The sequence below is a fragment of the Cynocephalus volans genome, chromosome 9 (genome assembly GCF_027409185.1).
Source record: "Cynocephalus volans isolate mCynVol1 chromosome 9, mCynVol1.pri, whole genome shotgun sequence".
Lineage (NCBI taxonomy): Eukaryota > Metazoa > Chordata > Mammalia > Dermoptera > Cynocephalidae > Cynocephalus > Cynocephalus volans.
This window is the reverse complement of record NC_084468.1, coordinates 33,235,226-33,523,583: the sequence shown is the minus strand read 5'-3', so window position 1 is coordinate 33,523,583 and position 288,358 is coordinate 33,235,226. Positions and strand designations below refer to the sequence as shown.

General features: G+C 39.0%; 2 protein-coding genes and 1 pseudogene across 2 annotated transcripts; 1 reads left to right on the top strand and 2 right to left on the bottom strand.

Moving 5' to 3' along the window:
• Window positions 1-49,448: 49,448 nt before the first annotated feature.
• NWD2 (NACHT and WD repeat domain containing 2) lies at window positions 49,449-236,653 on the bottom strand. Its single transcript, XM_063107329.1, has 7 exons — window positions 236,503-236,653; window positions 162,882-162,970; window positions 130,105-130,221; window positions 63,025-63,228; window positions 60,860-61,004; window positions 57,095-57,684; window positions 49,449-53,381 (listed from the first exon to the last, which is right to left on the bottom strand). Exons 1-7 carry the CDS (start codon window positions 236,651-236,653, stop codon window positions 49,449-49,451), a joined length of 5,229 nt encoding a protein of 1,742 aa, XP_062963399.1.
• LOC134386131 (small ribosomal subunit protein eS4, X isoform-like) lies at window positions 91,954-92,816 on the bottom strand. The gene has a single exon (XM_063108163.1). It carries the CDS (start codon window positions 92,807-92,809, stop codon window positions 92,018-92,020), a length of 792 nt encoding a protein of 263 aa, XP_062964233.1. The 5' UTR covers window positions 92,810-92,816; the 3' UTR covers window positions 91,954-92,017.
• Window positions 153,667-154,908, top strand: LOC134385583 (E3 ubiquitin-protein ligase makorin-2-like; annotated as a pseudogene).
• Window positions 236,654-288,358: the final 51,705 nt, after the last annotated feature.

The following is a 288,358-nucleotide window of genomic DNA, read 5'->3' as shown; positions in this document are numbered from 1 at the left end:
TCAAGGATCTAGAAAAACAAGAACAATCCAATCCCAAAATTAGTAGATGAAAACAAATAATAAAGATCAGAGTAGAACTAAATTAAATAGAGACCAAAAAAAAAAAACAAAAAAACCCCAAAAAACTGATGAAACAAAAATTTGCTTTTTCAGAGGATAAACAAGATTGGCAAATCATTAGCTAGACTAATAAAACAAGAGAGAAGACTCAAATAATGAAAATCAGGTATGAATAAGGAGACATTACAACTGATACCACAGAAATACAAAGAATCATTAGAGACTATTCTGAACAACTAAATGCTAATGAATTGGGAAATCTGGAGGAAATGGACAAATTCCTGGATATATACAACTGACCAAGACTGAACCAAGAAAAAATAGAAAACCTAAACAGACCAATAATAAGAAACAAGATTGAATCAGTAATCAGCAGTCTCCTAATAAAGAAAAGTCCAGGACTGGATGACTTCATTGCTGAATTCTACCAAACTATTAAAGAAGAATTAATACCAATTCTTCTCAAACTATTCCAGAAAACTTAAGCAGAGGGTATCGTCCCAAACTCACTCTATGAGGCCAGCATCACCCTGATACCAAACTCACACAAGAACATAACAAAAAAAGAAAACTACAGGCTAATGTTCCTGATGAACATAGATGCAAGAATTCCAAACAAAATACTAGCAAACTGAATTCAACAGCACATCAAATAGATTATATACTACATTCAAATGTGATTCATCCCAGAGATGCAAGGAGGGTTCAACATATTCAAATCAATGTGATACACCATATCACCAAAATGAGGGACAAAAACCATATGATCATCTCAATAGATGCAGAAAAAGTATTTGAAAATATCTGACATCCCTTCATGATAAAAACTCTCAACTAATTAGGTATAGAAGGAAAGTTTCTGAATACAATAAAGGCAATACATGAAAAATCCACAGCTTCTGAATTGGAAAAGCTTCTAACTTTTCCTCTAAGAACATGAACTAGACAAGGATGCTCACTCTCAGCACTCCTATTTAATACAGTACTGGGAGTTCTAGCCAAAGCATTTTAGGCAAGAGAAAGAAACAAAGGGCATCCAAATTGGAAAAGAGGAAGTCAAATTGTCCCTGTGTGCAGATGACATGATCTTATATATAAAAAACTAAAGACTCCACCAAAACACTCTCAAAATAAAAAAATTTGGTAAAGTTGCAGGATACAAAATAAATATACAAAAGTCAGTAGCATATCTATACACCAACAATGCACTAGCAGAAAAAGAAATCCAGAAAGCAATCCCATTAATAATAGCTACCAAATAAAATAAAATAAAGTAAATAAAATACCTAGGAATAAATTTAACCAAGGAGGTGAAAGATCTCTACAATGAAAACTACAAAAAACTGATGAAAGAAACTAAAGAGGACACAAAAAAATGGAAAGACATTCCATGTTCATGGATTGGAAGAATTAATATTGTCAAAAATGACCATACTACCCACAGAAATCTACAGATTCAACACAATCCCTATCAAAATACCAATGACATTCCTTGTAGAAATAATAATCCTAAAATACATATGGAACCACAAAAAAACCCCAAGAACCAAAGCAATCGTGAGCAAAAAGAATAAAGCTGGAGGCATTACACTACCTGACTTCAGAATATACTACACAAAGCTATAGTAACCAAAACGACATGTACCAACGGAACAGAATAGAGAACCCAGAAATAAATACACCTATCTACAGAAAACCAATCTTTGACAAAGGCACTGAGAACATATTTGGAGAAAGGACAGCCTCTTCAATAAATGGTGCTGGAAAAACTGGCTATTCATATACAGAAGAATGAAACTAGACCCCTATCTCTCACTATTTACCAAAATCAACTCAAAATGGATTAAAGACTTAAATGTAAGACCTGAAACTACAAAACTAGGAGAAAACATAGGGATACACTGCAAGACATTGTTCTGGGTGAAAATTTTATGGAGAACACTTTAAAGCACAGGCAACAAAAGCAAAAATAGACAAATGGGATCATACCAAGCTCAAATGCTTCTGTACAGCAAAAGAAACAATCAACAGAGCAAAGAGACAACCAGCAGAATAGTAGAAAATATTTGCAAATTATGCATCTGAGAAGGAATTCATATCCAGAATATACATGGAACTCAAACAACTCAATAACAAGACAATAAATAATCCAAGCAAAAACTAGGCAAATGAGCTTCTTTGGAGAATAGACATTTCTCCAAATAAGATATACAAATGGTAAACAGGTATACAAAAAAATGTTCAACATCACTAGTCATCAGGGAAATGCAAATCAAAATCACAATGAGATATCATCTCACTCCAGTTGGAATGGCTGTTACCTAAAGGACAAAAAATAAAAAATGTTGGGTAGGATGCAGAGAGAAGGGAACTCTTACACACTGTTGGTGGAATGTAAATTAGTACAGCCATTATGGAAAACTGTATGGAGGTTCCTCAAAAAACTAAAAATAGGACTACTATATGATCCATCAATCCCACTGCTGGATATTTATCCAAAGGAAAGAAAATTAGCATACAAAAGAGATATTTGCACCCCCATGTTTACTGCAGCACTATTTATAATAGCCAAGACATGGAATCAACCTAGGTATCCCTCAACAGAGGAATGGATAATGAAAATGTGGTATATATACACAGCAGAATACTACACGGCCATGAAAAAGAATGAAATCCAGTTATTTGTGGCAACATGGATGAGCCTGGAAGACATTATTTAAGTGAAATAAGTCAGGCACAGAAAGACAAATGCTACATGTTCTCACTCATATGTGGGAGCTAAAAAAAACACATTGAACGTTAGCAGTACAGTGTAGAATTGTGGTTACTAGAGGCTGGGAAGAGGAGGGTGGGGGGGATAGTGAGAGGTTGGTTAATGGACACAAAATCACAGCTAGATAGGAAAAATAAGTTCTAATGGTGTACAGAAGAGTTAGACATCTATAATTAATGATAATTTATTGTACGTTCTCAAATGGCTAGAAGAGAGGAGCTTAAATGTTCTTACCACAAAGAAACAATAAATTTTTGTGATGATGAATTTGCTAACTACCCTGATTTGATCATTAAACACAGCATATATGTATTGAAATACAACTCTGTCCCCCATAATGTACAATCAATAGGTTTCAATTAAAAAATAAAATAAAAATTTTGCTAGTTGAACGCCACTGAGGAAACAGTAAAATAATTATAAACAGTCTGGCAGATATTAGATGCCAATATATTCACTTTCCTGATACCATCCGTAGTTTAAGGAATAGTTTCTTTCATCTGTAAAAATTCCTAAGGCCTTTTATAAATGAAATATAGTTTATATTTTAATCATTCATATCATGATCTTTCCTTTTCAGTAGAGTGGTGGGGAAAAGAGAGAGATGGTAAGCTCTACAGCACCTGCTAAAGCACATGGATAAAGCCGATGCTAATAAATGTTTGTGGACTAAACCTAAAATGATTGTTAAACTACAAGCTAAGAAGAGTCAGAAAAACTTTATGATTACAGGTGAACTAGTTTTTTCTGATCATTTAAAAATATTATATTGGAATCCTGACATTCACCACCAATTAGAATGAATAATTATATGTTCTTGGACCTCTGTGTGGATATATGCTGGTAAATAATACCATTTTTAGTAAAATGTACATTAATAGAACATCAGGTAAAGACAGTGAATTGAACATACTCATCAACTTTGACCTCCTCCTGAGTCCCATTAAAACCAGAATAACATACACACACATATTTTTTAAACAACAGACCTGGGGAGGAGACAGTAACAGCATTTTGGAAGCTAGAAAGCAGGTAGATGAGTGGCCACTCAGTGGACCTGAGAAAGCTGAACAAGAGCTGGCAGTGGTACCAATTTATACCACAGGATCCTCAAAAGGCAAAAGGATCTGGGATTGGCAGCAGCAGGTGCCTCACGCAAGCACGGAAGCTGGGGCCAAAATAGCAGGAGAGGCTGAACTGTCTTTAGGAAGTAGCTGACATGCTTCCCTTACTGCAAGCACCTGGCTGACTCTACCTCCTCCACCTCAGCAGAAGCTTGGAAGTTTTTCCTGTGGGGAGGACAAAACCATAAGGCCTCTGAATTGGGCAATATCCCAGCAATATTCAGGGTGGAGTAATAAAGACAGGAGGATTAAGTGAAGATGCATGCAGCATATGGAGATTCCTCTAGGGTACTTCCCATCCTCATTTCCCAAACGCCAGCAGCCAGGCTGTTACCCTGCAGGCAAGAGTTTGGAAGAGTTTTCTTAGGGGATTTTATCAATAGATGAGGAAAGCTCCAAAGATACTGCCACTGGAAGTTCCCTAACAACTGGCTCAGCCTGATCATTACAGAAAAAGTCACCACTGATGAGGAAGAACACTTCAGCTTCCCCCAAAGTCCAAGCCCCTGCTCACGGGGGCTGAAGATTTTCAGAACTTCAGTTTTTAGTCCCCTACTCTTACATATGAGCAGAACACCAGTGATTATCAAATAGCTGAGGAAAACCAAGAACAACTTGAAGGTACCAGAAACTATGGAGAAAAAGAAAACTTCAAAAATTATTGTTCAAAAAACTCATAGGAATAAGAAAAATATATTACACCATGAAGCAAGAAAATGTTGTTAAAAAGAGCAACCAGAGAAAAAAGACCTCTTAGAATTAAAAACATGACAGAATAAATAAAAAAGGAATGTAAGTTTAAATTGGAGAAAGAACAATAAGACAAAGAATTGGGTAAGAGGAAAAACAGAAAAGCGGATGAACAATCCCAAAGTTCCAGGATATCTAGCAAGTGAAACACAACAAAACAGAAAACCCACAGAAGAAAGTATCAACAAAATAATTCAAGAACAAATAAAAAAATGTGTGATATATACAGAATGGGATACTATTCAGCTATGAAAAAGAGTGACATCCTGTCATTTGCAGCAACATGGATGGAAATAGAGACCATCATGTTAAGTGAAGTAAGCCAGTCACAGAAAGAGAAATATCACATGATCATAAGTGGAATCTTAAAAAAAAAAATGTGGTTTTCATAGAAACTAGAGTAGTGGTTATCAGAAGCTGGGAAGGGAAGGCAGGGGAAGAAGTTATGGGCAGATAGGAAAAATACTTTCTGGTGTTCTAGGCTGACTATAGCTAATAAGATTGTATTGTATATTTCTAAATAGCTAGAAATGAGAACCTTGAATGTAATCACCACAAATAAATGGTAAATGTTTAGGTGACAGATATGCTATCTACCCTCAGTAAATCATTATCCAATAAAGGCATGTATTGAAACAACACACTGTACTCCATAAATATGTACAATTAAAAATAAATAAATGAAAAAGAGAAAATAATTCAAGAAAATTCCCCCAAACCAAAGGGTTGCTTTTCTAGATTTAAAGGACCCACTGAGTGCCCAGTACAGTAGATGAAAATGAACTCACACCAAGGTATATCATTGTGCAATCTCACACCATGAGGATAAAGACTATTCAACAACCCTCCAGAGAAGAAATTAAAGTTATATACAAAGGAATGGAAATTGGAATGGTGTTATACTTTTTAATAGCTCTACTGTGAGAAAGGAAACAATGAAATGACGTCTTCAAAATTCTGAAGAAAAGAAAGAAAAAAAAATTTTGAGTGAAAAAGATTTCAAATATGGAACTGTCTGTGCATTCACTCTGTCAGTCAAGGAGGAAGGTAGACTAGAGACATTTTTAGACATCCAAGTTCTTAGATAATATTTACCTCCATATACTTTTTCTGAAGGAGCTACTGAAGGATGTGGTACACAAAAACAGGAGAATAAAAAAGAAAAAGGAAATACATGAGGTCTAGGAAATAGGATCTCCAACACGAGAGAGAAGTGAACAATGACGGTAGATCCCAGGACAACCAGGCAGAGAGGACAACCAGTCCAGATCAGCAGGTCAGAATTCTCTGGGAGAGACTCAGAAGCATGACACGGAAAGAACTGATAAAACACCTGATATGATACTGATCGAACCACTGAATATCTTGAGAGAATATTTAGACAACTGGCACATATTTCAGTATTAAATGAAAGGTAAATCCATTTTAAAAAAAACATGCACCAGAAAAACAGACAAAAATAAATAAACAAGTAAAAAAGAAAATTATCAACTCTAGGTATATTAAGTTGTGCTGCAAAGACAAAAAAATAGTTTGGTATATACCTCATTTCTGATTATCGTATATTGTCACAACACTGTGAATAATGTAAATTGACCAGTTTTCTAATCAAAATTGAGATATAACTGTATTGTGAGGATGGAAATTGACTGCATATGGTATGAACTGTGAGAATAATGAGCTTCTGTAGGGGAAAGTCAATGTACAATGCTCAAAACTGAAAAAATCAGGAGGTGGCAACACATACTTGACAGTAAGGTATCCAAGGTGAATACAAGGCCAAAGGTTGAAAGTGGTTTCTTGGGGGAAGGAGAGTGGGAATCAGGGGAGCTGGAAATGACTCTTTTACTTAAGAAATCTTGTAAAATTTTATTCTTTCAACTATATTCTGGTATATAACTTTGACCAAAAAAAAAAAAAAAAAAAAAAAAAAGTGTAATAGTATAGATAGAGTTAAAAAGTAAAGGCTTAATCAAAATAGAATCTATGTGATTTTGGTAAATAATTTTTGGAGTGCTCAGTTTCTTTTAATATAAATTGAGAGACTGAGGCTAATTTCTAATGTCCATTGACCTCTACATGTCCATGTTTCTCGCATTTCTTTGTATATGTGTTTGTACTTTTGAATACACACAGAAATCTGATAACCGACAGTAGAATTCCTTGACTATTCTGATCATTATAATATGTATTATACACACACTTACAAAGACACAATCTGATCCTACTGAATAAAGGAGAGTAAGGCGGCACGACCATCTACAGATTCACAGAGAAACACTTGAAGCTGCATTTCTACCTTCCTCTGTCCATGTGAGAGGAGACAAAGGAAGAGACCAAAGTTCCCTGCTGTTTAGACCCTGGCCAGTGACGTGTGGTGGTGCTGACCTAAAAGTTAATATTTATCCATCTCAGTGAGTTAAGCTGTGCTTGAGAACTTGGTGGCAGAACAAAGACAGGAAAGTACTCCAAACGCTAGTAGAGGTTTGCACTAAAGTCAATGTTAATCTTGGTAGCATGAGCCAAGTCACTCATTCAAGTCTCTAGCACATGCCAAGGAAGAACATGACAGATCCTTTAACAATACCAATACTAAAATGTGGGGTTGGGGGTATGAACTCTGCATTAAAGGGAAAAATGAAGATTGTTCCGTTCAAACCTTCCATTACTCACTACCTTTATGACTTTGGGTAAGTCACTGAATCTCTCTATGCCTAGGGTTCTACATCCTTAAATGGAGGACAGTAATACTTCTTCCATATGGTTGTTATGAGAATTATATGTGCTAACATCTGCAGAGCACTGAAGACTCACCTTTGATACGTCTTCTCTAAAAATAAATGCAAAGAACATAATTTGTTTCACAGGGGCCGTGGATGAATTCATGTCTTTCTTTCTTCTTTTCTTTTCCTTTCCTCTCCTTTCCTTTCCCCTCCTCTCCTTTCCTTTCCCTATCTTTCCTTTCTTTTCCCTCGCTCCCTCCCTTCCTTCTTTTTCCTTCCTCCCCGCCCTCCCACACCCCCCAAACTCTTTCTGTCTGTCTGTCTGTTATATAACCTGATGTTAAGAATGACAAGATCTAAGAGGAGAGAATTTCCCATGACAAATTTGGTCCAATCAATCTCAAAAGGTCAAGGAACATATTATGCATTGACTAAATAGTAAGTAATCTTGTTTGGTACAATCTCAAGTTACATTCACTTGCACTAACATTTTGGATCTGACACTAAACCTTTCCTTTGCTTGCCAGATTTATTTGGCACTCTGGATGTGCTGGAAAACTCTGTCCAAGTGCCAAATCAAAAGAGTCCAATGGTTGGTTGGTAGGAACACTCTTTCATTCCTTTTTATTATCCCAGGTTCTCAACAGTATCTGGCACAGACAGAAGGTACTCAATAATGTTTGTTGAATTAAAAATATGAATTGGTGCCACTTACATAAGTTATATAACCATATTTCACAGTTACCCATAATTCTCTCATCCAAGAATGTAGCCTGATTTTTCTTATTCATTCTTCTGTTTATACTAAAACTTTTAAGTTAACCAGTATATTAAATGGAATGTAACCACATCATATTATTGTATGTGTAATTTACATTTGGAAAATTAATATAGAAAACTATCATCCTAGGAATATGATATTCTTTTTCTTTTTTGGTGGCTGGCTGGTACAAGGATCTTAACCCTTGACCTTGGTGTTACTGGCACCACGCTCTCCCAAGTGAGCTGACTAGCCAGTCCTGGGATGTGGTATTCTTAAGTGGTGAGCTATCTTTACCTAAAACCCCCCAAAGAGCTAAGGCAAAAAACCCACAAAGACATAATAACGACATAAAACAAATGTTTCTCCCCTCCCCACAAAATGAGATCATAGTACATAAAGAATTTAGTGTGTGAAAAACATACAATTTCTAATAGATGGCTTTTGTTTTATTTTATTGTGGTAAGAACACTCAGCACAAGATCTTCTCTCAATAGATTTTAAGTGCACAATACTGTATCGTTAACTAGTAGGTGCCATGTGGTATAGCAGATCACCAGAACTTGCTCATCTTGCATAACTGAAACTTTATACCTATTAAAGAGCAATTTCCTATTTCCCCCTCCCCCAGCCCCTGGAAACCACCATTCTACTTTCTGTATCTATGAATTTGACTATTTTAGATACCTTGTATGAGTGGAATCATGCAATATTTGTCCTTCTGTTCCTAGCTTATGTTATTCAGCACAATGTCCTCCAGGTTCATCCATGTTAATGCAAATGGCAGAATTTCCTTTTCTTAAGGCTAAACAATATTTCATTACATGTATACGCCACGTTTCTTTATCCCTTATTCCACTGATGAATTTAGGTTGATTCCATATATTGGCTGTTGTGAATAATGCTGCAGTAAACATGGTAGTGCAGACTGCTCTCTGACATACTGACTTCATTACATTTGGATATATACCCGTAAGTGAGATTGCTGGATCATATGGTAATTCCATTTCTAATTTTTAGGGAATCTCCATATGGTTTTCCATACTGGCTGTACCAGTTTATATTCCTAAAAGCAGTGTACAAGGGTTTCCTTTTCCCCACATCCTCACCAACCCTTGTTATCGCTTGTGGTGTATATATATGCAATAGAATATGACTGAGCCTTAAAATAGAAAGAAATCCTATCATTTGTGACAGCACAGATGAACCTGGAGGACATTATGCTATGTGAAATAAGCCAGATGCAGAAAGATAAATATTGCATGATATCACATATGTAGAAGCCAAAAAACAGTCCAACTTAAAGAAACAGAGAGTAGAAAGGTGGCTGTCAGGAGCTAGCAGGGTGGGAGAAATAGGGAGATGTTGGTTAAAGGGTACAAACTTGTAGTTATAAGATGAATAAGTTCTTAAGATCTAATGTATAGCATGGTGGTGACTATAGTTGATAATATTGGACTATATACTTGAAATTAGCTAAGAGAGTAGAACTTAAGTGTTTTCACCACACAAAAACATGGTAACTAAATAGAGGTGAGGAATATGTTCATTAGCTTGGTTGTAGGAATCATTTCACAATGTATAATTATACCATTTTATAATGTTTGATAAGTATATCAAAACACCACACTGTATACCTTGAATATATAGAATGACATGAGCCATAATTAGTAATATATTAGAGTCAAAGAAACACAATATTGTATATTGTCTTCAACAACAACAAAAAAGAAAATAGAGGCAATAAGTATACAGTATTAAAGAAAAGACTGGATCCTGAGGAATGCTGCTTAAATGTTAAAACAAACAAACAACACACACACACACTCTACAAAGAAGGTTCACAAAAAGCAGCCACAGGAGTGAAAAATAAATAAACAAACAAATAAATAAATAAATAAAGAGAAATGTGCATGGTAATGGCAGCCGGGAAAGTGTTTCAGGGGTAAGAAAAGGACTGTAAACACCTCTTAGATTTAGCACAAGGAAGTTATCGGTGACCGTGAAAAAGGTAGTTTTGGAGGAGTGGAAGCCAGAGGGCTATGGGTTAACCAGCAGCAGGAGGTGAGGAAGTGGAGATACTAAGCACAGACAGTCGTTACAAGACACCTGGCTGTGAATGGAAGGCGCAAGAGAGACAGTGAGAAAGAAAGAAGTAGGGTTGAAAGGAAGGTTATTTAAGTTGAGAGAGTCTGCGAGTTGTTTGGTTTTGTTGATGAGATAGTTGGAAGAAAGGGGAGAGGCTGAAGACAAAGGAAGGAGAAGGTAATCACTTGAGCAAGGTCTATGAGCAGGCAGGAGGAGATGACAAAGGATTTCTGAGCCTGAGACAGGAGACGGGTGAGGAATAAAGTGTGCTGAAGCTCAGTGTCCTTGTTCAGATTTCCCAGACTCTCTCACTGCAGGATTCCCATACTGCTTTAGATTCAGACACTTATATGCAAGATGAGAAAGGTGGAAGGAAGTGAGGCAGAAGTTTTACTGTGGCTACTTCTGCTGTTTCCACTGGCAAGCCCCATGCGGACCCACTAGGTTGTTTTTTGTTGTTGGTGTTTTTTTTTTTGGCATTGTTCCAATGTCCAGATGATTTGTGGCTGTCAAGAGGCAGAATGTTGTTTGTTTTTTCCCTATGTGAATCCATCAGGCATGGCATGACTCCAGGGCACCATCTGCAGCAGCTCACCAGTTCATCCCAGATCAGGCTGTGTTCCCAGAACCAAGAGTTCCAAGGATCATTTCCAATGCCCCTCCTTTCTGACTGTGTAAGAGGAAGCAGCTCCCATGGAGGGTTAGTTCTGTGGTGTAATTCTAGGAGTTATTAAGCCTTCTATTTCAGCCCTTCCAGGTATACTGTATAAACATTTAATTCCTTGTTATTAAATTTTACTCATTTTATTAATTATTTTAATTAAATTTTGTTTTGCCTGAAATGGCTAACATTTAACTTCTGTTTTCTGCATCTATTCTTATATCAGGAGGGGAGGAAGAAAGGATGGGTACAGATACATACAAATTTGTGTGTGTGTGTGATGTAATTTCCTTGAAAGTGGGTGCTTTTAATTAATTAATTAATATTTACATTTTGAGATGTTGCAGAGGGGTGGGAGGAGGAGGGTGGACAGGAATGGCCCATAGCTGACTCCTTCTCTGGTCTGGTTGGCTACAGCTGGGGTGGGGGGGAATGGCTGAGGCCCAAGGGGGAGTCCCCCGCCCGCAGCTCAGGAGCCTGGTGGCCTTTGGCGGCCATTCAGTCATCACTGGCCTAGGTCCTAATGTGGGAGTTTTTAAGTGTGAGTGTACACACAGCCCCGTTGGATAGAATTGGGGGCACTGTGAACTTACATGAGAAAAAGTCACATCTCCATCTTCAGTAACCTCTAACTTAAAATTTAGCATTTTCTTCCATTCTAAATGTAGGTATCAAACCACAGAATCATCAACAGTTCCTGTGACTTTGTCTCTAGTAGATATCACAGATATTTTCATATTACACTAGAGTTGTTGCAGATCTCCAAATATTGTTTATACTTATAACTTCTAAATTGTGGCAGTTAGACTTGCTGCTAGATCTTGTTCTTTAATGCATTAATAAAAAAGCACATCTATTACTCTATCACGATTTAAAAAATTAATAACTATTTCCTTTGTACTCCTATGTATTTTATTTTGTGTTTAAAAATATGATTCTGAGAGGGTGCACAGGCTTCACAAGACTGCTAAAGCAGTCCTCCTCTTAAAACACATTCAGAAACCTGTTCTAACATCTTCTACTTTCCCTGTAAAGCAGGATTTCTAAACTTTGGCATTGCAGACATTTTAGAACAGGTAATTCTATCTTGGTGGAAGATGGCTGTCTTGTGCACTGTAGCATGTTCAGATGATGCTGAGTAGAAGATGACTGGGTCTGAGATCTAATTAGAGGAGAGACCATGCAAAATGGATGCACTAGAGGATGGCAAATAGAAATGATGGGAGAAAACAAAAATGAGCAATGTTGAGGGACCAGTTAAAGTCAGCAACTACACACAAGCCCATGATCCCATGATAAGAGAAGAGGTCCTCAATTTGTTTTTTCTGCTGGACATACATGAATACTCAAATGACAGATAGTCTGTCATCAACAGCTTGTGTTCAGTAGGATCTGCCTTAACAAATGAGATGAGCTTGAGTTACCTAGAATGCCCAAAGTGCTGTTTCTCCTACCAGTCCACATGCCAACATGTCTTAATATACCAGGTGAGATGGCCTTTTAGGAAATACACTGCCTTCAAGCATATGGAAAATGGGAAAATTTAGGACCTAAAAATAACTGTTATTGCCCCTTGTTCTGCTATTGTATGTGAAACAAAATATTCTGGACTTAAATGGATTTTGGGGTTGCTGCCCCAAGAAAATCTGAGCTCTCATGTGAAGGCTTTGGAGCAACCCTAGGATCCAGCGATTCGATTCCCAGGCATTTACCTAAGAAGAAATACAAATATATATGCACATAAAGACTTGCACAGGAGTGCTGATGGCAGCTTATTCATAGTAGCCCAAAACTGGAAATCATCCAAATGTCCATCAGTAGTATAAGACACTGTGGAGAGTCCCATAATAAAATATTACTGAGCAATAAAAAAGAATGAACTACTGATACATGCAACAACACTGATGAAATTCAGAAACATGGTGAGAAAAAGAAGCTTTACACAAAAGAGAACATACTTACTGTGTGATTCATTTATATACTGACTCCACGGAGCTGGAGACAAGGACTGACTGGGAAGGGGCATGAGGGCTTTTCCTGGAGTGATGATAATGTTTTCTACATATCTTGATGGACCTTTGGGTTACACAGTTATGCAGTTGTCAAAACTAACCAAATGGTACACTTAGATTTGTGCATTTCACTGTATGTAAATTATACTAGAGGAGGGATGGGAAGGGAGAGGGGTTAGAGGAGGAGGAAGGAGAAAGAAGAGAAGAAAAAGAAGATAATCATAAAAATTGAACTCATAGGCAATGCAATGCATATTGGAGTGTTTAGGGGTGAAATGAAAAGATGTCTGCAACATACTTTGAAATGCAGTTAAAAAAAGATGGAATGACAGATAGAGGGATCGTTAGGTGGGTAAATATGTGATAAAGAAAATATGCAAAATGTTCATCGTAGATTCTAGGTAGTGGGTGTGGATCATGCATAATTCTTTCACCTTTTCTGTAGCTTGAAAATGTTCCTGCTGCAAAAAGGTGAGTGTGTGTGGGTGAATCTCCTTTTGCCTTTTTAAAGTATTTCATTAACCTTTGGGCAAAGAAAGCTACTTCAAAATAAGCAAAGTATTTCATATGGTTGGTTCTTGCCCTATTTTAATAAATGGATCTTAAAATGTCACATATATCATCTCCATCTCCGTAATATCCATCAATCACTTCCACTGCAGACACCACCACTTCTGAATCACTTGGGTTGTGCCAGGCACTGCCTGATTACATTAGATGTTACCTTCATGTGGAGAAATGAACAGCTTTCATTAGTTTTTAACATAAAGCTCTATCTAGGTTGAGTCACATCTTCAGAACTTCCAAACAGCCAGGAACTCCAACAAACATGTTCAAGAGGAAGATGATGTCTTTGGTGGTATTTTTAGCAGAAAGTATTATTTGAATATGTTATGAAGATATGGGACAATATGTGTGTGCACAAATAACGTTTTGAGGGTGGTAAGTTGAAGCAAAAGAAAAATACGTTTTAGAAAGAGGATACACAATATAGGTCACAAAAAGGAACAGTAACTTTAATTCAATTTCTATTTAGAGAGAAACCTTATTCCTTTTCCCTTTTTTCTCTTTTTAAATCTCATGTCTGATGCCATATGATACTGTCACTTGGGAAAGGGGTGTGACAAAGGCTGTCTGAGTTTGGCACCTCCAGTTCTTTTGTGGCTTTTCTTTCTCAATAAACCTTTGACAAACGCTAGGCGTTTGCAAGGTTGGGCTGTTCCTTGTCTGGCCTAAGTGTGTTTCTTGCTCAGCAGAATGATTAAACGTCTCTGAATGTCAATAAATAAGTGGTTTCAGTGAAGCTTTTTGGAATCTATTTCCCCAAAGGCTCCAGGTGGTGTGCCTGGGATTGATTTGGTTTTGTGTGAAACTAGTAAATAAACAATGTAATTACCAGGCTGCCCAGTACCTGTGGCTCATGACACCTGCAGAGCTACATATCTGAGTAAAGAGCAGAGAAAAAAATATCTGAAACTAAAAGCAGGAGTCAGAAGCTTTGAACTTGAATTTAGACTGATAAAAATGACAAAGTGCTAAAGTGGCAGAAGCTGGATTGAACTACAGAGATCGCAGATGCAATGTTGCAGACGTGGCAGCACTGGAAAGAATATATGAGTTCTGTAAATATCTACTAAGGAAAAAAAGCAAAAGGCAATAAGCCTGCCTTAAACAAAGACATATCAGTCTCTGATTAACGTTATTCTGTGTTATGGATAGAGGCCATAATTCAAACCTGATTCAAGAAACAGTGCCTAACTACTGGCTATGTACAGGGGAAACTACCAGAACTAGACTAACTATCATAATCCCATGCTGAAAAAGTTGAGGGAAATCTGTTCAGTTTCTTTTATTTTCATGGATCCCTGTGCTGTTACCAGGACAGGACTATGGTTTTTCATAAAGCCAGGTCAAACAATCTCTTCATGGCAAGCAGCTGACTACATGTAAACTAATCATCTTTTGCCTGTCACGTTGGAGTAAGTCCGTAGATGCATTTCATAAAAGGTATTGGTAGTACTGAAGTTCCAAAAAGCAGTAGACAGACTCTGAGACTTGATAGAATTTAGGAGGAAAAAAAAATCCTGGCTCTGTCTTAAGTCTGTTTTATGGTGCTATAACAGAATATCTGACACTGGGTAATTTATAAAGAATAGAGGTTTATTTCTTAGTTTCGGAGGCTGGGAAGTCCATGATTGAAGAGCCCACATCTGGTGAGTGCCTCCTTGCTGCATCAATTCATGGCAGAAGGCAGAAGGGCAAGAGAGCACCAGTGACACAGAGAAAAGGGAAGGGAGCCAAACTTATTCTTTATCAGGAACCCGCTCTCATGATAACTAACCCACTTCTGAGAAAACAGTATTAATCCATTCATGAGAGCAGAGCCCTCATTACCTAATCACCTTTTGAAGGTCCACCTCTCAACACTGTTGCATTGGGGAATAACTTCCCAACACATGAACTCTGGGGACACATTCAAACCACAACACCTTCCTTAACATAAATAGTATCTAATCAGCAAATCAGCAGGCAGTATTAATTTGTTTGTGGTTTACTTGGGACCTAATTCCAATAAAGATGATGTGATGACATTTAAAAGCTTGGCTGAAACTAGAAACACAGGAAACCTAAAGGTGACTTTGGGGTTGGTGGAGAATATAGAATATAAAATAGTGTGTGATGTAATAAAATATTCACTTCTTGGGTGGATTTTATGAGTTGCTGATACAACATATCCACACTGTTTTTACTACCTGACTACTTGTCTTAGTCTGTTTGGGCAGCTATAACAAAGTATCGTAAGCTGGGTGGTTTATAATCAACAGAAATTTATTTCTTACCATTCTGAAGTCCAAGATCAAAGCACCAGCAGATTTGTTGTCTAGTGAGGCCCTGCTTTCTTTCTGACAGTGTCTTCTCACTGTGTCCTCACATGGCAGAAGGGGGTAGCTAGCTCTCTGGGGTCTCACTCATCGGGGCACTAACCCTGTTCATGAGGGCTCTACCCTCATGCCTTAATCACCTCCCAAAGTCCCCACCTCCTAATACCATCACTTTGAGGGTTAGGATTTCAACATATTTTGGGGAGAAACAAACATTCAGATGATAGCACTCCTTTACCACTCAGATGGTACTGGGGGGAGTGATGATCTTATTTTTACATGAGCAGAGTGGGTTTTTTTTTGTTTGTTTTTAAAGATAAAATGATCTATCAACATAATCCTCTTAGCCATTCTCCCAGGATAAGAAACAGAGAAGAGTTGAATGACTTGCTTTTTGAGCATAGAGTGAAGTAAGAATTTAAACTTTAGATCCCATGAATCTTATAACCCCCCCCCCACCACCACCAATATAAGAGACCTGGCTACACAGATGCTGGACTCCTGGACTGCTGGCACAGTGCAGCAGAGCACACTGCATTCACCTGGGCTTAGGCATTCTTCTGCTTCAAGGTGAATGCTGGTCTCACCTGATTAGGAGAAAAATCCAAGAGCATTCTCTCTCCTCCACTAACCCCTCCGTCTTTGATATCTGGGATATCTGGGTATGGGGTTGATCAGGAATGCTGCTGATTCCTTTTTTCTTATCCTTGTTCGTATGTTATAAGTTTACTAATAAGAAATCTGAGTAACAGAAAATCTTGCCATATTACGTATTAGGACTCACCATGAAGTGCTGAAGAGACATTCTAGAATGACTCGCATGACACAGGACCACCAGACCATGCATGTGGGGTAGAATGTTGATGGCCATTGGTGGCAATAGCTCTAGAAAAGAAGTTTATGCCTCTTGGGTTGTTATGGGCTGAATTTTGTTCTTTCTCCCCCTCTCCCCCCCTGTTCATATGTTGAAAGCCCTAACCCCCAGTTCCTATGTGATTGTATTTAGAGACAGGACCTTTAAAGAGGTAATGAAGGAAAAATAAGGTCATTAGGGTAGGTCCCAATCCAATCTGGTATCCTTATAAGAAGAGATTAGGACACACAGACAATGCACAGACTGAGGGACACCCATGTGAAGAGGCAACAAAAGGGTGGCCATCTGCAAGCCAAGGAGAAAGGCCTCAGGAGAAACCAAACCTGCTGGCACCTTGATCTTGGACTTCCAGCCTCCAGAAGAATGTTCAGAATTGTTCAAAATAAAAGAGCCCACTTAGGCTAACTCAGAGTTGTATGATGTATGATCCCAGGAAGTTAGCAATTGTTATCAGAAAAAGAAAAGAGGAATTTTGGGTTCAAATAAATTTGAGAAAAATGCTAGGTTTGGTAGCTAGGTTTCTTTGCTGTTTGACTTCTCAGAGCTTTTACTATGCAGGGTACATACTAGTTTAGCCTGATTCATACGATCTGGTGTCATCCTTGACACCTCCCTTTCCTTCCCTTTTTGTTTCTAATCCATTGCCAATTCCTGATGACTTTATCTTCTAAATATTTCTTTAATTAGTTCATGTCTATCTGAACCCCCCATTAAAACTTAGTGTTATTAGTCTGTTTCTGTTGCTTATAACAAAATACATGGAACTAAGTCATTTGTAAGAAAATTAAATTTATTGCTTACAGTTTATGAGGCTGGGAAGTCCAAAGTTCAAGGAACACATCTGGTGGTGGTGACAGTGAGCCAGGGGTCTTACATTGCAAGATGGTGTAAGCAGAGTGAGAGCAATACTTCCTCATTCACTTTCCTTTCAAAGCCTTCAGAACCACACCCACGATGAGCATTTTTAATCATTCACTATGGCATGTCCTACAATCCAATCACCTTTTCAAGGCCCCACCTTTCAATTACTATAATAGGATTTCTTACCTTCAACAGTTAACAGTGGGGATTAAGCCTCAATGAGGGGGGTGGGGCTGGGAGCATCCAATGTACAGCACCTGGACTATACCAACATTGCCTGATATTTTTATTTTCTAAATATTTCTTGAATTAGTTCACTTCTCTCTGTTGAACTTCCACAAAAGTTTGGACCAAATTACCTATGTCTCTTGCTTAGCCCACTGCAAAACCTTTCTGAATGGTCTGTCCACCCTACTGGGTGCTCTCCAATCAGTTCTCCAAAACATAGATGGAGAAATTTTTTCCAAGCACAGTTCCAATTTTGCCAGCTCCCTGCTTTTTAAGATATTTCAGTAGCTTCCCATTGCCACTAAGATGAGAAGACAAAATTCCTACCCATTTCTTCAGGCTTATCTTGAAACATCTTTCCCTCTGGGCTCCAGCTTCATAGGTTGTCTTTCAGTCCCACATTGTTTTGCTCCTGTCTACCACAGGGCCTTTGCTCATGCTGTACCTGCTTCCTTAGTAACTCCCACTATCGTCCTCAGAGAATTCTTCCTTTACTACCCTTACTGGGTCAATCCTTCTGTTATCAATTCACACGGCACTTGTTACTGAAAATTTACATTTGTGTGATTGTTTGGTTAATCCCCACATCCAACTCTTCTAGACTGAAAAATCCAAGTTTGTAAAACATCTTTTGTGAAACACTCAGTTAAATTATTGATTAAAGTTTGGGGAAGACTTATCTGAAACACAATGTTAAGAATTTTTACCAAAAAAAAGTGAGCAGAATCAAAGGTTTGGGTTCTTAGGTTCACGTAGTTATTTGCTGTAACTTGGCATCCTTTAAAAAAAAGAACCCATCTGAGAAGTTAAATATGAAAAGGATATGATATTGGGTGTAAGTTCTGAAGATATACTTAAGTGTTTCACTTTTTAAAAAACTTTTGATTTCGAAAAATTTCAAACCTACAGAAGACTTGAAAGACTAGTGCAATGAACAGCCACATACTTTTAATCAACCTGTTTAATGTTTTGACTGTGCTCTGAAAAAGCTGTTCTGCAGGCCTGACCTTTTCTGCTTGACTGTGAACAGTGTAATCCTGTTGTACCTTTGAGAGAGACATGAGACTAAGTAATTAGATCACAAACATCCATACTTCAGGAAGAAAGGCTAGCCATGTCTATGGGCAAATAATTAATCAAGAAGTATTTAAGGCTCAGCCTTAAATAAGGTGTGGGGGATAAAAAGACATTTATGGGACATACTTTTAAAACTATTTAGCCATTTGAGAAAATAAGATACCTTCACATGAAAGAATAACCCGAGGAAAAAAAGCTATACATGTTGAGTGAGGGAGAGGCAGAAAGTGCCAAGAGTTAGGGGGATGAGATTGCTTATAGTTATGTTTCTTTACAGAAATGGATTCCCGAGGAAAAACAGCACTTTCTTTGATCAATTAATTTCCTTGACAAAAAGGTCAACTCAGGAAAATAATTTTATATGGCAAATTATAAATAAGCACCTCCACTGTGAACACACAGAAGTGTAGAGTCTGAATCCTTATCTAAGTTATATTTACAATTATTTTAGTTCCTTATTGGAAGGACAATCCAAAGCTGGCGGAGGTATTTGTTCCTTTAAGGCCAACCTTAGTCTCGTGGACTTAAGCCAAATAATTAATCCACTGTTTTCCTTAACAAAGAATAGGCTACTATGTTCACCTGAAGTAAGTCAGACCTACAGTAAGAGCCTGCCTTGGGTGAGGATGATTGTGAGTGAACTGGCAGCATTTCCCTCATAACCCATTATTTTCAGAGGGCTACGTCCAGGCTGGGGAAATCAGAACTAGGTAAATGAGCAAGATCACAACCTGGTACAGATGCTAATAATACAGAAAGAATAAAATTGTGTAAATGGAGGGGTAGGATGCAGAAGTCTGCTAACAGCAGTGCAAAGTGTTGGGGGATTTTTTAAAATAATAAAAGCTGATATTACATTTGGGAACCATCCAACCCATATAAGACTGGGAATTGCCTTTAGAAAGATGAGATCTTTCTAAAGAAGTGATCATTTGAAAGATGACTCTGTAAAGATGCAATTTATATATGTATTTCGCATGAGAACTTAGTTTTTCAGACCTAAGTTCTAAATCAGATTTTCCAACCTGGAAAGGAGCCAGGGAGGGATACTGCTTTCAGATCACAAGATTCTTTGTGCCTTTTAATTTATGTTTTGAACTCATACTTTTCTGAGTTTTTTCCAATGTGTGTATATTAATTTTACAATCAGGAAAAAAACTCCAATAAAACTATTAAACAAAGATCAGAGTCGAAGTTTCTCATTTTTGCAGATGGAAAACTACTGTTGTAGGCAAGGGAGATTCTCAAACAAACGCTACTGGGAAGTCAAAGCCTAGGGACTTGGGGGCACATCTGTAATGGGATAATTAACAGATGTCTATTGACCTCTTGTCTAAAAACACTTAAGCTTAGAAAGTTACTAAAGTTACTTAGAAGTCTGTCACATTATTTTTTAATAGTTGTATTGAGATATAATTCATTTACCTTACAATTCACCCATTTAAAGTAAACAATTCAATGTTTTCTACATATTCAGAGTTGTGCAACCATCACCACAATCAACTTTAGAACATGCTCATCACTGCACAAAAAAATTACATTGCCATCAATTTTGGTCATCAGTTCCCAAGCCCTCTATTGTCCCCAGCCCTAGGCAATCACCAATCTACTTTCTGTCTCTATATTAGTCTATTCTGGACCTTTCATATAAATGGAATTGTACAATATGTGGCCTTTTGTGTCTGGTTTCTTTGATTTATCATAATGTTTCCAAGTTTCATCCATGTTTAAGCATATATCAGTACTTTGTTCCTTTTTATGGCTGAATAATAGTCTCCTATATGGATATATCACATTTTATCTATCAGTTCATCAGTCAGTGGACATTTGGGTTGTTTCCGCTTTTTGTCTTTTATGAATAATGCTGCTACAAACACTGTGTACAAGTTTTTGTGAACACATGTCTATTTTTCTTGGGTACATACCTAGGAGAAGAATTTCTAGATAATATAGTAATTCTATGCTTCACCTTTTAAGGAACTGCCATATTGTTTGTCAAAGTGGCTGCACCAGTTTACATTCCTACCAGCAGTGTATGAGGCCTCTAACGTCTCCACTTCCTTGCCAACACTTGTTACTGCCCATCTTTTGGATTATAACCATCCTAATGGGTGGTTATCATGAAGTGGTACACTTCATTATTTTTAACATGCATATTTAAAAATTGTTTTCTGATTGCAGAAGTTGTAGAAGTTAATATATAAAATTTCCTCACGTGTATGTACAGATTAGATTTCTAGTATCTAGGCCAAGAACAACCCCATCTATGTGCCATCACAGTTATTATCCCCACTTTACAAAGAAATGGAGGCTCGCAGAGGTTAAGAAGCCCTAGAGCTGGCATTTGAAGCCAGGGGTGTCTAAAAGTGTGTGCTTTTAACCAGAGTGTTACCTGTTTAAATGGCTACTATGTGCATACATAAACCTGTGAGATCAGATGGGATAATGAAGGCAACTGAACTTTACTAATTTAAAGCATCTAGTAATGATAATTAAAATGCTGAAGGGATATGGCTTTTGGATTATAGCAATAGGCAATACGTTATCTGTAGAGAGATTAAGGCACAGAGAAGTGATTTTTGTGACCACAGAGCATCAGGAAGACTGATATTAAGCAGTCCCACTTGTGCTTTACCACTTTGGGTCAATTATTATCTTTACCATGCCATCTGGAAAATGAGAACATAAACTGCCCTAGGGTTAAGATGATAAATAAAATCAAAACATGAGCTAAATGTACAGCAGTCCCCCCTTACTGCAGTAAGGTTTTCTCCCATGGTTTCAGTTACCCACGGTCAACAACAGTTCCAAAATATTAAATGGAAGATTCTAGAAGTAAACAATCCATAAGTTTTTAATTGCATCTCACCCGGGATGCAAATCATCCCTCTGTTCAGCGTGTCCACGCTGTACATGCTCCCTGCCCATTAATCACTTAGTAGCCGCCTCAGTTAACAGATTGACTGTCACGATATCTCAAGTGACCCTCATTTTACTTCATAATGGCTCTAAAGTGCAAGAGTAGTGATGCTGGCAATTTGGATATGCAAAGAAGCCCTGAATGCTTCCTTCAAATGAAAAGGTGAAAGTTCTTGACTTACTAAGAGAAAAAACAAAAGTCATATGCTGAGGATGCTAAGATCTACAGTAAGGACAAATCTTCTATCCTTGAAATTGTGAAGAAGGAAAAAGTAATTTGTGCTAGTTTTGCTGCTGCACCTCAAACTGCAAAAGTTATGGCCACAATGCATGGTAAGTGCTCAGTTAAGATGGAAAAGGTGGAAGAAAGGAACAGAAACATTTGTAGGTGGAAGAAAGGAACAGAAACGTGTTGGGTCAGCAAGCCCTGAGCCTATACCAAGACTTCAGCAAGGGATCCCCTACAAAGGTTGACACTAAGCCACTGAACACAAGTAAGAGCTGGTTACCCAGATTCAGGAATAGGTTTGGACTGGAAAACACAGAAATTACTAGAGAGGCTGTATCTGCTGAAGAAGAAGCTACTGCCACATTTCAGGCAGAGTTGAACAAGTTGTTAATCTCTTACTGTGCTTAACTTATAAATTAAACTTTATTATATGTATATATAGGAAAATCCATAGTATATTACGGTACTATCTGTGCTTTCAGGCATCCACTGTGGGGCTTGGAATGTATCCCCCGAGGATGATGGGGGACTACTGTAGTTACCTTTGGTCCTTGCACTTGCAAGGACAAGGCCAATTCCTCTTGAATGACTGCATTCTCTCAATATAGCAAATACATTATTTCAGTTTTGTGATGACTTTCCACCTTATATAATATAGTTCCTTTCTTTTTCTCCTTGTAGTTGAGTAAAAATTATTTCACAAAAATAAAAATTATTTTGAATTTTGGCCACAATCACAAGCAATTCTGGAAATTAAAATTCTTCATGCTCTAAGCACCACAGGGCCCAGCCCAGGGAATGGACCCTTCTGCCCACACCCAGGCACAGTGCCAGTGCCGCAGGGCCCGTCCAGGGGCTTGGGGCATTGAGCTGGGGACTGGACACCCTGCCCACAATCAGGCACACCACCAGTGCCAAGGAGCATGCCAAAAACATCACATCCATATGGATGGTCCACCACAGCCACCAGAGTAACCACGGATGCCGTGAAAGTGCTTAGACATAACAACCACCATGCAGATGGTCCGCCAGCCACTGGAGTGCACTAACACAAGGAGAGTCACCAGCAGAGACAAAGAAAAGAAGAGGATGTCTCTCTCCACAAAGCCCATTCCAGAGTGACAGAAGAAGCATCTGCTCTATGATGATATTGGGGAACATGAACACACCTCTCAGCATTGGACAGATCATCTAGGTAACAAATCAACAGAGTAACCATTACCCTTTCAGAAGGAGAGAAGAAATCTAGGGTTATCAGTGGAGGGAGGGGGGAGGGAGAGAGGGATGGAGAGAGATAGGACAAGCAAGGGGCATAAAGAATAAATACAATTTGTAACAATATACATACTAGTAATATTGATTTGATCAACATATGTCAACACTGAATCCCCAAAATATGTATAATCAATTATGATTCAGTAATAAAAAAAATTCTTCATGCTCTAGTTAAACATTATTAGCTAAAAATTCCCACTCATGGAAGCCCTTTCTAGAATCTATTCTGTGACAATGCATACATCATTCTTCACAGGACTTTATAAACTTCTATATGTGACCCAATTAAATAAAAGAATCTAAGGGAACTGATTTTCTAAATAACTAATTTATAAACATTGTGAAAAGTGGTGTATTATTCAGGTATAATTTCCTGACGAGAAACTAGAAAAAAGTTCCTGTAACTTTAAGAATCTTAAAGGAAACAGGCTAGTTTTAAGTGGAACAGTGTTAATTCAGAAATGAGAAATACAGACTAGAATGCTTATTATTATAAAAATGTTTATTTTGAGCAAAGGATCCTCGTTATCTCAATCTTTAGTTTATACTTGGCAGCCTGCATTTAAAGGGTTTATTCTCCACTGTGGTGGGATGGGGTGGAGGTGTGGGTGGGGTGAATGTGGATAAGATAGCAGTTCCAGTTTTACCACTCATTAATTTTGTGCTGGGGTTGAAGTGCTCAGCAGAAAAAGGGAGCATTGTTTCTATGAACTGTATAAAGGAGAGGGAAGAAGGAAACATGAGAAGGATGATTTCTCAACTTTATTTCTTAAAAGGCGCTCCTGTGGTTGCATTTCCTCCAAACCCAACCCTTTGTGTCCTGTTTGACTGAAACACATCCTCATTGGTCTAGCAGTGTATGGAAAGATAAGATTTTTCCTAATCCATTGGTAGGTCAAGCAGGAAAGTTAGGAGCTGACTCTGCTGATGTGTCTTCAGTAAGGGACAATATTGATTTGTGAAATGATTAAGCCCTGGTATTTTGATCTGCCTGAAAAATGTGACATGAGGTCTTTCATAAAGAAATGAAAAAAAAAAAAAAAACCAAAAAACTCCTACATTTTTATAAATACACTTGTTTCTGAGTTTCTAAGTATCACTTGGTCTTCATAGTCATAGCATAATACCACTGCATAAAAATCAGTCAGAGGAAATCTAATGTGAAGGCAGCTACTCCAAGGTGAGGTGGGAACACTGAAGGGGCCAAGAGGTTGATTCTCGAGTCACACAGACCTCGACTGAGTTCCACCTCTGTCACTTACCAGCTTTGTCATCTTGAACAACTTAATTAGCCTCTCTGAGTCCACCCCTGTAAGTTAATGTATATAAACCACCTAGAATACCTGGCACATAGCAGGTACTAAATGAATGTTTGCTAGTCCTGCTCTCCTGGAAAGAGAACTTCAGCTAATACCAAAATGATGTGGGGTCTTCCCCTTCCACTTACTCTAAAATATGTATTCATGTTACCCCAATTTTATTTGGTCTTCATACTCATGCACTGAGTTTTTGAGTGCCTACTTACCTGTTGTCAGGTAATGGGCACTGAGGAGTCAAAGATGCCCAAGCCATAGTTCTTGCTCTTGAAGGGGAGGAAAACTTGATGATGTCATCATTGCAACAGGAGCAAGAGCAAGTCAGTGGGGTTAGAGGTGGGGCAGTGATGGATTCAGTTTCAGGTGAGTTTGTGGGTATGCAAGTGGATTTGTCCTACAAGCAGGCTTTTTCAATGGATCTCCAGCTGTGTGGGATGGCAGGACTGGACATGGGCATTTGGGCATCATGTGCATACAAGCTGTAAGTGGTGTAGACACTGCCACTGCCAGATGTGGGTCAGGGAGCTAGAAGAGTGGGAAGATCTGTGGGGTGAGGAAGGAGCTCAGGGACACACCAATGCTTGGGAGTAGAAGGTGACAGAGGGTTTTTGGGTGTCCCGTAGGGCCCCACATGACATTAGTTGCAGCTACTTGGGTTTTTAAAATTAATATGTAATTTATTAAAATAGATCCAAAAAAGTAGTTTTTTTCTTGAGTTGCAATCAACTACAAATCTTATATTGTATTTAAAATTCTCTAAACTCTGTTGATCCTTTTAAGAGTGATCTTTCAAGTTGGTTAATTAAAGTAACAGACATTTTAAGATCTACATTTACAAATGTGATATATGTGATTTTCTTCTTAAATATTTGTTTTATGACCCATAAACAAACTCTTCCCCAGTACTTATGTTATAAAATAAACTCATAAATAAGGTAAATCTTCACTTCTCTTAAACATTTCAATATAGTATTAAACACAGCAAAACTATCTTAAAATTTTTGATTTAAAAATCCAAAGTCTAAATCAATCATGCAATGACATATTTTAAATTAGAAACCACGAGGCTAATCATGTTAATTAAACTGTCTTAAACATTAATAATATTTAAAACATTAAATACTTTCCCCCAGACTTATTTAAAAGTATAAGTACTTTGGGGGTTTTATTTAGTCCATCATATTTATACTTAATTTTAAATCTTCCCAGGGTTAAAATACTATCTTGTAAGGAAATAATTTTGCATTCCCAAGAAATTTGGGGTTATTTTCTAAGTGTATTTTCATCAGAGAGTTAGCCTGGAATTCAGAATTTAATTTTCCCTATGTATACCTGCTTTAACAGGGCCTCTACACCTTACAAAAGGTTCAGTCATCTCACATGTGTCCCTGAGATGCAAATGACTCATTACTTAATTCTCACGTGATCTTTGATTCTGTGACCTCCCAAAGGTTGCCTTGGCAACTGACCCTCATCAATGTATCTAGTCACTGTTTAATCCTACCTGAATTCTCTGTACACCTTACCTAGTTATAGTGGATTGAATTATGTCCCCTCAAAACTCACTGAAGCTTGAATTGGGTCCCCCAATATTTATGTATTAGAAACTTAGCCCCCACTGTGACTGTTAAGAGGGTAGGAAATCCTCTTATAGTAATTGAAAGGTGGAGGCTTGAAGAGGTGATTGGATTGTAGGACTGTGCAGTAGTGAATAAATTAAAAATGATGGTCAGGGGTGTGGTTCTGAGGGCTTTAAAAGAAGAGAGAAGAGTGTCTGTCTCTCTCTCTCTGCTTCTACCATCTTGCAATTTGAGACCCCTGTGTCTCTGTCACTACCACCAGATAGACTCTGGACTTCCCAGCCTCAGATACTGTAAGCAATAAATTTTGTTTTCCTTATAAATAACCTAGTTTCAAGTATTTTGTTATAAGCAACAGAAACGGACTAATACACTAGCTGACAGAGTCATAACTCATAGATACGTATAGGACCTGGGACTGGATTCTGCACTATAAAAACCTTAGGGTTAGGCTTGATAACAGGTGGTGTAGGACTGGTCAAAGAAGTAGGGGAAGACCCAAGGGTGAGAAATGTAATTATCAGAAGTCAAAAGAAAGAGAGAATTCCGGAAAGGAAGGCATCAACATCATCAGTAGTTTTGAAATGTAGCAAGGAGGTTTTAAGGTAGGGGGTGAATTATGACCCTTAGATTTGATCAGTGAAATTTTCATGTTATGATATGGACATAAACCAAACAGCCCCATATTAAGAGTGAACTGGAAGTGAGGAATTGGGAATTGCAGCTAAAGGTAGCAATGAATCAAGGAACTCTTTAAAACTTGTAAAGTAAATTTAATTTTTTAATAAGGGAAACAGAGAGAGAAAAGGTGGTAGCCAAAGGGCTCAAAAAAAAAAAAAAAAAAGATTTATTTTGTACTTTATTTTTACTTAAGGGGAAAAAAAAAGATTTGAGTGTGTTTACTGAGAGTTGACTTCCTTTCATTTTTATTTATTTATTGTTTGGTTAGAGTTTATAGATTCAGGACAGAGACAGAATTAATGAGTGAAGCAATATCCCAGAGGATGGGGGATAAAAGTAGAAGAATGCATATGAAAAGGTTGACCTTGAGCAGGAAAAGGAACACCTTATCCCCTGAGAATGGAGAGAATGAGGAAAGGACTGATACACATGTAGATAAATTTGTGATGTGGGCAGGGCAGGAGGTCATTCAAGCCTAACTGCCTAAACCCAGTGTGCCCTGGCCAGCGCCTGGCAGGGACACAGCACGCAGTTTCCAGAAACAGAAGAATCTGGGCAAAGATGACAGCTCCAGAAATGGCCCAAAGGAAGCCATCTGGGAGCTTCACCATGAGGTAGCAAGCAGTTCATATTAATCACAGATCAGAGAAAAATCCTTGGTGCTCCTACTCAACTCTGATTTCCCAGTTAAAGAAAACGAGGCAGAGTTTGACAGGATCAAGAGCAATTGCTAGCATCTCTTAAGCTAGAAACCAGGTTTCTTGGCACCCAGAATTATCCCCCCCCTTTTAAAAAATTAAATACTGTACATCTAGCCAATTTTCTCCACTTCCTTCCCTGACCAACTTTTCCTCATTCTTCTGTTTCTGGCACATCACTTTTTCTGAAAAGTCTTCCCTGTCTTCTCTCTTACCTCCCCATCTAAATGGGATCCCCAAAAGGTTATTATACACCCCTTTTGATTTTTCCTTTGTTGTACCACAATTTAAATTCTATTTTAATTTAGGGATTATTATTTAATGCTCCTCTTTCCCAGTAGATACTATAAACCTTATGACACAGGGACTCTGTTCACTTCTGTAACTCAGCACAGAGCATACTGCCTAGCATTAGTTAGTGCTCAGTAAAGACAATGAATGCATTACATACTGTTAGAGCAAAAATTGGCCAATCACAGGCAGCTGACTGGTAAGACTATGCCCAAATAAGGCAAATGCCTAGCTGTAACCAACCAAATTATTTCTGTACTTTACTTCCAAGTTCAGCCTATAAAAGCTCACTGCTAATGCTGCAGAGTAGAGCTCTCTGAACCTCTTCTGGTTCTGAGGGCTGCCCAATTCATGAATTGTTTTTTTGCTCAGATAAAACTCTGTTAAATGTATTTTGTCTAAAGTTTTTCTTTAAAAAATACCAAGTGAATGTGGGAGTATAGTATTCAAGAATTTTATTTGTAAAATAAAATTCTGCATTTGTGAAAGAAACACTGTGGGGTTTCAGGAAGGCTGGCATACTTTCCTCCCTCAAGTACACAAGAAATACGGGAAACGTTCAATACATGTGAGTGTACTTCAAAAGTTAATGAAAAGATTTGTATTATCTTTTAATTCTATTTTTCCATGAACTTTTTGAAGAACCCTTGTATTTATTGAGTGAATAAGAGTTTCTGAACCATTAGAATTTTAATTCCTTTAAGAAAAATAAAATACACACACACTTTACCTCCAAACCACTCAAAATAATTTAAAGATATTATCTAAACATAAAAAAAACCTATTTAGATAAGCAAATTAAGATCTTACAAACCATTTTATTTAGAATAAATATTAGGGTTCATCAAAACTTTCATAATAACTGATTTATAATAAAAATACTGATCACATAACTAAGGTAGCTTCCAGGATAATATATAACTGGAAAATCCAATATTTAATTACTGAAGTTTCACACTTTTGAAGTATCTCAGGGACATCTTCTCTTAGACCTGACCCTTAGGAATAAAATAAACTTGCCAATTTTTGGTGCAGAAATTCATGCATTTGCATACACTTGAAAAGAAAAGGCATTACCAATGAATTGACTACAACCTTTTCAAAGAGAAGGAAATTTGCAAATACATGCATAAAGACTAGTACCATACAGTAGGCAAATATTTTTCCATTTCCCACCCAAAGCAAACAAATGAAAATAGAAATGTCAAGGACGATGATAAAGTATCTTCAGATTTAAAGACACAGCACCCTTTTATCCTTGGGCTCTCTCTATACATTCATCAGAAATACAAATTTCTTAATCAGTCTCAACTGAGAATTTCTAGCAGGAAGGCATTTCTGTCATTTTGATTGTGAGATGATCATTTTTTTCGTATATTTCATTACTCTCAACACTTTATGAAGCAAAAAAAAAAAAACCAAAACAAACAAAAAAAACCTGGATAGAAAGTACTCACATATTTGTTGATTAAGAATATTAAGAAATGTAAGAGAGTTCTGATCTAGCCATTATACCTACAGACACTTACATTCTAACTCTTTCACAGAAATTTTAATTTCCCATAGAAGTTATTATCCTTGTTAACAATCAAAGTGCTCCAATGTCTAGGCATACAAATTGTATCTCCTGAAATGTCTGCAGTGTTGGCATAAAGATGTTTGCCATACTCATTAGGGAGAGAATATAATCGCTGCTCTTGCACAAAGCAGATAATGGGTCTATGCCCAGATATGGAAGTGTCAAGTTATGGAGAACATCAATCCTTGAGTTTCAGGGCACACTGATTCGAATAGTCTAGCCTGTGGTCCGTCCAGCATGTTTTGCATTTATTAGAAAATTCATTAACTATATCTTATACCAAGATAACTATCAGTCTGATAGATTACTGCTCAGTCTGGGCATGGCTGGAAAGAGCAATGAGAAACATAACCTTTCCAGGTATTTCTGAAGTAGTGCACACACACATAGTCCAGGTCCGGGTTAAAAAGAGATGATACCAACTCTCTTAATAACTACTTCACGGCATGACAATCTCGTCATCTTGGAATTTTCTGTCTCTAAGATCTGTTGAGTTGTGGTTCAATCACATTCTTTCCTGTTCTACTTTCTATGAGGTCTATGGCTATACTACTATGCGTTCTCCCCTCAACTACACTCAGTCTCTATGTGAGGTTAGTATTCAGGAAGCTTATTGAGAACTAAATTTCTGCAACTTGCAATGTAAGCTTAATAAAGGCAGACTTAAACCTGACTGAGGAGAAAATAATTATTAGTACTTCAAATTTATTCTTATTTCACTATATCAACATACTAGTTTGCTTAGTAAAATTTAAAGGCATATCAGTTATGATAATTAACTTTTTGTTTTTTCCAAATTTTAAGATAAAATTTATAAATGCATTATATAGATAGTTTAAATACTTAAAGCACTGTGAATCCACACAAGATTAGCAACGGGAGAAAGAAAAATTGGTTTGAAAGAATTTAAACTTTATATAAACATATAGGGGTGTGTGTGTGGGGGGTATAAAGAGTGTAAAAAATCAAGCAGTTGGCAAGTTAAAAAATGGAAATGTCTAGATTACAGAAAACATTCAACTTAAATTTTAAAAACATCGGAAACAAGCTCACCGAATTTGCAAAATGGGAGGCAGAGAGCAGCATATTTTCCAAAAGACAGCGGCTCATTTGGGTGATGAACACCAGATGTCGAGTGGAGCTCAGCAGTGACAACAGTGTCCTGATTAGCTTCAGGGGAGGAGGAGAAAAGAATCAGGCACCAGAGGTGAGCGAGCCACACACAGCCCTTAACAGGCTGGTGCCACTCCCTAACTGCCCATGGGTAACTGCTGTTCTACTGACAAAATAGCTGTCAATTTGCATTTCTGTAGGAGGAGGAGGTTTATGTCACTGAATAGTGATTCAGAAGCCTCCGGTTAGCCGAGACCCCAGAACTGAGGGTTGGCACTCTGAAACACTGCTCTGGGCCCACAATCAGGCTAGGGTTGGCCGTGTTTCTTTGAGATAAGAAACAGCCCCAGAGACATACTCTGAAATGGATGGACCTGTGAGAGTTGCAGGGCAAGAGAGTTCTTAATACAGCTCTGGGCAATCGCTGAAATTATCAATGAACTGAAAGCATGCCTTGAACAGCGATGCCATCTCCTTAAGGAATCTCAGGATATTGGTATACTGTTGCCGTGAGAAGGTACCTGCCATTGACAATCCCTTAAATCCAAAGTCCGCATAAACAATTAGGCAAGTGCCCCTAACTTATTCTTTCTTTCTGTGTGTGTGTGTGTGTGTGTGTGTGTGTGTGTGAGAGAGAGAGAGAGAGAGAGAGAGAGAGAGAGAGAGAGAGAGAACAAGCCACATGTGAGAGTCTTTCTCCTCCTTGAGTATTGGTCTTGCCTCTTGATTTGAAGTCTAATTAAAGTCTGTCCATTGTTTTAATGAGTGCTTTACTAAGCATGATACTGGACACTGACTCTCTTGAGTTTGAGCACATAATTTGCTGGAGGAGAAAGACAAACTTATTTACTTAATAGTCCAATAAAAGCCAAGTTATTCATAGATACAGTGAGCACTAGAGGAGACTTAGCTTGTTGTAGTAGGAAGAATTCTAGACTATGAGTCAGCACATTCCTGGGTTATAGTCTTGGCCCTGCTATTAAGTTAGGGTTATGTGACTTTGGACAAGCCATTAACTTCTCTGGACCTCAGTCTCCTCATCTGTGAAATAGAGATGTTGAACTAAATAACACTAATGCTCCTTCTAGAGCTAATATTCTAGAATAAATTGTGTTCTGTATGTTCATAAGAGGGAGCAATCATTTTGGGATAAAATGATCAGTAATTTTCATAATAGAAGCAGAGTAGGGTAGTTTGCTCATTTTCTGCAAAGTCTGCATTCTCTGATTACAAAAGTAAATAACAGAGAGACAAAAAATCCAGAGTACAGAAATGTCAAATGTAGACTTCAAAGGTCCCTGTAATCTCCACTGTTATCTATTTGGAATTTATTCTTCCAGACCTTTTCTGTTAAGTGCTAATTATAATCATTACTAGTTTATTAAAATGAAATGCTACATGAATTTTTCTTTAATGAATTTTTAAAAACATAAGACTATATTCTGGACATCTTTCTGTCATGTCATTACTATCTCAAGAACCCATCCACTTCTCACCATTAAATTGCTTCAACTTTATTCAAGTGGAGAATAAACATCTTCTTGTGCATTAGCCCTTTAAATGATCTCCCCTCTCCCTGTCTTGCCTTCTCATTTCCTTACACTACAGCCAGAGATGCAAACCTTATTATCTGCAGTTTAAAACCTTCAACAGGTTCTCACTGCTCGTAAAATAAAGACCACTGACTGTAATGGTTGTATTGCCCATAATTTGCTTTAAGATATTTAGCATAGACAGTCTGGGATTTCTGAGTGTGTTTTTAATCTGTAATCCAGGATGTAGATTAAATCAGCTGCCTCAACAGGAATATACACTTCAGGTATGGTTAGCAAGAATGTTATCAGAAGGCTATAATCCAGGGGTGGCTTGTACAGGTATGCCCACTTCCTCACCTCCAACCAACAGAAAGGACTTTATGAATTAGCAAAATAGATGTTAAAAGTTATTCTTCCTGGGCCGGCCCCGTGGCACACTCGGGAGAGTGCAGCACTTGGGAGTGCAGCGGCGCTCCCGCCGCGGGTTCGGATCCTATATAGGAATGGCTGGTGCACTCACTGGCTGAGCGCGGTGCGGGCGACACCAAGCCAAGGGTTGCGATCGCCTTACCGGTCACAAAAAGACAAAAAAAAAAAAAAAAAAAAAAAAGTTATTCTTCCTTGGTGAAATCAGTTTTGTATAAGAGTGTGCACTAGCTAGACAAAGAGACATTCTCACTCTTGCATCAACATGGTAGACTGTAGCAATCAGAGAGCCTGTACCCTTCCCAACAATTCCCAGTGCTTGTTTCTGAAAAATGCCTTGTTCAGTGGCTAGTTCAAAGGATTCTCGCTGCTTAAATTAAACTCTTAGGTGCGTTCAACCCTTCTTTTAGAGGACTGTTTCATTTGCCTCTAGTGAGCTTTCCATGAAAGATACAGTTGGAGAAACTAAAGAATAGGAGGAGGAACTTCACTAAGCTTACAGATGTACTGTTTGGCTTACTAGAACCTGAGACCAAGTGCTGAGCTGTGAGGAAGACCTTTATCCTCACCCACCTCTAAATACTGCAGTTTTCAACATCCACCAAGAGGAGCCTAATAAATATGAAAGACCAGATTAGCTGAGGTCAATTTACAGCAGGTGGCCTACAAGGCCCTGTGTGACTAGCTTCCGCCTCCCTCTCCTGGTACTCCCTATGTCGTGACATTTCCTGCAGCACCATCCCACCTTGGGCTTCTTGAGCATCCAATCACTCGCCCAACCCTGTGACTGTTTTTCGGATGTCAGCACGACATCCCTCTCTCAGGGAAGCTGTTTCTGCCTCTCTGTCCAGGAGTCTGAGTCATAGCACCCATTCCTCCCTCTGCAGTGGCCAGTCCTCTCCCCACTGCAGTCCACATCAGAAGGTGAGTGCCATGTCTGCATGGTTATTGGATCAACACCTGTATCCCTACAAGACTGTGCCCAGGTAAGTTCTGTTCACCTTCGCAGCCCCACTATCTGGCGCAGTGCTTGGCTTCCACAGACACTTGCTCAGTAATAGAGCATCTAGATTGTATTCTATTCAGCATTAATAATACTAATAATAATAATAATAAAGCTTTCTACAGCTCTAGGTTCTCTAACTGGAATGGGCTCTTCACAGTGAGAACACTTTACAATGATATTTTTTAAAAAATCCAACTTAACTCACAAAATGAAGGATTGAAGAGGATAAAATAACAAAAGCAAGGTTACAACCTCTCTTTTAAATACTATAAATGCCAACTCAGTTATTTTGAGAATCCTTTATGAAAATAAGGGCAAGAAAAGGTTGCCTTCCTTAGCTCTCATTTCTCTGTATTTTTTAGTTTTCTTTAGTTTCAACACTTGCACAGTGATCATTTCAGCATGTAAATAAGTCCACTTCCTCAAAGAACTCCACTCTTTGTTTCCTCAAACTAAGTCCTTGGCACCCTCCCTAACTGACACTAATGCAAACATGGAATTGTGACCACATTTCACCCCAAAGTTCTTTTCCTGCTTGAGGTGTAGTTACATTTAGGAAGCATTTAAAACTATCCCTGGACAGATATTTAAAGTAGACAATTCCACGATAAGGAAAGTTATATATATCTAGGTAGAAATTCAGGGGAAATTCCATGTGTACAAGCTTGAAATGTCCTGTTATTCTGTGTGGCTTTTATCTAAGGTAAAGATGAAGTAAGCTGAGGGTAGACATGTATAGCTAGAACCCTACTTCCCAGTTCTTTTCTTCTACTCTGTAAATCATGATGAGGCTCTCGTCCAAACTTCTCATTTTACCTTTGAGAAAACTGGAAGCCACAGAGGCTGAGAATCACACTTACTAAACATTTACTAAGTGCAGAATCTGCTCAGTAGACACATGTGGGTATCCCAGTTTTACAGATAAGGAAGCTGAAACCCAGGGAGATTAAGTGAAATTCCTGAGGTCCCACAGCAAACGGCAGAGCCAGGATTCAAATTTAATGAGTCCAGCCCTCATTCCAGTCTTCTCTGGGACAGCCAGGCCTGATTCCAAGTGGGTCATGTATTTTCCTCCTCTGAGACTCACTCAAGAAGTGCAGTTGACCAAATGGCTTAGTGATGGAAGAAAATACAACCCCACCCTGGTTTCTTTTTAAAGGGCTCACATACATGAACTGGATGTAAGCACCTGTGAACAGAAGTGAGAAGAGATTTAATAGGAACAAACGTGCATATGATGCTGTCATCTGTGCTTGAGAGGATGATTTTGATGATTTCTGACTTATAGGCATGGTTGTACCTGTGCCTCACCCAGTCACACCTGCCACTGGGGGCCCTGCTAAGTGTTCCTGCAGCTCCAGGTTTGGTTTGTTTGCTTGTTTTGCATTTTGCCTAGTTAACTCTTAAAGGGCAATTGCCTATCAAGATGCAATTTCAGTAATTTTACTCTTTAAGGCTACTTTTGCTTTTTTAAATTTTTTGATTACATAAAAGTAACACTCCTTTTGTCCCATTAAATTCTTGAATCTAAGTAGACTATTGAAAAAACAACACCCCAGCTCTTTCAACACCAGTGAGCTGTGACTTCTCTACCCTACTTTGTTTTCAGGCTCACTTCCCCAGAGCCACAAATTAGCTCTGTGCTTCAGCACCAGGAAAAACTCGCCTTTTACCTTTGAAGAGAGAAAGTGCACATCAATAGCAGAGCCTGAGTTCATTTTTTGACAGGGGGTCAGGCCTCCATCGGTGGTCTGAGGCTGGGCCTCTGCCTGGGTTGCAGTGTATCTCTGAAGCTTTTATTATGTCCACTTCTAGAACACTTGGCTTCTTTCACCAAAACCAAATTCTACTGAGGATCATAAAACTTGTCCTGTCAAGTTTAAAAGAGAATGTAGATAAATTGTACTCTGTAAACCAAATTTTGACTGTCTAGCCCACTAACTCTGCTTTACGATTCTCTTTAGAAATAACTATAGTAATAAATGTGTTTTGTTACATGCAGCGTAGCTAGCAAGCCAGGATTCAAATCTAGGTCATCATGACTTTAAAATGTGAGCTCTGTCAACTTCCCCACACTGCTGGTTAGCGGCTGTGAAGTGCCACCATAGGGAAAGAAATTGCTTTGAAGTAATTTAGTAAAAGAATGCAGGATTTGGGGGTTAGAGACCTGGGTCTCAGCCCTAGGGTTACCCCCAACTTGTGGGGTATCCTTGCGCAGGTCTCTTCCTAAAATGAGGGCTTTGGACCAGAGAAGATCCCTTCTAGGTCATGATTCTGTCACCTACAGACATTTTTAAAGCCTCAGTTTAGTTGTTTAAGAGACTGGCTTTTAAAATTGATTTGAAAAGGTCAAAATCTTTTCATCACTCAAAGAATCAAAGCAAAGGGCTGCAAAATAGCTCACATCTTTTGAAATATAAAGTGTGTGTTGCCACTGGTATCAACATATGGATTCAATGAAATAAGAAAATCAGGTAGCAAAGGAAATCAGTTTTTAATGAGGTATTTTCAAGTTTTCATGAGATAATTACTTTAAAATCACCAATGTACACTTTTAAGCATCTTTCTGAGTTTGGCACAGTTTGTATGAAACAAACATATGAACAAAACAAAATCAGAGATATCAGTTTGATAATCTCCTCCAAAGACCAAACAGAAAACCTGCAGAATGCTTTAGTGGACAAAGAGAGGGTTGGGCTTAAAGTCAGTAAACCTGGGCTCAGATCGCAGCTGAGTCATATCTCCAAGTCTCCACATCCTTAACTGTGAAAGAAACATAATAATCCCACTTATACAGATGGCACAGAGGAAACTCGGAAGGCCTAGTAAACTGAAGAACTGCATGAAGAACTGTTTCATCATAAATACTTGCCAGCCAAAATAAGTTTCCCACTATTTACATGGGCATATAGACTTGGGATTTTAATGTTTGAATTGCCTTTTAGCAAAACTGCTATACTTCATAGGAATGGGGGCAGCTGCCTTAAAACCAACCAACCAACACCACTGCCACCACCAAAAGGTATCCTTTTTTTTCAATATGAAAGAATGCAAAGACAATATCCCAACCTGAAGGTTGGAAAGCACAATTCAGAACCATCAATCCAGAATCATCTTCACATCCTCTCTTTCCTCCCTTAGAATTCAATCTGGCTTCAAGTCCCATGGGATGTGCTTTGAAATGCCTCCCTGATCAGAACTTTCTAATGGCACCCCTAGATGACAGCAAAATCTCACAGCTCTCCAGGCCATCTACAGTGTGGCTCGATTAACATTCCTAAAAAGCAGACTTCATCAGCATCCACGGTGATTCCATCAGTCTCAGACTACTTCCCTCCCTTCCAACAAACAAACGCACCTCTCCTCCAGTCTGGGAATCCCTCCTCTCGCTCTCCGATCTGTGGAGTGGATTCCAGCCTTAGGGATTATGCTCTCCGTGGAAAAAAAAAAAGGAAAGCTCTTCCACCCTTCTTTGCCTATCTTAATTCAAGGCATTTGCCCTGACCTCCCTTTAGTTCAGGGCTTCTCACACTTTACTGTGCTTAGGAATCATCTGGGGGATCTTATTAAAATGCAGATTCTGATTCACAGATGGGAGGTGAGTCAAGCCTCTGCATTTCCAACAAGCTCCCAGGTGATCACTATGCTGCTGGTCCATGGACCTCCACTCTAAGTAGCAAAGCCTATTGGCTTAGTGCAAAAAAGAGGGGACACACAGACATGGGTATCAGTGCCATGTTTATCAGGTTTTAGCTGTGTGACCTAGGGCAGATAACTTCCCCTATATAGTGGAAATATTACCTATTTGATGTAAATAATGTGAGGATCTTTTGCGATATTAATAGATAATATTCTTTTCAAGTTGGTATTTCCCCCTTGCTTCCCTTTAACTCATCTTTGTCCTCTGCTAAGCTTCTCTGATAATCCAGTTTATCTCTCTTTACTTCGAATCTTATTGCTTAAATAATGTGTGTGCACATGCACTCACATATAAATTAGACCATCTGTTCTTTGCAGGCACAATCATGTCTGATTTTATTTCATTTAGCACATAAATCAAGAAAAAGTATTCTTAAAGTTAAATTTCTTTTCACACAAAACTCTGAGCTGTGTGATACTCAGTAATAATAGCTCCTTCACTAAAGCATAATGCAGAGAAAGAGCTGCATCGTGGCACTGAGCATGGGCTTTGGAGTCAGACAGCCCCAAGTTGAAATGCTGGTCCCACTATCACTTGCCAGCTGCATCCCCTGCCTAACCCAGACTAACATGTCTGGCTCTCAGTCTCCTCTCTTGTAAAACAGGAATATTACCTTAACCTCCAGTGTTGTCATGAGAATTAAGTTAGAGAAGTTATGTAACGTGTGGGGCCGACATGGTAGATTGTGAAAATGGCCATACTTTCCCTTCCCTCCCTGAATTCTCACCATTCTCTAATATTTAACTCTGTAGCCCCTCTCATCAAAAGGTGGAGTCTACTTCTCTACCCCTTGAACCTCAGCTGGCCTCTTGACTTGCTTTTAGAACAGACAGGAGTAGAAGTGAGTCATGTCAGTGTGAGCCTAGGCCCAGAAGCAAAGCCACCTTGGTGACCACAGACGCATGAGGGAGCCTGGACAAGACCAGCAGATTCACCCAGCTAAGCCCAGCCCAAATTGTGTACTCATGGAATCATGAGATAAATAAATGATGGTTGTTTTAAGCCATTATGTTTGGGGTGGTTTTTACACAACAACAAATAACTGATCCTGTACATATATACATAATTTCTCAATAAAAAGTGGCCATAGATAATGAATTTCCTGTACTACTGAAAACTGTACTTTTTAGTTAGTAGTAAGATGACTGAACTAGGAGTTGGGACACTTAGATTCTGGTCCCAGTAGCTTTTCCAATGGGTAGCTGTATGACCTCGGTCAAATTACTTAATCTCTTAGAGACTCAGTTTCCTCATCTTTAAATAAGGTGGCTAGACCAAGTGACTTTTAAGGTTCTTTTTTTAGCTCCAGAAAGGACTGAGGATGCATTTTCCCAAACTACAGTATTTATTTCTTTGTTGACAGATAGTTCTGAAGCCAATTTAACGTTTTTCTTGTAGATTTAGGGTTTAATCACAAACGACATTCGCTGTATTGTCTTCACTGTCTAGCAGTTGGTTGTAACTACATTTCATGCTTATCACAGTAGCCATACATTGAATGTCTAAAGTGGACCTCCTTGTTGTGGACTAGGAACACAGGTACCAACTCGTTAGGACACAGAAGCGAAATAATGCCTTGTACGTTCTAGTGGGACTGTAAATGTATGGATATTAAATGATATGAAGGTGCAGATGGACTTTATTCATTTCTAGGTTGAAATTAATATTCTGGAAAACTGAGCTTGTTGGTAATCTGACCATCAGATAAGGGAGTACTTCAAAAAGTTCACAGAAAGATTCATATTATCTTTTAATTCTATTTTTCCATGAACTTTTGGAAGTACCCTCGTAAAAGGGATACTGTTTTATGGCTATACAGAATCAAATCTTTGCATTTACTACATATAAATGATGAAGACATGTACTCAATTATCAAATGGGGGGAATTAACACTAAAATTAAAAGAAACTTCAAACTTCTTGTGTGTAGAGATCCACTCTGGGACCAACAATCAAGGGAATTAAAAAATTAAAAATGCATCCAAATACAGGTTGTATGAAAAAGCTATGCACGTGGCAATAAGTCAACAATCACGGTGGCTTTTCTTCTCTCGCAAGCATTATATATCTCTCACATACTGTTAATACTCCTACAAATATAATAGAGTCTTCTCTGTGACATATAGCAGGCCATACTGTGGCCGATTAAAAAAAAGAAAGAAAGGCTGTCTACTTTCCACTTCCACTAGTGTTAAACAATCAACAGTCAGAGTATTTTTACTCCCAGAAGGAGATAAGCTACATCAGAGCATGTGTATATAATACAAGGGCAACAGTTTATCTTAACATTGTCTTCAGACATATGTATTTTTAAGTCTACATAAAGAAGCACTAGGTTGTGGAAAATGTGAAATATAATTGGCTCATTCTTTATTAAGAACTTTTTTCTATGATGGAAACAACTATGTGGGGCCCTAGAGTAACAACAGTCAGCATGAAGAGCATTGCAAAGAAACATGACTTATGTTTACCCGGAAAAAATGTATTCTGAAATGGCATGTAAATTAATGTCAGAGATTTGAGTCATCTAATAGTTTCTTGTAGCTAAAATCTTAAATACTATTGCTTTCCTAATTATCTTTTGAATCACTTCTCTCCTCTCTTCACACATGGATTTTTGTAGCTGCTGCCTTTGGTCGTGTTACTATCTTCTCCATTTTATTCTCATTGCAGTCAGAGTGAACTTTCTAAAATAGAGATCTGCTCTCCCTAAAACTGTTTAATGGCTTTTCCCAAGACAGGAGGATCCTTGAAGACAAGAGCTGTGTCCCCAGAAGCTTGCAAACTTGAGTTTCTGGGTCTACACACACGCTGTCTCCTCGGCCAGATTAGAGTTTCATTTAATTGTGGCAAGCCAATTGTACAATGAATAAAACACACTTGACTGCTTGTGGTAAAATGTGAAGCATGATATTCTTTTTGTATTATTTTAATAATATTTACTGTAGCTCAGGAGCATCTTTCCTAAGACGCCTGACAACACACTGACTCTATTTTGGGTTCTCTTAATTAACTACTTCAGGACACATATTCATCAGCTTCGTGTTTTAAGTGTGTTTTGGGATCAGATCATTTGATGATCTACAGTCCTTCTGAAGATTCCAACCTCTATGGGACTATGAAATTCTCAGGTGCAAGCAGATGAAATAATTTCCAGTTTATTCTCCTAAATAGCATGGAGGGGATAACCAGAGTAAGAAAGGCCAACTAGGGAGGCAGGATTGCTCAGTGGTTAAAAGCAGGCACTCCAGAAAGACTACAACTGGGTGACCTGTCTGACCTGCAGATGTGTGAAGGCTCCAAGTGTGTCCTAACCTAGGATGCGATGCGCCTATCAACACTTCCCAATTCTTCTTTTCTAGAGACCTAGAAAGTCTCTCTGTAACCAGATAATCAATCTAATGACAAAAAGGAAAAAAAAAAAAAAAAAGAAAAAAGACAAGTAGGAGGTAGGTACTATTTAACCAAGACCCCCCAAAAGCCCAAGATTCAGAGTTATTAAAAAAAATTGTATAACTACGGAAATATGAAACTCAGTCTAGAAAGAGGAAGCCCAGCTACCAGGGAGGTTGGCATTCTCTTATTTGGAAACTGGAGTTCATTCCAAGAAGCACAGGCAATGGCTCTTGGACCCTGGGACACCAAGGACAGGGCAGTTCCAGGAGGAAAGAGGGTAGTTAGTACCTGTGCTCTGCCCTTGGGGTGCGACTGGATTCTGGCCAAAACTTAGCCAGATTGTGTTTCCAGGCTCAGAGAGGATAATGGAACAAGTTTAGGATAATGCAACATGCTTAGTTGATATGCAAGTTTTTGTTTGTTTTAAATTCTGGATATGCAAAAGCTTTTGGAACATAGCTAAGCTTGGTCATAATTATCTCTAGATATCATTAGATATATAAGTCTTTACAACCATTGAGGACCAGGCCCTGGGGCCAGGTTCAATGAGAAAGGCACTTGCTGGATGAATGAAAGAGCAGGATCAAAGGATGGATCTAGAGGGTAAATGAGGAATAATCCACCCCTCCCGTTCCTGTATCAATGTTTGCTCCATTTCTCCTCAGTGACCAAGGCAGCTTGCCTTTAACTGACTGCACACTTTAGAAACACTGCAAATAACCCAAGAACTCAAGTTTACCTTTGGAGCTTCAAATTATCGCTTCAATTCTCTGCCTCATGATAGTGTTTTTACAGCAGGGACCGGTAAGGTGTTCTATAGACACTGATGTTTAGATTTAGGAGGCTTTAACATCTGTCTCAAGACTTTAAAAAAATAGTATTAGGTGGTGTTTTCAATGTGGGGGGGTAGGGGGTACCCCCATCGAATCCTCCAGTTAATACTATTTTGGGGGGAGGGTGGCAGAGGAGGAAGCAGCAAATATAGAACCTACTATCTCTAAAAACAGTAAGCACTTTCCATTTCTTGCTCATTCAACTCTCAAATTTGACTCATCTTTTCTCCAGCTATTACTCCTCAAAACAGTTTGGTTGCGACCACCAGGACATCCAAAGCCATAGTGAGAAGCACCCTCAGTAATTCTCTCCATAAGTAGTGACAGGAAGAAAATAAATGCCCTATTGTTTAATGATTTGAACCATTTCACGGAACATCTACTTCCTGTAAATTCACTGGGCAAACACTGTACCATGATGGAAAATAAAATGTACTAAGTCATTAAAGGAAATTTTAATTTTGTTTTGTTTTTAAGGTTAATGATAGTGCTGGGGGAAAAACACTTTGATTTCTGCCTTCTATCAACTGGAAAAATTCTCCAGTTGTGGTTTGTGAAAATCTCAACTCATCAGAGCTGCCAAGGTCAACGAAACGCATGTAATCGCCCTGGGAGATGCTGGCCTAATTATTAAATATTCAGCAGATCGTGACCATTTAACTGTTTGCACCTGGCACCCTCTTTCCCCTGCGTACGGCCTTTTAGCACCGAGTCGTCTTCCCTCCACCCCTGCGCACCCGCTCGCCCGCGCCCGCCACCCAGGGCGCTGGCACCCAAGGGGCGCCAATCCTGGGACCCGAGGACATTTCAAAGAAACAGCAGCGGTCACACTACATTTCCGTTTTATTCAAAACCACTCAGATGTTTAAACATGGGGGAAGGGGGGCAAATAAGGGAAAACCTCTCGCAGTTTTTCTACTTCAAGTTCTCAGGCCCTGTTGGAAGGTCACTCATGAGGGATTGAAAAGCCCAAATGTTTCGTACAACCAGTCAGATGCCAAGCGTGACGACGTCTGGGTCTTCCGTCTGGGGAATTTGTGACTGTGCCCCCCACCCCCCGCCCCGTCAGGTTTTGCCTCTTACCGCGCCTTTGTTGAATTACGCGACTTTCCCCGAAGTCATCAAAGGAAGAGGGAAATCGAGAAGGAAAAGCGACCCGCACGAGACGCTGAGGGGGTCAGGCCCCGAAGCCAAGTCCGCAGGAGTCAAGCCCTCCTCCCCCAGCGGCGGGGCGGGGACGGTGCCTACCTGGGGCCGGGCGGTGGCGTTGGCGGCGGCGGCAGGGTCGCGGCGCCCATGGCTTGGCCGGCCTCGGGCGGCCGCGCAGGAAAAGGCGAGCGGCTCAGCGCCGCCCGGAGCCCGCCGCGCTCGCAGCGGCCGCCCCGGCGCCGTCATTGGGCCAACGCGTCACGTGCCCGGCCCGCAGCGAGCCCCCGGCCCGCGTGACCCTTCACCTGTGCGCCCCGCGCCGCGCGCTCCCCGGACGCGCCGAGGCTCCAAGCCCTGCCGCCCGACGTCCGACCTGTCCGGAGCCGGCACCCGGCCTGAGCACCGACAACAGGTTGCATGCCAACCGCCTGCCGTCCTGGGAGGCTTTTTGGTGCTTACTTCTCCGTTGCGCTGTAGGGGGAGAGGAGTTTCGGGACTTCAGCTGGGGGGCACGTCAATGCACACCCCGGCAAATAGATTCGTCCCCCTTATTCTCGTGCACTTGCGCTTTTCTGTTTTCCCCCCGTTCCCCGGCATTAGCTGCTTGGACCGAGTGTGCGCACTCTCGCCTGTCCGTATGGTCTGAGAAACCGCGGATAAGTTGTGTTCCCGGGGAAGTTGCACAACCTCGCCTGCACCCAAAGGCCACAGTGGGAGATTAGTGAGCCGAGGGGTTCCCGCACCACCCCCCTTCCCTTTTCCTAGGGTCTTAGGACCTTGGCTCCAACATTCACTTGTTGCAATCACTATACCTGGGGTGGGTGGAGAACTGCTTGCTTTACCCTGAAATGCTTAAGGATCGGCCTTTCCACCTGCTCTCCAAAGCAAGTGCCGGGCTTGGCGGGAAAATGTTAAGCAACTGCGCCACCTAGCTTACTGTCGTCTCTTTCCCCCGCAACTCACCCAGGGAGAGTTAGGATAAAACAGGATGTTGGAGAGTCAAATGGGAAGAGTACTATTTAAAGAGGGACATAGTGAGATTTTCAGTGTCTAGTTTAGTGATTCCGGGTGCATTTACACATTGGTTTTGTCACGCTTTATGGGAGGAGATTCAATTTTTTTGGATCCTCACAGTTTTGCTGTAACTGCACACTTTAAAATGGTGGATTTGTGAAGGAAGTTGTATGTCATTTTCTTTCTTTCTTTTTTCTTTTTCTTTTGTCTTTTTGTGACCGGTAAGGGGATCGCAACCCTTGGCTTGGTGTCGCCTGTACCGCGCTCAGCCAGTGAGCGCACCGGCCATTCCTATACAGGATCCGAACCCGCCGGCGGGAGCGCCGCTGCGCTCCCAGGCGCCGCACTCACCCGAGTGCGCCACGGGGGCCGGCCCTGTATGTCACTTTCTGATAAAGAAAACCCTTTGTCACAATAATCCTCACGTCCATTTTCTAGCCAACTCATTAAGAGTATCCACAAGATACTACATTATCAGATTTTGGTATTTGTCTTGGGTTTTAAAGTTTGGTTCCCAGACTTAACAGAATCAGCATCATCAAGGAAAATTTAGTAAAACTGCAAATTCTTGCACCCCACCCCAGATGTACTGATTCAGAAATAGTGGGGGACAGGAGGGTGAAGATATCTGTGTTTTAACAAGTGATACACACTCCAGTTTGAGAACCATGCTCGGAGTATGCTCAAGCAGCTGGCTAAGTTACCCTCATCTATTAAAGGCTGGGATTCAGTAAAGCCAGGGGTGCTGATGTTATTGGTAACCCCAAATTACCAGGGTTCTATAATTTGTGATGCTGACACACTGAAACCGACCCCCCAGTGTATCTGAACAAAGGATAATCTGTGCTATGTGCAGATCACTTGAAATGCCAGATGGAGATCTGAGGGGGCCCTTGTAAAAATTATGGAAAAACCTATGGTTTCTTTTTGCGTGTTGGAATGAAAACACCATGATTCAGTTAGCTTCTTTTAGGTGTGTACATGTTTTCACTGGCATGTAAATTCTTTCCAACTAATTAGTCATGGAATATTGGAAAGGGATGAGTACTTCGAAATGTTCATGGAAAGATTTGTATTCTTTTTTGATTCTATTTTTCCACGAACTTTTTGAAATCCCCTCGTACCTTATTTGAGTGGATTTGTCAGTAAATTTCCAAATTTGTCAAATAGTTCTAAAATAAGAAACAAAATTTTTAAAAGTTTATGGTATCGGCTTATATTTTTATATTATCACCAACCCCCCCAAAACAACAACAAACCCTACACCATATGAGGCAGTGCAGTGAGGGCTACTAAGAAAGAGATAACTGATTGGATTCTTCGTCCCAAATATCTCCATGGGATGGGTAGCATATTTCCAATTGCCGGCATGGATGTCTTAACTTTAAACTCTCTAGGTCCAAGTTTATGATTTCCCCCCTTTCATCTCCCATTCACTTTACATTTGAGTTGGAATTCAGTTTTTCCTCTTCTTTATAACCCACCTCTACCAGTTAAGCATTCTTGAATTGTCCCTCCTGCTAGCACTCTCACTACCACCATCCTAAGATCAAGTTCTTATACTTTCTATCTTAGATCACTGCAATAGTCTTTACTGCTCTCCCAGCTTCTGGCTTCTTCCATCTCTAATCCATCTGACAAAGTACTGCCTGAGTAATTCTAAAATACTATTCCAACCAGGCCATCCCTTCTCAGAAACTTTTTCACAGCTCCCTTTTGACCACTGAATAAAGTCTAAAATTCCAACGTACCATTTGAAGTCATCCAAAATATGCTTCACCTCTCTGTTTTTGCTCATGTAGCTTCCTTCACATGAACTGTCTTCTGACATTGACAACAAAGTCCTACTTAATCTTCAAGCCTCAGCTATCTGTCTCCTCCTTTTGGCCATCCTTTTGTATTCCCAGGTACAGTTAATTGTTCCTCTGCAGTTAACTTTTATTAAAAACTTTTTTTTTAAGTTTATTTTTTGCAGCCGAACCAGTATGGTGATCTGAACCCTTGACCTTGGTGTTATACCACCACATTCTAACCAACTGAGCTAACTGGCAAGCCCCATTAACAACTCTTTGTCACAGTCTGTATTAGTCCATTTCTGTTGCTTATAACAAAATACCTGGAACTGGGTAATTCATAAGAAAACGAAACTTATTGCTTACTTTTAGAGCCTGGGAGGTCCAAAGTTCAGAGAGCACATCTGGTGAGGGTCTTCGTGGTGGCAACATTGACCCAGGGGTCTCACATGGCAAAAATGGTGGAGCAGAGACAGACTAACCTCCTCATTCCTTCTCTTTTTTAAAGTCCTCAGAACCACATCCCTGACCACCGTTATTAATCCATTCACTATGGCATGGTCCTACAATCTAATTACCTCTTAAAGGCCCCACCTTTTGATTACCATAATGGGATTTCTCACCATCAACATTTGCAGTGGGAATTAAGCTTCTAATATATGGACTTTAGAGGGCACAATTCTATCAGTTCACAGCACAGTCTTATATCTGATTTAGCTCTGTCTCCTTTAGATTGTAGGATTCCAGATGGCAGGAGTTTTCAGATCATCCTAGGGCATAACATAATACCTCGGACATAGCAAGCATGCAATATTTGTTGTGTTTTTGACCCTGGGAAAGAAGAGTTTAAATAACAAACTCCATGCATATGAAATGCTTTTATGCAAATATTGATGATCAACCTCTCTATATTTTCTCTGAGAAAAGAAAGAGAAGAGGGTTTAATCTTCAACCTAAAGGAAACAGATTAGAATCCAAAAAGGAATTCCTTGGTATGGGTAATGGAATAGTTTTTAATGGGAGTAAATTTTTAACCATCAGTGTGTATGAGGATTCTCACATTCAAGAGGTAAGAAATGGAGAAAAAGGACATATGGGAAAGCTCCCCTTGGTCCTTCTCTCTCACGTGGAGGGTATTTAATCTACTCCTTGGTTATCATCCTCCCCACTCCACCCCCAGCCCTGGAGGGACGCACACAGCGCTTGCACTTACACACAGAGAACTTGTTTCCTATCTGTATTCCTGTTAATGCCGAAATTCTAGAAGCCATGAGCTATTTTATTTACCTTTGTATTCCTGGCAAAATGTATGACCAAGTAATTATTTTTGGAATGAATTCATCCACTGTTTATGTATACCTGAAAAACCTGGGAGTTTGCAGCAACCTCCATTGATCTTTAAGAGACCATCCTGGTCTCTCATCTGCAAGTTAGAAAATATATTATAGGTCATTATTGGTAAGTGCCTACTGGATATTGAATGCTATATTTTGATGAGCTTTGAGAACGTGAACAGAAAAGACATTGATGGTGTACTGAAGGCGTGTTCAGCTATTCTTCCTGGGCCTTTGTTTAGAGGTTTCCTCATCTGTAAATGTGGAATACTAACAGTAGCTACGTCATAAGGCTGTTGTGAAGATTACATGGTTTAGTACATGCAAAGCCTCAAGAACAGTGTCAGGCTCACCAGTGCACTTAATAAGTGTGAACACTTACTATTATTACCGAAGATCTCTACTTCTGCCAAAGATGGGGGAGAAAATAAACAGTACGCAAATCTAAGTGGTTTATCTTTTATTCATACAAACAATACATACACAAGACCGTATAGTGTTTGAAGACTGAAATAATTTTCTAGTGTAACAACTCTGTAACAAAATTTTAACTAAATGTAACATTTATGAAAATATAAATCTCTGATTGGGTAATTCTTCCCAACAATACAAAGTTTACATAAAAACATTCAATATGAGCTATCAGTTGCAAACAAGTTAGGAAAAAATCATTCAAGTCACTTGTTATACTTTATTGGCTTTAACACAGAACATTCACACACTACATTTAATCCACGTAGGCATTTAATTCTTAGGAATGTGTGGTATGGAGGTCCAGCTGATAATAGGAGTAAGAATGTGTTGCCTGAAAAGCTAAAAAGCATTATTCATACCATCAACTCCAGGTGATCCGTAGGTGGGGCTGAGCCTTCTCTGGGCTACCACCTCCCTGGTGAGTAACTAAACCAGGAGGAACGAACTGAAAAAAGTCTTTCACCATGGAGTGGGGTGTTTATATCTGAATCACATCCTCGAATGCTTTGTGTCAAACTGCTTTCCAATATGAAATACAATTGACTTGGATTCTATATTGGTTAGATCACTTTGTTTTTCTTGTTAGCATCAACCATCAAGATGTCACTGTATTTTCTCTCATTTTGTTCCTCAACAGCACTACGAGGGCTGTAGCAGAAGCTATCACTACCTTTATTTTATAGTTTACAACACAATATACTGTTGAGGATAAAGATCTGTCCAGGGATATATGATGAGTCATGGCAGAGCTGGACTGAAAGTCAGTTCCTTGTTCATTATTCTGCATACTGGAGTCACCTGTGACTTTCAAAGAAAACCAAACCAAACCATCACTACTGACACCCTTTGAAAAGTTATCAAGGACGTGCCATGTAGAAGGTATGGAAGGAAGGAAATCCCTTTTACCTTTTGAGATGTAATATTTTCTCTTAAATAAATGAAGTAGTTTTTAAAAATATTTAATACCATTTCATCGCTTCTGCTTTGAAACGGCTAAGACTACAAAAGGCTCAGAAGAGTCAATCAGGAAGTGTAACAGATAAAGAAGCTCACAACAGTGTGTAGAAGTAAGAAAGTGATTACAAACAGCGACAATAAAGAACCTTTGGACACCCTTAAGATTTATGGAATATTTTAGCACAAAGACAGGCATATTCAGTTTGTCCCAGAGTATTTGGTCATCTTCGTTTTACACAGGAAAGAGGAGAAATGAGAGTAAGGCAAATATCATCAGTATTTCAGAGATAGTATGTTTAGAACGCTTGCTTTCTGTTAAAATTTACTGCAGGGATTTAAGAAATAATTTATGCTTCCATACAACTGACTTGAATAGTACAGACATTTTTTTTTTTTTTTACTACAATGATAGAAATGAACAGACATTTTTACCAAATTTGTAATGCCCTTTCTGATCCTTCTTTGTACCTGGCACAAATATACATTTCAAAAAGATGTGAAAAGCTTGTGGTTTCTTATTAAATGTGTTCTTTTGCAACCCAGAAAATAAATAGTTAAAAATTCATATATTCCATTTTACAGAAACCCTTGCATGCAATTTTTGCAACTGTATTTTAATGAAAACGACTCTCCATGTTCAGTAGCCCTATGATGGTGGTTGTTAGTTCTTGTGCCAGTCCAGTTCATGGTTTCACATTTCCCGACAGGTCTCTTGGGAAACTGGAAATACATCTGGGCATTTTTGTTACATTATTTTGTACCTTTAGACCTTTCATCTGTAGACTAAGTTCACACAGTTGTCAGGATTGTAAATGTAAAGAGAGATTAAGGCTGTGTTTACTTATCACACAATCATTTTAAGTCAAACAGCTCTTTGTCCTCATGATTTCAACCATTTTTTGTAGAACTAATTCCAGTCCAAAGGTTCTGTCTATAACTCTAGCCTCTCTCATCTGAACCAATGGGATGAATTATGCTGCTTCCTACCACACAGCTAATTTTAAAACTTCTATCCTCTATCTTCCGGGTGAAGTAACCATTTAAATTCTACTTCTAGAAATTCTCTATCATTCCTTCATTCCTTTGAGCAAAAGACTATACTGAAACCAACCTCACATTTTTGTACATTTCATGAGCATGTTAATAAAACCCTGGAATTCCAGCATCTTTCCTGTCTTTTAAGAAGTGAGTAGTTTATCATTTGGGATAGAGAAGAAACACTTTTTTTCCCTTCTGTATGTGGATCGTGTGTTTCTGTTGAGCAGGATAAACATTTTGTTAGTTATCAGTGGCATAGCTGTGGCCCCTGAATTCTAGGGCGGAGCATACCCGGTCATAACAAGAGTTGTGTTTCTTGGAGGGCGTTGCTTCACTGGACTCAGTGGGGTCACTCACTGTGATGGGGCTATCTCTTGCAAAGACCTCAGTGGATTCTCTCCATAAGCAATCCACGGACACTTTAAAACAATAACTGTTACACTTTGGTCTGGATGTCTGTGTTGAATTGCTGAAAATTTGTCTGCTATTTGAAGTGGCAATTTTAATTTTCAGTGCAGCATCTACACGGTCCACTACTGTGTATATCCCTATACTCCCATCATCAAAGCCCACAATAATATTCAGGTGCCTCTGAGAGAGGGCAAGAAAAGTTGGCGTTTTGTAAAGGGAACAAGCACCGATATTTTTACCATCGGCAAGTCTCATTACAATTAAACTGGATATTGCACCATTTTCCTCCTCCTCCTCCCCATTTCGGAAACAAATGTATACCAGGTAGCGACCATCTCGAGACAACCTCTGCCGCCAGATGATCCCAGAGGCATGAACCACCCGTAATTTACCACTGTGTAAATCCAGGACATTGATATTTTCATCCCCCCGAGATATAATGCCTAACTTTCCATTGGGAGAAATTTCAAAATCCTCCAGATTTTTCAAGAAGTTGTTTGGAAGTTGCACACGTCGACAGATCACTTCATCTGTCAGACTCCAGATGTTCACAGTCTCGGCTGATGTGATGAATACAATAATGTCAGGACAGTCGGGGATCAATTTAAAATTCACAATGGTGGTCCCGTCTTCACAGCAAAATTTCTTGGTGATACTTCCTGTCCAAAGACTGACTGCCAGCACTTTGCTTTTAGTCATTCCCACCACAAAGGTATTTGCAGAGGTAATAAAGGCATTCTGCAAAGTGGTCAGTATGTTGCAGACCCTGTGGCCTGTGGCCAGTCTCCAAACCCTGGAGGCATTTTCTTCACAGAGAGAAACCACAAACTGGTCATTGTGTGTAATCAGCAGCTGAGATATTCTCTGCCCATTAATTCGGAAGAGGTTTTCACCACTGATGGTATGCCAGACATACTGGCTGCTTTTGTCATCTGATGTCACCATTATGTCTCCTGCAGATGTTAACACACAGTGTTCAACTATTCCTTCATGCTTAAACACTGCTTCAATAAACCCACTGCTGAAGTTCCACTTATGAACACAATCAGAGCCATCAAGGGAGTAAATGATTTCCCCTCTAGCAGGCAACACTAGACTTTGAATGGGTTTTCCAGTCTTATCTATGTTGGACATAGCTGTGATTATATCTATATCCCAAATAGAAAGAACACCACTGGTTGATAAAGACAGTAGCATATTGTGGTGACTGGATTTCACCAGCTTCACTATGGTACCCGAGATTTCCTGTAAGCTTGCCATACATTGTCCCGTGTCCCGCCTCCAAAAAAACACGGCTGAGGTATTCTCCATGGTTGCAATGATGCAGTCTCCATTCTTGGACAGGACAGCAGATATAAAGCGTTCGTTGTGCTTGGCTCTGAACTTTTCAGCCACTTTCCACATGCCTGTATCTAAGAGCTCGATGCTGAGGGCTTTGCAGATCAGAACTGCACTTTGGTCCTCTGAAAGTTCAATGCCTACTACCTCGCTGTCCTCTCTTCGGCAGTCAAAGTCATCAGTCAGCTGGGGGTTGGAAATGTCCTCAGTATTCCAGACAGAAAGACTTCCCTCACTATCTACCATTACCATCTCTTGAGCCGTGTCCAAGATAAGAAGAAACTTCACAAACCCTCCTGAAAATTCAGATGTCACTGTACATAACTTTTCTCCACTTCCTAAATGAAATATGGTGGTAGTGTTCAGGTACTGTCCACAGAAAGCATACACACCATCCAGAGAGCACTGGACACATGTCACTTCGTACCAGCAGTGGAACTGGTAAAGGGGCCATCCGTATAGCAGATCGATGACAGTGACATCTTTGCTGGCTTCGAGCCATGCAAGGGCATGGTTCACAGACAGTGTAAACCCATTGATGTAGGTGGAGCTGCTTCCGTGCTTGGTCCCTTTGATTTCCACTTCAGACAGGAGACAAGAATTGACATTGTCATAAATCAACAGGGTGTTATTTGTTGTAGCCACCACAAGATACTTTTCGTCACTGCTTAATTTCATGCCCAGGATGACAGACTGGGCTGTAGTGATTTGCCTGAGTAGCTGGCGAGTTTCTACATCCCACGTACTGATGGAACCATTTTCTAAAGCTGTGAGGACAGTACTGGGGTTACAGGTAGGCAGAATCTCTGTGACATGCAGGTAGCTGGATGACAGGGGAAGACGCTCTGGGCTGTATGTCACATCCATGGATGAATGCAGTGGCACAATGGAGCAATATTTGGGCCCATCTTTGTCACATTCTAAAAGAAGGTGTCTAAGTTTGGGCAGGGAACTCACAACAGGCAGCAGTCTTTGCTGAAGCTCTGCAGAAAGGGAGCCAGGAAACGCAATGACCTTGTTTTTGATGCCGCGGAGGGTGCTGGCCAGGAACTTCAGTTCCTTCTCCTGCGAGTAGTTGTAAGCCAGCTCGATGTCTGAAAGCACTTTGTCAAACTGGCCAATTTTGATCATGGTATAAAGCCAGCTGAAGTTCATGATGATGCCATAAAGCAGGTCATCTGTTTTTCCACACCTTGTCAGGTGGTGCAAAAGCTCACACATTTTCCTATGATTGACGAAAAAGATGTCGGGCTCCAGCGGGTTGCACTGGAAAACCCAGGGCTGGTCCGGAGCCTGCCTGTCAAAGGAGGCCTGTTCCATGAAGTGCTTTTCTTCCTCTAGCAGGCTTCTGCTCTCTAAGTCAAGGCAGCTGTTCAAGTAGGGGTCTTCCAGGCAGAAAGCTTTCCTCCTGCCCCCTGACCAGACCCCCAGAAAATAATCTGCCAGGACGGTGTGCATTTCACGCAGGTGACCGTCATCCTGAAGATACAGCTTCTGGGCTATAAGCTGCAGGTGTCTGTTGGCCCAGACCAGGAGTGTGACATTCTTCACGTGTCTTTCTATTAAGTACCCACTAAGACCTTCCTTGAGCCTTGCTATATACAAATATGGCACTCGCAGAGGATTGCTGGGCCTGGTGTTCTCATGGAGCTCGTTCATAACGCTGTTGTCTAGGGCTAACACATCCTCCAGTTCCATTTCACTCAAACCTATTTTGGCCATGGTGATATAACCAAGAGCCCTGGAGACCAGTTTCTGGCCACACCTCTTTTGCAAGGACCAGAATAACTGCTCTATACTTTCATGAACAGTGACACAGAGAGAGGATTCATCGACGTCTTTGTGAGATCTCCAATGTCTCACCTCCCTGAAGGTCAGGTTCACAAACATTGGCAGTGTGCACTTGGAGAATGCATTGTTCACGTAAATCTGCTGGCCTGATGTGACCTTCCTTTTGACCCGCAGCAGCTGGTGTTTGAGGACCTGGCTGCACATCTTCCTGTCCCGGGGAATCAGCTCGATGTAGTTGTCTTCTTCATGGATAAGGCACCTTAGTTTCTGCAGGATCCCATGTTTGTTGGGCAGTGTGGAGAGGACTATCCGTACAAAGCGGGGAAGGTGAGCTGGGAGCCACCAAAGCTTCCTGGCATCATCATTCTCTGAGAGCTGCTCCAGGGCATCCAATAATATTACTAGAGGTCTCTGCAATGAAGACTCATTCAAAAGGTTTATGAATAAGTCACGGAGGTCATGGATCTTCTTAGGGTAGCTTTGAACCAGACACCGGTAATTAACTGCCAGCTGTTCACAAACACTTAGGAGGAGGCTCCTAAGGTCAGTACTCATGTCTGTTGTTCCTAGAAATCTCACGACTACTACTGGGTCAGATTCTGGTCCTGTGTCTTCATGTAGCCAGCCATAAGCCTAAAACATAAAAGCAGGGTTTAGAATGGTATTAAGTATTCACATGATCATATACAACACTGTTTACTCCCTCTAGAGCTCAGACTTCTGGTAACCCCTATCATGCAGAAAGTAGCCTAGAACCAAGAAATGGAAAAACCATCTAAGAAGGCTGAAGAATTATCGCTAAGCTAATGTACTAAAAGCTACAGCTGAGACCCTAAGGATTACCCTTACTAAAGGCAGTAAAACAGTGATAATAGTATTATTCAATCATAAGGCAACATGTAGCTTGTATTCAACAAATTACAGAGTGTTTCATAAACTGTAAATCCAAATATCTAGGATGGTCAGTTTTTTATCACTGAAGCCCAATTACATGGCAGTTGTTGGCACATAGTAGGTACTTAGTAAATGTTTGTTTAATGAATAGGTTAAGTAACGATTTACACATTGTATTAAATATTTTCTTTGAGAGAACCTAATGTCTCATGTACACATAAGGCTGACCAAGTCTCCAATTAATTAGAATACTGTAAAAAATACTCTGTAGCAAAATTATGTTGAATATAATCTTTTATGATTCGGAGACATTTTTGTGTTGCTATAGGGTCATCATTATGATTATTATTTATTTTATCATAAAAATCTACATAATGTTGATTAAAAAAGTTTTGTTAAATATTGTGCTTTATAAAAGACAGTTTGCTACATAAACATGAAGTCATCAATCCTCACATTATGGGATTACAGTATCACTTAACAGAAGAGGTAACTATGTCACAGATTGGAAAAATAACTTGCTTGGAGTTAAATGGTCAATAAGAGATGAAGTTGAAGTAGAAGTCATATCTGACTTTCATTCTAAGTGCTCTCTCATTTTGTTTTTTTAAATTGTGGAGTTAGAGTAAATAAAACATATGAGAGAGCTGCTAATGAGATATGATCAAAGTATAAAATATTCCAAAGAGTATTTTTAGGGAAATAAAGTCCTTCGGTAGTTCTTGGAATTTACCAAGGATACTCCTTAGAAAAGGAAGTGTTATTTCACACATTAGGATGTAAGTTTATGAAATTCGGTTCCTCAAGAGACAGTTCAGGTTAAGGTATAAATAAGTTTAGAGAAGATGTATGGATGTCAGTTTTGTAATGAGCTATTAAGGAAAACATGCATTTTACTGTTGTTTAGCTCCAACCTTTGAAACTGATTTAAAGGAAGATAATTCTGCCATCCTACAACTATCCTTCGGTGCAAATCATAAACAAAGTACAGTTTGCTCTTCCTACATTGATTGCTTATGATGATCACATGCATCTTCCTCTCTCTTCCCAATCACACGTTGCTGACTGTGTGATGTCTATGGAGTGGCTCTGCAGTCATGAGCTCATGTCTATGAAAATGTGGGGTAACTCAGGAGGCAAACATGAGATGTCTGTCTGCATCCTCACAAGGGACATGAAGTCACAGGAGAGTACAGGTTGTTGTTGATGGTGGGTCAGTCATTCTCCAGGGGAGAGGCAAGTGGAGTGTAGGCCAGGGACCTAGCAAGGAGAGGCTTCTTGGGGGACCAGAATCCTGAACTGCGAATAGGGAGACTCAGGCAGTTAGACAAAATATCCAGAAGAGCAAGAGCTTGGAAAGCCATTTCTCAAGATGATCAACTCTGGACTGTCACCACATTCTGCCCTGCTTATCTCTGCAGGCATATAAGCTCATCCCACGTATTATTTGACCTTTCGTGCTAGAGCACGTGGATGCAGCATATGCACGTTTACCTTCATCAAATTCAATAATATTTGTTCCCTCTGGGCACCCTTACCTTTCCCTCCTCCACAAGGAGAAAAGCCTGCGAGTGAGTGTGAAATGGCATAGACAAATGTTAACTGATCTGATTTCAGTTCTCATGTGCCCCTCACGCTGTCATTATCTTACGTTTGAAGATGCACATACAGATTAGTGTTCAAAGGTGCACACACTCACACATGCACACACATATACAAGATTTATTCTGGTGCAATGTGGATCCCAAATGCAAGCCTGCTGCTTCATCTGGTGCTCAGATAAAGAAAGGGCCACATCTTCTAATTCAAGAATAAAAACCAGCTGGGCTTGACATTAAAATATGATAAACTGACCTTCCTAAGGACTTTTCAAAGGTAAGTGTGATATACATAATTTTCACCCATGAGCTTACTTTGTTCCTTAATCCCCACATAAGGTGCAATGTAACAATCTCTGCTCCTGTCCACAAGAAGAACACTGCTGAGATTCTCAATTAACATTAGAATAATATAAACCATCATACTTTGGTCCTAAGTGCAACAGGAGGTTTAAAACGGAACTAGTTTAGTCCAGTTTAGGCTGAAGAACCAAGCCAGTAGATACCACATTCTAAATGGGGTTCCAGACCATCATGCAGGACTTGAAAGGGAGGTTCTGAAAAACAGTTTTGCTATGCTACCTTTAGTGGACTCCGTACTCGCAGCCTAAAAGAGATTGGAAAGGCTGAGAAAAAAGTTGGAGATTAGGGTGCTGTGGCTTGTATCTATCACCACCCATCCCCAAAGGGAGGTCAGAGAGGTGCCCACCCTTCATTTCAATGGATCACTACATAGTGCCCCCTAAACCTTTGGGGACACGGTCATCTGGTATCTGATGACATCTGAGAAGTATGAAGGTCGAGTGACAGGCTGGCTGGCTGCTCCGATGGGGGACTGATGTAAAGCTGCTATACTGGGACTGGCCTGTAGGTCAAGAGTTTCCCAGGGTAAAGCAACATCCGAGTGTTTCCCATGTGCCAGATGTGAACTACAGGCAAGAAGGAGCTGACAAGGGTTCTGTTTGCTTGCTTTCATTTTTTTTTCTAAGGAGTGCGCTGGGCTGTGGAGAGGATCTTAGCTGAAAGATACTGGGGTGGTGGGGGTTGTGTGGCTAGAGGTCTAAGAGCTGAGAAGTAAACAGCTGGAAGAAAGATGCATTCCCCTGTGTCTAGGGAACTGTAGGTAAGATTTGCTCAGGAAGGACAGGACAGAGGTTGCAAAGGGGAAGGACTTCAAGAAACCATGAAAAGGCCTCAAAAGAAATGGGGGGCACCTTTAAACACCTGCTAGGAACAGAAAATTCAGAGACCAGTTCAGAACAGTACTGGTCATGGAAGAACTTTCTGACCACCTTACCTTTCCTATATCCCTTAAATAGCAGCCCTATAGGGGTCATAAATGTGGTTGGGGTCAGGAAAGAAGGGAAAGAAGTGCAATTTGGAAAAAGAAAGAAGATGGCCATGCCCCATTTCCCACTGTAAGTGCCTTGCTTATGCCAGGCCTCAGCTGCGCAGACCACGCAGACCCAAGAGTTAATTATTAACTTAGGCTGGACATAGAAATTACTGAACTGAGACTGATTTGGTGACTAGAAGTGACTAGAGGGCTTGTCTTTGTCTGAGTAGGATGCATAGAGTCATTGGGATCTGCTCTAGTTTTTATCCAAATGGGGTGGGGAAAACTAGCCCACAACGTGAGTTTAAACAAACAAAAATAGAGTTGCTTTATAGTTGTACCTGTGAGTCTTGCTCTTTCAATATAACTGTTACATGACAAAATAGAAACACTGAAGTACCCATTCCAAATGGATAATTCAGATAGTAAACACAGAAAATGGAAATAAGTTTGATCAATTTATCCTTTCCCCAAAGTAAAAGTTTTTACAAATATCATGGGAAAGAATAGACTTTTACCTTCTTTGCTACTTCAGCTAGCAGAAGGGTCTTCCCAGTGCATGGTCCACCATATACAATAAGAGGGTTGATGTGCCCAGTTTTGCTTGGAAGAATGTATTTATGCACTATGTTTAGAGATTCGGATTTGTACTCGTAGAAGGAGGCATATGTTTTACATAATGATGAATGCTGAAGGATTTCGTCGTAGAGTGTATCAGTTTCAGTGTCAAAATTCTGTTGTACCGTTGCCTGAATGATATCAATCATATCCTCATAAAATTGTTTACCAAGTCCTTCTATGTAATGGTTTTCTATTTCTTGGGAATAGCCTAGTTTCATGTCACAATGAGTAACAGATGTGTACACTCTCAGATTAGATGACGCAACAATAGTAGGAATAAATTCATCCCTGAGTTTTATCAGCTTCTCTTGGGCTTCTGGATCTCGAATAATCCTTGGTTCTGTTCCAGTTATATCCATGTATTTTCCCATCTCTGGGATCTTCACAAAGCGCTCAATGTTAGCAATTTTCCTAATGTAGCAAACACATTTCTTTAGGAATGCTGGAGTTTGCTTTCCTAGAGCGAAGTCAAACTCATCCTCTATAGCTGAAAGAAAATAACACAAGGAGTTTATTGCCTAGAACGAAGCAGCCAGGTGCCCACATTCTCAACACTCAACTCTTAGTTGTTAGTGGAAGATTATTTTGTTTATAGTTTGTAGTGGAGTAGTCTATAGAATAATTAATTTCTCAATTCCTTAATTTCCTATTTATCTATTCCTAAGCAGCCTGGAGCCCAGAAGAATGGGTTTTAAATTAAATTATTTAGTTTCCTCCTCAATTTGAGGGATAGGTTGAACATAAGCCTAATAAAGAAAGCCCACCAAGTTTATAATCAATACTTTTAAGTTGCTGCTTAGTTTCCCTCATATACTTCAGTGATTCTAAGAGAGAACAGGGACCAATTTGGGCCAGGAAAGAAAAAGGAGGAGGCTGGGTGATGTATCTAGTTTATTTGTTCCTTGCTTTTCTGTTTTTTATAATGAGGTTTCACCATTTTGTCTGAGGTGAATTGTACCCCAGACAGATACATTCAAATGTAGATACAAAAGCACATTTTAAAACAAAATATGATCATGTTCTGATTACTGATCGATTTGAATTATCCATGTTACTGTTAAATTCCATTATATCCATCGGAACAGGCACAGAAAAATAACTTACCATACAACTTCATTTCTTCTAAAATAAACCATATTATGGCTTACAATACATACGCTTACATACAAGTAAATGTACCTTATAAATCATTTGAGTCCCTATAAGAACATTTAAAACTGGATCAGCAGTAATAAAAACATCGTTCAGGGAAAAAATTTAAAATAAATAAGATAATTAAACCAATGGAAATGAATTTTAACGCAAGAAGTCTTCTAAAATTGGCATTTTTCTTTCTTTCCCTCCCTCCCTCCTTCCCTTCTTCCAATTGTGGTCTCCATTGAGTACCTACTATGTGCCAGGCATGCTGCTAGCTGCTTAGGATACAATGCTGAGAGAAAATGCCATTGTGGATGGAGTGCTATGGACTGAATGTTTGTGTCCCCCCTCAGAATTCATATGTGGATATCTAAACTCCAATGTGATGGTATTTGGAGGTGGGGCCTTTGGGAGATGATTAGGTCACGATGGTGGACCCCTCATGAATGGGTTAAGCGTCCTCATAAAAGGGACCCCAGAGAGCTCCCTTGCCCCTCCTGCCATAGGAGGACACAGCAAGAAGACAGACATCTATGAACCAGGAAGTGGGCCTTCACCAGACACGGAATCTGCAGGTTCCTTGATCTTGGACTTCTCAGCCTCCAGATGATGAGAAATACATTTCTGTTGTTTATAAGCCCCCCAGTCTATAGTATTCTGATATAGTAGCCCAAATGGACTAAGACATGAAATTTATAGTCCAGTGCTGGATGGCAAACATTAATCCTACAATCCCACAAATAAATGTAATATGATTGTTTTTAGTCCGGGGACAGGGGAGAACATGGTGCGATGTTCAGTCAGGGATCTAACCCACTAGGTGGGGAAAGGGAAGACTTTCCTAAGGAGGTGACTACTCAGCTGGGATCTGATGGAAGCATGGTGGGAGGAGGGCTCTTAATGCACAAGACTGGTCTGGCCATAAATTAGAACAATTTTTATGTGCAGGCCACAACTCCAATGTCAAGCAAAACCTAGAACACACATACATATATTCTATAAAGTAACTATTAAGGAAGGTGGGAATTTTATTTAAAAATGGTGCCTCTTAGTGGAACTCTTGCAATAATATTTTTTTCAGTAATGATAGCAATCAATCACAGTTTTCGATTCAAGTGAAAAAGATATGTTTATAGCCACCAGTGTTCAGTAAGCTGTGCCATGAGCATCAGTACATTTTACAAATGGTTTTGATCAAGCAAGTTGGTTAAGGAAGCCAGTTAAAGGAGCTTATACAACATATGCCTACTCTTCTTTTTACAGGAGAGTAAAAACTTGTTATAATGTAGACAAGGGGAGATGTAAGAAGTCTGGACATCATGAGCTGCTGCAGAAAGCAGCCTTTGGCCCATCTCTTTTCAGGCCATCTGGATTAGCAGGTGCTGCATTCTGAGAGTATCACAAAGAGAAAGGAAGTGGTCAACCTTCAATGTCTATACACAATATGCAATAATCAGAGACTTGTGCTGCCACTTTGACTCCCAGAAAACAACTCAGCTGCAATCAACCAAGTTGGTAGCGCCCATCTAAACTCAGCTCATGGGAAAAAAAGAGGCTGTACACGGAGTACCTGGTATTGTTTAGACTTAATAAGTATACCTGAATAAACGAGTGATGCAAAGTCAACTATCTAAAGTTATTTTCAGAAGCAACCTCATGATTTTAGGGGACTTTTATTCATAATTTCTGACATCTCTTTGCCAATAAATATAAACATTCCCCCCTCCTTGGTAGAAAACTAAATCTGTTTTCTGTCTTTGTATTTTCCTTGACACCATAAAATTTAACCAGTTATTACACTCGATGAAAGTAACATTGGAAACAGAGTCCCAGCCCTGGTAACTATCATCCATGAGACATTAATCTCTTTATCATCTCCAAGTCCACTCAGTTTTGATGTTCACAGAAAGGTACCATTTTGGAGTCTAATATATTTCTCTTCCTCTCCTATTGTTTATAATTTTTTTTCTTTTTTGCAGCTGGCCAGTATAGGCATCAAAACCTGGACCTTGGTGTTATCAGCACTATCCTCTAACCAACTGAGCTAACCCCACCAGCCTTCCTCTCCTGTTGTTTAAAAAGGCGAAACCAGAAGTGTGAAAAATTACAACAGATATAAGTAATAACACCACGCTCTAACCAACTGAGCTAACGGAGGAATTGGTAAAGGGACATGAAAATCAACTACATTGTATATGACAAATTAAAAAATAATAAAAAATATAAGTAATACACCTTTATGAGTTCTAGCTAGTATTTTTATTTTCAAGATTTCTGAAAATTTTCAAGTAATGTGCTATATCCATTTGAGAGAGCTTGCACTTCTCTAGCAATTTTGATTGTGCAGGCATGATCTTAAAATGAGTTTGAAATGTAAAAGAAATAAAATTGTCACAAGCAAGAAACAGTCCAAGCAGAAAACAGTCCACTTGAGTAGTTCCGAATTTGCAGAACCATAAAAGGGAAGCAGTGATGCATCTATTATTTGGTTATTCTTTAGTTTACTGAGCATGTATAAAAATTACCTGAGAACAGGTACCTCTTAGCTTGGCTGTGTTTCATTTTCCCCTTTTCGTGCAACAGTTTTACAGCAACCTTAAATATCTTCTTGATCTCATCTGATATCTCTTGCCATGTCTTCTCAGTTTCAGCATTGGCAGAATGCTGCATCTATGGAAATATATAAGTAGGAAATCGATCTTAAAAATAATTTTAAAAATCCCTATATTTAAGTGGAAGAGAATTTCTATTATTCAAAGGTCTACTATGTGCCAATACTATGATAGGTGCTGTATAGACAGTGTCTCATTTAATCCCCCGCACCAATAATCCTGGAAATTAGAAATCATCTCCATGCTACAAGTGAATTTGAGCAAGTTACATAAGGGCGTGACCTAAACAGTGTTTGTTGGGTTTTCTTATTATCCCATGTTTCCCTCTCTTGAGTTTTGATACAAGTGTCATAACAAAACAATCTCTTCAATGCCCTTCGAAGGGGAGAGAAAGTTAAAGGGAGGTACTCATATGTTATTTAATTTTCTGTAATTGTTTATGCTTCACTTGTTTTGATGATTTGCTTGGAAATAAAATAGGAGGATTGCCTACCAAGAAAGTAACATTTATATAATCTCTTATTCATACATTCATTTATTCAACAACAATGCATGCAGAAATATAACATGGAGGTTTGGGAATAATTTAAATTTCCCTAGAGGATCATAGAAATAAATAAAGATGAAACAACTAAAGCCAATTAAATAGTAACATATGAACAAGTGTCCCCAAACCACTGTGTAAACCTTGTTTCTTAAGGTAGCATGTTCTTTGCTATCTACATTTACTCATAGCATATTTAACTGGGAAATTAAACTAAAAAATTTAAAAAGAGACTATAAAAAATAGCTACGCAAATTTTAAAAAGAACCTCCACTCCCCCAAAACACACACACACACACACACACACACACACACACACACACACACACACACACACACACATCTTCCACAAAATAAAAAATATAACTGTTGAACTTGAAAACTCAATGTATGCACAGAGTGGACACAGCTGAAGAAAAAATTGGTGAACTGGAAAAAAGATCTGAAGTAATCTTCTGGAAAACAGCACAGAGAGATAAGAAAATTGATAATGTGAAAGAGAATTAAGGACATGGAGGACAGGCTAGGATGGTCTAATGTACATCTAATTAAAGAGCAAAAAGGAAAGAACAGAGGGAATAGAGGAGAGACATTATTTGATAACATGATGGCTGAGGATTTTCCAGAACTGATGGAATATATGACTTCACAGATATAAAAAGCATAACATACACCAATCAGAATAAACAAATTATAGAAAAATGGGCAAGTAATATTTTCAGATAAACAAGCACAGAATTTATCACTAGAAGACCTTCATTAACAAAACTTCCAAAAGATATACTTCCAGAAGAAGGAAAATGACCCCAGAAGGAAAGTCAAAAATACTAAAAGGAAAGGTGAATAAAAAATTGGAAACCTTTGGATTAACTTTCTTTTCTCATTTTTTTTTAGAGTGTACAATGTGATGTTTTGATACATGCATACATTGTGAAACAATTACCACAATAAAGCTAATTAACATGTCCATCACCTCACATAGTTACCTTTTTTTCTTTTGTGGTAAGAGCATTTGAGATCGACTCTGTCAGCAAATTTCAAGTATATGATACATTATTATTAACTGTAGTCCCATACTGCACAATGTCTCCAGAACTTATTCATCCTATAACTGCAAGTTTGTACCCTTTGACCAACATCTCCCCATTTCCCCCATACTCCAGCCCCTGGTAACTCCTTTCTACTCTCTGCTACCATGAGTTCAACATATGAGATTCCACATATAAGTGAGTGCATCCCACCAACAGTGTGCCAGGGTTTCCTTTTCTCCTCATCCTCATCAGCATGTGTTATCTTTTGGCTTTTTGATATTAGCAACCCTAACACATGTGAGGTGACATATCTCACTGTGGTTTTTTTGATTTGCATTTCCCTGATGATTAGTATGGATTTAGTTGTTAAAAGGAAATATAGGGCCTAGGGCAGAGTAACTTTTTGTATACTGTGACTTTTCTGCAGAGAAAACCACCCCTGGGTGACATAAGCAGTTTAAAGTAATGGAGAGATCAATATTGTGGAGAGGAAGGCAACTTACTGCATTTTTATTGCTTCTCAGCATTTCTGATTTGGGTCTGAGGTAATAAGCTGCTGGCACCGAGTTCTCATCTCGACAGTACCACTCTTCCAGTAACTTAGTCTCCAGCTTTGCCTCTATGGCAGCATCCAAAATCATTTCAAACTCGGAGGCTTCAACTTCTCCCGGGATTCGAATGTTCCCATATTTTTCACCTAACAGTCCCTGTGTATCAACAAGAAAGTTCAGTTTAATGTATCACCAAGAGAGTTCGTTTTAATGTTCACATCACGTGGTCACTCAATAAATATTAATAAATAGATAACAAGATACACTGCTCCACCAGTTTTCTTTTAATCACAGCAGATACTTGATTTCACAAGTAAAATTAGATCAATGATATTATAATTATAATAAATGACTTACATGCTGAGAAGTGAGATTGTATATCACACCAGACAAATTCAAAACACACAATTTTTGTGGCAAAGTTACTTTCTCAAAGTTTACCTAGTGCGACCAAAGCTGTTTTACTCTGAGAATTGTTTTGTTTGTGACAAAGAAAAATGACATGCTGAGCTCTATGAAATGTCGAACATGTAATGTCTCAAACAAAAGAATTGTGTTGTTGAGATAATTCTCAGCCCCAGATTCACACAGCTGCAAAGGAAAGAAGTATAACATCACTGAGTATATACCACCACTGACCCCATCAGTAACTGAAATAAAAATTTCAAATACAAACAAGATGGCATTTTCTTCTTATTAAATTTGCAAAAAACAAAACAAGCCAAAAAACAAAAACAAACAAACAAAAAAACCCCACAGAAAACAAACACACACAAAAATGTGCTCAGCGTTATGTGAAGCTGGGAGAAAATAATCATATAGTGCTGATGTGCGTGTAAAATGATCCACGATTTCTGTGAAGAGTATTCTGGCAATATGTTTAAAAGCCTCACAAATCTATATTCATTCAAACGATGTACCGAATCATGTTGTAGAACTATACTGACTTAGAAAGATGCTTATAAAATATTAAGTGAAAAGGGTAAGTTACAAAACAGTATGTATAACATGATTCCAGTGTTTTATATAAAGAGAATATTATATACGTATATGTTACAGAGAGAGTGAGAAGAGAGAATGTCATGTATATATGTACACACAAACATACATGTACACATAAGAGATTTTATGAGAATACACCACAAGGTTGTTAATGCCTATTTTTGTGTGGGTGGTTTTAAATTTACTCAGGTTGTTTTATAAGTCTATTGCTTTTTTATTAAAAACATTTTTTTTTTCTTTTTGCAGTACATATATATTATAGTGAGAAGAACAGCAGGTATTTAAAAATTTTAAACTTAGTGATGCTGCCTGTACTCCCTTGTGGAGTAACTCTTTCAAGGGTACTCTAAATGTTTGCTTAAGCCAGTGGTTTAGACCTTGTAAGACATGCAAATTCTCAGGCCCCATCCCAGCTCTACAAAATCAGGAACTGTGGTTACAGAGCTGAGCAATCTGTGTTTTAGCAAGCTGTCTAGGAGACTGAACTTCTGGCTTAAGCTAATAAAATTATCAGCTTATGTAGCACCTGGTATTTCAATTCATCTTCAACATCTTATCTAGTAGAAAGGAGGAAACACAAAGGAACTCTTACACAAATCTACAGCATCTAAGGCAATTTTGTTTGCTTTACAGTAAACATGGGAAGCTTTCTGTTTCATCTGTGGACATCATCACTCTTTCCGCTGGGTTGACTAGCACCTTTAGCATAAATATCGAGCCTTGTCTATCCACTGAAATATGATTGTTGGTTTGGCTTCCCCAGGGGCACTTCTTACTACCTCAACTGCCTATCACTGCAACATTCACAGCGTTCTTTCATGTGATATAAGCGAGAGAATAAGAAAATTCTTCGGTAGATCTCTGTCCAGAATAAATTCATGACCTAAACTCCACCACAAGATGGTAAGATTCATGAGGGTAGAAGCCAGAGCTCTTTATTCCTAGCACATAAGTATTAAAAAACATATTTGTTGAATAAATTAACGAACCATGACAAAGAAAGATATCATTAAAGTTTGTCCTACTCTTATCTGAAGCTTCTTGTATTCACACAGAATAGTCCAGCTCTCAACAGATAGAGTCACAATCTGGGAAGGTACGATTTTGTCCCCTGTACTAACTTCAGCCTGCATTCCTCAAGCAGGTGCTGTATAAACACATCTCTGGCTAGACCATGCCCTTCCTATGTTCTTAGCATGTGTTCCACCTCATATACCTGGCTTTCTGCAGGTGACTGTGCTTAAATGAACTCACTCTTTCAAGCTCAGGTCTCCTCAGTAACAGCCTCAACGACCAGGCAGGAGGCAGATACACCTGTTTGTTCTCTTTGGCTACAAAAGTCACTTTGTGTAGGCTTGAACGGAGGGACTCCACGTTACTGGTATCCATTATTTCAGCATGGTAGATGAGGGTTTTACAAAGGGTTCTTTTCAGATAAGGACGTTCTAATCCCATGTCACTGTATTAGCCTGAAGGGCAATTAAGAACACTTTTATTTTAATCTGCATTGGTTTGGGACCATTCTTGATAACAGGCTATATGTAACAAAAATGAGGTATACTAGTCCCCTCATATCCGTGGGGGTTACATTCCAAGACCCCCAGTGGATGACTGAAACCGAGGATAGTATCAAACACTGTATATATTGTAGTGGATTGAATTATGTCCCCTCAAAACTCATTGAAGCTTGAACTGTGTTTCCCAAGTTTTATTTATTAAAAACTTGGTCCCCGCTGTGACTGTTAAGAGGGTGGGAAATCCTATCATGGTAATTGAAAAGTTGAGCCCTGAAGAGGTGATTACATTGTGGGACCGTGAAGTAGTGAATGGATTAAAAATGGGGTCAAGGGCATGGTTCTGAGGGCTTTTAAAGAAGAGGAGAGTCTGTCTTTTTCTGTCTCTCTGCTCTCTCTGCTTCCACCATCCTGCAGTATGAGACCCCTGGGTCCCTGTCACCACCACCAGATGGACTTTGGACTTCCCCGCCTCAGAAACTGTAAGTAGTAAATTTCGTTTTCTTTAGAAATCACCAGTTTCAAGTATTTTGTTATGAGCAACAGAAACAGACTCATACATATACTATGCATTTTCCCAGTACCTTCATACCTATGATAAAGTTTAATTTAAATAAGATTAAGTTAATCTGACACAACACGCATCAATAGGAACATGTTTTCTGTTCTTGTATTCCACCCACAAATTTAATACCTTTTCCATTTTAACTCAGCACTTTTCACACATGGTGGCCGTAACTTTTGCAGTTTGAGGTGCAGCAGCAAAATCAGCATGAATTTCTTTTTCCTTCTTCACAATTTCATGGAAAGAAGATTCGTTCTTATTGTACAGCTTAGCAACCTCAGCATGATTTTTTTCCCCCTTTCCTTAAGTCAAGAACTTCCACCTTGTCCCTGAAAAGAAGCATTTACGGCTTCTCTTTGGCATATCCAAATTGCCAGCATCACTACTCTTGCTCTTTGGGGCCGTTAAGAAGTACTATAAGGGTGACTTGAAAACAAGAACCGCGATACTGTGACAGTCGCTCTGATGACCGAGCTGGCTGCTGAGTGAGGAACAGGTGGGAAGCGTGTGCAGTGTGGACGAGCTGGACAGAGGGAGGATTCATGTCCTGGGTGGGTCGCAGCGGGGTGGCGTGAGGTTCCATCATGCTACTCAGAACAGCATGCAACTGAAAACACATAAATGGTTTATTTCTGGAATTTTCCATTTAATATTTTCAGACCATGGTTGATTGTGGGTAACTGAGATCACACAAAGTGAAAACATGGATAAAGCAGCACTACCGTACAAATATCCCAACTTTTCCCTCTAACAGTCCCTCTTCTAGATCTCTTACGCAGGCATAACTTCACATTTTACCTCAGATACAGAGAATGGCCTTTTTTCTTTAGGGTGACCAACCTGGTGATTATCCTACTCCTCTTGGCCAACTCTGGATCAGGACAGTCAGCACCCTTAGTCAGGGGTGTGTGACATAAGGAGTGAGGTTTTAGTGCTGGGACGAGCCATCCAGCAACCCACAGGGGAAGGACAAGGAATAAGAGGATGTCTAAGCAGTGGGCACTTGAGGAATCCAAAACGGCACACAGGTGGGGTTTGGTCCTAGGTAGAAGACCAGGTAGGCAGGCAGAACACTAAATATGGGATTTAGTAACTGACAATTCTCCACCTAGCAGATCATACATTCCGGGAATATCACAGACCCAGCTACCACGATCGAAGGCAAGACCATCTGGAGTTTGGACATGAAATAGACAAAGTAGTGACTAATGAAGCAAGATCTTATCCCAGGACAGGGCCATGATCATTGCACTAGCGATGAACTAACTGTTGGTTCTTCATCTTTTTTCTGCTCTGAATAAGGTTGGGTCCAGAGACTGAAGCCAGGCCAAATCTTTGGATCAGTTTCTAAAATCTGCATATGGATCACCAGGGTGCTTGTTAAAATGTAGGATCCTAGGTCCTGTCTCAGACCTAAAGAACATCGTGGGTAGGGAAGCCCTAGGACTGCATTTTAAAATGAATTTCCAAATGAATCCAGAATTTGAAAGCCACTGTATGGGCAATGCATATGTGGTCTCCTGAGTAGTGGTTAGCAAGCATCGAAGGGCAGAGCTGGCACCACAGCAGATCATTACAAAAATCCAAGCCTATTTAAAAATAATTATTTCTTTGAGTTGAACACCTGGCCTCAAATACTATAATTATTTGATCAATACAGTAAGGCAAAATATTCCTTAGAGTAAAGATTACTAAAGAAGAAAAAAAAATCCTCATTCAATTCCAATAAATATATTTTGAGTGAGTGCCTACTATAATATAAAGTGGTAATATAGAACTTCAGAAAAGTAATAATGTGCTATAAAGCTTAAAGTTACTTATTGGATTGTTCTCCCCTAGTCTCTTCCTTCTTTCTATTGATTCTTTCTTTAGGTAGAATATTCATAAATCATGAGTCAGTTATTTTTCAGGAGCCCAAGACAGGATTCTACCTTAGTCTTATCTTGCTATTTGAGAAACAGTGAAAAAGAAATTTGCCTCCACATTTGTCAAAAAGACTTTTTGGGGTTCTTTGTGATTACAGATCTAAGGTAACACAAATTGTTTGTAATACACAAATATTTAAAACTAAGGTAACACACAAATATTTCCCAGGGCTGGAGAGAGTCAGTTTAGAGAAACAGTCAATCCAACTGAGTTGCAAAGTCCAGCTCATATGGTCATTGGATCAGAACAGGGGTGGAGGATGCAGGACCAAGTCCAAGAGGCTCACAGGAAGCCTCTGGGGGCAAGATGGAGTCCACTGTTTTGTTTCTTAATCAGACTATTCCTTAGCTCTGCAGCCATGGGGAGTATCCATGATGACTTTAGGGCAGCTATAGAAACTATGAGCAAGACATCCTTCTCTGTTCACCGGCAATATAATACTCACTTCCATGACCCAAAGAGAAACAGAATTTTTCATGTCCTTCTGACCCCAGTGCTCAAGAAGCTGGTTTTTTGCTTAGCAGAACCAACTTTGCCACTTTGTCAGAGAAAATTTGGTGGACAGTTGAGGGACTACATTCAATTTTGCACTGAGGTCCATTTCTATTAGTTACACCATTGATCAATCTGCCTGTGACCCTGGGCAGAAGAAATGCATATGACTAAAATAGTTTTCAACTTTTTACTGAATTGTTTAAAGACTTTGTCAAGGAGTTCAGTCAAGATGGCAGAATAGACAGTCCCCAGTGTCACTCTCTCCCACAAATCAACCAATTTACAACTATAAAAATGAAACAACAGCCAAGCTGGGGCTGCTAGAGCTCAGGGGAAGAGGAGGAGAGACCTATGGAGTTCATGAAAGTGGGAGAAGCCATGATGAGAAAAAGAAAAAACTACTTGGAGCATTTCAGGCCGCGGCTGCTTTAAGGCTGGAGCTGCTGAGCACATGGAGCAGGAGCCAGCAAAAGCTGCAGCTGTGCCCTTCAGATGGAGTTGCTTGGAGGCAGCGGGGGAGAAGAGGGCCTCAGTGGCCCCCAGGACAGCAAGACCACTAATAGGGTTCCTGTGGATGCACACAGGAGCAAGGAGCCACAACAACTGCAAAAAAGGAGCCATTCTGAGGCTGGTGAGTCATCGCAAGGGACTGGCGCACGGCCCATCCCATGGGAAGTGTTTCCAGCAGGGGAGGTGGAGGAGATGAGCCCACTGGGAGAACACTGGGGCACAGCATGGACAGCCGATCTGTCTCCCAATCAGCACAAGACCACTCACAGGAGACTGGTCAGGAATATAGAATTGCATGGGGTGCAGTTTGATGAAAAGACTCAGGCCCAACCCAGAGTTTCCACACAACCCAGGTGCAGCAGGTCTCTGGAGAGCCAGAAGTATCTATAAGGTCAACTATTAAACCCTGAGCTGCACAAAAAGCCTTCCCTAGGGAATTAGCAGCAAAGCAGCAATTGAGCTAAACCACAGAGCTCAAGTACTGGTTCCCAAAGGAAGTTCCCCCATGTTAGAAGTAAGCAAAGGACAAAAAATTAGTTCTGGCCCAGGCACACCACCAGCACCTTGGGGCCTGCCAGGGGACCAGAGGCATGGAGCCAGACACCAGACCCCCTGCCCACAACCAGGCATACCACCAGAGTCAAGGACCATGCCAAAAACATCACCTCCGTGCGAATGGCCCACCATAGCCACTACAATAACCACGACTGCCGCAAAAGCGGCTAGACGTCACAACCACCACACAGATGGTCCGCCAGCCACTGGAGTGCATTGACACAAGGAGAGTCACCAGCAGAAACCAAAGAAAAGAAGAGGATGTCTTTCTCCACAAAGCCCATTCCAGAGTGACAGAAGAAGCATCTGCTCTATGATAATATTGGGGGACCTGAACATACCTCTCAGCACTGGACAGATCATCTAGGAAACAAATCAACAGAGTAACCATTACTCTTTCGGAGGGAGAGAAGAAATCTAGGGTTATCATTGGTGGGAGGGGGAAAGGAGAGGGGGATGGGGAGAGATTGGACAAAGGGCATAAAGAAAATAAAGAATAAGTACAATTTGTAACAATATATATACTAGTAATACTGATTTGATCAACATATGTCTACATCGAACCCCCAAAATATGTATAATCAATTACGATTCAATAAAAATTTAAAAATAAATAAAGACTTTGTCAATACATAGATCAACATAAACACAGGGGATTTTGCCTGTCTGTAGAAATCCATACTCACCTCTCCCACCCACTTATCAAATTGGAAACTTATTTAAGTTGGCCCATTCTTTTCTTTTTATAGGGTACATGGGATATTCTGATACATGTATATGTACAATGTGTAATGATCAAATGAGATTAATCAGCATATCCATCACCTCAAATATTTATCATTTCTTTGTGTTGGGAACATTCAAAATGATCTCTTCTAGCTAACTGAAAGTAAACAATAAATTGTTAATTATAGTCACCCTACAGTGCTGTAGAACACTAGATCTTATTCCTCCTACATAGCTGTAATTTTTTATGTGTTAACCAGCCTCTTACTATACACTCCCCCACCCTTCCCAACCTCTGGTAAACATTTTACTCTTCTACTTCTATGAAATCAACTATTTTAGCTTTTATACATGTGAGAACATGCAGTATTTCTCTTTCTGTTCCTGGCTTACTTTACATAATGTCCTCCAACCCACCCCTGTTGTAAATTGGCTCATTCTTAAACAATGAAGATATGTAATATCAGTTAAGTTGGAAGCAACAATCCAAGAATGCTCAAATACAACCTGGAGAGTTAAGTCCAAAGGATTGAAAAGTCTCAGAAAATTTTTTAATACTTTTAACTGTAGTTTCCACATGTATAATTCTTGCATACTTTCTGATGTTTTGGAGCTAGGTAGAGGTGGTGTTTGCACAACACTGTAAATGTACTAAATTGTTCACTTTAAAATGGTTAGTTTTATGTATGTGCATTTCACCACAATTTTTAAAAAAATAAATACTGTCTGAACTATTGAGCTCTTTATAACTAGGAAACTAAACATAAAAAGACTCTCTACTTTTTCTATCTCCCTTTCCTTCTTTATAGATACATCTAAACCACTGCTTTCAAAGGCTTAGAAATAACATTTTCTTTCCCTTCAATTGATTTGTCTTTTCCATTGGGCAAATATTGATCACCCCCACCTCCCCCCCACTCTTCATGTGCAGTTAGCTCTGCCTGGGCTTGCAGCTGAGAATCTTTGGGGCCTGAGTCTGATGGTATGCAGTTTTTTTACTGGAGCACACAGAAGAGAGGAACTGAAGTATTATTCAAGGTGTTGGTGAGCTCAGTACACCCTTGCCTTTACTCTGTGGTGAGATGTCAGGAAAGACAGGTGGGGAAAGAGGCTTTTGGGGGTTATTGATGTCATGCTTTGTAGGGAGGTGAGCATGTGCACCCTGGGCTGCTGTTTATGAGCCACTGCTCATGGGGGCAACTAGAAGGAAGAAGAGAGATCTTCACTCCCACTTCTCACCCCACAGTGGTGCTGTAGCAAGCTGAAACATACACTCTATAAATGCCCTCTTCTCCCAACCCAATCACCAAAGTGAGGCAAGTGGGACTACTTCTCCCTTTCTAAAAGCTCCCCTTTTATTTATTAAAATAAAACCTAAATTTTATATATAATTTCCCCTCATACTTGATCTCATTTAACACTCAAGAGTCTGTGAAGTAGGGAGAGTTGCTGAAGAAGACACCAAGGCTCACAGATTTCAACTGGCTTGCTCAAAACTACTTTTCTAATAAGACATGGTAGCATCAACACTTGAATGTGGGACTTTTAATTCAATGACCTCAGTCTCTCTACTTCATCAAGTTATTGTGCTACTCTCTCTTCTAAGAGTGGCTTCATGTGGCTTGTTTGCTTATGATGGCTCTTCTAGCCAGTGTCCTTGGCAGGGCCACCATGTATGGCTGTGTAGGCTGTGCACTGCACAACTCCAGTGGGCACTATTCACAAGGACCATGGCATGTTCAATGTTATGGCTTGGGGTGTTGGTGTCCTTTTTATATGATTTATTGTTGGTGGAGGGACAAAGGTGGTTGTGATGCATTCCCTGGAGCTCACAGCAGTGTTCATATATACAGTTCTACAGTGGACTGAGACCAACTGAATCCTGCTGAAGAATCGGCTGCACCTTATTTACATACTTAATGTCATTTTCTCAATGTTCTGGAAGTTAAGAAGCATCTCCACAACTATTTAAATTTTTAATATAAACATAAGCTGGATTATTTAGAAGTAAATTACAACTCAGTTACTCAGAGTTTAAGTTTCATTTGTCACAAGAAGAAAGAGTAAATGGAAAAAGGGGGATGTAATAGCTAATTTTATGTGTTAACTTGACTGGACTACAGGGTGCCCAGATGTTTAGCTAAACATTATTTCTGGTTGCATATGTGAGGGTGTTTCCAGCTGAGGTTAGCATTTGTGATCATGGTATCTCCCCTGCCAGGTAAGTATGAGGTTAGCATTTGAATTGGTAGACTGAGTAAAGAAGATTGCCCTACCCAGAGTAGGTATATATCATTCAATCCTTTGAGGGCCTGAATAGAAATAAAAGGCAAAGGAAGGGAGAATCTGTTCTCTCTGCCTGACTGCTGAGCTGAGACATCAATCTTCTCTTGCTCTCAGACTAGGACTTACACCATTCGCACTCCTGGTCCTCAGACCTTTGGACTGGGACTAGAATTTACACCACCAGCTTTCCTGGCTCTCCAGCTTGCAGATAGCAGGTCATGGGACTTCTCAGCCTTCATAATCACATGGGACAATTCTTTATAATAAATCATATTATAAACTGTGCCTTTATATACTTATCTGGCCACACCTCTGCTCTGGTTTATTGTGAGAATCAAAAGTTACTATGGGTGAGAGCACTCTGTGAAATGTAAAGCACTTGACAGTATATAAGGCAGCAATACTTAAACATAGTTTATAAAGAAACATACACACTTGGCATATTCATACATACATACATATAATAGAAACATATACTAAGAAGTACAGCTGGATAAATAGAAAAAGGAATGAAGTATTTATTGATTGAAAAGACAAACAGGATAGAAAGGAGGAAAAGAGTGCAGAGATAATTGCTTAGAAGTGATAAGAAGGTGAGAAAATGTGTGGTAGATAATGACAAACTTGCCTACTCTCCAGGGGTGGAGAAAAAGAGGCTTAAAAGAACTATCCTGGGTTAACTGCACCTAGCTAGCTGGAATCACAGCAAAAGATATATGGAATCACCTTTATGGAGAACAGAGGCAGTACTTTAGAAACAGATGGCAATCCACATGTAAAATAGAAGTTAAAAAATGATGTAATTTGTATTATAATTGGTGTGTTAATAACTATGTTTGCAGGAACTGAGTTACTTAAATTTAACTCCTCTGAAAAGGAAAACCAGAATTGGTAATGGACTGAATTATGTACCCCTAAAATTCATGTGTTGAAGCTCTAACCCATGTGACTGTATTGGAGATGAGGCCTTTAAGGAGGCAATTAAGGTAAAATGAGGTCATAAGAGCAGAGCCCTGATCTGATAGAACTGGTGCCTCTATAAGAGGAGAAAGTGCTGAGAGACACCAGCACTTTCTCCTCCATTTGAGGAAGGAGTGGGAATGCGGCTGTCTTTCAGCCAGGAAGAGGATCCTCACTAGAAACCAACCATGCTGGCATCCTGATCTCAGAATTCCAGCTTTCAGAACCGTGAGAAAATAAATCTCTGTTGTTTAAACTACCCAGTCTATGGTATTATGTTATAGCAGGCTGAACAGGCTAACACAAGCATACAGATGAACAAAATGACTCAGATTTTGTCTACATAAAATCTGGTGTGTTTGGCAATCATCATAAAATGAGGGAGTAAAGTCAAAGATTAAATGATTTACCAATTCCATTTAACATATAGAATAACTAAATTGATGTGTCAATCAAGTTTCTTTGAGAGCTAACAATTCTCAGCTTTTGCATAATCACATTACAGTTTTACTTTTTTCTTGAAACTGACATTCATGGTTTAATTATAGTTATTAAATTTACACACTTAAACTCACTGCTAAACAACTTATAACAATAATAATTCTGCTCATTTTTACTTACTGCAAGGTGCTTTTGACTGTAAGGAAGTTTCATTGCCTGGAAAATACTGAACACAACCATTATCCTTTAGAAACATCAGAACAAAGAGAGCCACCACAGGGTGAAAGGACTGGGTAACAGAATCGCATAGAATGGAGCCATTTCAGTTTGCAGTTAATTTATATCAGGTCTGAAGTACAGATTACAACCCTAACAAACCTGAGAACTGCAAAATGTGTAAGGATTACTGGCATTCTAGAATGCTAGAGAGAGAATTCATTGAGAAAGTGAATACAAAAGAGGGGCAGAGTTTTTTGAGGAGTAATGGGGAGAGAGTTCTGGACATACTAGAAGTGAGACGTCTGTGTGTACTCAAGTGGTGCTGTCCATAAAGCAATTAGAAATTTGGAGCTGAAGCTCAAATGAGTAATCTGGCTGAAAAAGCAGTCTTGGAGGTCATCGTGCATTCATTCAACAAATATTTATTGAGCACCTAACTTACCTTGTAGGGTGACGAACCATTTTGCTTTGCTCAGCACTGTTTCAGTTTGAGTAATGAAAGTCCCAGGAACCTCCTCAGTCCCAAGGAAGCCAGGATGGATGGTCACAGTCCCTGCTCCTTTGTGCTTTCCTTCTAGGAGAGCAGTGAGATATCTGCATGGGTTAGGTAGTTGAAGGGGGAATTACAGAGTGGAAAGAGAGAAGGGCTGGGGACCATCAGCCTTTAATGTGGCCACAGAAGCAGGGGAGAGAAAGAGTGGAATGGTGTCACAGAAGTCAAGTGAGAAGAGAATGATAATATTCAAAACATTTATACAGAAATGTTATAAAGTAATGGAAAAATGGACAAACAACATGAAAAGGTAATTGGTGTAAGCAAAAAAAAAAAAAAAAAGAAAATGCCACTAAGCATGAAAAATAGTGCTAAACTCTATTGCAATCATAGAAATGCAAATGAAAGCACAAAAGTGATAAGATCTTTTTCTTATCAAACTGAATACATAGTGGTTTCTAGGCAATAAGGAAATGGGCACTCTCAGACGCAGAGTGCCAATATAAATGGGTGTAATCTTGCTGAGAATGTAATTTGGCAGTAGGTATAAGAGTCCACTTTTAGCAATTCATCCTACTATTTGCATAAATATTTTTGTGTACAAAGAACTTCAACAATTTTTAGCTTATAGTCTGGCCTTATCCCATGAGATTTTTGTTTACTACTGTTCATATAGACGGAGAAAACTGATAGTAAAACTGTCCACCATAATTACTAATTCACTTAATGTCTGGGACAGAGTTCTGCTCCAAGTTTCCATTTTTCTAATTCTGAGAAATTGAAAAATAGAGAAACTTACAAAGAATAGAGTAAACAATTATGTCCCCACAGCCCAGTTTGACAGTTCAACATTTTGTCATATTTTGAAGTGATCTTTTTAAAAAAATTAGTAAACTATTTTTTTAGAACAGTTTTAGACTTACAGAAAAATTGGACAGACAGTTCCCAGTACATCCCCTCCTCTATTTCCCCATTTTAAACATCTTACACTAATGTGGTACATTTGTTATAATTAATGAACTAATATTGGTACATTTTTATGAACTAAAGTGCATACTTTATTCTGATTCCTTTAATTTTTACTTAATGACCTCTTTCTGTTCCAGGATCCCATCCAGGGTACCATATTACATTTACTTGTCATTTCTCCTGAGGCTCCTCTTGGCTGTGACATTTTCTCAGGCTTTCTTTGTTTTTGATAACTGTATTAGTTAGGGTTCTCCAGAGAGACAGAATCAATAGGATATGTTATAAATATATGAGAGGGGATTTATTAGGGGAATTGGCTCATGAGATTGTGAAGAAAAGTCCCATGATAGGCTGTCTGCAAATTGGATACCAGTAGCATGGTTCAGTCCAAGTCTGAAGGCCTCAAAGCCAGGGAAGCCGATGGTTTCCTTGGTGTAAGTCATGGAACCCCAAAGCTGAAGAGTCTCGAGCTCTGATGTCCACAGACAGGAGAGAAGGGTATATTCCAGCTCCAGTGGATAGAGAAAGAGCTTCACCTTTTTTCTCTGTCTTTTGTTCTCTCAGGGCCCCCATCAGACTGGATAGTTCTTGCCCACATTGAGGGTGGGTCTTTCCCACCCTGTCCACTCAGGCTCTCATGCTAATCTCTGCTGGAAACACCCTCACAGGTACACCTAAAAAGATAGCTTGGCATTCCTTAATCTAATCAAGTTGACATGTAGAATTATCCTTCACAATGACCTTGGCCATTTTAAAGAATAGTGAGCACATATTCTATAGGATGCTCCTCTATTGGAATTTGCCTGATATTTCTCTCATTATTAGTCTGGAGTTATGGGAGTTCAGGAGGAAGATCACATAGGTAAAGTGCCTTTTTCATCGTATCAAGGGTACTTACTATCAACACAGTTTATGAGTATTGACATCGACCTGATCACCCGGTTGATATAGTGTTTGTTGGGTTTCTCCACTGTAAAGTTATTCCCCTCCTCCCATATTCATTAGAAAGAAGTCGTTATGTGTAGCCCACATTTAAGGGGTGGGAGTTATATCTCTTTCCTTTAGGGTGGAGTATCTGTATAATTACATGATCTACATCATTGGGAATTATTCTGCACAGAAGATTCATCTCTTCTTCCTGTATTTATTAACTTATTCAATTGTTTATATTCATATGAACTCATGAATAGTTATTTTATATTTTGGTTTATAATCTAATACTAGTTTATTTTGTTGCCCAAATTGTTTCAGCTTTGGCTACTGGGAGCTCTTTCATTTGGCTCCTGGGTCCCTTTGACATACCCCTACCCCCCGCTTTTTTTTTTAAAGAACTCCTTACTTTGTGGCAGTACAAGATGCTCCAATTTCAGAATCACCCATTTCTCCAAGACACCCTTGTTCCTTCTGTTGGAGAATGGTATTAGAAACCAAGATCTGGGTGCCAGATGCGGTGTTGCTACTGTGGTATCATTTTTTTTAGGCCCTCTCAGCTGACACAGCAAAGAATTATATGTGCTGTATTAGTTTCTCTTGTGTATAACAGAATACCTGAAAGTGAATAATTTATAAAGAAATAAAATTTATTTCATACAGTTGTGGAGGCTGGGAGGCCCACAGTCCAGGGAACACATCTGGTGAGGGCCTTCTTGTTGGTGACTCTACAGCGAAGCAGGTATCACACGATGAATGGCTTGAGCAAGAGAGTTAACCTGCTTGCTTGTTCTCCTTGTAAAGCCATCAGAATCACTCCCATTACCACCCATTAAACCATCAACTTATTACTCCCGGAATGGATCAATACATTCACTAGGGCACGGTCCTCACAACCTAATCACCTCCTAAAGGCCCCACCTTTCAATTACCATAAAAGGTTTTCCCAACCTCAACACTGTTACAGTGGGGATTAATACATGGACTTTGGGAGACCCAACTCAATCCATAGCACGTCTGTATAATAAATTGTGCATACACATATATCTATAAATATTTCCACCTGTGCTCTATATTAAAATATCAATTTTAAACTTAATCTATAGTAAGTTAAACACGATTTCTCCATAAACTCCATACACTAATGTCTCTAAATCTGAGCCATCACTACGTGGATCATACGAGCCTCCTCCTCTTGCTGATCTGTACATTTTAACTTTAACAGTGAGAAACCTGGATCCTATCATCTGCCATTTACTTAATTGTTCAATTCCAGTATACATGCATATCAGTAACAGAATTGTTAGCCTACACCCCTGTGGGAAATTACTTTATCAATAAGAGTGCAGTATTTATGCACAGTTCCTTTGGCCTTTAGTCTTCCAGGCTCCATTTGTTTCCAAAAGATCTTTTTAAAATAAATAAAACATAACAGATAAAGTCGAATTCTTCCTGATTCCCGGCTGCAAATCCAGGCTGATTCCCCTCCCCCTTCTCAAGATGCAGCTGTGATTATAAATTTGTTATGTAACTTTTCAGTCTATTTGTATATTTCATATATACAAATACACAACTATATGTTTTCTATTTTAAAATTAACATAAATTACATGTGGGACATACTCTGCACTTTTTACATCAATTTTTTTTCTTGCAATGGCTCTGTGTTGAAAAATTTAGATCCAATCTATTCATTGGTATAGTTATAATATTCCATCATAAGAATATTCCACATTTTCATCCATTTTCTTACTGATGAATATTTAGATTCTTCCAAATTATTTTTCGCTTTTATAAATAATACAATATAAACTATCCCATCATTAAGCCAGCAAATACTGAAGGCATTAACATTAAGTCAGTGAAAATCACACACACACACACACACACGAGTACCATGCACAGACCTGACTTCTAGCTCCATACTTAACAGCATTGATTCCAGTTGTCTTTGCGCCTGCAGAGCCTGGTTCCTGAAGCTTCTGTCCGGCTGGCTAGGTCCCTATCCTGGCCTGGCTACACTGCACAATGCCTGGCCCACAGCAGGCTCTCACTTTTTATCCTGCTGCCTTGCAGGGGTCAGCCCTGGACAGTGTGTCTAAGGTTTCTTTCAAGCTGCCTGCATGAGTGCACATCCTGCTGAGGGCTTTGCAAGCCTTACAAAAAAGCTGAATTGATCATGCACACTGCTGGTCTAGAATTCCAAAAAGTTTCTTCTTTTCAATGGAGGAAAGAGAAGACAGGCCTAGGAGGAAGCCTGGTGTTTGTGTCACGGGCCTGAGAATTGGACAGAGTGAAAGTTGGCCCATCGAGTGTTAACAGTCTAAATGATGATGCCAGTATGATTAATGGGTATTCATTATTAAGATCTGAGCTCGTGAAGGTCTACCACAACTTACAAGCACTCCCTTGACAGTATACATCTTTAATTGGAATTTCACACTTATAAGTTCTGGATGTTATCTGAATATCCTCTGCTTATTAGAAAGAAACAACTCATTTATCTGGCACCATCAGCTTTTCTACATTAACTCAAATGAGTTAATAGTATATTATCAGTTCATATTCCCCCTCAGTTGAGAATTACTGCTTCCACTTTACAGCTGAGAAATCTGAGGATCAGAGAGGTCACGTAATTTGCCTAAGGTCCCACAGCTGGTTAAAGATGGCGCTAGACCCTAAACCCAGGTCTCTCTAACTCCAAAGTCCATGCTCTTTCTCTCACATCAAACAGCCAGTTTATCCCTTTAGAAACCTTAAAAATGCTTTAAAACAAATTTCAATAGAAAAACTGCTCATACTGTCTTTTATACTTTCATTTCACCCTGAAATATGAGTATGTCTTAAACAGAAGACATCGGATGTAGTTTAATTTTTATTACTGAGGCAGCACTGACAGTGGGAAAGAGCACTTTTTGTGACCTCAGGCAAGTTATTTGACCCCTCCATGATCCAGTGCTTTTATTGGTAAAATAAAGAATAAAACAGTGCCAATCTCAGTGGGTTGCCATATGGATTAAGAGCATTGATATAAGTAAAGGAATCAGAATGGTAACTGACACATGAATGCTGTATAAAGGCTAAAACTTTTACTATTGATAGTCAATAATGTACCACTGTATAATGTGCTGATCCAATTCCTTTATATATATATTTGTTGTTCTCTAAATGTCAGGCTATGAGTTGTCATATTTTTCCTGCTGTCACTGTACTCACTTCTAGCAGCCTTCCTTTACTAGATCACATGTGGAATGAGAAACTAGACAAACCAACTTTTACAGAACTGTACGTTAAGTAAGTCTGAATGATATCCAACGAGGTTAAGTTTCATGAATTTAGTATAGTTTTGTTACAGCTACTTATGGAGCATGAAGGTAATTTATCTGTGTTTATTTCTAAGTGTCAAGTTATTATTTTTTGAAGGGCTGGCTGAGGCTACTGGGAGGATGATTTCCAGATGAGAAGGATGTACTTCTATGTGGTATGAAGAAGTCTACTGTAAGCAGTGGTCATTTTTTTTTTTTAACTTCTTATCATGAAAACTTCCCAACACACCCAAAAGTACAGAGGCTAGCATAACAAATCCCCAGATACCTATTATGCAGTTTCAACAATTATCAATATTTTGTTAATCCTGGACAGGATCTATATTTTGGAATCCAGTCATTTGATTAACAAAAACATGCTTCAGCATGAAAAAAGTTTTTAATGTAATCATCATATTATTACACTCAGCAGAAGTGTAATTTCTTACTTTAATCCCACACTCAGTCAATACTTAGATTTCCCCAGTTGTTTCAAAAATTTCTTTTTGTAGTTGCTTTGAATTAAGATCCAGATAAAGTTTGTATATTGCATTGAGTTTGTAAGCCCTTTAAATTCATTTTATTCTACAACATCCCCACTACCTCTCATGTCACTGACTGGCTGGATAAGCAGGTTATTTGTCCCACAGACCAGTGGTTTACAAAGTGTGGTCCCTGGACCAGGACACCTGTATCTCCTGGGAACTTGTTAGAAACGGAAATTCTCTTCTCAGGCCCCTTCCAGCCCTACTGAAGCAGAAACTTTGGAAGTGGGGCCCAGCGATTTCTGCTTTAACAGGATACCCTGATTGGGTACTACTGTTGTCGAATAACACACATTGTAGATCGGGCTGAGGGCCACATTCTGTTGTCATTTACTTTCTTCAATTAGCGTCATGCTTCCTATAAACTGGCAGTTAGATTTAAAGCCTTGATCATATTCAGGTGCAATTCTGTTTAGGCAAGAATACTTCACAGATGGTGTCTGTGGCTGCTGTATCAATCGTGAGGCATGTAAGTTCCGTCGGACCCACGTCAGTTATGCTGAGACTGACCAGTGCCTCGTGGCAGCAGCCTGTTTTACCCAATGGTTTCACATCCACTCATGATTATTGTCTAGACTCATTATTTTCTTTGGGATTGCAAGATGATGATTTTCTAACATCATTCATTCAGCATTTATTAATCATTCTCAGCCTTTTTCTGTGACTGCTGTTGCTTATTTTGGGACCATGACAACCTCCATGACATATAAAAGCTGCATGAATTAATGTGACTTTTCATTTATAAATTTTAAAAAAATCTTTAGGAAATGTATTGATAACCCTTATGATGAACACTGAGCAGCTCAGAAACCACTCATTTAATTAATGAAGAAATTACAGTTTAACAGTTTTGAATCTGGGTTCTGTTTCTGAATCAATTACTGTCTGCCTGGGTGCCAGTGTTAAGCCAAATAGCCTGCTCAGCAAAGATCTGTTAATTAGATCTGTCTCTAAATTCCTCTGCCCCCTTTACTCAACCATGACAGTAATGTTATGTAAATGTCAGAGCACTTTGGGTTTAATTATAAAAATGTGTCACTTACACCTGACTCTTTAATCTATGAGGTAGAGCAAGTTCCTCAAACTTTTTTTGCCAGAGACCGACAGTAAGAAACATTTTATGTTGTGACCTTGTTCAAACACATACACATACACACACTAGAAGCAGAAAATCTCAATCTCCACATCAAACACAATCAGAAATTCTGGGAGTGGATCCAGTAATGTTTCACCAAATAATTGTTAACTGTATTATATGCAATTCTCTCTGATCTATTCCACTCAAAGTTGCTGGTGGCAATCCACTAGACAAGAATGATTAGACTGCAATCCACATTTTCAAAAATGTGTAATCCTTCACAGAAAAACCTCTTCTCTTACATAGCTCTAGAGTCACTTTCCTTAACATTGCTCATTCTTATGATTCGGTTCCCTCCAGGCAAATGTGCCTGATCTCAGGCACGCACAGCTAACTACAGTGCAAGCTGGTACTCTAATAAAAGCACAAAACGGGTTCACAGAGATGGGAGCCATTGATTTGAACTAGACACAGAGAGGAAGGCCTCATGTTGAGAATAAAAATTCATTCATTTATTCCTCATTTAAAAAGGTACAATAAATGGAGGGCAAGATTCCTGCTCTTCCTGAGGTCTCAGGCTGGATGGGAAAGAAAAGAAGAGGGACAGGGGATGGGCGAGCAGCAAAAAAGGGACAAAGAGCATGCAGAGACACTAGTAGCCAAGGAGAAATTCAAAGTACAAGAGACAAGGAGATAACTACGGGAGAAGATCCTGGGGTGGCTGAGGCGGGGGTGTCTTTGGAGAGCAGCTTTTCGTGCAAAACTGGGCCAAGTGGAGAGAGGAGATTTTCTGAGGTGGAGATGAGCAGGAACAGTCAGGGATGGAGGATGTTCTGTTTCTCAATACAGAGGGAAATAAGGTCTCTGGCCAGGAAGAAAGAGCATGGAAAAGTTAAGAAATCAGATAAGTGAAAAAAGGCCTACGCACAACAGATATTATGGCTGTTCCAGGAGACATGGACTCCATTTAAGGAGTAGTTTATTGACACTTACATTATCTATATCTATTTTTTAAAATGAGTGTTATTCTCATTTGTTATGTTTGGTAAATCAGTGCCTTGGACAGAATGACTGCACATCAGTTAAGGACAGCACAGGTCACTGAATCCTTAATGCTCCTGTTGCCAACTAAAGTCTGTTTAAGTGTAGAAACCATAACAACAAAAAATATTTATACTATTGTTCTTTAGGGAAAGGCTATCTGGCTTTTCCAATCCTCATTTCAAGAAACACAAATTGAGATTAAAACGTACACACTTTCCATTTTTGTTTATAATGCAGTAATAGTCACAATAAAAGCAAAACACTCCATGGCTTTGATAAAATGCCCATTTGTCAGCCACTTGTCAAGAGCAGGTACACAAGGAAATTAGTCATGAAGTTGAAATAAAGTATTTGAGAGTTCTTAGCTGGCTTTCTAAACCTTGGCCAGAATCAAGAATATTTTTATTTTAGAAATGGCCTTTCTAAGTAAATTGATGATAACTGGAACTCTATATCATTCGAGGGAGGAAATATATGCCACCACTCCAATTCTCTCACTACAGATGCGCAATCCCTCCCCACTAAGGTTTGGTAACAGCCACAGGCAAATGGAAAAATCCATGCTGAGTGAGCCTGATGCCCCAAAACACAACTTGGAAAGGTAATTTCTCTTTATTTTCCCACTGGAAGGATTGCCAGGGAAATTGAGCTGTTAGCTCAGGGCTTCTTCATTACTTAAGATGTATAGGACAATAGCAACACGTTTGGAGACTAACACCAGGAATATTAGAGTGGACGGGAAGGCAAACTAATGATAAGGGATTTTAAAAGAAGCAATTTACCCATATGGATCTATTTAGATTCAGTCGATTTACAAGGCTGTTGAAGCTTCAAGTTTTGAGACGGTTGGGGATAAAGAGTCTACATTCTGGCTTAGCTCCAGTTACCTGCTACTTACTGATTTAGAAAATACGGGAGACAGAAAAGAAGTGCCTGAAAGCTTGAGAGAGAAAAACCTGGTGCAGTGGGGCTCAAACTTGAGCACGCAGCAGAATCACCTGGAGAGCCTGTTAAAACACAGATCTCTGGGCCCCACCTCAGAGATTCTGATTCTGTCTTTCTAGGGTAGGGTCATGGTATCTGCATTCCTGAGCAACTCTCAGGTGATACAGACACTGTTGATACAGGACTACACCTGCAGAAGTAGTAGTAAAGTTACAATCCCAAGTAAAAGCATGGAGTCTAGTCCTTAATGAAACACTAAAGGAATTGCATTTATTCTGGAGAAAGAGGGTGAAGAGGCAAACCGCGTTATCACCCTGAAGGACTGGATCAGAAATCACTTCGTATCAACAATGGACAGAACTGGAGAAATGATCTTAAGTGGCAAGGAGATTTATTTTTAGGTTAGGCGTAAAGGAAATATTTGGCTACCAAGTTAAATAAGGGATTTTTCAAATGAGTGATCTAAAAGGGAAAGCATTTACCATTTAAATTAAAACTAGTAACTTTAGGATGTGTAGCTAATAAAAGAAGCAGATTTGAAAGAAGCACTTTGTTTAGATTGCAACTTATATTAAAAGAAACAATCAATTGTTTTAAAAATACTTATATCAACCAATATGTTTGGAATTAAAAAAAAAATCTGGCACTAAGGAGTTCACAGGGGCTGGATCCAGGTCTCTTCCTACTGTATTCCTGGAGTCAGAGGGGCCAGAGGAGGGACTCAGTGAGTCCCCCAGCCTCATTACCCATGAAATGAAAATGTGACTGGCCTTACTTCTGTGACAAACTCTTTATCTGCATTTTTCTTGAGGGGGCTGGGTGGGAAAATTACAAAGACATAAACTTCTCATTGACCTTGTATGTGGACATCATCTGCATTGAAGAAACAAGCCATTGTTTTTTAAATAACATAGGATAAGTTCCTTTCACGATTCAGTATTATAAAATTTGCACCTTTCTCAGTGAACTGCCATGCTTCTTATCTTATGGTGAAAAAGATGTGAAATTTACTACATCCAGCCAGGAAACTCTGAGTGAAGTCTTCTGTTCAAGTCTGGCCGCTTCCCTTGAATGTGATTCTGATACAGTTCTTTCTCCCTAGCTCCTTACTTCTTAGCCAGTAAAAATTTTTTGGCCTCTTTTAACTTAAAAAAAAGAAAATAAATTGTAGAGAAAGTGAAGGTAAATGGTCAGGGTCCCTCAGATGTTCAGAATCTTGCTGAGCATTTGATGTAAATATGCATGTGTGCCCAGGTGTTCCCTGGTTGTCTGATGTAAATATGCATGTGTGCCCAGGTGTCCTGGGTTATTGGACTTGAGTATAAAGGACAAATGGCTCTGATCCACAGTGCCCCCTGCCCCCGGAAATGTACCTGAGGGCGGGGGGCCACTGGGAGGCCACTACTGCTGCTGGAGGCTGTTGCTGCCAGTGCCCCCAGGATGCCTAAGGAGGCCACTGCTGCTGCTGCTGAGGAAGCTGAGCACCGAGCTTGTGTTGGAATGAACCTGTCAACTCTGTCAATGGCTGCTGGGATCTTTCCCAATTACCTAGCTTGCAACCTGCACGTGAGGGGTCTGGTGACCCAGCCTGGCATGAGAGGGGTTTGTGACCCAGTCTGTACAACAGTTTTGAATGGTCTGTGGGCCCTAGCCTGACAACTGGTGTAGCCATCAGGATTCCAAGCAGGTAAAAGAGATCTCATTTTTTTTTGGAGGAGATATGGTTACATATAATGAATTAAAAAAATATAGCCCTATTTAGTCACAAATAAATATTTGAGTCTGTTTATAAAGATAAGGGTGACCCTCAGGCAGGATATTCTTTGGGGGGATTGAAGGACTGTGGTAAAGAATATGGGCTTTGAAACCATACTGCTGAAATATTAAAACCTGTCCCTGCCATGTGGGCTGTGTGGCCCTGGATAAGTTATTTGACCTCTCTTGGCCCCAGGTCTCAGTTGTAAAATGGCCTTAATTATAGTACCAACCTCTAAAGATTCTTGTGAGGATTAATTAGTGATTTGAATAAGTGCTTTGAACAATGCCTGGCCTATAGTAGGTATTTAGTAAACGCTATTTTAATTACAAACAGTGGTGACAAAATCGTGCAAATCACTCCGTTGTGTAGTTAAATGGCTCCACTTCAAGCACAGGTCCATGTTTCTGGGCAAAGGAAGATCTGTTTTCAATTTGGAATTAATTTGGAAGATACACTTCTACCAAATGAGTGCTCCTGATGAGACCCTTCTATGGCCATAGTGTGGTCAATGCAGAACCCAGGGGCAGTGGACGGAGAAAACAAAACGATGCAGTACAGCAGAGAGGGGGTGGGGAGGGAGGGGGGGGAGAGAGAGAGAGAGAGAGAGAGACAGAGAGACTGTTGCCAGGGTAACAGGTTGCTAGGGGCAAGCATTTGGCAAACGGTGCTGGAGAAACGCAATTTCCTTGAACAACATCTAATAAAAATACTCTGTACTTACAGTGAACTTCAAGCAAGTGTGAAGAGAACCTGAGAATGTTGGAGAATTGGTAATAAGGGCTCTGAAGTCACCCTCCCTCCAGCATGGGCTACTTTATGGCAAGAACAATATAAGCACATAAGAGAAGACAGTAAGAGTCCAAATGTCACGAGGAAATCTTGAGTTAAGCATGATAGATTTGATTCCCTACTTTTGGGAGGAAAATTTGGAAGCTCATGTCACAATCAGATGGATAGTGTATGTGGCTGTATAAAATTATATGCCAAGTAATTACACACAGTTTTCATTTCATTGTTAGGTTTTGTTACCCTCAGGCAATCCTTTTGATTATATTCATAATGTTCTGAGTTGAAGAACTGTTCCTGATACTGATAAACAAATATTTACAATGGATGGAATCCATGACTACTGGAGGTAAATAAGGGTGCCCAGAGTGAGCAAAACAAGCTAGGTGTGAGTCCTTGTAGAACGGATGTAAAATGTTAAATAGGGATGTATTAGTCAGGGTTCTCAAGAGAAACAGAACAACTAGAGTGTGTGTGTGTATTTCTTACTTTTTAAAAAGGAACTGGCTCAGGTGATTTTGCAGGATGGCAAGTACAAAATCTGTGGGGCAGGCCAGTGGGCTGGAAACCCAGGGAAGAGTTGATGCTGTAGGTCAAGCATGAAGGTGGTCTGCAGGCAGGATTCCTTCTTCCTCAGGGAACCTCACTCTTTTTCTGATTGGATGAGGCCCACCCACATTATGGAGGGTAACCTGTTTTATTCAATGTCACAGATTTAAATGTTCATCTCACCTGAAACATACCTTCACAGTGACATCTAGACTGGTGTTTGATCAAATATCTGGGTACTCTAGCTGCCGGTTTGACACATAAAATTAACCATCATGAGGGCTTTTTCTGAAATCTCAGAATTTTCACTGATACCAAAAGGAAGGGCAAGAGGCTTTTGCAACACTGTAGGAGGTGCTTCTAGACTTGTCTGCTGGGCTGACTAAAAAGTGGCCACCCTATTTCTGGGATGCTCACCCCCACTGCCCACCTCCAGCCTATGTAACAGGAGACTGGAGACTGGGAAGGGATTCACTGGAAGAAAGTGGAGAAGTCACTTTGCTTTTTTCTTTCCCCACATTGAGAGCTTCTGTCCCCTCCCCACCCTCATCAACAGAAGGAAATTCTTTCTGTAGAGACTGGGGAGACCTTTTTACTCCCAGACTGAGACCTGTTGAGCTGAGGAAGCTCACAGAATTCTTTCCAGGGAACACTGGAAGGGGAACGCACTTAAAAATTTCTTGAGAGAACCCAAGATGTGGCCCCAGAAGCTTTGGAGGACTTACAAATATGCATACTGGTTCCTGCTTCCCTCCTAGAGAACTTGAAGGCAACAGCCTGGTGAGAGCCGACCATGAAGGCAGAGCAAGCACAGGGATGGGCGTGGTAAGGGGTCACGATGTGTGAGTTTCCCATAGACTAAATAGAAGCATTAACAAATAGGCAGGCTCCAGCCACCTTGATGGGACTTGGTTCAAGAGGCCTGCATGCCAGGGTGGGGACCCCACAAGTAAGAGGAAATGAGGTGGACTGCAGGGGCAGGTAGAATTGTGGTGGAAGTCCCAAGAGGACAATCAGATAATAACACTCACGTCAGGATGGAGACCCCAGTGAGGACCTTCTCAGAAATGAGCTCCGTGCAGGAGTCAGTATTGTACACCAGACATGCTCAGTGCAGGACAGCAGGTGGGCTTGGCCAACTCTTAGTTTCTGCTTCTTCTCCCCCATTTACTCTTCCACCTTTGATTGACCTGAAGTACCCTGGAGCAACATTTTGGGGACCAGAGGAATGGGAGTGGGGGGAACTGGCCAGGCCCCTGTCACTGTTCCAGCTCTGCGAACCTGAACCAAGGAGAGGCGGACTCCAAACTGATGTGAGATTGACACTTTGATTTAGACTGACCTGGACTTTTTAAACCTTGAAAGTGGATCTTGATGGTGTCTGTCTGAGAGAGCTTCCAGGGCGGGCAAGGAACGTCGCCAAGCGCATTTACGGGCAGTGATGCAAAAACCCAAGTTCTCTTTGCTTAAGCATCCTTGGTGGAGTTCAGCCCTTCAGCATGCTGATGACACAGATTTAAAGTGACGTAGTCCCATCTGAGTTTAGTATGTGTCACCACTGCCCTGATTCATCGTACACTTTGGAATGCTTTCTGGCCCTCCACACGTCTGGGCACTGTATCTCTATCAACCAGAGAGTAGGAGGAGGGTAAGAATTAAAGTAAAGCCTTCCAGTAGATGAACGTGGGCCAATTGTGTAATGTTCCAAGTAAATGAGAGAATCAGGGACAGAAAGAAAGTTCCAATATACTGTGTCTCTACTGCAAACATTAGTTAATAAGCTTCCTGTTCCTCTAGGGTTAGATTAGCTTTCAGGTAAGTGGAATAGAAAAAAAAATTTGCAATGACGACAGAACACATATAATACTAGTGCTTAGCTTATATGTAGCCCCTCTGTTAATTAAATGGGGGGACCTAGCCCTCTCACTTTATTATCCTAATTTATGAGTATTATCAATAAGTACTTAAATGCCTAATTCTGGGGATCAATCATTTGCTGTGCTAGACACTATACAAAGCAATAGAGTTGATTTTTCAGCTTGTATGAATCAATAACTGTTATTTATGTTCGTCATCTGTTCTGAGCCATTTTAGGATTAACTAATTTTACTATCTCCTTTGCAAAGCCCTGGTCTCACCCCGTTGAGACTTCTTGTTTAATCACGTGAAAATAACACATAGGAATGTATAAGGAAAATACTGACAAGGAAGGATCTCAGAAAGAAAACAGATGCTAAACAGGTAACAATGAGATGAGGTCATACATTTACTCAAGTGCTTTCAGTGGGTATGTTAAGGGATGGAAAATATTAGGCAGATCAGAGCTGCAAAGGCTCTAATCTCATTACATTCACATCACATGTTTCTCTTCGTCATGTCATTTTTATTCTTTCTTAGAGGATATCTGAAATAAACACTACTCATGTTTGGAGGACTGATCTTTGCCACTGGAGGACCATTCTCTTCACAATTCTTTACCAAAGTAAAGAATTATTTTTCAAAGGTTAGCCTTGTACTCCGAGGCTAGGGACTAAGGGAATCAGACCAACTCAAGTGGCCCAAGGCATGGATTTGAGCCTTAAGGAGCAGGATGTTCTGACAGGAGAGAGGGATGCTAGCTAAGAGGAAACCATAGAAGGATAGGAGCTGATAAAGTCTGTTATATCAGAAGCTATGAAAAGTAGGTACAGGGAAGTTAGGGAGCCAGTGACCCCCAATTCAAGCCAGCAGAGTGCTAGCTGCAGCACCGAATTTAGGTTTCCAATGCATTTTGAAAGAAAGACTAAAATAGTGGTCCCTATGAAGAAACACAAGGGTCCATTACGTATCTGTGATAGTATTTCCGTCCACTTTGCACATTTTTTATGCCTGGACTATCTTCTCTGGAAACTTTTAACTTACATTAAGTTATACTTATGTTGGGTGATTATGGATTTTCTCCACTTTTTATCATATGTTCAGACATTTCTTTTCATGATAACATAGAGCCCAGGAAACAACTAAGGGTCTTGGTTAAAAAAATAAAAATGACTAAAATTCCTGGAGAACATCTTCTAAAAATTGGCTTTGAGGGTCAGTCTTTTCTCTTGTGTGATTTCTGACAGAGAAATGATATGATTAAAAAGCCCAACAAAATGATGATTATTCATAGCATGCAAGACAGTTTTCTCTGAATCCCATCTTTATTTGATTATAATCGAGGTCAGAGTTTTTTCCGGATGTTTCCTGCCAGCCTAAAGTGGATCCTTTGTTTTGTAAGAAAAGGGCCAACATTCATGGCTTGGCCTCGCTGCCCGCTCCTTCTCACTTCCTGAGGCTCGATGGGTCACAGCCAAGGCATTCAGAGAGGGGACCAAATGACAGCCTGCTCCCTGTCTTCTGTTCACTCGAGTATGGTGGGAACTGATTTTATGTCAGACCAAGATGGGGTTCAAGAGCATTGTGAGATGTTCTCAGGGTTCACAGAATCCCAGGGTGAATGAGTGATTTCCTTGGTACTTGGAAATTCTCCAAGAGGGCGACCGGCTCATCTAGTTTAAAGGAGACTAGAAGGGTCAGAACTTGGACTGGTGGAGACAATGTTAAGGTAAGTTGCCAACTGTGAGTCAGTCTTCCCTCAGAGGCGTTTATTACATGCCTTGCTGAGTGCAGAGCTCTGCAGGAGCAATTAGCAAATGCTAAGCTCAAGCTGTACAAAACTGAGATATCACAGTTCAGGGAGGTACACGGCTGCCTACTCCCTGCCCACTTCTAATCATCTAATCCTAGTTTAACTCTTCTCCAAAACATTCTTACATTATCTACATCAGTGGTTCTCCACGGGGGTTGGGGGAATTCTGCTCCCCAGGAGACATTTTTGCTTGTTGAGCCTGGGGTTGTGCGGAGAGGTTGTTACTGGTATCTAGTGGTTAGAGACCGACAGATGCTGCTAAATATCCTACAATGCACACAACAGCGCCCTCAGCAAAGAATTATCCAGGCTAATATGTCAATAGAGCTGAGGTTGGGAAACTCTGATCTAAATGATCTGGTTTAAGCAATATAACAATTGTGTTTTATTATCCATGCTTTAGTCTTTAGTTTTTAATGGGAGCTTGTTAGGCCCAAGCCTCGATAATGCACTCTAGGCATATGGATTTACAAGGCTGCTTTTATCTTTATTTATCCATATTTTCATTTATTAAATGAACACTTTTAAGCTGATGAAAATATGTAGGAATACTGTGAATCTTAATTATCTCTCAAATTTGGTGAGGTGAGGCAGCGTATCATAGCCAAGGGGAGACACTGAGCAGGAGGCAGGAAGAACTTTTAGGGACTAATGGTGCCACTTGGTGGAGCCTCTGCTATAGTCTGAATGTCCTCCCAAGCTCATGTTAGAGTTTAAGCCCCAGTTTGATATTTGAAAGCTGCTGCCTTTAAGAGGTGATTGGATCATGAGGACTAGGCCTCATGAATGGATTAATCCATTCATGGATTAACGGGTTAATGGCTTAATGGATTATCAGGCAGTAGACTCGGGGCTTTATAAGGAGAGGAGGAGGCATGTTAAGGCGTGTTCTTGCCACTCTCGCCATGTGATAACCTGCATCCCCACAGGACTCCGCATAGAGCTCCCACCAAGAAGGCACTTACCAGGTATGTCCCCTAGACCTTGGACTCCCCAGTCTCCAAACTGTAAGAAATAAATTCCATTTCTTTATAAATTACCCAGTTTCAGGTATTCTGTTATCAGCAACAGAAAACGGACTAATACCGTCTCCACGTAGCAGCTTCCACATCTTGGACGATGGGGATGGGCTTTATCTCAAGGTCTTTTGGGACTCTGACGTTCTGTTATTAAAAACTCCTAGTAGTGGAAACCCATTTCACCCATTTATGTGTCTTCACCAACTATTTCTCTTTCCCTTTCTCTCTCCCACCAAAACACCTTCCCAAAGATTGTCATTTTCCATTGCAAAAGATTATAACTTTGTTATATCAAGACTTATGTCTAAACACCTCCTTTTCTCCCCACTTGAAAACCATCTTCTGGAAGCCTCCCCTGACCCCAAACACACCCATGGCTCCTGGACACGTACATTATCTTATCCACAGGCTGTGGGCACCTTTACACATAGTGAATATGCTCATATTCTGGTTGCTCTGTTTTTTATGTCTTTTTCATCCTAAAATCTATGTTTGCCTTCTCTATCAGTAGATAATAGAGTTCTTGAGTATAAGCATCATGTAATTTAATGATCATACTTTATAGAGTGTGGAGTTGTTTTTTTTTTTTTTTTCCCACGCTGTATTATCTTTAATTAGTACACAGACATTTCTAACATGTCACCCAGAGACCATTTCATCCACTGCTCTGTTTGGCTGCCAGTCTCTTATCTCTCTCTTCAGCAATGGTGAGGCGGATACCTTTTCCTCGGGGAAGAGAAATCCATGGTTTGTTGCCTTTGCCAATAACAAAAATGTTGGAGAGCCGGGTGGCAAAGCTGTTGCCATTGGCATCTTTCACATGAACCACATCGAAAGAGCCAGGATGTCTCTCTCTGTTGGTAATCACACCAATTCTTCCCAGGTTAGCACCCCCAGTCACCATACACAGGTTACCAGTGTCAAACTTGATGAAATCTGTGATCTTGCCAGTCTCCAAATCAATCTGAATGGTGTCATTTACTTTGATGAGGGGATCAGGGTAGCGGATGGTACAAGCATCATGGGTCACCAGGTGAGGGATTCCTTTTGTGCCCACAAATATCTTTCTCACTTTGCACAACTTGTACTTGGCCTCCTCAGGTGTAATACGATGCACAGCAAAACGATCCTTGGTGTCATAGATCAGACGGAACTTCTCTCCAGTCTTATCAATGCTGATGACATCCATAAAACCAGCAGGGTAGGTTATATCAGTTCGGACCTTGCCATCAATCTTAATGAACCGCTGCATACAAATCTTCTTTACTTCATCACCTGTCAGGGCATACTTAAGTCTGTTCCTTAGGAAAATGATGAGAGGGAGACATTCTCTCAGCTTGTGGGGACCGGTGGATGGACGAGGAGCAAACACACAAGTCAGTTTATCCAGCATCCAATGCTTTGGAGCTGCTACCCTCTTCAGATGTTTCTTGGGACCATGAGCCATGGCTGCGCTAGCACGGAAAGAGCATAGAGTGTGGAGTTTTTGATGGACAGTTACAAGTGCTTTTCTAGTTATTAGCAAGAAACAAGGTATTACCAACCCACAAACACAGTTTCTGAGTGAAAAACAGAAAGGTTAAACGACATTGTATACAGAGATGAAGACAGTAAATGCCCCCCACTGGGTGTGTGTGAAAACAAAAAAATCAGGGATGTAGATTGTGTTGACACACAGAATCTAATTTTAATTAACTCTGTAAACAATAATTTAATGGATAAATTCCATAAAATTATTTCATTAAAATATAAAAAGCAATTTGTAATTTGATTTTGGAAACATATTAGACAGACATATTCTCCATTTTGTCTCCCTTTCTCTGTTTAAAAGCCCTCTCCCCAAATTAAATATTTACCAAACTTCTGACAGGTTCCAAGGTCCTTCATGAAGCTTCTCTAGTAATTACCCGGGTGACTTTTGGCAACTCATTTAATCTGCCTGGATCTCAGTTCTCTCCTGTACAAAACTGAGAGAATCGACCATCATCTCTAAGGTCTTTCCAGCTTCTAATTTTTGATGGATTTAAGATAGTAAGTCTCAAGCTGAACTGCACAGAGAATCACCTGAATAGCTCTTAAAAATCATAATGCCCAGGTGATGCCCTAGACCAAATAAATCAGAATCTCTGGAGGTGGGACAAAGCAACAATATTTTTCTAAGCTCCCCAGGTAATTCCAGTGTTTAGCCCAGTTGAAGCCCAGTGTTCACCCCTGACTTACAATAAACTAAGTTTCTTAGGCCGGTGGCTTTCTGAATGTTTTAAAAATGGCCCACTGTCAATAAGAACATTTCATATTATGCCCAAGTACACACGCGTGAATAGTTTAATATTTTAGTAAAATCATTTTGTGGAATGTAGTTGTCAAATTTTATAAGACAATTCACATGAACTATGATATTTTCTATTCCATCTTATTCGTATATATATATGAGTGAGAGAGAGAGAGAGATCGAGATTGATATTTTGTTTAAATTTCATGACCCAGAGATTGAAAACCACTGCCCTGGCCACAGGCCGTGTTCTACAATTTGACCACTAGATGGAGCCCTCGCATTTAAAGAATGGAAAGTGCATTCCAGATTCTGAACTCTAGAGAGCAAAGTAAAAATACATATGTATATGATTTAATATTAATTTTACATCCAGACAAAAAGTTATTTTCTAAGAAAAGGAGGAGCATGGCTGTTGGAAAAATGAAAGTTATGTTAACAGGAGCTAACGCCGATGAAGGATGAGACGCTGTCTGTGTTGGATGTTTTCTCTGGCCCCTTCACGACCACTACTGCCTGATGAGATGGTCCTTACACCCCTTTTCCAGCTGGGGAAACTGAGTGCTGGAAAGGTTAAGTACCATAAAAAAAAACCCTCAGTAAATGGCAGCTGTTGTTACCGAGGAGCCTGCAGGTGGGGAGGGATGGGTTTGGAATCTAATCACAAAGTTACAAAGAGGTTGAGGCAGAATTTAAGTCCAAGTGCATTGGACTCTTGTTTCTAGCTATGACAAAATGCAAAACATTTAAGGTTCATAACATGAATAAGTATTAAATCCGTACAAAATAGAAGCATACTGGACTTTTTTTCCTTTTCCCTGTGATTCTAGGCTTCAAAGTACACACATTTAAAGGAAAGGCGAATTAACAGCACTGTAGGGAGAAACAGAGCAGCCTTAGGCAGGGGCTCTGATGACAGGTCTTCTGGTTTCGTTCAAAGTTCAAGGGATTCTACTGCCGGGTTTTCAACATGGAAAGGACACGGAGGGGCTTTTGCACAGCTAACTCCACTTCATTCCCCTCTCTGAGCAAATGCCTTTTCCTCAGGGAGGCATTTCTTGGTCATCTGTGATAATAGCTCCGTCCTCCATCCCTTTACCTGGTTTTATTTTTCACCAGAATTTAGCATTAGCAGACATTATATTTAATATCTTTTATTTATCAGCTCTCTGTCTCTTCTCAACTAGATGTGAACTCTATAATAGAAGTTAAAAAGTCAGTAACCCACACTGGAGGGGGCAAATGTGGAGGTATTGCTTAATGTGTGTAGAGTTTCTGTCTGGGGTGGTGAAAAGGTTTTGAAAGAGCTGATGGTGAGGGTTGCACACATTATGAATGTAATGAATGCCAATGATTTGTACAATGGTTAAAATGATAAATTTTATATTATGTATATTTGACCACAATAAGAAAGTCAATATCCAAAATTCAAATCTGCAGAGTGACTTAAGAAGATGTAACTATCACTGAGTGCTTACTATGTACCAAGCACCTTACATCTATTAACTGAGTGAATCCTCACAGCAACCCCGTAAGGTAGACACTATTATTGTTACCATTTTACAGACGAGGAAACTGAAGCCCAGACTGGTTGAGCAACTCACCCACGGTCCTTCAGCTGGTAAGTAGCAGAGGCAGGATGTGAACCTAGCACATAATCACAACAAATATTTGTTACAAGAATAAATACTTCAAAAAGGCTGCTCTGGCTGCTGGGTAGAGAATAGAGTACAGGGGATGAGAGGAGGTGTGGGGAGCAGTCAAGAGGCTCTGGTAGAGGAAAGATGGGCTCTGCCTAAAAAGATGGCAAAGACAGTGGAGGTACAGACAAGCAGATGGTTTACATATACTTAAGAGACAGAGACAACAGGACCTGCTGATGGGTCTGACTTGAGATGAAGTTTAGATCTAAGACTGCAGTGTCCAATATGGTAGCCATTAGCCACGTGTGGCTACTGAGCACTTGAAATGTGGCTAGTTAAGAAATGAGATTGTGCTGTTGAGTGTAAAATATATTCTGAATTTCAAAGACGTAGGACACAAAAATCCTGAAATATCTCAATTTTTTATTGATGTCGAAATGGAAATATTTTGGATATACTGGGTTAAATATATTATTACATTCATTCTATTAAAAAATGTGACTACTAGAAAATGTAAGATGGCATATGTGGCTATCAGATGGCACTGATTTAGGATAATGTTTTGGTTTTTTGCTTGAATGATGGAGTTAATGGTGGTGCATTACCAAAGTGGAAAAGATAGAATGGGTCAGGAAAAAGCAGGTTTAAGGACAGGTATAAGAAATGCTGCTCTGGACAAAGTTTGCGATGCCTGGGAGATATCTAAGTGGAGATGTGGAGCCCAGAGCTCATAGTCGAGGTCAGAGCTGGCACTATACATGTCGGTGGCATTAGCATGCAGCTGATACTGAGAAATGAGTTAGCATAAGGAACCCTCTGGAGAGTCTTTATTTAGGGAGAGTCCACGACCAACCCTGGGACACTCAAACATTTAGGGTTTGGGTAGAAGCAGGAGGCCAGATATTTCAGAAACCACACTACATTTGCATGTTCAATATTCTAGTTAGGAAAATATCTATACATTCATCATGATTCATGTCAATGTATTTTTGTTTGGAATTTGATTTTTTAGGGAGAAAAACTGTAGATTATTTCAATATACACTTTAGGATTGCTTTTCTATTCTTCTAAATAACATTAGCATAGTTTAGCTGCAGAAATCCCTGGAAAACTTTCTTTATAGAGAAATAACAAACTCAGTAATGATGAACAAGTACCATAGATAAAATCTCACAAAATCCCTAAATATTCAACACCAAGGGGGGGGAACCTCTTGAGCTTTTATATGACAATAAGTACATGTGGAAATTGCCTTGGCAGGGTGATGTACTAAAAGGGGGTTGTGTTCTCAGAGATTAAAAAACTTCATTTGATTCTCAAATGAAGTATTTCTTCATAGGACTCAGGTTTAGACAACAAAGAATGCTAAAGTGGTGAGGAGCTCGAACTCTGGCTGCCAGCTACATCTGAGTTAATGAACGCACTTAGAATTCCCAGCATGTGGTGAGCACTTGGTAAGCATTATTGTTGTTGTTGTAAGTAATACCAGAATGCTCCCCACTCCCATTAATTTCTATCACATTAATAGGGGTGTCCATATCATTGGTAACGATTTGTCAAACCAGTCTCTGTGTTTACTATCCTCATTCTCATGAAGCAGCACATGCTTTCCTGCAGGTGTGTCCCTTGGCTTGGTGTTAAGGTAAAACTTTCTCTGTGCTCCTGATGTTTCCATATGAAGGGACCCCCATTAGAGTAGCACTTTGGGGTCCCCACCCCTTTTTAATCACTCCTTTGCAGAGTGGGAAATTGACTCTTTGGAGGATTTGGGAGATGGGGCTGAGTATCTCTTTTTTCGTATCTATCTGCTGGCAGAGAGAACATGTTCTGCTCTGCTCCTCTGAGCAGCAAGTTTCATACGGATGGGACCCTTTGCCTGGGGGAGCCTTGAGGCTGTCTGGCTGTGAGGAGGTAAGGCAGGGTTGTGAAATTTTGGCAAACCCACTTGCTTGAGGATTCCCAACAGCTAGACTCATAGAAAAGGTGAGTTTTAAAATTGTTAGCTGCCCTACTTGGGTGTTTCTCTCTCAGTTGTTTAAGAATTTAAGCAGAGGAGAGAGGGGTGTTATTTACTGATCCACTTAAATTTCCAACATTTGGTGCATTCAGCTGGGAACTTTGAGAAATAGACCAAGAGTAGAGAGACTTTTAGTGAGGCCAAGGTGCATGACTTTGGGCCTTCAGAGGCAGCAGGGAGAGTCGTGTGCTTTCATGTTGGTAGTTGGCAGGTGTCACATCACATCATGCAGCTGCGTGTTACCACTGGGTTTTACTGCTGGCTTTTAACTGGTGTGACCCAGCAGACGAATTCAGGCTCTGGCAAGTATGGGCCCGATTGGGTCTCAACTCTGATTTGGGATGGCTTTACACACAGGTGAAGGACTATTTATATGTGGGCAGGGCTGCAGTTGCCAGCCTCAGAAAGCAGTCAGAATGAGGGCCAAGAGGTGGAAAATGTTCTTTTGTGTAAAAGCCTTTTAGATAGTAGGGAGCTGAATGATATTTTGCCACTGTTTCTCAGCTCTGCCTGTTGGTCAGGACTTGCAAGAGCAGATAAAACTGAGCTCCATGTGTGCTGCAGAATACTGGTAGGGTCTAGCTCAAAGTACTAGAGCCAGGCCCAGGAGAAAGTACTGTTTGGCTCTCTCAGAATCCATGAACTACCTTCAGGCCCCAAAGAGGGAATTGATATGGCTAACATCTTGTAATTACGTGGCTTGCCAAAGGCTCTCAAGAGTCACCATCAAAAGTAGTATGTTCAAAATAAATAGAATATGCCATCTTCTTGGGTTGAGATAGAGAACAACTCAATAAAATTATTATAATTCCAAAGACCTATCACTAGGAATCAGGGAATGAAGGAAGAACTCAAGGGCTTTGACAAATGCGTTTCAGTATGACAGTCCTATCAGGAGATGTGGAAGACGGAGAACAAAATACAGAAGGCAAACTGATTAGAAGCTAAAAGAAAGAAAGATTTCCTTGAGGGAAAGGCTGACATCTCAGAAGACAGGCCAGATAGATACGAAACCTTTGAAGGCCAGAAGAGACAGCAGTAAAACAAAAGGAAATGTGCCTAAGTCTGTCTGCTCCTAAGAAAAAGTTATCAGAGAAGTAGAGAGACAAAAAAGCTGTTACTAGATCAGACAGGGTGACTTGGGCCCAGTAGAACCCAACAGAGAACAGAAAGCAAGACCTCGGAAAACAAGCTGAAATTACTCCACTAGAGGGCGCTAGAACCCAGAAAACTTTTGCAGAGACAAATTCAGAGTCCACGGTAAGAGCGTTTGGGGACCCACATTCTGAAGACTGGGTCAGTGTACAAAGCAGTTACACATGTGGACATATTTGATGTGGAAACACTAGGGAAATCAGCATAAAATACACAGAGAATTCCTAGGTGAGTTTTCAGGTGACAGAGCCATTTTAGGGGGCATGCAGGTGTTCCCTATGCCTTAAGGGATTTGCTTGAGAAGTTTATGAGATGAGAACTCTAAGAGAAGGCAGAGACAAGATGAGACATATTGTGTGTGCACAGAAAGGACAATAATGGAGCAAGTCCAGGTCTAGGGTCCATGCTTATCTGAGGGAAGACTATGACCCAGGTAGGATTCTCCAATTTAGAGATAGACACAATCTGTTTGAAAAGTAGAAGTCTCTGGCATATCAAGAGACTCATAACCTAGTATTTCTCACTGTGGGAGACCCCACTTGGTAAAATCTAAAGAGATATCTTAGAAAATCAATCGTATTGGCTATAGATCAAAAGGGAGTCCCGTATGTGTTAGAAAAAGGAAAAAACCAAGTTAAGGATTAGGTTCAACTGTCAGAACTCGCCCTGAGTCTTCCTCGGATTAGATTCCTCAGAGGAGGATTACACAGAGAAACGGTTCTTAGGTTTTGAACAGTCAAAAGCTGAGTAAAGACTGTTTCAAGTAGAACATGGTAGAATAAATGGTTTCCAGTAGGCTCTGGAGACATCAATAACACTTTCAGTTCAGGAATCTTTATAGGGCAGTTTTCCGTTAGAACATATCTGTGGATTCTATGAAAATCTTTCCTCAATGAAGCCCTGGGGTGCCAGAACCATGGGCTTAAAGGGGAAAAGGGGCGGGAGAGGTGTGGAATATGACCAGTGGGAAAGACGGGCCACTTGAGAATAAAACTTGATGTCTGAGACTGCCCCCACTCCAAATTTCTAAGTTTGTACGGCAGGGGTGTCTCAACATTACGTCCTGCAATGAGAGAGAGCACACTTTAATATGCTGAACTGAGTGCCAAAACTCATCTCTTGATGGAAGTGTTCTCCTAGATAAATCTAGGCTCACAGGTTACAGTCACCAGGGTGCATACACAGACCAAATGGCATCTGGCAAGGTGGAAACCAGGGCTTTTCCTGTCGACTCTCTCCCAGCTGCTAGCACTGAATTCTCTGCCGTGGTTTTTGGCAACACAGTGTGGATCTGGGGAATGTAAGGTGCCTGGGCTAACTTCTTTGGTGCCTGAGGCTGGCTTATTTTCTAAATTTCATGGGTGTGTGGCCAGCACTATGATAGCAGTGTTTTATTACCTCTTTAGAAACACAGAATAACAATTCATTTGTGAGATGCTGGAGTAATAACACTCATCCAGAGGAGCACAGTCCCAGCTTGTCCAAGGTGTCAAAAACGTCTCTGAATGAGACTGAGGAGAATAAGATATTGAGAAAGATCAATTTTGAATAATTTAAAAAAATTTATCCCACAAAAGCAAGAGAATTTTCTTTCTTTCTTTTTTTTTTTTTAAAAAAAAAGATGACTGGTAAGGGGATCTTAACCCTTGACTTGGTGTTGTCAGCACCACGCTCTCCCAAGTGAGCCATGGTCTGGCCCAAGAAGAGAATTTTTCTTAATGTCAATTATTTCAAAATTTGACTTAACTACTTTGTATTTTAATTCTTTGGAAGATTGATTTTTTAAACTTTAATTTCTCCCTGTGTAATTATAATGGAATGAAATTTATATTCAACTATAGAACTCTGGATAGTATTAGCATTTCATTATTGCAATAGATACACTGTCATTTAATCTCATTACAGAACCTCTGAAGGGCGGTGTTGGATGATGTGGCTGTACGTAATTTGGGATGAGAAATGTCAGACAGACTGCATTTCAGATTTAGGTACAGAGTAGCCTTGGTATTAATTTACTAATTGTGTATTTCTGTCCTGGGATTAATTTAATAACTGTGTATTTCTGGAGCTTTTGGGGGACAAAATGAACGTTGCCTTGCTATGGTCCAGGGAGGATGCCCACAGAAGCAGTAGATGTTAATGGGGGATTAGCCTCCTGGAGATGGGGGCAGTCCTGCCCTGACAGATGTTAATCTCCTCCCTGGGGGGTTGTGGGGCGCCATCATACACCTGGATAATTCACAGTCTTAATGGTTGAACCTAGTGAGGTTGAAAGAACACAAATCTGGGGATGTTCAATGGGCTTCCTACATCCCACTCGGGGTGTTTCCATTTGGAGGAGTTCCATTAGAGTAACGCCCCTGGCCTTTCTTCACCTTCAACTCCTATGTCCTTCACATGCTCCACCCAGGAGAGGAGGAGTCACTTAACCAAGTGGCGGTGCGGGAGAAAGGATGGGATATGGGTGATTCGGCCCCTTCTCTCTCTTTCTGGGATCTGTCTTCCTGCAGGAAGGGCTCATACAGCTCAAATCCTCCACAGAACACATTTCAGGCTTTGGGGGGTCAGTGGGCCGAGGTATTACAGGATGGCCAGTGGGTGGGCCATTCTGTCTCTTGAAAGATTTATTAATTTTGCTTGGCACTGGATCTAAGCCATTTTCTTTAATAGCTTTATCATAAAAAAGGTGACATTTTAATCTCCATCTATCTTATTCCTGTAACCATATCTCAGAGGTTCTGAATTTAAGCAGGGAAAAGAAGGGCATTTCCTGATCTGCTAAGTCCCTAACTCTTGGGCTCCATGAAGACCGGGAGGAATGTCTGTCTAAACTACTTAGAATCGATGAGGAATGTCTGTCTAAACTACTTAGAATCGATGCAGGCTCCGAATTCCACCTGCCTGGGCTCACATTCCAGCTCTGTCACTTACCGGCTATGTACATTTGAGAAAATTTTTTTAAATCTCTGAAAATATCATTTGTAAAATGGGAATAATGTGGCACCCACTTCATAAAAGTTTTGGTGAAACAAAATGAGACAATGTTGGCTACTTATAAAACCCACTTTTTTGGTCCGTGGTTCTTTAGCATGTAGTTCCCAATAATAATCATAGCTAGCAATTATTTAATGCATACTATGAGTAAGGTCTGTGCTAAGCATCTCATTTAATCTTCACAAAACTGTGTAGTAAGTGCTAATATTATTCCAATTTTATAAATGAAGCTGTTGAAGCCGAGAGAGATTAAACATTTGTCCAAGATCACATATGACATGAACAATAGAGCAGATATTTGAATCTGACAGCCTGAACTCAGAGTCCATCCTCTTAAATAGTATGCAATCTCCCCATTTATTAACTACCTATTATGTGAATGGCACATATTAGGGGCTTTGTCTCATATAATTTCTCCAATCCTACATAGGTTAAGAGCACTTTATAATTAAACAGATGAGGTTTTGAATTCCAACTCTGCAATTTTCTCACCTAGCAATCTTGGAAAATTTAGCTAATCTCTCTGAGCCTCATTTTTTCAACTGTAAACTGGGACAATACCTACACCTCACAGGTTTGCTGTAAGGATTAAGTGAGAGAATGCTTAATACTTGGCCCACTAGAAGCATTCAATGAAATGCACCAATTCTTATTTCCACTTCACCAATGAACAACAGAACTGAAACTCACTTAGCCTCACAAGTGGCAAAACCAAGTTCAAACCCTGATTTATCAAACTACAAAAAGCATGCCTTTTCCTTTGTTATTCTTGTTTCCAGTAATTGCTGGCTTTTCCAGTGCTAATTTCCCCTTATATCACCCAGGTCTTCCTGGGGAGAACAAAACCATTCTTTACTTCTTTGAAAGATACCCTGGGGTAAAACAGTGGATTTCCATTTGTGTTCCATGTGGTCGGTTTAGGGCCTCCAGGAGTGAAGTGGGAAGAGAGGTGAGGAGGAGAGAAATCCAAGTGCCCAGTCCACCCGGCTTCCTCTAGGATGATTCTGCCTTCATTTGCATTATAAAGAGAGAACCTGAGTAAATTTTAATCTAATAAAAGTGCTCCTTGACAAAACAAAAACAAGCAAAACCTCTCTGAGAGCCACAGGCCTGCTTGCAGTCAGGAGGCCTAGGGCCAGCCACTTCAGCATTTACTAGTGTATGGCCCTGGTCAATTCTGTTTCACAGTTATTGGATGTCATTTTATCCAAGTAACAAAAAGAATTATAAAACCTTACTGTCTCCTGAGGATATTGAGGATTATAATAAAACATACGAAATGTGCTTTGTGAAACACACAAGAATGGCACAAAAGTGAACCTACCCCAAAGCTAGACTGTCAGGGTTTGAATTTTGGCTCCCTGACTTACTGTGTGATTCCAGGCAAGTTACTCAACCTCTCTGTGCCTCGGTTTGTTCTGCGAAGTCAGACAGCAATACCGTCTTTATCATGCTATTGGAAGAACTAGACGGTTTAGAATATGTCAACTCTGCTCTGTGTTTGTTATATTTATTCTTATTCTTAGGTTTGACTGACTACATTAGCTCTGTCCATCATAATTCTTCCTATGAAAAGCCTACAGAGCAGACCAGAAAGAGCTGCCCTTTTCCGAACCTTAAATACAACAAAACACTGGGCAAATTCATAAGCCCTGTCATGTGGTTTTCCACTAAATTACCCAAACAACCAGAATAAAAGAGATTTTTGGAAGGGGAGGGGTTCGAAGTGAAGGGCATAAAGGAGTCCAAATTATCGAGCATTTGCCAAGCTTTACTTTATACAATTAGCCTGAAAGTTGAGTTATAAAATGGGAACTGAAATTCTAAGTAGCTTTATAACCTCAACACAAATGCATTCAAACTATTCCATTAGTTTTATAGTTTCTAATTGTAAAACTATAAAAACAAATGTTTGTTCCCAAAGTAGCTTTAAAACAACATAGTCCTTGTGAATCTCAACAAAATGCCCAATTCTTTAAACTTCTCAGTTTTGAAGAAAATCAGTTGTTGAGCCCAGCATTACAGAGAAAGCAGTTTTTTTTTTTTTATTTTTTATGATTTACAAAATTCCATTTAGAGAGGACACATGGGGGGGTGTATTGAAAGAAACACTTTTATAAGAGTCACCAAATTATAAGTACCGCTGACTCAAAGGTCACTCAAATAAAAAAATAAAAATATATTCAGCGAAATAAAGCAAAACATAAGAGCCAGCAGAAAGGTAATTGCATAACAGGCCAAGGAATTGTCCCTAAGATCCTGGCAAAAGCAGGTTAGAATTTGGCTGGTAGCAGGCCTTTCTACATGAGAAAATCAAGCTTCCTCCTAACTTCTTTGAAATTGTGGACTATTATTCAAAATGAAACATCAACTAAAAGACACCCTGTCATGCTGCTCACTTCCTTAACCAAGAGCCTCATCAATATTATGATTTGTTTTTTGGCCTGTGTTTTACTTTTCTCTCTTGAGAAAGCTTAGATAATAAAATTTAACTTAAACCCATCCATTAAGATGATTGTTTCATATGTCCTTTATTTCAATTCAGACATCAGTATGGAAAAGTGTAATAACAGAACATTGAAGCTGTCCAAACCGAAGTCACTGTTAGTATGTCATGAAGTGGCTGTCACAGGGATGAGCAGCCAACACAGACCCAGAAGTTGGGGAGGGTGGGCTGGGGGTGGATGAAGGGCATAGAGAGTAAACAATATTTTCTTAATCATCATAACCAAAATCAGGCTTAGAAATATATTTTAATTATAAAATATTTTTATAATTTTAATTTCACTTTTTACTGACAAATAATAATTGTATATAATTAAGTGGTATAATGTGTACACGTTTATAATGTGAAATGATTAAATCAGGCTAATTAACAAATCCTTCACCTCACACACTTATTTTTTTGTGGTGAAAACACTTTCAAAATATGTTTTAAGTTATTTTATTCTAAGATTTATTTTTCTCTTTAACTTTTATAATAACCTTGGTCTGACAATGAAAATTTAAAAAAAAATCTTGACATTTGCAGGTCTTTATAAAACCTTATCAATAAATTTCATTTTTTATGTTTTACTAAATCAAGCATTGGGATATATTTTTGAAAACATTTCTCTTTCAATGGAAAGAGAAGGAAGGGGATGAATACTCTGTTTGCTCCAGTCCATACCGTGGTTGCTACATCTTTGTCATCAAATCACACTGTAATTGGGGTGGTCAATACTCTTGCATCTGCCCTTGAGTCTGACCTACATGGCACTGATCTGTAATTCAGTCCATCCTACAGAGAGTGGTTAGCAAACAGTTAAAACTAAAACCTGCCCTTGAGAGCCTATATTTGAGTATTTCTATTTTTTTTTCAAAATTCTGCAACAGAAAATTTATAAAATGTTTTTAGAGGCTAGCTAGGTGGATTCATGACATCGCAAACCATAAAATGTCCTTTAGAAGTTGAGTAATTTTAAATTCAGCCCAATATGGTAGATATGTATTCCTAACACATATCAGGGTTTATGGTAGGTACTTGGGATGGAGGACGAAGATAAAAATTCCTACTGAGGATTCATTATCTACTGCGGGAGAATCGTAAGTATGTACAAAACTCATTTTAGTCTAAATAGAGCTACATATGAGTGATAGGAAAGTATGGAGCAATATTTAAAAATAGTTACCATTCTGGAGGCTATTTGTGGACTAAATACTTTGCATTTATTATTTAATATTGACAAAAAACTGATGAAGTAGTATTATCAATACCCCACTTTGAGAAAATTGAGGTTCAATGAGGTTAAGGTTTGTGGGTTTAGAATTAACCTAGATTTCTAGGAGTAACTGGATAACTCTCCCTAGCAGCCTCAGTGTGAGAACAATATACCTGGTAATAGTGATATTCTACTTAAAAGTTAAAGGCATTTATCTTTCTCCAGAGCCTCTGACAAAAAATGACTGTGTTCTTAACCATTAGCTACGTTGCTTTCTCTGAGGCAGAAATTAACAGGCAAGTCACAAGATAAAATTCCAATGGCTGAAAAACATATGAAAGTGTTTTTCAACATCACTGATAGCCAAATATGTCAACTAAATATGACATCCTTTTTTTCACTTACCAAATTTTCTAAAGTTTTAAATAGTGATACTATTTAGAGCTGATGAGGTTGCTCCAAGATAAGTATTTTCATTTTCTCTGGGTAGGAACACATATTGCAAAATCTTTACAGAAAACAAGTAGAAAATCAAGATAGTTCATAAGTTTTCATGTCCCAGATGGGGCAGCCTGTCCAGTGAGGGGCTCAGGCTGTTTCAACTCATGTTGGAAAATGGAAAAAGGGAAGCTAGTGCATGCGAAGAGATCACATGGTGAGAGAAGCAGCAAGAGAAAAACAGAGGAAGCCAGACTTTTTAACAACCTGCTTTCCCAGGCACTAGTCCATTCTCTCAAGAGCGAGAACTCACTAACCTCGCAAAGAAGGCATCGACCTATTCATGAGGGACCTGCCCCCACGACCCAAACTCCTCCTACTAGGCCCCACCTCCCAACACCTCCACCTTGGGGACCAAACTTCCACGTGAAATCTGGTGGGAACAAACCACATCCAAACCATAACACCTAGAAATTCTGCATCTTGGAGTTTATCCTCAAGGAAAAAAGTAGGCAGTTTGAATTTATATAAAAAATTTAAATGCATTAATATTTATAATAAACAATCAGCAATGACCTATATAGTTAAAAATAAGGAAATGTTTAAATACATAACAGGTAATTCATATGCTAGAATATAATACAATGATTAAAATCATGATTTCAAAGCATATTATCATTGGAAAATGCTTAGGATAAAACATTGGAAAAGAGTTCTCTAAGGAGACAGTGTGACACAATGGTTTAAGGGAGTGAATTCTGGATTAAGACCACCTGTGTGACTGCATGCTTGGCAACTTTGGGCAACTTAATTTTTCTATGCATCAATCTTTTCATCAGCAAAAAGGGATGACAACAATACCTACAGCAGAAGACTCAACAAAATTAAATAAAAATATGCAGATAAGCATTTAGCATGGAGCCTTGCACATGTTTAAAACATTAGTTAAAATATTAATGGCGATAATCTCTGAATGGTGATATTATAGGTGCTTTTTAAATTTCTTTATAATCATCTACAACTTCCCAATTCCTTTAAAAAAGCATTCATTTTATTATAGGCATGCCTATAGTAATCACAAAGTTGGTTATTAGCATGAGGCAGATATTTTTAAAATATTAGGGAAAAATCTGCTGCTAGATTTACAGAATTTATCAATGGGTCTTGAATGTTATGAGATGCCTCTTTTGGCATCAATTGAAATTAACATTTTCTCATTGATTTACTTATTAATGAACTTACTAATAGTAAATCTTCCTTATATTACTGGGATAAACCCTAAGTATAGTAGACACTAGTCTTAACCTACTCTTAAATCTGGTTTAGTAATTATTTTATAAAGAATTTTAAAAATCTGTATTAAAATTGATAAAGGGGGGGCTGGCCCCATGGCTCACTCGGGAGAGTGTGGTGCTGGTAGCACCAAGGCCATGGGTTCGGATCCTATATGGGGATGGACGGTGTGCTCACTGGCTGAGCGTGGTGTGGACCACCCCATGCCGAGGGTTACGATCCCCTTACTGGTCAAAAAAAAAAAAAAAAATTGATAAGGGGTACTATTTTTTTGTGTTGTATTAGGTTTGAAAGCCAGGGTTATACTGATTTTAAAAATGGATAGGATGGCTTTTACACCTTTGTCTGTCTTTATAGTGGAACAGCTTATCTAGAGTGGGAATATGTTCATTGAAAGCTTAAAAGAATACACAGGTAAAACCACTTTGCCTAGTTTTTGGAAGCAAAAGGAAATGAATTTTTGGAAGTTACACTTTGATGAACTTCCAACTTCTTTTACAGCTGTTTATCTATACTTTCTTGAATCTACTTTGGTTATTAACACCTCTCAGAAAAGTCTATCACTCAGCTTAGAAACTTAATAAGTATAAAGTTTTACATAGTATTTTCTTGTAATTTTAAAGTTTTCTTACTTGTGATATGTTTTAAAAAATCCTATACATGTAACTTTTATATATGTGGCACCTAGTCAGTGCTATGTATTAGTATTGTTTCTGTTATTCATATATCTGTGGCTAAATAACCTTTTTTATACTTAATTTTCCTTCTATGTATTCGACCTATTTTGTTAAATTCATCAAAGGTTTATGTTTTTATTATCACTAAAAATCATTTGTCCAGGTTTTTTCTTGTCCAATTCTATTTGATGACTACTTCCAACCCTAGTGTTTTCCTCTCATCCCTGGAAATACCTGTAATTCCAGGGCTGAATTGCCATTCTTTGTCCTCTATTTTTTCCCCTTTATTTTCCATCTCTTTCTGTGTACCAAGAAACCGTCTCATGTTTATTCTCTGTATCACTGACTTGATTTTTACTGTGTTAATTCTATTCTCTCTTCCTTGCAACCCACCCTTCCCTACCATTTATCTGTCTTTGCACATGAGTCTATTCTCTCCACGTTTTCAGTCTCAAGAGTCTTCTGCATGCTACTGAGATGCTGACATGTTTTCTACAGTCTTTCATTTCCTGCAGCAAATCATTTTCAGATACATTACCTCCCTAGTTCATTTTTCTTAATCTGTAAAATGTTTTTCAAAAGTTTTTGAGTTTTTTAAAAATACGAACTCGATGTTTGTGAATATATAGGATGTCTGGCTTGCTCTTTTGTTCTGATCTCTGTCCATTTAGGTGTTAGTCAGCTCTTCTCCCTCTGTTGCTAGAGGACAGACTGATGTCCTTTCTCTTCACTCAGAAACTAGTGTCTACTAGATATTTAGTAGATTTAGTTGGATCTTTTATCCACAACTGTTGCTAATTTTCTGAATGTTTTAGTGATGGGGCATATGAATATAAAGAATTCTCAGAAGGCAGTGCTATTAAGGTATTCATAACCAGCAACTAGTCTATTAGGAATATCCAAGACAAATTACAATAAGCTACCAAACTTCTATTATGTTCCTTGTTTATGGTGATTTGTAGCCCCTGAATTTGTACTGGACTGAGCTTTGACAATCCTTTTGAAAAGCTGTGTATGCACAGCAACGGACGGCTGCTCAGTGCACTTCCTGATACCGACCCAGATGTTCAGGCAAAGGGTAGGTAGTAAGGTCGGAATGGAGCATCTCATACCAAGTGGCAAGGGTAATGTTTAGAGAGAGTGGTTAAGACCATGAACCTCAATGTCAGTCTCTGGCTTCACATCCCACCTGTGTGCCTTTTTCCTTATCTGTAAAATGGGGATAATAATAGTACTACCTCACTAGTACTGTGGGGAGGTTACACAAATTACTGTATGTAAGGTGCAGAACCGTGCCTGGCACATACATAATACCAAGTAAATGTCTGCTGATATCATTATTTGTTGTCTACAGTGTGTGAATCTTAATTTAATCCGACATGTCTTATACCTACTTGCACTTCCTCCTTGCTTTAGTGTTGGTTTGAGCACTGTAAATTTTCTTTGCCTTGTATCTTCGTAGTTCACTGTGAAGCTTGGAGAGGCTACAGTGAATAGGACAGTTAGAGAGCTTTTCCAATATAAATCTGTATTATTTAATTCACATCTCCCCAAGGATTAGAGGGATGATGGCTTCTGTGGGAGACAAAGGAAGATGAGTGAATCATCTTTCCTTGATGAACAGAGCTTTCTGTGCTGCATAGCACACTGGCACATGGGTGTGCCTTAAGGTAGACAGTATTAGATTTGGAAATCAAAGGAAAAGAATAAAAGACATGGATTAGATCTGGGGGAAGGGTGGAAGTCAGGAATGCTATCCTTTGATCTTTGATCTTGATACATACAAGATGAAAACATACTAAAAAGGTGAGTTACTAGTAGATTCCTGTGCTCTAAAGGGATTTGAGATCCATTGATTAAGGGAACTCTGTAGGATTAAATGAACACATCTTAATTCAGAAAAAACAAAAGCTGAGTGAAGACAAATTGAGAAGCAGCATAACGGAGAGGTTAATACATAAACCCTAGCACCAGACCATTCATGTCTTGGGTTTCTGTCTTGCATTCTTCCTTACTAGTTGGGTGTCCTAGAAAGTCAGGCATCTTCTTTTTTCCTAAGCTACCTCACCAGTATGATGGTTGTAACAATCACAAGTTCCTCACAAATTATTGGGAAGAATAAATGAATTAATCCACATAAAGTATTCAGAAAACAGACTAAGTGCTCCACTAATGTTTTATATGTTTCTATATATCCTTAAATCTCCAAATATAAGAAGCTAGACATTCTTGTTTTAATAAAGAATAAGAGTCGAAGAAATGTGTGTTTTAATATAGTGTTGAGGTATAGAAATAAAGGTAGTAAGAAGTAAAGTGAGATACAAATAAAAGGCTATTTAAATGTACAATAATTATGCAGACAAAACCTATTGTAATTTCATCTAATAATGACCTGAAAATTCCATAGTAGCATATTTTCTATATACTATATATAAGAATGATACTAATTGCCTTATTAAAATGCACTATATTTTAAGTAATAGAAATGACTTGATCCTTGAAATTTACTTGCATCTTTTTGTGGAGGTTATTACCATGAACACAGTTCTGCTTCAGTCTAGAGGGAAACTATTAAAACAAAAAGTTTGCAATTGTAAGAATTCATTTCTTTGCACTAAAAAAAAAAATGTAAGGAAAAATTATTCTGCACTGCAAGGTAAAATTAGAATCTGAATACATATTTTTAACATTTTCTCCAGAGGAATAAAAAAAACGTAGAAGACATAAAATTCAAGTCAATTGGTTTGTGATGTCAAAAAAGAGAATTGGGTGAGACATTTGGTGCCCTCAAGTAAACATGAGCTAGTTTGTGTCAATCATAATTTTTGATCATACTTGATAAAGTGGGAAATGAGAAGCCTCTTGCCTCCTTAATTTCCTGAGAAGCCACAACAGATTTAATTAGAATAACAGTGGAAGTCATTACCATATCACTGATAAAAATGAACAGACACAGCTTTCTATTTTCTGAACTTTATTAAAGAAAGGGTTTAATAGTCTACTTTGTGAGCAGGAGCCAAGGGCAGCCCCCTCCACCCAGAAACAGGCAAGAAGCAGTGCACACCTGGGGCCCTAAGCAGGAGCCAAGGGCAACATCCTCTGCTCAGAAACAGGCAAGGAGCATGCTGAAAATACCACTTGTCCATGGGTGGCCCACCACGGCCAATGCTGCAGCCACAGCTGCTGCAAAAGCAACTTGATGCCACAGCAGTAGACATAGCCACTGTGCAGGTGGCACACTAGACAGTGGACTGCACTGACACAAAAAGAACTTTAAAAAATGAAGAAAACCTAAGAGAGCTAGCAGACAACCTTAAGGACACAAACATTCAAATCATGGGTGTTCCAGAAGGGGAGGAGAAAGAGAAAGGCATGGAAAACCTATTCAATGAAATAATAATGGAAAACTTCCCAGGTATAGGGAGAGACACAGACATTCAGATCCAAGAGGCTCAAAGATCCCCAAATAGATTCAACTCAAGAAGATCCTCTCCAAGACACATTATAGTTCAACTGGCAAAGCTCAAAGACAAAGGGAGGATCTTGAAAGAAGCAAGAGAAAAGTTTCAAGTCACGTATAAGGGAGCCCTGATCAGACTAACAGCAGACTTCTCAACAGAAACTCTACAGGCCAGAAGAAAATGGGATGATATATTCAAAATACTAAAAAAAACACCAGCCAGGAATACTATATTCAGAAAGGTTATCCTTCAGAAATGAGGGAGAAATAGTATATTTTCCAGACAAACAAAAACTTCAGGAGTTCACCACCACACCCTCAAGGGAATACTGCATCGGGATCTGAAAAACAATAATCACTCATCTTACTAGCTACTGTTCTGTTTGAACTCTCTGTTTTTTCATAGTTCAGTCTTGGTAGGCGCCATGTTTCTCGGAATTCATTCACTTTATCTAGATGACCTAACTTGTTGACCAACAATTATTCATAGTATTCTCTTATAACCCTTTGATTTCTGTAAATTTGGTTGTAATAACCCGTCTTTCATTTCTGATTTTAGTTATTGAGTCTTTTTTCTTAGTTGCTCGGTAAAGGTTTGTCAATTTTGTGGGTCTCATCAAAGTACTAACTTTTGGTTTTATTGATTTTCCCTATTTTTTTCTATTTTCTATTTCTTTTATTGTGCTCTAATTTTTATTATTTACTTCCTTTGCTAGGTCTGGGCTTAGTTTGCTCTTCATTTTCTAGTTTCTTAAGGTGTAAAGGTGATTGTTGATTTGAGATTTTTTTTTATTAATGTATGCATTTACATCATATAAATTTCCCTTTTAGCAAAAAGTAAAATAAAATAAGTAAAAATTAAAAAAAGAATGGGACAATAAAAAATAGTCTACTTTAGGTACCTATTAAGAGAAAATCAGAAAATGGTGATTATGATTAATAAGATATACTTATTGATTAAAATATTAAACTTTCTGGGGGCAATTAATTTGAATTCTGTAAATTTAAGCTTCTGGCTTATTCCAGAGTGGTTTTAGACATGGGTGTGCACAGGCAAATTGTTGTGGTCCAGGTACCAAGTACCCTAGGTGTGGCTTACATTGTACAGGGTCTCACATTAAAGGCAAGTAGATTAAAAAGCAAACACTACCTAAACTTAATCTGTAGGTTTGTTCATTCCATATAACAGTCATGAAAGTAAGGCTAGCCTGAACATTTTATAAACCAGCCGTAGCCTCATTATTCTTCCTATCTTGAATAAATGAAGTATAGAGAGGAGTATAATGACTAATTTAGACTCTTTTTAAGCATATCTCATCTGCCACGTTTTGGAAAAAGTTGGGTCCGGTACTTCACTGAGACTACTATAGGCAACTAAGATACAATTTCTTCCCTGCTGTTGGTTAATTAGGGTCACCTCTGTATTTACAACTGATTCAGGTTGCAGACCAATTTATTCATTTTCACAGGGACATAATTCAAGGCATCTCAAATGCTTATTCAGCTGCCTCTTCTAAGGCTGGGTAAAAATTAACAAGCCTGCTCCTATCTGCAGACAAAAAAATAATTTTATAGCTTAAGAGAAAGCACCACGATCAATCCATTTGTATGAAGGCATACACTTTAAGTTATGTCATAATGCTGGTGGTACACGAGCATTTGATTCTAGTCCAGAAACACTAATCTGGAAAACTTTCCCATAGGTCTGGAAAACTTGGAGCACTCATTACTGTTGTACAAAAATGTGCATTGTTAAACAATGTGTAAATGCTGAACTAAGTAGAAATAAGCAGAGATTTCCTCTCCCCAAGTCAAAAATCAAACAGTTAAAACTATTACCTCTTCCATAATCAGAGATATCATGTGTTAATAAATAAATAGAAGTACTAAACTACTTAAGTTTCCCCAAACCATTCACTTCAGATCTGCAGAATGGTTGTGCAGGTTTCACAACTTGTCATAGCAAAGCTGGAAAAGGGTGAGCAATGATAATCCTATAATTAGATCTGGACATCCAGTACAGAAGCGAAGCAAGGAAGAGGAGGAACAGGAAGAAGAGAGGGACCTCCTGGGACTTTGGGGGCTGCCATGGGCAGCTGACAATACAGAAAGGGCTATAAAGTGGAGAAGTCCCACAGGGCTTTCCCACATCGGTGCATATTTCCAAGCTGGGATGAGAATACCTGCTTTGACTTTCACCTTCAGCACTTTCTTCACATTTGACCCATGGTATTCATTTAGAAAATGACTCCTTCCCCGATGCTTTAAAGAAGGAAAGTAAAAACCAATACACGAAGTGCCCATAGAATTTTAATGGTCCACACTGATTTTGTGATTTAACTTGCTCCTTATTCTCTCTTCGTTACTGATTTTACTCTCTTCCCCTACTGCTGCCCCAAACACAAAAGAATTATGAAGAAAATACAGAGATTGAGGGTAATGAGGAATATTATGTATTCTTGTTGGTTAATATAGATTTTATTTTCAGCAAATAATTACCTTTGTAAATTTTGGATTACAGGTTACTCTAAACCATGTGTTTCGGCGTGTGTATTTAAGCATCTGTGATGGTGGAACAGAAGGAAGGGCTAGTACCCTGGGTATTTGCACAATCACCTTTGACTCATTCTTCCTTCTCAACCAGCACATTTAAATCGTCAACAACTTCTCTTCTATTTTTCCTCTGAAATGTCTTAATTTATGCCCACCTCTCTGTTTCACCTCTTTCCACACCAGATTATCTTTACCTGGGTCATGACATTAGCTGGTTTCCTAGTTAGGTCTCTCACTTACAACCTCTTCATCCTACTGTCTTCAGAGTATCAAATCTGAACAGATCATTCTCCCCATTGATGACAAGTTTAAGCTAAAACTTATTTCTAAGGTCTGGCTTCAAAGTACATTTCTTGTCTCATGTTCCACAATGCCCTGTCACTAACCTATAGTCTACCTACATTCAGGAACTGCTGGTCTCTGGATAATCCAGGTACCCCCACCTCCCCTTTCTCAGATCTAGAGATGGAGAGCTCCTAGTCCTTCTAGCCTTAGTACAAACATCACTTCCTCTGGAGGTCTTTTCTGATTCACAGAATCACAACAAATCACTTTCTCCCTTTGGCTTACATAGTACTTGCCTAACACTACATTATCCTACTTATCCAACTGTGTCATATTTAACTGCAGACACATCTTTCTCTGTTTAGATGGGTGCTTAAGAGGACAGAGGTGGTATGCTACTTACCTTTAGCTCAGAGAGTTTAGCAGTCTTATATATGACAGGCATTACACAGATTTGTTGGTTGTATACCTGGGTATAGCAGACCTGGACCTTGTATTGTGAGTAGATATCAGGGAATTGCAAGGGGAAAAATTAAGAAATCTTTATGTTGTTTTAACAATTTGCATTTTCAAGCACAGGTTTTGGCAGCTTCAAATTTATCTGCCCACAGAAATTAGATGAAAATGCCAAAGTTTATTATAGAATTTAATAGTTAGCTTAAACAATCTTAATAAAGCCTTGGGCAACACAGCTTTATACTCTATCAGAGAAAAAAATATTGCACACTCGATCAATGATAGTTTTATCTGACTCACTCAACTGTATGTGAGAGAATGCCACAAAGAAAACTGCAACAGGACATTATGGTACAATTCTTGCACTTTTGTAGAGGAAAAACAGACTGGGAGAAAGGGACTTCAGTCCTAGACTTCAGTATAGATTCTATTTAAATCATTTCGTATCTTACAGCAGGAAGGATGTGGGCTTTGAATTTAAGGAGACCTATGTTGGAATCCTAGCTCTATCCCATACCAGTTAGACTTCTGAGAAATTACCGAAATTATTTAAATCTCAGTATCCTCACCGAGAGAAATGGAAAAATAACTGCCTCAATGGGTTAGTATGATAAATAATATGTGAAAAATGATCAGTGCAGTACCAGCATATTTGAGGAACTCAGGAAATATTGATTTATTTTACTTCTTTGGGTCTCAATTTTTACCTTTATAAAAATCAGGATTTTTAACTATTTAGTGACTAGATGATCTTTAGGCTCTTTACAGCTCTAAAATCCTATCACTGTTTTATCCTTAGAGGCACAAATAGTACTGAGAATTTTTGGAAGTGTTTTAAAAGCTGTTGCATTCTGATAAATATGCCTACATCTAATTTCTTTAGGTTTAATTTTCTCTTCTTCTAGCCCCTTGCGACAGACATTTAAATCATTAATTTCCAAATTTATTTTTCTAATATAAGCATTTAAAACTATTCATTTCCTTCTATTCTTCTCTAAGCACTGCTTTAAGCTGAATCCCACAAGTTTTAATATGTTTCATTTTCATTTTAGTTCAGTTCAAAATACTTTTTAATTTCCCTTGTGATTTTTCTTCCTTGGCCCATAGTTTGTTTAGAAGTGTATTGCTTAATTTTCACATATTTGGGGATTTTGTAGTTATCTTTCAGTTGTTTTATAGTTTTTAATGCCACTGAGGTTAGAGCACAAATTTAGTATGATTTCAACCCTTTGAAATTTGTTGAGATTTGTGTTATTACTCATCATATGGATGGATCATACTTTACACTTTAGCAAATATTCTGTGTAATCAAAAAAAAAAGGTATATTCTGCAGTTATTGGATGTAGCATTCTATAAGTGTTAATTAGGTCACTAATTAATCATGCCAATAAATCATGTTATTTGAATCTTTTACATACTGATTTTTGTTTTCTATTTTCTCACATACTGAAAGAAGTTTGTAAAAATCTTCAACTGTGATTGTGGATTTGTCTATTTCTATTAGTCTGTCAAGTTTTGCTTTCTGCATTTTGAAGCCATGTTATTAGATGCATACAAATATTGGAGTATTACATCTTCCTGTTGAATTCAACCTTTTATCAATATAAAATGTTCCACTTTATCTTAACCTAAAACCTGTTGTATAATATCGATGTAACTTTCTTTTGGTTAGTCTTTCCATAGTATACATATTTCCATCATTTTACTCTCAACCTATCTGTGCCTTTTCCTTAAGAAAAACTCTTGTAAACAGCATGTAGTTGAATCTGTATTTTAACTGAAGTGTTTAGTCTATTTACATTGAATAAAATAGTTGGGCTTAAGCTATCATCTTTCTATTTGTCTCATCCATTCTTTATTTCTCCTTTCCAGCCTTCTTTTAGATTATTTCTATTATTCTATTTTATCTCTTTCATGAAATTTTTATGTATACCTTTTTAAATTCCACTTTAGTGATTTTTTTATATATGAAGATATTACAATTTTCTCCCTTGATTCACCACTTCACAAATAATGCAAGACTCCCTTTAAAAGAGGTTAACTACGTTTATTCCTTTAGTCTCTCATGCTCTTACTTCTATGTTATAAACCCCACAAAACATTATTATTGTTGCTTAACACAATCCATATTCTTTCATATCACCCTTTCCAAGGCTCTTAAGTCTTTCTTACATTTTTGAAATTCTATTTATGATCATTTTCTCTAAGGCAGAAAAGTATTTTTTAGTTTTTCTTTAAATGTGGGTTGGCTGATGAAATAGTCTGTTTTTTGTCTACAAACATCTTGATTTCACCTTTACTTTTGCAGGAAACTTTCACTAAGTGTAGTATTCTATCTTGGCCATTTTTTTGCCCTTTAGCTCTTTAAAGGTGTTATTCCACTGTCTTTTAACTTCCATGTTTTCTCTATTAAAAATTAGGCTGATAGACTTTTTGTTGTTTCAAAGGCATTTTTTTTCTGCTCTATTTTAAGGTTTTTTTTTTTCCTTTTTAATTTTATTTTTCAGTGTTTTACTGTAATATGTTCAGGTGCAACTTTCTCTCTTGGAGTTACTGAGTTTCTTGGGTCTGTGGGTTGATGTATTTCAATAATTAGGAAAATTCTTACTTGTTACTTCTCTCCATCTCTCTCTCTTTTTCTTGGACTCCAATTACATACATGTGATACTGTTTGACTATTTCTCACATGTCTCTTCTGCTTTTTTTCTGTTTTTCCTATTCTTTTCAAAAATATGTGCTTTAATTTGAGTATTCCCTAATGAATTTTCTTTTAGTTAACTATTCCAGGCTTATTCTGTGTTCAATCTGCTACTAAGCCCATCAAATGAGTTCTTAAGTTTTAGATATTTTATCTTTTAATTCTAAAATATTCATTTGCAGGCTGGCCTGTGGCTCACTCAGGACAGTGCGGTGCTGATAACACCAAGGCCACGGGTTCGGATCCTATATAGGGATGGCCGGTTAGCTCACTGGCTGAGCGTGGTGCTCACAACACCAAGCCAAGGGTTAAGATCCCCTTACCGGTCATCTTTAAAAAAAAAAATTTAAAAAAGAAATAAAATATTCATTTGATTCTTTTTTATTGATTCCATATCTTTGTTTTTTTATTGAAACAATTGATTATACAAATTTGTGGGGTACAGCATCTCTTTATTGAAATTACTCATCTTCTCATCCATTTAAACTATCTTTTTCTTTCTTTCATTAACATATTTATATTCGTTGCTTAATAGTTTTTGACTGCCAATTACATCATCTGGACCATCTGGGGGGTTGTCTTCTATTGTCAACTTTTTCTCTTGTTTATGAGTTACATTTTCTTGAGTCTTCGCGTGTCTTTTAATTTTCATTGCATTTTAAGCTTTGTGTTGAAAAGCATTGTTATTTAGGGGTTTCTCTCCTGTTAGACCAACAGGGTGAGAGGCTCATCGTCACATTCCCACCAATAATTGAACTCGGCTGGAGACAGGTTGTAGTTTTAGTTGGACTGAGTTTACTTTTTTTTTTTTTGTGGCTGGCCGGCAGGAATTCAGTTTACTTTGTTTTTTTTTTTTTTTTTTTTTTTTTTTTTTTTTTTAAATTTTATTTTGTCGATATACATTGTAGCTGATTAATGCTCCCCATCACCAAAACCTCCCTCCCTTCTCCCTCCCCCCATCCCCCCCAACCATGTCCTTTCTGTTTGTTTGTTGTATCAACTTCAAATAATTGTGGTTGTTATATCTTCTCCCCCCCCCCCCGGTTTGTGTGTGTATGTGTGTATGTGTGTGTGTGAATTTATATATTAATTTTTAGCTCCCACCAATAAGTGAGAACATGTGGTATTTCTCTTTCTGTGCCTGACTTGTTTCACTTAATATAATTCTCTCAAGGTCCATCCATGTTGTTGCAAATGGCAGTATTTCATTCGTTTTTATAGCTGAGTAGTATTCCATTGTGTAGATGTACCACATTTTCCGTATCCACTCATCTGATGATGGGCATTTGGGCTGGTTCCAACTCTTGGCTATTGTAAAGAGTGCTGCGATGAACATTGGGGAACAGGTATACCTTCGACTTGATGATTTCCATTCCTCTGGGTATATTCCCAACACTGGGATGGCTGGGTCGTATGGTAGATATATTTGCAATTGTTTAAGGAACCTCCATACCATTTTCCATAGAGGCTGCACCATTTTGCAGTCCCACCAACAATGTATGAGAGTTCCTTTTTCTCCGCAGCCTCGCCAGCATTTATCGTTCATAGTCTTTTGGATTTTAGCCATCCTAACTGGGGTTAGATGGTATCTCAATGTGGTTTTGATTTGCATTTCCCGGATGCTGAGCGATGTTGAGCATTTTTTCATATGTCTGTTGGCCATTTGGATATCTTCCTTAGAGAAATGCCTACTTAGCTCTTTTGCCCATTTTTTAATTGGGTTGCTTGTTTTCTTCTTGTAAAGTTGTTTGAGTTCCTTATATATTCTGGATATTAATCCTTTGTCAGATGTATATTTTGCAAATATTTTCTCCCACTCTGTTGGTTGTCTTTTAACTCTTTTAATTGTTTCTTTTGCTGTGCAGAAGCTTTTTAGTTTGATATAATCCCATTTGTTTATTTTTCCTTTGGTTGCCCGTGCTTTTGGGGTCGTATTCATGAAGTCTGTGCCCATTCCTATTTCCTGAAGTGTTTCCCCTATGTTTTCTTTAAGAAGTTTTATTGTCTCAGGGTGTATATTTAAATCCTTAATCCATTTTGAGTTGATTTTAGTATACGGTGAGAGGTATGGATCTAGTTTCATTCTCCTGCATATCGATATCCAGTTATCCCAGCACCACTTGCTGAAGAGGCAGTCCCTTCCCCAGTGAATAGGCTTGGTGCCTTTGTCAAAGATCAGATGGCAGTAAGTGTGAGGGTTGATTTCTGGATTCTCTATTCTATTCCATTGGTCAGTGTGTCTGTTTTTATGCCAGTACCATACTGTTTTGGTTATTATAGCTTTGTAGTATAGCTTAAAGTCAGGTAGTGTTATGCCTCCAGCTTTATTTTTTTTGCTCAGCATTGCTTTGGCTATTCGTGGTCTTTTATTGTTCCATATAAATGTCTGAATAGTTTTTTCCATTTCTGAGAAAAATGTCTTTGGAATTTTGATGGGGATTGCATTGAATTTGTATATCACTTTGGGTAGTATGGACATTTTCACTATGTTGATTCTTCCAATCCAAGAGCATGGAATATCTTTCCATCTTCTTGTATCCTCTCTAATTTCTCTCAGCAGTGGTTTGTAGTTCTCATTATAGAGATTTTTCACCTCCTTGGTTAACTCAATTCCTAAGTATTTTATTTTTTTGGTGGCTATTGTAAATGGGCAGGCTTTCTTGATTTCTCCTTCTGCATGTTCACTATTGGAGAAAAGAAATGCTACTGATTTTTGTGTGTTGATTTTGTATCCTGCTACTGTGCTGAAATCATTTATCAATTCCAACAGTTTTTTTGTAGAGGTTTTAGGCTGTTCGATATATAGGATCATGTCATCTGCAAACAGGGACAGTTTGACTTCATCTTTTCCAATCTGGATGCCCTTTATTTCCTTCTCTTCTCTGATTGCTCTGGCTAGTACTTCCAACACTATGTTGAATAGGAGTGGTGAGAGTGGGCATCCTTGTCTAGTGCCTGTTCTTAAAGGAAAAGCTTTCAGCTTTTCTCCATTCAGGATGATATTGGCAGTGGGTTTGGCATATATGGCTTTAATTATGTTGAGATACTTTCCCTCTATACCTAACTTATAGAGGGTCTTTGTCATGAATGAGTGCTGAACTTTATCAAATGCTTTTTCAGCATCTATAGAGATGATCATATGGTCCTTGTGTTTGAGTTTATTAATATGGTGTATCACATTTATTGATTTGCGTATGTTGAACCAACCTTGCATCCCTGGGATGAATCCCACTTGATCGTGATGAATAATTTTTCGTATGTGTTGCTGTATTCTGTTTGCTAGTATTTTAGTGAGGATTTTTGCATCTATATTCATCAAGGATATCGGCCTGTAGTTTTCTTTTTTGGTTATATCTTTACCTGGTTTTGGTATCAGGATGATGTTTGCTTCATAGAATGAGTTTGGGAGATTTGCGTCCGTTTCAATCTTTTGGAATAGTTTGTAAAGAATCGGTGTCAATTCCTGTTTGAATGTTTGGTAAAATTCTGCTGTGAATCCATCTGGTCCTGGGCTTTTCTTTGTTGGGAGCCTTCTGATAACAGCTTCAATCTCCTTTATTGTTATTGGTCTGTTCAAATTTTCTACGTCTTCACGGTTCAGTTTTGGGAGCTTGTGTGTGTCCAGAAATTTATCCATTTCCTCCAGATTTTCAAATTTGTTGGCGTATAGTTGTTTATAGTAGTCTCGAATGATTCCTTGTATTTCAGATGAATCAGTTGTAATATCGCCTTTTTCATTTCTAATTTTTGTTATTTGAGTCTTCTCTCTTCTTTTTTTTGTTAGCCATGCTAATGGTTTGTCAATTTTATTTATCTTTTCAAAAAACCAACTTTTTGATTCGTTGATCTTTTGAATTGTTTTTTGGTTTTCAATTTCATTCAGTTCTGCTCTGATCTTAATGATTTCTTTCCGTCTGCTAACTTTAGGATTGGATTGTTCTTGTTTTTCTAGTTCTTTAAGGTGAAGTGTTAGGTTGTTCACTTGCCATCTTTCCATTCTTCTGAAGTGAGCATTTAATGCAATAAATTTTCCCCTCAATACTGCTTTTGCAGTATCCCACAGGTTTTGGTATGATGTATCATTGTTTTCATTAGTTTCAATAAACTTTTTGATTTCCTGCTTGATTTCTTCTTGGACCCATATGTCATTAAGTAGAATGCTGTTTAATTTCCATGTGTTTGTATAGTTTCCAGAGTTTTGTTTGTTATTAATTTCTAGTTTTAATCCATTGTGGTCTGAGAAGATACATGGGATAATTCCAATTTTTTTGAATTTGTTGAGACTTGATTTGTGACCTAATATGTGATCTATCTTGGAGAATGATCCATGTGCTGATGAGAAGAATGAATATTCTGAGGTTGTTGGGTGGAATGTTCTGTAGATATCTGCCAATTCCAATTGGTCTAGAGTCTTGTTTAGATCTTGTGTTTCTCTACTGATTCTTTGCCTAGATGATCTGTCTAATATTGACAGTGGAGTGTTCAGGTCCCCTGCTATTATGGTATTAGTGTCTATTTCCTTCTTTAGGTCTAATAGAGTTTGTTTTATAAATCTGGCTGCTCCAACATTGGGTGCGTACATATTTATGATTGTTATGTCTTCTTGATGGATCAGTCCTTTTATCATTAAGTAGTGTCCCTCATTGTCTCTTTTTATGGTTTTTAGTTTAAAGTCTATTTTGTCAGATATAAGAATAGCCACTCCAGCTCGTTTTTCTTTTCTGTTTGCATGGTAAATCTTTTTCCATCCTTTCACTCTTAGTCTGTGTGAATCTTTATGGGTGAGGTGGGTCTCTTGTAGGCAGCATATAGTTGGGTCCTGCTTTTTGATCCAGTCAGCCAGTCTGTGTCTTTTAATTGGGGAATTTAAGCCTTTAACATTAAGAGTTGTTATTGAAAGGTGTTGATTTATTCTTAGCATTTTATTGGTTGTTTGGTTGTCTTAGGTGTCTTTTGTTCCTTGCTTTCTGATTTACTGTTTGGTTTCTTTGTTTGTTGGTTCCTTAGGTTGTAGATAGTGTTTTTGTTAGCTTGTTTTCTCTTCATGAATGCCATTTTTATTGTACTAGCGGGTTTAGATTTTTCTTAGGTTTTTATGGCAGTGGTAGTTATTTTTCAGGAACCAAACCCAGTACTCCCTTGAGGATTTCTTGTAAGGGTGGTCTTGTGGTAGTGAACTCCCGCAGTTTTTGTTTGTCTGAGAAATATACTATTTGCCCCTCATTTCGGAAGGATAGCCTTGCAGGGTAGAGTATTCTTGGCTGGCAATCTTTGTCTTTTAGTATTTTGAAAATATCATCCCATTCCTTTCTAGCTTTTAGGGTTTGTGATGAGAAGTCTGATGTTAACCTGATTGGGGCTCCCTTATAGGTGATTTGACGCTTCTCTCTTGCAGCTTTTAAGATTCTCTCTTTGTCTCTGAGTTTTGCCAATTTGACTATGACATGTCTTGGAGAAGGCCTTTTTGGGTTGAATACGTTTGGAGATCGTTGAGCTTCCTGGATCTGAAGATCTGTGATTTTTCCTATACCTGGGAAGTTTTCTGCCACTATTTTGTTGAATATGTTTTCAATGGAATCTCCATTTTCCTCCCCTTCTGGAATACCCATGACTCGGATATTTGAGCGCTTGAGGTTGTCTGATATCTCTCTCAGATTTTCTTCCATGTCCTTGATTCTTTTTTCTTTCTTTTTGTCTGCTTGTGTTATTTCAAACAGCCCATCTTCAAGTTCAGAGGTTCTCTCTTCAACTTCGACAAGCCTGCTGGTTAAACTCTCCGTTGTGTTTTTTATTTCGCTGAATAACTTCTTCAGTTCAGCAAGTTCTGCTACATTTTTTTTCAGGACATTGATTTCCTTGTATATTTCCTCTTTCAGATCCTGTATACTTTTCCTCATTTCATCATGATGTCTAGCTGAGTTTTCTTGTATCTCATTCAGTTTCCTTAGAATTATCACTCGAAATTCCTTGTCAGTTATTTCAAGGGCTTCTTGTTCTATAGGATCTAGAGTATGAGATTTATTAAGTTTTGGTGGTGTACTTTCTTGATTTTTTGTATTTCTGGTGTCTTTTTTTTGGTGTTTATTCATTGTGGCAGGGGGTTTCACAGTCCACCGGTTTAAGACTAATGACTAACTAGGATGTTGCTGTGGTTGCCAATTTGGTATGGCTCCCACCGTGACTGCTCAGTTGGCCTCTAGTGTCTTGTGTGTGTGGTTGCCTCGGGTCTTGGGCTTCTCCGGGGATCCACCTTTCTGGTCAGCTTGTACTTTGCTGGGCTGGTGGATCACGTACCACAGGGTGTGTGATCTCTGTTGAGCTTTCACTTTCTGTACAGGACTTCTCCCCGTTCCGTGTGCTCTGGCCCAGGCTGTTAGATCGTGCAGTGGCGACCCCACCGGGTGTGTGGTTTCTGTCGAGTCTCCGCCTCCCTGGCCGCACGTCTCCCCCCTCTGTGCACACTGTGCTGGGTTGGGGCGTGTCTTCTGCACCCCTCGCCTATCAGCTGGGCCTTCAAGACCCTGCTCAGCACCGCCTCGCCCAGGAAGTCTACCAGGTTTCTGCTAGGCACAGACGACCGGTCTCTCTGGGTGCCTTTGTAGCACTGTGTAGATCTTTCTCGGGTCTTGTTCACCTTTGTATCCCCCCGGTATAAACCGAGTCTAGTGCCCGCCTGCAGCCTGCTCTCCGGCAGGTTCAAGCGGACCTGGGAACTCTCCTACCACACTATTCCCAACCAGAAATTCGTTAGGCTTTTTTCCAAACTGGTGGTTGCAGAGATGGTATCTGCCTCCCAGTAACAGGAAGTTTACCGGGGCCGGAGTCCAGGGTGTGGTGGAGTGACAGTCGGCCCGCCCGTACTTCCTAGCCCTCCCAAAACTGGTCGGGACGCCCCACACCCCCAGCCCTGCCAGAGAACCGTGGAGGGAGTGGGAGAGGAGGTCGGCCCGCAGGGTCCGGAAAGCCCCACGCCAGGCCAAGCAAATGGGCTCAGTGATGGCCGAGCAGGGCGGAGCTGCCCGCACCTGGGAAAATGGAGGCAGCACCGGGGTAGTGAGTGGCCTGGTGGTGCAGGCGGGGAGCCGCGTGTGCATCCACCCCCCGAACAGAGCTGTGCCAGGGATCACTCACAGTGCTGTGCCAGGTCGGGCGCTCGCTCTGTCTCTGGTTTGTTGCCTTCCGTGTTCTCGGCGCTGCCGCCTCGGGCTGTTCAGTCGCGGTGCCGCTCGGGCGCTCCCAGGAGTCTTCTTTAATGCCGGCCTGAAACCTCGAATCCTGGATAGGGCAGCTGGCCGCCTTCAGTGCGGCCCCAGCCTCCGGGATCCTGGCTGCATCCACAGCAGCCCTGGCGCCGTGTTCCCTGTTTCAAGACTCACTTTTGCAGCTAAGAATCAGTTCTTTTCCTGCTCCACACTTCAAAGCTGTTGCCTGCAAATGAGGCAGCCTCTCCTGCCGGGGGCAAAGTGGCGTTGAGCCCCCACGACCGGCCAGCAGCAGCAGTCCTCCCTTAAGAGATGGCCAGAGGAAGGTCCACAAGTTTCCCGGCTGCCTGAGGCCCAGTGGGCACCTTTTCCACCTCAGCTACTCCGCGCCAGCCGCCGCAGCCGCCGCCATCTTGAAACTCCCCAGGAATTCAGTTTACTTTGAATTAAAATGTCTCAAGGCCCATACCTGTTGAATGTTTTTATTCATTTCTAGTGGACTTGGTCTCTTCAACACCAAGATATTATGGGAGATAATTTAACTTTATTCTGCCTTTCCATCCTAGCTTCCTATTCTCCCACGTTGCCCAATGTTTAGTAAATATCTCATGGGGAAAATTCTCAGTGCTTTTGGGGTGCCTCTCTCTGTAATGCCAGCTCACCAAGAAAGGACTCTCCTCTCTGGTAATCAAGTGTCTCTAATCATCTTTGTCTCCACAGCTCTTCTCTCTCGTTTAAAATTTTAAAAATAGGATGTTTATATTTTACATTCTTTTTTAAAAATTTGTTGCTGTTCTACTCACAAGAAATCCTTGGGACTATAGCTTTAAGTAAACATTTTTCTTACCAATTAAACTATAAAGACATTGAGTGCTCTCTTGTTCACTTACTTTCCTCCATAATTCTTACCACACAAAAATATGCTGTTTTACATCAACTGTGAAACAGTCGCTTAAACTCTGTAAACAGCTTATATATTAGTAAAAGTTTACTATGGAATACTTATATATTAGCAATAGCTAATTAAGTGGCTTTCTCTTGGCTTCTACCAGAAAAAGAGCTAAATATTATTAAGAAAGCTAGTTTTTGATTTTTGCCCACTCTAAAATTTCTGTGGTGGTAGTCAAGTAACTCATTATTTGAACTTAAGTGGAACTTATTTCAGAACTATGATTAAGTTGTTGATTTCAACTGAACAAGCATAATTTTGTAAGTAAAAAGTCCTTGTTGATTATATAAGGAAAACATACCTGGAAAATCTGAGATTTTAGATTAATTTTAATTTTATAAGAAAGAATGTTCAAAAAACTAGATTGTTCGATTTAGATGACTTTTCAGTTCAAATCAATGACTATTTTCTCATTTTAAAATAAATTTTAGTTAGTAAAACTGTAATTATAAAAGTGAGAACTAAATCATACAAAAAACCATATACTTTTAGTTAAAGTACAAACTAAGATTAAGAACTTTCTAAAATTTTTCGTGTGTGTATTTTGTTCAGCGCACATAAAATGATAAATTAATCATATTGTAGTGTGTATAAAATATTTCCCAAAGCTAAACTGCTTAAAAAACACTGTAATTCTTTCTTTCCACTAATTTAAGAACTCTCACTGTATGGTTTTCACTGAAAATTATTTTTTTTTTATTTTTTTTTATTTTTTTTTATTTTTTTTTATTTATTTTTTTTTTTTTTATTTTTTTTTTTTAAATTTTATTTTGTCGATATACATTGTAGCTGATTAATGCTCCCCATCACCAAAACCTCCCTCCCTTCTCCCTCCCCCCTCCCCCCCAACATCACTGAAAATTATTTAAAGTAAGAAACTAAACTGTCAAGGAGAAATAATTTGACTCTCAAGAAGAGTAGGGAGATGGGTGATAAAGAACTGATCTACATGCTATAAATGTGAGTAGTGTCACTCAAGTGATTTACAGATACGGAATGGTTTAGTTTTTACCAGTAACAGCTCCTGACTTTGCTTGTCTTGTCTTGACTCTTCTGCCTAGTGGAAAAACTTAAACTTCCTGAATAACAATAGATTTCACAGCCCAGTCCCTTAACTTGTCATACACATATTTCTGGTTTAAGATAAAGCCCAGTTCAAAATAGATCTCTACGCTTCTTTCTTCCCACGTTGTGCATCTTGGTCTTAGGGCAGCTGCCAGGAGCTGCCTGTGGCTGTCAAGAGCATGGCCTGCTCTCTGTCCCTGCCATCTGTGCCACTGATGACAGCGAGTGTGCTGGGGGAAAGGGGAGGTGGAAGTCTGCTTTGACGTCTGCTTACACTCAGATAAGAACAATGGCAGTAGTCCCATTTGTTAGGTCTCTGCTACATGTTTCTCCAACGTGGACAAATTATGTCTGTTTCTATGCATGTGATCTGGTAGCCCCAATGAGGATGCTATATGGGCTTTGGCTCTCTGAGAGTTCAGGGTGTTGACAAAGCATATTTCAGGCAGCATTCCCTTTGTCCTGATTCTAAGACATGGGAATGTCCCTCTGAATGCGAGGTCACGGGATCTCTTCTCATCTGTGTCCATCAGTGGTAACTGATGGCTTCCCTTATTGGTGCCTGGTGCCTGGTGTGGCTCTCCGAGGCTGGCCTGCCAATGCTTCTCCCTCAGTACATTTGCACACCATCCACACTAAGCAATGGGGGACTACAGTGAGATGCTATCTGCATCCTCCAGGACTGCCACACACTTGGGGGCAGATCCCCCAGTGCTGTAAGAAAGCTTTTCAAACTCCAGTTCTTCAAGAAAGCAGAGCATGGGTCGGCAGCTTTTATCAGCTTCTGCCAAGAGGCAGGCCTTCACTCAGGGTCCAGGGTCAATGCTCCAACTCCAGAAGAAATTCTTTTGTGGTACTCCAAACATGGGGGTAGGACAAGAAGAAAAACCTCACTTCCCATAAGTACACACTATGAAGAAGGATAAGGATGACACAGATAGCGTTACACGGACTCTGCTTTCTTCAAAAGGGGTGTTTATGGACTAGGGGATGGGACAGGTGGGTGGAGAAGATTTTGATGAACTTTCTAAACCTTGCAAAGGCGAGGGAGGAAAAGTAGGAATGGATAAAGGAACATGAAAATCAACTACATTGTATACTGATAAGTTAAAGAAATGAAAAAAAAAAAAAAAAACCAAAAAATCCAAAAGTATAGAAAGAGAGAATGGTGCTTAAATATTTATATTCTACAATATAGGTTTTTATTTTAGAACTTCTTCCCATCAAGGCATTTCATCTATTATTCTCAGCTCTCTTTCTGAAAAAATCAATTTAGTTAATATGCATTTTTTATTATAAATGCATTACATTTATTATTTTATATAATCTATTTTCTACCTTTAAGTATCTGATTAATTTAATATATTCTTAGGTAAGAAAAAAAAAGTGAGGCAGATGGTGAATTTGGTCTCAACTGTGAGCTGTCTTCCTGTTAACTGCAGCTGTGGTCAAAATCCCTCCTTGGGAACAGGTAAAGGCTTTATTCAGTGAATTCTAGCAAATTCATATCTAGCAAAGTAATATATTCTATATACATTTTACAAAATTTATTAATGTAGAGCTAAGAATGAATTAAAACCCTTTAATTTATGACCGAATCAAATCTTAATACTTTTTACATTTAGACTATCATCAACATTTTTAAAGGGGAAAATTTCCAATATCGCATAAATGTCCAGACTCATTGGAAGATAACTTCAATCATTTATTCTCATTTATTCTCATTGGAAGATAACTTCAATCACAGTTTAATAACGAATGGTTTTGTAGCCTTTCACAGTTCACAAAAAACTCATACAGACACTATCACATTTGGTCCCCACGACAAAACTTTGCAGTAACTGAAAATTTACTTTTGGTTCACTCTTACTATTTTTCCATCTTTATGGATGTGATAAGGTACTGACTTGACCTGTCAGAACCAGGGCTCACACTCAGGTTTTAAAATGAAAATGCTGGGCTCTTCCCACTGTACTTGCCTCCTTCTACATGTGTATACAAATGCTGTCTTCCTCGGCAGAGATGACGTATTCTTTAGAATATGTCTCACAAGTTAATCTTCTGAGAGCAGGACCAGACATGTGACCAGGTACCCTAACTCTAGTACCCTGTCCTCTTTGTGACCAAAAACATGTATACAAACGTGTCCAGGATTAGCAGCACAGCCTGCATGTCAGAAGGACTTCAGGCCATATCCAAGATATCAACTTTTGGGAAATGATGTTAAAAAGAGCCAAGCAAATACACAATATTTAAGTCCATGTTCCCTTTGGGCCTCAATTCCCTGGATACTTAAAATGAAAGCTTCCTCTGGTCTTAAATTTATTTGTGTCTAACATAAAGGTTAATATCTGTGAAACTTTGAAGATATAAAAGCAGTTTTTCATTCAGCAATGGTGAATTTTCTTGCCAAAGACTCTAACATTAGGGGAAGTAATATGCCAAGATTTGCATCCCACAGGGGTCATCACGACTTCTAGAAATATCACAAGGGAGCACTGGGCAAGGAAATTGGAGCGCAAAACTGACACATGCATGCCTGTCGTTACCATAGTTACAACACGAAAGGCTGTAGAGACACACTTTTTCCTGTAAGCAGTGAGATGAGCCTTGTGTGATTTACAATCATTGGGGTGAATAAACCTAGCTCTATCTGCAGGACTTCATCCTGGTTGCCCCTGAGTTTAAACATCTAACAGGGAAGCAGAAGGAGGGATAAATGATTTGTTTACGCTCAATGAAGTTGTTACTGATTTTCTATCAGTTAACCTTTACTCTCAGAATGTGCACAAACTTGTAAAGTCTTTAAATTACTCCTTCTCTTACCAGCAAATAATTGGAATTAACGCCATGACTAATTTTAGTTAGTTTAGGTCTGACAATCTAAGCATTATAAAAAGAGGAGAATGTTTCTCTCATTCCTGAATTTTTGAGGCTCTTTCTTACGCTAAATTAAGACAGTCATTTTGCCCAATAACCTCCCATAGAATGACCTTCTTATCTTACTACCACTTTGCTTACACAGAGGAGTGGGTATTCTTTACAAAATAATGATGATCTCTCAGGTCCCCTGGGATGTGGCACTGCATAGCAATGACTCTAGACACTGGGGTGGTGAGACTCAGCAGTATCCCAGACTCTGTGAGGCCAGGTACAATGGCAGCAAGAACCCCAGAATGGCAGAATACAGCTGTCACCTGGGCACTGGGGGGCAGGGAGCAGCACAGCAAAATTTCACACTGTACCCCATAAATATGTACAATTATTATGTGTCAATTAAAAATAAAATAAAATTTTAAACAAGAAAAAATAATGATGAATAATAATGTTCCACTTGAAAAATCTCTGTTGATTTGTAGTTTATAATGAGCATCTAGCTGAAAATCATTGTAGAAACAAACTTTTTCACAAGGTACCATTTCCTGTTGGCAGATTTGACATAGTATATTGGGTCTACTTTAACAGTGTTTCATTCACTGTATTAAAAAAAAATGCCAGAAATTCTAAAGTTAAGAAATAAAAACACTGTGATAGAATACATTATACATTAGGACAAGAAAAACTAGGCTAATTAATTGTAGGACCGAAACAGTAATCCTTACTGCTGATCACAAGGTGTTGTAGAAATTGTTGTCAAACCCAGGTCATTCCTTTGATTACTATTTCAAATTATCCACCATTATTTTGCAGCACTTCTTATGAAAAGCTGGAGAAGTTTTTGTTCTTGCACGTTGAGGGCAAAGAGATAGTTTAAAAATTATAAATACATATAAAAAGAAATTTTCCCCCTCAACTTTAAAATCCCCTTAAAGAATCACAAATCAACAAGATTTCTCACATTCATCTACAATTTAATATAAAGCATTAGTTTTTTTATACCCACAACAAAACATGGACCTGCAGAAGTTTTCAAGCAATCCTCCAGCAGCTTCATCCGGGTCTTCTGGAGTTCTGGGCTGTCCCATTCATCTTCATCAATGCCCCAGTACAGGTCTATGACCTGGGAACAAATGCACAAGGCAGCGTTAATGTACCTGTGGGAAAACTAAATTTACCTGTGGGCTTTGTTCTTAATTTACAATGTCTAGCTAATGTGACTTAGTATATGTGCTGCCGAAGCGAGCACATAGCTAATGTGATTTTTAACTTTTCTCTTTGCAGCATGTTTTCCCTTAGAGAGGGAAAATAATGTTTATGATCCATTAAAGAGAGATTTTTTATTCCATGATGGGTTGGGAATGAACATTATAAATTCTTATTTGGTTTCTGATTATACTCTTGACACGGGCCCAGAAAAAATGAAATATTTAATATCAGAGACTTTGGAGCGCAGGCTTTCATTATACTGAAATGGTAGGAGGATTAAAAAAAAATGTTTGAAAGCAGCTGGGGTAAGGGTACCACATTATTTGAGATAATTACATCACAGTGTATAATGTTACTGCATGTTGTAATATGGGAAGGGAAAACCATAATGGGTATTAGCATATACTGATCTGAAGTTAAACATCTCTATATATTTTTTTTAAAAAACAAAAACAAAAAACCTGTTGTTATCATACTTTATCGCATGGGAACAGATATTTTGTTTTTGTCGGTTTTATCTGTAAGCTGTTTGGCTTTCATCCATATATATCTGAAGAAGCTGTCCTGGAAAACAATGAAAGGTATGCTCTACTGAGAAGTTAGGATAATAGGATTCTCCGTCTCCCCACTTCAAAGACTACTAGGGAAGATTGTGTGAGTCTGTAAAACTTTTACAAGTACACTCTTTGAAAAGTGTTATAGAGAGCAGCGTGGGTTTCACTTCCTCTACTCAACTATCTGCATAAAGTAAATGCTTCCAATGGTTGCTTTGAAGATTTCTTCTTTTCCTTTCCTTGTTTTCCACAAGCAGAAACAAAAACCTTTCCCCTTCCTGCTTACTGTTCGCGGGGAGTTCAGTGAAGTGAAAGTGCAGAGTCCGGGGCCTCCTTTGTGGACTAAGCAGATTCCAGGGACTCTCTGCGCTTCCTGTTTCTTGGCTGTGGTCCCCAACACGGGTGTGTTTGTACCAGATCTTTGTCTATCTGTATTTGAGTTTTCAGAAGGCTGATAGAAGATATATGTCGACTTCTTCAAAAAAAATTCCTACGGCCTGTCCCATGAGTTTTATCATACATGAAAATATCAGCATTGATTTTGGGGCTCTTGCCTTTAATCTACCTTACAATTTTTAATCACACAGTATTAAGAAGGGGGATGTCTGACATGATAACATCACTATCCAATCTGAGCGCCTCTAGCTGAGGCTATTTAAAATTAAATATAAATGAACGAAAATTTAAAAATTCAGTTCCTCAAATACTCAATAGGTCCATGTGACTACTGGCTCTCATGTTGGACAGTGGAGATAAGAAGCTCCATTGGACAGAACTGTAAATTACTGACCTTCAGGAGAGCACAAAAATAAAATAGTAATAAAAGAATAGGGATACAAAATAATCTAATTTGATAAATAATGAACAGCCTACAACTTGCAAGGTGTCATGCTTCCAGCAAAATGGAGAGATAAAGAAATAACATTTATAGCTCATCTGTTAAGAACCTTTCTGGATACTTTTGATGCCATAGAATGCCTTTTAGTGAGTTAGTATCTTGCCGCATTAGGTCCTATTTCTGATGTTTTAGATTACAAAAGCTGCACTTCTCCACCTCACCATCCTTGGGAAGACGCACAAAGAGCTGTGGAAAGTGCTGAGAAAGAAGTCTCTCCTCAGTGGGAGCAGAATCCTTTTGATACGCTGCTCTGGCCTCCTGTCTGAGAAGAACAATCACAGCCTTGGTTGAATAATGGGTTAAGAAAAATAAGCTGGTGAGTGTGGGAAGAGAAAGGATGGCTCGACTAGTTGCTCAGAGCCTGGGCTTTACCCATGTGTGAGATCACCATGTCATGGTCAGTGCCCAAGTGTGGTAGGACCTCTTGCCCCATTTACCACTTTTTTGATCCGTGCTTCTGGCACAGAAGAAGAGCTAAAATCAAGGCAGGTTCTACTTCCTAACCTCTGTGGCTTACCCATGGAGCAGGCCATATGGCGATGTGCTGGGAAAACTGGATGGCTGAGGCGAGTTAAATGTTAAAGAGGTGTACGCTTGTTTAAGGGGAGGCATCGGAATCAAATGTACTTTTTTTTTGCTGTTTCTCTTTTGATTGGGTTGAGGCCAGAGCACCACACAGCCTCTTAGTTCCAGATCTTCAAGGGGCTGCCGCTAGGGATCATATTCTACTTTTGTATGATTTAGAAGAGTACCTCTTCTTCTAGACACTTCACTTCCAGCTAGTAGAAAACTGTTATAACATACTAAAATCATTAGAACAAGGCATTTTTGGTCATCTGCCAATAAATTGTCAAAATATACATGCAAATACACTGCAGTGTGCCATGCACAATCTAAAAACCACACACAGAGCCTTGTCTCCATCTTTGTGGCTGACATTGTTTGGATGTAGTTGAGGAAGGTCTTATTTAAAAAAATGAAGAGAAAATAAATGGTAGATATAAAGGTTACTGTGACAAAAGCTATAAATATATACTTGCTCTTCTTTGAGCTTTTTCAAAAGACATGCAATTATATAAAATAATTATAACAACATGTCTTTGGATTTGTAACCTATACAGATGTAACATGCATCACAATAATAGCACAAAAAGGGGGAAAAGGGGATACAGCTATACAGGAGTAATATTTCTATAGCTCACTGGCATTAAGTTAGTATAAATCATAGGTAGATTCTGATAAATTAAGATGTATATGCCCTAAAACAACTACTAAGAAAATAACTCAAAAATATTGAGTGAAACGTCATTAGTGGAATTAAAATGTTACACTAGAAAATATTCACTTACAAAACAAAGTTGTAAAGGAAGAATAGAGGAACACAAAAGAAATGAGACATATAGAAAAAAAGTAAAATGGTAGATGTAAATCCATCTATATCAATAGTCTCGTTAAGTGTGAATACAATCAAAGGCAGAGATTGTCACACCGGATAAGAAAAAGATCCAACTAAATGCTATCTACAGGAAACTATTTTAGATTTACTTATATAAACAGGTTGAAAGTAAAAAGACGGAAAAAGATATGCAAACAGCAACCATAAGAAAGCTAGAGTGTGGCTATACTAATATCAGACAAAATATATTTTAAAACATAAAATGTAACTAGAGATAAAGAGGGATATTTTATAATAATTAAAGGGTCAATCCATTATAACAATTATAAATGAATATGCAAGTAACAACAGATCCCCCAAATACGCTAAGAGCAATCTGTCAGGAATGAAGAGAGAAACAGACAATTCAACTATGAATAGTTGAACACCTGAATATCCCATATTCAATAAAGGAAGGAATAATCAGGAATAAAATGAACAAAAAACTAGAAGATTTGTGCAATACTATAAAACAACTAAACCTAACATATATAAATGGAATGATCTACCCAACAACAACAGAATATATATTCTCAAGTACATATAAAACATATATTAGATTATAAAACAAGCCTCAATAAACTTAAATAGATTTAAATCATACAAAGCATGTTCTCTGAACATGATAGAATAAAGTTAGATAGAAATTTGGGAAATTCACAAATTTGTGGAAACTAACACACTCCTAAACAACCAATGAGTCAAGGAAAAAACACAAGGGAAATTAAAAAAAAAACAACTTTGAGATGAATGTAATTGAAAACACAACATACCAAAGCATATGGTACTCAGTTAAAACAGTACTGAGAGAGAAATTTACAGCTGTAAACACCTACATGAAAAATGAAGAAAGATCCCAAATCAATAACCTAACTTTCCACTTTAAGACACCTGTAGTATACTATAAGAGATACATCACAGGTATAAGATTAATACAAGGCCTACTCAAACATCTCACAAGTTCTACACTATGTGTCACTCAGCAGTATGATGCAACCTGGCCTGGGAATTACTGGGTCTTTATGACAACGGAACCTAAAATCCCTGGTTGCTATAGAACAAGATCATCTCAGCACAGACAAAACTTCCATGAACCTTAAAACAAAGCTTACTCTTAGAAGAAAAAGCATTTGATAAAATTCAACATTCCTTTATGATAAAAACTCTCAACGAATTAGGTATAGAAGAAAAATACCTCAATACAATAAAGGTCACATATGACAAACCCACAGCTAACATCATCCTGAACAGGGAAAAGTTGAAAGCTTTTCCTCTAAGAACAGGAACAAGACAAGGATGCCCATTCTCACCACTCTTATTCAACATATTACTGGAAGTCCTAGCCAGAGCAACTAGGCAAGAGAAACAAGTAAAGAGCATCCAAATTGGAAAAGAGGAAGTCAAATTGTCCCTGCCTGCAGCCTACATAATCTTACTTATAGAGAAACCTGAAGACTCCACCAAAACACTCTTGGAACTGATAAACAAATTCAGTAAAGTTGTAGTAGGATACAAAACCAATACACAAAAACAGTAGGGTTTCTATACATCAACAACAAAATAGCTGAAAAAGAAATTGAGAGCAAGCATATTTACAATAGCTACCAAAAAAAAAAAAAAAAAACCCAAAAAAACTAAGAATAAATTTAACCAAGGAGGTGAAAACTATAAAATACTACAGTGCAAACTACAAAACACTTACGAAAGGAGTTAAAGAGAACACACAAAAATGAAACATTTCATATTCATGGATTAGAAGAATTAATATTGTCAAAATGACCATACCACCCAAAGTAATCTACAGATTCAATGCAATCCCTATCAAAATACCAATGACATTTTTCACTGAAATATAAAGAACAATCCTAAAATTCGCATGGAATCACAGAAGACTTTAAATAGTTAAAGCAATCCTGAGCAAAAAGAACAAAGGTGATGGCATCACATTACCTGTCTTCAGCAAATACTACAAAGCTATATAGTCAAAACAGCATGGTACTGGTATAAAAACAGACACATGGACCAATGGAACAGAATAGAAACCCAGAAATAAATCTGTGTTTCTACAATTAATCTTCACAAAGGCACCAAGAACATACATTGGAAAAAGGACAGCCTCTTCAATAAATGGTGCTGGGAAAACTGAACATCCATATGCAGAAGAAAGTAAAACTAGGCCCCTATCTCCCAGCTTATACCAAACTCAATTCAAAATGCATTAAAGAAACTAAAAAACTACTAGAAGAAAACCTAGGGGAAACACCCCAAGACATTTGTCTGGTCAAAAATTCTATGGAGAAGAGTTCTAAAGCACAAGCAACAAAGCAAAAATAGACAAGTGGGATTACATCAAAGTAAAAGGCTTCTGCACATCAAAAGAAAAAAATCAATAGAGTGAAGAGGCAACCAGCAGAATGGGAGAAAATATTTGTAAACCAATCATCTGATAAGGGATTAAAATCTGACAAAGGACTTAAACAACTCTACAGGAAAAAGCAAACAATCCTATTAAAGAATGGGCAACTTACCTGAATAGACATTTCTCAAAACAAGACATACAAATTGCCAACATATATATGAAAAAATGCTCTACATCACTAATCATCAGGAAAATGCAAATCAAAACCATGTTGAGATATCATCTCACCCCTGTTAGAATGGCTATTATCAAAAAGTCTAACAATAACAAATGATGGCAGGGATGTGGAGAAAAGGGAACTTATACACTGTTGGTAGGACTTTAAATCAGTACAGCCATTTTGAAAACTGTATGGAGGTTTCTCAAAAAACTAAAAATAGAACTACCAAATGATCCAGCAATCCCACTGCTGGGTATTTATCCAAAGGAAAAAAAATTAGCATATCAGAGATATTTGCACCCCTGTGTTTAATGCAACACTATTTAGGAATAGCCAGAATAAGCCTAGGCATTAACCCACAAATGAATAAAGAAAGAAAAATGTGGTATACATACACAATGGAATGCTACTCAGCCAAGAAAAAGAATAAAAATCGGTCATTTGTGGCAACATAGTTGAGCCTGGAAGACATTATGCTAAGTGAAATAATTCAGGCACAGAAAGAAAACTACCACATGTTCTCACACATATATGGGAGCTAAAAAAATAAGCTGAACTTTTAGAAGTAGGAGTAGTACTGTGGTCACTAGGGGAGGGGGGAGGAAGGATAGGGAGAGGTTGGTTAATGGGCACAAAATTACAGCCAGACAGAAAAAATAAGTCCTAGTGATGTACAGTAGTGCTAGGCATATAATTAGCAATAATTTACTGTATGTTCTCAAATGACTAGAAAAGAGGAGCTCAAATGTTCTCATCACAAAGAAATGATAATTTTTTTGTGATGATAAATATGCTAACTACCCTGATTTGACCTTCACACATGATATATATGTATTGAAATATACCTCTGTATCCCATAAAAACGTACAATCAATATGTTTCAATTAAAAAATAAATTCCTTTTTTTAAAAAAAGAATAGCTTAAACTTCCTTTAGGAACAAATACTGCTAAATGACCCAGACCAAATACAAGTATAAGAAAGGGAGAAGAATCCCCCAAAACTGAGAAAGGTCTCCAGATGGAGACCCTGTTGGTCAATTGAACATCTGACCCCCTGACTGTACCTGGCCCATGCCACTGGCTCACTCCCACTTTCCATCTCATCAAAGTGCTCACACAATAAACTGCTTGAGCATTAGATGGTGTCTAAGACTCACCTTCTATGTAAATCAGACCTACTGGGAGCAGTTGCATCTGGGGAAGCTGATCAGCTAGGATCACCCAAGATCCCCAAATGTGACAACACTAAAAAAGGAACAGCAAGCAAGAGCAAGCTAAAGCTGGAAGAAGGAAGGAAATAATAGATTAAAATGGAAATTAATGAAACAGAGAATAGAAAAACAATAGAGAAAAATCAATTAAACCAAAAATTGGTTCTTTGAAAAGATCAACAAAATTGGCAAAACTTTAACTGGATGACAATGAAAATAAAGAGAGAAGACTCAAATTACTAAAATCAGGAGTAAAAAAAAAAAAGGATATTACTAACAAACTTACAGAAATAATAAGGATTTAAGAGAGTACTATGAACAACTGTATGACAATGAATAGGATTAATTTAGATGAAATGGACAAATTCCTAAAGGCACACAATTTAGAAAAACTTACTCAAGATGAAATAGACACTGTGAAGATATCTTTAATAAGTAAAGAGTTAGATAGTAATTTTTAAAGAAACAATCTTATCCAAAGGAAAAGCCCAGGCCCAGATGGATGTACTGGTGATTTCTAAGGAACATTTAAAGAAGAATTAATACCAATTCTTCACAAACTCTTCCAAAAATTAGAAGATGAGGGATCACTTCCCAACTTATTCTATGAGACCAGTACGAACTTGGTACCAAAACCAGACAAAAACATCTTAAGAAAACTATAGATCAACAATACTTATGAGTAAAAATAAACATCCTCAACAAAGTACTAGAAACTTAATCCAGAAGCATAAAAAGGAATATACAACACAACCAAGTGGGATTTATCCTAAGAATGCAAGTTTGGTTTAGCATCAGAAAATCAACTAATGTAATACTATATTAACAGCATAAAGAACAAAAAACACATGATCATCTCAATAGGCACAGGAAAAATTGATGAAATTCAACACCCTTTCATGATAAAAACACTTAAGAAATTAGGGATAGAAACAAACTTCCTCAACTCGATAAAGGGCACTTATGAAAAACCCACAGCTAACATCATACTTAATGGAGAAAGACTGAAAGCTTCCCCACCTAAGATTAGTAACAAGAGAAGGATGTCCACTCTTACCACTTCTGTTCAACACTATACTAGAGGTTCTAGCTAGGGTAATGAGGTGAGAAAAAGAAATAAAATGCACCCAGAATGGAAAAAAAAAAAGTAGAACTCTCTTTATTCATACATGACATGATTTTGTGTATTAAGATCCTAAGAATTCCATTCAAAAAAACCTGTTAGAACTGATAAATGAATTGAGCAAGGTTGTAGGATACAAGATAATATTTTAAAAACCTATATTTTTATACTCTAGCAATGAACAATCAAAATGAAATTAAAAATCAACTCCCCTTAAAAGAGCATCAGAAAGAATAAAAATCTTAAGAATAAATTTAACAAAAGAAATACAAAATTTATGCTCTGAAAACTACAAAACATTGTTGAAAGAAATTAAAGAACATTTAAATAAATGGAAATGTGTTCATGGATTGAGAGATTCAATATTAAGATGACAATACTCCCTGAATTAATCTACAGATTCAGCACAATGACTACAAAAACAGATGGCTTATTTGCAGAAGCTGACAAGCTGATCCTAAAATTCATATGAAAATCCAAGGGACACAGAATAGCCAAAACAATCTTGTAAAAAAAGATCAAGTTGGAGGACTCACAATTCCAGATTTCAAACTTACTAAAAGCTACAATAAGATAGTGTGGTGCTGGCATAAGGATAGACATATCAGTCAATGGAATACAACTGAAAATCCAGAAATAAATCCTCACACTTATGGTCAACTGATTTTCAACAAGGGTGCCAAAACAACTCAATGAGGAATGCATAGTTTTTTCAACAAATGATATTGGGACAACTGGATATCCATGTGCAAAAAAATAAAATTTAGTCCCTACCTCACACCCCATAAAGTAATTAACTCAAAATAGGTAACAGACCAAAATTTGAGATAAAACTCTCAGAAGAAAACATAGGAGCAAATCATTGTGACTTTGGATTTGACAATGGTTTCTTAGACATGACATTAAAAGTAGAAGTGACTAATGAAAAAATAAATTGGACTTCCTCAAAATTAAAAAAAAATTTGCTTCAAAGGATACTATCAAGAAAGCAAAGCAAAAACAATAAACACAGGATAGAAGAAAATATTTGTAAGTCATATATTTGGGATTTTAATTGCAATATATAAGTAATACCTACAACTTAATAATAATAAAAAACTCCAAATAACTCAAAAATGGGCAAAAGATCTGAGTAGACATTTCATCACAGAATCAAAAGTATCATGTCAAAGGGATACCTGCACCCCCATGTTTGCTGCAGCTGTATTTACAATAGCCAAGAGTTGGAACCAAACTAAATGTCCATCATAGGATGGCCAGATAAGGAAAATGCAGTATATTTACACAATGGAATAGTACTCTGCCATAAAAAAGAATGAAATGCTGCCATTTGCAGCAATATGGACGAATTTAGAGAAAATTATATTAAATGAAATAAGGCAGGCACAGAAAGAAATACTGCATGTTCTCAGTCATAAATGAGAGCTAAAAAATACAGACAAATAAGTGAAAAAAGAAAGAAAGATACAACAATCATAATAATATGGTGGACTTTCAAAAGGAGAAAACAGAACTAAGCTTCCCCTAGGTGGAAAAGGGGGAAGAGGAGGGAGGAATTGGTAAGGGGCCATGAAAAATGATTACATTGTATAATGTTGAATATACAACATTGATATTTAACTCTGTACTCCACAGATATGTACAATTAACTACACTTCAATTTTTAAAATATACAAATTTCCAATAAACATGAAAAGATGCTCAATGTTATTAGTTATCAGGGAAATACAAATCAAAACTATAATGATATTTTTTATCCACTAGGGTGGCTATTGTCAAAAAGACTGATAATAAGCAATGTTGGGAAGGATATGGAAAAATTAGAATCCTCATACATTGCTGATGGGAATATAAAATGGTTCAATCACTTGCAAACAGTCTGGCAGTTCTTCAAATGATTAAAGACAGAGTTACCACATGACCCAGCAATTCTACTCCTAGGTATACCCCAGAGAAATGAAAATGTAAGTCCACATATAAACTTGTACATGAATGTTCACAGCAGCATTATTTATAATAGTCCCAAAGTGGGAACAACACAAATGTCCATCAAGTGATCAATGGAAAAATAAAATGTGTTATATTCATACAGTGGAATACTATCCAGTAATAACAAGTAATGTTATGAAATACTGGTACATGCTACATACAACATGGATAAATCTTATAAACATCATGCTAACTGAAATAAGCCACTCAGAAAGGACCACATATTATATGATTCTATTTATATGAAATGTCCAGAATAGGCAAATCCATAAAGACAGAAAGTAGATTAGTAGTTGCTTAGGGCTAGAGGGGAAGGCAATGAGGCAATTGTGGACTGATGGCTAAAGGGCACAGGGTCTCTTTTTGAGGTAATGAAAATGTTCTAAGATTGATTTTCCTAATTATTACACAGCTGTGAATATACTAAATACCACTGAGTCATATACTTTAAAAAGTACATTTTATGGTATGTGAATTGGATTATATCTCCATAGAGCTGTTTGAAAATGATATTTTGTACATCTATTCGTATTGTAATTTTCTGCAGGTCTTCTATCCTCTGCTCATAATGTAGTTGACTGTAAAAACAGTATATGTTTAATTCAAGCACCTGGTATATTAAGAACTAAACAGTAAGATCTAACTACGTGTGGACCAACTGACCAGGCTAATAAAATGTCAAAACAGAGATTTTATTTATTTATGTCCTTTCATTTTATTTATTTTAGAAGCCAAAGTATTATACATGATTTATTTGCCATCTGGGGGAGCCCTTTGTAGTCATTTCTGCATATGTTATTTCTTATAGTTTGGCCTCCAGTGCCCCTATCCGGGCCTTCATAACCCCATGTCATCTTACATCACTAGATTTGTTTAAATATTCTTCTGCCCCCAGCTTTTCTCCCTTAAACTGTACTTTCCCATATGTCTTTACAGGCAGAAAATGATGAAAAAAAGATAAAATCAAGCAACTGTACAGACAGGGAAGAAATAAATAAATGAAACATTCAACTTATGCAATAAAAAAATACCATTTGGGGCAAACATATGCCATATATCTTGCATGATCAATAACTGGCAAAAAACACTTGGAACCTAAAGTGCTCAACAAGACAAGATTTATTATATACTTAAAAAAATTAAGTTTAGCTTTTAGCCTAATGTCCAGGCACAGCAGACACTGGAATCTAATTTGCTACTTATTGGAATACTAACTTGTTGACAGCACATTTTATGTGTCTTTTCTTATGTCATCATTTACATATAAAAGCTCAGGAAAGTAATTTGATTTTATCTTTTTTTTACTTAAAACCATCTCACTTGTTTTAAAATGTTCTTAGGGAAGCTAATCTATCATGCTTATTATAATGTGCTGAATTAGTCTGAAAAAAAAACACCAGCAGATAAAGACCTAACAAATCTTACCCCTTAAAACCAGATGCAATCATTTAAATATCAAGATTACGTAAAAATAAAGCAACATTAAGAAACGAATTTATATAAAAAAAGACAACCAAATCTAAATTCATAATGACCTCACACTATTATTCCTTTGGAAAAAAACATAAATTGAAATGTTTTCCAAAATATTTTCTTTTTCAGTTTTCCTACCCCATAGAACACTATCTGAGTGCAAAGCAGAAATGTAACTACAGAAATAATAGGACTGATTTATTTAAACAAACCCAGTACTGAAATGAAGTTTGTTCTTCAAAGTTATTAACATGATTACAAATCATTCCAATGATTCTGCCATTTCTCAGAACATTTCCTCTTTAGGAATTATCTCATTCAGCACTGAAAAAAAATCTTGTCACTTTATAGTTGGAAGTTTGTTTTGATTAAAAATGATATTTCTCCAGCCTTTCTGGCATTTACATACGTCAGACATGGCTTTTAAAAGACCTTTAGCTCTTCCAAAAAAATAAAATCTATTCTTAAAGGGATTAATATCTGTCACCACTAAAAATATTCAAAAGAACACAGAGCAGGTTCAGAAAGTTTTGAACAGTGACAACATTACTGTGCTAAGATGTAGCTTTCTAAAGTTAATACCATAGTGAAGATAGCATTCACTTGTTTTAGTATTTGTGTCCCATTTCTAGAATGTTCATCTCACAGGATAAGGTAAGCAGAGAAGAGTCTTAAAATTCGGACTAGCTTTATCAGAGACTGTTCGCCAATGGTGAGTTATGGTTTATACACGTGGTGATTCTCTCTCTGGTTAGAATGATTTGGCCCAGATGCACGCGTCACAAGAAAAACTCCAGGTTCTCATCATCCATGGCTACGCTTTTACTGAACTACTGTGAATGCTGAGTTTAGGTCACCTGCAATTATTCTCTTGGTCTGAGACATATGACTAAGAGATGTATGGGAGCATGACTAAAATAAGCAGTGCTGGGAAAAGCAGGTCCTAAATCAAGGCCAGTATGACACTGGCTACCCCCAGAGTCCAAAATACGAAGGCTGGATGATGCTTCCACCAAAGCCTGGTGAAGACAGCTAAATGCTCAGACATGATACCCCTGTGTCTTGAGAGATTTAGTCTCTGGACAGCCCTAACAATTATAACGTGATGGTAAGTAAGAACTAAACAATGAATCCAGGCAGGACCTCTGACTATCAAGGCTTAATGAACATGGAGACAGAAAGAAGGTACCAGGAGTTTTGGGAGGAAGAGAAGGAGCTGCAAGACAGAAGCTGCTGTGCATCTGTGCTGAGCATAAGCTGAGAAAGCTCTGTGTAAAGGAACTTCAACCAGGCTGCAAATGGGTACCAGCTTCCCTCAGTGGCAGGCCACCTGACCACCAACAAAGAATGCACAAAGAAACTTGGGCTTTTGGGAAAAACCCAAAGTTGGCTCTGTTCAATGGTATTTGGGCAACCACTGTATCTGAGTAACCCTCCAAGTATATGTGTACCTCTATTACACCTATGGCTCCCCAAATTATCTCCCTGTTTCCATTCTTGCTCCCTCTAACCCATTAACCACACTGTAGGCAGAGGGATCTTTTTAAAAATGCAAATCTGATCATTGAAGCTAAGAGTTCCGTTTACTCAGCCAGACATTATGTAGAAATACTTGTGCACTCCTTGAACAAACTTAGGAAGTAGATAGAACTATTATCACTGTTTTGCGGATGAAAAACTGAGGCACAGAGAAGTAACTTGCCAAAAGTCCCGCAGGTAGCAAGTAGCAGAGGTGGGATTTGAACCGGTGCTCTTAACACTATTTTAGAGCACCTTCCACACATAAGCTTCCTATCACTCTGAAGATAGTATCTAGAACTCAAGACTGGATTTATGATCTTCTCCATGATCTGATCACTGTCTAACTCTCCAACCTACCTCATTTCATATCACATTCTCCCTCACTGTTCACACACACACACACACACACACACACACACACACACACACACACACACTCTCTCTCTCTCCCCCACTCTCACATGTGGGTGCACGCACATGTATAAGTATATATTTAAGAAATACATATGTTTATACATACACATGAGTATATTTACATATATATATATATATATATATATATACATATATTACCTATACACACAAAAATGTGAGCATGTAAGAGGCTGTTTGGTGCAGTGATTAAGAGCATGGACACTGGGGCTAAACAGCCCTGGTTCAAATCCTGACTCTACCACTTATTCACTGCAGGATTTTCAGCTGTTACTTACTTCTGTATGTCTAAGTTTCCTTTACCTAACAAAATGGGGAAGGTGGAATTTATCTGCTAGTCTCATAGCAAGGATTAAACAAGTTAATATACACACAGCACTTAGAATAAGCGCCTGGCAGGTAGTAAGTTCTACATAATGTTTAAGTTCTCTCTCAAGTTTGCCTATGTAAATATGTTCCCTCTGTCTGGAAGGTTCTTTTTTTTTAACCTGGCCATCTCCCTCCATCCTTCCTTCAGGATTCAGCCGAGGCATCAGTTACTCCACAGGCCTTCCTAAAGCCTTCTGCCTCCTCTTCCCCATCACTCATGCCCAGAGAACCCTGTATTTCAGCAGCAGCAAACATCATCCTAGTCACTGTTAAGACTGTATGCTCTGTGAGACTGTAAACTCCATGAGGGCAGAGACTATATTTGTTTTTAACACTATGGTATCAATTGTACTCACAACTCTGCCTGGTGCAGGGTAGAAGCTCCATAAATGTCTGTGAAAAAATGAATAAAGCTTAGGAGCTTAATTTGCCCCAGGGGATCTGGGCTGATGTGAATGAGAGGAAATATACAAGTCTGGACTTGAAGGGTATGAGGAAGAGTGGGAGGGCCTTTCTGGTGTGCAGAATAGTGCTGCAAAGACAGAAATGTGACATGGCCTGCCCATGTACTCGTAGAGATGGCAAGGTCACAGCATCATAAGTTTTTGGAGCTGAAACTTAAATATCATGTAGAAGAAATGCTTTACTTTATAGATGAAAAAACTGAGGTTAAGTTACTTTTTCAAGGGACTATATCTTATTATTGACAAAGCAGACCTCTTAAATGAGTGATCATTTTACTGTACAAAGAGTAGTTAAAAGGTTACCTCTCCCTCCTATAAGAAATCAAAAATGAGGATGAAAAGAAATAGCTACTGTGTGTTCAGAATTCGAGAAAGGCTTCGTAGTGACTATATTCAGTTGGGACACTTAAATGTCACCTGCAAACGGGGGACAATTTATTAAAGGACTAATCCTTTTGAGGGATTTGCACTGTTGTGGTAATCAGACAGCCACAATTTAGCAGAAATAAATGCTCAGCAAGGTATAGCTCCTTCAGTAAATTCTGGAGCTACCATCATGTCACTCTCTATATTTAGGAGAAATATGAGGTGGAAGATTGTCCATGAATATAAAGTAAAGGAAGAACAATAACATTGCCTTGGAAAGTTAGGCATGAGAATTCCAGAAGAGCCATTCCATGTGGCAGAAATGATGAGCCAAAATTTACAATTAAGCTGGAGCAATGAAGGTCAACTATGACGTAATGCTTCCCTCCCCTCTTGCCTCACATCATCTCTATTTATCTTCCTTCCTTCCTCCTTTTTGTAAACAGCCTCACTCACATGGAGGGGAGAAGGATGACGTAACGTGCTTGTAATACTTTTAGAGAATATCATCTTGGTAAGGCTGTCCTGGCTCTGATGGACAGCACTGAAATGTGAAGCGACCTGAACAGATTGGAGCTCTGGCCTGAGTGACATGATGTGGGCTTCAACGAAGGGATATGCATTTCACTGCAGAAAGCAGCACCCATTGGATTAACAGAAAATGGAAAAGGGATGATTAGTTGACAATGTGGAGGAACACCAAGGGCATCATGACAAGTCCTGTCCATTATAAAGCCAGTGATGTATTTTGGTAACTCCAGGGGCAAAATGTATTTTGAGATTCCTGAGCAGGCAGGCAGTTCGGAGAAAAAAAAATGTACACAAAGAAGGAGACTGGGCTTGATGGAGCAGGAGGGCTGTGGTGAGAGAAGAAAGAAACAGCGCAAGAAAAGCAGGCAGGCACAACTGACGATGGTCCTCCAGTGTGAGAGTAAGAAATTGTCCAATTCACTGGTTACTCTAAGGCCAAACTAATACGAGACTCCCAAATTTAACTTAAGCTACAACTCTGATGTGCGCAGAGAATGTAACTCCTTTGTCTAAAACGACTTTGGACTTCCTGCCGAAGTCTCCATCTCCTGGTTAGCAGGATAAAGTGAACTTTTAGTTCTATTAGCTGTTTAATTTTAGTTCAAACTGATGTTTTCATGGACCCTTTAGTTAGTGCTTATTCTTTTCTGGATCAAGATGCTGAATTTCTCAAAGGACTGGGCTTCCCCATTCCCCTGTTTCTTTTTCCTAAGATGACACTAGGGCCACCTCATATCCTGGAGGGGAAGAGTGGGGCTCTGGGGCACAGGCCCCAGGTGATGCCCACCCTCTGCCTGACTGCTGGCAGTTATGGCTTGGGTTGGGGCAGGCGTCACTGTGGGCTGACCCTGCTCTGTCAGCATGGTCACAGTTTGGTGTTGCTCTGTAGATGACCCATGTCAAACTCCCCTGCCTTGAATGAAGAGCTCCAAGCCTCTGGTCCATGTTCCATCCAGCTTATTCACCCTAGTCTTTTCGTGTGGTCACCCCTACCTGCCATGGGGCTAGCAGTGGCTCTCAACTCAGCATAGGAGAGACACGGTAACTGAGGGCAGCTTGGGAAGGTTATGCCTCATGGTGTCTTGATGCCATGACCATGATGTGGCCATGCCTGGGTTGATGGGGGAGAGTTGTTATTAGGCAATATCTTCCCAGAGTCCTAAGTAGAGAGCAGAGGCAAGCTCTCCACAGTGTTACCAACTACCCACTTATTTTCACTTATCTAACTCACTTCCCCTCTTTTGAAGCAAAGCTCAGAGAAAGGAAATGGGGAAGCAAGTCTGCTGAACCACGCCTCCCTCTCTGTCTCCTACCATTCTCCTAGAGACCACATGGGGCAGGGCCTGACTCCGCCTTACAAACAAACTGGACCCTTTTCTCTGCATATTAGATTTCCAGGGGTGGAGTTCTACATGATTAATTGATACACCATAGAAGTGATTAAAAGAATTTAGGGAAATCTTCTCTTAAGCTAATAGCCCGATGATATGATCTGAATATATCTCCCAAAATTCATGTGTTGGAAACTTAACTTTAATGCAACTATGTTGGGAGGTGGGACCTTTTGGAAGGTGTTTAGGTCATAAATTCAAACTGGTGTTTGAATGAATTAATGTTGCTCTGAAAAGGGCTTGATGGCGGGAATTTGTCCATTTTGCCTTTCCACGTTCTACCACGTGAGGACACACTGTTCCTCCCCTCCAGAGGATGCAGCATTCAAGGTGCCATATTAGAAGCAGAGACCAGACTCTCATCAGACCCTGAACCTCCCAACACCTTCATCTTGGATTTCCCAGCCTCAAGAACTGTGAGAAAATAATAAAATTTCTGTTCTTCATAAACTACCGAGTTTCAGGTATTCTGTTATAGCAGCACAAGTGGATTAAAACACCTGCCCTGCCAGTTTTTGTTTTGTGCATAATTTTTCCTTACATGTGAGACAATGAATATTTCTTAAATATTCTTCCTGTATCACATCCTTCTGTACCAGACACTAAACACTCCTGAGACAGATCAATGCCTTGGAATGACCAGAGCAAAGATCTTTTACTGTACTCAGAAAGACAAAAGAAAAATGCACATGAATAATTCCATTACACCAGGTTCTGGATGAGGAGAAAGAATTAAAAAGGATAAAGAATTAAAAAGGTGAAAGATAAAAAAATTAACATTGGTTGAGTGCCTTCCATGTGCCAAGCACTTTGTGTTCTCTCGTTTAATTCTTATAACAACCCTAGAAGATAATCACTAACCTCATTCATCTTACAGTGGAGTGATCTGTGAGTCAAAGGGGTCAAGCAACGTGCCCAAAGTCATAGGACTGGCAATCTGCAGACCAGGAATTAAACCCTAGTCTAACAAAATTCATGCTGTTTCCATTATACCCCATAAATGATATAATATGTTGCACTTTATTGAATCTAAAATATCATCAGTGCAGGCTTCTCCAGTAGTATACATACCACGAAGAAAGAAAGGCACTGCCAATTACATGATGACAAGCCATTTATTTGTAAGATGAATTCTGGTTTTAGAGATATTAAAAATGTGAGAAACCATGCATCTTAGAATCAATGAAATCTGTTAAATACTGTCTCAAGGAAGACTGTCTGAGCAGCTGTGTACAGTCTGGAGCAGAACACAAAAAACACCAAGGGTAGGGAAAGATCCAGAAAAGGTTTCCATAGCTACTCAGCTATTAAGAAATGGAAGCCTGAGCAAAGACAGAGACTTGTGAAATGGAAAAGAAAAAGTGAGCTTCTAAGAAACACTGTGGTGGATGAATCAACAGGAACAGCAGCAACCTGGATCTAGGCTGTAAAGGTTGGAAGTAAGGACTATGAGCCAAGAGTTTAAAGTCTCAATGACTGGGAAATAGTAGTACTCAGAAAGGGGGAAGCTGGATGAGTTCTGTTTTAAATACATTAACATTCAAAACACAGAGAAGTATTCTTATGCAACTATGAAGGGGAGCTGGAGATGCTGATGTGGAAATGACTCTGGTATAGGCAACAGATTAAGGAGAAGATAACACTCTCTACTTGGGAGTCTAGGGAGGAAGAAAACCAGATGGACGTGTCTGGACCTGCAATTCCAAAGGAAACATGGAGAGATGGAACCTCAGCAAAGAAGAGAGGAACGCCAGTCCAAGGGGGCCTTTGGAGGCAACTGAACCCTGGATGAGCATTCATCCCTTTGGTGCTTTCAGGTGGCATCAGATTGTCATCCTAAGGCAGAAAGCAGGTGCAGGTAAGATCTTCCTGCTGGGAGGAGCTGCTGGTTTCATGCTCATACTCCCCGCACACCTAAGAACCCAGCATCTGCCTGCCAGGGTGAAGGAAAAGGGCGTGGGCTGGCACATGGGAGTTCCCACTGTGAGACTAACTTGTTACACTTAATTGCAAAGGCATATGGGGAAATTACTTTTGAAAGCTATATTTTGCTAAAGGTAACACATGACACCCACCAAGACAAGACTGTTAATTTAAGATTTGGAAATAAGGATTGGAGTTTCCATCACGTGCTTCTCTTGATTGCAAAACAAGATTCAGCCTGTCTTTATTTTTCCCAATTCATTCCCCCTGTTCTTACTTTCTATTCTCTTCTCTGTAGCTGAGGGAACTTAATGAATGCTGGCAAATCAAATAACATTTTGTATAAACACCATGTCTTTTTCTGAAGTCATGGATATTCTCTGCTCTGAGTGGGCTTGATGTTCTTTCTACTCAGTGGTTTCCAACTCTGAGTGATCCATCTATAGACATATATCACACATAGAATCGATGCCCACATAATCCGAGTTTTGTGCATTTTCATTAAGTATCTTACTTTAATAGTTTAATAAAGGAAATACTACTAAATAGCCAAACAGGCACAAAGACAAGAGGTATATGGGCTTGCTTAAAATGTAACTCCATATTCTGTCAATTTAATTTAATAAAGGTTTGACCAAATGGCTTACTATGTGCCTGCTACTTGACTAACCATTGTGATAATTTGTATTAGGTACAATTCCAGTCCTGAGAAATTTAGATAACTAGATGATGTCTCTTTATCTCTACTGCTCACTTTAGCTCCTGCCACGATCACTTCTCGCTTGTGTTGTCTTCCTGCTTCTACCATTCCTTCCCCTTCTATTCTACTCATAGCACCAGAGCAAACCTCTTAAAGGTAAGTCCTATCACATCACTCTTTTTCTTCTTACTCAGTAAAATCCTAATCTTAACTTGATTTATAATTTGACTTTGTAACCATCATCTCTTTTTTTTGTTTTTTGGCAGCTGGCTGGTATGGGGATCTGAACCCTTGACCATGGTGTTGTAACCCACGCTCTACTCAACTGAGCTAACTGGCCAGCTCATATAATTTGAATATGACGTCATCTACAATTATTTCCCTTACTCACTTCACTTCACTCCACTCACACTTGGCTTATTTACTGTTGTTTTTAAAATTTTTTTAATCAAAACATAATTGATTGTACATCTCTGTGGGGTACCATATTGAATATCAATACCTTTGTGCAACATGCGATGCTGAAATCAGATAACCAGTATATTCAAAATTATATAATGTAATCATTTTTTGTGGTCCTTTACCAATTTCTAACTAACCCCCTTTTCCCCTCTCCGATCCCACCTTTGGTAACCCCAGTTCTGTCCTCACCTTTTGAAAGTTCAATGTAGTGTGATTGTTGTATCTTTCTTTTTAAAAATTTTATTTGTTTATTTATTTGTTTTTAGCTCCTATTGATGAGTTAAGGACATGTGGTATTTCTCTTTCTGTGCCTGGCTTATTTCACTTAACATAATTTTCCCTAAATTCACCCACATTGTTGCAAATGGCAGAATTTCACTCTTATTTTTATGGCAGAGTAATATTCCATAACAGCATTTTCCTTATCCAGTCATGTGTTGATGGACATTTAGTTTGGTTCCAACTCTTGGCTACCGTAAATAGAGCTATAATAAACATGGGAGAGCAGGTATCCCTTCAACACGGTGATTTCCATTCCTTTGGTTATATATGCAGTAGTGGGACTGCTGGACTGTATGGCAGTTCTACCTGTAGTTGTTTCAGAAACCTCCATACTATTTTCCAGAACGGCTGCACTACTTTACAGTCCCACCAACAGTGTAGGAGAGTTCCCCTTTCTCTGCATCCTTGCCAGCATTTGTTATTCTCTGTATTTCTGATAACAGCCAGTGTAACTGGGATGAGATGATATCTCAATGTGGTTTTGATTGGCATTTCCCTGATGCTTAGTGATGCTGAACATTTTTTCATGTGTCTGTTGGCCATTTGTCTATCTTCCTTTGAGAAATGCCTATTCACCTCCTTTGCCCATATTTTAACTGGGTTACTTATTTTTCTACTGTTAAGTTGTTTGAGTTCCATGTATATTCTGGATATTAATCCCTTTCAGGTACGTGGTTTGCAAGTATTTTCTCCCATTCTCTAGGCTGTCTTTTCACTGTTAATTGTTCCTTTTGCTGTGCAGAAGTTTTTTAGTTTGATATAACACCATTGTTTTTTCTTTTCTTGCCTGTGCTTTTGGGGTCTTATTCATAAGGTCTTTGCCCAGTCCTACTTCCTGAAGTGTTTCCCTTATATTTTCTTCTAGGAGTTTTATAGTTTCAGGTCTTATATTTAAGTCTTTAATGTATTTTGAGTTGATTTCTGTATATGGCAAGTGGTATGGGTCTGGTTTCATTCTTCTACTTATGGATGTCCAGTTTTCCCAGCACCATTTATTGAAGAGGCAGTCTCTTCCCCATTGTATGTTCTTGGTGCCTTTGTCAAAGAACAGTTGGCTGTAAGTGTGTGGGTTGATTTCTGGGTTCTTTATAATGTTGCATTGGTCCAAGTGTCTGTTTTTATGTCAGTACCACACTGTTTTGGTTACTATAGCTTTGTAGCATAATTTGAGCTCAGGTAGTGTAATGCCTTTGACTTCATTTTTTTTTGTCAGGATTGCTTTGGCTATTCAGGGTTTTTTGTTGTTCCATATGAATGTTAGGATTATTTTTTCTATTTCTGTGAAGAATGTCATTAGTATTTTGAAGAGGATTGCATTGAAGCTGTAGATCACTTTGGGTAGTACAGACATTTTCACAATGTTGATTCCTCCAATCCAAGAGCATGGAATGTCTTTCCATCTTTTTGTGTCCTCTTTAATTTCTTTTAGCAGTAATTTGTAGTTCTCATTGTAGAGATCTTTCACCTCCTTGGTTAAACTGATTCCTAGGTATTTTATTTTATTTTTGATGACTATTACAGATGGGCTTGCTTTCTTGATTTCTTTCTCTGCTAGTTCATTGTTGGAGTACAAAAACACTACTGATTTTTACATGTTAACTTTGTATCTTGCAACTTTACTGAAATCATTTATCATCTTTAGAAGTTTTTTGGTAGAGTCTTTAGGTTTTTCTCTATATAGGAGGATCACGTCATCTGCAAACAGGGACAGTTTGACTTCATCTTTTCCAATCTGGATGCCCTTTATTTCTTTCTCTTAACTGATTTCTCTGGCTAGTACTTTCAATTCCATGTTTAATAGGAGTGGTAGAGTGGGCATCCTTGTCTTGTTCCTGTTCTTCAAGGAACAGTTTTCAGCTTTTCCCATTGAAGATGATATTGGCAGTAGGTCTGTCATATATGGCTTTTGTTGTGTTGTAATATTTTTCTTCTATACCTATATTGCTGAGAGTCTTTATCACAAAGCGATGTTGAACTATGTCAGATGCTTTTTTTGTATCTATTGAGATAATCATATGGTTTTCGCCCTTCATTTTGTTGAAGTGGTGTATCACATTTATTGACTTGCATAAGTTGAACAATCTTTGGATCCCTGGGATGAATCCCACTTGATCATGGCAAATGATTTTATGATGTGTTGCTGTATTCTGTTTGATAATATTTTGTTGAGAATGTTTGCATCTATGTTCATCAAAGATATTTGCCTGTAGTTTTCTTTTTTTGTTGTATCTTTGTCTGGTTTTGGCATCAGGGTGATGCTGACCTCATAGAATGAGTCTGGGAGAGTGGCCTCTGTTTCAATTTTTTGTAATAGTTTGAAGAGAATTGGTATTACTTCTCTAAAGGTTTCTCAGACTCAGCAGTAAAGCCATCTGATCCTGAGATTTTCTTTGTTGAGAGACTGCTGATTATTGCTTCAACCTTGTTGTCTGTTATTGGTCTGTTCAGGTTTTCTATATCCTCTTTGTTCAGACTTGGTAGTTTCTATGTGTCCAGAAATTTATCCATTTCTTCTGTGTTTTCAAATTTGTTGGCTTGTAGTTGTTTGTAATAGTCTCTATCGATTCTTTGTATTTCTGTGGTATCAGTTGTAATGTCTTCTCTTTCATTTCTGATTTGTGCTATTTGGGTCTTCTCTCTCTCTCTCTTTTTTTTTTTTTTGATAATCCTAGCTAACGGTTGGTCTATTTTGTTTATCTTCTCAAAAAATCAACTTATTGTCTCATTAATCTTTTGTATCATTTTGGGGGTCTCTATTTCATTCAGTTCTGCTCTGATCTTAATTATTTCTTTCCATCTACTAATTTGGGATTGGATTTTCTTGTTTTTCTAGTTCTCTGAGGTATAGTGTAAGGCTGTTTATTTGAAATCTTTCTATTCTTTTGATGTAAGTATTGATTGCAATAAACTTCCCTCTCAATACTGCTTTTGTAGTACCTCACAGGTTTTGGTATGACGTGTCTTTATTTTCAGCAGTTTCAAGAAATTTTTTGATTTCCTGTTTAATTTCTTCTTAGACTCATAGGTTGTTCAGGAGCATGTTATTTAATTTCCATTCATTTGTACAGTTTCCAGAGTTTTGCTTGTTATTCATTTCTAGTTCCAATCCATTGTGGTCTGAAAAGATACTTGAAATGATTTCAATTTTTAAAAATTTGTCAAGACTTTATTTGTGACCTAACATTCGGTCTACCCTGGAGAATATTCCATGTGCTGATGAGAAGAATGTATATTCTGTAGTTGTTGGATAACAAGTTCTGTAGATATCTGCCAGGTCCCAATTGGTCTAAAGTGTGGTTTAAATCCTGTGTTTCTCTGTTGATTTTTTGCCTAGATGATCTGTCCAATGTTGAGAGAGGTGTGTTCAGGTCCACAACTATTATCATATTGGGGTCTATCTCTTTCTTTAGGTCTAATAGCACCTGCTTTATATATCTGGATGCTCCAGTGTTGGGTGCACATATATTTATGATTGCTAGGTCTACTTGCTGGATAGATCCCTTTATCATTATATATTGGCCTTCTTTGTCTTTTTATGGTTTTTGGTTTAAAGCCTATTTTATCTGGGCTGCACGGGCCAGGCTGGGCCAGACTGAGGTGGAGGCAGCAGCGGCTAGAGGCAGCAGTGCAATAGCTGCATCCCCGCCTAACCACCATGAGTACCAAGCAGGTCACTTGCAAGTATTTTACACATGGTGTATGTCAGGAAGGAAGCCAGTGCCTGTTCTCACATGACTTGGCAAACAGCAAGCCATCCACCATCTGAAAATACTATCACAAAGGCTACTTTACCTATGGAACTTGGTGCAGATACAATCACATGAGTCCTGCTGCTGCAGCTGATGGTGCTGTGGGCACCATGCCCCACAGTGTGCCCTCCCCGGGGTTCCACAGTCCTCACGCTCCTTCCAACCTTACTGCATCTATTGTGAAAATTAAGTCACATGAACCTGGGAAGCATGAAAAGAGAATATTGGTACTTAGAGGCCAAAATCTCTCTGGCATGGCTGAAGAGAAGACTCACTTGAGCATGGTGAGCAATCCAGCTGGCTGCAGGGATGCCCAGCCCAGCTTGGAGATGAACCTGCATTCCTACCTGGATGCCATCAGGAGTGGCCTTGATGACCTGGAGTCCAGCAGCTCCTGCAGCAGTGAGCAGCAACTCTGGCCCCACACACCTGCTGGGGAGTGACGGTTTGGGGATGGCTGTGTCTGCCCGCATTGGGAAGTGCGTGAAATCTGTAGGCTATGCCCCTTTGACTCAGAGCAAAGGAAAGCCGACAAGAAGATCTGCATGTTGAGATTCGAACATGAGATGGAAAAGGCCTTTGCCTTCCAGGCAAGTCAGGACAAAGTGTGCAGTATCTGCACGGAAGTGATCATGGAGAAGGCATCTGTTTCTGAGAGATTTGGGATTCTCTCCAACTGCAACGACATGTACTGCTTGTCCTACATCCGGCAGTGGAGGTGTGCCAAGCAGTTTGAAAACCCAATCATTAAGTCATGTCCAGAATGCTGTGTGGTATCAGAGTTTTTAATTACAAGTGTGTATTGGGTAGAAGATCAGAATAAAAAGAACGAGTTGATTGAAGCTTTCAAACAGGGGATGGGAAAAAACCTTGTAAGTACTTTGAACAGGGCAAGGAGACCTGCTTATTTGGAAGCAAATGCCTTTACTACCATGCCTACCCTGATGGGCAGCTTGTAGAGCCTAAGAAACCTCGGAAATGGCTCAGTTCTGAAGGCTCTGTGAGGTTCTTTCTTCAATTCAGTGCAGCTCTGGAATTTCATCCAGAACCGAGAAAGCTGGCATGTCCCCAACACTGAAGATGTCGACATGACAGAGCCTGGGGACTTCTTCATGCACCTTTCTGGAGCGGAGTCATCAGAACCCTAAAGAGTAGATGGTCATTCCTGCATCTTGCACTCCGCTGGCCGAAATGTTCCCAATCCAGGGTGTGTAGAGCTTCTGTACTGCAGTCCAGGTTGGCATGTGGCTTGAATTTGAGTGGGTTGTACTTACCCTTGGTCTTGTTCACTCTTCATTATTACAGCCATGGGAAGGGTGACGGATATAAAATAATCTAATAAGTATACGGAATTGCTATTCTTATAGTTGACATCTTAGTTGCACTTCAAGCCCCTCAGGGGAGCCATCTATCCATTCAGGCTGTTTTGATTCATTGCTTTTAAAACAAACTTGGCTCCTGTCCTTCTTGATGTTTTTCTCTCCAGAAAACAGTAAACTCACAGCTGCCCCTAAAGCAGCAGATTCACTTTTCTTACTGAAGATCTCTTCAACCCCTATAAAATGATTCCTCTATAGTGAATGTGCCTAGTGTATTTAAATAGTGTATGATTTAACTCAGTCTTGATTTATACAGAGCTTTCAGAACACACAGTGTAAAGTGACTATTGCACAGCAGTAGCATAAAGCTTTATGAAAGTGTCCTAAATCAGAGCAGTAGTCTTGTTGCCATATGTGCAGCTAAGTTAAACCATAAACCTGCTAAGGAGGCTCCTGAAGTAGCAAGAAGTACTGAGTGGGAAAGTAAAAGTCAAGCTCTCTGGTGAAAGAGTCCTTGCACACACGCCTCCAGCCTGGGACATGCGGGGAAACCTAGTCCCCATTCTCATCTGAGAGCTCCTGTCCATTAGGGCAGTTGAATTGAGGGCTCAAAACACAGGAGTGCTTATGTAATGTGTGATTCCTACTCAATCTATCTGTTCTGTTTTTTTTTTTTGGGGGGGGGGGCTAGCCTGTATGGGGATCAGAACTCTTGACCTTGGTGTTATAACACGGCGTTCTAACCAACTCACTAATAAGCCATCTATTTTTACCTGTAAAGCCTGGCTCTGATTTGAAACATTGAAAAAATTTCACAATACTCCAAATTTCTGGTTCTGACCTAGCAGTGGTCCTGAAGAGAACTGAGGGCAAGTCTTATATCATCAGATTGATTTTAATAGAAGGGTGAGCATAACCTTATGTATCAGAACAAACTTGTTCCAAGCCTGAATTAGCTATTTTTGTAAAAAAGCTGTAGACACCAAATATTTTATAAAATGCATTATTTTTTTTAAAGTTTATTTGATATAAGAATAGCTACTTGGTTTCCAGTTGTGGTGTATCTTTCCCTATCCCTTCTCTTTTACTCTGTGTCTTTACAGGTGAAGTAAGTCTCTTGTAGACAGCATATAGTTGAGTCTCGTCTTTTTAATCCAATCAGTCAGTCTGTGTCTTTTGAATTGGGAGTTTAATCCATTTACATTCAGGGTTGTTACTGAAAGGTACTGTCTTACTCCTGACATTTAGTTGCTTTTCTTATGGTTAATTTAAGTATCTTTTGTTCCTTTCTTTCACTTTTATTGTTTCTCTTCAGGGTTCATAGGTTTTTTGAGGTGGTATGGTATAGTTTCTTTCTCTTTCTCATTTGTGTATCTGCTCTACCAGTGGTGTTTGTTCTTTCTTGTGTATTTTTTTTTTTTTACTTTATTTATTTATTTTTTTAAATTTTATTTTGTCGATATACATTGTGGCTGATTATTGCTTCCCATCACCAAGACCTCCTTCCCTTCTCCCTCCCCCCAACAATGTCCTTTCTGTTTGCTTGTCGTATCAACTTCAAGTAATTGTGGTTGTTATATCTTCTTCCCCCCCCCCCGGTTTTGTGTGTGTGTGTGTGTGTGTATGTGTGTGTGTGTGTGTGTGAATTTATATATTAATTTTTAGCTCCCAGCAATAAGTGAGAACATGTGGTATTTCTCTTTCTGTGCCTGACTTGTTTCACTTAGTATAATTCTCTCAAGGTCCATCCATGTTGTTGCAAATGGCAGTATTTCATTCGTTTTTATAGCTGAGTAGTATTCCATTGTGTAGATGTACCACATTTTCCCTATCCACTCATCTGATGATGGACATCTGGGCTGGTTCCAACTCTTGGCTATTGTAAAGAGTGCTGCGATGAACATTGGGGAACAGGTATACCTTCGACTTGATGATTTCCATTCCTCTGGGTATATTCCCAACAGTGGGATAGCTGGGTCGTATGGTAGATCTATCTGCAATTGTTTGAGGAACCTCCATACCATTTTCCATAGAGGCTGCACCATTTTGCAGTCCCACCAACAATGTATGAGAGTTCCTTTTTCTCCGCAACCTCACCAGCATTTATCGTTCAGAGTCTTTTGGATTTTAGCCATCCTAACTGGGGTGAGATGGTATCTCAGTGTGGTTTTGATTTGCATTTCCTGGATGCTGAGTGATGTTGAGCATTTTTTCATATGTCTGTTGGCCATTTGTATATCTTCCTTAGAGAAACGCCTACTTAGCTCTTTTGCCCATTTTTTAATTGGGTTGCTTGTTTTCTTCTTGTAAAGTTGTTTGAGTTCCTTATATATTCTGGATATTAATCCTTTGTCAGATGTATATTTTGCAAATATTTTCTCCCACTCTGTTGGTTGTCTTTTAACTCTGTGAATTGTTTCTTTTGCTGTGCAGAAGCTTTTTAGTTTGATATAATCCCATTTGTTTATTTTTCCTTTGGTTGGCCGTGCTTTTGGGGTCGTATTCATGAAGTCTGTGCCCAGTCCTATTTCCTGAAGTGTTTCTCCTATGTTTTCTTTAAGAACTTTTATTGTTTCAGGGTGTATATTTAAATCCTTAATCCATTTTGAGTTGATTTTAGTATACGGTGAGAGGTATGGATCTAGTTTCATTCTCCTGCATATGGATATCCAGTTATCCCAGCACCATTTGCTGAAGAGGCAGTCCCTTCCCCAGTGTTTCTTGTGTATTCTTGGTGGTTATTGCTTTTTGGGTTCCATTTGCAGGACTATTTTAAGGATTTCTTACAGAGCTGGTGTGTGGTGGTGAACTTCCACAGCTTTTGTTTGTCTGGGAAATATACTATTTCTCCTTCATTTATGAAGGACAGTCTTGCTGGGTATAACATTCTTGGCTGGCAGTTTTTTTCTTTTAGTCATTCTCTTCTGGACTATAGGGTTTCTGCTGAGAAGTCTGCTGTTAGTCTGATGGGAACTCCCTTATAGGTGACTTGATACTTTTCTCTTGCTATTTTTAGGATTCTCTCTTTGTCTTTGACTTTTGACAGTTTGACTACAATGTGTCTTAAAGAGAACGTTTTTAGATTGAATCTGTTTGGGGATCTTTGAGCCTCTTGGATTGGGAAATCCATATCTCTACCTGTATCTTGTAAGTTTTCCACTATTATTTCATTGAATATGTTTTCAGTGTCCTTTACTTTCTCCTCCCCTTCTGGAATACCCACAATTTGTATGTTTGTGCACTTATGGTGGTCTACAGCCTTTTAGATTTTCTTCACTTTTTGATTTTTGTTTTTTTTGTCTGCTTGGGTTATTTCAAAAAGACTGTCTTCAAGATCAGGAATTCTTTCTTTTGCTTGCTCTATCCTGCTGTTTACACTCTCAATTGTAGTTTTTATTTCGTTGAATGAGTCTTTCAGTTCCAGCAGTTCTGCTACATTATTTTTTATGATATTTATCTCTTTGTAAATTTCCTCCTTCATGTCCTGGATTAATTTTCTCATTTTGTTGTACTGTCTAACTGAGTCTTCCTGTATCTCACTGAGTTTCTTTAAGACTGTTACTCGAAATTCCCTTTCAGACAAAGAGTTTCCTGTTGTATGGGATTTGGTATTTGAGAATTATAGTGTTCCTTTGGTGGTGTCATATTTTGTTTTTTTTATATTTCCAGTATTTCTCTATTGCTGCTTAGTCATCTGATGGTTGCTTCTTCTATTACTCTTGGGTGGCTTTTGAGGAGAGAGACTCCCTCCTGTAGATTTGTTGTATATTTCCCGTGGAAGGGGTGTTTTAGTTTTGGTTCCTGGTAGCCTTAGTAGTTTCAGTTGTTCCAGGTAGACTCAGCAGTTCTGGGTAGACTCGGTATTTCTGGTTGATGCCAGCAGCTATGTCTGTGGCTGGAGCTGCATGCATGGCTGGGCCTGTGCAGGTGGTGGGGGCCATGTAGGCAGCTGGGGCACCTGGAGTCCTGCAGGTGGCAGGATGGTTGGGTCCATGTGTGTGGGTGGGCTATGTGGGTGGTTGTGGTGGCTGGGACTGGTGCAAGAGGCAGGATGTCTGGGGCTGCGTGGACGGCTTGATTGCTTGGCCCATGCAGGTGGGTGGGGCCGTGTAGGAAGCTGGATGACAGGGCCTATGTGGGTGGGTGGGGCTGCATGGCTGGCTGGGTTGTTGGGTTCACACGGGCAAGGGGAGCCATGTGGGCAGCCAGGCAGATGGGGCTACAAAGGCAGCTAGACAGCTGGGCCCACATTAGTGGGTGGGGCCACGTGGGCAGCCAGGCCATACAGGTGGCTGGAAGGCTAGAGCCACCAGGTGCCTGGAGCGCTGGAGCCACGCAGTTGCTCAGTGCTGTGTGGGCAATGTCGGTGGCATAGGAGGATGCACTGCACAGTATGAACTGTATGGAGAGAAGGGTCAGGGCTTTGAGGCTAGACAATGGCACAGGCACATTGGAGGTAGTGGGAGTAGGCTGGGGCCAGAGCAGGAAGAGGGTTACCGCTGGGAAGTATTCACAGCTGAATTGATTCTTTCTGGTGCAAGGGAGAATTTCTCCTGGCTGATCTTGGTTTGGAGAGGTGGTGGTGGCTGAGGCCTCATTCCTCTTTCTCCTCTACATCACTTTGCTTGGTTTTTGTGCTCCATGGGGTCCTCACCAGGCTCCCACTGCCCTCCCACACTCTCCCACTGATGCTTTCCCCTGTACTTAGCTGTCCTTTCCTTGCTTTGGCCCCTTTCTGTGGGAGGATCATGGGTGGGGCACCTCTAGTCTACCATCTTGCCCTACCTTGTGTGGCTTCTTTACTGTTCCTGTAATATTCTAAACACACTCCCACCTCAGAACTTTTTCCTTGTTCCCTATGCCTGGACTCCTCCCACCTTAGACATCTGCATGACTTGCTCTGTCACTTTCTGCAAATCTCTGCTCAAAGGTCATCTTATCACTGAGTCCTTCTCTGACTACCTGGCATTCCCTAAACTTACCCTGCTTTGTTTTTCAAAGAAGCATTTACCCAATAAAATGCATTTCTTACCACTGAAATTTATCTGTTTATTGTATGCCTCCCCCAACGATATTGGAAAATCCACAGAAGAGGGTCTGCTTAGTTTGCGCCTGTATTCCCTGCACTTAGAATGCTAACTGACATGTGGTCAGTGCTCAACAAATACTTCTTGAATAAATTGGATGAATGATTGAGAGTTACACAGAGGATTTTGGTGGTTCAAAGAAGAGAGTACATGGCATATCCTGGGAGGGATGGGGGTTACCAGAGAAGGCTTTCTTAAGCAATTAATGTTTGGGCTGAGTCTTTATTAATTCACTTTTTTTCATACAGGCAATTCATTCATTTGTTCAACAAATTCTTGTGGCATTTTCCTATGCGCCAAGTACTATTCTAGGACTGGGAACGTAACTGTCATAAAGGCAGACAAGCCCCTGTTCTTGTGGAATTTACAATCTAGTAAGAAAAAGACAATAAGCAAGCTGATACATAAGTAAACAAGAAGAATATCTGATGCTGACACATGCTATGCAAAGAACTAGAATAGGGTGATATTAAAGGAAGGTGTTTACTTTAGATTGGGTGAGTAGGGAAGCATCTCTAGGAAGTGACATTTCAGCAGAGACCTGAGGAACAATAAGAAAGCAGCCATGTGAAGATGAAGGGGATGAGTATTCCCGGCAGAGAGAACAGCCAGGGCAAAGTTCTTAAGTGGTAATGGCTTGGGGTGTTCAGGGAACCAAAAGCAGCACATGTGGCTACAGGCGAGTAGGCTAAGGGAAAGGGGCACAACTTGAGATCAGAGGGGACGAGCCTTAAGAATGAGCAGGATCCAGGAGGGGAAGCAGAGGAAGAAGCAGACTGAAAAGCACTGCAGGCAGACAGAACTGGCACGAGCAAAGGCAAGTGGGCGTGAAATAGACTGGTATGTCTGAGTAACTCTAAGAAATCCACTTTTCCCAGGTTCAGTGCACAACCAAAGATGGAATCTGGAATACTGTGGGATAAATTGGCTTTACAGGAAGCTTTTGGCATCATATTTTGTTGCAGCTGAGAAAAGAGAATGGTCTCTCTAGAAAACATATCCTCCCAGAGAAGATCTAGATTAACCTGCCATAAAAGACTATACTAAAAAGTATATTAGAAGATTCAGATATGATGTTTTTGAGCTCCTGTTAAGCTTACAGCTGAGAAGCAAATGCAACCTTTCATATTTTACTTTATTCCAAATACAACCTCAGATGTGTAGGCTGTTATTGTCCCTATTTTTGACAGTGACCTGAAGGCACAGGTTCAGGGACTCCCCGTAAGAGGGCTGGGGCTCATCTTTGGTGCCCAGTGCTGTTTCCACTGCTGGCCAGCATCTTGTCTACTGATTCAGTGCACCTGCCTAGAAGAATCCTGGCCATTGGTTTATTCAATGGGCCTTGAGGCCTCGACTTCTACCGTTTTCCTTTGGCTGTATCTGTCTTCTCTTTGCCTACCTCTAATTTAGAAAATCTATTCCCCCCCCCCACCAGCTAGTCCTAGTCAATACCATGTTTTATAGAGGCTGTTCTATAGCTCAACAACTGCCTTCCTCTACTGACAAAAATAATGCAAAACGAAACAAACTCAAAGATGGGATTAATATTCTCAGACACATTTTTCCCCTCTATGGTAACAGAGTCTCTGAGGACTGTCTAAGTCTTTGGGAATCTTGACAGATTGGAAATTTTAGAACAATTAGGACCCTGTTATCAGCAGGACCAGATTCCTTGGAGAAGGCAGTGCTAAATTCATGACAAGGAATTTAATCTGGGTTCACAATTTGTCAAGTAAATTGTGAGTTATGAGTAATCATTCAATGTGAGTGTCATAACAGCCTGCTGCTGACTGACATCATGCATTGAGACTGAAGTGATTTTGAGACTATTACTTTATACATCATACTAGAAGGCATCATCAGGTACTCCAAGATAAGAAATTTATCCAGGAGGAAACAAACGAAGGGTGAAATTTTCTTCCACTAACAACAGTGCATTTTGCACTCTGGCTCCACAAACCTCTATTACATATTCATCACTTGACAACGTAAATGTGTAGTTTAGATAGCACCAGAGAGTTAAGATTCCCACTGTAAAAGAGGTTCAGAAATTCAGATTAAATAACGTTATCCTGTTGTACTTCCATTTTTGAATATCCAAGATACACCCAATGTTTTCAAGTATTAAGAGGCAAAATCAATGGTATATAAAAATGTCAGGGTGTTCATGAACTTTAGCAATGACATGTGCAGTTACTGTCTCTTGAAAGGCTGATATACTTTTTTTTTTTTTTTTTGTAAATGGTAAAGCCCTGAAATGCTCAGGAAAAAGGATATTCTACAATGAAATTAAAAACTAAAAGTTAAGATTGAAGGCAAGGACTGGGAAAGCTGCTGAAAGGAAATATTTCAAAAAAGTTAGTCCCAATTTTTTCATACAAAACATTTCTAGAGACCATAGCTTAAAGGCAGGAACTCAGCAACTTTCACCTTTTTGATAATGATGAAGACTGTCAAAAAAAAAAGCAAATAAATATGGTTCAAAGAAAAAGATAAGACTGTACCAGGCAGGGTCCAAGAAGCATAGCATAAAAGTACAAAACACCAAAAATGACTAAATATTTTATTTCTATTTTCCAATTTTTTTTTTTTTTTTTTACCCATGCTTAAAGAAATGAAATTTATCAGGGCTTAAAACTTGTCTTTCATGTGCCAAGAAACAAGCCCTAGTTATTTAGCTGACATAATTAAAAATGAGATTTACATTAGAGTTACCTGAAATTCCAATCCATAGTTTTCTCTGCAGAATTCTCTCAGTTTAGGATACACGTTTTCTCGTAGTGCCTGTCTTTCTGCTCCCGTGTCTGTAGTGGAAAAACCAGCACACAGAAAGTGAGTATGGCCACATATATGTTTCTGGAAAAAATAAAAACTAAAAAAACAAATATGAACATAAATATAATCAAGTTGAGGTGCTGCATCGTGAAATGATGGTATATTTGACTTTGGGGATAGATCTGCTCTTAATTCCACAGACATCCACTCATAAGGCACGTACGGGAAGTCTGCAGGACGGACAAGAGCCCCACTGGTCAGTTCTTTGTGTGCTGCCAGGGCTAAGAAATCACAATTGATTCTTTAGGCCCATGTAGGTCTTCACGTGAAGCTTTTAAACAGCTGTAATCACAATGTCTTTGGAAGAGGAAGAAGGAAACAATGTAGGGCTATCAGGCAATTTAACTCCATAAAGTATAAAATATTCAAACGCACACACACGTTGAATAATTCATTTATTCATTTCCAACAAAATCCACACTATATCATTGTTTCCTAGATTATTTAGAAATAATGTGACTTTTACCAAATTTGGCACAGCATCCATGCAATGAGCACAATCATTAGGAGGGACAAATTGCAGAAGCAAATATCAAAAGCTAGCATATCCCACTCACTGTAGATTCGACTGGCCAGTGATTTAATGGAACATTATCTCTGACCCTGGGCTTGGGGGCTTACTGTTGTATCAGACACGGGAACTATTTGACATGTTCCACATCATGTAAAAGTTCTGAAATAAATTATTATCTCCTGTCATTAGAAAAATACAAGAAGAAACAGGGAACCTGAAACCAGAAGAATCACAGAACATGCATGTATTTAGTGTTGAACATTTTGCACAGAAAGGGATCCCAAAGCCACCTGTACTGAATGATTCTCCTGCATTAAGATGACACTGTAAGATTCTTACAGTAAAGGGAGGCTGTTCCTTGCTCAACTAACTTCAGTGAAACATGAGAAGCACAGTTTTCAAAAATTAGGTTAACGTGTTCTCTCATGAAAAATGGTATTTGCTAAATGTACCTCAATCCCAGCCACAATTATGAACCATCTGCATACCACATTTGTAACAAAGACAACAATTTAAAAGAATTTCCTTACCATTCTCAAGCACGTCTGTCCATGAAAATTCACCCATATGCCACGCTGACCTACTCTATTTTCCTACTGTTCTCAAGCCTATTTTGAGAAGCAAATACCAATCACGAGAGTCTGAAATGCAGCTGAAGCCTGGCAGAGTAACAGGAACCAGTGTTTATGTGCAAATCAAAATTCAGAGGAATATGAGGTCTTTTAGGTTGTCCTGTGATCTAAACAAACAGGGTCTTTTCCAACCTTAGATCTAATATGGTTCTAAGCCCATAGAGAAAGCAGGACACCCTGCTGAGGAGCAGTGCATTTAAGTAAGACCCACATTGTGTGATGGTTCTGAAGGCAGTATATGAAGCATTCTCATAAAATTTAAGTAATCTTGAAATCAGAAGCCCATCCTCCCTCACACATTTTAAGAGCCAAAAATACTAACTTCATAATAAAGCTGATAATATTCAATCTCTTTAAAAGCCCTTAGCAGATTTGAAAATCCAAACAGCAAAAAAGTCATTTTAAAAATAAACAGATGCTACCAGATGTGGAGGGGGGAATATATTAATCAAGGATTATTGTTAAGAAATTCTGAAAAACAGTATCTAAATAGTATATAAAATAATTATGGAATGATACAAAGCACAGAAATATCTTGTTTCTTAAAAAAGTTACTGAAATTATTATTACTAGGTACTGAGACCTGAATGAGCAATAGTAAGGAGGAAAAGAGAGAAAGCACCTAATCACTAACATTTACTGAGTGCTTACTGTAGTCTAGTAGTGCACTAAGTGACTATTTTCTTAAGTCACTTCTGAAAAAAACCCTATGAAATGGGTAAAATTATCATTCCAGTATTTTTAGACGAGGAAAATGAAGGGTAGAGAGGTTAAGAAACTTCCCGCAGGATCACGAGGTTACTAAGTTGAAAAAACGCAGATTTAAATCCAGGAAGCCACATACTGTAGTCTGCTCTAGCCATAGAAATGAACAACAGAAAGGAACAAATGGTGAAAAGAACTGACCTTTGAAAATGATCAGTGCAATAACTACTAACATGTGAACCAACCAACAATTTCATTGCTGGGTATGTACCCAAAGGAATGGAAATCGTCATGTCAAAGAGCCCCCTGCACTCCCATGTTTATTGCAGCTCTATTTGTAATAGCTAAGATATAGAACCAACCTAAATGTCCATCAGTGGATGACTGGATAAGGAAAATGTGGCACACATACACAATGGAATACTACTCTGCTAAAAAAAGAATGAAATTCTGCCATTTGCAGCAACATGGGTAAGCTTGGAGAAAATTATGTTAAGTGAAATAAGCCAGGCACAGAAAGAGGAACACGGAATAACTACATGAAATGACTAAAGGATGTCAAAACAAAAAAATCTGTGTTACTCGTGATGGATTCCTCTCTTTCTCTAATACATCCTTCAATAGCCAATCCATCAATAAGTTCTCTTGCTCTGCCTCTAAACAAATTCTGAATTAATCTGTTCTCTCACCTTTGCTACTAGATGCAAGTCAAATTCACTGTTTATCTGGACTCTACCTCCCTGTTTCCATACTTGCTCTCTCCAACCACCAACCGTCAATCAGATCCCACAACTACCTTGTTTAAAAACCCTACAACAGTTCTTCATGGAACTTGGGATGAAATCCACACCACTTATGTTGAATGTTCTCTCTCTCCATAAGCTCATCTCTCACCACTTGCCCTGTTCACGTTACTCCAGGAGCACTGGCCTTCATTTGCTTCTTGGGTTATACTCCCACTCGTGCGCCTCCACCCTAGCTGTAACTTCCTCTTGGAATGCTTAGTCCTGGGTTCACCTCATGGCATCTGTTGTCATTCAACTGTCTGCTTTAGTGCTATGTCCTCAGAGAGGGCTTTTCTGAGCACTCCATCTGCAGAAAAGCCACTGAACCTCCTTATATCAAGCTTATTTCAATTCTTTGCACATTAATCATCACTATTGTTTATTTGTTTACTGTCAGCCTCTCCACTAAAATGTGAGTTCAAAGGGAGTTGGAACTTTCTTTTGTCCCATTCATGGTTGTATCCCCAGTAATCAGAGTTGTGCTCAATTAATGAATGAGTGAATGAAAAACCCACACATGCACTGGCAGCAAAACTGAGCTGACAGGCAATGCTGTCAATTACTTCCAGAAACAGAATGGCATACAATTTATCACTGGCCAGATATAAAAGCAAGACTGTATAAAATTCTGGGAATAAACTACAGGATTTAGAAGGTTCGCATCATGAGGTAAATGAATGAAATGAAATATTGATTTCTTTTCTGGTTTCTGTGTTTTTGGCAGAATAGGAACCAAGTTATTTTGAATCTTTCTAAATAAGTGAAGGAAGTGTATGCACATATCTGATGGGTATTCTGTGCTCTTACTTATAAAAATGACTCAGATTTTCCTATATTTGTATTAATATGTGATGGCTAGCTCTGGAAATGAAAAAGTAAGAGAGAATGGATTATGATGGTTGACAGATAAGCTGGCTTAATTAAATAAAAAGACCTGATTCATACCAACAGCAAATCCAGACAGTTGGCAATTAAAAATATTAGAATGTCATAGACAGGAAAAATTAACTCACAGTGTCTCACATGTAAAAGGGACCTCTTTAAAAAGTGTAGATCAGAGACAAACTACGTCGTCATTTATTTTTCACATAGTCATTACATCTATTTGTATCTGCCCAGCTCCTTAATGCTTTGAAAAGGTGCATTAACACTTTGGCAGCACTATTAAGTTTTTAGGGAGTTGCTTTCTAAATGATTCCTTGGTGATTTCAGAGTTAATGAAGGTCTCTGTGCAGTGTCTGAGTTACCCACAGGAAGTACATTAGTTGGGGGAGAATTATTAATCAATACCATTATCCTTGAAACATCTTGCTTTTACTTCAAAAAGGGTTTAGATTAATTCCAAGTTTTTATGAAAAATAAAAGAGTGCTTAAATGACCGTGCTGGATTAGAACCTCCTACAGCTCCTGCCTCACCCAAACTTAAGGCCATGGACACTAGATTAAATCATTTTTCCTACACTCTTGGCAGCTCAGAAAATCTGTTGAGGATTCACCATACATTCTCTGCTAAAGTCATTCTAGTCTGCTCTCCCAGGTTTCTGCACATTTTCTTTTGCCTGGATTCATTCTCTTTGCCTAGCTCCTTAGCCAGTGATTCATATGGATAGCTCATCTAGCTTGTTTGGTTGTTCCAGTTAATTTCTTGTTTAGCAGCTTCCCAAGATGCTGTCTCGTCTCCATGAAACTCTGATAAGTCCTCTGTACCCCACCAGCCACACTCACCCTTCTTTATTTCAATGCCAGCTAATATTGTCAATTTTACATCATAAATATCTTTTTAATTTGGCCACTGTTTTCACATTCACCCTGTCTCAATCTGAAGAGGTCAAAAGTCTATTTGATGGACCTGTTATCTGTCACTCTCTCCCCACAGTCTGATACTCCACAGAGCTGGCAGAGAAAATCTCAAGACAAAACAAAAACAAAAACTTTGATCATTAAAGACTTTGGCTGGCATCTGGTGGTCCAGAGGATAAAGGCCAGAATGCTTAGCACGTATAAATATATATTCTAGTTAAGTTCCATCTTCTACTGCTGTTGTACTTTGTACCCTCCACAGTCTGAGTTTTCAGATATCACTTGACCCTGAGCCTGGTCTTCACACAAAGTCCTCTCCATGCTCAGAATCTCTTTCCATTGCATTGCCTTTGTTTGGCTGAGTCCTTCACAATCAAAGGCAGCACACTTTATGAGCTCCCGCTAGAGACAGGCATGCCCTCTCTGCTCACCTCTATATTACATCATGTATAGGAATGTATTGTGATTTATTATAATTATTATTGTTCATTTGTTTCCTCCCATTAGACTGTGAATTCATGAAAGGCAGAGACTTTCTTATACATCTTTACATCATAGAAATTAGAACAGATCCCAGAACATAATTAGTATTCAATAAATGAATGAGCAAATAGATGCTATGATAATGAATATATATGAGGGATCTCCAAAAAGTTCATGGAAAGATTCATATTATCTTCTAATTCTATTTTTTCAAGAACTTTTCATAGTATCCTCATAATATATAATATATAATAGGTAAATTATATAAATATTTAAAGAAGAAATAATCCTTTAAAAACCCTTCCAGAAAATACAGAAGGCATTCTATAAGTCTATATTATAACTTAGTCTATAACTCATTCTATAAGTCTGTATTATCTTAAACACAAAGCCAGACAAAGACATCAAAAGAAACACACAAAACAGGAACTGCAGACCAATATATCCCTCACGAATATAGATGTGAAAATCCTTAAGAAAATATTAGTAAACAGAGTCCAGCAACACGTACACTATGATCAAGTGGGATTTAGTACAGAATACAAAAGTAGTTTAACATTGGAAAATCAATATAATATACCATATTAATGGAATAAAGAACATAAATATATGATCAATCAATAGATGCAGAAAAAGCCTTTGATAAAATTCTAATATGTATTTAGGACAAAAACTCAGCAACAAGGAATAGAAAGGAACTTCTTTAACTTAATAAAAGACATCTACGGAAAACTCTACAGCTAGCACCACACTTCAAGGTGTAAGACTGAGTGTTTTCCACCTATAATCAGGAATACTTCCTTGACAATTCTATTCAAGATTTTACTGTAGTTTTTGGTCAGTTGAACAAATATAAGGGGTCCATGAACTATTTAAAGTACCCTCATAAAAAATATAAATTTATTTTTTAACATCATCAGTTTATCCAAATACTCTTTCTTACAAGTTCCCAGTAGGAATTCACTAACTTTATTATTTCTATACCTCAATACATTTTAGGGAAAAAAAAGAGTAAATTATGAAATATAACAATGCTGGACTTTCATTTCTGGTAATACTGAGGAAAAGAAATCTGCACAAAAATCATACTAAAAACAACTAAAATTTTGAATTAAGTATTTTTAAATATGTCTTTTTAAATGTGTTGCATAGCGGGAGTAAAACTAAGCAATGCACAGAAGCCAAAGGCACAGAGAAAGCAGGAATCCTAGAATAAGGAATCACTAAAGCCAACTTTTGCTTATTAAACCCTGGTGACCTCTAAGAGTCACTTTGTCATCTATGGATGCATGGTAAATAGGAAATAAAACATAGAGTGCTACTCAAAGTGATAAGAGGGTAACAGGTTTTCTAACAGAAAAACCTTATAAAAGGCTGTGCCCCAAATATGTTTATATTCAGTGTGAGGGTGAAACAGAAATAAATGTTCACCAGCAAGAAAACTTGATACCATAACATTTGCATTAGGTGGAAGAAAAAAACAATCTCTCAGATATTTGCAATCACAAGCTAGGTCTCTTGCAGGTTTGCGATACAAAATCATCATATTTGTAAAGTCTCACAAATCTCAAGCCTACAATTTATTTAAAAATAGTCCTGTTCTGATACTGATCACTAGTGTCTGAGAAGTATACTTACTACCAATGCCTTAATGAATTCCAACAAATTAAAATGTCCAAGGAATATTAACACCCCCCCCAACAAATTAATAAAACTCTAGGAAACAAGACACCATGAGTGAGAGCCAGCTGAAACAAACAAAAAAACCAGCTGAATCAAATCCACAAAAAATTAAAAATTATGAAATTATCTGGAATATAAAAGAAGCACTTAATTTGTTTAAAGGAATAAAAGTAGGCATTGAATAAAACAACACAAACAAGAAATCATGAAAAACAATAAAGCGTATTTTAAAAAGAAACTAATACAACTTCTAGATATGAAAAATACAAAAATTAGAATTAAATGGAATGCTTAAACAGCTGAAAAAACTAAGTGAATAGCAAGACAGATCTGAATAAATTATCCAGAACTTATCACAGCAAGACAGAGAAAAACGTGAGGTTAGGAGAATCTTATACACATCTTTCGAGTTCCAGAAGGATGGATAAGAGAGATCAGGGAGAGGCAGTATTTGAAGAAATAATGGCTGAATATTTCCTGTATTTGTTGAAAGATCCAGTCCTCAGATTCAGCAAAGCCCACAAATTCCAGGCAGAATAAATATAAAGAATTCCATATAAATATACAAATTCCATTTCATAGTGAAAAAGGAGAGCACCCCAAACAGTAGAGGATCTTTAAAACAGCCAGAAAGAAAAGATTACCTACAACATATTGACAATTATGTTTTCAGCTAGCTTTGCAGCAGCAACAGAAGCCAAAAAGACTGAAATGTTATCTTCACTATGATGAGAGATAATCAACTCTCAGCCTAGAATTAAATAACCAACAAAATTATTTTGACCTTTCAAGACAAAGGTCAAAAGAAGATATTTTTTGAAAAATAAAATGTGAGTTTACGGCTACCTTCCTTTAGAAGGTAGAAGAAAATGGTCCCAAATGTAAAGTTTGAGATGCAAGAAGTGTATTGTGCAGAGAAACTGGTAAATATACAGCTAAGCTTGAACAAATATTAGCTGCATAAAATAATAATGTCTAATTCATGGGGTTAAAAAAAGAGAACTAAAATCTTAAATAAAACTAGCAGGCAAATCAGGGTTGATGAGAATTAAAGTATTCTAAGATGCCTACGTTTTCCAGGAGAATAATATATTGAGTATCTTTATTCTTTGTTCAGTCTGCTTGTTAAAATTTCTAGGGTGGCCATTCAACTAGATATTCATGTTATAACCATGCATGCTGTTAAAGAAACTGAAATGCTTCTTTGTACATTATTATAAGAAAACAAGACATTTCCCCCCCAAACCATTTTTTATTATTTATTTATTTTACAAATGATTCATAGTAAATGAAGTTACTGCAAACTTGGCGATTTCAGAGTTTTCAGTTTCTTTGTAATTTTAAGAAAAATACCTTTTCAAATTAGTATAATTCGTCTCTTATTCTTCTTTTCTTTTCATGTTAAAATCTATTTAAAGAACACCCAGTAAAAACTATGTGTGTCATCTCAGCTACTCATTCAAATAATACATAATTTGAATTTCACACTCCACTAGTTTGACTTCACTCACGTATCGTTCTCGTAAGGGCTTGCCACACTAAAATTTATTGATTGTTATAGTGATGCTTTCAAAATAGAAATCAAGCAAGGAATAGGTTTGCCATAAGCACATACAATATTGAGATAGGTGCTCAGTCCCCCTGGGATCGAGTTTCAGGCCACTCCCCTGGGTCTCAAACCATTCCCCTAGGACTCCAACTCTGCCTCTGAGTCCTAAGCTACAGTGGCTTGTAGCACCTATTTTCAGTACTGACACGTACAGTTTGAAACCACAGGAGGAAGCAGACTGTGTAATCATGGTGGCCAAACATACTCAGTAAAAAGGAATTTACTTCTTAAATGAACTTCCACTGGAGGCTCTAAAGAGAACTACATTTATCTGAATATATTTGGTGCATGTGGTGGAATGTGATGAATGAACATACTCTAAAAGAGACCAACTGAGCATATGCAAGACTAGGACACATAACTGGGAGCCACCCCCTTAGTTGAATATTCATTAGATAACATGGATATGTATAGATATCCAAACTATAAAAGCAGAATCCAGGAAGAAGGCGGGGCTGCTGCTCACTCCCTCTGGAGCCAGCCTGCTCCACCTGTGAGGTGTGTATTTCTTACTTTTTGTGTTTAACTTGCCTTTAGCAGGCTGCTGTTTACTCTGAAGCCAGCCTACACTGTGTTTGCAAAGTGTATATTTCTTACTTTTGTATTAAACTTGCTGCGGCTGCCTCTCACTCTCTGGAGCCAGCCCACACTTTCCCTGTGATGTCTGTATTTCTTATTCTTTACATTACACCTGTTTTCATTTCCTACTGTGACCCTGATCTTGTGTTTTTTCCTGCGGTGGAGTGAAGAACCTGGTAGAGGACGGGGTGGTTGAGGTTGGGTATTGGACCTCCTCAGACCCTCTCCTCCAGTATCAAGATGTTGGGACAAGTCAGCAATCAGCTAACAACAGGAATCCCAATAATACATAGTAAGGACTAGAACATATGTAGAAGCAAAATGCTACTGAAGCACCCAGAAAGGAAAAATTAATTTTGTGTGATGATAAGGAATAGTTTCTCAGAGAAGATGACAATTAAGTTGGGACTTGAAATAGAAAGATTTTCCCAGGTAGAAAGGAGGAAATATCTTCTAGGAGAGGTAGCAGCATCAGCAAAATAAAGAAGGCTTAAAAAGTACATGACATGTTTGAGGAACATCAAGCAGCACCTTTTGTTGAATTATTAAGTAGGAGGGTTATATTTTAATTAGTCTATCAATTACAAGTCTTTTGAGGGCCCTCTGTGTGCTGGGAATTTGGGGGGTTGACAGTAATTCTCTCTCATAATCAAATGAGAAAGAAAGAATACATACAGAGAAACACAGAGAACAAAAGCAATTATTTTATTTTTTTATCCCAGGAATTTTATTATTTTTAAAATTTTATTATTATTTTTTATTATAGAGGGTTTATTCCTAATTTTGCCAAACTAGAAACGACTCAATGTCCTTCAAGTGTAGAATGAAGAAAACTGGTACGCCCACATCCTGGAATATTACTCAGCAATAAATTAACAAACCATGACAAATGCAACAACATGGATGTATCTTATTTTTGTTTTTATTTTTAATGTTTTGCTTTATTTTTATTGGTTATTAATATTCATAGGGTACAAAGCAAATTGACACCACTCGTGCCTAAGATGTGATGGCCAGATCAACAAAAGCAATTAATCATGCATTTCAGTTAACTACAAGAAAACCATCGTTCATACCATGTCCAAAATGCAGGTGTCCCTTCACTGACAGGGGTCTTCTTGCACCTGGCTCACCTGTCAGCTTTAGAGTAATTCATCCATTAGCAAGTCCTCCACATGCAGAGGTTCCATCATGTACCCAGAACTCTGCGAGGTATCAGGGAATCAAAGAAAATATTGCATGGTCCCCGATGCAAAGGAACTTAACCAAGTGATCAGTTAGCATTACTAGAAATGGTACAAACCAACATCATATTCCTCCTGATAATCATGTACTGAGAAAAACACAGCATCACTTTTGTAATATTCCTGCCAAAAAAGCATAACCTAAATTTAATCATGAAGAAACAACAGACAAAGTGCACTGAATCTGGGTGAATCAGGGAATCTGGGTGAAGAGTAAAAGAAATTCTTTTTATGATTCTTGCAACTTTTCTGTAAGTATGAAATTATAGTCAATTTCCATTATTTGTGGAACTTAAATTCTATGAAGGTGTTGCAAACACTGAATTGGTGAATACTGAATTGTTGCTCCTAGGGGAAATAGAGGGATGGGTTCCTGCAAGCCTCTGGTCACTACATTTTCATCAACTGATCAATAACATAATCTTGTTTTATGTGAGTTTCTGTTTCAAGGCACGTTGTATATTGCCAACAGCATTATAACTCATGCCTGAATGAGGCTTATCTAGCACATGTAAGTTCTCCTTATGGCACATCACAGTCTTTTTTCACTTTGAACACTAGACAGAGCTTTAGCACTATGCTTGGGGGCCATTTGAAACAGCCAGATCACCAACAAAAAACACAAAGATATGAAAAACATGGCACTAATCAAACTGAGAAAAGAGCACTTGTTTGCAGTATGAGAGCTGAAAGAAGCAGAGAGCATCACCTTGTCCCACCTCAGCTCGGAATGTGTGTGTGTCAGGTCATTCAAGTTTTTCACTGCTCTGTGCATGTTTGTGAATAACTCTGAAAACACCATGAATATTATTTCGGTGTTACAAATAAATTTTAGGAAGTGATCAAATTCACAAATGTAGAATCCAATAATAACGAGGATTTATTACATATACAAATAAAAAGTTAAGAAAACACACTTTCAACCAGGAAGACCAAAGCAAAATACAGATTATAGTCATTGGGCAGGGGAGCTGTCCCAGGAGGGAAAATACTATTTAATTCAGGATATTACAGATTTGAAAGCTTATCCCAGAAATGCCTTAGAGATATTTGGAAATCCAGGAGTTGATGAAGGCCGAGTCAGGATAGGGGATGAAGTTAATGGGAAACACTAGTAACACAGCAGAGCTGATTTCATTAACAGAGCAAAGGAAGACTCAGAGTCAGATTTTGAGCCTAACCCATAGCAGAAATGAGGATTAAATAATTATAAGGAAGAGAGGCAGAATTGAGACAAATAAATCAGGAAGGGTCACAGTGAAACCTGTCTTTGTTTGGCATGGATTATTAAGATACATACATTGAGCTAAGGAATAGCATCGGACAGGTTTCAATAAGATAGTTTCAACCTAAAATGAGAGGAAACATTTGACTTGTTAAGAGCTTTCCAGATGGAATGGGCTCCTTTAAAGATGGATTCCCTGCTACTGGAGGTCTTCAAACATAGGGTACTGGATCATTTACTGGGATTGAAGCATCAAAGGAATACTTTGATTGGATGATCTTTTAAAACCTATCTGATTCTAATATTTTATGATTCTTTGCTGACTCTTGTTTGGTATCTCAAAAAATAGTTTCTGTATATTTCATCAGTCATGAAGCAGGTCTGATCTTATTCTTAAAAACAGTCAAACCGAGAAGCTCGGGTGCCTCCTTCCCCACAGCTGCTCGTGGTTCGTGCTGTGTTTTAATGCAGTCACCTCCCCCAGTCCTACGAACAAACACATCTGGACCACAGTCTAGGTCCCTCCGGGCGCCTCTGCATCCTACGCTTTCTGTAGCAGGAGGCCCTCGGTCACAACTGGCAGACACCCGCAGCACCCTCTGTTCATGCAGATATAAGAAAAGTCTTCTCAGAGCAGTGGAGGAACCGGTGGCAGCAGAGCCGGTGGCAGCGACAGCAGCGGAGGAACTGGTGGCAGCTGCAGCAGTGGAGGAGCTGGTGGCAGCGGCAGCGGCGGTAGTGGCGCCCTCAACAGCAGCAGCAGCGGCAGAAGCGGCACAAGCGGTAGCGGTGCCAGCGGTAGCGGAGGAACTGGCGGCAGCGGAGGAACTGGCAGTGGCAGCAGCAGGGGCCTAAGCAGCACCAGCGGAAGTGGCAGTAGCGGTGCCAGTGGCAGCAGCGGGGGAAGCGGCACTAGCAGTAGCAGCGGGAGTGGGGGAAGTGGTGGCAGCGGTGTGTGAGCAGCAGCAGCCACAGCAGCGGGGGAAGTGGCAGCAGCAGAAGCGAGACCCTGCGGTACCGCCCCATCACCCAGCAGCCCAGCAGAGTCCAAGCTGACCAGAGAGGTGGCTCCCCAGAGAGGCCCAAGACCCGAGGCACCCACACACGCAAGGCAATACTGGCCATCTGAATAGTCACTGAGGTAGCCATACCAAATTAGCAACCCCAGCAACATCTTAGTCAAACAATAGTGTCAAACCTGTGGACTGTGAAATCCCCTGCCACAATGAATAAACCTCAAAGAAAAGATACCAGAAATACGAAAAATCAAGAAAGTACACCACCCAAAGATAATAAATCTCAAGCTCTAGATCCTATAGAACAAGAAGTCCTTGTGACTGACAAGGAATTTCGAGGGATAATTCTAAGGAAACTGAATGAGATACAAGAAAACACAGCTAGACATCATGATGAAATGAGGAAAAGTATACAGGACCTGAAAGAGGAAATGTACAACGAAATCAGTGCCCTGAAAAAAAATGTAGCAGAACTTGCCAAACTGAAGAAGTTATTCAGAGAAATAAAAAGCACAACGGAGAGTTTAACCAGCAGGCTTGTCGAAGTTGAAGAGAGAACCTCTGAACTTGAAGATGGGCTGTTTGAAATAACACAAGCATACAAAAAAAAAAGAAAAAAGAATCAAAGGCATTGAAGAAAATCTGAGAGAGCTATCAGACAACCTTAAGTGCTCAAATATCCGAGTCATGGGTATTCCAGAAGGGGAGGAAAAAGGAGATTGCATTGAAAACATATTCAACAAAATAGTGGCGGAAAACTTCCCAGGTATAGGAAAAATCACAGATCTTCAGATCCAGGAAGCTCAATGATCTCCAAACGTATTCAACCCAAAAAGGTCTTCTCCAAGACATGTTATAGTCAAATTGGCAAAAGTCAAAGACAAAGAGAGAATCTTAAAAGCTGCAAGAGAGAAGCATCAAATCACCTATAAGGGAGCCCCAATCAGAGTAACATCAGACTTTTCATCACAAACCCTAAAAGCCAGAAAGCAATGGGATGATATATTCAAAATACTAAAAGACAGAGATTGCCAGCCAAGAATACTCTACCCTGCAAGGCTATCCTTCCAAAATGAAGGGCAAATAGTATATTTCTCAGACAAACAAAAACTGTGGGAGTTCACTAACACACGACCACCCTTACAAGAAATCCTCAAGGGAGTACTGGGTTTGGTTCCTGAAAAATAACTACCACTGCCATAAAAACCCAAGAAAAATCTGAACCCACTAGTATAATAAAAATGGCATTCATGAAGAGAAAACAAACAAACAAAAAGGTTATCTACAACCTAAGGAACCAACAAACACAGAAAACAAACAGTAAATCAGAAAGCAAGCAACAAAAGACACCTAAAACAACTGAACAACCAATAAAATGCTAGGAATAAATCAACACTTTTCAATAACAACTCTTAATGTAAAAGGCTCAAATTCCCCAATCAAAAGACACAGACTGGCTGACTGGATTAAAAAGGAGGACCCAAGTATATGTTGCCTTCAAGAGACCCACCTCACCCATAAAGACTCGCATAGACTAAGAGTGAAAGGATGGAAGAAGATTTCCATGCAAACAGAAAAGAAAAACGAACTGGAGTAGCTATTCTTATATCTGATAAAGTAGACGTTAAACTGAAAACCATAAAAAGAGACAATGAGGGATACTACATAATGATAAAAGGACTGATCCATCAAGAAGACATAACAATCATAAATATGTATGCATCCAATGTTGGAGCATCCAGATTTATAAAACAAACTCTATTAGACCTAAAGGAGGGAATAGACACTAATACCATAATAGCAGGGGACCTGAACACCCCACTCTCAATATTGGACAGATCATCTAGGCAAAGAATCAGCAGAGAAACACATGATCTAAACAATACTCTATACCATTTGGACATGGCAGATATCTATGGAACATTTCATCCAACAACCTCAGAATATTCATTCTTCTCATCAGCACATGGATCATTCTCCAGGATAGATCACATATCAGGTCACAAATCAAGTCTCAATAAATTCAAAAAAATTGGAATTATCCCATGTATTTTCTCAGACCATAATGGATCAAAACTAGAAATTAATAACAAACGAAATTCTGGAAACTATACAAACACATGGAAATTAAACAGCATTCTACTTAATGACTTAGGGGTCCAAGAAGAAATCAAGCAGGAAATCAAAAAATTTATTGAAACTAATGAAAATAATGATACATCATACCAAAACCTGTGGGATACTGCAAAAGCAGTATTAAGGGGGAAATTTATTGCATTAAATGCTCACCTCAGAAGAATGGAAAGATGGCAAGTGAACAACCTAACACTTCACCTTAAAGATCTAGAAAAACAAGAACAATCCAAACCTAAAGTTAGCAGATGGAAAGAAATCATTAAGATCAGAGTAGAACTTAATGAAATTGAAAGCCAAAACACAATTCAAAAGATCAATGAATCAAAAAGTCGGTTTTTTGAAAAGATAAATAAAATTGACAAACTGTTAGCATGGCTAACAAAAAAAAAGAAGAGAGAAGATTCAAATAACAAAAATTAGAAATGAAAAAGGTGATATTACAACTGATTCATCTGAAATACAAGGAATCATTCGAGACTAGTATAAACAACTATACGCCAACAAAAATCCTCACTAAAATACTAGCAAACAGAATACAGCAACACATACATAAAATTATTCACCACGATCAAGTGGGATTCATCCCAGGGATGCAAGGTTGGTTCAACATACGCAAATCAATAAATGTGATACACCGTATTAATAAAATCAAACGCAAGGACCATATAATCATCTCTACAGATACTGAAAAAGCATTTGATAAAATTCAACACTCATTCATGACAAAGACCCTCTATACGTTAGGTATAGATGGAAAGTATCTCAACATAATTAAAGCCATATATGATAAACCCACTGCCAATATCATCCTGAATGGGGAAAAGCTGAAAGCTTTTCCTTTAAGAACAGGAACTAGACAAGGATGCCCACTCTCACCACTCCTATTCAACATAGTGTTGGAAGTACTAGCCAGAACAATCAGAGAAGAGAAGGAAATAAAGGGCATCCAGATTGGAAAAGATGAAGTCAAACTGTCCCTGTTTGCAGATGACATGATCCTATATATCGAACAGCCTAAAACCTCTACAAAAAAACTCCTGGAAGTGATAAATGATTTCAGCACAGTAGCAGGATACAAAATCAACACACAAAAATCAGTAGCATTTCTTTTTCTCCAATAGTGAACATGCAGAACGAGAAATCAAGAAAGCCTGCCAATTTACAATAGCCACCAAAAAAAATAAAATACTTAGGAATTGAGTTAACCAAGAAGGTGAAAAATCTCTATAATGAGAACTACAAACCACTGCTGAGAGAAATTAGAGAGGATACAAGAAGATGGAAAGATATCCCATGCTCTTGGATTGGAAGAATCAACATAGTGAAAATGTCCATACTACCCAAAGTGATACACAAATTCAATGCAATCCCCATCAAAATTCCAAAGACATTTTTCTCAGAAATGGAAAGAACTATCCAGACATTTATATGGAATAACAAAAGACCACGCATAGCCAAAGCAACGCTGAGCAAAAAAAATTAAGCTGGAGGCATAACACTACCTGACTTTAAACTATACTACAAAGCTATAATAACCAAAACAGTAAGGTACTGGCATAAAAACAGACACACTGATCAAGGGAATAGAATAGAGAATCCAGAAATCAACCCACACACTTACTGCCATCTGATCTTTGACAAAGGCACCAAGCCTATACACTTGGGAAGAGACTGCCTCTTTAGCAAATGGTGCTGGGAGAACTGGATATCAATATGCAGGAAAATGAAACTAGACCGATACCTTTCACCATACACTAAAGTCAACTCAAAATGGATGAAAGAATTAAATATACACCCTGAAAGAATAAAACTTCTTTAAGAAAACATAGGAGAGATACTTCAGGAAATAAGACTGGACACAGACTTCATGAATACGACCCCAAAAGCACGAGCAACCAAGGGAAATATAAACAAATGGGATTAATATCAAACTAAAGAGCTTCTGCAAAGAAGCAAAAGAAACAATTAACAGAGTTAAAAGACAACCAACAGAGTGGGAGAAAATATTTGCAAAATATACATCTGACAAAGGATTAATATCCAGAATATACAAGGAACTCAAACAACTTTACAAGCAACCCAATTAAAAAATGGGCAAAAGAGCTAAGTAGGCATTTCTCTAAGGAAGATATCCAAATGGCCAACAGACATATGAAAAAATGCTCAACATCACTCAGCATCCGGGAAATGCAAATCAGAACCACACTGAGATACCATCTCACCCCAGTTAGGATGGCTGAAATCCAAAAGACTCTGAACGATAAATGCTGGCGAGGTTGCGGAGAAAAAGGAACTCTCATACATTGTGGGTGGGACTGCGAAATGGTGCAGCCTCTATGGAAAATGGTATGGAGGTTCCTCAAACAATTGCAGATAGATCTGCCATATGACCCAGCTATCCCACTGCTGGGAATATACCCAGAGGAATGGAAATCATCAAGTCGAAGGTATACCTGTTCCCCAATGTTCATCGCAGCACTCTTTACAATAGCCAAGAGTTGGAACCAGCCCAAATGTCCATCATCAGATGAGTGGATATGGAAAATGTGGTATATCTACACAATGGAATACTACTCAGCTATAAAAACGAATGAAATACTGCCATTTGCAACAACATGGATGGACCTTGAGAGAATTATATTAAGTGAAACAAGTCAGGCACAGAAAGAGAAATACCACATGTTCTCACTTATTGGTGGGAGCTAAAAATAAATAAAGTCACACACACACACACATACACAAGAAACCCGGGGGTGGGGGTGGGGAAGAAGACATAACAACTACAATTACTTGAAGTTGATAAGACAAGCAAACAGAAAGGACATTGTTGGGAGGGAGGGGGGTGAGGGAGGAGGGAGGGAGGTTTTGGTGATGGGCCACAATAATCAACCACATTGTATATCGACAAAATAAAATTAAGAAAAAAAAAAAAAAGTCAAACCTATCAAACTAATTATTTTTCTATTCAACAAATTTTTGTCATAGACAAAACCACAGTCCATTTCCCCGGAAGATTCAGAACACGAGGAAAAGGGCAGAAGCCACATCATCTTTGCCAGCATTTTCCACCCTCGCCCTTAGTTTGCTGCTGCTATCCTATCAGTAAACAATAGGTGAGATGGACACCTGGGACCTGCGACCCATCCTTCTTAACTGCTCCTGTGTCGAGTCAGCATGTAGTCCCACAGGTCAGGGAATGAGTACTTGGGACTTGTGAGAGCAGACAGTCCTGGGAATTCTATACTAGATTGTAGGTTTTGGTACTCAGGATTTCTCTAAAATAACCTAGAGTAAACTGCCAGTTAGTGGCACACCAAAGATAAAAATGTCAAGAGAATAATACCGATTCTCAAACCACTGAGTACATATTCTTCTAATAGTGTGGGGAAGCTCAAGGGACATTAAAGACTTGACTGTTACAACAAAATTGGAAGCTCTCACATCTGTGTTACTGCATCAACCCTGTGGTTCCCTTTCATTACCTTCCTGCACCTGACAAAAGAAAGCCTTCCTCTCCATAGGGTGTATGGGGGTGAGGACATCCTGCGGTACAACCTTGATTTGTCTTCTGACAGTTACCTTTAACCCTTTAACTGTGCTTTTGATTAGTTTAGAATAGAGAAGTATGTTCAGTGATAGGCCTTTTCTGATTTTCTGAAATCTGAATTTTTTTTTTTTAAGCGTGTAGTGCCCTGGCCTTAACAGTTGTTAAGTATGAACCAATACTACATGGCTTGCAACAGCTGGTAGGAATAACAATAGCTGATGGCTTAGTCCACACTAATAAGCAGTTTAAATCCTTAACATTGTTAGTAAAAGCAAATATTCATTTTTCATAGAAATTCCTGACATTACACACTCTCAACACAATCCTCCAAATAAAAATATCCACTATCCGGTTACAAAAAAATGTTCAAGTCACTTATAAGAGAGATGTACTTTAAAGGCAGCTAATATAATGTATTGCATATACCTAGAGATGAAGGTAATTCATCCACTTTGGCAATATATGTAATATCAAAGTGGTAAACATTCATGTCATAGTGGATGTTTGTCAGCAAATTGGCAAATTAGAAAATTATATGAAGGTTGACAGTCTTGTTTTTAGAAAAAGGTCCTGATGAAGACACTAAATAGGTACTAAAATAGTTTCCATAATAATTGCTTTTGGGAACAAAAATGGTTTTGAATTGTTAGATACTACTAATTAAGTTATTAGAAAATGTATATCACATACCTGACAGGTGCAAAGCACTGTCCTGAGAGATAGGGGGATATGAGAAATCTGCCCCATCCCTGCAGTTAGGTAGTTTAACATCTAATAGGCAAATAGATAATGACACAAATATATACAAATCAAGAAAGCATATGGTGTTAAAAAGTCAATTTTTTTTAAAATGGAGAAAGTGAAAGATTGAGAAGTTGAGATTGATTTTGACTGACTGCATGTGGAAAACCAACAAATGTGAACTTGTCTATTAACAAACCATTGTGTTGACAAAGGAAGTGTTAATATTAGTCCCAGTGCTAGCCCATTGACTGACTGACTTGATAGTGTTTTTGAAAAAGCAGATGTAATCTATTTAACAGATAAAGATATTTCAGAGAATGCAGGTTGGATCTCCATGTAGGTCAGTGTCTCAATACCTGTTTGGATAGGAGCCTGGGCAGGAGGTGTGTGGGGCTAAACTCTTAGTCTGTTCAGGCTGCTACAACAAAATACTTTAGACTGGGTAATTTATAAATAGAAACTTATTTCTCACAGTTCTGGAAGCTGGGAAGTCCAAGACCAAGGCACTAGGAAGATTGGGTGTCTGGTGAGGGCTCACTCTCTGCTTCACAGATGGTGCCTCTTGCTGCATCCTCTCATGGCAGAAGGGGCCAAAGAGGCCAGGGCACTCCCTTCAACCTCTTTCATAAGGTCACTAATCCTATTCATGAGGGCTCTACCTTCATGACTCAGTTACCTCCTCAAGGCCCCACCTCTCAATACTATCACATTGGTGATTAAGTTTCAACATATGAATTTTGGTGGTGGTAGGGTGGGGCACATTCCAAAGATAGAAGACTCAGTGGACCCAATTTCCTGCATGGATTTTTGTTGCATCCAGGAATTTACTGTGGCAATGTAGTTCTTAAGGGAATGCACCTCGAAGGTGAGGGTAAGGGGAGAACTCATCAAAGTTTCTAAGGCAAATCTTTGAAATATCTGAGGATCATTAAGTCTGGGCTTAACCACTTTTTTTTTAAAAAAATGTAATTCTATGTGATCCTGTTCAAATAATTAACCCAAAGTGACCTTCACTTAGAGGTGCTTCCATGTCTAAGGCGTCAGCTCACATTCAGACGTTTCCCATATTTTCAAGAAATGACATAAAATTGCAGTAAAGAGTTTAAGGTGTAACCTATACCAAAGGTGGCGCCTTAATTTTAATGTTTTATGGAACCTTAATTGTAATGTTTTGGGATATGTTTAAATACGTTGCTCATTATATGTTTATGGATGTGTTTATCTGGTCTCATCACTGAAAGGGTGAGCTATCTTTGTCCTGACACACCATAAGAACACTGATGCAGTTTTACACACAAAAACAGCAAAACAAAAACATTTAGCAAAGCTATCCTCTCACTTGAATGCATTTATGAATAATATATTAATATTATTATTGTTAGTGTGAATTTATGAATACTACTCATAGTTACAGGTTGTGAAAGGTTCCTTTTGATACATAAAAAATTTTTTTACTTTACTTTTTCCCAAAGCTTCAGTATTGAATGTTATAAAAATCCTTTTAGCATTTGCTTTCAAATAAAATATTCAATGCTCAACGCATTCATGGAACATTTTCCCTTAAAAATCCATTATGCTAAAAGTAAATATCTGCATGGAGCTCACTGGACGGATGTAATTAAAATTACATTTGCAAAAAGGTAATGGAGATCATATCACTCAATTCAATGTAGCAGCTGAATCACTGTGGATTTTTTCCTACATAATCTTATCTGGGATGAACAAAATGTCGCATTTATTTTTTTAAGTCCCACAGCAATCCTTGGATTGGACTATTATTTTTGTTATGGCTACTTAATCATTTTATTAGAAAGTGTTAAATAATGCAAGAAAATCAAAGAGATACAAAGGTAAGAAAGAACTTGGCCAAACTGTTGAACTAACTACACAGGGACAGCCTGCTAATGAGTATGGTTACCACTGCAGCATGTCCGGGGCTGGTTTCAGGCATCTGAAGGTGAAGGGTAAATTCACACCTTTGGTCAAAGGATCCCTGGGATCCCTTTTAGGCTTGCAAAACGGGGTGCCAGCCTAGATAGAGCTGCATATTTAAAGAAGTCTGAACCAAAACCTGTCATATCACTCCTAAACTCTAGGACTCCTTAACTCTACCTCTTAGAATTGCTCCTTTCGGAAACAAAAGTATAACCAATTTTAGGTTAAACTCAGAAGCTAATCCAAAGTCAGTAATTTATCCGGGGCACGAAGAGTGAAAATGGTGATGGCTCAACCTGTCAAATACCGTTCACTCCTCAGGATGAAATGTTGTAGGAACCCACATGACTGATCCCGCCTCCTGGTCCAGCCTTCACCTTCTGTCACCTCCTTCCTTGTTCTCTACGCTCCACTTCCATTTTCCAACAGGCCATCCTTCTCATGATGCTTCCACATGCCTGTAATCTACATCCTGCAGGCAGGCCCCCTTTATCCAAGCTTACTCCTACTTGTTCTTTAGAATCAGCTTAAAGGCAATCTCTTCCAGAAAGCCTTTTCTGATCACCTGTAGCCTCCCAGAAGGCTGAAGTTATATCTGCCCACATGGGGGTTGGGAGAGTGTCTTCAAAAAGTTCATGGAAAGGGCCGAGCCCGTGGCGCATAGGAATGACCAGTGCACTCACTGGCTGAATGCCGGTCACGAAAAAACGACAAAAAAAAAAAAAAAAAAAAAAAAAGTTCATGGAAAGATTCATATTATTTTTTAATACCATTTGTCCATGAACTTTTTGAAGTACCCTCATACATTCCCATAACACTATGCACTTCAGATTTGTGATACTGGGCATACTTACAGTCACTAGGACTTGCCTTCACCTCTAGACTGAAGCTTTTGAGGGCAGGCACCATGCCTATCTTGTCCAGGGCTGTATCCCCATTGCCTGGCACAGGGCTAGCCACATAGTAGTGGCTCAATAAACATTTTTTGAACACATGAATGATTAATAGTTACTGGTTATGTGTCAATCTCCTTCATTGATACTTCTACATGTTCTTGGTATGCTCTATGCCTAGCCCAATACAAAGTAAGCCCTTAATAAAAGTTGACTGAATTTATTTCTGAATGGTGTGCATATCTAACTTCCTAAGGACAGTTCTGTGTGAAGACATATGAGGGCCTCCTTTGCCCTTAAGCTTACTTGCACCTATGGGGAAGGACTTAGAAGATGGCTGGATCATTAGGGAGAAGGGCAAGTGGTCCATCAGAGGAGAAGCAGAAATAACCTCAGAGAGTTATACTGATGTGAAAATGGAAAACAGATTGCTCATTCAACCTTCAGGTGGGGAACCTCTGCATGTGGTCAAATCCAACCAACAACTCTGGGGAAAAAAAGCATTTACTGATAACTGGTTGTTTGAAACTAATCTATGTTGTGGGGGAAAAAATCAGAACAGTGTTTGCCTCTGGGGTTTAACCAGGACTCACTGGGAAAGATATGAAGAAGATTTGGGGGTAATGAAAATGTTCTGTATTTAGCTGAAAGGTAGGGTCATAATGATCTAGGCATTTGGCAAAACACGTCAAATGGCGCACTTAGGATTTATACGTTTCACTGTACATAAGTTTTACGTCAAAAGACAAATGAAAATAACTGCAAACAAATATTGGACTCTATTTGATGATATGCATGCTGAAGCATTAAGGGTAGAATGCACTCATGACTGCAATTTACTTCGAAATGCATATATAAGAATAAAAGATGGACAGAGAGATAAACATATGATAAAGCAAACATGCAAAATGTTAACAGTAGAATCCCGGTGGTGAGTTTATAAGTGTTTACTGTACAATTCTTTCAACATTCTTGTATGTTTGAAAATTTTCATTATAAAATGTTGCAAAAAAAAAGGTTGCTTGGCCTCATTTAGATGCAGGCAGGTTAGCATCCAAAAGCTAAGTATTGAAGTATCCTCGGGGAGTCTTTCAACTATGAAAAGTCAGAAATTAAGAAGATGGATAAAAGCTTAGGATGGGGTAATGAAGAAATTCTAAAAATCTTCAAGAAAATGTGAAAAATTCCCATGTTATCTATTGATTACTGATTGATTAATTCATATATTCAATAAGAATTCCTCATAGATACAGAAACTGTTTTACACACATTAAAGAAAACAGACAAAAGTCCAGATCTTTTTGGAGTTTAGCTTTGCATCATGATTTCAAAGGGGCTCCTCCAAAAATGGGAAAAGAAGTGGCAGTGGGGGAGGGGTTTTGTGGCAATTCTGTACCTGTTTCAGGCTTGGGACTATCTTTTGAAAGGAATAATATCATGTGTGGACATAAAATGGATCAGTTGCTGTGAACCAGAATGTACTGGCAATCCACTTAGGGCACTAGCACCTTCGGCTGAGACAACTATATTCATTTGCATTATACAGAATGTACCATGTGCCTTATGTAGAACACTTATGTGTTTCAACATTTTAGAGCTAGACATAAGTCCACAATACACAAACTAATGCTCTGCTCTCTCTAAGGAAAGAGGGAGAGAATGGTGGTTAGGATTCTACCTGCATAGACAATGACTTATTTCTTTAAAAATGAAAAATATCTGAAGCATATATGGTAAGACATTTGTTAAATTTTGGTGGTGCATTTTCTGCATGTTTATGTACAGAATTTTTTAAATTCCATAATTAAAGAAAAAAGTTAATAAGCTATTGTGGGAATACCAATGGTATCAATTAATGACAGACTATACAGGATTTTCTACAATGTGCTTAAGGAGGAAAGGAGAAAAAGATAAAAGGAAGATGCAACTATTAAAATAATAATATACCTACTGGACATAATTGCTCTTAATAGACTTATTCTCAAGAGTATTCCTTCATACAAACAATACACATACTAGAAAAAAGTGGGTGAAATAATCCTATTTATCCTAGAAACAATATTCATAGTATTGCAATTTCTGACATGTAATATTTGATTTAACTAATTTATTAAATAGTACATTGCTTACTTTTAAAAAATGGGTTTTCTGTGCAAATATGTGGTATAAGCACATTTTAACTGAAAACTGTTAATGATGACTTACGGAAAAAATACAGAAGTTATATGGAAGTTTCCAATTAATATCATCCCAAACTAGATTATCACATGGAGTAGTAAAATTTCAATACTGCCACCATGTTGGAGGTATTGTCCAAAAATACAACAATATTTAGGCACCAGCTTAAATTCTAGGTTAAAAGATTCATTATGAAAAGTCATTGACAATCCCAGGGATTAAAAAGAAAATAAGGTAAAACTAAAATAGTGGATGTAAACCATATGTGGAGTTAACATAAACATAATATAAAAATCAATTACTAATAATTCAGCACAAATTTACAATTGTTTTTTCCTCGAGATCAGTTTTTTCTAAATAATTAACAAATGATTCATCCAGTATAAGTATGCCTATTCATTTCTGCTCCTAAAACAACTTGAGTTTAGTTATCCTGGTGAAAACCAACCAACTACCATGAACTCAGTTCTATTATTTAGCACTGTGTGATAAATGCAAATGGGTAACTTCACTTTCACAATTTCCACTTTTCTGCAAATGCTGCCACAGTGCATATGGACCCTGCCAGAGGAGGCAGAAGAGATTCTGAAGCCTGAATTCTATCCCAGAATGTAATCACTAAACCTCCATGGATACAATGGTTTGCTGATTAAATCTCTGCACATGCTGCCCTGAAATATTAATACGCAAATTAGGTTGACAATTAGAAACACTATAAATAACATGTTTAATTTGGAAGCTTGGTTATTGTAATAAATTTAACAACTGTTTCTCCCTTTTGCTGTATTCATTTTCACCTTGGGTTTAAGTGACACTGGCTAAAGTCATGCTAGAACAAGAGGCATCTGCAGAAGGCTAAAGTGTGAAATTAATTTTTCCTAGCACTGACTTTTTTCCTGTTAACATAAAGAATCCACATAAAAATTTCACACTAGAAAATACTCTACCTTCTTTATACTGATTTTATTCTTTCAGTGTCATTAAATTAAGCTGTGTGAGAATACAAGCAGTAAAGATTCACATTCAACATTTATTAAGACCTACTCAGGAGCTGCTGCAGGTACTTTCACATACATTGGTTCACTTAATCTCACAACAATCATGTAAAGGAGGTATCACAATCTCTATTTTACACATGAGGAAACCCAGAGTTCCTAAGTACTTGCCCAAGGGCACACGAGGTGCTATTGGTCAATTCATGGCTTAATCTAGGCTGCACACTCCAGAGTCCACATTGTTTCTACAGATCACAACACTGATTCTAATTCTTTACCCCTCCTATGCCATGTAATGGTCTCTGCACATGCATACTTCAATGCATGTTGGACATCTGTCTGATTAATATCTCATTTAGTGTCTTATGAAGGTACTTTCATGTTCGGGACTTCAAGGGCCCGGTTCACTGCAATGCAACATGGCAAGGAAGAGTTAATATACTTCTCCCAGCCAAGTAAGATGTTGGGGAAAACCTAGTGAGCACAGTGTAATGTGGATGATATTTCAGCTGGAGGATATCTTGGGAATTTTGTCATTACTACTGTTATTGTTTAAGAAAGTGCTAAGTAACAATGAGCTTCTAAAGCTGATCCCTGATAAAATACAACCCTACATAAAAATGATTAACTTACCCAATCGTGTTAGAAAGTTAATTTTTTTAACAGATGGCAATAAAATTTTATTTGAAAATAACCATTATACATTTTTAAGTGATGCTCTGTGACACTATATCCTATTTGTTCAGTGAACTAAACACAGAAAATTGTTCTTTGTAGATTTCCATTGGCAATACCTTTAAATGACTTGCCTATACACATATGGCCTAAGGTCAGTTGACGTCATGATTCTAACACCAAGCTGCTTCAAAATTCTCACATGTATCTGATGAGTTTTCAAAGACTCAGAGTGAAATTATTTTCAGTACAGATTGACAATACAGTAATTTTTTAAAAGTGCAACCATTTGAATAGTATAAATAGTGAGACTGTTAAACAGTATAGCCCTATATTATGAGCATCACAGAGGAGAACATTTTCTGCACATACAAATTTTGATGAAAGAAATCAAGTTATAGTAAACTTTTGCATAAAACTTTCAACAAAATAACATGAAGATAAAGTATATACACACACATAATAACCCCCAATTATATATATATATTTTGGTGGCTGGCTGGTACAGGAATTCAAACCCCTTGACCTTGGTGTTATAACATCGGGCTCTAACCAACTGAGCTACCCAGCCAGCCCACATCAAAATATATTATTGACTAAAGATAATTTAGAAAATATTATCCAGCCTAAATCTGCATTGTGGTGTTTAAAACCACAGAATGTGGGAGAGGGAATAGTTTATATTCCCTCAAAGAAAAATTAATTGAATGTTAGGGAATAGCATCCTTCGTGTAGACAATGAGCAGTCAGTGAACGTAATAAAATTGAAATTTGTGGAAACAATCCCTAATAACTTTTTCACTTGACTCTGTATTAGTCCGTTTTTGTGTTGCTAGAACAGAATACCAGAGACTGGGTAACTTATAAAGAATAGAGGTTTATTTGCCTTATGATTCTGAGACAGCTTCAACTGGCACGGGCCCCAGGCTGCTTCTACTCATGGCAGAAAATGGCAGGCAGCTGGCAGGTACAAGCAGATCACATGGCGAGAGGAAGCAAGAGAGAGGAAGCAAGAGAGCAAGCAAGAGGGAGAAAGGAGGTGCCAGGGTCTTTTTAAACAACCAGCTCTCGCAGGAACTAATAAAGCAAGAACTCACTCACTACCCCTACCCCCAGAGAGAGCATTAATCTGTTCATGAGGAGTCTGCCCTCTTGACTCAAACAGCTCCCAACACTGCCACATTGGGGATCAGATTTCCAATTGAGTTCTGGAGGGACAATACACCAAACTCTATCATTCTACCCCTGCCCTCCCCCCCCGTTCATGTACTTTCGCCTACAAAATACAATCATTCCATCCCAATCATCTTAGCTTGTTCCAGCACTTTTTAGACTTAAAAGTCCAAAGTTTGCCTTTGAGACCAAAGGCAAACTTCCAGCTGAGAACCTGTAAACATCTAAACCAAATTTATCAACTTCCAGGATACAATGGTGGAACAGACATTGGGTACACATTCCCATTCCAAAAGGGAGGAATAGGCAAGAAAGGAGAAACAGGCCCCAAAGAAGTCCAAAACCCAGCAGAGCAGACAGTAAGTCTTAAAGCTCCCAAATAATCTTCTTTGACTCCAAGTCCTGCATCCTGGGCACAATGGGGCATCTGGGCCCCCAAAGCCTCAGACACCCCACCCCCATAGCTCTGCGAGGCACAGCCCACTGAGCTGCATTGGTACCTGCAGCTTTTCCAGGCTGGCACTGCACGTTGCCAGTGACCCTACAGTTCTGGGGTCCTGGTGGAAGCCCCACTGCCTTGGCTCTACTAGACATTTCCTCAGTGGGGGCTCTCTGTGGGGGCTCTGACCCCACTTTCCTGCTCAGCATTCCTCTGCAATGGCTCCACCTCTGTGGCAGGTCTCTGCCTGGGCCCCTGGGCTTTTCCATACATTCTCTGAAGTCTGGGTGGTGGCTGCCATGTCTCCACTGCTCTCATGTTCTGCCAGCCTGCAGAGTTAATGAGAAATGGACACCACCCAGATTTCTAGCTTGTGCTCTCCAGAGCTGCTGCATGAACCACACTTGGGGCTCCTTGATGCAGGGCTGCTCCAGCCAGAGCAGCTGGGATGCAGGGAGCAGGTTCCCATGGGCAGTGATGCACCAGGTTTGTCCTCAGGAACAACTTGATCCTTCTAGGCCTCTGGGCCTGTGATGGCAGGGGCATCCTTCCAGACTTCCAAAATGCCTTCAGGGCCTCTCTAACATTGTCCTGGCTATTTGAATCTGGTTGCCTCATTGCCAAGCTAATGTTTTTAGCAACCAGTCTATCTGCTGCACCCTTGGATTTTTCTCCTACTCTCTGCTTCTCTACCACATGGCCAGGCTGCAAATTTTCCGAATCTTCATGCTCTGCTTTCCTTCTAATTCTGGCTTCACATAATGCCTTTGCTGCCATAACTCAGTATAGTTTGTTACAAGTAGCCATGCAGCTTCCTTAATGATTTGCTTCCATCAAACTTCCATAACTTTCTTCCATCAAACATTCTGGTTCACAACTCTTAAGTCCCACCTTCCACAAAGTCCCAGGGCACGGACACAATGCAGCCAAGTTCCTTGCTATGGTGTAACAAGGGTGATCTTTTCTCCAATTCCTGATAAGTTCCTCATTTCTATCTGATATCTCATCATCAGCATGGCTTTTACTGTCCACATTTCTATCAGCATTCTGGTCACGACCATTTAATCAATCTCTTAAATGTTCCAAACTTTCTCTCATCTTTTTATCTTCTTCTGAGTCCTCCAAACTCCTCCAACTTTTTTGCCCATTACCCAGTTCCAAAGCCGCTTCCACATTTTCAGGTATTTGTATAGCAACACCCCACTCCTTGGTACCAATTTTCTGTATTAGTCCATTTTTGTGTTGCTATAACAGAATATCTGAAACTGGGTAATTTATAATAAAAGAGGTTTATTTGGCTTGTGATTCTGGGACAGCTGCATCTGGCACAGGCCTCAGGCTGCTTCTACTCATTGCTGAAAGCAGCAGGCAGCTGGCAGGTACAAGCAGATCACATGGCAGGAGGAAGCAAGAGAGAGAGAGAGAGAGAGAGAGAGAGAGAGAGAGAGAGAGAGAGAGAGAGAGGAGTTGCCAGGGTCCTATAAACAACCAGCTTTCATGGGAACTAATAAAGTGAGAACTCATTCACAACCCCCACCCCCAGGGAAAGCATTAAACCACTCGTGAGGAATCCACCCCCATGACTCAGCTCCCAAAACTGTCACATTTGGGATCAGATTTCCACATGAGTTTTAGGGGGACAATACATCCAAACTCTGTAAAATTCCTTGGTACTTATAAAAATTATAAATCAGGATTAACTTACTGTTCTTTCCTATATTTATTACTATAAATAAATTATTATAGTGCATTACCAGAAGGTCTTAGAGATCAGCCAATTTCAAAATACAGGAGGAACTTTTTGGATAATTATTTATAAGTACGTTTTGGCAACCCTGAATTTTTTCTAACAATTCAAGGGCTATGGAAAAATAACCAAATGTTATTGAACTATGGGAAACACACATTAGAGATAATTTGGGGGGGAAATGTGAAATAAAAAGTGTATTTCCTTAAAAGTTACATAGTGTTCTGGAAAGTTCACTGGAATGGGAGTCGTATTAATTAAATTCAAGTTGTGCCAGTAACTACTGTGGCTGGATGTATTTTTCAGTTCCTCACTGGTAAAATGAGGGTATGGGGGAGTTGTGGGGGCGGGAAGAGGAAGGAGTATTAAAATGACATTGTATCCAAGGTCATTTACAGTTTCAAGATTATTTTTATTAGTCTTACACATCCGTAGACATGGAAGTAAATGTCTAACTGTGGAGTGGGGCTGGGAGAGGCACTTCACTGGTGAAACTACTGAGGGTGTCATCCCTGAAGACAAATAGGCTAAGTGCCCAGGGGTTCATTTTAGCATTTCTATCCACAACCCTCTCTAATACCAGCCACCACAGGGCTAATGCCCTGCTGCAAGGCACAAATGTGCAGCCTTAATTCTGGGGTCAACCAGATGGCTATCACAGCATCATGAGAACCAGACACTCATTGTAGTTGGGTAGAGAGAGAGAGTTATGTGTTCCTCATCTACATTCTACACTTCCAAACTGAACAACACCTTCCTTCACTCTCTAATTTTAAGTGACTCATGCTAAAGAGGAAGTTTCCTACACTTCCAAACTGAACAACACCTTCCTTCACTCTCAATTTTAAGTGACTCATGCTAAAGAGGAAGTTTCATGCAAAGAGGAAGTTTCCTAAGAGACAGGGCCATCAGATATATGGGGGCACCCTAGGCTGAAGGAGAAACTGTAGGTCCAGGGCCCTGTGAGGGAGTCCAATGGGCACTGGTGAAGCCCAAGGAATGAAGGTCCCTCAAGATGGGCTGTGAGGTCCTGAGTCTGGTGGAGCATTCTGGGCTCTAGACTAGATGATGCTATGGTATGAAGGTTTGTGTCCCCTCAAAATTCAGATGCTGAAATCCAAACTTTCAAGTTGACTTCAAGTTGATGGTGTGTGGAGGTAGGACCTCAGGGGAGGTGATTAGGTGATTAGCTCTCCTGAATGGGATTAGTGCCCTTACAAAAGAGAGGGCTCTGTTGCCTCTCCTGCCCTGTGAGGATGCGACTGGAAGGCACCATTTGTGAACTAGAAAGTGGGCTCTCACCTGACATTGAATCTGCTGGTGGACCTCCAGCCTCCAGACTCAGAGAAATAAAACTCTGTTGTTTAATATCGGCCTATGGCATTGTACTATAGCAGCCTGAACAGACTAAGAAAAATGGGCTATACTGATTTATAATAACTTCATGCTAATGACCTTCCAGAAAATATTGACAAAATATTTTTCAAAAGGAATTTTAAATGTTTGTAGCATTTCAATTTCATAGAATGTGTACAGTAAATAGATCAAAGGCCAGCCCCTTAGTTTAAATAATGAGAAAACTGGAACCCCAAGAGCTTAGGGACATTCCCCAGCATCCTGATCACCCCAAGATCTTAGGGACATTCCCCAGAATTTTGATCACCTGACCTCACTCAAGAGCACATACTACTATACAGCACACAAAATGGTCCTAAATATATGAGGGTACGTCAAAAAGTTCATGGAAAGATTAGTACATCTTTTAATTCTACTTTTCCATGAGCTTTTTGAAGTACCCTTGTACTCCTCAGAGATGACAGTTTTCTTGATTAAGTTATACTTCTCAGATAATATTGAGATATCAGGAAAAATCTTGGTCAAATTATCTGAGTTCCCACCACTACATATAAATTTTCACGATTCACGTTAATAAAATTTAAGTTCCAATTCTTCAGAAATACTACACAAATCATAAAACTTATACATTGTTGAGCCTTATCCTGTTAAGTATCAAGTCGCTCTAATAATACACAAGGCTTTTAGAAAGATATAAACCCCTAAGCTCAGGAAGCTTAGGATTTCAAAAAACTGTGATAATAATACATTTGTAACTTATTAAAACATTGACCACTACAATTATCGTAAGATAGAACTAAAATCTTCCAATGGCATTAAGAACTCTTAGATGACATACATAATCACACAATTAAAAAACTAAAAAACCTATTAAAGAGAACATTAGTGCTATCTTTTAGAAATTATTGTGTCTCTTAAAAAAGCTGATTGCTCTTCACAGTAGTTTTTTCCTAAAGCCATATGTATGGAGCCTAAATCCCTTCATAGTTGGATCAAACAGATTTCTGCATGTCAAAATATTACCAATGATAATTCTGATTTTGGGTAGGAGAAGGCTTTTTTCATTGATAACGGCAGACCTGGATTGGAGGTGAGTTCATTAGAGATGACACTGTAATGATCACAAGGCAGCCTGGCAAAAGGCTCAGAGCTTCAGAGTCACATAGGACAGGATGTGGGTCCTGGCACCACCACACACGAGCTCTATGACCTTGGACAAGTTACTAAACTTCTCTGAGCTTTGGTTTCCTCATCAATAAACAGGGATAATAATTGTGCCTTCCTAATAATCTGTAAATAATTAGTAATCATGCAAGGTCTTGGATAAGTATTAAACGGTACCAATTATAATACCATGATTCACATCTATCAATTAATTTGTTTCTCATAACAACCCTAACAGGAGGAACTGTGAAAGAACTTTGACAACTGTGGAAATGGGAACTCTGAGAGGTTAAGTAACTACTCCAAGGATACTCAAGGTGTAACTTTACCCACAATCTTCAGTGAGTGCTGTGTAAGCAGAACCCAGGGAAGAAGGTAACACCTCAAAACCTAAAATAGAGATATGTTATGTGAACCTGCTTAGCATAATAGCTGCAGCCAAACACCAATCCAAGAAGTAGTAAATGTGTAAAATGGAACTTACTGGAATATTTTTACAACTCAAATTGTACAAAGATTCAGACTGACTGGAAGGTCAATGAGTCTGACTTACTGACTTACTGATGTTTAACAGTGAGAGGGTTTACTATTTTTACAGCCAACAGTAAGAGGGTTTACTATTTTTACTTGCATTCACTGTGCAAGAAATAGTATCAATGCAGACCAATAGTCTTAACATGCTTTCCTAAGCCCCTAAATTACTTCAAGGCTGGGAAGTAAAGCAGGCCCAGGGGAGGAAAAACCATTGCTATGCTGCAATTTTTTTCCCACCTCAAAGATAAAATACAGCTATAATGTAACCTGTTTATCCAGAGTTTTTGTTGTTTTTTTATTTTCAATCTAAGCAGTAAAATGCACAACCGACGCTTAAGGTCTTGAAGTGTTTTGAATTTTTTGTTTGTTTTTCATTTTTAACAGCCTTCCATTGAAAGAGCTGTTGCTTTTACAAGAAATATGCTAGTGATTTTAAATTGAGAGGCTATTAACTAATGTTATTGAACCCTAAAGATCCATGCATAGTTGCTCTAAAATATTAGCTGAGATAAGCAAAATTAAACTCACTATAGTGAAGAGAAATCCTGAAGATAGTGTATGTATGGAAAAGACAGATCTTTCTGTCTCTACCTAGGGAATCATAAATGTGGAGGCTTTAAGAAGCTATGTTTAGCCAGACTATCTTGATTAAGATACTAGAGTGCTGCTGTGTTTGTATAAAAGACAGAGTTTAAGTTATTTATAATTTTTATATCCATAAATTAGATTACAATAAACTATTTTCATAATAACTACGATGATTAAAATGTCAGATAATAGAATAGGATAAAAACACATAAGGAAAACATGTAAAAAATAAAAGAAAATAGCAAGGTGCTGATCTTACTATTTTATCACTAACATTGCTTCTATTTTTAAACAGTGATGAATCTCATTGTATCATCAAGTATGATGATGTAAGGTACCTAGTTCAAAGTGTTCATAAAGATCTGGTGTGAGACTTGAGAAAATCATTACTCCACGCTTTAACTTCTTTATAGTACAGGTAGGTGGTTTAATAAGATTAAACTAAACATTGACCATTTAGCACTGGAACGTCCTCACTGGGCTGAAAGAGTGTGTCTGTAAAGTGGTTAATACAATGCTGGGACATAGGAGCTCCTCCTCAAACGATGGCTATTATCATAATTAAAAACACTTCCTCTTACCAGTCTTGCGCTTTTTCTTTGTTGCCTTTCAGAGGTAGGAAGTGAGTGGCAAGGCGCTGTGACGGGAGCAGAGAGAGCCTCCGGGTTCAATTACCGCCTCCCCTCCTTACTTATGGCATGATCCTGGGCATGTCACTTAAACTTTCTGTGCCTCAGTCTTCTACATAAAATGGGGAGGATGACAGATTGAATCTCTTAAGGTTAGTAGGAGGAAGAATGACTTAATACATATAAAGTGCCTAAAAGGAGAGGTGGGTCCCAGACCTCCCACTCCTCCGCCCCCTTGTCTGTCTGCTCTAGTCTCCCTGATTAGGTCCACACAGATGTGGTTTAAGGACATCTTTCTTTCCTTTCATCCTATAAGGAAACTGAGGGCTGGAACTTTTTTTTTTTTTTAAACAAAATATCTGTCATGAGGCAGCTTTTCAAAAAATGCAGAATTCTAGTAAACTTCTCAACTTGTCCCAGAAACACTTTGGGTGGTTCAAAAGAGAGGGGGCCACAGGCTGTCCCATAAAGACACCCATTGGGAAGTTTACTGGAGAGGACAGGGAGACCCCTCATAAAACAGTATGGATCGGAGTACTGCAATTGGCATCTATGCTTTTCTTTCTGGTGGCCACATTTAACTCTGAGCGGTTGTTTTTTCACCACACCCCTCCATTGACCTGCAAGTCCCACAAGAGCAGCGTCCTAAGATAGGACATGGGTCAGCTTCCTTCCACGTGTCCCCAGGTCCACGCCCCACCCACTCTCCCCTCCAGCCGGGAGGCGGGTCTGTACAAACGATCCCAGGTTCTCCCCATCTTCTGGCTTCCTGTAATGTACGGACACCGAGAGCCACAGAACAAGGCTGGAAGGAGAAAGGAGAGTGGCTATGGCCTTTGTTTCCTGGGGTCCTGTAGGGTCACGTCAGGCGTCTCTCTGCAACTTTGCAAGAGCTCTTTCTCCTGGGTCCTTTGAACCTGGGGTGGTAACAGCTCTACTGTTATCAGCCCCAGGGTGCTGCACTATCCCATATAACTTATTTCCTTCTCACAGCTTTGCCGACAGTCCCCCCTTCTTCAGCCTCTAGAATTAACCTAGCTTGAGCATGACGTCTGTTTTCTTTCTGGAACCCTGACGGATTCAGGACTCTGGATATTTAACTGGAGAACCATCAAAACTGTCATGTTTTCTCTGGCTATGCAGCCACTTAGCAACTACTATTCCTCTTTTATGCCCAGCTGGGACCCAGATGCTTTCCCCTCAGTCATAGAAATCCATAAATTCTGAAATGATAAAGGCTTCTCTATTCATTCTTCCACTCCTTTAGGGAATTTTTATAAGAGAGAATATTTCTGCCATAACTCAGGGATAATTTCCTATTTCTTGTTTTCATCTTTTCTATTGTTTTGTACTTTTTAGAAGCATTTCCCTTGATTATATTCTGATGTCCATGTTTAAATTTAGCTATAGGGGATAGTACAATCTATATGTAAAATGGTATATTTTTAAAAAGAAATTTTGCTTTGTAATAACTGAATTTTTTTCAGGAATAAGCGAATAGGAATAAACTTACAAACATACCATTCACAAGGTAAGTAAGATAAAATATTATTATCAAGATAATGCAGATATAACAGAGATTGCTTCTATTTTTGAATACCTTTCACTGTATATTTCCTGCAATCCAGTCCAGATGTTATATTAACTTCAAGGCACATTTGGGAATAAGCAACTGATATTTATTTACAATGAACTTCTGTATCTACAAATGGTTTCTGGAGAGTCCACTATGGAATTATGACAATAAACAGCAAACTATAATGTTAATTTTTTTCTTCTGCAGATGTAGTTTCATTGTCACACACCTCTTTTTTTTGTTGTTTGTAAATTAACCCTTCCATTGGGTGAGGTGGGTTTTCCAAAGGGTTTGTTCTATATGTTTATTTTGGCTTTCAAGTGTACTAATATTTAAAAGGAAGGCAAATGAAATATGGAGCTTGAAAGCTGTAAAGCAAAGTGATAATAAAGCTCCTTGCCACAAATAGACCTAAAGCACAGAAAAGCCTAGCAGCAAATTCTATGTCTTCTCTATTTAAAAATATGGTTTGTTAACAACCATGTATATTTCTTCATCTTATACTTATTTTCATTCTCCTCTGCATTCTCTCTTCTATTTCATGGCCGTTATTCTTGATGTTGTACAAAAGAGCCAAATGCAATGGGGGGTGAATGCCTACACGAAGTCAGTTTTGCTCTGCCATTTAACAAACTGACAATAAACACTCAGACGATCTTTTTCAAGAGATGGAGTAAGCTGTACTTAACAAAACTGACTGTGTGCTCTTTTCTTTTAAGGCAGGGATCTATAAAGCCAATTGTACCTAACACGATGGGTGAAGACGGTAGTAAAGTCAGAAAACAGGCTAAATGTTTATTTTGTAGGTGCATGTATGTTTTGGGAAATAGCCCATTTCTCCTTTGCTATGTTCTGTTCCAGTTCACTACACTGATAAATGATCAAGGAAGTAAGTGCTGGTTTCCATGAAAGTTTAGGAAATGGCAGAATGATCAAAACTCTCACAAAGGCAGCAATGCATCTGAAGATTCGTTTAAGTGCTCCTTTCCCAATATGTCACATTACATCAATTTCTAGCTGCACATTTGCTCGTCTTTGAAGAAAAATGTCACTTACAATTAAGGGTATCTCCCTATTGCTATTGGCCAGCATGGTTGATATGAGGGCTCTGCCAAGGCAGGGAAGGCTATGGGGCTGATATATTGTCTACTGCCGATAACAGGGCTTGCTTGATTTGGAGTAGTGGGTAGTGCCCCTTCCCAGTGGCATGTGTGGTGAAATGATCTCAACAGTGGGCAAGAGGGAAGGGTGAATGGTTTTTCTGGACTGAGTTGCAGTCATGGTTGGGGAAAGCATAATTATGGCTGGGAGCACATACAGGGAGCAGAGAACACAGACTCAAGCTATTTACACATTTCTAAGTAAACCTAAGGTTATGTAAATGTACATAAAAGACCTTAAATGGTCCAGATAAAGTAAAGGCTGGAGCAGAATTTAAAATAGCCTGAGCTTTGAATGCATTACCCACCTATACAGAGAGTCACTGACAGAGGACAGAAGACTTTCTGGCAAGATGGTTGAATACAACCTCTCACCACCAACCTACACAGATATATGAATATATGAGATGACTCCTAGGAAACCAGACCTAGAAATTAAAACAGGAGAATACCTACGTTTATGTCTCTGTCAATATACAAACTGAGCAGAGGTATCACTAGAATCATACAGTGGGGACAGATTTCACAGAATTAGCTTAGGCAAATCACTAAACAATGCAACAAACAAAAAGCAGAAACAATACTCTTCAGAGAAAATATCAAAGTACAGAATTGCTACAATGTATTATCTAGAAGGTCCAGCTTTCAACAAAATATTATGAGACATGCAAAGAAACAGGAAAGTATGGCACACATACTCAGGGAAAAAATGTAGTCAGTAGAATCTGTCTCTAATATTCCTGATATTATAGTAAAGATTTCAAAGAAGCTATTATATTTAAGTCTTTAATCCATTTTGAATTTATTTTAGTATATAGTGAGAGATTAAAGACTTAAGTATAAGACCTGAAACTGTAAAATTACTAAGGGAAAATATAGGTAAAACACTTCAGGAACTAGGTCTGGGCACAGACTTTATGAACATGAGCCTGAAAGCACAGGTAACAAAAGAAAAAATAAACAAATGGGACTATATCAAACTCAAAAGCTTCTGCACAACAAAAGAAACAACCAACAGAGTGAAATGACAACCTACAGAGTGGGAGAAAATTTTTGCTAACTATGCATCCGACAAGGGATGAATATCCATAATATATAAGAACTCAAATAATCACACAGTATAAAACCAAATAACTCAATTAAAAATTGGGCAAAGGAGCTGAATAGACAGTTTTTCAAAGGAAGATATACAAATGGCCAACAGGCACATGTAAAAATGCTCAATATCACCAGTCATTAGGGAAATTCAAATTAAAAGCACATTGAGATATCACCTCACTCCAGATAGACTGGCTCTAATCAAAAAGATGGAGAGTAACAAATGCTGGCGAGGGTGTGGGGAGAAGCGAACATTCTTGCACTGTTGGTGGGAGTTTAAATTAGTACAATGACTATGGAAAACAGTATGGAGGTTTCTCAAACAACTACAGATTGATTTTCCATATGATCCAGCAATCCCACTTCTGGGTGTATACCCAAAGGAGTGGAAATCATCACATCAAAAGGATACCTGCACTCCCATGTTCACTGCAGCTCTATTTACAATAGCCAAGACATGGAACCAACCTAAATGTCCATCAATGGATGACTGGATAAGGAAAATGTGGTATATATACACTGTGGAATACTACTCTGCCATAAGAAGGAATGAAATTCTCCCATTTGCAACAACATGGATGAGCTTGGAGAAACTTATGCTGAGTGAAATAAGCAAAGCACAGACAGATAAATACCACATGTACTCACTCATAAGTGGGAGCTAAGAGAGAAAGAAGGAAGGAAAGAAAGACCACAGTGGTATGTTGGGCTTGCAGAGGGAGAGAGCATACCTAGGGATAGAAAGTGGAGTGGGGGAAAAGGGGATGGAGAGGGCGGTTGGGGATAATTGGGTGGGGAACATGGGGTATAACTGCATTTTGTAGTAATGTGCATGCTGCCAGTATGGATCTGACCATCACATCTTGGGCACAAGTGGTGATATTCAGCTTTGTATCTCATGAATATTCATAACCAATAAAAAAATGTACTATGCAAAAACAAACAAACAACAAAGAAGCTATTATAAACACATTGAAAAAAAGTAATGGAAACCATATTTAAAGAATTACAAAAAAGTATGACAATAACAAATGAACAGAAATCATCAAAAAGGAGACAGAAATTCCTTCTAAAAAATTCTGGAGTTGAAATTATAATAACTGAAATAAAAATTCACTAGAAAGAGCAACAGCAGATTTGAGATGACAGAAGAAAAGAATCAGTGAAATTGAAGGTAGATCAATAGAAATGTTCCAGTCTGAAGAGTCAAGAATAAAGACAAATGAACAGAACCTCAGAGGCCTGTGGGACATCAAACAAAGCAATATATGTAGGAGTCCCAGAAGAAGAGAAGAGAAAAAGGCAGAGACAGAAAAATTTTTGAAGAAGCAATGGCTGGAACTTCTAAAATTTGATGGAAAACATTAATTTATACAACCAAGAAGCTCAAAAAGATGAAAGATAAATACACAAAGATTCACACATGGACAAATGATAGTATAACACCAGAAAGGCAAAGACAGAAAATCCTAAACAAAGAAAGGATAAATATGAGGCACTTCAAAAAGTTCACAGAAAAACAGAATTAAAAGATAATATGAACCTTTCCATGAACTTTTTGAAGACCCTCTTGTACAAGTCATCCCACACAGCAGAGGATCAGTACAATTAATGGCTGATTTCTCATCAGAAACAGAAGAAGCTAGGCAGAGAGGCCTGGGAACCGCCGCAACCACCACGTGCCCCGAGACACCTGTGCATGCTGGATCAGGTAGGTGCCTATATGGGACGACCCCCAACCCAGGCGAGTACACGCCACCCAAAGAGGCCCAGGAGCCACTGTGACCACCACGCACCCCAAGATGCTGGCACGTGCCAGAGCAGGTAGGCGCCGCTGCTGGATGCCCATCCTAGTCTAGTCCCCATGGCCCAGAGAGGCCCGAGCCTCTTGCTCACAAGCACCGAGGCAGCCGTACCAAATTGGCAGTCCCGGCAGGATCCTAGCCAAACAATAGAGTTGAATGAGTGGACCATGAAATCCCCTGCCACAATGACTAAACACCAAAGGAAAGATACCAGAAATATGAAAAATCAAGAAAGTACATCACCAAAGAGTAATAATAACTCTCAAGCTCTAGATCCTATAGAACAAGAAGCCCTTGGAATGACTGACAAGGAACTTTGAGTGATAATTCTAAGGAAACTAGATGAGATACAAGAAAACTCAGCTAGACATCACGAAGAAATGAGGAAAAGTATACAGGACTTGAAAGAAGAAATGTACAAGGAAATCAATGCTCCGAAAAAGAATGTAGCAGAGCTTGCCAAGCTGAAGAATTCATTCAATGAAATAAAAAACACAACTGAGAGTCTAACCAGCAGGCTTGCAGAATGAGAAAAGAGAATTTCTGACCTTAAGTGCTCAAATATCTGAATCATGGGTATTCCAGAAGGGGAGGAAAAGGAGATTGCATTGAAAAGATATTTAACAAAATAGTGGCAGAAAACTTCCCTAGTACAGGGAAAGACACAGATCTTCAGATTCAGGAAGCTCAAAGATCCCCAAAAAGGTCCTCTCCAAGACATGTTATAGTCAAATTGGCAAAACTCAAAGACAAAGAGAGAATCTTAAAAGTTGCAAGAGAGAAGCGTCAAGTCCCCCATAAGGGAGCCCCAATCAGACTAACATCAGACTTTTCATCACAAATCCTAAAAACCAGAAAGAAATGGGATGATATATTCAAAATACTAAAAGACAGAGATTGCCAGCCAAGAATACTTTACCCAGCAAGGCTATCCTTCTGGAATGAAGGGCAAATAGTATATTTATTAGACAAACAAAAACTGTGGGAATTCACTACTGCCCGACCACCCTTACAAGAAATTCTCAAGGGAATGCTGGGTTTGGTACCTGAAAAAACAACCATCACTGCCATAAAAACTCAAGAAAAACCAAAACCCACTAGTAAAATAAAAGTGCTAACAATGGAGAGAGGAAAAAAAAAAAAAAGAAAAAGTTTATCTACCACCCCAAGAAACCAACTTCACTCAGCATCCAGGAAATGCAAATCAAGACCACTTTGAGATACCATCTCACTCCAGTTAGGATGGCTAATATCCAAAAGACTGAGAATGATAAGGAACTCTCATACATTGTTGGTGGGACTGCAAAATGGTGCAGCCTTTATGGAAAATGGTATGGAGATTCCTCAAACAATTGCAGATAGATCTACCATATAACCCAGCTATCCCACTGCTTGGAATATACCCAGAGGAATGGAAATCATCATGTCGAAGGTATACCTGTACTCCAATGTTCATTGCAGCACTATTTACAATAGCCAAGAGTTGGAACCAGCCTAAATATCCATCATCAGATGAGTGGATATGGAAAATGTGGTACATCTACACAATGGAATACTACTCAGCTATAAAAAAGAATGAAATACTCTCATTAGCAATAACATGGATGGACTTAGAGAAAATTATATTAAGTGAAACAAGTCAAGCACAGAAAGAGAAATACTACATGTTCCCACTTATCTGTGGGAGCTAAAAATAAATAAATAAGTACACAAACAAATGGGGGGGGGCAGGAAGAAGACACAACAATTACAATTCCTCGAACTTGTTATGACAAGCAAACAGATATGAGGTTGATGGGAAGGAGGAGGGAGAGGAAGGAGGAGGGAGGATTCGGTAAAGGTACACAAAAATCAATCACATTGTATATTGATAAAATAAAATTAAATTAGAATAAAAAAGAAACAGAGGAGGCTAGAAGGAAGTGTAATGACATAATTGAAATGCTAAAAGCAATAAAAAACCCTATTAACTTCAACACCAGCAAAATTATCCTACAAAAATGAGAGCAAAACCCAGATAAAGACTGAGATAATTTGTTGCTAGTAGACGTGCCTTGTAAGAAATATTAAAGAGAGTCCTTCAGGATGACTCAATAGAAACTCAAACCTATCGGGTAGAATGAATAACACTACCATCTAATTCAACCTGACATTTAGAGAACATGTCACCCAATGTATGCAGAATACACATTCTCTTCAAGCTTACATGGAGCAATTTCCAGGATAGATCATATGCGATGCTATAAGTGCTTATATTAGGAAAGTAGTTCACTCACTAATCTAAGTTTTTGATGTAAGAAAATAGAATAAGAAGAGCAAATTAAACCCAACATAAGCAGAGTGCAGGAAAAAAGAAAGAACAGAAGGCAATGAAAAAGAAAGCAAATTACAGAGAAAATTAACATAGATAAGGGATGGTAGTTTGAAAAGATTAATAAAATTAATAAGTAATACTAAGATCATTAATATTAAAAAACTGATTTTAAAAAGTGAAGAAAACTAAAATTTCCAGTATTGGTAATAGAAGGGATACCAATAGCCATCCTATAGATACCCCACAGATACCAATAAAATAATTACAGACTGTCACATACAATTTTATGCTAATAAATTCAACAACTTCAATGAAATAGACAACTTCCTTGAAAACCCCCAAATACTGGAACTGATGTAAGGTAAAATAGAAAATAAGGATTGTCCTATATCTTTTAAAGAAATTAAATTATAAATTATCATAGAAAACTGCAACCCAGATGGCTTCAATGGCATATTTTGTCAACCATTCAATGAGGAAATAATATTAATCTCACACAAACTATCTTCAAAAACAGAGGCAGTGGGAATACTTCTCAACTCAGTTTATGAGACTGGTGGTACTCGGATACCAAACCCACACAAATACATTGCAAGAAAACTACAGGTGTATATCCTTCTTGAGAACAGACACAAAGCTCCTCAAAATATTAGCAAATCAAATCCAGCAATATATAAAAAGGTAACATATCACGATCAAGTTAGGTTATCTCAAGAAGGAAAGGTTGATTTAACATTTGAAAGTCAGCAATATAATTCACCACAATAACAGAACCAAGGAGGAAAAACACTGATATGGTCATTTCAAATCATGCAGAAACCTTTGATAAAATTAAAACCCTTTCATAATAAAAGCTCTCCAAATTAGGAATAGACAGAAACATTCCCGATTTCATAAAGGGGAACTACAAAAAACCTACATGAAACATCATTGGTGACAGTGAAATATGAACACTTTCTCCCTAAAATTAGAAACAAGAAAAAATATCTGCCCTTATTACTTTTGTTCAACAACTTAATCTGGAGTACAATAAGCTAGAGCAGGATGCAGAATGACAGGCAGAGAGCACGTGAGTGGTTTCTGGGTTGGTGAAAGTGATCTACAGCTTCACGAGGTTGTGGTTATACAAATGAGAATGCTGTCAAAACTCATCAAATTGTACACTTAAGATGCATGCATTTCATTATATATAAATTTTACATCATAAAGAGATTGGTAGTTATAAGACTAATCTTCCACTTTTACTTCAATATTTTAGATGTCAGTCTTGCATTGCTCCCTGATTATGTGTACAACCAACCACTGAGAGTACCATGAGAGGAGACAAGCATCTGGATGTCATGAACCCAACCAAACTGTGACTGGCACCATTTTCATTATGTTCAATTTTGATTTAAAAAATTTATTTGTGATTGTACCACAATTATGTGTTCTTTATTATAGACAAAGATATTTAATTCCTACTAAACCACCAATGCAAACGCCTACATAATACTAATAAAAATAAATCTCATAATGACAAAGGAATTCCTCAAAGACTAGGCTTAAAAATCACTGCTGAGGAAATCTGAAAATCCAACTGATCTTACTTAGCTAAAAATGGACTTTAATCAATTACTGGAAATAAAGCCTGATATTTATTTGTATGTGTCAAATTAGTTTTAGCAATATTTAAATAATTTTGGATCCGCTGGGTTATGCCAGGTATTTGGGAGAATACTGGGCCTGATACAGACTCCCTTATGATGCCTGATTTACTTCACCTGCCTTGTAACTTGTCTACCTGCCTCCAGTCTCCCCCACCTCAGCAATCTGCTATATATATATATATATATATATATATATGGCTGCCAGAATAATTTTCTTAAAGCACTGACTTCCTCATGCTAATGGTCTGGTTTTTTCCTCTAAATATTACAAAATCAATTTTTGAAGATTCTTAGCAATTACAGGACACATCACTAATGCCACTGACTGATATTAACTGCATAAAAGTACCATATTTCAATTTACATTTTTAATTGTTTTATTGACATTCAAGCTACATACCACAATACTGTATATTCACTAGTGCCCTCTGGCAAGGCACTGTCCAAGGTGCTCAGAATCTACAGATGAATATAACAGAGTCCTACTTCTTTATTAGTTAACAATGAATTTGGAAACAAGGCATAGACATTAGACACAGAGAAGGAACAATGTAAAAGGTCTGTGACTAAACATCAATATTTATGCAGTAATTTCCCTGGGAGCTCATTTATGATGTAGACCTTAAACTGAAATATAAAAAATTCACCGGTTTTGATGAATAGTGGGCAAAGAGAAGAACAGTCCAGGGGAGGGAAGAGAAAACAGAAAGGCTTCATTTGGGGGAATATGTGATGACAGGGTACAAGGAAGAAATCATCTGGCTGGCAAGATAATGCCAAATTATGAAAGGTTTGGAAAATCAGGCTCCAGTGTTCAGACTTTATCCGACAGGTGGTAAGGGTAGTTAGATGTTTCTGGACTGAGAAGGAGCATATGGAAATTATCTTTCTTTCTTTTTTTTTTTTTTTTTTTTGGCATTTCTCTAAGGAAGATATACAAATGGCCAACAGACATATGAAAAAATGCTCAACATCACTCAGCATCTGGGAAATGCAAATCAAAACCACATTGAGATACCATCTAACCCCAGTTAGGATGGCTAAAATCCAAAACACCCTGAACGATAAATGCTGGCGAGGTTGCGGAGAAAAAGGAACCCTCATACACTGTTGGTGGGACTGCAAAATGGTGCAGCCTCTTTGGAAAATGGTATGGAGGTTCCTCAAACAATTGCAGATAGATCTACCATACGACCCAGCTATCCCACTGTTGGGAATATACCCAGAGGAATGGAAATCATCAAGTCGAAGGTATACCTGTTCCCCAATGTTCATCACAGCACTCTTTACAATAGCTAAGAGTTGGAACCAGCCCAAATGTCCATCATCAGATGAGTGGATACGGAAAATGTGGTACATCTACACAATGGAATACTACTCAGCTATAAAAACGAATGAAATACTGCCATTTGCAACAACATGGATGGACCTTGAGAGAATTATATTAAGGTAAATTATCTTTCAAGTACCAAACTATCTTCTTTGTACAGAAGATTCCTATAGGAAATAAGATGGGCCACAGGAGCAGGTAAGTGTAGTAGAAGAATAAGAAGAATGGATAATGTTTGAGAAATCAGGACTAAGGTAAGAACACAGTAGGGCCACAACACTGGATCAAATGGCTTTCACAATTCTAATGACACCCAATTTATTATTTTTTATTATTATTTTTTTAAAATTTTATTTTGTCGATATACATTGTGGCTGATTATTGCTCCCCATCACCAAAACCTCCCTCCCTTCTCCCTCCCCCCCTCCCCCCCAACAATGTCCTTTCTGTTTGCTTGTTGTATCAACTTCAAATAATTGTGGTTGTTATATCTTCTTCCCCCCCCCCCCCGGTTTGTGTGTGTGTGTGTGTGTGTGTGTGTGTGTGTGAATTTATATATTAATTTTTAGCTCCCTCCAATAAGTGAGAACATGTGGTATTTCTCTTTCTGTGCCTGACTTGTTTCACTTAATAAAATTCTCTCAAGGTCCATCCATGTTGTTGCAAATGGCAGTATTTCATTCGTTTTTATAGCTGAGTAGTATTCCATTGTGTAGATGTACCACATTTTCCGTATCCACTCATCTGATGATGGGCATTTGGGCTGGTTCCAACTCTTGGCTATTGTAAAGAGTGCTGCGATGAACATTGGGGAACAGGTATACCTTCGACTTGATGATTTCCATTCCTCTGGGTATATTCCCAACAGTGGGATAGCTGGGTCGTATGGTAGATCTATCTACAATTGTTTGAGGAACCTCCATACCATTTTCCATAGAGGCTGCACCATTTTGCAGTCCCACCAACAATGTATGAGAGTTCCTTTTTCTCCGCAGCCTCGCCAGCATTTATCGTTCATAGTCTTTTGGATTTTAGCCATCCTAACTGGGGTTAGATGGTATCTCAATGTGGTTTTGATTTGCATTTCCCAGATGCTGAGTGATGTTGAGCATTTTTTCATATGTCTGTTGGCCATTTGGATATCTTCCTTAGAGAAATGCCTACTTAGCTCTTTTGCCCATTTTTTAATTGGGTTGCTTGTTTTCTTCTTGTAAAGTTGTTTGAGTTCCTTATATATTCTGGATATTAATCCTTTGTCAGATGTATATTTTGCAAATATTTTCTCCCACTCTGTTGGTTGTCTTTTAACTCTTTTAATTGTTTCTTTTGCTGTGCAGAAGCTTTTTAGTTTGATATAATCCCATTTGTTTATTTTTCCTTTGGTTGCCCGTGCTTTTGGGGTCGTATTCATGAAGTCTGTGCCCAGTCCTATTTCCTGAAGTGTTTCTCCTATGTTTTCTTTAAGAAGTTTTATTGTCTCAGGGTGTATATTTAAATCCTTAATCCATTTTGAGTTGATTTTAGTATACGGTGAGAGGTATGGATCTAGTTTCATTCTCCTGCATATCGATATCCAGTTATCCCAGCACCACTTGCTGAAGAGGCAGTCCCTTCCCCAGTGAATAGGCTTGGTGCCTTTGTCAAAGATCAGATGGAAGTAAGTGTGTGGGTTGATTTCTGGATTCTCTATTCTATTCCATTGGTCAGTGTGTCTGTTTTTATGCCAGTACCATACTGTTTTGGTTATTATAGCTTTGTAGTATAGCTTAAAGTCAGGTAGTCTTATGCCTCCAGCTTTATTTTTTTTGCTGAGCATTGCTTTGGCTATTCATGGTCTTTTATTGTTCCATATAAATGTCTGAATAGTTTTTTCCATTTCTGAGAAAAATGTCTTTGGAATTTTGATGGGGATTGCATTGAATTTGTATATCACTTTGGGTAGTATGGACATTTTCACTATGTTGATTCTTCCAATCCAAGAGCATGGAATATCTTTCCATCTTCTTGTATCCTCTCTAATTTCTCTCAGCAGTGGTTTGTAGTTCTAATTATAGAGATTTTTCACATCCTTGGTTAACTCAATTCCGAAGTATTTTATTTTTTTGGTGGCTATTGTAAATGGGCAGGCTTTCTTGATTTCTCCTTCTGCATGTTCACTATTGGAGAAAAGAAATGCTACTGATTTTTGTGTGTTGATTTTGTATCCTGCTACTGTGCTGAAATCATTTATCAATTCCAAGAGTTTTTTTGTAGAGGTTTTAGGCTGTTCGATATATAGGATCATGTCATCTGCAAACAGGGACAGTTTGACTTCATCTTTTCCAATCTGGATGCCTTTTATTTCCTTCTCTTCTCTGATTGCTCTGGCTAGTACTTCCAACACTATGTTGAATAGGAGTGGTGAGAGTGGGCATCCTTGTCTAGTTCCTGTTCTTAAAGGAAAAGCTTTCAGCTTTTCCCCGTTCAGGATGATATTGGCAGTGGGTTTGGCATATATGGCTTTAATTATGTTGAGATACTTTCCCTCTATACCTAACTTATAGAGGGTCTTTGTCATGAATGAGTGCTGAACTTTATCAAATGCTTTTTCAGCATCTATAGAGATGATCATATGGTCCTTGTGTTTGAGTTTATTAATATGGTGTATCACATTTATTGATTTGCGTATGTTGAACCAACCTTGCATCCCTGGGATGAATCCCACTTGATCGTGATGAATAATTTTTCGTATGTGTTGCTGTATTCTGTTTGCTAGTATTTTAGTGAGGATTTTTGCATCTATATTCATCAGGGATATCTGCCTGTAGTTTTCTTTTTTGGTTATATCTTTACCTGGTTTTGGTATCAGGATGATGTTTGCTTCATAGAATGAGTTTGGGAGATTTGCGTCCGTTTCAATCTTTTGGAATAGTTTGTAAAGAATCGGTGTCAATTCCTCTTTGAATGTTTGGTAAAATTCTGCTGTGAATCCATCTGGTCCTGGGCTTTTCTTTGTTGGGAGTCTTCTGATAACAGCTTCAATCTCCTTTATTGTTATTGGTCTGTTCAAATTTTCTACGTCTTCACGGTTCAGTTTTGGGAGCTTGTGTGTGTCCAGAAATTTATCCATTTCCTCCAGATTTTCAAATTTGTTGGCGTATAGTTGTTTATAGTAGTCTCGAATGATTCCTTGTATTTCAGATGAATCAGTTGTAATATCACCTTTTTCATTTCTAATTTTTGTTATTTGAGTCTTCTCTCTTCTTTTTTTTGTTAGCCATGCTAATGGTTTGTCAATTTTATTTATCTTTTCAAAAAACCAACTTTTTGATTCGTTGATCTTTTGAATTGTTTTTTGGTTTTCAATTTCATTCAGTTCTGCTCTGATCCTAATGATTTCTTTCCGTCTGCTAACTTTAGGTTTAGATTGTTCTTGTTTTTCTAGTTCTTTAAGGTGAAGTGTTAGGTTGTTCACTTGCCATCTTTCTATTCTTCTGAAGTGAGCATTTAATGCAATAAATTTTCCCCTCAATACTGCTTTTGCAGTATCCCACAGGTTTTGGTATGATGTATCATTGTTTTCATTAGTTTCAATAAACTTTTTGATTTCCTGCTTGATTTCTTCTTGGACCCATATGTCATTAAGTAGAATGCTGTTTAATTTCCATGTGTTTGTATAGTTTCCAGAGTTTTGTTTGTTATTAATTTCTAGTTTTAATCCATTGTGGTCTGAGAAGATACATGGGATAATTCCAATTTTTTTGAATTTATTGAGACTTGATTTGTGACCTGATATGTGATCTATCCTGGAGAATGATCCATGTGCTGATGAGAAGAATGAATATTCTGAGGTTGTTGGGTGGAATGTTCTGTAGATATCTGCCAATTCCAATTGGTCTAGAGTCTTGTTTAGATCTTGTGTTTCTCTACTGATTCTTTGCCTAGATGATCTGTCTAATATTGACAGTGGGGTGTTCAGGTCCCCTGCTATTATGGTATTAGTGTCTATTTCCTTCTTTAGGTCTAATAGAGTTTGTTTTATAAATCTGGCTGCTCCAACATTGGGTGCGTACATATTTATGATTGTTATGTCTTCTTGATGGATCAGTCCTTTTATCATTAAGTAGTGTCCCTCATTGTCTCTTTTTATGGTTTTTAGTTTAAAGTCTATTTTGTCAGATATAAGAATAGCTACTCCAGCTCGTTTTTCTTTTCTGTTTGCATGGTAAATCTTTTTCCATCCTCTCACTCTTAGTCTGTGTGAATCTTTATGGGTGAGGTGGGTCTCTTGTAGGCAGCATATAGTTGGGTCCTGCTTTTTGATCCAGTCAGCCAGTCTGTGTCTTTTAATTGGGGAATTTAAGCCTTTTACATTAAGGGTTGTTATTGAAAGGTGTTGATTTATTCCTAGCATTTTATTGGTTGTTTGGTTGTCTTAGGTGTCTTTTGTTCCTTGCTTTCTGATTTACTGTTTGGTTTCTTTGTTTGTTGGTTCCTTAGGTTGTAGATAGTGTTTTTGTTAGCTTGTTTTCTCTTCATGAATGCCATTTTTATTGTACTAGCGGGTTTAGATTTTTCTTGGGTTTTTATGGCAGTGGTAGTTATTTTTCAGGAACCAAACCCAGTACTCCCTTGAGGATTTCTTGTAAGGGTGGTCGTGTGGTAGTGAACTCCCGCAGTTTTTGTTTGTCTGAGAAATATACTATTTGCCCCTCATTTCGGAAGGATAGCCTTGCAGGGTTGAGTATTCTTGGCTGGCAATCTTTGTCTTTTAGTATTTTGAAAATATCATCCCATTCCTTTCTAGCTTTTAGGGTTTGTGATGAAAAGTCTGATGTTAACCTGATTGGGGCTCCCTTATAGGTGATTTGACGCTTCTCTCTTGCAGCTTTTAAGATTCTCTCTTTGTCTCTGAGTTTTGCCAATTTGACTATGACACGTCTTGGAGAAGGCCTTTTTGGGTTGAATACGTTTGGAGATCGTTGAGCTTCCTGGATCTGAAGATCTGTGATTTTTCCTATACCTGGGAAGTTTTCTGCCACTATTTTGTTGAATATGTTTTCAATGGAATCTCCATTTTCCTCCCCTTCTGGAATACCCATGACTCGGATATTTGAGCGCTTGAGGTTGTCTGATATCTCTCTCAGATTTTCTTCCATGTCCTTGATTCTTTTTTCTTTCTTTTTGTCTGCTTGTGTTATTTCAAACAGCCCATCTTCAAGTTCAGAGGTTCTCTCTTCAACTTCGACAAGCCTGCTGGTTAAATTCTCCGTTGTGTTTTTTATTTCTCTGAATAACTTCTTCAGTTCCGCAAGTTCTGCTACATTTTTTTTCAGGACATTGATTTCCTTGTATATTTCCTCTTTCAGATCCTGTATACTTTTCCTCATTTCATCATGATGTCTAGCTGAGTTTTCTTGTATCTCATTCAGTTTCCTTAGAATTATCACTCGAAATTCCTTGTCAGTTATTTCAAGGGCTTCTTGTTCTATAGGATCTAGAGTTTGAGATTTATTAACTTTTGGTGGTGTACTTTCTTGATTTTTTGTATTTCTGGTGTCTTTTTTTTTGGTGTTTATTCATTGTGGCAGGGGGTTTCACAGTCCACCGGTTTGAGACTAATGACTAACTAGGATGTTGCTGTGGTTGCCAATTTGGTATGGCTCCCGCCGTGACTGCTCAGTTGGCCTCTAGTGTCTTGTGTGTGTGGCTGCCTCGGGTCTTGGGCTTCTCCGGGGATCCACCTTTCTGGTCAGCTTGGACTCTGCTGGGCTGGTGGATCACGTACCACAGGGTGTGTGATCTCTGTTGAGCTTTTACTTCCTGTACAGGACTTCTCCCCGTTCCGTGTGTTCTGGCCCAGGCTGTTAGATTGTGCAGTGGCGACCCCACCGGGTGTGTGGTTTCTGTCGAGTCTCCGCCTCCCTGGCCGCACGTCTCCCCCCTCTGTGCACACTGTGCTGGGCTGGGGTGTGTCTTCTGCACCCCTCGTCTATCAGCTGGGCCTTCAAGACCCTGCTCAGCACCGCCTCGCCCAGGAAGTCTACCAGGTTTCTGCTAGGCACAGACGACCGGTCTCTCTGGGTGCCTTTGTAGCACTGTGTAGATCTTTCTCAGGTCTTGTTCACCTTTGTATCCCCCCGGTATAAACCGAGTCTAGTGCCCGCCTGCAGCCTGCTCTCCGGCAGGTTCAAGCAGACCTGGGAACTCTCCTACCACACTATTCCCAACCAGAAGTTCGTTAGGCTTTTTTCCAAACTGGTGGTCGCAGAGATGGTATCTGCCTCCCAGTAACAGGAAGTTTACCGGGGCCGGAGTCCAGGGTGTGGTGGAGTGACAGTCGGCCCGCCCGTACTTCCTTGCCCTCCCAACACTGGTCGGGACGCCCCACGCCCCCAGCCCCGCCAGAGAATCGCGGAGGGAGTGGGAGAGGAGGCCGGCCGCAGGCTCCGGAATCCCCGCGCCAGGCCAAGCAAATGGGCTCAGTGATGGCCGAGCAGGGCAGAGCTGCCCGCACCTGGGAAAATGGAGGCAGCACCGGGGCGGTGAGTGGCCTGGTGGTGCAGGCGGGAGCCGCGTGGGCATCCACCCCCCGAACAGAGCTGTGCCAGGGATCACTCACAGTGCTGTGCCAGGTCGGGTGTTCGCTCTCTGTCTCTGGTTTGTCGCCTTCCGTGTTCTCGGCGCTGCCGCCTCGGGCTGTTCAGTCGCGGCGCGGCTCGGGCGCTCCCAGGAATCTTCTTTAATGCCGGTCTGAAACCTCGAATCCTGAATAGGGCAGCTGGCCGCCTTCAGTGCGGCCCCAGCCTCCGGGATCCTGGCTGCATCCACAGCAGCCCTGGCGCCGTGTTCCCTGTTTCAAGACTCGCTTTTGCAGCTAAGAATCAGTTCTTTTCCTGCTCCACACTTCAAAGCTGTTGCCTGTAAATGAGGCAGCCTCTCCTGCCGGGGGCAAAGTGGTGTTGAGCCCCCACGACCGGCCAGCAGCTGCAGTCCTCCCTTAAGAGATGGTGAGAGGAAGGTCCATAAGTTTCCCGGCTGCCTGAGGCCCAGTGGCCGCCTTTTCCACCTCAGCTACTCCGCGCCAGCCGCCGCAGCCACCGCCATCTTGAAACTCCCAATGACACCCAATTTAAATCTCTGTTTCTGTGTTTGTCTCACTCATCAGACATGAAGTACCTGGAGGCACAGCCCATTTATGAATTGTTATAATTGTATCAATTATTGTTTTTTAATTATGTAATAATATTAGTTCCTGGCACATGGTAAGTACTCACATTTCTGTTTGTTTTAAAAAACAATTTAAGAACAAGAGATACTCAGGACTCTGGTCACAGGATTTTCATTATTTCAAATTTAAAGCCCATAACTTCAGTAGATCTATGGATTGTGGCTTAATGCATTTTTGGGTGAGGTCTTAAATTCAAAGGCCACACCCCTATCATGATAGATGTTACATTTCATAGATAAGAGGCACATTGAAAAACGTATCAAGTCTTTCAGGGTCTGCATTAGCGATGAAAGATACTCCTTTTACCCTGACTGATAGGTTCTCATGCGTTCTTAAAAGTAGTGGGCTCTGTTGGAGTGGATGTGGCCAGGAGTGGTGGCCCTGCTTTCCTCCTCAGTTCTTCATCTCCCTCTTTAAAGCAGTAGGTTCCTTATTATGAATCACTGTCTGTACTATGCACAATCAAAGCAAACCCCCAATAAGCAATTAAAGGAATGAACGAATGAATCACTGCACGATATGGAAAAAACTGCTGTTCTGCAATGACAACTTTTAATTAATGACAATATGAAATATTTATGATTTCTAGCAATAGAATCATAGAAGTCCCAGAGCCAACAGACCATAGTTTTTTGTTTCTTCATATTTTTTTTATGGCCACATGAATTTTACAGCATCTCAATATCTTTGATATAAGTCCTTTTTTCTACCTAAATTCAACTCAACTTTCAAGTCCCAGCTCAAGCTATAACATTTTCTCAAGTCATTAAATCCCATAGTGTACTTAATTTCTCTGAATTTTTAGCACTTATTTTAATTAACCTTGAGCTGCCTCGAGATATCTCTTGTGCTAAAATATTATTTTCAACCCAATTTAACATGTTTACCGTACATTTATTGTCAGTATCGCACAGTACTAGGTGCTGGGTGGGAGTGAAAATGAAAAAGACATAGCACTTCCTTTAAGGATTCAGTATGTTGGTATAATGGCAGAAGGCAAAATATGGCCAATGTCATAAAAGACAAGGAAGATAAGACAAAAAGTATTAACAATGATGTAAATTAAGAAGAATATAAATAAAACATAATGGAGTTTCAGAAGTTGCATTAGGTTAATAGTTATAGCAAATGTACTTTTTCTTTCTAACATCTTTCCCCTTCCTGTTAAAAAATTATTTTCACCATTTTCCCACCTCTGGCTTCAATCCATGGCTCTCTGTCTACAGTGATTGGTCAAAGTGGTGGACGTATGACCTCAACCAAGCCAATCAGTGTACTCCTCTAAGAAGTTTTTCCAAAGTCTAGCTGAGGGAGACAGCCTCTTTTTCTTTCTAATTAAAAGCTGTAAAATTATGTTCTTGAAGTAACCCGTGGCCACAACCGCTTCAGCCAAAGTTAGAAGAGCTGGGATGAGAGAATCTGGTAGGCACGTAGAGAAAAGCAAAAACAGACAGTATTGAATGTGTTCAAGTTATTGCTCATACTTGTCTCTGAAGCTAGATCCACCCCTGCCCTGCCCTTAGTCAATTCAATTACTTGAGTTAATAGTGTCTCCATTCTTGCTTAAATGAGTTTGAGCTGGGTTTCCATCACCTGCAACCAAAGTGTCTAGGATAATATGGGAAAATCAGAAATACTAGAGAACGCAGCATTTGAGATTGGCCTTGGAGGATGGGTAGGATTCGGAAAAGTGAAGTGGATACAGGAGGATTCACGAATAAAGGCAGAGAGGAGGAAAAGGGCAAGATTGTTGGCAGAAAGAATGGATTTATTTATTTTTATTTTTATTTTTTTTAAAGAATGGATTTAGAGGCTTGATAGGAAATGAAGCTGAAGAGGAAGACTGGCATTATTGCAGACTCTTGAGATTGAGGCTGAAAAGATTTTTTCTTTTTCCTTAAAGGCTCCAATGTTGTGGTAACTTAAATAATGGCTCCATCACAGATGTCCATCCACATCCTAATCTCCAGAACCTGTGAATGTTACCTTACATAGCAAAAGGGACAATGCAGATGTAATGAAGCTGAGGATGCTGAGATGGGGAGACGATTCTGGACTATCTGGGAGGATCCCATATAATCACAAGGGTCCTTATAAGAGAGAGGCAGAAAGGTCAGACTGAGAGGAGAAAATGTGACCACGAAAGCAGAATCAGAGAAGGAGATGTGACTGTGAAAGCAGGGGTCACGGAGAGAGATGTGAAGGATGCTGTGCTACTGGCTTTGAAGATGGAGGATGGGGCCATAAGTCAAGAAATGCAGGAAAAATCTAGAAAATGGAAAAGGCAAGGAAACAGTGACTCTTTCGAACCTTCAGACAGAGTGTAGGCCTCTCAACATCTTGACTTTAGCCCAGTGAAAGTGAGTTCAGACTTCTGACCTCCAGAACTCTGAGATAATGAATTTGTGTTGTTTTAAGTCACTAAATTTGTGGGAATTTGTTACAGAAGCAGTAGGAAACTAATACAAATGTTTTCTGTTCATTGGTTTGATTTTTAACTCTTTAGATGTCAACGTCAGTGATCATGTTGTAAGCTACTGGGTGTAAATCTCATGTCTCATACTTCTGTGTGTATCTTTACACAGAGATTATGCACAGTAGGGTCTATTAAATCTTCCTACGTTGTATAATTCACCACAAGTCATTCTATTAGAAGTATGTCATTTCATATTTGGATCTCGAGGTCCTTATTTTTAAAAACTATTCAATATTGTCACTACTCACACAAAATTTACAGTCAAGTCAAAGAATGGGCTTGAGATGGGCTTGAGATACAATAGTTCGTTCTGGTCTGATTTTAATATTGTTGAAATTTATGTCAACTTAAGAAATTAATGGCTGGTAGTTCCATTTTGTGGCTCATTTTACCCTACAGATTCTGCAGTAAGCACCATCCAGCATATTCCTATAGCATAAATATTCTGGCAGAAAAGTCACACCAAAAGCAGACTCTACTTTTTTTTTTATCGTGTAGATATCACTTTGATTAGAAAATTATGTTGCTGAAATATTAAAAAATACATACACTATATACATGTAAATATGATCAGCCTTTTACACAACTTAAATGAGATATTAAATTTTTATATATGTATATAGAATATAACTGCATTAATAAAGAAGGGCTAGATCCTGTTTTGCTTCTGATTTTATTTCTAATAGAATAAAGCCTCATTTTCACATTTTACTTCAGAACTTTCCTAAACATCTGGTTATATGTTAAGAATATTTGCTTTTATTTGATTTCATGAAGCAGGGAACTTCATAGTGCTATAGCCTTAACAGCTTTCAAATACAGATTGAAATATCTGTTTGACATATGGACATATTCAGATATAAATATATTCAATCTCCTTGGGCAAAAATCTCCAGAACATCAAGTTTCTGGCTGCACAACAAAATGACATATTTAGGAAAAAGGTCAGCTGGTTATAAAAAAGATAAACATGATAATCAAAACAACTTTGGGAGAAAGGGGATAGAGAAACCTCATTTTACTTAAGAAAGAGAAATTACTGAAATCATACATCCACAGAAAGTAAAGCAAGCTCTTCTGAAATGCTAGCGACATATGAGGTTTATTCCACTTATTTAACCTTCAGCAAGCCACTCACATCCTTCATGTCTTTCTATTACGTAGGGAAAAAAAATCACCCATCACATCTGAATTCAACAAGGCACTAAGTAAAGCTGACAGTTATTTGTTCAAATTGGGAGTAGACAGACAGATTGAAGGAGTCTGGGTAAAAATCTCCTTCGGTTTGAAAGGACTGGTTGGTCCAATCTAAAATGAATAGAGCAGCTATGAACAGCCTTGTTCCCCTCTCTGGAATCTCTATCTTAATAACCATCAGATACAATTCTAGTGCTCTCTTCAGTTACTACCTGGTTTCAAGGATGCACAAAAAAGTGTTACTCCTCTCACTGTTTACAGGCACTCAGTAAATAGGAATAAAAGCAACAATCAATTATTCCTAATGACCATATAAAACATTATTGTTACAAAAATTCAGAGCCCATTCCAGTATATCATTTTCTTGTCTTTAAATAATTTCTCTGTTAAAATTTATAAGAACTAAATATTTTCCTTCTTTCTCCTCCTCCTCTTCTTGCTCCCTCTCCTCTCTCTCTCTCTCACACACACATAAATACACACATGCACACACACACATACACACACATTCACTTACTCACTAATTCTACTCCCGCTTTGAGTCACCTTAACAACAACCAGCATTAATCATCCATTATGTGCCAGGTACAGTGCTAAATGCTTTCCATACATTATTGCACTAATCCTCACAGGAACCGTAAAAAGTCAAATACTATTATTAGTCCCATTTCAAAGATGAGGAAACTAAGGCTTAGAGAAGTTAAGGAAGAAGTTACACTGCCACAAAGTGGTGGGGTCCAGATACCAGACTTAGCACTTTCTGATCCAGAGCCAAGGACCACACACACACACACAATTTTTGTTGTTGCTGACAAAAGTTAAAAGTGTTGAAAGCTCCTGTAACCCATGCTCCCTCAGCTGCCAAACCAGACTTGAGAAGAAGTAGTCATGGACACCTCCAGCCATGCAGTAAGTGCTCCTTGAATGAACAGATACATGAATGAATGAAACACAGCCCATATGACTCTTGGTCACCTTGGGTACTTGCTATGAAGACCCCAAGCACATGACTTATGTGTCCTCCTTGTGGGCCATTACATTTTCATTGCTGCGATTATAGATTCTAATATATACAAAGTTCTCTGAAATCTTTGCAGCTGTGAAAGCTGTACTATGCAGATCACATTGAATAGTGTCTTTTTCCTCTCTTGTTAATGAGTCTTATTCTCAAGGTTTGTGGCACTTTGCCACTTGATACCTCTAAAGGTCCAATTACTGTGTCTCTTATCCATTTCCATATTAGTTCCTAGGGGCCTGGATAGCCTGGGGAGACAGGTTAGGTTCCACATTTTCGTACTCTACAAGGACACTGAACTGCTGAATTTCTGGAGGTGGCAGACCTAGATCAGATTTAACACATCTCCCAGTACGTCCACAGCCCAGTGACTGTTTCCCAACATTATTGGTTAATCATCAGGGAAATACAAATCAAAACCACAACAAGGTTAGAATGGGTATTACCAAAAACACAGACGTGATCAGTGTTGGTTGAGGGTATGGGGAAAAGGAAATCTTGTACATTGTTGGTGGAAGTGTAAATTGGTAAAGCCACTATGGAATCTTCTCTTAGGAGCTCTTTAAAAAATGAACTGAATAATGAACATACAGGTTGAGTATCCCTTACCCAAAGTATGTGGGATCAGAAGTGTTTAAGATTTCAGATTTTAAGATACTGAAATATTTGCAAGAACTTAATGATTCAGCAGCCCTAATCTGAAAATCCAAAATCCAAAATCCTCCAATGAGCTTTTCCTTTGAGCATCATGTCACTGCTCAGAAACTTTTGGATTTTGGAGCATTTCTGATTTCAGATTAGAGATGATCAACCTATACTCCCTAAATAAATAAACAGTGAAAATCCTTATCCTTCGTGGGTAAAGTTGACTTCTGGAGCTAAGTGTCACAATTACGGTGGGATAACATGCTGGCCCCACAAGTTCTTGGATCTCATTTCCTACCATGGCTGAAGCTCACCAGACATGCACAGGTACAGCTTACTGGACATTTACAGATGGCATCTGTTCTGGTTGTCTGGTGTCCACCATACGGGGGTATTAAATTTTTAAAAAATCACCCTAACCCTATCTACTTTCCACTACACCGACCTTGCTGTTCCTGGAACACGCCAGGCATACTCTGCCACAGGGCTTTTGCACTCCCTGTTTCTTTTGGCGGAAATGTTTTTTTTTATATATCTGCTTAGCTCCCTCCTTCACAGTTAATCTTTCTGTTCAAATATTATCTCATCAGACAGACATTCTCTGACACCCTTACCTTGCTTCGTTTTTCTTCACAGCACTTATTGCTACTTGCACAAACTTTAAAATATTATATTTTAATTGATTTTATTGGTATATTTACATTATGGTCCCTCCATCAGTGCCATGAGGGTAAGGGCTATGTATATGTTTATTTAATAACATACTTGCACAGTTATTTAAACCCAGTTTAAATAAACATAGTTATTTAACACAGTTAAATTCTATATCTACAGGGCAACAGTGTCTGGCATGTAGAAAGCCCTCAATAAATATTTGTTGAGTGACTCGTGTGACTTTCTGATTAAAAGTGGGGTCTGACTGTAATGTAAGAAGGCACGGGGCGGTGGGGGGCCTTGGGCCTCGGCTACACCCCCCCAACACCTGCAGCCAGCCCAGCAATGACCAAGCCACCGCTGGAAGCCCCCCAGTCTCCCCTATAGGAGTGAGGGGGTGCCACAGGCCTCAATCCCACCCCTCCTCCTCCCTCCTTCTTCCATCCCATTTCCTTCCCCTTTTCCCCCTCCCCCTCCCTTCCAGCTGCTCCCCAACAACATCCTAGAATGTAAAAAATAACATTAATAAAATTTCATTTTCTTTAAAAAAAAAAAAAAAAAAGAAGACAGCACTTTTGTGTCTTGTAACTTATTCTGATGGTAATTCTTCAAAATCACTTTTTAAAATGTTGACAGTAATCATGGCCTCTTAAGATGTCAACCTTGACAGATAGTTGGAAATAAACACTCTGACTTAATATAAACAAACAATATAAATGTTTCCTAACTGTAGCATCATGTCACACATTTTTCCTTCGCCTATTGAGTGGGCAAGAAAGATATCGCTAGCAGAGGAGCATTTTTTTTTTAAATGAATTAAAAAATTCATTGAATTTGAGCCGGGCTTCATGTGTCCTCTTTACTAGCTGAGTCTTCAGTGTTTCCTAGGTAAGGAGCTAATAACAATAATGGTAATAATTCTAGTTAATATTTAATGAGAGCTTATCGTGCCAAGCATGTGTTAAACATTTCACAAACTTTATGTCATTTCAACCTCATAAGAATACTATGATATTTTCAACTTTAGGTATAAAAACAATCAAGGATTCTAGAAATTAACTTGGTAAAGGTCACTAAGTCAGGAAACAGCACAGAGAAAAATCTCAAACCCACGTTTCCAACCCCAGACTCTGAATTTTTAACCTCTATTATTTACCAGTCCCTGTATGTATCGTGTGTTGTATGTGCACAAACTGTGGGTTCCAGAACACAATTCAGAATAGAGATCTAATCCCTTCTATCCAGGTGTTCATACACAACCACTTTCCCCAAAATGCAAATGATTTTTTAATCAACCTAAAAGTCTCATTTGTAGGTCTAAATAAGGAGTCTTCTAGGCTTATTTTACCCAAGTCATACTTCCCAATTTTAATGAGGAACATTTGGGAAGGTATTTCTAAATCCTGGAGATGTTCCCCACTATCTTCCTTGTACTCCTTGTTATACTCCCCACATCCAAATAATGAATGGTTTACATTTATGTAATATACTGCAATTTCAAAAGTGCTTTCTCATCCATTATAGTGATAAATTTCTGAGGTAGGGAGGACAGGTGATATTATTACTATTTTTTCGACAATGGAGTAGATGCTTTCGCAAAGTTAGGAAACAGACCTAGACTCCACATTTCCTCTCAACAAAAAGAAAATGGAATGGCACTGCTGAGAGTTTCAGACAAATGGAATAACATAGTGTTGCAGTTGGAAGAGGCCCCAGAGATCCTGTTTTTCAACTGCCTCATTCCACAGATGAGGAAAAAGGGTCCCGGGGAGAATGCCCATGGTCACAGAGCTGCTATCCAAATCAGAAGTAGAAGCCAAGAGGATTTAGTCCATTTTATGCCCCCTTGCCAGCTCATGTCATCTTGGGGATAAGAACGGTATGTTTCATGCACACACAATGCTATCAGAAAACAAAGAGAAAGCTCTGGAGTGAAAACCCTCAAACCTCCCCAACCGCTAAATGGCTGTTACATGAGCCTGACTGTACATGATTTAAATGGAACACAAAATGAAACTTTCCATAAAAATGTCACAAAGAGTGGCAAGGTTCCTAACAGGTCCCCAAAGTCATAATGTAGCCAGACCCTAATACTAGCCCAATATTTGATTTCTCATTGTTTTTGTGAGAAATGCATTTAGACCTTCATAGCTACTGTCTAGTTACATAGAGGAACTCTCTTCCCACCCCATCCCCCAGTTCCTGCTTCCTTGGAGGATAGGAAGACATCCTCCTCCTCCTCCCACCTCCCCTTCCTTTCAGGGGCTACACTAGAGCATGTGAAGCTACGTCCATGGAATGTGGCTGGTTGGGAGCTCTGGCCTCCAGGGGTGGGGACTCTAGGGCTGGGTCTCTACAACTCTCCCTGTGAGGATCCAGCTGTCCTATGGGGGAAGCCCTATCAGCCTGGGGTAAAGGGGCAGGGAAACCATCCAGGCATGAAAGGCTGGGTATACTGACAGAGAGTTAGCTCTTCTGGTGGTGGAACTGAGAGATGACAGGGACATGGGGGTATGAGATTTGTGTATTAGAGATGGCCCCGGACGTACTAGGACCTTTAGGAATACCCGAAAATCAGATCAGGAGAAGGTCCTACCTCCCATTACCACCTTTTCACTTTCTCTTAAGGCATTTTAAAATTCAACAAGTATTTCTTGAGCACCTATTTTGGGTGAATATTTAATGTTAGTTAATTACACTGTAACATAATTACTTAATATTGGCTTATGAGGCAGTTTAAGTCTTAAGTGATTGAAAGAGTTTTAAGCAAAGAACAATGCTTTGCTTTTACGTCGGCTCACTGTTTGCACACTACATCAGAATTTAATCCTCAGAACTCCATAAGATATACAATTTAAGGTTGTTTTTGTTTTTGACAGATGGGAAGGTCAAGACTCAAGGCTATAGAACCTGCCCCACGTTACAAAGCTGATAAACACTGGGCAGTGCTGTATTTAGAATTCTGGTGTTATGATTCTAAGATGCTCTGATATCAAATGAAATGCACACCCCCAAGTTCTACAATGCCACCACCTTCGCATGTGCAGGCACTGGCAGAGAGGAAATAACATGCACATTTTGAGGTCAGCAGAGTGTTAAGAGGGGAGCCTTGTGCTTACACCCCACTGCAGCTGCCTCCGGGGCCTGGGTCTGCTTTGATTCTACTCATGATATCAGCAAAAGCAAAATCCTGTGTTCCTTTTGACACAGTTGAGATAGACTAATTTTCTGAAAGGAGAAAGGGAAGGAAAAACAAAAAAGGATTATACAATAAGTGTAAAGGCCAAAGAATGAGTTTGAAACACTGAAAAAAATCTCAGTAAAAGAACCAAAGCACTTGGCTAAGCCCTTAGCTTCCTTTTCTTCAGAGGAGCATCCTAGACACATACAGGAGAGCAGGCTCATTGCCTTTCTCTACCTGCTGACGCTCAGACCATCTCCCTGCCCCAAGGGGGCTGGAATACCTATCTCCCGCAATTTCTAGCCCTCTTCAAGTAGCACCAAACTCCAAACTTAAAAACAAGAAACATGTGTTGCAAAACTCCTGAAGGCCTGGGCCTTCTCCCTGGTTCCATTCTACTCTCAGATTTGCAAGGCAGAATCAATGAACGAATGCATGATTAACCCGCCTATCCCCAGCCCATGTGATGACTCACTCCAGGGATCCCTCGTCTTCCCACCCTCCTCTACTCCCAAACATCCACATCCGCTTTCTCACTATCATGTGGGCTTACAATAACCATGAATGGACACACACTAAGAATGATCGATTTATAGTAAGAGTTGGTTGAGTCATTCTACAATAGTAACCCCTTGGAATTAAATAGGTTTTTAACCATGCAGGAGATGTGTACTGAAGTCCTTCCTAGACAATAGTGCCTGTTCATTTTTATTAAGGGTTGTCCTTTCCACATAAACGTGGGCACCACATGCTCGTTGGAACATCTGTGGCAAGCAAACTGCACATCAAGGTCTGCAAGTATAACAGGAGCTGGAAAATGATATATGGACCTTTACGTAGATTTAAAGCAACATTAAAGGGATTCTTTAAGTATGAAAGAAAGATTATTTTTAGTATAAGAGCACATCTTACAAGAAAAGGTGGAAGTGCTAACTTTTTATTCTCTTCAAATGTCTTTTTAAACTCTGCTTGCTACCTATGCTTTCAGGAGTTGTCTTTTTTTGCCAGATAATTTTTTTGAAAATGAGTTAGTAGTTTCTGCTCTATTATTTAGAGATGTAATATAATAACTCATTATAGTTTGGACTGAATTCATATTTATGTGTTGAACAAACATTTAAACAATATAGGCTTTTTTTCTTTTTAAATTTTTGTTTATTATTAGCATAGAGGGGACTACATAAAAACACCATATTCATTATTACATTATGATATTACAATAACATAATAGTATGACAATTATCTGAAAGTGTACATGGCTATATGAGGATACTTCAAAAAGTTTGTGGAAAAATGGAATTAAAAAGATAATATGCCCCTAGTCTCCCCTGCAGGAATGAGGGGGGTGCCACAGGCCTCAACCTCGCCCCTCTTCCTTCCTCCTGCTCCCACCCTATTTCCTTCCCTCTTCCCCTCTCCCCTCCCCCAACTGCTCTGCAACATCATAGAATGTAAAAAAATAATATTAAAAAATAAACTTAAAAAAATAAAAATACGAATCTTTCCATGAACTTTTTGAAGCCCCCTTGTATAGGGGGCATAATTTAGGAATAATGGCTCTTTTCATGCCATGATTTTAAAAAAAAGTTATTCAACTAATTCTCATTCCCTTGTATCCCTTATGACCAACTTCTAGGGCTTTTAACAAATTCTGACCTATAATGTTTGAGTCCTTGCTATCTTTGAGGTAGTGTTCTAGGTGCTTATGTACAGTATTTCATTTCTTTCTCACAACAATCCTGTGAGGCACTTATTATTATCCCCAATTTTCAGAAGAGAAATGAAGCTTGAGGAGACTAAATACATTATCCAAGTTCATAATAAATCTTGGGATTCAAATCCAGATCTGACTCCCAAATTCTTTATTCTCAGCCTGTACACACTATAATGGGTTTGTTTTATTTTACTAATTTCATTTATCTATAGGTGAAACAAGCCAAAATCAGTGGCTTAAAACAACAACAATCGTCCATGGAACATGCAATTTGAACAGGGTTCGGTGCGAAGACTTGTCTCTGCTCCACACGGTACCAATAAGCTGGGACTGCTCAACTGGGGGTGGAGATCCACTTCCAAGACAGTGCAGTCTCTCTGTTGGCTCCTCTCTACAGGGGTCTCTCCTTTGGGGCAGGGGGAGGCTGGGTTCTAAGAACAAGCAAGTGTTTCAAAAGACAGAAAGTGGAAGTAGCCCATTTCTAAAAGCCTGGGCCCAGAAACTGGTGCTGTGCCACTTGTGTATTCTGTTGGCCAAAGCAGTCACAGAGCCCAGATTCAAGGGGAAAAAGTCAGAGACCTCATTTCTCAATGGGAGGAGTACCAAAAAATTTGAGGGCCATGTTTGCAAAACTCCAGCACATTATAAGATTTCCTGTTCAGCAGTGATTTCAAAAATTGTGAAATTCCCTAATTTATGATTGCTTTCATCCCCTGTGACATGGAAGATAATATCTTAAAAAGGTACCTTCTCAGAGGACAGGAGATCTTGATCTTTTTTTCCCTTTTCATACACATGGTTATGGCAATTGTATAATTGCATAATCTGTGTATAGATTATTTAGGCTTCTGAATAGAGAACCTGGGCTTATTAAAAAGGAACCTTTTATTTGTCTTCTTTTTTCAATGTTCTTAGCAGATTTTCCTTTTCTTTTTTCTTTTTTTTTTTTAAAGTATTTGATATCTTTGGTTAACTTTCCTTATCACCGGGTAACGTCAGTAGTTTCTCAATTCCCTTTTAATTAGAGTTCTCGAAGGTATCCATCAACTGAGTGTAATCTTTTGCGGAAGCCGCTCTTTGCTTAGCAACAAACTAGTATGCAGGTTCTACCTCACACAAGGAGATTTTCAGTCTATTTAACAATTTCAACACATTTTTCTCTCTTTAGAAAGCTGTGATTCTACCAGTTCTGTCATTTGGGCAAGAAAACTTCTCACCAGTATTTCTTGGGCAAAACTTTCCTATTTCACTCTGGTTTGTCCTCTCTGCTTTGGACAAATGAAACAAAAGAAGTCTTCTCCCTCCTGCGGCTTCCACTGCCCCATCCCTCCACCCCATAGTGTTTGCTCTCGAATAGGGATATACTGTAAACCATGCCTCATCCCACAGCAGACACTACTAACCAATCACTGCTCTCTTTCCCACGGAGCCTGAATAGGGCCCCGCATCCTTCTCTACAAAGCATTCCAGGCAGCTGTTACTGACTCAGAAATGAGACTGACCTGACTTCCAGGATATACGAGTATACTACTCCCTATCTCTGGAACATGTCTTTCTCATGACTATTAAATCTTTCTCATCTTTCAAATATTGCTCTAAATTCCTTATTCTTACTGAATAACACTTACTGCTTCCCAGTCCCTGCCTGCTTCCACCCTCTGACATACCTGGAACCACACCTAGTTCCACCTGTAACAGTGGCTTTCCCATGCCCCGGGCCCTATAGTAACCTCAGCCAGGAAATGTTTAGTACTCTTTCTATCCCAACTCTCTGGGACTCAGGGTCAAATTACTCAGGCAGCAGTTCTGGCTTTGGTCTTTGGTTCTAGTCCTGATAGCAGACTTGTACATTGTCCCAGGGCCTCGGTCTTACCTTATGACTATGGGTTGGAACCCAAATGATTCTGTCAGATGCTTTCTGCTATCCTATGCCCTTTTACTTGTCCCCACCTCAGAATGAGAGCCTTGTGTGCAAGATCTTCAAGCTTTTCACCTGTCCATTCTCTTCCAATTATTATCTAAGTAAACTCTGGAGTTATTCTTTTGATACTCAGAAAAATTAAACAAATTTCAGCATATGCTCTGTTCACTTGCTGGATAATCCTTTGGAATCTACCAGAAATAGGATGCTTTCTTTTCAAGAACTGTGCCCTCTCTTGGGTCTGGACTTGGCTCTCATCACCGACAGCTAGACCAGTTCCCCACTGGCCACCCCTTTACAGCAGACAGGTCATTTCTAAGATCTGATCCATCTGGCTGGATGGATCTGAACAGCTCATGCCTGGCTGGGATATCAGATATGACGACTTGATTCCAATCACTGCAACAGGCTTTGCATGGCAACATCCTTTTCACAACCAGTGTTTGTATTTTTCAATAGTCGTGTTTGTCTTGCCTCTTAGATGAGTAAGTCTAAAGAATAAAGCCAGCAGCATGTTCTTCGTAACTCTCCATGCTAACCAATTAGGAGTTTGCTTATACACAATGGGTGTCTAATAAATACTGCAGCTGATGCTTACAATAAGATCTGAAGGAAATATACAAGAGTACTTCAAAATGTTCGTGGAAAAATGGAATTAATTAAAAGATAATTTCCATGAAATTTCTGAAGACCCCCCCCCCACATTCAGTGGCAAGAATCTCTCTGAATGACACGATATGTAATTGATCAGATTAATAATTGTGAAGGATACCCTTTATTTTGTAGTTTCATTTCTGAGTTAAATTCTATAATCACTGTAGGAATAAGACACCTGACATCTATGCTTTGATTTTTTTTTTTTTGGGGGGGGCAGTATCTCATTGTGGTTTTAATTTGCATTTTCCTGATGATTAGTGACATTGAGCATCTTTTCATATGCCTGTTGGCCAGCTGTATGTCTTTTTTGGAGAAATGGCTATCTAAGTCTTTTGTCCATTTTTTCACTGGGTAATTAGCTTGTTTACTATGGAGTTGTAGGAGTCCCTTATGTATTTTGGAGATTAACCCCTCATCAGTTATATGGTTTGAAAAAATTTTTTCACATTCCATAGGTTGCCTTTTCACTATGTTGATTGTTCTCTTTGCTGTGTGGGAGCTTTTTAGTTTGATATTGTCCCAACTGTTTATTTTGCTTTTGTTGCTTGTGCTGTTGGTATCATATCCATGAAATAAATGCCAAGACCAATGTCACGAAAATGCTTTGATCTTTGTTTTAAGTGTACCCATGTCAAAATATTTTGGATATAAAATGAAAATTCAAGAAAGTATTTCATTAGAAGGGGGTATAATTCCCTTCAAATTGCATCCAAAGCTGCAGTTTTTCATTTTTTAAGTTAACTTTCTATCACATAACTCCTTTTTCTAATTATACATTAGCCAACACACTTTGATTTACAATAAGAATTGTGATGGAAGCTATAGGTCTGAAGAAGTGACACAAGGATATCTTTCAGGAAATATCACCACATTTTCTTCTAGATTGACTGTATAGATATTCTGCAGCTGCCTTGGATTTGAGTCCATGCTATGTTAGTGAAATACATATCATGTCAGTTCTTGCCAGGAATTTCTAAACAAAATGGATTTTTTTTTAACATTTAATAAATATCAATATGCCCAGTCTAATTTAAAAAAAAAAAAAAAAAAAGAACCTTAAGCTTATAAAAAAACCCAATTACTTGCTATTACTCTGTAGGAATTTCATTTGCCATTTTAAAGGTGCTTTTGAGTTTTTATTTAATTTTTTCTTTTTTTAGCTATCTGTTACTACATATAACCCACCCCAAATTCTAATGGTTTATAACAACTTATTTCTGGAAAGATGAAGTGACTTTCCCCAAGGCATAATAAGCATTTATCTTACAAAAGTATTCTGATACTGACATTTGTATACAGGTCCTGCTATTATCTTTCATCCCTTACAGCTCATTGTCTTCTCTCCTTTACACTAGACATTTGACTGTGAGGTAATTTGGACCATTTAAAACTAGATATCAATTTAAAAGACAACAAATCCCAGATAATGAAAGAATTTCACTGTGTATGAATGTTAAAACTAAAATAAGTAAATATTCTAGTAAGTAGAAGAGAGCCTCTTCCCATATCTGGAAGTTTCTTCTGAAGCATAAGACTCCTGAATTCTCTTTACCTCCTCACTTACCCCTCCCAGATCTGGAAAACACGGAAAGAGTAAACCAAGTGAGCTCAGCCCACCTGTTCACTCCTTCCCCTCCGGAAACTGACCTGTCCCTGGAGAGCGTGGGTTCTCTGTCCACTCCAGGCTCAGTAGGCCTCTGGAGGCCACCACTGCCAATGAGTGCTGGAAGAACGTCTAATTCTGCTGTTTAGTATTAAGAAACACAAAAGCATTCTCCTTTTTTTATCTTTATCAGGGAAAACAGTGATATTGTGATTTCCTAGCTACAGACTCTTTGGTCTTTTCCAGAAATGAATTTTCAATTAATTCAAAACTTGGGAGGGGAAGAAGGGTGTTATTTACTGTTCTTCTCAATCTTCAACAACTCATAGTTGATAATAACAACTAATTATTAACACTTGTTGAGTACTTGCTATGTGCAAGGCCACTGGATTATGCACTTTTTATGCATTATCTCTTTTAATCTAACTATGACAAAGGAAGGTCAAAGAAACTACACAATACAACCAGGGGGTATGGTAATTTTCAAAGTCAGCCAGCATTAATTCCTCTCTCCCCTGCACGCACACCCCTTTCCTCACATTAAGATGTGAGGTCTCTTTCTCCACACTTTGAATCGAGGCTAGGTTTATAACTTGCATTGATGACAGAACTCAGCAACAGGGACTTCCAAGCACAGGCCTTAAGAGTCTGGCAGCTTCCATTTCCTTTCTCCGAGGGAGCCAATCTGCTATAATAAATTTTGGGCTGGACTCCTGGAAGATGAGAGAAAAGCTAGAGAGAGTGTCAGAAAGCCAGCCCTCATGGAGGAGCAGTGAGGTAAAGCCTTCTTGGACCTTCCAGTCTAGTCAAGTCTAGGCTTAGATGCATACATTTGAGTGAGTGACTCCATTCAGCACCCTATGAAACAGAAGAATCACCCATCCCTGCCTGGCCTAAATTACCAACCACAGAATTGGGAGAAATGGTAAATCAATCCTGTTTTAAGCCACTAAGTTTTGTGGCAGGTTGATACACAGCAATAGACAACTGAAACAGAAATAAAATACAAAGCTGCAGACACAACTTTGGAAATGGAAATGATATTATTGCTACAGTGTAACAAGAATTTTAAAAGATCCATAGATGATTTATTAAACCATACAGTCATGAACTCTTTGTATATAGTGTACCTCTATGGTTCAAATCATGCTTTCTTTTAAATGTCATTCTAAATGAGCCACCTTCAAGGGGCAAATGATAATATCACCTCAAGACATCAGTTCCACTCCTATTCAAAGGAATAAAAGCTCTTTGCTGAATAATAAAGACTATTTCTTTCTATTCCCTGCAGAGATCTCATCATTACATTGCTTCAGATTCAATTATCTTGTAGAATAGCTTCCACACCATGGCTCTATAATGCTCTGCTCATACCTTTAGCACAGAGCTCATCACATGTATCATTTACGTAAACTCCATAAGAGCAGAGATTTGATCTGTTTTGTTTACTGCTATATTCTAAGCACCAGAACAGCACTCTGTATGGACTAGGTGCCTCACGAATATTTGCTGGTTGAATGACTGAATGTGCCTGCTTCCCCCTGGGTTAGACTCTGTTTCTTGGTGTTGAGTATCCATTACTTCTCTTTTCCCTTGTGGTGTAGGGGCTGGAAGCCTGGAAGTTCCTAGACCTGCTCTAGTTGCCAGGGTCCAAACGCAATTCTGTTTGTGCTAAAGGGATGTACCTGTATGAGATGTGGAGGGCAAAAGGGACCGAGGAAACTCCCTACCACCAATCATAGTGGCTGACTCATGTGTTTTGGTAGACGCGTGTTTTTACAGAGGCTGGCCAGCTATCCACTACTCAGGGCAACTGTGATACTGGCAGTGGCTTCTACGGTTTCCTGCCCTCTGTGTGAGAACTTTGGCAACGTGATCTAAATGCCTGGTGGTGGCCCTGACTTTCACTCCTCCAACCCTTACAATGATTTTTGGAAGCACCTAATTCCATGAAAGATCTAGGGTGATTTCTGGTTTACTACTGAGTTCTAACTGACATGCCTCTACAGATGGCATTCTTCAATGGCAGGTATGGCCCTATTTATGTTTGCATAAACATACCTGCACTCTGCCTGAATCATAGTGGAAAATATAATAAAAGTACTAATGGGGGCTGGTTGGTTTGCTCAATCAGTTAGAGCAAGATGTTGATAACACCAAGGTGCAGGGTTCTATCCCTGTACCAGCAAATATTTATTGAATGTTTACTGTGTGCCTAGCACTGTTATAAGGGCTTTACCTCTATTAGCCTATTTAATCTACACAATAATCCTGTGAGGCAGGTGCGACCACTGTCCTCTTTTATAGATTAGGAAACTGAGAACAAAGAGGTTAAGCAACTTGCTCAAAAATCACAGCATCAAATAATGGATTGAGGATTCAAACCCAGGAAGCCTAGACCCAAGTCTGCACTTGGATCTACCACTTTCCCGGGCCTGAAAAATGTCTGCTTAAGGATTTAGAAGATTCAACCACTAAAATATAGAACTCGTTTATTATAAATGTCCTATGTACATTTATCATAAAATAGCAACTCGTATATTCTCCTTTAAGGCTCCCTTTTAAACATGTTTTCGGGGTATCAAAATGGCTGTGTGTATGAATGTATGTGTAATTATAGATACATATATGCATAAATGATTTTTGCCATACTTTTTCCTGATTTCTCATAAAGATAATGAAAAAATACAGACCCATGGGAATAATTAGGACAGTAGGAAAGGTAGAAAGAATAATGGTAAAGAATACTGATAGATGACATGTGGATTTCTTGCTGCAGATCTTTCTGCCTCTTGCCTGGGAATGTAAGCTAAAGCAAATGTCTACTGGTTGCAGCAACTGATCCCATGTACACATAGGAAGGGAAAACAAGTCTTTTTGCTGTGGCTTCCATCAAAATGGAGAACAAGCTTTCCCACTGAGACGCCAAAGGCATGGAGAAGAGTCCAGGAAGATGCAAAGTCACGCACACAAAAGAAATCTGAGTGGGACTGGTCTGAACATCTGATCAACACTGTAGAGAAAAGTATACAACTCTTCAAGATGACCAGAGCAAAATTCTGAGTGGGCAGAAAAGTGCACAAAGATAGGTCTCAGAGTTGTATTTTTTTCTTCACTCCAGATGTTTTTTTCACGTGCAGGGAGAGATGCACTAGCACAGCAGCCCTGGACGGTGGATGCTATCATCTAATTCTTGGGGGAAGAAAAGTGTCTCAATTTGATGGTTGCAGTTGGAAGGAAAATCTGAGCATAAGAACCCAGCCTTTCTTTCTCTTTCGTAAGTAAACCTGCCATTTTTCTCTGCTCCTCCACTTCTTAAGTTTCAAGGGGGTTGACTCCATTTATGGATGGGGTGGGGGGCGAGGATGGTCTGCATCCAATCCACTGCTGACAGTGACTGGGAGGGTAAATGTGTGTGATTCTGGGGTTCAGTATTGGGAAACTCACTTGCCTAGAGTTAAAACCACATTCTCCAATAAAGGCCCATATTCTTTCAGAGCTCTGAAAATGAGTTTTTCCCCAATCCATCTGGCAGCAAAACCTGAAGTGACCTGAGTCAGGTCACATGACCTTAACTGACATGAAGCTAATTGGAATATTTATAACTCCACTTAGAGCTTTACTGTCCTATACAATAGCCAGTAACCACATGGGCTTATTTAAATTTAAACCCATTAATATTAAATAAAATTAAAAATTCAGATTCTTAGTCATTCTAACTGCATTTCAAATGCTCAGTAACCATATGTGACTACTGCTACCATATCAGATAAAGACAGTTCCCGCATTACAGAAAGTTCTGTACAATTCTGACTTAGAATGAAATCATGTTTCCTTACAGACATATTCGTATTTGATATGGGGTGTTACTCCAAACCTCACATAACATATTAAACATTATGTAAGCATTTTCCCCCAAAACCTAAAAAAAAAAAAAAAGAAAAAGAATTTCAAAATGACATCCAGAGGATCATAGGTGAAGGATTGTGAACCTACATTAGTTTATCATTAATAAAGGTGATATTGTGATCTTCCTTTTGCATTAAGATGGTTACCTTATTTAAACTTTAAGAATCCAGGCAGAGAAGAGGTAGACCTTCCCTTCTCCACATTGTGGACGATTTAGGCTAATCACAGTGGAGGATTTCATATGCGTTTTAAAAATCATTGTTCCAAGATGGTATAAGTGCCATTCTAGCAGAAAGACAGCAGCTATATGACTGGAAAACTTTGAGGATTAATACAGATGCCACAGACAGCATTTCTATGTTGAGTGGATTTCTAGTTCCCTTGGACTAGATGAAGTCCAAGGGCTACCCATTTAAGAGAATTTGGGGTAATTGCCCCCCCTGCCCAGGTCCTTCTCAGTGTCTTCCATGAGGGGGGACAGGTCAGATGCAGATATAATTTTGGACAGAAAGGAGCCCATTAAAATCCAGCACATTCTGAAATTTCCTTGAATGTCCCTCTTCGTGGCAGTGAAGTGGGTCAGGGCAGCCATGTTCCCTTCCAGCTATTCACACTCTTGAAGCCTGACAGCCAGAAGATGCTGGACAGCACTTTTCTGCCATATCCAGCTTATTCTCTGGTTCACATGGGTGTAAGATACTTCACAGAGATCTGGCAGGAGCCTAGAATGGCCAAAGAGTACCAAGAGAGGTGTTTTGAGTGTCCTGTAGGCTTCACCCTGTTTCACTCTGCTATATGAATTCAGGCAAGTAGCTTAGTTTAGCTTAATATAGCCTCTGTGTTCTCAGCTGTAGAATAGAGAAAACACTCCCTGGTCCATCACCTTCAGAAGTTTGTTTGAGGATAGAAATCAAAATTAAAATATCAAATGAGCTAATACATGGGAAAGCATTTTTTCTTCCTTTCTAAAGACATGTATTATCTTTATTACTGAGAGGGAAATTCCATACAAGCCTTTTAAAGCAATACCTATTAAAACAATAACCTAAGCAAGAGCCTTGCTGGATTCTCAAAGTATTGCTGTGAGTTCAACACAAACAGCTTTTATTTAGAACATAAATCGGATTCTCACTTGTAAAGAAAAACATGATATAATGTTCTTTGTCTTAATTTGACAGTGGAGAGGCTCTTCAGTATTGGCTAAGAATCTGATATTGGATTGTACCAAAACACAACCGTTTGCTTTCTAAATTACAACTATAAAGATCCCATGGTAAAGTGCTGTGTCTGATGGAACATTTACCAAAATTTTAAGGCTTCATGTTCAGATCATTAAAAATGCCCATCTCTGTCTTTTTCATTCATTATGCCATCTGCTTTCCAGTTCAGATAAAATTTGAGGTCCTGACCCTATAGAAACTTCCCAAGTAAGCTTCATATTTCTGGTCTATTGAGATTAGTATGGAAGCTGCCCAATTCAAACGCTGTCCAAAAGTCATGATCAGCCCCTCCCTCCTGTTTGCTTACCTAGGATTAATGCATGCTGAAAGCTCTTATTTCAAAAAGCTAGGGAATTTGAAGTATCATTCAGACAGCCTTAAGAAAAATGACATTAATCTTGAATATTCATTTACTATTAAGCTGACTCAATATAAATTCATAATTCGTTTTTATCCTAGAAATCGCAAATTTAAAGCAAGGAAAAATTAACTACTGATGATATTAACAAAATTTTCACTATATTTTAGAAGCAGCTTGTTCAAGGAAAAGAGGGTGATTTAGCTGGGCACACATCAGCAGATTTAAACACTTTTCATAAGAATTCTTTTAAGTTCAGGAGAACTGAAAATATCTAGACTAAACATTCCTAACATAATTCTCTCAAACATTTTAGAAATGTTTCAGCAATATTGTCTAAAACAACACCGAAAGACTCCCTTAAATACTTAAATGGCCTGCATATCCCCATGGTTTTTTAAAACCCAGATTTAGGTAAAAATCCTGGAAGACATATTTGATACAGATTGATTTTTGAAGAGTGTACTATATTTTCCTAAAAGCCTCCTGAATTAAGTTCTGTGAAAATGAGTTGTAAACTGATAAAAAGATAGTCATGCCTTCTCTCAAAAGTATATAGTCCTTCAATACCAATTAGTGCAAGTTACCAATTTGATTCTTTCCCTAATTCCCTTGTCATAATAGGAGCTTTACCTGAAACTTCTGCTGGTGCCATTTTTTTTTTTTTTTGGAAACAGTTTTCTAGAAAGTTACTTTTGTTGGCCCTCTATGAATGTTTTTCACAAGCAACCAGAACGGTGGGTTTTCAAATGAGGATTCTATCCAATGATGGTTGGAATGTAAACTCTTTTTTCCTTTATCAAAGCTTGTTAGAGTGCAGAAAAAGTTAACTCTCAACTCTCTCACGTCTATTTCAGTCTCCCATAGACTCATCTTATGCCCAAACATTCGTTTTTCGTAGAAAAGAGCAATTCCTGCAGTTTTATCCTCCACCCATCCTCCTCAGCCCCAAATTACTGGGAATAAAAGTTAACATTCAGGACTGAGAACTGAAAGGTAGTGATGAGCAAGGATTTGACCAGCCAGCGCTCAGCCGCGGTGACTGTGCATGCCAGGAATCAACAAGTTTTCATCGATCGCTACCAGGTGCCCGGTCTTGAGCAGGACCATGACTGAGTAGGCCAGGTTCTAGACCCGGGAGATCAGGCCCGGGGACGCTGCTGAGGAGATGAGCTCACCCTGAGCGCTCCACCGAGAAGCCTGTCCCGGGACCCTCACAGCATGCGTCCCCTCGACCTCCGCGGGCCTTCGGTTCACAAGGGTCTGCTCGGTTTCCTCAGAGCAAAGGGTACACCGGACCCACAAAAGGCGAGTCCTAAGGAACCCCTGCTCACCTCGCCTCGGCTGGAACAAGTGGCAAAGGAGGGAGCCCCCATTCAGGAACTCGCCACGGAGCCGAGAGCTAGAGGAGCTACTATTTGCGTTTGCGATCACCTCGGAGAAGACACCGCTAAAGGAAAGGGAAAGGGGGCGGTGAGGGTGGTGGCAGAATGGAGCTTCCAGAAGCGCTTGCTAACGCCTGGGGTCGAGCTAAGAAGAGCTCGAGCCGGGACAGTGACCCTGAGGGGAGAATGAGTGTCCTAGGAGCAGTCTGCAGACAGAGCGGACGAGCGAGAGAAGCACGAAAAGTGATTCAATTAAATTCCCACGCGCTCAGGGCTGCCACCACGGCTTTAGCTGCAGGAAGGGAGCGCAGGGGACGCAGGACGCACTGAGCTGTGCGGCGGCCACACTCTCCAGCTCCCGCGGCGCGGACGGACCGAAGGACGGGCGGATGAACAAACCCGAGCTAGGGACTCACCTTCAGGGTTGGCGCTGATGAAGACCCGGACGCTGCGACCGGCGGGCACGAGGTGAGAAGGCAGGGCCGTGAGGTTCCCGGAGAAAGCCGCCCTCCGGAGCGCAGAGTCCCGGGGACAGGGCAGCCTGGTGCCCGCGCCGGCCGGCCACATCGCCCTCCGGGAGGAACAGCCGCGGCCGCCACCTCCTCCTGCTCCTCGGCTTCCTGCCCGCGGCTCCGCGGAACGGCTCGGTCGATCCCCGCAGGCGGCGCGGCTCAGAGCCGCTCCGAGCCCGACGCGCCGCCAGCGAGCTCCGTGGCGCACACCAGCGGTCGGTCGGGAGCGGCCATGCGGACGCTCGGGCCCCTGTCGCCGCCGCCGCCGCCTGCTGCCCCTCTGGGCGTCGGCCTCCGCTCGCTGCCGGGGCTTGGTGCGGCAGCCGGCGGGAGCTGGAGGTCGGCGTGGTGGCGGCTACGCGCGCGGCGCCCGTTTGCGCCGGGAAGCGCCCGCGCCGGTCGCCGAGCCCGCGGCCATCTCCCCGCCTGCCGTGGGAGGAGGGGGCCTCTAGGCGACGGGTCCGAGCGGCCGAGGAGAGCAGACCAAACTTTTATCTACGAAACACGCCCTGACTTTATCGGAACCCGCCTCCCGCGCGGGCGGCGCAGGAATAACCCGCGGCGTAAAGGGCGGCAGGGGCTTGGGCGCGGGGGCGTGGGGCTGCCCGGGGGCCTCGAGGATGGGTCCGCGTGCTGCTGGCTGCCTCCGCGGTGAAGGACAAATAATCAGGGAGCCCGAGATTCAGGCTACTCCCCCTCCAACTCTGCTAAAGGGCAAACAAACCCCGAGTGTTTGGGGGAGTCCACGCGTGCGGGCGTTTGCGCGCCTTTGCCGAAGCGCAGGGAATCCGGCCCCAGAGTTCGACGCACGCACCCGAGACCGGACCCGAGGGTCTGAAAGCATCAAATCGTTGGACCGTCTTCGTCGTCCCGGAGGAAGGGTCACCTTCGCCCTGTCGCTCGTGGCGCAGGTGGCCGCATCGTGCCGCCGCGCTCGCTCCCCACGCGCGTCCGTGCGGGGGTTTTATAGCCAAGCCGCCCTGCTCACGTGCTCCTCGCAGCGTGGCGGCGGAACCTCACGGGGAGCGGATCTCCACGGGGAGCCCTCCCCAGGCCTCTCAGGCTCCTGGGGGTCCTTCCCGCCCTCCCGCCCAGGCGCAGCAGCGGGCGGGAGCGGGAGCCCAGCGTGACATTCCCTGGCTGTTCCGCTGGCCCGGAGGTGCCCGGGCGCGGCGGGCGAGTGCGGGTTCCCCCGAGCGCCGCCCCGCGCAAAGTCTCGTAAAGTGCAGGTGGCCGCGGATTGGGGCGGGGGTGCGAGAAGCCAGAGTTGGCTTTGAGCTTCTTGTTTGCGCTTCAGCCGCTTTTCCAAGTCGGTGCAAAGCGTGGGTGGGCTGCACCTGATGCTGATGCAGGGCGGCCAGAGCGGACGCGAGACTGTGCTGCCTACGGTCGGGGCGCGAAGTGGACGGTGTGGGGAGCCGGATCACGTCCGGGGTGGCGTGAAATGCAGAGGGACCCAGAAGTACAATTGCTGTCTCCGGCCGCACTCCACTTGGAAGTACGGCATAAACCAGGACAGGAAGGAGTTTTCATTCTGATACTCGTAGAATAAAAGTGTGTGGTTGTGTTGTGGAGTGGCGGGGAGGGAGACGGAGTATTTGGAGCTTTAATTGGCTGTGGGTCTCCAAATCCCCCATTGTGAGCTTTTGGGCAGGTACACCTGTCCTTTAGAGAGAAATAGCGTTTCCAAATCTTCGAGAGTGGAGAGAGGGTGGGTGGGCGCAGAGTAAGGGCAGCTCAGCTGGAAGTTTTATTCTCTGACCTGGGGGGTCCTATCCTAGGCAGTCTCTGTGGTCCTCTGGGCCTGCACTTCCTCTGGATCCTGCTGGTGGCAGTGAAGCCCTACGCACTGCTGTTTATTTTGTTACCCCATCCCACCCACAACGCACACGTTCTGGGGTAACCTCTTTGGAAGAAATGGGTCTCTAGGTTTTTAAGGCTGCCTCACTATTCCTGAGGACCACGGGGCAGACAGCAGTTCCTACTTTGTGATAATTTGATGCAACCCATAAAGAAGCCCTGGACATACCCAGGTATTTACTCAGCTCAATTGATACCGTTTAGCAAATTATTTCCTTCCTCTCCAGACTCATTATTCCTAGGCGGGAACGTTCTCTAGCAGAAAGGAGTGTCTGAAAGATACTCTGATGTCCCAACAGGTATGGACTGAGAGCTGTGGAACAGATCGTGAATATACAGTGTCTAATACAGTTTCATCCTTTAGGAATATACAGTGTCTATTACTGGAGAAAGAAGCCAGGTCCACTTTATGCCCTCTCTCAATATTGTTTATTAAAGATTGATAAAAAGTTGCCAGATTGCCAAGGATCTGCCTGCCTTCCTTTCTTTCCTCCCTTTCTTGTTTCTCACTCCGTAGAAATGGGATTAGTATTTGTGTCTTCTGACCTTTGTTTCAGATCTCAGTGTTGCATTTTCTTTCGGTGACTTTGGGATTTTTGGCAGCCTCTGTAACCTAATTAACTGTTCTAGACAGGCCGAAGTTTAGCATCTGCCAGTGTCACTGCAGACCAAGGCTGCAGAGAATTTCACATTGTTTGTGGGTTCATGCTTTAAAAGGCTCTCTGTACAACCAGCCTTGTCTCATGTAGAGCAGCCTGCTGACTTTACAGTAAGGCAACCCGATCACCCACCTCCCCGCTACACACACACACACACACACACTTTCCCTACATTCTTCCACTCTATCTCTTGGTAGCATCTGATATCCTAGAACCAGGGACTTATTCTGAGCATGTAAATAGAAGGGAGGAGTCACCCATGGTGGTAACACTTTTTGGTGAATTAATTCAATTTATTTTCCAATGCATACGTGCGTGCGCGCACGTGTGTGTGTGTGTGTGTGTGTGTGTGTGTGTGTATGGAGAGGCAGAGAGCATAATTGTGGAAGGCAGATTGATTTTGGAGACTACTTTGTTTTTATGTCAATTTAAAACACTTTATAAATATTTTGTTTTCATCGGTAAATATTGGTATTACATTTTGCACATGAAAATCCAAGGCTCAAAAAAGTGAAATGACTTGTCCAAGGTCATATAACCAGTTAAAGGTAGAGCCAGGATCTAGGTTTTGTGGCCCCTGTCCCAGTGTGCTCTTTGCAACATACCACCTCTATTTTCTAATTTTGTCCAGGTCAGTCTGTGGCTGACATCTTTAGTAAACTGGCCAGTGGATGCTCAGGCATGTGTTCGCAGGTGTGGAAGGCTGGTTATCACTTCTGCTTTCTAAATAGGAAAGAAGGTCAATGTCCGGATGATCACACAGGACTAGACTCTTCCAACCTTTAGGATGGTGATCAGATGACAAAGACTTCCAAATTCCTTGTTTCTTTCTGGTCCTGCTCTTTACTCATGAGACCACAGGCAAATTCATGTCATCCCAGAAGTGGGCTGGAGAATTTAAAGCATTGAGAGATAGGAAGACAAAGGTATGAAAAACCGGCCTGGGACCAAGCTTGTGATCAAAAACAGGCATTCCCTTCTCTGTCCTCTCACCTGCCACCAGTTAGCAGGCTGGAGGACCACAGAGAGGTGTCCTATCTCTGTCGTTTTAGGCCTTTATAAAATAGGACTACTCAAAGGTAAAATTTCCTCTAGATTCATTCTGCTCATAGGGCTAGGAGCCTCTGATAGTGGAATCCAATACCTTTTGATATATAGGTGATGAACCTCCCACAAATTGTAATTTTATTAAACAGGAGGAAGGAAAACTAATATCTAAATATACTGATATATGAGCATGCTAGACCGTATATTACTTTTAATAGATATCTCATTTAATCCCACTGCATTCAGGGTCTGGGTCCAGCATCTCTGTCTCCCAGTGTGATGTCTCTTCTTAGACACTGCTGTCCCTTGTATACATATATTACCTTTTGTGGTATATGTGCTCTTTGCATGTTCTGAAGCCCATGGTAAGCACCTTCACTGTGATGGCGGGTGGTTTTTCATCCAGCTGCATGGCTGGGTCACATGTCCATTCATCCTGCTTAGATAATGGGGGTCATTGATGGTAAAGCACACCCAGAACCCTGTGACTGATCGTGACCCCGCAGAAGGAATACCTATCTCCCAACCTGTATCTGCCTTCGTGTACACTCACACTTGTGTACATCAAATATCCCAGCCAGGAAACTTCTGGATTACTGGTCTACATTTGTACAATTATGGATAGAAGTGGAAATACAGCCCCTAGTGTTATAGAGAAGACCAAATTAACACACCATAAAACTCTAAGTATCTCAGGGATTCTAGCCAATGAGCCAGTGATGTGGTGTTATGTTTCCCAAATTTGAAGAAGAGTATCAGGCTTAAAATTACATTCATGCTTACAGTGGCTGATTTGGGTGATAAGTATTTGAATCTGCTTTGCTAATGTGAGAAATAGATTATACAGGGTCACTCAAGCCAGCACTCCACTTCCCAAAGTTCCAGCTCAGGATACAAACTAGATCATCAAGAACCCACTTACTTGTTTACAAAATAGAAATTTTTAGTCTATGTGTGAATTTGTCAGCATAACAATTTGCCAACAGAGATTGTTGATTTAGAGGTGTCTGAAGCATGATGGATTTCACAGCAGCTCAGTTTTAAATAAAGTTACACCTTTCTGAAAGCGCTATCTGATGTTTTCATGACTCAGAAATTCTAACTTTATATCCACCTCCTTCCAAATCTGTTTAATATATTTTTTGATCAGTCTCCCTCTTACAACCTTCTAAACATATTGCTATGATAGCACTATGCATACCACACAAAGTAGAATAAAGTAAGCATGTTTTAAAATAGGTTTGTAGATTATTTTATATTTCTAAGTGAAATGTTTTATTTTCACTTTACGTTTGCCGATATTTTTCCCCCCTTCATGACAATCTCAAATACAGTACCTTTAAAAACCCTCTTCTCTCTTGTTCCTTCATCTGACAATTATTTGGAGAATTGCTTTTCACAAAGCACTTTCATACATGTTAGCTCATTTTGATTCTAACCCTGTGAGGAAGGTTCTGTATTAATTATACTACCCTCCCACTTTTTTTTTTTTAATGTGAAAAAGCAGCTCAGATTTTAGTAGCAGGTCCAAGTTCACTCAGTTGCTAGATGTTAGAGCCAATGTTAACACTAGATCTCTGAACACCAAGACATAGGTCAATTATAATATGCCACATGACTGCCAACACATAACAAGATCCATTTGGCCAAATTGGTAAACATCATTTGCACCTCTCCATGAAATTTATACTGGTTGTTAGGCAAACCAAATAACATAGGGTATAAAACACTCCACTTGGATGGCAATGTTAGCTACATTGCCTATTTACATTGACTTCTGTATTTCTATTGAGCAGAAACCAAATTTCACATCTTTTAATTAATTCCATTCACAGCTCGAGTTTGTAGATGAGTACAAGAGGCTCAGAGAAGTTAAATGACTTGTCCAAATTTGGATAGCTAATGATAGAGTCTGGATGTGTTGTTCCCCCTACAAAGTCATGTGGAAACCTGATCCCCAATGTGCAGTGCTGGGAGCTGTTTGAGTCATGCGGGTGGATCCCTCATGAATGGATCAATGCTCTCCCTGGGGGGTGGGAGTAGAGAGTGAGTTCTTACTCTATTAATTCCTGGGAGAGCTGGTTGTTTAAAAGACCATGGCACCTTCCCTCTCTCTCTCTCTTGCTTCCTCTTGCCATGTGATCTGCTCATACCAGCTGGTGGCCTGCCCCTTTCCGCCATGAGTAGAAGCAGCCTGGGGCACGTGCCATGTGTGCTGTCCCAGAATCATGAGCCAAATAAACCTCTGTTCTTTATAAATTACCCAGTCTCAGGTATTCTGTTACAGCAACACAAAACAGACTAAAACAGCTAGGAAGTGGCAAAGCTAGAATGTGAACCAAATTTATTTCACCATTATACTAGATGAGTTTCTTCACCGTGCAACACTACATCCACATGAATAAGATAAGAAAGTCTTTCCTTTCCAGCACTCCATACTGATGTGACCCAAATATCTCAAACACATTGCCCAGGTCAATTATTGCATTTCTTTTTTCATTGTTAAATGCTTGTATTGAGCTAGGATAGTGTTAAGTTTGAATGCACGCTGAATTTGCTTTTATTTCCAAAGTTCTTTAATAGGACAAAGTGTTTTTCATAGATGTTTTCCCTGTAATAATTGAATTAGATGATAATTCTGTAAGTCTCTCTGAACACAATTATACGGTTTCTATTTTCTGAAATAACATAATGGCTTTGCCGTTTTTCTTTTTTTCCCACTGTTAACATTCTGGTTTATATTTGCAATCTAATAGGGTTTATTTCTTCACCAAATAATGGCCCCCATCACAGTTCTTTAGGCTGAATTAGTTATAGACTTGTGCTGTGCATCTTTTTGGGTCACCCTTCATAAATGTAAATTATCCTATTGTCTATATTTAGAAACCCATATGCAGAAACTAACAGGTCATTTACATTCAGTTTAAAGAAGAGAATAGGCAGCCAATTATGATTGCTCTGAAGTGTTGAAAAACATTTACAAATCAAATGACCCAGACTCAGGTTTTAAATCCCCAACTCCTGTCACTTCTTGGTAAGGACCAAAAGATCATTCTGCTACCATTTGGAGCATTTGGAGCAAAGTTAAAATTTAGGAGACTGTTTTGTCCTCCTCAAATAAATATAATGTAGCTTTTTATTATAAATATATAATATATATTATATTAATGTATATTTTATTTATATATTTATATATTTTTATTATAAAATATGATTGTATAACATTTTTAAAGTCACTAAATACTGATCTCCTTCTCCATTAATCAAGATATTTTAGTGGTAAATAACCAGAACAAAAAAAGAATTTGAGAATACAGAAGATACAGAACACAAATGCAGAAATGAAACTGAGTCTGAAGAAAAAATGAAACGAAGAATTGGAAATGTCCTTGGGGAAAAGGACATTACTGTTGTTCGATATCTCTTCTCTAGTTCTCTCTCAGCATCACGAACATCTTTCTCTCTCAAGTCTCTCTTTCTCTTGTGTGAGTGCATGTATGTACACACACACACAACTTTCCTTGAGATTTAATACTCATGATGGATTATAGCCAACCCACAGCTCAGGCTACATGGAAAGACTGACCAATTCTTTCTTGAAATCCTCTTTAGGAGTTAGTAGACAGCAAAGTAATTAAATAAACACATTTGAGTTAATTTCAAATTGATGTTTGTCTGTGGATCTTTCCAATTCTTCTAGGAAATTACCATACCTCAATAAAAATACTAATGTCAAATTGTAAAATTGTAATAGTTTATCTTAGGAAATAGTAGAAAACTATCTATATTGCTTTTTTCCCTCTGCTGTCAAAAATAATTGTCATGTACTTCTTATTAATGAGGACATCACAGTATACCTCCAAACTGACCTTTATTGAAAAGGCTTCTGTGATTGTTTCCTTTCATTTAAATAAATGAATTTTTTTCCAAAATGATTTAAGCACTACTTACTAAGTTGGAAAATACTCAGGGGAGTAAAGCTAAATAGAAAGTAGTAAGTCAAAATAGAATTTTGTCACCTCCAAATTATACTGTTAAGAAGAAAATGACAATAAAATTTACTGAAAATAATCTAATATATGGCTAAACTATCCTTTGAAATTAAGTACCTCTTATAAACATGATTAGAGAGAAAAATAAGGAACTACCTATCTGTTCTGCCCAGGATTCTTGGCCAAAAACAACAGAACTGATACTAATTAACTTAAGCATCTGTAGTGGATTGAATTATGTCCCCTCAAAACTCACTGAAGCTTGAATTGTGTCCCCTAAGTTTTATGTATTAGGAACTTAGCCTCCATTGTAACTGTTAAGAGGGTGGGAAATCCTATTACGGTAATTGAAAGGTGAAGCCTTGAAGAGGTGATTGGATTGTAGGACAGTGCCACAGTGAATGGATTAAAAATGGTGGTCAGGGGTGTGGTTCTGAGGGCTTTAAAAGAGAGTGGACGAGAAATTTACTCTCTGCTCTCTCTGATTTACCATTTTCGCAATGTGATACCCTGCTGTCACTGTTGCCACCACCAAGACCCTCACCAGATATGTTCTCTGGACTTTAGACTTCCAGCCTCTGAAACTGTAAGCAATAAATTTTGTTTTCCTTATAAAATGCCCAGTTCCATGTATTTTGTTATAAGCAACAGAAGTGGACTAATACAGCATCTAAGCAATTTACTGGGAAATTATTGGATAGTAGCAGTAATGTTGGGAGCTCTGGAAAATCAGGCTTGGAAAATGGAAAGGGATCAAAAGAGATTAGTTGATTGGATCCATAGTGAAAATAGCATACAGGAACAGACATTAGAACAGACATGATGCTCCTGCTGCTAAATCCCAAGCATTATAATGCACCCCTGCCACCACTGGTACCATTTGCTGGATACCACCACTGGCTGATTGCCACTGGGCACCAGATGTTGCCATCACTATTGCCTCACACAATTCTTCACTCTGGCTTCTGGGTCCAAGGAGCCTGGGAAAGTGAATACGTGTCTTGCACTAAGACTCAGGCTGTACGGAATTCTCTCTCTAAACACTGGAATGGGTTTCAGAAGTTAGACTGTCAAAACCCTCACACACCTCCCCCCAGCAAATGTACAGTACGCTTTTGCTCTTACATGGCCCAGGACATTTTGATGCCGTGAACAAAAGATAAGTTGAATGACTTTTGCATTCCTAGTAATAAAATTAGAATAATAATGCTCCACCTCTCCAAGACTCAGATGCTTGGCAAAGCTTACCTCTCCTGGACTATAACCACGAACAAGAATGTGAGCAAAAAAGAATCCTGTAACCAGCCAGACTGCATGTTACAATGTTGACACAGTGATTCTCATTCCCTCGACTCATAGGAGATCCCCAGAGGCTCTCCTTCAGGCTCCCTTCACACTTACTGTATACCCAATTCAGACAATCTGGGTTTTCCTGGTTGGCAAAACTGCAGCAGATTAGAGACACTGAATTAGAAGAGAAGAGCTGCTATTAACAAATACAGTGCTGGAAATGAGAAATGATTGCTCACTGCAAAGTGAGAGGGAACATAAGACAGCAGAAGTGATATGTATTTACACACACACACACACACGCACGCACGCCACTCAGTGCTCTAGGGACCACTTAGTTTCAGGACAGCTGTATTCTATATATCTCCCATTTTACAGATGAAGAGACTGAGGCAAGGTGATGTCAAGGTACTTTTCTTAGGTCACACAGTTAAGATGTGGTGGGATATAGACTTTAATGCAGGCGGTTTGGCTCCAGATTCTGGGTTCCAACCATTGTGATATACTGCATCAGTAGATGCTAGGTAGCATACTAATATAATTGCCCTGCAAAGGAGAACTAGCTCAAAACAAGGAAACTAGAAGGGAACTCAGGTTGCAATATTTGTCTTAAAGAGAAGGGAAATAATATTCAATGAATGTTCAATTTGTGTCACATTCATTACATTTATTACCTCATATGATCTTTCATATGCTGGAGGCAATTATTACTCATTTTTACAAATGAACAACCTGAGGCTTAAAGGGGTTAAGTAACATGTCCATTCTCACAAAGCTTATAAGCGATGAAGCTAGGATTCAATCTCCACACCTGACTCCATCTTCTTTCCACTACAGCGTGACATTGCCTCTGAGCAGTGCAAATGTCACTTGCAAGAATAATCTTGTCCAATCATATATTCATCTATTTTATTTATTAATCAAACATTTGTTAAATGCTTCTACGTTTTCAGCACAGACTCTTTTCCTAGGAAGTCCAACCTAGTATGGGACTCCCAAAAGATGGTGCCTATGTGAGGTAAGACTCGAACGAAATAACTGTCAATCAGTTTGGAGGATTCTTAAACACAAGTAAAACCAATAAGACAAGTACACATGGAAAGGACATTAGTGGACACTTTAGAAAAAAGGGCTGCTTGGAATCATGAGGTCACAGAGACCAACAATACAAGGGCAGAGGTTTAAAAGGGGTTTGGTGAGCTTTACTCGCAAAGGCAAGAGGCTATCATGGCAGGGTGTGGGTTTTGGAGACAAATTGATAAATGTGGGTTCCAATACTGGCTCCAACACTTACTAATTGTGGCTCTAGGCTAGTAAATCTCTTTCCCTAAGCCTCAGTGTCCACCTCTGTGAAATGGACATAAGATGCTTGCTTTGCAGTGCTGAATGGTAAACATGTTAGTATAAGTCAAGGACCTAGCACAGTGCGTGATACTCAGTGATGGCAATTGTTAGAAGAGAGACTCAGTTAGACTTACAGTTATTGATTCATGGGAGCAAAACTATGTTGGATTTTTAAAACATCATAGTTTTTGTTATCTTGTTTATATTCCCAGGGTCTAACAACATATACTTATTATTGCAAAGAAGAAAAGGACATCACAGATTCCTGAAGGCAATCTCATAATTTAAAAGTGAAAGAAACATGCTCTTCCTGATCCTGAGGTCCAAGGTCAAAATGGAGCCAGGAGCAACATTCCCCATTAGATTCATGCTCAGTAGCTGGTAAGTATTTTCTGGCTTGGATACAGAGGAGGAGGATTAGAAGCCTGGGTAGATGGGGTGTATGTACTGCTGAGGCTCTAAATGTGAACACTGGAAGGATCTGGGAATAGGCAGCAGTGACTACTTCTTAGTTTGACACTTGCTATTTCCTCTCTAAGTTTTGCAAGAGCCTCCAAATTGATCTGTCTCCATTTTCAATTCCCCAAAGACAGCTTTTACAAATATTCTGTCCTTAACTTCTATTTCCCAACTTCTCTTCCCTTCATCAAAGTTATAGAAATCAATATCATATTTTCTCCTACCGAATGGTGTCACTTCCATCCTTTGAGGCTTATCCTCTCTAGGCCACTCTTCCATAAGCCTTCTCTGATCTTGCCAACAAAATGGAATTCATCTCTATTTTCTTCCTTTTAATATTTGCATTATTGATATGTAGGTAAGGTTATGCTACAATACCAATCAACCTCAAAATCTTAGGGATTCTTCTTCTTAGCATTGTATTTTAGGTACTAGCCATGATAGGAAAAAAGTAAAAGGAATAAAAGCCATTAGATTGGAAAGGAAGAAGTAAAACTATCTTTATTTGTAGACAAAATGATCTATGTAGAAAATCCCAAGGAATCAACTAAAAAACTACTAGAATTAATAACTGAGTTTAGCAAAGTTGCAAGATACAAACTCAATATACAAAAATGTATTACATTTCTATATACTAGCAATGAACAATACAAAAAATAAATTAAGAAATTTCATTCACAGTAGCATCCAAAGGATTAAAATATTTGGGAAAAACTTAGCAAAAGAGGTGCAAGACTATACAACATAACTACAAAACTATTGGAAAAAAATTAAAAATCTAAATAAATTAAAAGATATCCTGTATTCATGGGTCATAAAAGTCAATATGTTGTTACAATGGCAATAGTCCCCAAACTGATCTACAGATTTAATACAATCTCCACGGAAATTCCAGCCAGTTTTTTTTTTTTTTTCAGAAATTGACCAGCTGGACCTAAAACTTATATGGAAATGCAAAAACCTAGAATGATTAGATCATTCCTGAAAAGAAAAATGACAATGTTGGAGGACTTACACTACCAGATTTTAAAACCTATTACAAAGATACAGTAATTAATACAGTGTGGTATGGGCATAAGGAAAGACATACATAGGATAGAATTAAGAGTCCAGAAATAATCCCTTATGTTTATGGTCAATTGATTTTTGACAAAGGTACCAAAATAATTTAATGTAGAAAAGAAGAATCTTTTCAAGAAATGGTTCTGGGACAATTGATATCAAAATGCAAAAGAATGAATTTGGACCCTATCCCACACCATACACAAAAATGTACAGGAAATGAATTAGACATTTAAATGTAAGAGCTAATACTATAAAACTCCTGCAAGAAGCCATAGGAGTAAATCTTTGTGACCTTGGGTTAGGCAACAAGTTCTTAGCTGTAACACCAAAAATACAAATGATAAAAGAAAAAAATGAAATGTTGGAGTTCACCAAAATTAAAAGCCTCTTGCCAATACATCATCAGGAAAGTGAAAAGACAGCACAAAGAATGTGAAAAAATATTTACAGATTTTATAACTGCTAAGGTACTTTAGAATATATTATGAACTCTTTTAATCAATAATAAGACAACCCAATTATGAAATGATAAAATAAGTTTAGTAGACATTTCTCCAAAAAGAATTTACAAATGGTGAATAACTACATGAAAGGATACTCATCACCATTACTTACTAGGGAAATGTAAATCAAAACCATAGTAAGATGCCATTGCACACCAACTTGGATGACTATAATCAAAAGGCCACACAACAACAATTGTTAAAGATTGTTGATGAGGATGTGAAGAAACTGGTATTTTCATACGTTGTCACATTCATGCATTGGTAGTGTAAAATGGTGTAGTCACTTTGGAAAACAGTTTGGCAGTTCCTCAAATTGTTAAACACAGCTACCATGCGATCAGGCAGCTCTACTTCTAGAGAGATTTCAAGAAAAATGAAAATATAAATCCATACAAAAGTTGTGCACAAATGTTTCTAACAGCATTATTCATAAATGCCAAAAAGTGAAAACAACCCAAATGTCCATCAGGTGACGAATGGATAAACAAAATATGTATACCACAGTGTCATACCAATGTAATTTTTATTCAGCAGTAAAAGGTAGTACATTACTGAAGGATGCTACAATGTGGATCAACTCAAAAACATTATGTTTAGTGACAGAAGCCAGGCACAAAAGACCATATACTAAATAAGTCAATTTATGTGAAATGTCCAGAATAGGTACATTAATAGAGACAGAAAGTAGATTAGTGATTGCCTAGGGCTGGGAGGATGAGAGAGAGATGGGGAGTGACTGCTGTTGGGTACAATATTTCTTGCTGATGAAATCTACTAAATGATGTTGTTGTGATGAAAAAGTACTAAAATTAGATTATGGTGATGGTTACACAACTTTGTAATGTACTAAAACCATTGTACACTTTAAACAAGAACATTTTATTTATTTATTCTTTATCGAAAATCTATCTCAATAAAGGTGTTAAAATGACAGTAGATTTAATACAGCAAAAATATATTTGCCATGCTACATATTCATTGAAGATTGGGAGAGAGGCTTTATTCATAGTGAACACTTGAAGACCCTGGCTGATGGAAGGTCTATTTTATCATATAATTCTATCATCACTAAGATGGGACAAAAGGAATGTGGCAAATTGTTTATTAGCCCTAAAAACTTCCACATGGAAGAAATATACATCACTTCAACTCATGTTTCATTAGCCAAAAGTCACATGGTCACATCCAACTTCAGAGAGGGGGTATAATTTCAATTCTACTGTATCCCCAGGGAGAAGAGAAGAACTGGAGTTTTCATGGAGAATCCTAATGAACACCACAATATTCTATCTTTCCTCAATTTTAATTCCTGAGAGCAGTAACTCCATATTTCTTCATTGCATCAGAAACCAGGTTTTCTTAAATTCTTTTTTCTTTTCTGTGGAGTATACTAACATTTATAAAGCAAATGTATTTCACAGGGCCTAGTTTCCAAAGTCCTGTAGCTTCAGGTATAATCTAACTTTTAAAAATTACATATAGAAATGTTAAGCTTGCAAACGACAGGAAACTTTCCCCAGGCTAAAGTCTCTGATGTAGATAAAGAATTGTAACACAGCAAAGTTGTTGGCTCAAGGACAGATGCCCTTGGAGCAGGTTAACCTAAAGTTACTTAATTGTTATGTAAACATACTGGGGAAACTGCTGTAGGAAAAGACCGTATTTGCTAAGAACAAGATTTTGTTGGTGGATTGACTTAACCTTTTGCAAATTGTATTATGGAATGTCACTTTGTCATTTCACTGATGTTACCAGCCTCTATTGTTAAACTATACTTAGCCATAACTCCGCCTATGTTCCTTTTCTGTAACTTTCTGGCCTGGAGAATAAATACTGAGCCTGAACCCCAGTTCAGGGTTAATTTCCTGAGGAGGAATGCCTCTCTCTTGAGGGTTCCTGGAAATTAACCCCTTGAGGGTTTCTCAGTGCTCAGAAGAAATGGGCTTTGAGTAATCCTTTGTGTCTCCATCACCCGGGGGGAGAGAGATGACAAAGAGAGTGCAACACTTTTCTTTCTTTCTTTTTTTATAATTTTGAATAAAATGGAGGTATTTAAGTAAGATTTGAAAGAAAAAAAAATACCAGTATAGAATAGTGCTTTTCTCATAGTAAATAACTCAGAATTGTGAGCCAGTTGAACAAATGAACAAGAAATGGTTAAGCAACAGTGCAAGTAGTGAACGGTAGAGAGCCCAGTGTGTGAATGCAGGTGAGCTCAGTAGGAGTGCAGAGAGGAGGCGATCAAGGTGAGCCAGAGCGGCAGTGGCACAGGAGTCAGTGTTCTCAGCCCATATCTCTTGTATCAGTACAGATGGATCACTAAGAACTGCTGCAGTGACCCAGATGGATGGTGTTATCTGTGTCATGGTTTGTTTTCTTCTCAGATATGGCTCGGGCAGAGTCCTGCAAGCTTAATGAGGGCAGAAAAGAATAGGATCTGGAATCACTTAACCTTTCAGAATCTCTGTTGGCAAATCAAGATCTTAAAACGTAGCTGTGCGACACCTTAAAGCCCTGTGAAAAGAGACGCTGTTAGTATTGTGTGCAGAATCTATTAGAGAGCAAAACAGTAGTCCATGGATGTAGAGTTACTGAATATTTCAAGGCTTTAATAGTCTGGAAGAAAATCTCTGTTCTGCTGAATTCAGAGTTTTCAGAGGAATGCTTTAATGAAGACCTCCTTCTTTCCAACAATTCATTAAGCAGTACAGTTATATATACACTTGAGTCATTTTTACATTATGAAGAGGTTGTTTAATTAAAGGGAAGGCTGAGAGTGCTTTCAGGCATAGCTAATTCTTTCACTCTATATAGACTTTCAAGCAAAAGTTTACTGCTGTATTATCTGGCAGAAATCAAAATCTCTATTTCCTTCATATTCCTTTTAGACATATATCTTTGCTAATTTCAACTCCTCAAGAAAGTACATTTTCACTAAGATACCTTTTTATTTGTCCCATTATCAGTATTGGATGTTATAGTGATCAAATCAACCATTTAGTGGTCACAACTCCACTACCTGCTTTGCTGACAACTCTACACATGGAGAGAACAGTTAACCAATTCTCATAAAATATTCCTTACTTTTTTAGTTTTCAGGTTTTTAAATTTTTCAGTGAAAAGTATTTCTTTTCTTCCACTACAAGAAGGGAACAATAAGAACTTCAGTTAAAAAGTCAGGAAAGAAAAAAAAAAGCTGCTTTACCACCAGCACATGTAAATCTTGGTTTAAGCTATTTTAAAATGAGAAAAAAATAACTAAGCGATATGGGAGCAGATTTTATTTTTGAAAATCTCTCATGATTATGGAAAGAATAGGGGAATAGGAATAATTTGGAAACAGGAACAGCAAACAAATCATAAATTAGAATTTATATACCCTATGTTAACAGTTATGGTATTTGGAAAAATGTAGACTGTCTACTAAGAGTGCAAAGCAAAACCATTTTCTTACCATAATCATTTATCTTAGCTTTTTATTTATTGGAATTACACAGTACTTGGCACAGAGGAGGTGCTTAATGAATAGTTCTAGAATGAATTTCCCATACCCTGGCAAATGATCTTGGAGTGTATTCAAAATAGCAGATAGACTATTGCAGCTAGCAAAGACACACATACCTGCAGTAAGACCAAGAAAGCCATATGTGCAGAAATACATTTTTAGTACTCCCCTAAGGGAACTACACCTACTACTAATTCTGAAAAAAGCAAAAAGCTTACAACTTAAAATTGCAAAGACCATAATGAATAATACCCAGAAATACTCATAAAGAACTTCTAATGTGTATTAATGTATGCTTAAACATTTATCTCTTCTCTGTTTGTTTCATCAGAGGAGAAATGGTAAAATAAGTCCTGTGACACTTTACACCTGTTAGATATATACACAGTTTATTTCAGCAACTATTCATTGAGCATCTAATACCTTCTTGGTACTGTGAAGTACTTACATGTCACCATACGATACAGAATATTGAAGTAGGATTCTGAGCAAAGCCAGAGGGAGGGAAAACATGACATTAATATTTTAGTTGTAAAAAAAAAATCAGGAGCAACAATTGATATTTACTTTATGCATTGTTATTTTCTAATTCCCTTACTCCCATCTGGCTCAGTGACATGAGAATTATAGTAAGTGAAGAGAGCTCTCCATCTGTTAAGTATGTATAATAAAGCACTTAATCTTGTGGGCAAGCACACAGTACCAAGAAATTTCTCATAATTGAAATGGTAAGAGCAGGATCCTATATTTAGTTAAGTATATCTGATGTAGATTTCTGAAGTATCTCTATTGTATAGATAAATTTGCAACTATTTCTATTGGTCTAGTGCTATTCTCTGTTTGAAGTTAGATGAAACCCACTAGGCAACTGGTATAATGTTAACAAATTTACTCATAAATTAGGAAGACAATTTGCCATGCATTTGCCATGCCTCCAGGAGGCATCAGTGGTCATATTTCTTCCATGTGGACCAAAGAAGTAGAGGAAGCTGGTCTATGCAGAGGGTCAGTGTGGGGTCAAGAGTTACAGCAAGCTACCAGAAGGAGAGAAAGAGCTGGAAGGCAAGAGAGAAGAGTGACAGTTCCAGACAGAGAAAGAGGTGCAGCAGACATGGACAAGAGATGAGAGGCAGGACAGGGTGCAGACAGAGCTTGAATCCCTCTTGAGGTTTGCCAGTTTCCCTGCCTTTTGATTCCATGGGAAACGCTTTTCCTTTCTAATGTAGTCGCCCTTATTTGCCTAAGTACCTCAAATGGTTTCTGTTATTCACAACCATGTCTATCTTGTATCTTCAAGCAATAATCTGGTTGTTTCTAGGTATTTATCTCCCCCTCTTCTCTCTCATTTGATCCAAGAGGGAATTTCTTCCTCCACCAGCTCACACTAAAGTAGAAACAATGATTCAAAGAAGTCTTCTGCCAAGAGACAGAGAAGAAGCATGCCTGAAGGTCCATTTCTCTTCCCCCCACCTTGGAGTGGTTAGACAATACTGCCCCTGGGCGAAAGGAGAAAGAAGGCAGAAACCTATCTAATAATCAGTGGGAGAGGAAAGATGGTTTGAAGGGACAAGGGTGAAAACCTTCAAACAAAGAGAACCAAGAACAGAGTGGAGAGCTTGAGCTGAGCACCTCCCTGCCCATCCTCTTGTTAGCTGCTTTTCACCAGTCCTGGGCCCTGGTAAGTCCTAACCTATGATTAGAGGGTAGGAGATTTGAGAGAAATAAGAGAAATTTTGCTTCTCCTCAAATTGGAACTAAACAAGACCAGTGGGGTAATTTCCCTAAAGAGTGGGCGGTGAAGGATCCATCATGACTTAACACAACAGCAAAGGGCTGTAACTAATGCAAATAACAATTCATAACGTCATGGGTGTGTCTCCATTAGCAGAGTCAAATGCACGTGCTTATTGGGATATTTCATATAATTAAAAGGAAAGTAGATAGGACTGAAAACTAATACCTAACTTATCACAACATTCAGGTCAAGGTCTATGATTAAGGATTCTCAGTGTTTGCCTATTTTCTGTTTGAAGACATGCTCACTTGAAGGTATACTCACAGTCTGTTTAGCTAAATGTCAAGAGGAAATGCAATTAAAATAGCACTTTACTTGAGAGGAAAAGGATGCCATCCTCTTTCAATGCTGCAGCTGAGAAAGCAAAGATAGCTGAGACATCACTGGGATAACTCAAGCCCAAACGTGCCCCTCTCCCATTTGGATTAGCCTGGCTCTTGGGACTCCGTATTAACAAGAAGCATTAACAAGCATATGGATGTTTTAGCTAATCCTGCTGTCTTTGTGTCTCTGAGGAACAGATCTTTGATGAGACACATCGTTTGTATGCCTGGTCCCATCTGCTTCTCTCTGCTGCCCTCATCCAGGAAGAAATGACAGCTGAGGTTAGGCCCCGGCAAGAAAGCAAGTCAATCGACTTTTGTTATCAGCTCATAGCCACTTTTATCACTTCTTTGCTGGCTTGACATCCAGTGCATCTGACATCCCTAATCTTTCTTACCCCTTCTCCTGCTCTGTTTCTTGCAAACTCCACAGCCCTGTATGCTCTGATCATGTGCTCAACTCTCAGGCTACTGATACCCTGCCTACACTAGCATGGAGGATGCCACCTGCTTCAGGAGGAGTAGGAGGTCCCATCTGCTCGAACACATGACAGGGAACTCAGTTAGGTCACAAGGAAGTGGGGCAAAGGGAAGCCTGGAATTATGCAGAGGGTGGAAGGAATTGAGCCAGAAGCTCAGGAGTTTGGCACACACTGTAAAAGGCTTGTTAATAGTCTGGCACAGTTCTATACACTGGTGACAGAGACAAACACGAACCTCACTTTTTTAGTAGATCAAAGAGAAAATAAACAGCTTGAAAAATAGATCAATAAGATAATTCAGATATCGCTAAGAACTATGATTTTAAAAGAAGGATGGTATAAAGGGTTTTGGGGGTTATTAGGGAAGATCTCTCTGAGGAAGTGACAATTGAGCTGAGACTCGAATGATGAAAAGGATCCAGGCTTGCAGTGATTTAGGGGAAGAACATTCCAGGCAGGAAAAACATCAAGTGCAGGAGCCCTGAGTTGGGACATGCTTGGCTATGTTGAAGGGTCAATGGGACTAAGGAAAAATTAATGAGGGGAAGGACTGTCTTAAATGCCTTGAAGGGAATCTAGGCAGAGACCAGTTCCTATAAATTCCTGCAGGCTGTGATAAGGTGTTTAGGCAGTCTTTGGAAGGATTTAAGTCCAGAAATTATATCATCAGATTTATGATATAAAAATCAGAGTCTGCCTAGTGTGTGGAAACGAGCTGTTGGCAGGCAAGATTGGAATCAGAGACTCCAGGCAGATTGATGGCTTGGACTAGAGATGTTGAGTAATTTGCTCAAAGACATGCAGCTGGTAAATCAAGAACAAGGGGCAAAGGGTCAGTAAAACTAGAGCAGTTGAAGAGAAACACACCCTTTCCTTCTGACCCTCTTATTCTCCCTGACCTAGAATTTCAGCCAATATTCCAACTCAGACAGCATTCCAGCACTCCAGCCCGGCTGGAGAAACCAAGGGAGGGGATAGTTGCCATTCTTTTTGGCAGTCTGGCACCTATGAATATGCCTACTTTGGGGAGTTCTCTACTTTAAATGTCTGCATATCCCAGTGGAAAATATTAGAAACTAATTTTTACAATGTTTTTGCAGTTATGGCACAAGAATGTGGTTGAGGTGCTGGCAACCAGAGGTGCTCACTTGTAAGTCATAGATTAGGATGACAGTGATGGGAGAAGAAGGTGCTGAGGAGAATGCATTGTGGTGAGGGCAGGCCCAGAGATGTGTGGCTTCCAGAATCAGTGGAGGAGGCAGCTTTAAAGGTGCGTGCAGGATCCAGTGTTGCCCATGCCAGGTACAGTGTGGGGCCCCTACTGGGGACGTATTTCTGGGTGAAGTGGGCATTGTATTTGACCACAAAGCCTCCATGCTTGGATCTCCATCTTCCCAGAGATGCCAAAATCTACCTAGTGTCCTTAATACATTCCTTCTCTGCATAAATCAATTGATTAAATCGATTGGGTTTTTTTTTTTTTTTTTTTGCTGACTTCTTAAGAACCACGACTGATACCTTCATTTTCTGATGCAATGCAATTGTGGGGTTGAAGAAGTCAGAAGAGAGAATCCTCATCAAGGTTAAAGGCTATGGTTGTAGAAGACTCTTTCCTGCCCAGGCTTGCCTGCAGGTTCCATAAAAATTTCCCCTTTCCATTATAAATATAACCTGAGAGCTGATTAACATGCCAGATGTAAGAAAAGGCAAAGTGCAATTTATCAGAGGGCTGTAAATGAGGCAGACAAACCCTTGTCTGTTACTAAAAATGATTTTTTTCCATCCCATACCTAGGGCAAAGTGAAGACCAGGAGCCACAGTTTGGAATGCTTTCACAGAAATCATTTTGCAAATGGTTGTATTCTCTTGGTACTTGGCTTCTCACTGATGTTACTGCCGAATGTGCAGTTTCTGACTCATCAGCAATATTTGTAGGCACTTTTCCCACGATGACTGGAAATTACAAAAATATGAGTGAAATAAAACCTACCAACTAACCCCTGTGAGGGATTCTAGCCAATAGTAAGAGCTCCCGCTTCCCAGGGTCTAGCACAGCTGTACACTGTAAATTACAGGAAATAATAAAGAAGAAAATTGAGAAAGATTTTCAACAAGATTTAAGAATATGTCTTTTCGTATTAGTATAAATTATTCATTATTTCTAAATAGATGTCATAAGACAAAATTGAAAATGTGTAATAAATCTGAATCTCATAAACAGGTTAAGTCTTTTTAATAGCTTGCTTTCTACTTGTAGTCTAGGTTCTCCTCTGATGATTAGCTAAGGGCTCAGGACATAATTCTTTTAGGTCACAAAAGGAAAAAGAAATGCACTTCACTGATCACCAATGGCCATAGTATTCCTCTCCAGAGTGATTTCTAAGAAGCAGTATACACTGAAGTAAAAATGCTTTCCGTGTAAAGTCTTTCAGGAATTATGTGTTAATTGTTGACAACAAGTATTTATTTCACATGTGTTGCTTCATGACTAGATTGTGAATAGGACTTATCAGTTTGTCTTCACTTTCCTGATTCCTCTGCCTCAATTGTCAGCAGTGCTGTGGGCACTGGTCTTGGTGACTCAACTGCCACTAGGAACAAACTTGTGTCAAAATCTCCCTGGGATAAAGGGTGTGGAGAAAGAAAGTGCTTTGTGTGTGTTTGAACACCTTAATATTGGATCCTCTGTGTCTCCAAAGTGGACTTTCCCTCCATTTTGACATGCTTCCCAATGACTTGATTGATTGATTGATTGAATTGATTGATTGAATTGGTTGATTATTAATTAATTGATCACAGAGAGATAATCAAAGTACTTTGGAGGCTTGCTTCTTGGATAAGCAAAGACTTTGTGAAGGCAATGCCTTTGAGAAAAGCCTTGAAGGGTGAGAAGGATTTCAAAGGAAGGAGAAGGCCATTTTTGGGTGAGCAAAGGTAAGGAAGCAGAAAGATTACTGAATTGTTCTGGACACTTAGATATATGAGATTTTTATATAGGGCGAGAGGGGAAAAGGTGTAAGGGACCAGTCCCAGACACAGAAGCTGCACATTCCCTAGGGTCTCCCCACTTCCCCACTGCCCAGCCTAGAGTAAGTATGTCATATATCATGATTTGTGTAGCAATTTGACCTTTATCATGAGCACAAGGAGGCATCATTGTAAGTTATAAAAAACATTTTGGGAGCTTTATTTAACAAGAACAATATTCCAGTTTTTTTGTCTCTTCTCAAACTTCACCTTCACCCCCTCTTTTACTCTACCTTTTTCAAATATTGCTATTCCTTCTGAATTTGTAATCTGCATTTCAGCGATGCTTGACTTTGCACCTGTCATTCCTTTAGAACCGTGTGTTGCTGTTAACTTTTGCTGATATGCTGCTCTTCCAAAATATTCCTTATCAAAAGATTGTAAGTTCCTTGCAGAGGAATTCAGGAGAAACTCTTCAGGATACCTCCACACAGTAAATACATTCAAATGTTTTTGACAAGTGTCTGGGCTTGCTTATGGTAATAGCTCAGAAAGAACAGCAGGAAGTAGAACATAATTTCTCTTTCTGTTCTATGGTCAATCAGATAAGACACCCAAAGATAAGCATACCCAGTGTGGCTTGGAGCACTGATGAGACAGTATAGCCCAGAGTCTATAAATTTTAGTTAAAGTTTAAATAGGGTTGATAGCAGATAAACTTTATAAACACAGTTTACACTTGGGCCCATTTCCTCTCTAATCTTTATTCTATGCTGCAAGCAGATCTTCTTTCTATACTAAGGGCATCTGTGTCCAATTGATCAGCAGAGATGTGAATTGAGTTACATGCTGTGGTGATTTATTTTATTTAACATTTGGTTCAGGTGTCAAATACTAGAATCATTTCTCAAGTTACTTTAGCCAGAATTATCTCAAGTTATACTGTTGTAAAAAATTTGAATATACTAATCTTATAGTTACAGAATAGGGGGATGGTCACTGACTTTACTTTGTCATGTGAAACAAGGTTGGAAACTAATTAAAATCGAACAATGTTAAAAGGAATAATATTTATATGGAACTTTAAATTTACTAACAACTTTCACCTATAGTCTTTTTGTATCTTGCAATTATTCTGGTTAATTATATCAGTTTTTCAGGGTGAAGAAATAGGTCCAGAGAGGTTAAGTGACTTACCAAAGGTAATCCATCTTATTCTTATTTTGGGCGGAACCGGGATTCACACCCAGGTCCATATATCCTAAACTGAAAAATGAGGATAACACTCCTTCATCAAACGTAAGTATACTGAAGCGGGATTTGAAAGGATGTTAAGAGAACGCTACGTATCTTCCCTCTGTGACCTGTGAGCCCTCACATTAAGCCAGAATAGAGACACGGATAAACTGCACAAATGGTTAAGAAATTGAAATAAGCCACACTGAGAACATGGGTCAGAAAGGACCTCTGGCCTCTTGGATAATGTTCTGAGCTTCAACCTCAACCTTTATATAATGAAGGCATGGGACTAGATAGCTCTTAACGGTGATTTCAGTTCTAAAAAGTGTTAGACATTATGATGTTATCATTATGTTGGATTGGCATACAATGACAATCTTCTAGAAGCCCTTGAAAGCTGTGATCCAGCATGGTAGGTTATGCACAAACATATATGTGGGGAGATAAAAATTTTTCTTGTGTATACACACACACACACACACACACACACATGAATAGGTTTATTTTCCTATTTGTCTTTTTCATGTATATAAATGACAAAATTTCAAATGTCAGTCTTCACACAAAAATGTGCACCACACCTTTATTGCTTAGATAATTCGGTGATCCATGGCTCTGAAATCATTAGCATAACCGAGAATTTGTGTTTGGGTAGTTATTTTTAAAGCACTTATTTTAATTTAGTACTTATTTACATCTTCAGTATTGTATGTCTATAATGTATAGAAATATCACCAATATTACATGCTTCTTCTCAAGACAATTGCAGAAGGAATTGCCCATGACGAGATAACATGTTCATCCCAGAGATTTTTCCTGTGTATCAGAGAGAAGGCATTCTATTTTTGGTAGTGAGCATGCTTCCCCTCCCCCTTGCCAGAGTACAATGACAAGAAAATGATTAATGAGTGAGCTCCGCATTGCTGTCAGCAGGAATCCAGCCTATGCACGGGGGAAGCCTAAATAATTGAAGGGAAGAGGTAACAGTGGTAACTTTAGTTGCAACGGTCAGAGAAGCTTTATTCCTGGGCATTCTGCCCAGTTTAAAGGATCATTTACACATTTCAGAATGCGGTTTGCTTTGCTAATTAGCGAATGACACTTAAAGCTTGGAATCACAGCACAGGGCTCCCAGTAAGATTAGAGAGGGAGGCTGGAAGGAACAGTGTATTCTCCTCATTACTGAAGCCTTTGTGGTAAGAGTTCCAATAGAGGTTTTACCTAATGGGTGATAAACAACCATTCCAGACAGGCACCCTATCTCATTTACCATCAGCTCCAGAGTGGAGAGGCACTTGAATCAGAATTAAAACTATTGAATAGTTCTATACTTTGGGTTTGCTTGGGATTTCTTCACATCTTCCCCGCTCCCCCCCACCCCCTTTGTGACAGATAAGAAGATATTGTGTGGTTAATGGAATTGGGGCAGTGGTAAACGGACATATAAGAAAAAAACACTTCAGTAATAAAGTACTTTAACAGAGCCTACTCATGTGACTGTATCCAAGACAGATTGAACTGTGGCCTCAGAGGAGTAGGGAGCAGATTAATCTGTGCAAAGGCAGTGTGGGAGGAAGAGGCAGAGTTGTAATGATGGACATAACGATGGACAACTGGGCAGTGGGCACGGACAGCTTGAGAGGAAGAACCTGCCTCACAGCAGCCTGTGTGTATGTGGCCCTGCCTCCAGGTGTCGGGTCTTATTAACTGCATGTGGTTAATGACCCTGTCTTCAACGGTAACTTAACATATGAAAGAGATGACTTATACCTGTTATTACACACACAGATACACGCATGCACACACGCACACACATACACAAGAATATCAAGAATATAAGGAGCTCTTATGGAAATGTAAAAGGGGTTGATGCTGGGTTAAAGTGAGGCCACTGAAAGCAAAACAAATGCAACCCAGGACAAAACAATATGCTACTGGCTGCGCATCAAGGAAATATGATACTATAAAAGTCAGCAAAATCATGCATACTTCTTTTGAGAAAAGCTCTTCAAATAGTAGCCCTCAGTCTAATACCTATTAAGGATGAATTGTTAAGGGAATTTTGTTATTTTTGTAATCTAAAAATTTACATGCAGTCTTTAACAATTTTAGGGAAAAATGCTCATCCTATTTATAATAAGACAACTAAAATAGAAACTTTGGCAAAGCTTAAGAATTGTAGAATATTTCATAAAAATAAAATTCTAATGTAAAGTTGAATTGCACTAAAGATAAAGAAAAGATATTAAATAAATCCAGTGAGATAACAGACTTTAAAAAATTGCTTTAAGGCTAAGGATGATGAAGAGTCTGGTTATTTAGTTACAAAACCCAGAATTCATTTTAATATGCAAGAATCAATCAATGTAGTTGAGAAGAGAATACACTTTAGGTATAGGGGTTTTTTTTTGTTTTTTTTTTTAATGCTTTGCATCCTGTTAGTTACAATGTTAAAAAATCAAACCAACACAAAAAGAGCAACTTATAAAATGTTGCACACACTGAGTGGTATGGAAAAAGTTTGCTTTTACTTTTGTCCAGTGTGTGAAGCAGGTGTACTAATAAAACAAATTCCAAGGGAAGACTCCCACTTCATGGAGGACAGCAAGGTTCATCACTGCTGACTACCAGGACTAGAAGTCCAAACACTTCCACCCATCGCATCCTGGGCTGCGGTTTTACCAGCTGCCTGAGTCTGGTGAGACAATAGTCTCACACCCCACAAGTTACATGAAGGGTTTATTACTTAACGATAGGCATCAAAGGACCAAAGAAGCCTAGGATTCATTGTTAGTCCAAGGTGGATGGAGTCTTTACTGCATGTGCCCCACTTGCACCACAGCTAAGGGACCTTAAAGGTAGCCCATCCTGGGTGATATACCTCAGGGGCCACATGACTCACTGGTTAAAGCTTTGAAGGACATCCTGCTTCCTGGTGAAAGAGGAACAAAGCCTGGGCTGTCCTGGGCAGCTCCTTCCTAACTCAAGATGTCACATTCCCTAGAAGGGACAGGAACAAGGCTGGGGCTGTTTCAGGCAGCACCTCTCTATCTCAGGACATTGCATTCCCAGCACATTCTACAGTTATTCTGAAAACTACAGGCAAGAAGAAGAAGGGGAAGGAAATGGGTCAGCCAAGGTTATCCAACACAATGTAAAAGGAAAATTTAAAGTCCTGATTCAACTTAAGTAAACTGAACTTGATATTTATAAATGTAAGGTATAAATGACAGGAAATTAATTTAAACTAATATTTCTCATTTTTGTGTTATTAATATATTTCAAGTAAAAACATTTTTAGGTGTTCTTACCTCACTTGCTTATTGCAGACTTAGCTTAGAAAACCATGTCTAACGTAAGTATAGAATATGTGGTTCATCACTGGGACCCAACCAACAGTGTATACCAAATGGAGGGCAACTCTCCACTCATCCAGTGGATTAGAGATGTCCTCCTAGAACAGCACTTTGGAAACACCCTTACCTTTCCCTTCTGAGTACTATTTAACTTCAACCTACCCACAAAATTCTGAAGTATGTAAATGTCCTTGTACTCAAAGCAAATAATCATTCTGTTGGAAACTGGTAGTCAATGTACAAAGTGCATAATTTTTTTCTCTGAAGCTGGGTTTGTTCCACTCTAACTGGATATCCAGGTCAATGTTTTCCTCAAGTCCAGAATTCCCATTTTTTTCTGTGATAAGCTTCAGAGATAAATCCTCAATTTTGGTGAAAACTGCTCTGTAGATTGCTACTAGATCTTTACTTGGGTTTCTGTTATATTCTGAATTCTATCCAGCACCTCTTCAGCAAATTTCTCTTCCTTAGGCCCTATGAGCCAAAGATATATTCCTCTGCTGTTAATGTGGTTGTGAGGCTCTGGAGGCTATATGCCTATATTCAAGTCTGTCTCCATCACATATAGTTGTAGGACTTGGGAAACATTTCTCTTCATTGCTAGTGGGAGTATGAACTCATCCAACCACTTTGAAGAGCACTTTGGTATTGTCTTATAAAGCTGAATATTTACATACTATACCCATCAGGGGTAACCCATCAATTGGTTGTCTTACCCTTGTGTACTAAGAGATAAGCACAGAATGTTCACACATTTTGTCCTGAAAACATGTGTTGAGATTTAAGATGGGCAAATATTTAGCATGTTTTTACCATCCTCATCCCCAACCCTAAATATCCATGGCAGACACCACTATTCAACTGCTCATCCTAGCAGTCTTTCCTGCTGAGTCCAGGCTTAGTCGCATAATTTTCTTCAACTTAGCCCTGAAGGCAAACACTACCAATCAATTGGAAACTTTAAAAGACACTTTTGTGTCTTCCTGGCCTCATGATAGTTAGGGACATTGGGACGAAGTATACCTGGCAGTTTATTTTAAATGGTTTTGAATGTAGGTAATGGTAAGCAGATTTTCAAAGGCTTATTTCCTCCCTCTTTTTCTGAAAGGTTCATTTTACTAATATATTCTAGTTGTATTTTCCTTTAGTTTTTTAGAACTAAGTTTTATAATGATTTTAGGATGACAAATTATGTTCCCTTCTCCTAATGTTTTCAACTTCTTGTCAAAATGCTCAGATTTATTTTGCTTTTATAATTCATATTGATCCATTACATAATGCAGCTCATTTTCAACTGTCATTCAATTGTTTTATGACATTTTCTAGATTATTGACAGTACCTTCCTGCGAATTGCCTTTGCCTCTTTTGTGTATAGCAATCAATGGAACACAAAAGCCTAATGGGATAAAGGAATAGGTTATATTAACATTCCATAGATCTACAAGTGATTCCCAAAATGAGTGGGAGAATTGCCAAATTCATAATTTTCTTCTTATCAAATGTTGGTACATTATTCTGAGCCACAGCATATACTGCAGTTCTTTACAGCAAATAAGTTTAAGAAGAAGCACAGAGTCACCGAGCAATAATTTTAAATTACTAGTGCAAGAGAACAAACAAACAAAATATATGGCTGTACGTATAAAATGAGAATTTTCCATGTTTCCTGTGGCCGATGGTGTAAGCTTTTTATTTTTTTACATTTAAGAGAGCCTGGCTAAGAAGGGATTACTATAGAAACAGTGTAGGTGGTGGAGTGTCAATTTAGTCAAAAGTTACTTTCCTGAGGAAGGAAAGAAAATCCTTACACCTTTAAATTAATTTTGTCATGGAGTCAAAGTTCCTCAACAGATTTTCTTTCAATTAAAAGAAGTAATTTTAAGACTTGAGAGACAAAGTGGATTAAATTGATGCTCCTGGAGGCAGAGGCCATCTATAGTTCATCCCCAGAATAATTCATTGTCTGTGTTTGTTTCCAGGGAGAGCCAAGCCGTGGACTGGATGAAGTAAGACACAGGGCAAAGAGGCCAATTAGAAAGACCTTTCATTCTGAGATCTCTGTCCTTGCTTTTAGGAACCTGCACTACACTTGTCAAAGCTGCTTCTTTTTTAAGTTGGACAGAGTATTTGACAATGAGGTTCACAAACTTTGAGAAGTTCTCCAGAACGTCTAGAAGCTGGGGGAAGAGGGAAAGCAGACGTGGCACCCAGGAGACATTCCACACGATCCCTAGAATTGCAGAGCTCAAGGACTTTGGAAATTAAACTTCTTCCACCCACATAAAGATAGAGCAATATTGGAAATGTTCATAAAGATGGTGGGTTTCTTTCAACCTTTTTTTTTTTTTTTTTTTTTTTTTAATTTTTTTTTTTTTTTTTTTTTTTTTAAATTTTATTTTGTCGATATACATTGTAGCTGATTAATGCTCCCCATCACCAAAACCTCCCTCCCTTCTCCCTCCCCCCCTCCCCCCCAACCATGTCCTTTCTATTTGTTTGTTGTATCAACTTCAAATAATTGTGGTTGTTATATCTTCTTCCCCCCCCCCCCCGGTTTGTGTGTGTATGTGTGTATGTGTGTGTGTGAATTTATATATTAATTTTTAGCTCCCACCAATAAGTGAGAACATGTGGTATTTCTCTTTCTGTGCCTGACTTGTTTCACTTAATATAATTCTCTCGAGGTCCATCCATGTTGTTGCAAATGGCAGTATTTCATTCGTTTTTATAGCTGAGTAGTATTCCATTGTGTAGATGTACCACATTTTCCGTATCCACTCATCTGATGATGGGCATTTGGGCTGGTTCCAACTCTTGGCTATTGTAAAGAGTGCTGCGATGAACATTGGGGAACAGGTATACCTTCGACTTGATGATTTCCATTCCTCTGGGTATATTCCCAACAGTGGGATGGCTGGGTCGTATGGTAGATCTATTTGCAATTGTTTAAGGAACCTCCATACCATTTTCCATAGAGGCTGCACCATTTTGCAGTCCCACCAACAATGTATGAGAGTTCCTTTTTCTCCGCAGCCTCGCCAGCATTTATCGTTCATAGTCTTTTGGATTTTAGCCATCCTAACTGGGGTTAGATGGTATCTCAATGTGGTTTTGATTTGCATTTCCCGGATGCTGAGTGATGTTGAGCATTTTTTCATATGTCTGCTGGCCATTTGGATATCTTCCTTAGAGAAATGCCTACTTAGCTCTTTTGCCCATTTTTTAATTGGGTTGCTTGTTTTCTTCTTGTAAAGTTGTTTGAGTTCCTTATATATTCTGGATATTAATCCTTTGTCAGATGTATATTTTGCAAATATTTTCTCCCACTCTGTTGGTTGTCTTTTAACTCTTTTAATTGTTTCTTTTGCTGTGCAGAAGCTTTTTAGTTTGATATAATCCCATTTGTTTATTTTTCCTTTGGTTGCCCGTGCTTTTGGGGTCGTATTCATGAAGTCTGTGCCCAGTCCTATTTCCTGAAGTGTTTCCCCTATGTTTTCTTTAAGAAGTTTTATTGTCTCAGGGTGTATATTTAAATCCTTAATCCATTTTGAGTTGATTTTAGTATATGGTGAGAGGTATGGATCTAGTTTCATTCTCCTGCATAACGATATCCAGTTATCCCAGCACCACTTGCTGAAGAGGCAGTCCCTTCCCCAGTGAATAGGCTTGGTGCCTTTGTCAAAGATCAGATGGGAGTAAGTGTGAGGGTTGATTTCTGGATTCTCTATTCTATTCCATTGGTCAGTGTGTCTGTTTTTATGCCAGTACCATACTGTTTTGGTTATTATAGCTTTGTAGTATAGCTTAAAGTCAGGTAGTGTTATGCCTCCAGCTTTATTATTTTTGCTGAGCATTGCTTTGGCTATTCGTGGTCTTTTATTGTTCCATATAAATGTCTGAATAGTTTTTTCCATTTCTGAGAAAAATGTCTTTGGAATTTTGATGGGGATTGCATTGAATTTGTATATCACTTTGGGTAGTATGGACATTTTCACTATGTTGATTCTTCCAATCCAAGAGCATGGGATATCTTTCCATCTTCTTGTATCCTCTCTAATTTCTCTCAGCAGTGGTTTGTAGTTCTCATTATAGAGATTTTTCACCTCCTTGGTTAACTCAATTCCTAAGTATTTTATTTTTTTGGTGGCTATTGTAAATGGGCAGGCTTTCTTGATTTCTCCTTCTGCATGTTCACTATTGGAGAAAAGAAATGCTACTGATTTTTGTGTGTTGATTTTGTATCCTGCTACTGTGCTGAAATCATTTATCAATTCCAACAGTTTTTTTGTAGAGGTTTTAGGCTGTTCGATATATAGGATCATGTCATCTGCAAACAGGGACAGTTTGACTTCATCTTTTCCAATCTGGATGCCCTTTATTTCCTTCTCTTCTCTGATTGCTCTGGCTAGTACTTCCAACACTATGTTGAATAGGAGTGGTGAGAGTGGGCATCCTTGTCTAGTGCCTGTTCTTAAAGGAAAAGCTTTCAGCTTTTCCCCATTCAGGATGATATTGGCAGTGGGTTTGGCATATATGGCTTTAATTATGTTGAGATACTTTCCCTCTATACCTAACTTATAGAGGGTCTTTGTCATGAATGAGTGCTGAACTTTATCAAATGCTTTTTCAGCATCTATAGAGATGATCATATGGTCCTTGTGTTTGAGTTTATTAATATGGTGTATCACATTTATTGATTTGCGTATGTTGAACCAACCTTGCATCCCTGGGATGAATCCCACTTGATCGTGATGAATAATTTTTCGTATGTGTTGCTGTATTCTGTTTGCTAGTATTTTAGTGAGGATTTTTGCATCTATATTCATCAAGGATATCGGCCTGTAGTTTTCTTTTTTGGTTATATCTTTACCTGGTTTTGGTATCAGGATGATGTTTGCTTCATAGAATGAGTTTGGGAGATTTGCGTCCGTTTCAATCTTTTGGAATAGTTTGTAAAGAATCGGTGTCAATTCCTCTTTGAATGTTTGATAAAATTCTGCTGTGAATCCATCTGGTCCTGGGCTTTTCTTTGTTGGGAGCCTTCTGATAACAGCTTCAATCTCCTTTATTGTTATTGGTCTGTTCAAATTTTCTACGTCTTCACGGTTCAGTTTTGGGAGCTTGTGTGTGTCCAGAAATTTATCCATTTCCTCCAGATTTTCAAATTTGTTGGCGTATAGTTGTTTATAGTAGTCTCGAATGGTTCCTTGTATTTCAGATGAATCAGTTGTAATATCGCCTTTTTCATTTCTAATTTTTGTTATTTGAGTCTTCTCTCTTCTTTTTTTTGTTAGCCATGCTAATGGTTTGTCAATTTTATTTATCTTTTCAAAAAACCAACTTTTTGATTCGTTGATCTTTTGAATTGTTTTTTGGTTTTCAATTTCATTCAGTTCTGCTCTGATCTTAATGATTTCTTTCCGTCTGCTAACTTTAGGATTGGATTGTTCTTGTTTTTCTAGTTCTTTAAGGTGAAGTGTTAGGTTGTTCACTTGCCATCTTTCCATTCTTCTGAAGTGAGCATTTAATGTAATAAATTTTCCCCTCAATACTGCTTTTGCAGTATCCCACAGGTTTTGGTATGATGTATCATTGTTTTCATTAGTTTCAATAAACTTTTTGATTTCCTGCTTGATTTCTTCTTGGACCCATATGTCATTAAGTAGAATGCTGTTTAATTTCCATGTGTTTGTATATTTTCCAGAGTTTTGTTTGTTATTAATTTCTAGTTTTAATCCATTGTGGTCTGAGAAGATACATGGGATAATTCCAATTTTTTTGAATTTATTGAGACTTGATTTGTGACCTAATATGTGATCTATCTTGGAGAATGATCCATGTGCTGATGAGAAGAATGAATATTCTGAGGTTGTTGGGTGGAATGTTCTGTAGATATCTGCCAATTCCAATTGGTCTAGAGTCTTGTTTAGATCTTGTGTTTCTCTACTGATTCTTTGCCTAGATGATCTGTCTAATATTGACAGTGGAGTGTTCAGGTCCCCTGCTATTATGGTATTAGTGTCTATTTCCTTCTTTAGGTCTAATAGAGTTTGTTTTATAAATCTGGCTGCTCCAACATTGGGTGCGTACATATTTATGATTGTTATGTCTTCTTGATGGATCAGTCCTTTTATCATTAAGTAGTGTCCCTCATTGTCTCTTTTTATGGTTTTTAGTTTAAAGTCTATTTTGTCAGATATAAGAATAGCCACTCCAGCTCGTTTTTCTTTTCTGTTTGCATGGTAAATCTTTTTCCATCCTTTTACTCTTAGTCTGTGTGAATCTTTATGGGTGAGGTGGGTCTCTTGTAGGCAGCATATAGTTGGGTCCTGCTTTTTGATCCAGTCCGCCAATCTGTGTCTTTTAATTGGGGAATTTAAGCCTTTAACATTAAGAGTTGTTATTGAAAGGTGTTGATTTATTCTTAGCATTTTATTGGTTGTTTGGTTGTCTTAGGTGTCTTTTGTTCCTTGCTTTCTGATTTACTGTTTGGTTTCTTTGTTTGTTGGTTCCTTAGGTTGTAGATAGTGTTTTTGTTAGCTTGTTTTCTCTTCATGAATGCCATTTTTATTGTACTAGCGGGTTTAGATTTTTCTTAGGTTTTTATGGCAGTGGTAGTTATTTTTCAGGAACCAAACCCAGTACTCCCTTGAGGATTTCTTGTAAGGGTGGTCTTGTGGTAGTGAACTCCCGCAGTTTTTGTTTGTCTGAGAAATATACTATTTGCCCCTCATTTCGGAAGGATAGCCTTGCAGGGTAGAGTATTCTTGGCTGGCAATCTTTGTCTTTTAGTATTTTGAAAATATCATCCCATTCCTTTCTAGCTTTTAGGGTTTGTGATGAAAAGTCTGATGTTAACCTGATTGGGGCTCCCTTATAGGTGATTTGACGCTTCTCTCTTGCAGCTTTTAAGATTCTCTCTTTGTCTCTGAGTTTTGCCAATTTGACTATGACATGTCTTGGAGAAGGCCTTTTTGGGTTGAATACGTTTGGAGATCGTTGAGCTTCCTGGATCTGAAGATCTGTGATTTTTCCTATACCTGGGAAGTTTTCTGCCACTATTTTGTTGAATATGTTTTCAATGGAATCTCCATTTTCCTCCCCTTCTGGAATACCCATGACCCGGATATTTGAGCGCTTGAGGTTGTCTGATATCTCTCTCAGATTTTCTTCCATGTCCTTGATTCTTTTTTCTTTCTTTTTGTCTGCTTGTGTTATTTCAAACAGCCCATCTTCAAGTTCAGAGGTTCTCTCTTCAACTTCTACAAGCCTGCTGGTTAAACTCTCCGTTGTGTTTTTTATTTCGCTGAATAACTTCTTCAGTTCAGCAAGTTCTGCTACATTTTTTTTCAGGACATTGATTTCCTTGTATATTTCCTCTTTCAGATCCTGTATACTTTTCCTCATTTCATCATGATGTTTAGCTGAGTTTTCTTGTATCTCATTCAGTTTCCTTAGAATTATCACTCGAAATTCCTTATCAGTTATTTCAAGGGCTTCTTGTTCTATAGGATCTAGAGTTTGAGATTTATTAACTTTTGGTGGTGTACTTTCTTGATTTTTTGTATTTCTGGTGTCTTTTTTTTGGTGTTTATTCATTGTGGCAGGGGGTTTCACAGTCCACCGGTTTAAGACTAATGACTAACTAGGATGTTGCTGTGGTTGCCAATTTGGTATGGCTCCCGCCGTGACTGCTCAGTTGGCCTCTAGTGTCTTGTGTGTGTGGTTGCCTCGGGTCTTGGGCTTCTCCGGGGATCCACCTTTCTGGTCAGCTTGTACTCTGCTGGGCTGGTGGATCACGTACCACAGGGTGTGTGATCTCTGTTGAGCTTTCACTTTCTGTACAGGACTTCTCCCCGTTCAGTGTGCTCTGGCCCAGGCTGTTAGATCGTGCAGTGGCGACCCCACCGGGTGTGTGGTTTCTGTCGAGTCTCCGCCTCCCTGGCCGCACGTCTCCCCCCTCTGTGCACACTGTGCAGGGTTGGGGCGTGTCTTCTGCACCCCTCGTCTATCAGCTGGGCCTTCAAGACCCTGCTCAGCACCGCCTCGCCCAGGAAGTCTACCAGGTTTCTGCTAGGCGCAGACGACCAGTCTCTCTGGGTGCCTTTGTAGCACTGTGTAGATCTTTCTCGGGTCTTGTTCACCTTTGTATCCCCCCGGTATAAACCGAGTCTAGTGCCCGCCTGCAGCCTGCTCTCCGGCAGGTTCAAGCAGACCTGGGAACTCTCCTACCACACTATTCCCAACCAGAAATTCGTTAGGCTTTTTTCCAAACTGGTGGTCGCAGAGATGGTATCTGCCTCCCAGTAACAGGAAGTTTACCAGGGCCGGAGTCCAGGGTGTGGTGGAGTGACAGTCGGCCCGCCTGTACTTCCTAGCCCTCCCAAAACTGGTCAGGACGCCCCACACCCCCAGCCCTGCCAGAGAACCGCGGAGGGAGTGGGAGAGGAGGTCGGCCCGCAGGGTCCGGAAAGCCCCGCGCCAGGCCAAGCAAATGGGCTCAGTGATGGCCGAGCAGGGCGGAGCTGCCCGCACCTGGGAAAATGGAGGCAGCACCGGGGCAGTGAGTGGCCTGGTGGTGCAGGCGGGGAGCGGCGTGGGCATCCACCCCCCGAACAGAGCTTTGCCAGGGATCACTCACAGTGCTGTGCCAGGTCGGGCGCTCGCTCTGTCTCTGGTTTGTTGCCTTCCGTGTTCTCGGCGCTGCCGCCTCGGGCTGTTCAGTCGCGGCGCCGCTCGGGCGCTCCCAGGAGTCTTCTTTAATGCCGGCCTGAAACCTCGAATCCTGGATAGGGCAGCTGGCCGCCTTCAGTGCGGCCCCAGCCTCCGGGATCCTGGCTGCATCCACAGCAGCCCTGGCGCCGTGTTCCCTGTTTCAAGACTCACTTTTGCAGCTAAGAATCAGTTCTTTTCCTGCTCCACACTTCAAAGCTGTTGCCTGTAAATGAGGCAGCCTCTCCTGCCGGGGGCAAAGTGGCGTTGAGCCCCCACGACCGGCCAGCAGCAGCAGTCCTCCCTTAAGAGATGGCCAGAGAAAGGTCCACAAGTTTCCCGGCTGCCTGAGGCCCAGTGGCCACCTTTTCCACCTCAGCTACTCCGCGCCAGCCGCCGCAGCCGCCGCCATCTTGAAACTCTCTTTCAACCTTTGATACCCATGCTGGTAGATCTGATCACTTTATACTCTAAAGGTATAAAGTAATTTTTTTAAAGGGTAGATAATTTTGTTTTATTTTACTGAAACACAATTGATTGTACATATTTGTGGGGTACAGAGTTGAATATCAATACCTGTGTACAATGTGTGATGATCAAATAAGGACAATTAGCATGTTCATCATTACAAAATGTAATCATTCCTTATGTCCATTAACCAATTTCTTGTTACGCCCACCTCCCCCTACACCTTTCCCACCTCTAGTAACCACAGTTCTGTTCTCTCCTGAAAGTTCAACACGTTATTCTTCCTTCCTTCCTTCCTTCCTTCCTTCCTTCCTTCCTTCCTTCCTTCCTTCCTTCCTTCCTTCCTTCCTTCCTTCCTCTCTCTCTCTTTCTTTCTTCCTTCCTTTTCTCTCTCTGTCCCTCTCTCTCTCTCTCTCTCTCTCTCTCCCCCCACCCTCTTCCTTCCTTCATTCCTTTCTCTCATCTATATTTTAGCTCCCACTAATGAGTGACAACATACGGTATTTCTGTTTCTGTGCCTGCCTTGTTTCACTTAATATAATTTTCTACAAGCTCATCCATGCTGCTGTCAATGGCAGAATTTCACTCTTTTTTATGGCTGAGTAGTATTCCATTATGTATATATTCCACATTTTCCATATACAGTTGTCCATTGGTGGGCACTTAGGTTGCTTCCGTATCTTGGCAGTTGTAAATAGAGCTGTGATAAACATGGGAGTGTACGTATCACTTCAACATGATGATTTCCATTCCTTTTGGTGTATACCCAGTAGTGGGACTGCTGGATCATGTGGTAGTTCTATCTTTAGTTGTTTGTGGAAACTCCATACTGTTTTCCATAATGGCTGTACTAATTTACAGTTCCACCAACAGTGTATAAGTGTTCCACTTTCTGTGCATCCTTGCTAGCATTTGTTATTCTCTGTCTTTTTGATAATAGCCAGTCTAACTGGGGTGAGATGGTATCTTACTGTGGTTTTGAATTGTATTTCCCTGATGCTTAGTGATGTTGAGAATGTTTTCATATACTTGTTGGACATTAGTATGTCTTCTTTCGAGAAATGCCTATTGACCTCCTTTGCTCATTTTTTAATTGGATTTTGTTTTAACTGTTGCTTGAGTTCTTTGTATATTCTGGATATTAATCCCTTGTCAGATGTATAGTTTGCAAATATTTTCTCCCATTCTGCAGGATGTCTTCTCACTCTGTTAATTGTTTCCTTTGCTGTGCAGAAACTTTTTTAGTTTGATATTGTCCCATTTTTTATCTTTTGTTGCCTGTGCTTTTGAGGTCTTATTCATAAAGTCTTTGACCAGTCCTACATCCTGAAATGTTTCCCCTATATTTTCTTCTAAGAATTTTGTAGTTTCAGGTCTTATATTTAAGTCTTTAATCCATTTTGAGTTGATTTTGGTACATGGCAAGAGGTACAAATCTAGTTTCATTCTTCTACACTTGGATATCCAGTTTTCCCAGCACCATTTACTGAAGATACTATCCTTTCCCCAATGTATGTTCTTTGTGCTTTGTTGAATATCAGTTGGCTGTATGCATATGGATTGATTTCTGGGTTCTCTATTCCATTCCATTGGTCTATGTGTCTGTTTTTATGCCAGTGCTCTGTTTTGGTTACTATAGCTTTGTAGTATAATTTGAAGTTAGGTAGTGTTATGCCTCTATATTTATTTATTTATTTTTGCTCAGGATTGCTTTGGCTATTCTGGATCTTTTGTTGTTTCATATGAATGTTAGGACTGTTTTTTCTGTTTCTGTGAAGAATGTCATTGGCATTTTGATGGGGTTTGCTTTGAATCTGTAGATCACTTTCGGTAGTATAGACATTTTGACAGTGTTAATTCTTCCAATCCATGAACATGGAATGTCTTTTCCATCTTTTGGTGTCCTCTTTAATTTCTTTCAGCAGTGTTTTGTAGTTTTTATTGTAGAGATCTTTCACCTCCTTGATTAAATGTATTCCTAGGCGTTTTATTATTTTGGTAGCTATTGTAAATGGGCTTTCTTTCTTGATCTCTTTTTCTGCTAGTTTGTCATTGGTGTATAAAAATGCTATTGACTTTTGTATGATGAGTTTGTATTCTACAGCTTTATTGAATTTGCTTATCAGCTCTAGGAGTTTTTTTGTAGACTCTTTCAGTTTTTCTCTCTATATAAGATCACGTCATCTGCAAACAGGTACAATTTAAATTTGTCTTTCCAATTTGGATGCCCTTTATTTCTTTCACTTGCCTGATTGTTTTGGCTAGTGCTAGTACTTCCAATACTATGTTGAAAAAGAGTGGTGAGAGTGGGCATTCTTGCCTTGGTTCTGTTCTTAGAGGAAAAGCTTTTACCTTTTTCGTGTTCAGTATGATATTGGTAGTTGATTTGTTATATATGGTTTTTACTTTGTTGAAATACTTTCCTTCTATAACTTTTGTTGAGAGTCTTTATCAAGAAGGGATGTTGAATTTTGTCAAATGCTTTTTCTGCATCTATTGAGATAATCACATGGTTTTTGTCTTTGATTTAGTTGATGTAGCATATCACATTTATTGACTTACATATTTTGAACCATCCTTGTGTCCCTGGGATGAATCCCACTTGATCATGGTGTATAATCTTTTTGATGTGCTGTTGTATTCTGTTTGCTAATATTCTATTGAGGATTTTTGCATCTATGTTCATCAAAGGTATTGGTCTGTAGCTTTCATTTTTTGTTGTATCTTTGTCTGGTTTTGATATCAGGGTGATGCTGGTCTCATTGAATGAATTTGGTAGAATGGCCTCTGTTTCAATTTTTCGGAATAGTTTGAAAAAGATTGACATTAATTCCTCTTTAAAGGTTTGGTAGAATTCAACAGGGAAGCCTGTTGGTCCTGGGCTTTTCTTTGTCTGGAGACTGCTGATTACAGATTCAACCTTGTTGTTTGTTATTGGTCTGTTCAGGTTTTCTCTTTCCTCTGGGTTCAGTCTTGGTAGTTTGTATGTATCAGAAATTTCCTCCAGTTTCTCCTGCAGATTTTCAAATTTGTTTGTGCATAGGTCTTCATAATAGTGTCTAATAATTCTTTGTATTTTTGTGGTATCAGTTGTTATGTCTCCTTTTCCATTTCTCATTTTTGTTGGGTCTTCTCTCTTCTTTTTTTAACTTAGTCTAGCTAATGTTTTGTCTATTTTGTTTATCTTCTCAAAAAACCCCAACTTTTTGTTTCATTGGTCTTTTTATCATTCTTTTGGTCTCTATTTCATTTAGTTCTGTTCTGATCTTAATTAGTTTTCTTTTGGGGGGGTCATGTTTCCCTGCTTTTTCATGCTTCTTGTATCTCTGTGTTGATGTCTAGGCATCTGGTGGTATAGTCACTAATTTTAATTTTTGGAGTGGTTTTTGAGAGGAGACTGTTGCTTGTAGAAGTGTTTTATATTGATAGTGGGGTTGGGCTTTGTAAGTTCAGTTCTGGGTGAGTGCAGTAGTAAGTGCCAGCTTGCCCCACTGTAACTTGTCTGCTGGTGCAGGTGGGCCACTGTGTCAGACTGGACACTGGGATCCCAGGGAATAGTGGAGTTTATGTAGGCAGCTTGGACACCCCTGGCTCACTCTTCACTGGTGCTGGTGGGATCTCTGAGTCAGGCAGACCTCTCAGTTCCTGGAGTAGGAGGATGTGGATCCAAGTGTCCAGTGCAAGGAACTGGTGCAGCCCCTGCTGGCTGTCTGCTGGAGTGGGTGTGGGGCATTGAGTCGGGTGGGGGTCTGAGTTCCTGGGGAAGGAGGGCATGGATCCAGACTATCTGTGTACTCCTCCCATTATCTGCTGGCACAGGCAGTTCCCCTATGCCAATCAGGGCTCTGAACTCCCAGGCAGAAGGAGGTCATTTTTCCAGGCACCTGCTGCGTCCCCTCCCTCCCCACCTCTCTGCCATGGTGTGCAGGGCTGCTGGGTTGGAGGGACTCTGAGTTCTCCTGGCTCTTATCCCAAAATGACAGTGTCCAGTGGCAGCCTAGGATTGAGGAGGGGAGGGGGTGACTGTGTATTTCCCCTCTGGAAAAATACAGTTGTGTGGGCTCTTAGCTGCTCCACACACAGGGCTCAGTGTCTGCAAGGGCAATGTTGTTACCCTGCAGCTTGGTTTGCAGTCCTCTGTGGTGGGGTGCCAGCCAACGCCACACCCCCCTTTGTCCCAATAGTGCAGATTTTCTCCACTCTCAGTGCCAGTGTTTTTCTATGTTGCTGCCTTGAATTTCCAGGTCTTGGGGGGTTTTACCTCACTGTTTACCTGGATTCCACTGTTTTCTTCTAGGCACTCAACAGGTGGCTATCTATTTGTTGCTTTGGACCTTTTTTAACATTATGGAGGGCTGGCCGCCACTAGTCAGCAATCTTTCCAGGACTCCCTTTTGTCTATCTAAAGTGATTTTTGACTGGTTAGAAATGAAGAGGAAGTGGCAGTAACTCAATTTTACAAATATCGAAATCAAGGCACATAAATTTTAATCACCATTTGAAAGTTAACACAGTAGTTCAGGGTTATAACCCAGGAATCCTGGCTGTCACACTCATGGCCTTCCTAACTGGGATACCTAGTGTCATATCTCTCACAATCTTCTCTCATTTTCTGTCTCTCCCCTCACTGCCCTACCCCACCCCATAAGAGGCAGGTTTGCATAATGCCTAAGAGCATAGACCTTGGGATGAGAATGCCTTGCTCCTCCACTCTGCAGCAGTCTGACTAAAGGCATAGTCTTTGACATCCTGTGCTGTAAGTTTCTCATCTATAAGGGGCTAATAATAATAACACCTATTTTATGTGTTTGCTGTTGATGACTAAATAGGTGATGACAGGTAAAATGCCTGTCCCAGAGTAAGGGCCGCAGTACATGTTAGATGTTATTATCTACCTCCATAGCTTCCTCTGTGAAAAATTCCTTGCTTTTCCTCCTCCCGGCTTCTTTTTATCCAGAGTTACCATCAACTGTCTCACTTGTATTTGCTCCCTGCTCTTGGTTAAGCATCCCTGTTTCTGGACCTCCTCTTCAGAACTTTATTATAACCTTTGGTCTGTAATTGTTTATTGTTCTGTCAGTGAACAGAAGACTTTGGACAGAGAAGTTACAGGATGGGTTGTGATGCTAATGAGATCACCTGGAGCTGTGAAGAGATGTTGGAAGGGACAGGGTTGGAAGCAAGGAGACTGGTAAGGAGGCAATCGCAGCTGTCTGACAAGGGTCAGTGCTAGAAGAATGGCAGCAGGGATGGAAAGGGGGGCAGAGGGAGAGGAGTTAGATTAGGAGGTGGAATCTACAGAATCTGATTGTCAAGGGTAAGAGTGAGGAAGGAGTCAAGATGATGTCTGGGTTCTGGCTGAGACAGGTGGGACTGGATATACACATCTGAAGGTCAAAGCTGCACTGGAGTCATTGCAGGTAGGGGCATAGGTAAGCCTGCCAGGGAGTAGTAGGATGTAGAGGAAAAAGAGGAGAGGGCCAATGCAGTACCAAAATTTGAGAGTTGAGAAGTTCAAGAAAAGTATTTATAAAGTCAGGGGGGAAGCCTAAGGTAGAGAAATTGAGCAGAAACAGAGTGGTAAGAAGTGAGAGAGACCCGGACGATAGAACTATGAGTTGTACTTTATCAAGGAGTTAGATTTTAAAATTAAACCTATGAAAACTTTAAGAAAATGAGAAACAAATATTTATTAAATCTCTGCAGAGGCACCAAATTTCTAAGCTTAGAAATGCTTCCCTGCTCAAAACCAACAGACAAATAAAAACACATTGGAACAGAGGGCTTTACACAAACATAAAACTAAACCTTTTAAATCTTAAATAAAGCAATCAAAACAAAAAATAAACAGTAAATTGAGTAAAATGCTTGCAAATGTTTGTGGTCAGGAAAATGTTGTCTTTAGAAAAAGAGCTTGTGCAAATTGTTAAGAAAAAAACCCTAAGAATGGGATAGATAGTGGATAAAGAACTTGAAAGAATTAACAAAAAAAAAAAAAAAAAAAAAAAAAAAAAAAAAAAAAAAGCAAGTACTATGGGAAAATGCTTACTTTTACTAATAGGAAAGAAATGTATTTTAGAATAAAGGCACTATTTTCCTCTAATTAGTTATCAAAACAAATGTTTAAATAATGATATAACAATACTAACAAGTATCTGGGAAAAATATTCATTGGAAAAAATCAGGATCCACAATTTGTTCTTGTGCAAAGTTTTGATAATGTTTCCTAAAAATCCAAAAGATAGCATATATTTACAAAGTATTTTTGTTAAATCACAGAATTATAAGTAATTATGAAAAATTAGAATTTACCAATGACTGTTGTTTAATAATATACAGTGTGGTCTATTATGAGGCTGTTATAAGTAAAGGTTATAAAGATCGTGTAACAACTTCCTAAAATGATGATATAGTATTTGTAAGTTAAAAACAGGATTTGTGACTTAGAACAAGCACACTGAATATAGCTATGTAGAATATGAATACTGAAAAAACTAGAAAGAGTTACACTAAAATGTTGACAGTGGTGGTATTAGTGTGGTTGGGTGAAGCATGATATTTCTTCCTCTGTTTTCCATCATTCCTGCTCTCTTGTTGGATTACTTACATAACTAATCATAAAATGATTATATAATGAATATAATTACTGAATAGTTACTGGGTCTTCATTTATTTTTCTCTTGTGTAGGCCAAATAGAACCATATTCTTCTGTTTTTGATGAGATATGCTTTTCTATCATTAAAACTGTCTGGATGAAAGTTATCTACAAGTCAAATAAAATCATTTTGATCATAATATTTGTTTACAAATGACAGATTTCTCTAATGGCTCTTTTAAAAGGTGACTCACTGATGATGATGATGACAATGATGGTTGATAATTATGATTATGGTGATGATGATACAGTAAACTTAGAAGTGTGTATGTGTGTTATCTCATTTTATCTTTAATATAATACTGTGAGGTAAGCAGAACTGCTATCTTCACCTATAGTGAGGTGTTACTATTTACTGACTGTGTGGCTTTGGGCAAGTTATCCTCTACAGATATAATTTTCTTTATCTAAAAATCAAGATAATAGCATGCCCTTCAGCATCTTGTAGAGTTAAGGTAAAGCCCCTGATATTGAGCCTATGAATAGTGGGTGCTCAGTATACACTGCTCCAATTCTCTAACTGGAAGTGTGACCCTAAAGGGGTATTGGTCAACTATGATGGGCATAAAATGTGTTCTTACATCCTCACAAATGAATGGGCATCATAATCTGGAGGTTTATGGATCAGAATTCCTAGCCCACCACCTTGCATGTCCTCAGAGCTCCTCTTGGGAATTCCACGAAGTGGATCAAGATGTTTCACTATTGAGAAAGAAGCTTTTCACAGTTTGCAGAGATGTCAGCCAAAAGCCTTGGATGACTCATTCTCAAAGTTGTTTTTCCCACTACATTTTCCTTAAACTTTTGGCACTGGCTATCACTTGTCTATACTCACGTAATATGATATCCAATTTAGCACACCATTTTATTTTTGATATTTTGGGTTTGTGGAACATATGGATTTATATTTAATAGCTTTCCTCAAAGAGATCTATGGCTCCTGGCTGCTCTGCCTCCTGTCCATGTGCAGGAACTATGGTTCAGGTTAGTGTTTTAGGAAAAACAATATGTTTTAGTAAAAACTAAATATTTTTGCAGGATGTTATGACTTATTTATAAAGTTACAGTTGTCCAGACAGTTTAGTGTTGGTATTAGGAAATAAAATCAGACTAAAGGAACAGAATAGTCCAAAAACATACCCACATATAATCAATGACTCGATTATGACAGTTTCAGTACAGTAGGGGAAAGTACAGCAGGGGAAAGTACAGGTATCTGATTGGATGGTATTTTTAAATATATGTACTGATTCTATTGGATATCTGCATAAAAGGAGTAGGTCTCCGTTTGCTTAGAACTTTTTTGTTTTCTCTTAGTTATATTTCATAATTCTTTCCCCCAGATTAATAAAGTTCTATTCCTAATTTGCTAGGAGGTTTGATTGCAAATAAATTTTGAATCTTACAAAATACTTTTTCTTCATCTATTTGACATGATTATGTGATTTTTCTATTGCATTCTGTTAATGTGTCTAATTTACACTGGTTAGTTTCCAAATTTTAAGACTCTTGTATTCCTGGAATAAATGACACTTAGTCATGACGTAGTAGCCATTTGTACATTACTGGATTTAATTTACTGTTTTTACAAAAATTCTTGTATATATTTCATGAGAAAACGTGGCATGTAATTTCCTTTCTTGTAAAGTCATTGTCAGGTTTCGATATCAAAGTTTTGCTGGCATCTTAAAATATGTTGAAAAGTGTCTCTTTTTTCTTTTATCTTGAACAATACTAGGAAGAATTTACTGGTGAACTCATTTGGGCTGGGGAAATATTTCTGTGGAAAGGTTTTTATTACAGGTTTAATTACTTCACTATTCAGGTTTTCTATTTTTATCTGTCAATTTTGGAAAGCTTTGTTTCCGTAAGAGCTTTCAGATTATCCTTACATTTCCAAATTTATTGACATAAAGTAGTTCCTCTATCCTCATTATTTTTAATATCTTCAGTGTCTGTAGTGATATACCTCTTTTCAGTTCTGATAGTGAAAATTTTTGACTTGCCTTTTTTTTCTTGATTTGTCTTTCTAGATGTTCGTTAATTTTGCTAATCTCTTCAAATGACAAACTTGTAGCATTTAAAAAATTTTCTCTATTAAATGTTTATTTTATAATTTATTAATTTCTTCTCTTTTTAAATTTTACTTTATTTTTTCCCACTTTATTATGGTAAAACAAATATAACATAAAGATGGCCATTTTAAGTATTTTCTAAACATACAATTGTATATTACATTCCCAGTGTTGTATGGCTATCACCTCTATTTCCAAAGCTTTTTTGTCATCCTGAACATAGACTCTGTACCCATTAAGCTGTAACTTCTCATTTCCCCGCCCCCGCTCTGTTTTCAGTAACCTCTAATCTACTTCTGTCTCTCAAATTTTTTTCTTCTTAATTTAGATTTTTAGTTCCATGTTAATTGTATATATTTATGGAGTACAATATGATGTTTGGGTACATTTATTCAGTGTGCAGGGTATTCAGCACATCCATCACCTCAACATTTGTCACCTCTTTGTGTTGTGAACCTTCAGCATCCTCTCAACTAGCTACTTGCAGTTATATGGTATTCTGTCGTCTGTAGTCTCCCTATATTGCTATAGCACACTACATCGATCTGCCTACAATTTTGTCCTTTCTTCCTATTCTATTGTTTGTCTTCAAAGTTTGTTGTTTTTTCGGGAGGTGGTAAGATTTAGTTTTCTTTCTCTTTCTCATTTGCATTTGTGTTTTATTGCTGGGTTTTGTTCTTTCTTGTGTATTCGTGGTAGTGATTATTGTTTTTCAGATTCCAGATATGGGTCTCCCTTGAGAATTCCTTGCAGGGCTGATCATGTGAACTTCCACACGTTTTGTTTGTCTGGAAAATACACTATTTCTCCCTCATTTCTGAAGGATATCCTTGCTAGGTAGAGCATTCTTGGCTTGCAGTTTTTTTTCATTTAGAATTTTGTGTATGTACATCATCCCATTTTCTTCTTGCCTGTAGTGGTTCAGTTGAGAAGTCTGCTGTCAGTCTGATGGGGGCACCCTTGTAAGTGACTGGATGCTTTTCTCTTTGCTGCTTGTAAGAGTCTCTCTTTGTCATTGAGCTTTGCCATTTTGACTATAATGTGTCTTGGAGAGGATCTTTTTTGATTGAAACTGTTTGGAGATCTTTGAGCTTCATGGATCTGAAGGTCTGAGTCTCTGTCTATACCTGGGAAGTTTTCCATTACTATTTCATTGAATAGATTTTCCATGCCTTTTTCTTTCTCCTCCCCTTCTGGAACACACATGATTCAGATGTTTGTGCACTTAATGTTGTCTACTAGCTCTCTTAGACTTTATTCATTTTTTAAAATTCTTTTTTCTTTTTTTCTTTTTGTCTGCCTGGGTTATTTCATAAAGATCATTTTTGAGTTTGGAAATTTTGCATCCATCGACCAACCTTTCTCCACCCCCACTTGCTCCTCCCCTTTCTAGTCTCTAGTTAACACTATTCTATTCTCTACATCTCTGAGATCAATTTTTTGACTTTTACATATGAGTGAGAACATGTAGTATTTCTCTTTCTGTGCTTGGCTTATTTCACTTAACTAGTTTTCTCCAAGCTCATCCATGTGGCTGTAAATGGCATAATTTCATTATTTTTAAAGGCTGAGTAGTATTCCATTGTACAGACACACACACACACACACACATACACACACACACACACACACACACACACACACACACACACACATATATATATACACACACACATACATATATATACTGCATTTTCATTATCCAATCATCCATAGATGGACATTTAGGTTGTTTCCAAATCTTGGCTGCTGTGAATAGAGCCTCAATAAACATGATAGTGCAGGTATCCCTTGTACTTGCTGATTTCCTTTCCTTTGGCTACATACCAGTAGTGGGATTGCTGGGTCATATAGTAATTCTATCTGTAGTTTTTTGAGAAAACTCCATACTACATTGTGTAATGGCTGTACTAATTTACCTTCTCACCAACATTGTAAAAGAGTTTCCCATTCTCCACATCCTTGCCAGCACTTGATATTTTCTGTCTTTTTGATAATGGCCATTCTAATTGAGGTGAGATGATAACTCATTGTGGTTTTGATTTGCATTTCTCTGATGTGGAGTGATGTTGAGCATTTTTTCATATACCTGTTGGCAATTTGCATGTCTTCTTTTGAGAAATGTCTAGTCTCTTCAGCTCCTCTGCCCATATTTTAATCAAATTATTTCAAATTATTATTATTATTTTTTTACTGTTGAGCTGTTTGAGTTCTTTTATATTCTGGATATTAATCCCTTGGTGGATGCATAGTTTGCAAATATTTTCTCACCTTCAGTTTGTCTTTTCACTGTGTTTATTGTTTCCTTTGCTGCGCAGATGCTTTTTAGTTTGAAATGATTCCATTTATTTATTTTTTCTTTTGCTGCCTGTGCTTTTTTATTTATTTATTTAAATTTTATTTTCTCGATATACATTGTGGCTGATTATTGCTCCCCATCACCAAAACCTCCCTCCCTTCTCCCTCCCCTCCTCCCCCCCCAACAATGTCCTTTCTGTTTGCTTGTCGTATCAACTTCAAGTAATTGTGGTTGTTATATCTTCTTCCCCCCCCCCCGGTTGTGTGTGTGTGTGTGTGTGTGTGTGTGTGTGAATTTATATATTAATTTTTAGCTCCCACCAATAAGTGAGAACATGTGGTATTTCTCTTTCTGTGCCTGACTTGTTTCACTTAATATAATTCTCTCGAGGTCCATCCATGTTGTTGCAAATGCTGCCTGTGCTTTTGAGGTCTTATTCATAAAGTCTTTGCCCAGTCCTATCCCCTGAAGTGTTTCCCCTCTGTTTTCTTCTAGAAGTTTTATAGTTTTAGGTCTTGCATTTAAGTCTTTAATCCATTTTGAGTTAATTTTGGTATACGGTGAGAGATAGGAGTCTAGTTTCATTCTTCTGCATATGTATCACTCATTTTCCCAGCATCTTTTATTGAAAAGACTGTCCTTTCCCCAATGTATGTTTTTGGCTTCTTTGTTGAAAATCAGTTGGCTGTTGATAATGTGAATTTATTTCTGAATTGGCTGTTCCATTGGTCCTAGTGTCTATTTTTGAGCCAGTACCGTGCTATTTTGATAACTATAGCTTTATACTTTGAAACCAGGTAGTGTCGTTCTTCACTTTGTTCTTTTTGCTCAGCATTACTTTGGTTATTTGGGGTCTTTTGCTGTTCCATATAAATTTTTGATTTTTTTTTCTATTTCTGTGAAATATGTCATTGGTAATTTGATGCAGATTGTGTTGAATCTGTAGATTGCTTTGGGCAGTATGATCATTTTGACAATATTGATTCTTCCTATCCATGAGCATGGGATAGTATCAGGATAATGCTGGCCTCAGAGTATGAGTTGTAAAGAATTCCATCACTCCAATCTTTTGAAATAGTTTAAGACGTACTCTTATTAGTTCTTCTTTAAATGTGTGGTAGAATTCAGTAGTAAAGCCATCTGGTTGTGGGCTTTACTTTATTGGGAGGCTTTTTATTACTGATTAAATCTTGCTACTTGTTATTGGGCTATTCAGGTTTTCTATTTCCTAGTTCAGTCTTGGTAGGTTATATGTGTCCAGAGTTTGTCCATTTCCTCCAGGTTTTCAAATTTACTGGTATTTAACTGTTCATAATAGTCTCTAATTTGTATTTTGGAAGCATCAGTTGTAATGTCTCCTTTTGCATTTCTGATTTTATTTATTTGGGTCTTTTCTCTTTTTTCCTTGGTTAGTCTAACTAATGGTTTGTCAATTTTGTTTATCTTTTAAAAAATTAAGTTTTCATTTGATTAATCTTTTGTATTGTATTTTTAGTCTCAATTTTATTTATTTTGGCTCTGATTTTTTTAAACTTCTTTTCTTCTACTTATTTTGTGTTTGGTTTGCTCTTGCTTTTCTAGACTCTTGAGATGCATTGTTAGGTTGTTTATTTGAAATCTTTCTATTTTTTTTTTTTGATGTAGACATTTATTGTTATAAACTTTCCTCCTTTCCTCTAATACGGTTTCGGCTGTATCCCATAGGTTTTGGTATGTTGTGTGTGGGAATGGGAACATAACTGATTCCATTTAGGTCCTTAATACTTGTTATGTCTTTGTGAGAGCTTTGCACATAAAGCTGTACAGTAACTAGGGGAAAGGTAATTAGAACAATAAATCGGAATAACCTGCTGACTGTAAAGAAGAAATGATTAAGTACAAGCATTGTGATAAGTTGTCCTGCCACCTGCATCAACATTTGGAGACAGTAAAACTTGTTTATGAACTGCCTATATAAATCTGAGCTCAGCCTTGAGATAGCATGGAGCGAAGTTTGGCATATGCCTCTGGGACATGGTCTGCCTGACCTGTTACCCTCTAAGTAAGTTATCCTGTAATAAAGTTCTTTCTTTTATCTAATGGAGTGATCTGTTTCCTTGTTCAGCCTTGAGATACCTCGAGATCCAGTTAGGTGAACAATCTACCCGTGGTCCACCTTCAGATAGCTGTGTTTCTGTCTTTATTGGTTTGAAGAAATTTTGTTTATTGAAACATAATTGATTATACATATTTGTGGGGGACAGAGTTGACTATCAATACTTGTGTACAATATGATGATCAAATCAGGACAATGAGCATATTCATCATTACACAACATAATCATTCTTTGTGTCCATTAGCCAATGTCTTGCTAACCCCACTCCTGCTACTTCTTTCCCACCCTTAGTAAACACAGTTCTGTTCTCTCCTTCTGAAAGTTCAACTTATTTTTGTGGAATATACTAAAAAGCATATGTACTTCAAAGGGCCTGGTTTTCCAAAGCCTTGCAGTTTCAAATATTAACTTTGCGGAGGACTGGAAATTTCCCTCAGGCTATAAGCCTCTGTTGCAAGATTAAGATTGTGGCACAGCAGGTTGCTGGCTCAAAGACAGAGTAGTTACTGATTGCTATGTAAAGATACTGAGAAATCGCTATAGGAAGGAATGTTTGCTAAGATCAAGCATTTGTTAATTGCCTTACTGGAATGTCATCTGGCTTGTTTCACTGAAAGTTACCAGCCTATACTGTTAAACTATAACCCCACCTTTGTTCTCTTCCTGTAACTTCCTGGTCTGGAAAATAAATGCAGGAAGAGAACCCCAATTCGGTGTTAATTTCCCAAGGAAGGGTTTCCTCTTGCTTGAGGGTTCCTGCGGGAGATTAACCACTTCAGGGCCTCTCACTGCTCAGTAGAGATGGGCTTTGAGTAATCCTTTGCATCTCTGTCACCCAGGGGAAGTGGGGTGACAAATCCGTGGGGGGCAAAGCAACACAAAGCAACATTTTTATGATTATTGTTTGTTTGTTTCTTTCTTCCTCTTTCTTCCCCTTCCTTCCTTCCTTCCTTCCTTCCTTCCTTCCTTCCTTCCTTCCTTCCTTCCTTCCTTCCTTCCTTTCTTCCTCCCTCCCTCCCTCCTTCCCTTGCTCCCTCCCTCCCTCCTTCCTTCCAGCTCCCACTTATGATTGAGGACATGCAGTATTTCTCTTTCTGCACCTGGCTTATTTTATATAACATAATTCTCTTTAAGCTTATCCATGTTGCTGCGAGTGGCAGAATTTTATTCTTTTTTTTTTTTTTATGGCTGAGCAGTATTCCATTGTTTATATATACCACATTTTCCTTATCCAGTCATCTGCTGGTGGACATTTAGGTTGGTTCCAACTCTTGGCTATTGTAAACAGAGCTGCACTAAATATAGGAGTGTAGGTATCCCTCCAATGTGATGATTTCCATTCCTCTGGGTATATGCCCAATAGTGGAATTGCTAGATTGTATGGCAATCTTATCTGTAATTGTTTGAGAAAGCTCCATACTGTTTTGCATAATGGCCCTACTAATTTACAGTTACTCTAACAGTGTAGAAGGATTCCCCTTTCTCCTTATCCTTGCTAGCATTTGTTATTCTCTGTCTTTTTGGTATTAGCCAGTCTAACCAGGGCGAGATGATATCTTATTGTGGTTTTCATTTGCATTTCTGTGAGGAATAGTGATGTTTGGCATTTTTTCATGTACCTGTTGACTATTTGTGTGTCTTGCTGTGAGAAATGTCTATTTAGCTCCTTTGCCCATTTTAAAAATTGGATTATTTGTTTTCTTTACTGTGAAGTTGTTTGAGTTCCTTGTATTTTCTGGATATTAATCCCTTGTCAGATGTATAGTTTGCAAATATTTTCCCTCATGCTTCAGGTTGACTTTTACATCTACTGATTGTTTCCTTTGCTATGCAGAAACTTTTTAGTTTGATATGATCCCATTTGTTTATTTCTACTTGTGTTGCTTGTGCTTTTTGGGTCTTATTCATAAAGTCTCTTCCCAGTCCTACATTGTGAAGTGTTTCCTGTATGTTTTCATTGAGGAGTTTTATACTTTCAGTTCTTACATTTAAGGGTTTTTTTTGTTCTTTTTTTATTCTACTTTTTTATTATTGAAACACAAGAGTATAAATATTTCTAGGGTACAGAGAAGGCTATCAATACTTGTACACCATATGTGATGATCAATTAATTCAGTATAACTAGCATATTCATCATTACAAAACATATATCCATTATAAAACATCCATCCATCCAATCTTTAATCCATTTTGAGTTTATTTTGATATATGGAGAGAGGTACAGGTCTAGTTTCATTCTTATACACACGGACATCCAGTTTTTCAAGCACCATTTATGGAAGAGGCTCTCTTTTCCCCAATGCATGTTCTTGGCAACTTTGTGGAAGAACAATCAGCTTTAAGTAATGGATTGATTTCTGGGTTCTCTATTTGGTTCCATTGGTCTGTGTGTCTCTTTTCATGCCAATATAATGCTGTTTTCATTATGATAGGTTTGTAGTATAATTTGAAGTTAGGTAGTGCTAGTCCTCCTGATATTTTTTTCCCCTCAGGATTGCTTTGGCTATTCAGGATCTTTTGTTGTCCCATATGAATGTTAGAATTGTTTTTTGTATTTCTGTGAAGAATGTCCTTGATATTTTGATGGGGATTACATTGAATCTGTAAATTGCTTTGGGTGTTACGGACATTTATGCAACATTAATTCTTCTGATCTGTGACCATGGAATATCTTTACATCTTTTTGTGTCCTCTTTAATTTCTTTTGGGAGTATTTTGTAGTTTTATTGTAAGGATCTTTACTTCCTTATTTAGATTTATTCCTTGGTATTTTATTCTTTTGGTAGCTACTGTAAATGGGCTTTCTTTCTTGATTTCTTTTCCTGCTAGTTTGTTGTTGGTGTATTACAAAGCTACTACTGTTTTTTAGCTTTGTATCCTTCAACTTAATGAATTTGTAGAAAGCTGAAAGCTTTTCCCCATTCAGCATGATCTTGGTGGTGGGTTTGTCATAGATGGCTTTCAGTGTGTGGAGAAACTTTCCTTCTATAGCTATTTTATTGAGAGTCTTTATCATGAAGGGATGTTGAATTTTTTCAATGCTTTTTCTGCTTCTATTGATATAATCATGTTTTGTTGTTGATTTTGTTAATATGATGTATTGTATTTGTTGATTTGAGTATGTTGAACCATCCTTGCATACCTGGAATGAATCACATAGGATCATGGTGCACAATCTTTTTGATGTGCTGTTGTTTTCTGTTTGCTCATATTTTGTTGAAGAATTTTGTGTCTATGTGTTCATTAAGGATATTAGCCTGTAGTTTCCTTTTTTTGTTGTAACTTTCCCTGGTTTTGGTATCAGGATGATGCTGGCCTCATAGAATGATTTTGGGAGAATGGCCTCTGTTTCAATTTTTTGTAATACCTTGAACAGGATTGTTATTAAATCTTCTATAAATGTTTGGTAGAATTCATCAATAAAGCCATCCACACCTGGGCTTTTCTTTGTTGGGAGTCTGCTGATTACTGATTCAATCTCATTGCTAGTTATTGGTCTGTTCAGATTTCCTATTTCTTCTGGGCCCAGTTTTGGTAGTTTGTATGTGTCTAGAACCTTATCCAT

What these genes read in the sequence shown, in the direction of transcription:
- LOC134386131 (XM_063108163.1), bottom strand. Translation starts at nt 92,809, where the DNA reads ATGGCTCATGGTCCCAAGAAACATCTGAAGAGGGTAGCAGCTCCAAAG.
- NWD2 (XM_063107329.1), bottom strand. Translation starts at nt 236,653, where the DNA reads ATGTGGCCGGCCGGCGCGGGCACCAGGCTGCCCTGTCCCCGGGACTCT. An exon ending in TGAGAAGCAATAAAAATGCA is followed by an intron (nt 61,005 to 63,024) that starts GTAAGTTGCCTT and finishes ATATTTCCATAG; the next exon opens with ATGCAGCATTCTGCCAATGC. An exon ending in TAAGAGGTACCTGTTCTCAG is followed by an intron (nt 57,685 to 60,859) that starts GTAATTTTTATA and finishes ATTTTCTTTCAG; the next exon opens with CTATAGAGGATGAGTTTGAC.